Source organism: Mchenga conophoros, linkage group LG9, assembly GCF_057382185.1.
Source record: "Mchenga conophoros isolate Kocher_MC1m ecotype Shallow Benthic linkage group LG9, M_conophoros_male_GT1.1, whole genome shotgun sequence".
NCBI lineage: Eukaryota > Metazoa > Chordata > Actinopteri > Cichliformes > Cichlidae > Mchenga > Mchenga conophoros.
In genome coordinates, this window is record NC_140534.1 from 3,982,236 (window position 1) to 4,270,593 (window position 288,358).

Here is a 288,358-nt window from a genome sequence, read left to right on the forward strand (position 1 = left end):
TCAAAGTCTTCTCTTTCTTACTACGACCACTATTAAGCTGCTTGAAACTTGTCCTCTGGCTCACTCGTGTCTTTGTCTGCAGATCTCTTCCTGTCAGCTTCTGAGCCTTTGATGCTGAAGGAAACTGGACTCACTGACATCTTGACTTTCTTTGCAGTCTCTCTGTAGCACAGACCTGCATTTATAAGTGTTATGTTGGTCTGTCTCTCTTCCATTGTTAATCACCGTTTTCTTGCCATTTCTGTAGCAACACTCTACTTTCTGCAGTACAATACTGTTCAGCTGATGCTGCTCAGCTTTCAAGGCCTGCTCAGCCTCCACTGCTGCAGAGCAGCTTTAAACTGTTAACCATGCTGTGTTCCCTGAAAAAGGCCTCTTTGTATAATTTTAACTTGTATGTTATTTTCCAGTTTTGGGTAACCTTACCTTTTTCTTTTACCTCTGGCAGTTCAACACTTACCTTTGTAGCATTTCAAGCTGTTCATTGGACTTGGATGACTTGAATTGTAATGAATAACTGAAAAATCGGGCTGTTCTAAACCTTTTGACCACTAGTGTATATTTTCTTCTAATTCAGTCGTTCTCACCGAAGCAGGGCTCAATGCTGCAGGTATCAATCCCAACCCTGTCTCCTTTGCAGGGACGACCACCGAACGCAGGAGGAGGATCGGTTCCTGAACGATACCTCCTCCTCACACCAACGTCACACGTCCGGCTGCAGGCACTCCACTGTGTCCAGCTGCTCCAGCCACAGTCCACTGAGAAACACAGACGCACACACGAGAGACGACAAAGGAAAATAAAGTGGCAGACACAAACCATTAAGCAAGAAAACACAGAGACAGAGGGAGACAGCAACAGCACGTTTCTTTTTCACTCACCGGGGCAGGGAGCTGTCCCACACTGCATTTCTCCATCGGTGCATGTGCTGTTTGACACACAGTGTAAGGACAAGTGATTTCACACACATGTATTTATGGAAGGTTAGAGCTACAGTTTGATCTTCCTCTTTAATGCGATGCACGAGTAAAGAGAGGTACCAGTTATTACAGGCATCAACAGGCAGGGTGGCGCCAGCTGGGTACATCTCCCCGTGGTGGTAACACGGGCACTGTGCCAGGGGCACGCAGCTGCTGTTGAGCAGGTAGAAGCCTGGGGCGCAGTAGCAGCCGTCGTAACAGGTGGTGGCACACTGTACCTCTGTGGAGGTCATGTCCAAGCACACCCGTGGACACGCGCCCCCTTGAGCCTCGCACTCTCGTACCGTCATATACGTCATGCCCTCTGGACACACGCCTGCGAGGACAGGAGTGCAACAAGACTTGTACGTGATATTCAGCGGACGGGGTGGCGAAACGTAACAGGGACAAACACGGTACCTGAGCAGGGCTGAGAGTTGCAGTCGCGTGTCTGAATGTGAGGCCCAGAACAGCTTTTACCTCCATGCTGTGGTGTGGGGGAATTACACAACCGCTCTCTTGTCTGGACACCAGAGTCACACCTGGACGAACACTGAGACCAGGCCGACCAGGCTGACCAGCCACCGGGCACTAGAAGAACACATCAGCTTTACGGCCTTTCATTTTTCTCTTTTTCCAGGAATGATGCCATCTATCCTGTCTTTGTGTGTCTACATGTGTCATACCCGGGCAGTGCTCAGTGTTGCACGGCTCCTGCTCCTCACTGTCTCCATCGCAGGCGGGCTGCGTGTGGTTAAACGGCGTGCAGCTGCGGAATCGTCGCCTCACCCCCACATCATCTACGTGGTTGAAACACGTTTTACTGCACTCTGACCAGCCGGTCCACTTACTCCATGTCCCACCTGGTAGCGCTGCACAACAAGAGGAGGGAAAGTAATGTAATGGACTCATTCAGTGCTTTCCACTGCACCTGAGTAGAGGTCACTTTCTATCACAGCCACACTATGATGGATGCATCACAGAGCAGCCTGGGGTTACTAAGTTGCCCAAGGACATTTGCATGCAGACTGGAGCAGCCAGGGATTAAAAGCATCAACTTTCCAATTAGTAGATGACCTGCACTCCCTCCTGAGCTGCAGGATTACATCACCTTTAGCATTGTGTTGCTCAAACTTTGTACATGTAGCACAGAACAGATTTACACACGTGTGGACAGAACAGCGATGCTTGATTTGAACTCGTCTAACTTACACAAGAACAACTTAAACTTCTGTGCAAAAGAAATTTGAGCTCTTAGCTGTATTCTCTCATAAAAACCCAAAACACAACAATAATCACCGTAACATGCTGTGTGTCGGACGTGTCAATAGATCAATATTTATTTCTATTGCACATTTAAAAAGGACAGTGTTCAGCAAAGTGCTTCACACAAGGCAGCAAAGCGGATTACAACAAATAGCAACAAAAACAGTTGTAAACCAGTTACAGTTACAGTGACAGCACAACTGCAGACTGGGAGGAAGTCCAAACTAATTCAAAAGCTGGATGGAACAGGTGAGTTTTTAAGCGTGATTTAAATGATTGAATGGATTCTGACATGCGCACATCGATTGGAAGATGATTCCAGAGTTTAGGTGCAGCAATTGCAAACGCTCGGTGCCTCCAGTCTTTCGTCGGGGCCTTGGTTGCAGTAAGATCAGTTGGTTAGAGGATCTGAGCGCTCTGTTGGGGCTATGCACGTCGAGAAGGTCTGTTAGGTAACTGGGCGCCAAGGTATTTAAAATGTTAAAAGTATACAGAAGGATTTTAAACACGATACGGTATTTAACAGGGAGCCAGTGTAGATTGCCTAGAACTGGGGTGATGTGCTCATGCCTTCTGGTGCCAGTTAAGAGGCGTGCTGTGGCATTTTGAACTAACTGAAAAACGCTGGAGGAGGCCCATGTACAGAGAATTGCAATAGTCTAGTCTAGAAGTAGTAAAGGCTGTGAGTGTAATATACCAGGGAAGCATGTGCTGGAGCAGCTCTGAGCCTCAGACGAGTCTCCTGGACAGGGCTGACCTCTGACTGCTCCTGCTGGAAGAGACCTGAGGACACAGAGCATAAACACTCCTCACAATCTATTTAAAGTATGCGAGGAAACAAACATCCAAACAGTAAGTGATACAGAAATGATAAATTATACATATAAGCATTTACAACCAACAAACTGAACACTGGTAATATGTTTCACATCAGAAATATACGGTATGATCCCAGAAGCAGGCGGTTAGTGTTACACAGTGTCGAAACATGAAAGGAAGGCTTTTTAATCAGAGGACAGCATCAAGTCAGTTAAACTTGTGGGCCATTGATGTGTCAGGTAAGTAGCAGAGGGGTTGTTGTTTCAGCTGCTTTGCTGTGATAATGAAACCAACAACTCCTCCAAACAGGAGTGGTTTCCCTCCTGATCTTTGTTGACTGATTTTTCAGTGGCTTTGTGCTCAGAGAGGATCAGTGTCACCACTGGTGGCGTGAGGGAAACCTTCATGAAGTTAGCCTGGAGGTTGACGTCCTTTAGTGGGCCCTGTGCTCACTGCCCAACACTTCGTAACCCGACATAGATCATCAGAATTGGCGCCCTGTGCTTTTCAGCTTCACCTTCTTCATTGTTTGCTGACTGTAACATCGTTCAGCGTGATCAGTTTGGTGGTGGGTCAGTGAACGATATCCACAGAGGGACACACAGACGTCTACATGCTAGCAAACGGCCATTAAGTACCAGGATGCTTGGACCCACTGTTAGTGGATCCTGGGTTCCTCCTGGTGCTCAGCGATGCCCGTCCTCATGAGGCAAGAGTTTGCAGGCAGGTCCTGGGACAGACTGAGCTGCTTTAAAGCATATATTAAACTAAACAAGCTTACCTGTAACGTTGTTGTAGCCCCAGACCACAGGTTACATCACAAGGTGACCATGACGACCAGGCTGACCAGTGACAGGTTGCAACACAGCTGGATCTGTCACATGTCACTTGCCCATCTCTGCACTTACTGTAAGAATAAGCAATTTGATCGAGAATACATAAAGTATTTTTAAACATGAGCTAAAAAGGTTGATTATTAATCAGTTTGTTTGTTGTTGCATTTATAGGTGGCTGAAAATTAGCTGCGGCTAACTGTGTATTGCTGTACACTGTCCCTGTTAAAAATAAATAAAACAATCAGATGTGAGCAATTCCTCACAAACCAGTGCAAACGATGCTGCCAGTGCTGCTCATTATGATTCTCACTATTTTATTACAAACACAAACAAATCCATAATTCAACAGAAACCTGAATTTGGACTGATGTGTTTATTTAGTATCATCTTTTGTTCCAGGCACAAAGAGCTGAGCGTGGCTCTTACCACGTGGTACACTGGTCCCTGGGGACCACCTGTCCCGGATGCAGTGTTTGGCCATCCCAGTGACAGACGCACTGGCTCGAATTCACACATCGTCCCTGTTGAAGGTACAGCCCGTAGGGACAACGACAGCCTGGAGAAAGACATCATTCATGCCTTAATCACTGTGTCAGCTACATTTGGATAAATCTTGCACAATAACACATAATTAATGTTCAGAACCTCTGTGCTCAAAGGCTAGAAGACCACTGAAATTTCTTTGCGCACTGTGCAAAGCCAACGCTGGCCTCGAGTCAAATCTACTGTGCATCCTACCCGAAATGCACTCAGCAGTGCAGTTTCTGTCCAGGCTGAGATGTGAGCAAGTAGGAGGACAGGGATCGACTCTCCCGGCCTGACAGTCTTCCTCTGTTACCACCACCATGCCACGGACACAACCTGTCATTTAAATAACAGTGCAGACATTTCAAATGCTTTTATTGTTTCAAGCAGGTGATCAGAAGATCCGGTCATTTCAGGCTGGTTGCATCTCAATGACCTGTCTGTGTGTCCGTGTCTTTGGTGCAGGGCTGGCTGTTGCAGCTCTGGCTCTGCCTGGTCATCCCCTCGCAGTCCCGTCCACCGTTCTTAGGGGGCGGCGCCGAGCAGCTCCGGTTCCTCTGCCTGACTCCTCCTCCACAGCGGGCGTCACATTCCGACCACTCTGTCCACTCTGACCAGTGACCATTAACTACAACAGGAGAAAGGCTGCCGTTGCATTAACTATTACTGGATAATAGGCAAACACGCGTCTCATTATGGAGGTCGAAGGCAGACCTGGACACGCTTGAGGAAAGCAGGCTCGACTGTCAAATGGATCCCCGCTACAAGCTCCTCCGGGCAGAGCTTCCCTTAACATGTCCCTCTGCCGGAACAAGGAGCCAAGACCACATGACACACTGCAGGCGCTCCACGCTGTCCACGGGGACATGACGCAGTCCACTGGAAGAAAGGAGACCAGAGGGAACCTTAAAAATATTCACTGTTGGGTCACATCACCACTGTAAGGTGCACGTGTGGCCTACCACAGTCTTTTTCATCAGATCCATCTACGCAGTCCTTCTGCAGATCACACCTGCGGTCCAGGTGAACACACTCCCCACTGTCACAGGAGAACTGCTTGGGAGAGCACGGGCTGGGCACCGTGGGCCGCTGCGGAGTCACCGCCGGCCTGGCTGTGGTGCCTGACACAGTCGATAAAAATGAAAAACATTTAGTGAATGTGGATGTATAACTCCTCCAACTCTACGTCCACGGTGTTTGTAAAGTTACTCATGCGCACCACAGTGCTGCTCGTCTGACCCGTCCAAACAGTGCCGTATCCCATCGCACACTTGTGCTGAGTCGACACAACCAAACGATCCGCACGCAAACTGGCCCTGCACGCAAATCACTCTGGGTGAGCCGGTATCACGCGGGCTGGTGGTGATCACTGGGGCTGGCAGTCAGTAGAGCACAGAGGTTACAGTCTCTTGTAAAGAGACGCGGTTTTAGCATAAATGCTAACAGCATAGCTTCCAACCTTTTGTGGATCGAAGACCGGGCGTACCGGAGTCGAACCGCGTGCTGAGATGCAGCCCAGGATGACCTGCAGTGACCTCTGAGGTTAAATGTAGTTCAAGTTCAAATTTATTTATATAGATATAAAAACAACAAGTTTTGACCAAAGTACTGTACAATAAAATGGACAAAGCAGAAGACATAAAAGAAAAATAGAACAGTGTTTTAGAAGAGAATAAAAAGAATAATGGTAACAAACTCATGATGAAGCAAAAGCCAGAGAATAAAAATGGGTCTTTAGACGGATTTTAAAAGTATCCAGTGTTGGGCAGGATCTGATATGCAATGGCAATGTTACAGCAAACGCCCGGTCTCCTCTGTGTTCTAGTCTGGACCTTGGGACAACCAAAAGCATTTGGTCTGCAGACCTCAAGGATCTTGGGGGAGAATACGAGGTTAGGAGATCAGCTAGTTCATGCAATGTCTTAAAAACAAGCGTTAAGATCTTAGAGTCAATTCGAAAGCTGAATTTGGAAAAGATTTAATTCTCGATTCCTCTCACTTCTCTCCTACATTACCTGCAGGATCTCATCCACTGCTGCATCATCGGTCACACAGCAGCACATGTAGACTCGCACTTACCAGCAGTTGTGATCTTCTGCGATCGAGTAGGTTCTGTGACTCCTGATGTTGGCACTCCAGGAAGTCCGCCCTGAGACCTGGTGGTATGTAGGCCTGGGGCACCTGTTGTGTGGTCACCATGGATACCTGGTCTCCCTGTAGAGCTGGTCTGGTTTTGCAGACCTGGAAAGCCTCTTGTTGGAGCTGTACCTAAAAACGATGAAGAAAATAAGACCACATGAGCTAAACTGACAATGAGAAATGAGAAAGTGAAAGTGAGCGTGGGTGCAGGAAGGGCCTTCACAGTTTTTTGTTTACTGCTGATTTTTGAAAGCTAAAGAGAGCAGAAAATCAAAGCTGTCCGTACCACAGCCGATCTCATCAGAATGATCCTTGCAGTCTGGTCGACCATCACAGAGCAAAGACACAGAGATGCACTCGTCACTGTGCTGGCAGAAAAACTGACCAGGTTCACAGCGCTGCACTGTCACTTTCCCACCACCAGAGGGAGATGTTGTCACACTGCTGGGGGTCACCAGCTCATCTGCAAAAGCAGAAGAAGAGAAACTGTATAACCTGGTAAGAGAAGGTTGTACAGCCAACATTAGGAATAATTATCATAATTTGGTTTATGCCCTGACCTCCTCGGCAGCCGAGGATCTCCACGCGCAGGTAAAACGTGTGCCTGTACTCTGCAGGCATGATGCGCACGTAGCGAGCTCTGACCAGCCGACCGAGCCAGCGGGTCACGGGGGTCCTGCCCACCATCCGTACCTCAAACACCTGCACAGCAACAGAGAAGACACTTTATTACATATAAAAATATGTAATCATGTTTTACAGTGCTGAAATTATAATTAATGGTACTGTTTAAATGTGTTAAGTATACCTTAGCGGGGCCATCGGGCTTCCCATTCTCAGTAAAGTCTGTGAAAAGGCTGCTGTGCAGGGCAAACGCCAGGCGGTATTTGGTGAGGGAACCCCACATTCGCTCAGTGCCCTGTGTCACCACGCCTGACACCCACATGGGCTCCAAGAAATCCACCTGAAAATACGGCTGAGGGTCTGTAGGTAACGGGCTCCAACCGGGCTCCATCACCTGGCTGTGAGCACAAAAGATGGTATGACACGGAGATGACCTCTCTTTTGTCATCTCCCCTTCAAGCGTTAACAAGAACTTGAAAGTTTACTTAAGACCCAATGTGCTAACACTGAAAGACAGAAGTTTGATCTGTTTCAGGCTTGACAAGCGTCTCACATGTTTGGGACTATATTCAGCCGGCCGGCATCGGCAGGGTTGTTCTCCCGATGGGAGGACGAGGTGAGCTGACCGTAATGGATTCTCCCATCCTCCAGTCCAAGCGGAGAGGAGCAGATACCTGTGATTGTGATAAAACCACGACAGACCCAGTGATGTTTGCATGCTTTGCAGCATCTTTATTAATGGTTGCTGTACACTTAAACACCTCGGCTGCAGCTCACATACCAACAACAACCAATGACAACAGCGCAGCCTTTTACAGTGCCGAGGCGTGATTGCAGATGCTGTGCAGGTGCCTCTATCTCACCTGCAGCAGCATCGCAGGCCCCGCCTCGCCACAGTGATATATGATGATCCTTACAGTCATTCAGCCTTCATAAGAAATGAAGAAAAACAATCACACAGCTGAAAACAAACCTCACCGTGATATCCCGGGCCACCGTCCTGCAGAGACAAGATCAGAGTATGAAGCACTGTTTCTGTTCATGCTGTACGTATTTTAACATCTCAAATCCAAATGCAAATAATGGGACATAAATGAATGCACTGGCTTACAGCAGGATGTGTGACAGCAGCCATAGATGGAGTCCTCAGCGGGGCAGGCGGGGGTGTGTACGGCCTGCACAGTAGTGATCGTATTGAAGAGGAATTAAAAACAACTGCAATGCTTCTACGTTAAACAAAAAAGATCCGCGTCCTCGTGTCTTACTGGGCGGTAATGTTGTCATGAGGGTGGCATCCACTTTCATCCTCTCCTCTGGGACAGTGGGGATTTCCATCACAACGCTTCCATGCCTCAATGCAGCCCCCTGGTGGGGGGCAGGAGAACTGACCAGCAGGGCAGCTACGTGGACTGGTGGCTGTAGTGGAAGGCTGCGTACCTGCACACAGTGAGTAGTTGTGCTCAGTAAGAATGTCTATGTTTATTCTAAAATATTAAAGAGCAAACTTTGAGCTGTGGTGTGGACAGCTCACCACAGTGGGTCTCGTCCGAACTGTCCCCGCAATCATTGACGCCATCGCAGACTACGCCCAGAGGACCTGCTGGCACGCAGCGACCGTTCTCACATTGGAACTCTTTCTCTCTGCAGCCACCTGCTGGGGAGACTGGTGAGGGAGGACTGGGTGATGTTAACCAGCGAGAACCTGGTGATGAAAGTAAAGCCTGCATTTTAGAATCACACACACAAACCCAGTATGTAAGACCAGCATCCTTTCCACCAACCATCGCCACAGCCCATGATCTCAAGGCGAAGATAGATGCCATTCTGGAAGTCATGGGGCAAGAGGCGGACAAACTGAGCCGACACGATCCTGTCCAGTCTGCTCTCCGTCACTCCTCGATCATCGTGATTACCGAGAAAAACCTGGGAGGAGAACAATCACTAAGAAAAATAATAAAGCCTTTAAAGTAAAGCGCTTTGGTTTGCTGCTGCACCTTGGCTCTGGGTGGGGCATCAGTGACCAGCTCCTTGTGAGTGTACCACTGATTTCCATCCCGGCTGAACTGGAGGAAGAAGCTGGACACAAATGTGCCAAACACACCTCCACCCTGGGTCAACACACCTGTAGGATAGCACAGAGACGAAACTAAGTGCACAAAACACTGAAGCAGCATGTACTGCATGTAAACTGTGTGCCTGTTTACCAGTGATGTTGTATGGCTTTAGCAGGTCTATCTGTATGTAGGGACTCTGTGTGTTGCCGGTGTAGCTGTCAGGCCTCCGCTGTGGTAGGTCCTTATACTCCTCTGGTTCTGGACTCCAGCCCTGCAGGAAGAATTTTAAGATAAATAGCTAAATAGCATCATTTGTCATTTATGAGAAGTCTAAGGAAAAAAGAGGATGATGGTGGACATGCTCAGGGGTCTGATTATGTGTGGAGTACCTGGAGGTCACTGTGAGGGTCCCACGCATGCAGACGAGCTGCATCAGGGGGGTGACCGGCCTGCTGTGAAGAGGCACTGAAACTTGAGGCAGGAAGAGACTGGACACCCAGGGGAGACCAGCATTCCTCTAAACAGGAACAAGGATAAACAAAGTTTGCATGATTTAAAACAGATGCACCTCAGATTATAAAGACTTCACCGACTTGTTCGTGAGATTGTCCAGGTATAACAATGTCAGCTTATAGTTTCCATTAAAGTTTATGGTTTACAACTGTGTAGCAATATATTTCTATACAGTTGAGCCAATGACATGAGCGATAGCAGCAGTGATCATGCAGAAGCAGACACCTGTTTCTGGTGTGATTCAACAAAGCGCTTAGTTTTCCTCTTCATAACACCTGTGCTGTCAGGGTTAGAGGCAGGCGATGGCTGCTAGAGCAGTGCCATACTGCAGATTTGGTATGGATGCAATACAGAAAAACAGCGATACCAATAATGATACTGATACTTTTAACTTATAAAGGCATCTTATGTAGGGAAGTGCTCCAGTTTTGTTGACTGAGGCTCGTTACAAAGGTATGTGTCTGCTTGCTAACCAGTGTAGCTTTAGCTGATAACTTAGCATCAATTGCTTCTGACTCCAAAGCAGTAACATGGGAAAAATCTGTCGGCTTAAACGTTTCATTTTTATTTCAGGTCACACATACTGTTGGTACTGAGTTTGCAAAAGCGAACATGTTTGTCTTCTAAGAGGTGTAAATGCCTCATGGGTGCCCTCAGCTGAGCCTCTGGGTGAACTGCAGACCATTTCTGAGCAACATTAATAAAAGTAAACTGGCTCTCCTGGATCGTCTCAGGATCAACCTTTAAATATCTAACAACAGGTAGAGGAAGGCACCTACCTCCAGGAGGAAGAGGGTATGTGGGAATCAGGGGTGTAGTGACCTGTGCTGGCTTGGAGGTCACAGTGACAGGACCAATTGTTGTAAGTATTGTGTCATTTTCACCTAGCAGGTGTAGAATACAAACAGTGGTAAGAGAATATTCATTAACACAAGATTGTCTACCATAAACAAGAGACAGTCGTCTAAGTAATGCAATTTTATTGCTGGCCAGATGTTCACTTACAGGTCCATTCAGCAGATGATGTTTCTACAAGGGTCCCAACTTCATCTTAATGTCATTTTTTTAAGTAATGCATGGCCATTATTTGTTACCAGTCCAATTATAGCACTTACCCAGAATGCAACACTATAAACTAACAAATTGGTTGATTCTGCACAGAGCACTTGTTCACTTTTTAACTCCATATAAATTAAAAAATAAAATCTGTGGGATGATTTTCTGACTCATAAACTGCTGCACCGTCTTCGTCACGTTTCTTAAACAGATCTTTAAAAATCATTTTTACAACATTTCTGTGCTGTCGATCGTGTCAGGAGTGACGTTTTTTTTCTAATAAAAAGAAATAAAAATAATGCTCTCTCTCCAAACACCACAAGTGAGATTACAGCGTCTAACATTTATCATTATTAGTCCCTACGTCATCTGACATTTGGATGCTACATTAGTGAGTATGGAGGGCAGTTCCTCGTGTTTAAGTTCAACCACCATTAAAGTGGAAAGAACTTAATCAGCGTAAACAGGAGAACAACTGTTCAGATTTTACCTTGGCAGTAGCAACACCTGTCTCCCTCTCCAGGCACCAGACTTTGGCCCTGCACAAACAAAAAGCATTCATCTCGAGTTGCCACGACGCACAGCTACGTGGAGGCAAGAAAAGGTTGCAGAGGCAGGAGATGACTACAAGTGTTTCCATGGAATAAGATACAAACACACATTTACACACAGTCACATACACAAATGTGCCAATGTCCATTATAGTTCCACAAAACATGGACACAAACTTAAGAAGAACATTGGTTACACTAATCAGTAAAGTCTGTAGACGACACTAAAGTGGCGACAGGTGAACAACATTTAAAACATAACAATAAGACTAATGTGGAAATATTTTTAGTAGCTTTTGCCAACAAAAATGAACAACAGCCACACACATCCTCTCACCTGAGGGCAGCCAGTGGCAGCGTATGGACAGTAGGGGGAGCACTGCACTGTGAGGTTGGGAAGACAGCGGCATAGCTGACACTGGTCTGACCGCCATCTGTCGCCCACTGTGTGGGACTGACCGTGATACTCACACTCCTCACAGGGGGCTGTCTGACACCTGCACGCACACACACAGACACACACGCCGACAGTGGGATTGTAATACAGACACAAAGACAGACATTTTCTTTCAAAGAAACCCAGCAGAGACGTTGGTGGATGGACATCATGATTCGATCATGTTTTTAACCTCAAAGCCAGAGCTGATAGAAAATACTTCCTCACAGCAGGGGAGAAATGCTTGGCACACGGTTGGATTCCCATATATAGGGAGACATTTCCATTCTTGGATCAGGGTGCACAATATTTTAGCTGCTACTTTTATAACGCTCACGACCTGCACCTGTTCCAATGTGGCAGCACATTACAGAGTAACTGACACATTATTCCCACATTAATCATCTTTTCTTACTTGGACATAATCATGAACAGCTGGTGGATTGCTGCACTCTGCCAACACTAAGAAGTGAGCACACCGGACAGAAAAGCAAACACTGGACTTTCATCCTTGACGCCCGTTTTTTGAACTTTGAAAAGGTTACATGTATCTAGCTGATTGGTGGATGACCTCATGAGCTACACACGCAGTCTAGTAAACTAAATACATTTTTTGACTACTTTTTGGGCATTAAGTGGTGATTAGTGCAGTTCAAAACCTCTTCATCAAAATATTTATAATGCTTGATAGCACATCTGCTGAGCTCACGTTGAAGAATGATGAATTCTCACAGAGGCGCACGTCAGACGATTGCAATCCCATGGAGAGTGACCATGTTTGGAAAAGGTCCGAGTGCTGAAAGTCTTGAAAAAGTACACAGTTTCTAACCAATGAAAGCAGGAGGAGACTTACCGGCGAGCCTTCCTGTAAATTCCTCTGCACGTCCTACCATCTCCATGTTTGGGGGGGTTGTTTGGGCTGCGGAAGGACCACTGAACGCTCTGCACACCACACGGCCCCAAGCACTCTCCCCACTCAGACCATGATGACCATCCACAGTGAACTACAAGTGTGACAAAACAGATTCCTCAGACTTCACAGCAGTCTGTGTGTACACGTCAGCTGTGGATTTGACTACAGCGACTCACTGGAGCAGTCAGGGTTGGGCTGACACCTCTGTGGCCTTCCTGTCTCGCACACACAAACCTCACAGTCCACTTTGATCTGCTGGCCCGGCCAGTAGCGCACACCCGCCACCTCACACACACACTCCTCTGGTGACACACACTGCTGTGTGTGGCTCATCACCTGCCCCTCTGGGCACCAGCATCCTGAAAGTATTGATACGTTAGAGCGAAAAAAGCTTGTGACTGAAATCTAAACTGGTGAAGAAGCCACATTTTATTTATCACACAGGACATTCCACACGTGTCCTGGGATGCACCGACCTGAGAAGCAGGGTGCGCTGGGATCACAGGTGGACTCACTGCTGATGTGGGCACAGGACAGTGGGCAGGGAGCACAGCTGTGTCTAACCAAGCCTGTGGGACAGCTGGTGTTGTCACATCCATCATTCAGACATGGTTCTACAGTGAGGCACAGAGACAGAGCAGGAAGTCCTACTGTAAGAAAAGCTGTGTAACTAAATGAAAAGTGTCGAAAATTCTCGTATGTTATCTGTTTCGTTATGCAGGTTAAAGTAACGAGGGTAAACACCCTGGTATAAAAAAAGGGAAAGACAAAAATGAATACAGGAAATCTCCTCATTTTAGAACTGGACGTGGTACCGTTTTTCTTTCCTTTTTACCAATTTATCTCTTATTGTCCTTAGCTTTCCCTCATTTACTACCAGTTCATGGCATTTAAGTATTTATAAGTCTGAGCTGACCATGAGTCTTATTGTGAAAGTCTGGACTCTGATTACTTCCTTTCTGGTTTAAATAGCCCAGATTTGGATATAAAGCAACCACCATCATCAGCAATAAAAACAACTTCCATCAACACTCGAGAAGATCTACGTTTTTTATACTTGGAATATTTATTCATATTTATATACGGGATTTTTGGAGTTCCAAAAATATTGATTTTAAATTTTACATTTTACATGTTTGCGAAGCTCTCTGAGAGCACAAGCCATCTCTGGGCAGTAATTACTTTTATAATAAGTAATAAAACCATCGTAAACAAAATACTTGACTTTTGCTCAATAAAACATTCATCTTTACAAACTGCTTACTGGTCTCCATGGACAGATTAGATGGTCCTGGGAGCTGGGAACAGTCCTGTCCTCCATAGAGAGGAGGTGTGCATGCTCTGTTTCTGACCTGAACTCCACCACAACCACTGGAACAGTTTGACCAGCTCCCCCACGGCAGCCATCGACCATCAACTGTAGAGAAGATGGTGAATGGTAAATGGACCGGTTCTTATATAGCGTTTTTCTACTCTATCTGAGCACTCAAAGCACTTTATACAACTAATTCATTCACCCAATCACACCCATTCACACAAGCATGTTTTCTAAGTTGTTAAGTGCTTACTATCTAACATTCATACACATTCACACTCTGATGGATGCATCGGAGAGCATCTTGCCCAAGGATATTTGACATGCAGAGCGGAGGAGCCTGGGATCGAACCACCAACCTTCCGGTTAGTCGCTGAACCAGAACAGAAGACAAGTCAGACTTTTTGACATGTGTGCGTCTGTGACTTTCCTTTATGCTTCTATTTTTGTCGTCAGTTTTTCCTCCAGCCTTCTATGAAAAATAAACCCTCTTGTTCCAAAATTATAGGAATCTCACGTTTCCTGAAAGCATTCCCAAACGTGTGTGTTACAGTTTCTGTGTATGTCCTTACCAGGACAGGTGGTATTGAAACACTCCTGCCTCTGGATGTCCTGACCCCGGCAGTGGTGCAGCGGGTCCCCTGGAGGGCATGATCTCTCCCGGCTCATGAAGCCCGTCCCACAGGTGGTGCTGCAAGGACTCCAAGGGCCCCAGGAGCTCCAGGTTTTACAGCCCTGCTCGTCTGTGGGGTCTCCGAGCGACCCTAATGAGGAGTCTGGGCAGTCTGGAACACCATTACACACCTAAAAACAGAGCAGGCTCACTGTACATGAAACTTTTCGTTTTCTTTCTTCCTTCCTTGAAAACATAACTGACTTAGTTTTAGTATAATTAACGGAGAAAAACAGATGCAGTGTACTTTCATATGTGGGCCTGCAAATAACCTCAGATTCCAAGACTGAATGATGCAGCCATGCAATAGAAAATAAAGTAGAACCTCAGTAGTAACGCAACTGAAACTTCTCCCAACTTTCTGGTGTAAAACAAGGACTTCTATCCCTTCGTTGCCTGTTCAGCCACACATCGTTAAGTAAACACATTACATGTTGTAGGCAACATGACACTTCAAGTGAGTGAAAAACCTACTAAATATTATGTAGATAAGATAAACGACTATGAGTAAACAAACACTTGTATATTCTCCCTCAGAGGAAGTAAAATACTTTCATGACAAGCATCTGGCTTCTGTGAAGAAGTGAGCATGGGAGGGCTGAAGTCCAAGTGTGTTTACTGATTCTGTGAAGTGTTGCCCTGGGACTCTCCCTGACTTCACGCCACATGGTTTATATCACTGTGTTATCAACAACCCCTCAAATTATACTAGATGAGATCTGAAGGCCTACAAAAGTTTGAATGCTTGTGTTCTATGTCAAGATTGCTTACAAACTTAGTAGGTACTTGAACCACGGACACTAGTCGCTGCTACGGTATTTACCTGATCTTTATTACACTTTGACATTGATACGTCTCTGTGTATTACCCTTTACATTGTCGACGAGCCAAAGTAGCTCATTTGTGATTGATGAGCAATGGTAATCTGTAATTTTCTGCTGGGGCCAGAACATGCTGCTGTTTTTGCCTGTTAGCTGCTATTAGCTGCTGTTAGCTCCTGTTAGCTGCTATTAGCTGCTGTTTTTGCCTGTTAGCTGCTGTTAGCTCCTGTTAGCTGCTATTCTCCGCTGTTACCAAAACTTAATTTCAAGTGAATCTTCAAAGTGGGCAACTCACACTTAGCAAGTAAACCCATATGTGATGTGAGAATGCAGTAAAACTCATATTAAAATTTTGGATGTACTTAAAAACTACAGACTTTTAGGACACTATAGTCTAATATTAGCTAGCATAGCGTTAGCTTATAACGTAGGAATTCTTAGGCTTGAGGTAAAGAGGAATAGGATGAAATGGAGATGAAGGGGAGAGTGTTGTGGTGGAAGAGGCAGATAAAGAGATGAGACAGAAAAAACTAGAAAGAGCTAATTCAAATATAAATGTAAAAATGTGTATTTGAAACAGATGCTGGTCATTTAAAAAATGCAAATAACTTATACTGCTGTATCAGATTTTTGTCTTCTATCCAAACCAGCAGGAAAGCAACAAAAGATTATCTTCATGTACTTGATCATTTCTGCAAAATATAGATGGCGTGTTGGGGCGGAGTTTAGCTTACCACGTTAAAAGGCACACAGGTTCCATCCATACAGGTGAACTCAGAGCAGGTGACAGTGGTGTTGCTGCCAGGAAGTGCTGGTGAGACAGTTTTATCTTAACAGAACAAGATGTCAAATATATTAATGATCATACAAGAGAACAGGGGAGTTAATACAATCAAACTTGTGTCCTTTTTAGTCCTGATGACATCTTTTAATGAAAGCCTGGCCGTGACTGTATCATAGCGTCATCATGGTCACTCCTTGTCTCACTCTAGGCTTACCTGCCTTCTCTTTATCTAATGAGAACTCACCACACACCAACTCATCTTCGCCCCGTGGACAGTCTGGGACACCATTGCAGACCTGTGACATGTTCACACAGGTGCGGTTGTCACATGGGAAGCTGCCTAAACAGGGAGGTATCCGGGTAGAGCCTAGTAGACAGATGGTAGGACAAACTGCTCTTTTTGGCCTGATCATATTGACTCTAGGGTTTTATTCTTGATGCTTAGAACATAGACAGTATATACATTAACATACCACAGTTGTCGATACTCTCATCTGACGTATCCCTGCAATGTGGGGTCCCATCACAGAGCTGCTGGTATTCCACGCACTGGTCCCCACTGACACAAGGCACCTGGCCGGAGCCACACGGGGCGCCACATTGCTGCTCATCACTGCCATCCATACAATCTGTTTCTCCATCGCAGCGCCAGGCCTGAGGCACACACTGCCCAACAGTGGCACAGCTGAACTCATAAGACCTGCAAGCTGCAGAACCAAAAGGTATCAGAGACATTATATATATGACATGTGTATAAATAATATATATTTAACAGGTCCTGAATAGAATGGCAAAACATATTCCAAAAGAACCACAAAGGATGGAATGGGCTGGCTTTATAGCGCACTCTCCTAGTCTTACTGACCCCTCGCAAAACTTGAGACGTACATCTGACCACACATTCGTGCTGTACTCTGTTCTGTACACGTTAAGCACTTCACCTGCCTCATATCTATGGTCACTTTAGCATCATCTTTAGGATCATCTTTTAACTGGATAGAAAAAAAACATTAAACAAATGTATTTTTTTCTTTTTCTGGTAATTATTTGACAGTGCGTCTAAGGTTGTTTACATTGTAACGAGAAAATAATGTAACAAGTGGTTTAACGAATCACTTTCTTCACTGAGTAATAAGTACCATACTGCATTACTTTAAAAAAAAATAATGAGTTATGTGTAACGCAGGGCTTTTTCTGAGAAATGTCCCAGCACAGCAGCGTCAAAGCAAAATGAAATGGTAACACCTTGGGGAGTAGATCGTCTTATCAAATACACAAAACTGAGAATTAGGCAAAAAAGCAAAAAGAAGAAAAACATATAACAATGGTAGAAATGTCTAAGAATAACCTCTGACTAGGTGTTTATGTACTAGAAACATTTTTCCATAACCTTTAAATGACATTACCAGACGTTGGTGTGACAGGCAGGAGTGATGGTGTTGTGGTACTGGTGAAGCAGTTGGTTCTGTTCTCGTCCTCTCTTCCTGAACAGTCAGTAGCTCCATCACACAGCTTAGTGATGGCAACACATGTACCATCACCACAGGCAAACTGGTCCGGAGCACAGGTCACTGCCACAAACACAGAACTGCTTAAACTGTGTAATCGGGAGTGTGTATGAGAAAATGTATTTAACTGTTAGTAGTTATTATATTAGTTAGTGGGGCTAAGACAGCTGGGATAGACTCCCCCACGACCCTGCAAGGATAAGAGGAAGAGAATGGATGGATGGATGGATGGATGGATGGATGGGTGGATGGATGAATGAATGGATGGATAGATGAATGGATGAATGGATGGATGGATGAATGGATGAATGGATGGATGGATGGATGGATGGATGGATGGATGGATGGATGGATGGATGGATAGATGGAGGGATGGATGAATGGATGGATGGATGGATGAATGGATGGATGAATGAAGGACCTGTACACCTCCAGGACACTGCGGCGTGCAGCCCGGATCTCAGCTGACCCTTCTCACCCTGGACACAGTCTGTTTGACCTGCTCCCCTCAGGCAGGAGGCTCCGGTCCATTCGCACCAGAACCTCTCGCCACAAGAACAGTTTCTTCCCCTCTGCTGTTGGACACATGAACAATAACCACATGACTGTCCCCGCCACTAACACATGACCCTACGCTGTGTCACTGCATCATTTCATGTCTGGCACTGATCACCACCTGCACTCATGTATATATCTTTCTACGTAGCACTCATAATTCTTATTCTCATGTATATATCTCATGTATATCTCATGCACATATCTTTCTTTCTACATAGCACTTTAATTCTTATTGTCTGCACTGAAGCACCGCAGCAATTTCCTAATGTTGTAAACCTCAACATCTGGCAATAAACCCATTCTGATTCTGATTCTGATTCTGATTCTGAATGGATGGGTGGATGGAGGAATGGATGGATGAATGGATGGATGGATGGGTGGATGGATGGAGGGACGGATGAATGGATGGATGGATGGATGAATGGATGAATGGATGGATGGATGGATGGATGGATGGATGGATGGATGGATGGATGAATGGATGGATGGATGAATGGCCAGATGGATGGATGAATTGATGCATGGATAGATGGAGGGATGGATGAATGGATGGATGGATGGATGGATGAATGGATGGATGAATGAATGGATGGGTGGATGGAGGAATGGATGGATGAATGGATGGATGGATGGGTGGATGGATGGAGGGACGGATGAATGGATGGATGGATGGATGGATGGATGGATGGATGGATGGATGGATGGATGGCCAGATGGATGGATGAATTGATGCATGGATAGATGGATGGATGAATGGCCAGATGGATGGATGAATGGATGCATGGATAGATGGATGGATCGATGGTTATTATATTACTCTGGGGTTTTTTGTACCTTTACTTGGACAAACAGCCTCATCGCTTCCAGAGGGACAGTCTTTGGTTCCATCACACACTCTGTCGGCGGGAACGCACTGGTCTCCTCGACACTGAAACTCTCCTGGTGCGCACACACAGCTACAAAGACAGTCATGTGAAATGTTCGTGCAGATGAATGGTCGTAGTAAACACAAAAAGAAAACAAAATCTTCTACTAACCATCTTATATGGTCTTTGTAAAACAGACTAAAACAACTAGACCAGTGCAGAGCATCAAACTTCATAATACACACCCTCTCTCATCACTGAGGTCCCCACAGTCATCGTGGCCATCGCATCGATGGAGGTACAGAATACATCGTCCCCCCGCACACAGGAACTCCCCTTCATCACAAACCACACCACAGTCTGGGCCGAGAAAAGTAAAGTTCATCACAATTCACAGTTATTGCTGTCATTAAATGTACAAAGAAATTTGCGAACAGGACACAGTGCTTCACGAAGACTTCATGGAAATTCATTTTTACAGTATGCTGCTGAGGCAAGTTTCTGATAGAGCGCATTCCTTGAAGAAAAGGTTTTTTGATAGTTTACCTTGCTCATCAGATCCATCAGCAAAGCCACAGTCCAGCCATCCATCGCAAACACGGCTGGCTGGCAGACACTTTCCATTTGCACACTGGAATTCCCCAGGTGGGCATAGGGGCACAGGGGTGGCAGGTCCACAGAAGTCCTCATCTGATTGGTCAGCACAGTCTGGGTGGCCATCACAACGCAGAGCCAGGTTCAAACATGGTCCACTGCAGGGTTGGGGTTCATTTACTTAATTCTCTCCAGTGATTTTGTGGCAAAGAAAGACTGATTCTTTCAACATAACATAAACCTGACCAGGACATGTTAGCGCAGTGTGATGACATACAAATCAGCTACTGCTAGCATAAACGGCTTTGCTCAGTGTGATTGGATGAAGTGTCTGAGAGTGTGTCTCACAGTAAGATAAAAATGTGCTTTGGAGTAAATTGGAGAACAGTCAGCAGTGCAGTTTGGTCATATGTATGTAAAATGTTGTTATTTAGAGGGTGTAAGCTACCCCACAGCAGTTAGCATTCAAAATGAATAAATCATGAAAACAAAAATAAATGTCTTCTGCCTGGCACATGGAGAACTGGAGGCTAAAGGGGTTCAAGCTCTGGTAAAACTTTACACAACAACAGACATGTTTGAGCCTTCATACTGCAATGCACAGGAAATTAATCCTTTTAATAAAGTTAATTTGGACTCGCCTCGGTGTGCTGGTACAGTGGAAATGGTCCGGGGAGCAGGTGGATGGACAGATCTCATCTGAACCGTCACCACAGTCGTCTTCATTGTCACACACCCACTGGGTGGGGATGCAGCGTCCCCCAGCACAGGTAAACTCTGACTCCAGACAGGGAGGGGAGGGAGGAGGGCAAGCCACACCATCACACTTCCAAACACCCTCCTCACAGGAGCTGAACACACAAAGGCAAAAGGTTTTTATGGACAGACAAAAACAAAGAATACACATTTATAAATGTTCAGAAAGACTGACCAGTTCTGGCAGTGTTGAGTGACAGCAGCTCCAGCTGGAAACAAGGAGCCATCCCACTCACACGGACACTGGCTGGGAGCTACACAGCTGTCGCCTGTTTCATAAAAAGCATACAGACAAAGAACGTAAAGACGGCAGTGGGTCGTTGTGGGTTAGACTGAAAAAAGACATCCAAAACAGTTGCAGCTACTTAATTTTAGTGGTGCGACGCAGCTGGTTTCAAATACTCTGGTTTGGTGAAGAAGCAAAAATAGTACTCAGTGTAAGAGCAGTTTTTACACGTGTTTCTGTCAGCATGACACTGAAACAAGTCAGATCACGGCATTAATATTTCAGCAGTGATGATAAACCTGGAATATGTAAATAATCCCATTGGCTGTGCAGAAAAAGAAGCCACTGCATTTTCTAGCACCTCCTGACTGCTTGGTGTTGTAGTCCTGCGTTTTGAATAAATCCTTATTAAGTATTCGCTACTACGTTCCCATTTGATTATTTACATTCTGTATTTATTTAGTATTTTGATTCCGTAGTTATTGGTTTTGCTTATTGGTTGTCAGTTTCTTCACTTGTGATGTTGTAAGTAGTTACTAAGTGATTATAAACTCCTTCCTGCTGTGAGTCTTTTGGTATCTTATACTTTTCCGCCTCCCTCATGTTTCTTTAATCTCGTCGAGTCTTTGTCTCTGCTTTAGGCATTACCTGTTTAGGTTACTTCTAGTGCTGTCAGCATTAATCTCGTTACAATGACGTTAACGCTATAACCGCATTAACGCAGCACAGCGCTAACGAGCTAACCACGCTAACGCGTTGACGCCGTGCAGCCCCACGCACAGGGCGATCCGCGTTAACTCGCTTACCAAGATTCGCCGCGTTAATGCAGTTAGGGCTTAACGTTATTTTAACGAGATTACTTAGTTCCTGTTTTATTTTGACAGTCATTTGTGTCTTGCACCTTTTAGTCTTAGTTTTACTTTCATGTGTTGTTACCTGAATTAGTTTCAGCTGATTCCCACGTGTCTCTCTTTCTCTGGTGACCTGTCCTATTTCAAACCTCAGTGTTTGTTGGAGTGTCTGTTTTCTATACCTGTGTTCCTGTCTGTGCTTGCCTCTAGCCTGTTTATACTGCTTGTCATTCTTATGCTTTGCTCACCTTCTGTTTCCTGTGTTTTTGCCCTGAAGGAGAATATTTTGGATTTTTAACATTTGCCTTCAGCCTTTGTGTCTCTTGTTTGTCTCAGAGCCCCACGTTTGGGTCCTCTTCCTGCACCAGTCCTGAAAACTGGCACGTCAGTGAAGTTACTGCTGCTGTGCAGTGTGTGTGAATGTGCACATCACTCAGTTTCTAGTTTGTTTTTGTTCTGCATGTAGTATAAGGCTGTAAGTTCTAAACTAAAGAAGCAAATCGCCCTAGTTTAACTTCCCACACATATGCATGTTGTATTAGGCGTTCAGCACCCATTCCTCTCATTCTTCTGACATGTGGCTTCAAGTTCTGCTTTGTCACATTAAAATACCAATACAGAGTCAACTGTAATGTTCAGTTTTATACATCACAGCTATGGACAGAGCAGAGTCTGTCTCACCATGTCGGACAGTGCCTGCAGGACAGAAGCAGCCCTCCACACAGGAAACAGCATCGCAGCTGGAATGTGGACTTTGCTGAATGGTTGGACATGAACGCGAGCAAGCTGGACCACAGGGATCATAAACCAGCCCGTTGTCACACTGCAGAGCTACAGGAAGATGAAGTTAAAGTTAGAGAAAGTGTGCCCCGGACATTAGCTCAGGTATGGGCATGTGTGCAGGATGGCAACATACGACAGAGCTCCTGGGACCGCCAGTGGATGTAGACCCCTCGCCGGTTACACTCTTCGGCGTAGGTAGCGATGGCTGTACAGAGACACTCACAGTCTCCACCTGAGTCACAGCTAAAACACGTGACAAACAACAAAGCTACCTTTAAACTGTTACTCCAAATACACAGTTTTAGAATGACTTGGTTACATTTTTCCTTACTAACTGCTGTATAAGCAGCATGCTTCGCTGGTGGCAGTCCTGTAATCATTTTTGTAACAGCGGACAGTTTTTTTTTAAAACTAAAACCCAGTGACTGAAGATTGCATTTTTCTTGGTCAAGTAAAATTTTCTTTCACCAAATGATAATTGATATCATAAACAGTCATTGTTCTTGCCTCAGTTTAATCAGATTTCAGTTTATGCTCATAAAAACAGGGATTGTTTGCTAAACTGCAAAAGGGTACGGACCGTTTTACTCAAACAAATCTGTAAAGTGAAACTAGATACTTCAGACAGCAGATAAAGCTGATGATAAAGTGCAAAATAGATTAACCCACTAACTTTGCAGCATTATAAATATGCTAGATACAACTGTATTTTCCGCACTATAAGGCACACTTAAAATCCTTTAATTTTCTCAAAAATCTGCAGTGCGCCTTATAATACTGATGCATGAATTCTGGCTGTGCTTACTGACCTCGAACCGATTTTATGTGCCTCACGGCGCTCAAAAATTTGTCAAAAAATGTTTTAGTATGACTTTGGTAGCTATGAAGCCGCACCGCTTGATGGATGGTTGGAGCATTACGGCTGCCACAGTCAGGAGCCTCACGGCGTAATCTGGGTCCTAAACTCCGTCGGCTTCAGGTCCCAAAGTCAAACAATCACTGCAGCATCACTGAGAGTTACAAACTGTCTAAATTCTTTCATCTTTAATAAAATGATCAGTGTTGCTGCTTTACCAGGTGTAACAATTAAGTTTAACATCCAGGCATCCATGAAAACAGAATTTATTACATTTAACAGAGTTAGAAGTTAGCAGGAGGTTAGCTCACTAGTTTCCACCTAAGCATGATATAGCATGTTCTGACTGAGATTTCTGAAAACATTCAAACGTACAGCTCTGCTATCACTTCCAGCATAAATGAAGACAGAAAACTAAACAGCAGTGACGTTTGTAGGGTTACTGAAGTTGGGCTAGCTGGTATATAATGATGTGCTACGTGATTGCTAGCAACACAGCTATGTTAGCATAACATAAACACAGTGAAGCTGGAGGATGAAGGCTAACATTTTTCCACTCGATAAAAGTTAACGTGAGGGTTCCCGATGGTTAGGGACAAATGCAATCCCAAGGCAGGATGCTGTAAACGGACCAAACTTCAGTCAGGAGAACAACTGAGATAATCCATCCACAATACGAGGTTAGTCATTAATATGCTGCAACAACGTGGAAACAGAGCAGCTGCAGAGAATTCAACATTAATGAATCAATGGCAGCACGGTGGCACGGTGGTTAGCACTGTTGCCGCACAGCAAGAAGGTCCTGAGTTCAATTCCAACATCAGGCCGGGGTCTTTCTGTGTGGAGTTTGCATGTTCTCCCCGTGTTTGCGTGGGTTCCCTCCGGGTACTCCGGCTTCCTCCCACCGTCCAAAGACATGCACTTAGTGGGGATAGGTTAATTGGATAACCCAAATTGTCACTAGGTGTGAATGTGCGAATGAAAGTGAGTGCGAATGGTTGTCTGTCCCTGTATGTTGGCCCTGCGACAGACTGGCGACCTGTCCAGGGTGTACCCCGCCTCTCGCCCTATGACAGCTGGGATAGGCTCCAGCGCCCCCCGCGACCCTGAAAAAGGATAAGCGGAAGCGAATGGATGGATGGGATGGATGAATCAATGGTAGGAAAGTGGAGGAAGCAAGAAGAATGAGTTAAGTAAAGTTTGACTTATCTGACTGTTTTGTTTCACTTAATGCTCCGTATAATCCTGTGCGCCTTATGGTCCAAAAAATACGGTATATATTTTTTTAGGTTTAATATGTCTTGCATAGATTAGCGCTGCCACTCACCCACAAGCATCAAAGACACACCAGTCATAATACTGCTGAAAGGGCACCTCAGGGTGGCACCTTGAGAAGAGTCCCTGAGTCAGCACAGCACATTTTTTCCTGGCCCATGTCACTCTGTGGGGGTTCAGCTGAAGAAGACAGTGTCAGAACTTAGTGTAACGCAGACTAAAACCAAAAATCCCTCTGTGTGTGTGTGAATGTGAACTTACAGCGCAGGGGTCCCGGAGGTCCTGGTCTGCCACGTCAGGGCAGGATGGGCTGACCTTCCAAGAGTTTCCAAACAGCTCGGCTGTCGATTCCACAATTCCCTGCCGTGTTGTGAAGTCGTTCTCTGTGTCCCCATCAAAGTTACCACACAGGCCCCCGACCCGACCACGAAGATGGGCCGCCAAACGCACGTACACACGCATACCTGGAAGAAGAAATGCAAGTTGCAAGCAGCAATTATGGGACAGAGTTTTTAAGCAAGGCACAGACACTATGGCAACTACATATACTAATGTTGTTGTAAATACTGATCATTTTGACAGGCTGCAATCGCTCTAACGGCCAGTAGGGATGAACTTAAATCCCTACTTTAAAGGAGCAAATGCGTGTCACTTTAAGTATTTCAATGTTTTTCTGTGTATTTTCTGCAAAGGATCTTTTATATTTAGTTTATATGTGTGCGTCTTACCTCCATCCCACAGCAAAGTGACTCCAAGACGTGACGAGAGGGACACAAACAGGCCAACTTTTTCCAAAGTCAGGCCACTGCCACTGTAAGACTTTGGTAGGCTAACTGGCATCCCATTTACTGTCACAGCATTACCTAATGTCACAGACAGTTTAGCAATTAGACCCTCACTTTCCTCACATAGTACAATCACTTTGCCAAAATAGAAATAGGACACATTTGTGAGTCATGTCTGATAAAAACAGCACCTAAGAACACACAAGTGATTCAAAACTTCAGTAAAAGTTAAGTTAAACTCAAGATCACAGACGAACTTGTTTGATGGGACGTTCGGGGTTTTGCCTTTGAGGGCAAGTAGCTTACCCGTGCAATGATTTACATGTTTGAGTATGAATCAGAAGGTCTCTAGTTTGAGTGTAGTAGTTGGGTATGTGGTGTAAAAATCTGACATATCAACTATGTGGTGACCTCTTGTGAATAGGGGGCTTTTTCTAAAGCAGTATTCTGCTCTCACATGGGTTCCAAGGGGCCATGTTTGCTGGATATAAACTCTCATTTAGCAGCACCATTGAGCCCTCTACCTCTTAGAAGATGTATGACCGTGTTTCCCAGACTGAGGGTGACTGATTTTGTGCAGGTGACTCCCGTGCTTCCACACGGCACGTTCTCCGCCGTGACGCTGAATAAGCCGCTGGTCTCCCTGGCTAACATGTACTGGCAGTCACCCAGGAAAGAGTAGCAACGACCGTCGAACGTCACATAGTGTGGGTCCCCCGTTGCCACACATACACCAGCACAGGCAGAGCGGCCACAGTGCCAGCGACGCTCATTGCACACACTGCAGGGAAAAATGATACCGTTGTAAAAAGAATACGTTTATAATTAATATATCTTAAAGAATTTTGATGCACTCAGCTCATACATTACCATGTGTTGCAGTCCTTAGTGATGGTGTCATTGCTGTAATAAAGTCGACCATTGTGGTGACATGGACATTCATCTGGCAGAACACAGCGGTCGCCCTGAAGGAAAAGAAGATGTAAAGTACGAAAATGTCGGTCATGATCAAAGACTACAGCTCTCGTTGTGTTGTTTGTCTCTAAACTCACAAAACACCATGGAATTTAATTTGGAGCTGACATTAAGGGATTCATGATTTTTTGCACGATTGACGTTGAAAATAATCCTTATCTATCTAATATTGGCCCTTAGTGAAGCTCCTCTGTTCACCAGCTGTTTGAAATAAGCCATGATAGCACCCTACAGATGTTGAATAAAAAGTAGTGTGTCCACTACAGAGGACATGCATTAATAGGCAGGGCCTCGGGAGGATATGACTGGAACAGAAATGAATGTGATCATAAACCTACAGCAACATCTGCATAAACCTGCACAAAAAAGGTTTTCACTCACTAGTAAGACAGTCCCCTGTGGACACACACAGCCAGACAGGGGCTCTCTGCAGCTTGACTGCATGACGCTTGAGCCCTGCTGTTGGCCAGGAGGGTCCAGGCTCGAGCAGGTGAGGAGGCAGGAGCGTGGGGAGTAGACCAGAGTGCCGGGGCACTGGTTCACCTCCTCACAGAGCTCTTGAGTGCAGTTAAACAATCCCTGCTCACACACACTATGGAGGGAAGAGACGAGGGAGTGGAGTTAGTATGAACATCTACTGAATGGTATTACCAAGACATTATAGGTCTATTAAAGATTATTACTGAAACGTTGTTATTAACAAGTTTGGTTTAGCAGGTGAAACAGTGAATACACTATAAAGCAGACTTCATAGTGATGACACTAAACTATCATCCATACATTTTTATTCTCCTTTAACAGCAGCTGAGGCGTGACAAGAATCACTTAATGATTCACTTGAATCAACAGCCAGTGTTTTTCATTTAACGTGCCCTGATATACTGTATGTCATTTACGATATCTGCTTAATGATTAACCAGAATTTCCCTGTTTCCTCATAGCAATTACTCAGGTCAGACTGATATCACCAGCTCAAAGGAAACAAGTCACGTACAAAACGGACTCTGTACAGACCAACATGTCCCAGTATATTAGAAATCAGAGAGAAACTAATCTGAGCCGTCGGTAAGTTACTTAAACCCACAGAGTAATGCACACTGCCGTTACATGGTAAAGAAATGCAATGAAATCAACCTATCCTGTATCAGCAAGCAGGAACATAGAGTGATTTCATCAGAGCTCTTGCACCACCAAGTAGGCATCACGCTCTTATGTGCATCTATAGTTTGCAGTTGTAGTCATTTAAATACAGTGTCTTGCAAAAGTATTGGGCCCCCTTGAACTTTCCCACATTTTGTCACATTACAGCCACAAACATGAATCAGTTTTATTGGAATTCCAGGTGAAAGACCAACACAAAGTGGTGCACACGTGAGAAGTGGAACGAAAATCATACATGACTCCAAACATTTTTTACAAATAAATAACTGCAAAGTGGGGTGTGCGTAATTATTCAGCCCCTTTGGTCTGAGTGCAGTCAGTTGCCCATAGACGGTGCCTGATGAGTGCTAATGATTAAACAGAGTGCACCTGTGTGTAATCTAATGTCAGTACAAATACAGCTGCTCTGTGACGGCCTCAGAGGTTGTCTAAGAGAATATTGGGAGCAACAACACCATGAAGTCCAAAGAACACAGCAGACAGGTCAGGGATAAAGTTATTGAGAAATTTAAAGCAGGCTTAGGCTACACAAAGATTTCCCAAGCCTTGAACATCCCACGGAGCACTGTTCAAGCAATCATTCAAACATGGAAGGAGTATGGCACAACTGTAAACCTACCAAGACAAGGCCGTCCACCTAAACTCACAGGCCGAACAAGGAGAGCGCTGATCAGAAATGCAGCCGAGAGGCCCATGGTGACTCTGGACGAGCTGCAGAGATCTACAGCTCAGGTGGGGGAATCTGTCCATAGGACAACTATTAGTGGTGCACTGCACAAAGTTGGCCTTTATGGAAGAGTGGCAAGAAGAAAGCCATTGTTAACAGAAAACCATAAGAAGTCCCGTTTGCAGTTTGCCACAAGCCATGTGGGGACACAGCAAACATGTGGAAGAAGCTGCTCTGGTCAGATGAGACCAAAATGGAACTTTTTGGCCAAAATGCAAAACACTATGTGTGGTGGAAAACTAACACTGCACATCACTCTGAACACACCATCCCCACTGTCAGATATGGTGGTGGCAGCATCATGCTCTGGGGGTGCTTCTCTTCAGCAGGGACAGGGAAGCTGGTCAGAGTTGATGGGAAGATGGATGGAGCCAAATACAGGGCAGTCTTGGAAGAAAACCTCTTGGAGTCTGCAAAAGACTTGAGACTGGGGCGGAGGTTCACCTTCCAGCAGGACAACGACCCTGAACATAAAGCCAGGGCACCAATGGGATGGTTTAAAACAAAACATATCCATGTGTTAGAACGGCCCAGTCAAAGTCCAGATCTAAATCCAATCAAGAATCTGTGACAAGATCTGAAAACTGCTGTTCACAAACGCTGTCCATCTGATCTGACTGAGCTGGAGCTGTTCTGCAAAGAAGAATGGGCAAAGATTTCAGTCTGTAGATGTGCAAAGCTGGTAGAGACAGACCCTAAAAGACTGGCAGCTGGAACTGCAGCAAAAGCTGGTTCTACAAAGTATTGACTCAGGGGGCTGAATAATTACGCACACCCCACTTTGCAGTTATTTATTTGTAAAACATGTTTGGAATCATGTGTGATTTCCGTTCCACTTCTCACGTGTGCACCACTTTGTGTTGGTCTTTCACCTGGAATTCCAATAAAACTGATTCATGTTTGTGGCTGTAATGTGACAAAATGTGGGAAAGTTCAAGGGGGCCCAATACTTTTGCAAACCGTGTATACGACATAAAAGTTGGGCTAATGCTAACTTGTGCAGATATTCACAAGGGTACAGCTAAATTCAAATTACCCCAGTTATTACAGCCAGGCTCACAACGTCAGGAGTTTCCAAAGAGACCGACCTGTCCTCACTGATGAACAGGCACAAATCTGTAACAATGCGTCCTCGCCTACCGCACTCATAAAACGGGACTTTGTTCATGAAACCGGGTCAGTATGATACTGTAGCTCTGCAGGCGATGATGATGAAACATGCTTACTTCAACTGAGTCTTTATGACCGGTGGCGAATGATAAAAGCTGCACTCAGATAGCCATAAAAGAGAAAGGGCTGCTTTTACAATGTACTGTTAAAAAACAACAATCAGAAAAGCAATCATCTATATGAGGTCAAAGAAAAATGACACCTAAGTAACTTCATTAATTTCTGCTTTCTTCAGAAGTGTAGTATACCAGATTAATCCGAGGACATCAGGGGATACTGATGTGGTCAGTTAAGTAGCAGAGGGGCTGTTGATCAGTTTTGGGGTTATAATGAAATTAACTGCATTAGAGAAGCAACAATGAGATTCCCCAAACAGGAGGCTTTTATGGTGGAGGACAGGTAGTCCAACTCAACCAGGGTGGTACATCAATATGTGTCATTGCTGTGTCTCCCAGCACACTCTCAAGAGCTTGGAGGAGATTCAACACAAATTGCTTTTCAACAAAAATTCTCCCTTAGATAACAAAACTGTGTTGTGACTCTTTCCCCTCATTCAAGGCCGCCCGCATCGATCGAAAATTGTTGACTTTTGCTTAACCAGGTGAATGGAAACTTTCTCTCAGTTGAACATGGAACACACACAGTCACACACGTGCACTGACACAGACCTACACTCACCCCCCAGCCCCTCCAAACGCCTTCGAAGCTCATGTCTTCTATGTTGTGAGATCTGATGATTTATGTGCTGAGGTGTTTTTTTCTGTTCTCAAACTGATCTCCCTTTTGGAGCTCAGTCTGGGGGGGTCTTTCCTCATGTTGTGCATTTTCCATTGTTATACCTCTCTGACCTGTCTTTCTGTATGGTCGGAAGGGTAAGATGGCACTGGCAAGGCTGGCAGCCTTAACCCAATTTCCCTCGGGATGATCCATCCATCCATTCGCTTCCGCTTATCCTTCTCTGGGTCACGGGGGGTGCTGGAGCCTATCGTAGCTATCGTGGGGCCCAGTTTGATATTTGGCATTGTCAGTTGCCAACTAGCAGGAATGACAGGGCTACCACTGGTGCTCTGTGCTTTTCAGAGCAGGTTCACCCTGAGCACATGTGACAGATGTGAAAGAGCCTGGAGAATCTGTGGAGAGCTGCCTGTAACATCATTCAGCATGAACAGATTGGTGGTGGGTCAGTGATGGTTTGGGGAACACATGCAGACCTCTACAGGCTAGGCAGCGTTTAAGTATCAGGATGAGCTTCTTGGACCCACTGTCAGACCCTGCGCTGGTGCAGGCAGTCCTGGGTGTCTCCTGCTGCACGGCAATGCCCGGCCTCATATGGTGAGAGTATGCAGGCTGTTCCTGGAGGATAAAGGAATTTACACCACTGACTGGCCCTGACCTCACTTGACCTAAATGCAACAGAACATCTGTGGGACATTGTGTTTGACCTCAGTGTACCTCAGAATGTCCAGCAGCTCAGTGATGCCCTGCTCCTGATCAGGGAGGAGATCCCCCGGACACCATCCACCACAATGGGGGCAATACAAACTACTGAGTACCACTGCATCTTTTATTCACTTTGAATTTTGGGTGTCTTTGAATTTAGCCATCTGCAGGTTGGTAGTCTTCATTTCCATTAAATGATGTTTCGTCCTCTGGTTCCTGACCAGTCCATACCAGTATTGATATCCAGTATGATTTTTTTCCCCACTGAGCTCTGATGCATTTACGAAGTGTTTTTTTGTGTACATCTGCATCTGTACCGTGGATTTAATATTTCATAAGAGATTTAAAAATTCTCAATCTAAACGTATTTCATGATCAAAGTGTGTAGCGGCAGAAAGGTGAGACAAACTCCTTGACTACATACCAGGTGTTGCAGTTATTTTGAACCATGGCCCCAGGTGAATACATCACTGCTCCTTGCATGCATGGGCACAAAGAGATGGGAACACACTGACCCTGCTGGTCCTGCACAAGCCCTGGTGGGCACTGGCAGCCTGGAACACACAAGCTTTGACTGCGACTGTCATCACAGCTCCAGCTGTGTCTCAAATCTGAGCATGAGTTCCCACAAGTGCGACCGCACTCCTGGTACACCTGACCCCCTGAACACTGCATTGCTGGGGAGAAAGGAAGAGATAGCGTAGCAGAGCATTGGTTTTAGCACACTGTATCAGAAAAAACATTCTTTTGGTCTCTAAATAGTAATAACTTTTCCCTCAAAGCCTCAAAACAACACAAACAACGGTCCTCCAGCTTACTGCAGAAGGTGCGGTTGCGCCACTGGACCACAACACCTTCCTGAGCACAGTGTCGGGCATAGGCAGTGAGGACGGTGCAGTGACAGGATCCCTGCGGCACACAGCTGCAAACCTCTGACAGACAGAGACGGAAATATGGCTCCCTCTCCACCACGTCGTGACACAACTGTAGAATCAGAGATGGAGGTGCAAGTGTGAATAAAAGCGAAGGCAACAAACTCGTGAGAGATGACCAGAAGTACCCATCACACTGACCTGAAAGATGGGGCTGTGGAGGACAGCACACACAGTCTCTGCATACTGCCGCCTCTGGGTGTACGTGGAGCAGGCCTCTGGTGCAGCTCCTCCAGGCAGGGTGCAGAGCGCTGTTGTGAATTTCGCCACAAAGGATGTCACGCTGTTCTCCACATCTCCTTCTGGGGTGGTAAAGTCGTCACGCTGGTTCCAGGTCAGTGTTCCACACAGGCCGCGCACCTTGTCATATATACCCATGTCCAACAGAGAAGGATTGATCCCATGTTATGGAATTGCTTGAACATTGTGTTTTATGGTAATTTTACAGTTTAGTGCCTACCACCTGGCCCTAGCGCGCTTCTCTTTGAGATTCCACATAATAGAACGTGTCTTATTTCTTTGCAGATCGCAGGTTGGCTCTGTGACAACATTATGGTTGGGGCATTTCTATATAACACCCACTTAAATGATGTTATAACTTGAGGGTGACATCTGTACAGCTAATTTGCTAATCTGCAGAAGCTACCTTGGGTCACTAAACTGGACCTCTGAACCATGTTACAGTTGGACAGTATATTGAAAGCACTAGGAGTAGTTTGAAGAGCACCTTGTTTCCAAAGCCAGGCTGCAAGGTGATGAACGCCAGGGGTCCATCTAGGTACCACAGAATCTGGGCTCCAAACATCTGGATGAGCAGAAATGAGGAGGAGGCCTTAAGCACAGCTAGATCCCCTGTTACCAAGGGCACCGCTTCCTTCTGGCCATTCAGTGTCACTGAACCTGAAGGTAACAATATCAGCTGTAACCAATCAGAATGCAATCAGCACATTCAATCTAAAAGTCCAAGACGCTCTACAGTGTCTACTATAAAAACCTGTTTGTGCTTTGATTGCACAAAAATGCTGCACTATGACGCAATCTGCAGCCTGCAAGGTTGTAAAAAGAAGTCCTTGCAAAAGAACCAAAAACTGCAGTTCCTCAAATAGCCACAATCTTGCACCTTTGCCCCAGGTGAATGCGTTTGCAACAACTACATAAAACTATGTTATTATTTTTTGTAAATAACTGACTTATTGATAATGGCACCGGTTCTGACATAAACGGTAGTAACCAGACCGAAAAGCAGCGCACATTTTGGTGCTTTATTTTGGTGCTTTTTTGTCCTGAGATGTGATACACTTTGGATTCTAGCCAATCATTTTACCTTTCCTAAGGATAGTAGGCGGGCCCAGGTACGTACGTTCTTTTAGAGCAGAGCTACGAAGAAGAAGAAGCTTTGAGCCAGGAGGGAGGGGGTGAGTGATTCCTTGAGTGATTCGCTTAGGCTACGATTCAGCACAGGAAGGGAGGGGGTGAGCAGCTCAAATGTGCTGTTAGCATGTTAGCAGAGCGATGCTACTGTGAACCGAGGAGCTATTGTCTTGATGTGAGCTTCTACTCAGGGTTTTTTCTTCCAGTTCAGTGCAGAAATGTTTTCGTTAAGAAACTGGCTGTTGTTTTTTTTCACACAGTTTTAATTATAAGCTAGATATATTTCTACTAATGAAATTAGTTTGCTAACAGCAACAGGGATGAGTCAGTGAGTCAGTTGGGCTTGTGAGTCATTAAAGTGATTCTTATTGAACGATTCGTTCATGATTCGCGCATCACTACAAAGGAGGTAACATCTCGAATCTGATGAAACACCTTTTTTTAAAAGCAGAGAAATGCACTGTATTTGATAGCTTGCTATCAAAGACCGAGCACATCTACTGCGGGTGTGGTGCCTGTTATCGTAGCCGGAGTTAGCAACATCCCCCAAAAACACGAAGAGGAGAGTCCTGGCCCCTAGCCCTGCCAGTGTAGCAGAAATGATGAGGATGATGATGCAGCAGCAGCCGTTCTTCTCTGCGTGAGAAGCTTAATGTTGTTCGTGTGTAATTTACGTTGAGTAGGCTAACCACGTTATTACATTAATGCATGTAAGGTGAACTAGCAAACATCATCATAGCTACATGCGGCTGTCTTCTTGTTTGATGGCAGATACTCCCTTCACCCTGACTAAAAAGGCTAAAATGGCCAAAGAAAAAGTGGAAAACAGCTAAACACGAGAGGTTTTTGGACAAAGTTTGTGTTTTTTCCATTGTTTAAGCACTGCTTCCAGCCAAGAGTGATACCATATATGCCCCATAGCTGCAGAAAAGGCTAACATTGTTATCTTTTTACAAAAAAACAGCTGAACATGAGAGGTTTTTGGACAAAGTTGGTGTTCCCCATTCTTTAAGCACCGGTTCGAGCACCGTTTAAGCACCGGCACCGTTTCAAAAGTACCGTTTTGGCACCGGTTTTGGATAAAACCTAAACGATACCCATCCCTAGACATCGATGGGTATATAGTTAAAGTTATCAAACTGGACACAAGCTTGTTTGTGATTTTGGTGTTGTTTTTGTATACAGTCGATGGTCTAAAGCAGCATTAATTGCTGGGTAAAGCTGTGTTGTGAGCCTAAAGAGAACAGTAAGAGAAACAAACTACTAGACACATCTAGATTTGATTTCCTGTGATCTATCAAGCAAACCTTCATACCATACCGGTGTCTGTGATGGTGACTGTGGTCCGGAGAGCTGTTACTGACATCTCCTTTAGACACCCCCCTCCTCCTTCCCCTCCCCCTGCCGTACATTCTCCACAGCGTACACTCACAACTACCTTCCTGTCAACAAAGTCCTGAAAACACACAGAGAATAAGAACAAAGTAACAATGCACAAATCTGCCTCATAGTGTAAGCAAATGTGTTTGATTGCATTTCTCTACACATGGCTCACCTCCACAGCAATGAAGGAGCAGTCGCTTCCCTGCAGTGAGTACCTCTTTTTGTCAAAAGTGGTCACCTGTAAACCGCCCATCAGGGCGCACTCTGCCGCACACTTCTCCCCAGTACACTGCCACTGACCCGAGCTACACACACTGTCAAGGTAAAGGCAAAAAAAGTTGCACATAAATGGGGAAAATGGGTAAACGATGAAGAGTTGACAGGAAAAGACTCCCTCCTCACCAGGTGTTGCATCTCTGTTGTATTTTGTCCCCTGACTGGTATGTGCGTCTGCGATGAAAGCAAGGACAATCATCTCTTTTCAGACACCTTCCCTGGTGAAAATAGAGGCCTGGAGGGCACTCGCATCCTCCAACACACTCGTCCCTGCACTGGCCCATGGCTGCGGGGGGCTGTGGAGAAGTACAACTGGGAGGACAGGATGATATGCAGTCTGAAAACACCTGACCTCTGGGACAGACACGGTCTGAAAGGACAGATAAAAGAGAGAAAGCAGCATTATTATAGCGTGATTCTCATCAGGACAATATTGACAATCTGACAGGCTGTGTTACAGATTATATCAACTTCTGTGTGGACACTGTGGATCCCAAAAAAACATTTTGTGCTTCTCCAACAATAAGCCCTGGGTTACCAAAGACATCAAAGAAACCCTGAACAAGAAGAAAAGAGCTTTCAGAAACAGTGACAGAGATCAGCTGAAACTGGTGCAGAAGGAGCTGAAAGCCAAGATTGCAGAGGGTAAAGAGTCCTACAGAAGGAGGCTGGAAAGCAAACTGCAGGACAACAGCACCAGGGAGGTGTGGAATGGAATGGGGGCCATCACTGGCCTGAGACAAAAGAGAGGTGTTGGGATGGATGGAGACGTCGAAAGTGCAAACAACCTAAATCTGCACTTCAATAGGTTTGACTGCCCTGCGGCTCCTGTCTCCACACCCAGCTCTTCCCATCTTCTCCTTTCTCCTCCCCCCTCTCCTGCCCCCTCAGACCTTCTCACCCTGTCCCTCTCAGCAGATGACATCAAAAGAGAATTGGGCAGACTCCACTCCAGCAAAGCTGCTGGCCCTGACGGTGTCAGTCCCAGGGCCCTCAGGTGCTGTGCTTCCCAGCTGTCTGGAGTTCTACAACAGATCTTCAACATGAGTCTGGAAATGCAGAGAGTCCCATCACTCTGGAAGACATCCTGCCTGGTTCCTGACCCTAAAAAGATCAACCCGTTGACCCTCGGTGACTACAGGCCAGTGGCTCTGACTTCACATGTCATGAAGACGCTAGAGAGACTCATCCTGATGCGTCTGCTCGTGGAGCCCTGGCTGGACCCCCTGCAGTTTGCCTATCAACCTCGTATCGGCGTGGAGGATGCCATCATCTACCTGCTGGACCAGGCTTATTCTCATCTGGACATTGTTGGGAGCACTGGGACGGTCATGTTCTTTGACTTCTCCAGTGCTTTTAACATGATCAGACCATCACTGCTGGGGAATAAGCTCACAGAAATGCAGGTGGACGCCCCACTGGTAGCTTGGATTATGGACTATTTAACAAGTCGACCACAGCATGTCCGACTGAAGAGCTACCGCTCATTGTGGGCTGTATCAGGGATGGACAGGAGGAGGAGTACAGGAGTGTGGTGGACAGCTTTCTCGAGTGGTGTGAGCTTAACCACCTACAACTTAACATCACAAAGACAAAAGAACTGATCATGGACTTTAGGAAGCAGGCTCCTCCTCCTAACCCTGTCACCATCAGAGGGGCTGATGTGGAGATCGTTGAGGACTACCGGTACCTGGGGGTACACTTGGACTGTAAACTGGACTGGACCAAGAACACCAATGCTATCTTCAAAAAAGGGCAGAGTCGGCTTTTCCTACTGAGGTGACTCAGGTCCTTCAATGTTGGTAGGAAAATGCTGACCATGTTTATCACTCGGTGGTGGAGAGCGCTTTGTTCTTTGCAGCTGTGTGCTGGGGCAGTGGGGTGAAGACAGCCGATGCCAACAGGCTGAACAAACTGATTAAAAAGGCTGGTTCTGTCCTGGGTGTCAGACTTGAGAACCTGGAGGAGGTGTCTGAGAGGAGAATGCTAAGAAAGCTTGTTTCTATCATGAATAACCCCTCCCACCCCATGCACGCCCCCATGATGGACCATCGGAGCACACGCAGCAAAAGACTCATTGCCCCGAAATGCAGAACTGACCGCCACAGGAAATCCTTTGTGCTGGTGGCAATAAGACTGTATAACTCTTCCTTACTCTGTAGGTGATTTTCCTGAGACTAATACCAATGTTATTCTGTTCCCTTTCAGACCGTGCGATATTACCCAACAGTACCTTATTGAATATGTGTTTCATCCCCCCATCATACGCTGCTACTCCCTTTATTCTATTGCACAATACTATGTCACTTTCTAGAATCTCCTGCACTGATAGTTAAGTTATTTACTCTCCAGGATCCAGTCATATATATTCGTTAGAGTTATTTGATACTATGTCTTGCACTATCCTACTACTGTATATTACTGTACACTACTATTATTATTATATATATTTTATATCTTATTCATCTGTTCCTCTGACTCTCCTGCTGCTTTGAGCAAAAGAATTTCCCTCGGGAAAAATAAAGTTATTCTTATTCTTATTAAAGAAGAGAGGTTCCCTAACCCTAACCTAGCCAGAGATATTCAACTCAATTCAATTTTATTCATGCAGCAGTGACAGTGGGAAGGAAAAACTCCCTTTTAACAGGAAGTAACCTGCACCAGACCCAGGCTCAGGGAGGGGCGTGGCCATCTGCTGCGACCGGTTGCTGTGAGAGAAGATATGGTTGCTTACAGTTTATAATAATGTGCTGTGAGTCAGCACTGCTTTGGAACTCAGAGAGAGTCCTACGTATAGATACTGTTAGTGAGTTCAAAATAAAGTTAGAACCTACAGACCCTAAATTAAAATCCCGGTTTCTGTGTCAAAGCATGTGTCGTAGCATTTTATGGATGCTTCTGGCTAACCAAGCAGATAGCATTAGCTGAATAGTCAGTAAGTCTGGACACAAATTATATACCATGACACTACATTACCATATTCAACTGCAATATAGAGACATGAGGCTCCTTACAACCAAGAATGCTGAAACAGAGGCTTCAAAATGTGAGTCAAACCAATGAGTGACATCATGTTGGCTACATTCCCTTTTTTATATCTATGATGTTAGCAAACTTTAGCTAAATGCTGTGTAAGCAATTTTACTGAATTGATCCACTGACTGAACACCCAGTTGTCGCATTTATCAGATGTAACGCAAGATCACTCTGAGAGCAGAAGGCAGGGGAGGACAGAGGAGACGTGAGACATTTCCTTACCACACAGGGTGGGTGTCCTCCACATTAAGATGATGTGCTGTTGGGCACACTCTCGGGCGTAGCTAGCCAGGGTGTCACACACTGCCCCCTCCCACTCTTTGGCTGGCAGGCTGCAAAACAGGTAAAGACAGGTGTCTATGTAGGCTGCTGGGTCCAGCTGAAAGACACAGAAACACAAAGTGATCTTACAGGAAACACATTGTTTGATATGGTTGTGTTATTATTGTGACATTATGCTGTTTACTTATTGTAAACTGTGCTATCAATCTATTTAAATTTAGTGTTTGAAGTCATAAAAGTCAGCATTGTTAACATCTTGTTAAATGTGATTGTCAGTATAGTTTTAAGATATTATAATTATAATAAATACACCTTTGGCTTCAAGTAAAGACAGGGGGAAATAGACAATTCATGCCTTATTTACCACAAGTTAATCACACTGTATCTATAACAAGTCATTGGTCTTTAATGCAGTAAGTACAGCCCTTCCCTTTCTTGGAACTGTGACAGTGAACTTGGTCAGTTATTTACCTCGAGTAGCTTTTTACAGCCTGGTGTTCAGAGAAATGTACATTTACACAACATGTGGTCAAAAGTTGACATAAACTCATCAAGGACGTGAATGTCATGGAGTTTTTCATGGTTACTTTAACCTGCATCTTTAATGACTTTATGAGACAAATATCGGAAGCATGAGTTTAAATTCATTTGAGATTTTCTCTAACACACACACGAGCTTTTTTACTTCGACCGGCTCAAATATACACCCCTGCTAATATTTGATTAAATGCTCCTCAGCACTTGGCACCTTAACCAGCCATCAACACACGTCACATTTAGCTGGATAAATGCCCTCCTGGGTTTTAATTGCACCTTAGAACACACATGCATCAACACTACAATGAGCGGGTGGAGGGAGGTTTGGAGTCTTCTCCCACCCCCATTCTCTGCGGCCTGCTGGAGCGGGGGGGCTAGTAGGAGGAGTTGGCCGTCCGACTGCGGTCTGGAGTGTGGGGCCTCCCTGCTGCTACGGAGTCGGGGCGGTCTGCCTCTCCCCACCGCAGGGAAAAGGGTAACACCACCTGGGTCTGGGTGCAGTTCCCCCCTCCAGGGGCAAGGTTACCTAGACCCGGTTTGTAGAGTACGCTTGGGGAGTGTGATCGTGTGTACAACGTCTCTTTATGTCTGTCTCCACGTTGGTTGAGTGTGGAGTGAGTGCATATGAGAGCATGGGGGGGGGGGGGAATGGATGTTTGTATCTGTGTGTGCCTGTATGTCTGTGTCTATATGTCAAGTTGGGTATCAGGCGCCACCTCTCTGGGGACACCTCAGGCCCTCCCAGGTTTGGAGGCCTATCTCCACCCACCACCACTTCCCCTGCCAGTGGTGGACTCCCTCAGGTATCGGTACGTTGGTGGTTCTTTGTGTCTGGGGGTGGGCGTCCAGGTACACACCGGCTCACTCCTTGGTGGCCGCTTATCGGGGCCTGGAGCCTGGGGCTCGCTCGGGCCCCTTCGGAGGTGGGGTGCCCCCGGCCTCTCGGCCTGGGGCTCGGTCACTCAGGCACAGCTGGGGGCCGGCGGAGCTCATGGGCGCGTCACTGCAACTCCCCCTGGCTTCTGCTCCGCGGCTGCTGAGTGAGCCCTCATCTGGGACTCTCCTCAGCTCTTTCTGGGACAGTGGCGCGGCTGCTCCTCTGTTGGTCTTCCATGGTCTCTTGTGTTCTGGGGGCCTCTGGATGTCTGGAGTTTTGATCTCCTCCATACCCGCTTCACACCCCGGAGGACGGGGCTGTGGTCCCCCCACACTCCCTAGCAGATCGTTACATGGAGAAACCTTTGGAATACAAGCGCGCTGATCCATACAGGTATGCACACGGGTGTTCACTGCTCGTAGACCCAAATTACACCTTTCTTGGCTGCTACTTCGAAGCACATCTGTCCTGCGTGCTGCACAACAACATTGAATATTTAGTATTTACTGCTGTTTACACTTAGCTAGATTAATGCGATGGTGTTGTGTTTAGTATGTTGCTTTGTTTTTTTTTGCTTGTTTTCTATTCTTCTCTCAACAGGTGATCCAGGAGATTTTTATTTTTTTTCTCCCCCCCTTTCTCACTGTCCCTCTCCCCTTCTGTTTTTCCTTTCCTTCCTCTTTCTTTCTCCCTTTCCTATCCCTCACTCATGTCTGTCCCGTCTGTAACATCTGAAAATAAAATATAATAAATAATAAAAACAAAGATCGACCAAATGGACCAATACGGCAATGCCACGATGATCCATTTGGCAAAGTAAATCCATTGGGTATCCTTGTTGGTCTTCAGACAACAATTCTGATGGCTAAAGAACCAAATGGGACAGGCAAAAAAAAAACAAAAAACATTTAGCTGGATAATGGACCATTCTTCTTGGCAGAACTAGTAACATTCATTTAAATTGGTTGGTTTCCAGGCACATACTGTACTTTCCGCACTATAAGGCACACTTCCTTTTTTTTGAGAAAATCCTTTAATTTTCTCAAAAATCGACAGTGCGCCTTATAATCCAGCTCACCTTACGTATGAATTCTGGTTGGGCTTACTGACCTCAAATCAATTTTATGTGCTACACGGCACTCAGAAATCTGTCAAAAAATGTTTCAGCACGACTTTGCTAAGCTATGAAGCCGCCCCACTTGATGGATTATCGGAGCATCACAGCTACCGTAGTCAGGAGCCTTGCGGAGTAATCTGGGTCCTAAACTCCATCTCAGTGTCAAACGATCACTGCGGCATCATGAGAGTTAAAAACTGTCTAAATTCTTTCATCTTTAATAAAATGATCAGCGTTGCTGCTTTACCAGGTGTAACAATTGTCCTGGGATGAACAGGACAATTAGGACCATTGTCCTGTTCGTCCCAGTTGCATCCATATTTCAACCATCTGTTGATTCGAGGTGATGCTGTGAGATAGTCCACCTTCTTAATTGTTCCGTCTACTGTGTGACAGCCAAACAGAGCATGGTACTACCTCCACCATGCCTGGAGTTAATACAGTGTTCTTAGATTTGAAAGCTTCACTTTTATTCCTCCAAGCGTACGTCTCGTAACAGACACAAAAGGATCTGTCTTTGTCTCGTCTGACCATGAAGGTCTTCTCCAGAAGCCAACCGGCTGTGCAAATAGAAAGCTGCATTTTTTCAGTCAAGCTTGAAGGTTTTGAATTTAGAGTTGAGACTTGCCATCCTCTCAGTCTGTGACAGTAACGGATTGTGTTTGCAGTTCATGGCAGGCTTGGTCCTCACTGGTTCCTGTGACATTCTTGACCATCCTAACCAAATATCCAAAGAGAAACTACCAGTTGTAGTTAAACATGCTCAATAATGACAAGTTAATAAGCTCTGTTCTTGTCAAGTTCAAAACCTTCAGCACGCTTATTAAAAAACTTCAGTGAATGTAAGCACAAATTCAAACTTGCATGTATAATTTTCACCCTTGATTTTCAGAAAATATCAAATAAATTTAACCTGTTGCATCCAATATTTGCTTCATAAGGTCATTAAAGATGTGGGGTGTGCAATCATCTCACCCTGGAAAAAGTCCACATCAAAAAAAACACTAAAAGCCCCAAATTCATGCCATGATGGTTTTATGCAAACCTCTGACCTCTAACAACAACTGAAGATCACACTGCAGCACCTAGAAGCTAAAAATCCTGTGAAAAGAAAAGGTATGCTATGTGGCTGAAAAGCATCAGAGGTCTCTGACCTGAGGATGGCAATGAGTGAAGGGGTTTTCCAAGAGTCGGCGGCACACTGACTCTGCCTCCTGACGCAGCGCAGTGTCTCCTGTCACGTCACAGCTGTGACCAAGCTCAGCTGCATCACTGCAGCCCTGAGGGAAGCATGGGACACAGTCTCACTAATGCATTTCAGAAAACACTGCCAATATGGCCTGTCTCATAAAACAAAGTAATAATGACCAAAAAAAAGCCTAAAATGTTGCAGTTAAAGTAAAACGAATTCACTGCAGTACTTCGCTGTGTTGGTCCGGAACTTTCCATGAGTTGCCAAAGCTGGCAGCATACTGGGACACGGATCCACCCGTTGTGGTGAAATCATCTACCGTGGACAAACACATAAAGGTTAATAATGTAAAGCAACTGCGTGTGACGGGTAAGTCTGAAAGCACACATAGCAAACAAAGTTACATCAAGAAAGAACGACTTAGATATGTAGAAAGAAAGGAAAGCCTTCTTTGATTGCAAGTGTGTCTGTACTGTACTTCTCTCACCGTCGGCATTGTTGTTGTAGATTCCACATAACCCCCTGGTGGCTGCCATGTGCTCAGCGGTCACTGTCAGGTATACTGTGTTCACCAAATCAAACTTTACTCTGACCCCCAGGCCACTCTCCACAAACACAAAGTCTCCCAGCCAATGCACACTTACTCCTGCAAGCAATTAATACAAAGTCACAATTTTAGATACAAGCCAGTGCACAGAAATGTGGAGCTTTTAATGTCATTTTGTCTAAGGATGGAAATGAAAGGACATTTCTGCAGCACTGAATGTGGCCAGAGCTGAGTAGCCTGTGTTGTTCTCAAATAGGAGCAGCTTGGAACGAGCAGTCAGTCACAGCAATTAGAGGCAAATGGCTTTGGTCTGAAACGTAACTACAGTGGGGGAAATAATTATTTGCTAAATTAATAAGTTTGCTCTCTTAAAAAGACACAAATGTTCTCTCATTTTTATAATACTTTGATTTTAATGGAAAGAAATAGAATAGACAGAAAAAAACTAATAAAAGATGTTATTGCGTCAAATAAGCCTTATGAAACTTCCCATTCGTGGGACTAATAAAGGTATCTTATCTTGTCTTATCTTAAGTTTTTGATCCGCAAGCAAAACATAACTTAGTACTTGGTGGACTACTCTTGTACTTGGTCACCTCACACCTCAGGGGGGATTTTTGCCCCTCCTCTTTACAGCAACTCTCTAAATCCTTTAGATTTCTTGGCTGTTGCTTAGTAACTCAAAGCTTTGTAGGACTGACGTCTGGAGACTGTCGAGACCTCTCCATGACCTTAATCGGCTGCTTCTTTAGCCATTCGTTTGTTGTTCCTTGGTGGTATGTTTTGTGTCATTGTCGTGCTGGAAGATCTCAGGGAAGAAGGTTTCATTCATGAGCTCATGGAAGATTCTCCTGTCAGTGTGCTGAAGTCTTCCTGTACCCTTAGCTGAAAAACATCCCCAAAGTGTAATGGTGCCACCTCCTTGCTTCACTATGGGGATGGTGTTCTTTGGGTCATCATATGCATTTCTTTTACTCCAAACATGACAAGCTCAGTTTTGGTTGTATGTGACTACAGCACTTACTCCCAAGTCTTCTCTGAGTTTTTACATCTTCACTGTCAAACTTAAGATGGGCTTCTACAGGTGCCGTCCTGAGCAAGGGGGACCTTGCAGGTGCTGCAAGACTTCAGTCCGTTCCAGCCTAGTGTCCCAACTGCCTTCAGATGATTAACAAGCTTCTTCCATGCATCACTTTTCTCATCATCATTCTCACCCTTGCATGACACTCCAAACTGTGGGCAATTAATGATCATTTTATATTTCTTAGAATTCCACATAACTGTACCAAAAGTTGTCATGAAGCTTCTCGGTGATGGTCTTGTAGCTCAGTCCAGTCTTGTATAGATCTATGGTCTATAGATGTCTATAGTCCCTGCTTTGACAGCTCTTTGGTCTGGCCCATGGTGGTGGAGAGGTTAGAGCAGGGGTGGGCAACTCCAGGCCTCGAGGGCCGGTGTCCTGCAGGTTTTAGATCCCACCTTGGGTCTCCACACCTGAATCAAATGATTAGTTCATTACCAGGCCTCTGGAGAACTGCAAGGCATGTTGTGGAGGTCATTTAGCCATTTAAATCAGCTGTGTTGGATCAAGGACACATCTAAAACCTGCAGGACACCGACCCCCGAGGCCTGGAGTTGCCCACGCCTGGGTTCGAGTGTCATTCATGAGCTGACATCAGGAGTATCTGTTATTTATTGAGAGCCAGTCTCTCAATGAGTAGAGATATGCCTGCACTTTGAGAGTTTGCCAAAAGGTACCCTAACAACATTTAGACAAAGAGAAGCAATGGCATTCTGTCTGATTAAGTAAAGGTTGAACTATTTGACCATCTTTCCTCATGTTGTGTGTGTAGAAAACCAAGGACTAAGCAGAACCTCGCTAATACAATTCCCACAGTCAAACACAATGGCTGCTGCATCATGCTGTTTGTCTGCCACAGGCACTAGGAGACTTCTGGGGAGAAATCCTTAAACACAAAACTAGAACGCTACCCTGTGTGTAACCCAGCTATGGTTTTGGGCCAAACCAGAGTCCAACTCAACAGATTCACTGAAACAGCCCCGAAAACAGCTGTGCACCAATGTTCTGCACTAAATCTAGTTGAGCTTGAACAATTTTACCAAGAACGACTGTGGAAACTTCTGGACGCTTGAGGGCAATTACTGTCAAGTTGTAATTGCTGCTAATGGCGACCACTAAGTGAGGGGTGTGAATATTTTTAGCCAAGTGTCATATTATCTTATGTTAATAGTCAGACAGGAAAGGAAAGAGCTCAGAGTTATATCTGAGAATATTTTTACCATTTTGAAAAAGTGGCTGTCCGTTTGGAATGTGCAGATTGTTCAGGGTTAAATTCCTGCGATGTACTGCAACCAAGTCAAGACCCAGCATCATCCTTAGTGCCTGAAAGCAAAGAGCCACAGACAGATATGAAGAACATGAATGCACAGAAGAGGTTGGAAGGGTTCACATTTCATCACTGTGTGGAAACCTCAAGTTTTTTGAGCACTGGATTGAATTGTGTGGCAGTGAAGTTGCTTCTGTTTGATCCAAACCATCTCAGAAGTGTGTGGAACATAATACCTTACTGCAGTCTTCTCTCCCATCACAAACTGTACTGATGTAGACAGCCCAGGTGCCATCAGTAGATGAGGCCAGCAGGTAAGTACAGCTGCCCTGGAAGTGAAAGTGCTTCCTGTCAAAGGTACGGTAGTGGACTCCACCCCAGGACATGCAGGTGGCTGAGCTCTGAGGAACGCTGGCACTACCCGGCAGACCAAAGCGCATCAGAGGAGAGGTTTGGGAATCTGAAGAGAAGAAAAAGAATATCTGGAATCACCGGCAGCTGCAACATTACTGACAAAATGTGAAGGAGAAGGATTTTGAAGAATAAACAAATAAAATGCACTGAACTTAGATCAGATACACGTATGTGCATGGTTTCTAACCTGGAAGCAAAGTGTAAGTGCAAGACAAACATGTGTGGTCTGAAGCATTCCTCCAGCTCAGTCCCCACAGAGTGCTGCAACACTGCTCCATGGGCATAAGTGAGGAATTATGAACTCCAGGGAATTCCACACAGTTCCACGTAGAGTAGCACTGACCACGCACACCCACAGCTAGGAGTCAGGATGCGTTTGACCATTATAGAACAAGGACAAGGAAAATGTAAGTGCAGTGGAAAATCATGGTGTAGTCACTTGTTTAGTGAATTTCAAATTCAAATTTATATGAAGCAGTGATTTTGTAATCCTTTAAAAATGATATGTACCAGTTTTAACCTGAAGAAACGTGACAGCACTATTTTTTAAGACAAAGAAACAAACTTGCAACTGAAAAGATCAAAATACGTTTTAGAAAATGTACAAAATTCAATGAAAACAGCTTTTTGGTTTCTCGTCCTCACCCTCAGAGCAGCGCGGGCCAGCCCAGCCCTCACAACATGCTCTCGCTGTCTTGTTCAGCATCTGGCTCTGGATCTCTGGCGGTCTGAGGTGAACAGAAACATCCGGAAACTGGTCATTTGTGCATTCTTTTAGCTGTCACACTAGCTGCTGTCATCTAAGGTGGTTTCTGTCGCATTTGCTTGTAATCTATGTTTGACTAAATTAAATGTGATTTACTTGCATTTTACAAGCACAACCAAAGGTATCAACACTTCACCTAAACAGTGCCCATAAAACCCCTGATCTGAACAAACTGACAGTTACCAAACGAGTCACTTACTTGTACATGAAACAGGATGCCTCGGAGCCCTGCTGTTTGTAGTACAGAGCTATACCATCATCGCCCCCGTGTTTGACTCGCATCCTGTCCACATCCAGCCTCCATCCTTGGGTGTTGTACTGATACACCTCTGAACACCTCACCTCTAGCTGCAGGCGGGGGGACAGGACTTGTTCCACCCTTTCTTGTGTCCTGTGTTCACACCAGTGTCTGGGACATGATATATTTAACTTAACCTCTTAACATGCTCCAGGTCACTGTAACAGTGTACCGATGTAACAGTACCAGATGGAGAAACATATCATACATACAGAAACATAACACGTTCATAAATGACAGAAGTACTGCTGTATAACTGATGAATTAAGTATCTTACTAATGCTTAATACTGTAACATTATTATAAAGTAGTACTGAATTTTCTGTTTTGAGAATATTAGAAATTACTCTTTGAACTCACTAAAGAGTAAAAAAAAATTAGTATGTAGCTTAATAAATCATTACGATCTGCAGGCGCATATTTCAGCACATCGACGCCTATTTTAAAATGTACACTGCTATGAAAAAGGCGTCTGTGCTCTCCAAACTCTTTACTGTACTGAAAAGTTCAACAAACTCATCGAATGAAAAACTTTTAGTAAGAAGCTGAAAGTTTTGAGCACATCGGAGATTTAACTTCTCTGCCTTTTTAAATTTCTTTTCAATCAATAAACTTTTAAATTATACAGTGAAATAATAAGTCTGTACTGGACGATTGTTCGGTAAAAGCCAGAGAAATATAAATAACATCAAAAATATTTATTCTGTGGGAAATTAAAACATAAAACTACAATATGAAAACCATATTTTTGAGTTAGTCAACTAAGTAAATGTATATTAATGATAATAACAGTAGTAGAAGTATTCATATTTTCATTATTGTTACTTATTTTTAACATCAATCAGTGTTTTGCATTACATTGTAACAGATGTTCATACAGATGAATCCTGCTCATAATTCGTCTCTACACTGCAAAATATGCTTAATGCTGGGTTGACCATACTCACCCCGTCCCCATTACTGTCTGCAGACCAAGTAGACTCAGCAGTAGTTTCTCCATAATTCGCTCCTTTGTGTTGGTTTTAAATTCCTGTAAAAAGATGGGTCTTTTTCACATTGCTAGACTTTAATTCCAGATGTGAAATTGTGATTTTAAATCTGCACAAAAAACTTCATTAGAAGCTCAAACATAGGCAAATATTGACCCTCATGGAGGTTGTTGACCAATCAGAAGATTCCCTATAAAATAGGTCTATTACCCTGTCATCCAACAGCTTACATACAGTGCACTTACCTCCACAATCCTTTTTTAATTGGACTCCTTGTTCTGGGATTTTTCTTTCGTTCTTTTTTGTTCTTTCCAAAACACACAGTCCTCACAGGAGTGATACTTTGCTTATGGAGGTAGTAACGCCTCAGATGTAGTGTTTTAAATGTGGGGGGTGACTAAATGGATGTACAGTAGCATTTGCGCCTGCTGCCATTGGATATAAAGGACAAGGTCACAGCTGGGATGAGAGGCATTGGTCACCGGACCTGTGGAGGAAACATCCTCTCACCTCGCCCAGTCAAACATCGAGGACACTGGAGGTGATCTGATAGCAGGGGTGCAGCCTCCGACACAGAATAAAGAGATGTTTGTCAGAGCCTAATCTTGTAAAGACAGGCGTTTCTAGAAGGATGATTGGGGGAATTTATTCAATGAAGCATGTCAACAGACATGGGAACTGAAAGTTTTTAGAATTAATGTAATCCCCAGCTAACCTTTTGACCCTAAGCCAAGACGATCAAACACAGCTGTCACCACAGCTGGGTTCCGAGGAAAGTGAAAATAAGCTACTGGCATACATAAAACAATGTGTCCAATGGACACGCTGGAAATACAGTGTGCTTTGACGGGAAAAAGTGGGCTCACATATGTTATCATCGTCAACTACGGGAAAAGCTGAGAGAGAGACCCGGGGGGTGGGGGAATACCAAAGGTTTATCAGACCCTGTGAACCTTTGGTATCCGGGGTCTGATACTGTGCTGGCACCATGACAGGATCTGCAAAGCTCTTGAGGAAAAAACTGTTATTCCACTGTACTGAAACCATCTGGAATAGATATAGATAATTTTAGGACAAATGGTGCACTTACTTTCTTTAAAAGAAGGTATTAAATTGATTAGAATTACAGCTGAGTAAATTATTATAAAAGCTGTTTTTTCCCGAAAACCCCCCCCCCCCCCCCCCCCCCCCCCCCCGAAAAACAACAGATGTGATTTCTCAGGACTGTAAGTACGAAAAATCGATCATGCATTCAGCATTATGTTCCCAGTAAATGTATATGTCTGTATGGGAAACGTACTTATATAAAAGAAGAGCTAATATTCAACAATTTAAAGAGCTGATCCCTCATTTTGTTGGGAAACTGGCTCAGTGTCATTTGTCTTTAGTTTTTCCCCCCAAGCATTCTAGTCAAAAGTGATAAGCTAAGAATGACTAAACTGTTGGACAACGTTCAGTATGTAGATGTATTTGTACAAGTGTGGGAAATTCCAGATAACATGCTGCTGCAAAGGAGATGGTTGATAAAATATTTTTCATTTTAGCAAAGGGCGATTCAACTTTTTTACCTTTCACTCTAGCTCCAGCGTCGGCCACTTGAGAGAAAGTTAAAGGACAAAGTCCACCTCTCAGTAAATGAATTGCAAGTTGCGAAACATCAGTCACAACCATTGTCTGCAATGTTATAACGAAAGAGGCGAACGCCGGGCAAACGACTCCACAAAGTGTACACGCTTTCCGCTGTGCGATGCAACAACCATGTACATTAATCACATGGCAGATTTGGGATTTTCCAGTTTTCAAAGCTGTGCTCCCTGCACTGATGTCACGTAGCTGCCAGATAAGTGAATATAAGATAAGATAAGATAAGATAAGATAAGATAAGATAAGATAAGATAAGATAAGATAAGATAGAACTTTATTAATCCCTCGGGTGGGTTCCTCTGGGAAATTCGATTTCCAAAAAGCACAGCAACGACCGAAGTTACAGTTACAGAATTGTTATATATATATATATATATATATATACACACACACACACACACACACACATATAAATACAGAGACAAATATATAGTCTTTAATCTTCTGACAACATTGGAATATGTTTTGTATCCCTGTCATACTAGCTATTTATTTAGTGGTGATGAAGTGGCTCTCCTTCACCAAACCATGTCCTGTACATCTAAGCAGGATTTCACAAACCCTTCAAATTCCTTCATATCAAGTGAAAGCATTTTCAAAGGCCTCTTGCAAAGGCATAACATCCAGCTGCAGTTAATTCAGAACTCGTTCTGTACTGTTTGTCTTCAGTTTTTCTTTATGTGCTTTTCGTGTGTCCTTTATGTTTCTCGTCCTCGTCCAAAGCACCATGAATTGCCTTGTTATTGCAAGGTGCTTACCTTGCCTTTGAAGGATCAATTATTTAAAGAATCACGTTTACAACCCGCTGACAGCCAATCAGCCTCTTTCACTGCAAAATCAGAGGTTAAAGACTAGTAACGGTACACTGACGCGATCATTTGCTGAAGCAGAGGGACGGACTGTACAGCCTCGCCTTACATCAGGAGCAGGACTACAGGTACTGTCGCTGATTTATTTCTTTTTCCTTGATATGAGGCTGCAAATGGTTTCCAAGGAAGCAAGAATCTACTCCACGCGTCACTTGTCGCACTGTTACATAAACTCCATTATGCAAGCACAAGCACGAGTGACTTAATGGGAATTTTGATATTTAAATAAGCACTGATTTGTCAGTGTCCTTTGAAAGAGCACTCAATGCTGCTGTTTCTGTTTTGTGTGCAGCATAAACTAGGCAGGGCGAACGGAGGGAGGGACAGCAGTGTGTTGCAACTGGGGCTGATACAGTTTGCGTGAATGAGGGAGAACTGCCTTATCCAGCTGTGAAGAGAAGAAGAGGAATCAAGGTGAGAAAGGCTTTTCTTTTGCATTCTGTTGGGGAGTATGGCACTCTGCTTTGTCTTTCTGCTCATTGCAAATATACACAAGAGCTATAAAAGAAAAGTTATTAGAGTGTGGATAAGGAGCAATGAAGCTGCAACTGCATACATGATTTGCTGTAAGACCTGTAAAATCTCTAATGGAGCCTCACCATCTTGCCCTTACAGCCATGAAGTCTCTCTGCCTGCTGCAGCTCGTGTGCTTGGCTGGTTGCATTGCTTCCAGATCCAGAGAATGGGCTCATCATGGTGCGCCCATATTTGCTGACCTCACGGTGCACGAGATGAAAGCTGTGCGGGCCTACCTGCACGGTATTCCAGAGATGGGGCTTACTAACGCTCGTAGCAGGGCTCTGAATAAGAACAGTATCCTACTGATGGAACTCCATTTACCCAAGAAGCATGAGGCCCTAAAAGCTCTGGACCGTGGACACGCCAAACCCCCACGCCAAGCTCGGGTCATTATCCAGTTTGGAAACCAGGCCCAGCCCAACATTACCGAGTATATTGTCAGTCCTCTGCCGTCCCCAACATCCCACGAAGTCAAGACTTTCAAAGGGGCAAAGCCCGTAACGTTTGAGTCCAGACCTATTACTGTGGTAGAGTATGACCATATCAATGACATCCTCAAGAAGATCTCAAACAAAGCTCACAAACTCCTGTTTGAGACCACAGGAGGGTTTTCTTATAGCAACTGCTCTAACCGTTGCCTGACGTTCTCAGACATAGCCCCTCGCGGGCTGGATCCAGGGGAGAGGAGAACCTGGATCATGTTGCAGAAGTTTGTGGAAGGTTATTTCATCCACCCAATTGGATTTGAGGTACTCGTCAACCACCAGGACCTGGATCCGGAAAAGTGGACTGTTGAAAAGGTTTGGTACAACAGCATGTATTTTGACAGCGTCGAGGAACTGGTAGAAAAGTATGAATCAGGGGAAGTGGAAAAGCTGAAGCTACCTGATCACAGCGATGACGATTTTTACTCTACCTACATACCTCGCGGTCAGATCAACACTCCCACGAATAAGCATGGGCCAAAGCTCGTTGAGCCTCAGGGGCATCGCTACCACATCGATCGCAACTTTGTTGAATATGCAGGATGGTCTTTTGCATATCGCGTCCGCTCATCTGCTGGGCTGCAAGTCTTTGATCTCCGTTTCAACGGAGAAAGAATCGCCTATGAGATCAGCCTCCAGGAAGCTATAGCCTTCTATGCTGGTGATACTCCTGCAGCCATGCAAACAAAGTACATCGATGCAGGTTGGGCAATGGGCACCTCGACTTTTGAGCTGGCACCAGGAATTGACTGCCCAGAAATTGCCACTTTTATTGACCTTTACCACTACTTTGATACAGACAAGCCTGTGCGCCATAAGAACGCTCTCTGTATTTTTGAGATGACAATGGCTATGCCTCTGAGGAGGCATTTTAATTCCGACTTTCAGGGGGGCTATAATTTCTTTGGAGGGCTGGAAAACACTGTGCTCGTGCTGCGGACAACCTCAACAGTTTACAACTATGATTATATCTGGGACTTCCTCTTCTACCCGAATGGGGTGGTCGAAGTGAAGGTCAGTGCCACTGGATACATCCACGCCACTTTCTTTACACCTAACGGCCTTCACTATGGTTCAAAGGTGTACAACTACGTGCTGGGTAACCTGCACACACACCTCATCCATTATAAAGTGGACCTGGATATTGATGGTGAGTATCATAGTGAAGTCACGTGATTTTTTTCTGTCTATCCTGCAACTAATTTAAGCATAAACACATTCTCTTTTTGCTTGCACACCCCCATAGAAACTGCTCAAATACAGAAATGAAAATAAATGCTGAGAATTAAGAGAACAAGACGCTTTGTGAAGTTGTTTGGCTTTATTATTCTAACACACACAGCACAATGTGGCCTCAGTTCACTGATAATGGCAAAAAGGCACCTCTCTCTGAGCTATGACTAAGCCTTTTACAGATGCCGTGCCAGATAAATAGGCTTTGTGGACTTTACCCATCATTTGATCTTGGCTACGCGACACGTTTAAGTGAATAACTAACAACATCTTGTATTGATGTGGACAACTCTGTTACACCTAGAGATTTCTCATGCAAAATCAATATTTTTGTAGAGGCATCACCAGACCAGACTCTCCTGACAGCTCTTTCCCCTCTCAGGTCGAGAAAACAGCTTTGAGAGCCTGGATCTCAAATTTGTGAACTTCACAAATCCGTGGAGCCCAAAGCATTTCATCGTCCAGTCCAAGCTCCACAGGACAGAACACAGGACCGAGCGATCGGCCGCCTTCCGCTTTGGCAAAAAGTTTCCCCGCTACGTGCACTTCTACAACCCCAATAAGAAGAATAAATGGGGCCACCAGAAGGGCTACCGGATTCAGTTTAACTCACATGCACACAGTGTCCTCCCGAGAGGCTGGAGAGAGGAGAATGGCATCAGCTGGTCCAGGTAACATGTTGTTTCCTTGACTAGGTATAATCAGTTATTCATTTCTATGCATAAAAACAACTTGAAAAAACCATAAAGATGTTAGAAATGAATTGATGAGCCAGGCAAATGTGCTGATACAGGTGAAATCACTGATCACAGTGTATGAATGAGGCCAGCTGTGGTACTTTCCCACTTGGTCTTTATGTTGATAATGAGAAAAATACTCATTATTTCCTCCTGGTGGAAATGCTCTGAATGTAGCCACTGTGCATCTTCGTGCTGAACTCACATACTTGGCATTCATCTAACTCGCTGTATGATTCTCCCAAATCCACATCTGTGACTCCTTTAACATACAAATATAAAAACGTACCACTCTTACAGACATTACTACAAGTTCATACAAGTAGGTGCTCACAGCACAAGGCGGCACTTTGTCTCTATGTTTTCTTCACCTGTCATCTGTCAGAATGACAGACAAATGTTTCCTGGTGAAATGTTTCCGCCTAGATATCCTCTGGCTGTGACACGTCATAAGGATAGCGAAGCTACCAGCAGCAGCATATACACCCAGAATGACCCATGGGAACCTGCGGTGTCCTTTGAGAACTACATCCGCAACAACGAGGACATAGTCAATCAGGTGCAGTAGCAAACCTCGATCCACGTATACCTTATTGTCCCATATTTCCACACTGTGCTAACCTCAGCATGAAGTTAAACTGAGAGCTTTCTCATCGAAAATAAACCTGAAATATATTCCACAGAAAAAGCCAACATTAATAATGTTGTTTAAATCTACTTTTTTAGGACAAACACATCTCAGTGCTCGCTAACAGGTTTAGCAAGCTCCAGTAGCTTAACCGATACAGTCACCTATCTCAAATGTAATTCACATCCTGTTTTTACTGGTTTCAGAGAGTAACTATGTAATGAGTCACAATACACTGATGGACAGCGTCCTTCTAAGAGTTTATGTCGTTAGTTTAGCTTTTCTCTTTTCAAAAGAATCATTCATCATCACAGTAGCTCAAGAATGACACACGTTCTTTCGTTTGGCCTTTAAGTAGATAAAAAAAAACAGCTAATCTGAGCACTATAGTAAAAATTCCACGGTCTTCTGCATGCAGGACCTGGTAGCCTGGGTGACAGTGGGTTTCCTACATGTGCCTCACTCAGAGGACATCCCCAACACTGCAACTCCGGGAAATGCCGTGGGCTTCTTTCTCAGGCCTTTCAACTTCTTCAATGAAGACCCTTCCGTGGCGTCCAGAAGCACCGTCATTGTCCGGCCAGGCCAAGACGGCAAGCCCAAGATCCAGAGATGGACACCCGAGGTCATAGGTCACTGTGTGACAGATCAGCCTTTCTTCTACAACGGCACTTATGCAGGAGTCTAAAAGTGGTTGACACATATCATCTTTATTAAAGAAAACTGAAACAATTGCATAAATGTACATGTAGTCACAGTAATTTGTTGCCAGATTATAAAAGTGGCACTTAAATTCTATTCTGTGTTTCATGCAGTCTTGTTTTTTACTGCCTCAAATGAAGATCAAATGAGCTAAATATTAAAGTATGTATAACACCAGCTCGACCCACTCATGTAATACGGCAGTGGTGTAGAAGCTGAGCCTCGAGAGCTCTGATAATCCTCCGATGCGTCGCCATGGATGAGGTTTAGCAGCAGCGGGTATCCAGGATGCTGGATGCCCTGTATCCGCCCTGCTTGGTCTGAACTGCTACCCCCTCAGCGTGCTCTGCTTGCCCCCATGTCGGGAATGTTTTTGCTGAAAGACAAAAGGCCCCAGAAAGCAAACAGCCTGATTCCAGATCGTTCCCGGCAAACAGTGTGGGATACCACCTAGCTGCGGCGTTGCCCTTGGGAACCTGGCTTTCCATACAGTGCACATGTATCAGCAGCACATGTAAATGTGTTGGCCTTGTGTTATGGCATTTAAAAAAGTGCTACATAAAACTTCTTTAAATCATATTGTGTTTGATTTCATTTTGATTCAAACTGTTTACACTCAAGAGCAACCAATAAAAACAGGTGTTAAAACTCAATTCAATTCAATTTTATTTATGTAGCGCCAAATCACGGCGACTTTTGTTGTATCCATTGTATCCAACAATTGTATCCATTATCATGTTTGGTATATAAAAAAGTATCAAAATGAGTTTGTCTGAAAGGTAAACTGTGGTTTTAGTTTGGGGAAAAGGTATCCAGACAACTGTCGTGAGGATTTTTGCATTTGAAAAGGAAAAAAAAGAGAAAACATTTAATGTGTGTGTGCTGATGTTTAACAGGGCACACGGTAAAGGAGGGACGAGTGTGAAAGCTGTGGACAGCGTTAGAGGAGGGGACAGAGGAACAAGCATTCCTACAGCTATCCCCATAGCAATGACAGCTTTAACATCTGCAGTACTGAACAATAACAGTGTGAAATTTGATTTCACACATTCCTCATGTAAAATTTATGCTTTCTTTGTTTCTTTTTCTTTCTGAAAGTACAGTTATACAAGACCCATGTGTGCTAAAATCTCTATATGAAATACCACGTTACTGTAAACAAAGGGTCAATCTGAATTTTAATACCTTGAAGGGAAGCCAACAAAAAATGAAACGATGAGAAGAAATGTGACATATATTTTGTTTCTTTATTACAACAATAAGTAAAGTATTAGTTGCTGAGAATAAAAACTCTCATTACTGTCGTTTAACAAAGAGAGGGAGATGCTGACCTGTTGCCATCTAGTGGTTTCTTGAATAGTTGTTCTGCTTCACGAGAATCATGACGTCGGGGTTGGATCAAAATGCTGACCCAGATGAGGCATAAAGCCCAAACTTCTTGTCTTATCTCTGATTTCTTACATTGCAGCGTTTATCCTGTTTTTCCTCTCATAACATCCTGTTTCTCATTTTTTGGTCTCATCTGTCCAGAAAAACATTTGTTGACACAGCCCTGTGATCTTTGCCATCATCCATCAGAGGCCTTTGGTTGTTTACAGGACGTTGTGTGTTCCTGTGACCTTTCAGAAGATTAAACTTGTTGTTCGAGCATGCATGCAGATCCCTTTGGGACCCACTTTTGCTTTTGAGATTCCCTTAGTTCTTCATGGCTGTTATGTAAATTTGAAGTTTCGTGAGGTTTAAATTTGCTTTTGCAAAGGAGCCAGATGTGCAACAGCAGTCTCTGTGCCTTTTGACCGAGAAGAATAACAAGCACAGAAGAAATTGTTCTGTTATCGACTTGCTGTGGTCACAGAATATAATCAGAACATTCAGTGGAAAAGATAACTTCTACAGGTGAGTACATCATGTGTTGAAAGATTATATGTTGACATGATGCTATGGATCAGATTCAGTCAGGACAGCGCCGCACAGGAAGTACACTCCTTCCTGTTGATCACTCACTGATCACACAGTTACATCCCGTTTGGCACAAAGAACAGATCTAAAAATCTAGGTCGGTTTAATTTCTGTCCTTTCTGTGTTCCATGCGGAAAGCAGATGAAATCTGTAACTTGTCTTTCATCTTGGAGGGTTTGTATTCATCACATTTAGGTATTTAGCATCAACACTTAGTTCATACATAATCTACGCAGATGAAGTCCATCATACAATCCTGTTCTGTTGCCGCCGAGTTGACCAGGATGTCGACCAGGAAGTAGAGCAGGTCATCTACTCATCGGAACGTTGGCGGTTTGATCCCTGGCTGCTCCAGTCCGCATGCCGAAGTTTCCTTAGGCAAGATACCGAACCCCGATCATTTGAATGTGAATGTTACACACTCCACTCTTGATGAGAAGCTTGGGCTCGGGGGAGCCCTGATTGTCCTGCAGAGACATTTGCTGCCGGATACTCGATGGTCAGTTTGTGTGCTTGGAGACACTCTCGATGGAGGACACTGAACGAGAGCTACTGATATGTGTAATGTATGTATGGTTGGAAGAGGTCCGATTTCGCTGCAGGCAAATAAAGGCATCATCATCATCATCATCATCATCATCATCTTCAAAAGAACAGAAAAAAGCGCTTGTATGGATGGGTGTTGAATGGGTGAATGAGGCATACCATAAAAAGAAATACACTAATGAACCATCAACCACTTACTCCTCCCTTACCAATGAAGCAACAAGGCTGAGGTGTAATGTTCTGTGAAATAGAGCGTTGCACTTCCTGATTGACTGCTCTTATTGGCTGTCAGATAAAGGTGATGTTTAGTCGCATCTTTCACCTCTCCACGAAATTGGGATAATACAGAATAAACAACTAGATTTCTCCTCGTTTCCTCTACACATTTCTCAGTCTTTTCTCATAGACATATGTGAGAGGCAGTACAAAGAACACAGCTACAGTTGCTTTGTTTGTTTGTTTGTGTGTGTGTGTTTCGGCGTACAGATAGACTGGAACCTCATGTAGTCCCCCTGTTGGCCGGTGGGGGGCAGACGTACATTCTCCAACCTGCATTGTTCCCATTTCAGGTGAAGAAGAAGATGGTTACTGGGGTAACGTCAACATCATCTCGAGCCGCTGACTTTCTCCCAGCTAGCGTTTCATTCTTTTTCGTTTATTTCTCTTTTCAGGTAAACCGCCGCACGCCTGCTTCGACTGGAAGTTATACAGGCGTATAAAACAGACCGCAGAGAGACCATTTTCAGGCAAGAAGCTGCGTTATCTCACGGCTAACGCCGGGACGTTTACCGAGGCTTCCGTAAACGAAGCTAAGCTAAAAAGTGTCAGCTAACAAGTTAGCAATAGCCGAACTAAGCTTCAAAATTGTAGGTTTTAACAGACTGCGCTGTCATAACGATGCACAGCTGCCGGTACAGCGATGCGGGTCAGTGTAATGTCAGTGCAGCGTAGATGCAGTGTTTGTGCACACGAAACAAATCATGTTTCTAAATCAAAGTAAACATGTGACATGTGTTATTATTTAGAGTTTGGTTTAATCACCCCGAGGAGCTTCTTTCCTTTTTTTAGCAGCGTGCACATCTTTATTTCCTTTACAAGCTCTGTGTTACTGTGAGGTACAAATCAGTCCCTTTATTGCCTTCAGCCTTTCGCTACCACTCCTAATCACGTGACCGCCTGATCTGTTGTGCTAGTAAAATCTAAAGTGGAAAATGTCAGTATATGAATCAACAGGCACCACAGGGTTAAAGGTTATTCTTTAGTGTCTTCAAGTGTGGCCCTTTTAAGCACCGAACTGTAACAGCATCTGGAAATGATGTGGTTCCTGTTGCTCCAAGGCAACAGGAACAGTAACAGACTGAACTAAATTAAATAATACAATAAATTACAAAGTTAAAAATATAGGAAATAACATAAAATGGCTCAATCCAGCCAGCAGCTCCACGTGTCTGATTTGTTACTCAGTGTTCCTGTTTGTGTGTCCACGGGTTTTAGGCATCATGGCAAGCCAGCGGCCTCCATCCAGCATGGGCCGGCCGATGAGCCGCAGCGGATCTGTGGTCCCTGGTGCTGGGAGACCCCCTACAGCTATCCAGCCTCCTCCTACAGCTATGCGTGTTGCAACTGGGGTTAGCCATCAGCAGCATGGATACGCTGTAGCTTTGAGATATTATCAGTCTGAGTGTGTTATGTTCAGTCTGAAAATACAATTGTTTGCTGATTCTGTGTGTTTCTGCACGCCCAAGAAATGAGTGCCAGGTTTTACTGAGCCTACGTGTAACACTATAGACCAGTTTTGGCAAGAAAAAAGACCAAAAATAAAATGGACATTGTGCTTATGATGCATTTTCATTGCATCATGCTTCTTTTGTAATCTTGTGTGCAGTTATGAGTACAGACTCTGTTTTCCCCTCCCTACATGTGTGTTGTATCTAATATGAGAAAAAAGCTGAGTATGAGGTTTAGAGAGAGTAACATGGTTATTGTCAGATGTCCTTTAGATATCGTGATAATATTGTCACTGTGAATTCTTTCAGCTAAAATAATTTCAGAGTGAAAATGCAATTTTGTGACAGCCACAACTAAGGCACTGCATTTCCTCTTCCAGATGGTCCCAGGGACCAGTGCTCATCCAGGTTTGAGGGGTGGCATCCCCGTCGCCACCCCCGGAGTCCTGACAGCACAGATCAAAGTGACTGAGAGGCCGGTCACCCAGCAGGGGCTCAGTGGGATGAAAACTGGCATGAAAGGTATGTTTTCTTCTTGGATATTTTTCTGATTGTGTTTAATATATAAATAAACCTGTGACCTCCCTCCCACATTTCCTTTACCAAAGGGCCTCAGAGACAGATTTTGGACAAGTCCTACTACTTGGGTCTTCTCAGGTAACACATACTCACTGGCATTAACAGTAACTACTTATGTCAAAGTAATGGAGTGCACAAACCATAGGTCAGCTAGACCGCTTCACAAAAGATGCAAACATACTGAGCACATTCACATTTCTTAGAGTTGGTCTTGAGTTAAAATGTATTTTCTATTTTCACCATAGATTCAAATGTGGTCTTTTTACGCTGCTCGTGAAAAATTCTATCGATGTGAAATTTGTTCTTCTGTCAGGAGTAAGATCAACGAGTTGACCACAGAGACCAGCAGACTGCACAAAGAGATTGAGAGCTACAACCAGGAGAACTCCGTCTATCTCTCTTATGAAAAGAGGTGGGTGGTGTTCTTCTTCTTCTTTTATGACCAAGTTTCTGTCTTCATTCCCGTCTTTAACAGTTATAGTTGAGTGAAAGATGAAATCCACTGAATCCAGATGAACTCTGTATAATGTCCCCGTGATGTGTGTCTGCTGCAGAGCTGAAGGCCTCGCTGCTGAGATTAAGGATATGCAAGGCCAGCTTGCTGACTACAATATGGTAAACAGCAACAATGTTGTTAAACACTGAAAGATTGTATCCCCTTTTTCACTGTGTTGTTGAGGAATGTCTAGCTTAAGCAGTCGGCCATGATGACTTAAAATAGACGATGTAAACTTCAGGGACAGTAACTATTTGATTGCAGGTGTTACGATGTTATGTTTGAGAGCAACTGCACATTTAAAACCTTTATACTGGTGAGGTTGTGTTTTTAGTTTTCAGTGAATGCGTTAAACACTGGACTCGTTTTTACTTCACTTTTGTACATTTTTATTGTGTTTCCAGCTTGTGGACAAGCTCAACACCAACACAGAGATGGAGGAAATGATCAACGACTACAACATAGTAAGTGATCCATCAAAACAATATAAAAGGGTTTTTTCATGAACTGGAAATATAGGGGAAAATTCTCCCTTTAACTTTTTGATCTTGTGTTTAGTTGAAAGCCGAGAATGACAGCGAGGCAGAAAGCATCGATAACATCTTCACTGAGAGGAGAGAGTAAGTGCACGTGTTCTCATAAAGACACTTGTGTCTCCATTAGACAGTTTTATGTTCACAAATACACTTTAACGTATTTATTTTGTGAAGTATCATTTTCAGAATGAAGTACTAGGACATTATTTAATTTAGCCTGCTGGCTAGTTTTCATGTGAGTCATAAAACATTTAAAAAGACTCAGATATGTGCAGGTATGAGACTTTTGAACACAAACACAACAGGAAACGACTGCTTGTTATGTAAAGATGAAGCAGCAGTGGAGTTTTCTTAATAAAAATAAATGCCGTGTAGATCCGTGAGCAAACAAACACGTGGAGTGTGTTTTATCTGAAACACTTGCAAACTGTTTTCAAACCACCGTAAATTGAGGTTTGTATAACGCTGCACATTGCTGCTGGTGTTGTCGAGTCATGAAGAGGTAAAAACTCTTGTAAACCATGTGACTTCATCGTTCTAGTGCCGTGCAAACAAGGATAAAGCTGTCGATCTAACTGGGCGCTCACACACTAACACTAATGGCTCAGATTACAGGAAGTGTTCTGTACTTGAATATTGTTCTTCTAGTGGTCAAAAAGTGGAGTTGGGGTTGTTGCAGACTCCTCGCAGCTGACAACAGTGTACTAATGGAAGTATCCGGGCAACAATGCAGGCCGTGGAGTTAAGATGTTGCAAAGAAGCTCCTTCAGTGACCAACAGTACAGCTCTCACACAATGATTTTGTGACCCGTGAAATGATAATACTCAGCGGTGTTTATCAAACAGCAAGGTTGCCACTGAATGGATTGTATTGTGTTTGTGGTTTGCTTTCTTATCATCGTGCATGTCACTCTTCTCTCCTGATATATGGATCCTCAAAGTACTCCTGCTCCTCCTGCTCCTCGTCTATCTGTCTGTTCATTGGTTCAAAGCTGAATGTTTGATGGGTCGGGTGTCTTCCCGTCGCCGAGAACTCTGTTGACACAAAATCCTCGTCGCCCTCCTCGACTTCTTGTTGTAACTGCCGATGCCTGTAGTTGTGGAAGAGCTTGTACCAGGACGGCCCCTTGACGGCACACACGATGAGCATGGAGGTGGCCACTGCCAAGATTGCGACGGATGCTGTGAATTTCCACGTGTTGCCGAGCGCAGGAGTCGGGTCTAGTTTGGGTTTGAGGATGGAGACGGGGTTATAAGCTTGCATTTGTGCGTCCACATATTTAAGTGGAGAAAATGATCTGCAGCTCTCGATGTCGTACCTTTGCTGGTGCTGTTGTTCTGACCGGTTGACTGTGTGGTCGTCATAATAACTGATGGGCCCGACGTCTGTTGAGGGTGGACCGGTGTTTTTGGTTTCTGAGGGTCTGGAGTGACGCTGGGTAATAATGTGGAGTACAGTGCTGCAGCATTAAGAAGATCTCGTCCAGCCTGCTCTGCTGGAGATGCACAGATGACCTGTGGTCCTCCTGCAGCCACACACCATTTCCTTCAGTACATGCTCTTTAAGTTACTAAAGTTAGAGAACAGTTTCTTCACATAGAAAGGGATTTTAAACACTGGCCTCATTATCTCTCTATACTACACTCCTACTTGTCTCTACTTGTACTTGTTTTCATTCAAAGTAGTGTTTTTGGCTTTAATACTGGGATAAATCTTTAAGAATGATGTGAAAATAATGTAGTTCACTGATTGATCCAAGAGGATCACTGAAATCTGCAACATGGGACATATGATTTAATAATCAAGCTACCAACATTTTCCTTTAAGTAACCAGACCATCGCTCAGTTTCCCCAGTAGACATTTTTGGCTCACTAAGGCAGAGCATTCAACTCTATATGGGAACCAGGTTGTATATGGTGGGTGCTCTCCTGCATATATGCTGCTCTTTTTATGGTACGGCTTTATGGTAACCATCACCAAAGTGTCACCACATCACCTGTCTGCAGTTTAAAAGGAAGCAGACAGCAGTGTGAGCTTTAGGTTCTTTAGGTAATTCTGGCTTCCAGTAACATCAGTTGCCAAAAATCTTTCAAATAAGGTTCAAATAAAACCTCCATACCAGCCGTGCGAGTCTCTTACATGGCTCATAGATTGTAAGTAAAAATGTGCCACTGCAGATTCAAGCAAGATACTCCGTGTCTACTAAAATTCCTTCAAATAAAGATCCACTGCTCAAAGAAAGTTCAGGAACACTTTGAACACATACTGGTCTCAGTGGGGGGAAAGCCATGCTGGATACTGATATGGACCGGGGAATGTTTTAGGAACGAAAAGATGGGAATGAAAATGATCAACCTAGAGAGGGCCGAATTCAAAGACACAACACAAATAAAAGTGAAGCAATGATGCAGCCAGTCTGTTGTCCCGATCCCTGATATCAGGCAGGTGCCGTTGCCTAGCCTGTAGACATCTGTGTGTCCCCCCATAGATATGCCTCCCCAGACCATTCCTGACCCACCACCAATCTGGTCATGCCGAACGATGTTACAGGCAGCATAACGTTCTCTACAGCTGCTCCAGACCCTTTCACATGTGTCACGTGTCCTCAGCACACTCATGAACTGTGTTTGTGTTCCTTTCTTTTTTTGAGCAGTGTTTATAGTTTTCAAACTGCTGTAATTGACTCATTAGCTCCCAGAAAGGGTCACAGGTCAGCCAACATTTAAAACTGTGATGAAAACTACTACCCATGGTAACATTTGCTGCATCGATCTGTCCAATGATGGTCAGCAGTGGACAGGAACAATTCCAGGGGTTTCCCTGTAGGTTCAGTACCTGATGGGACCAGACAGAGCGAGGTAAATGAAATAATAACACATCCTGTACAGGAAACACTTACATGTGCAGCCCTAAATCCCCATACACATGCATGCATTTCTTTATGCATGTCATGTCTAGATTAGTTCTAACTAAACTCTAAGTTAGCAGATTCTTTTTGAAATGCTCGTTTTACCTGTAACTTGTTCAGCCCACTGATCAGCTGTGCAGGGAGGCTTGTTAGCAAGTTGTGGGTCAGGTCCAACTCTGTCAGGACCTCCAGGTCACTGAAAGCCTGAGGGTGAAGGCTACAAAAACAGCACAGCAGAATTATATTACACTTGATTACATACCACACTGTACTTGGATATATTACTAACATGCAACAGTAGTAAGTTTTAACAAGTATGCACCAATATCAAAATCAAACCAGTTTAATGGTTGGTGTTTAACACACAGTATACTTAAAGCAGCTAATTAGCATTTAGCTAGAAGTTAGACTTTTGCTAGCCTACTGACCTGCTGATGTTGTTTCTGGCGAGAGACAGCACTCTGAGGTTTGGTACCACAGAGAAGTATTTGGCTGGAATAGCAGTGATCCAGTTAGCATCCAAGTGAAGCTCTACCAGGCTGGGATAGCTAGCTAGTGCTTGTTGGTCCCTGTCATTCAGAGTAATTAGGTTCCCTTCAATCATCAGTTTGGTAACATTTACATTTTCAGAGTTTTCAGGGATGACTTGAAGATGTTTGTTGGTGAAGTTTGCTGTCAGCTGATGGGTGGAACAGGAACAATTCACTGTCTCATTATTTTTCACGAGCCCTACAGTGAGCCACAGCAGGAGGAGAGGCTGCCAGCACCTCTCCATCACACCACACTGAAAGGAAATGGATACAAAGTCCTGTAACCAACACGTGACAGAGAAAACACGCTCATTCCTTAACAAAACCAGTAATTAATTCATTTTTTGCCTGGTAGAATTCAGCTTTTTGATTGAAAAAGCATTACTACGGCACAGATATCGACGGTTGCAAATTATGTAGTTGGACTAAAATAATCTGACTAACATCAACTCCATTTATACACAAGGTTTGCATAAGTTACAGTTATTTAGCCTGTCAGTAAAATGTATTTTCTGAAATACATGTTTAGCTCCTCCCCCTTTAAGCCAGCGTTCTTTGGATTGGCTGTGCCTCTTAAAAACAAGGTTGCGTGACACGGTAGCACCTGAAGACCACAAAGAGGTGAAAAATCTCAGTGTATGCTGTGAAAAGTGTGCAGGGGTTAAAAGTGTGAGACAAGATTTTGTAAATAAGTATTGGCCAATGTTTACACTAAGCACAGCATGTCATGAGAACAAATACTCACAAATACTACGAGTGATACAAAGTGCTGTAAATGTGTATTCTAATGGCCAGCAGGGGGTGCTGCAGAAAGTCTAATATATGGCGACAGTAAAACAGTGCTTGGGTCTCTTGATCACTGACCTTATTATCACTTTCACGATAAGCTGATGGTCTCAGTTTCACGTGAAAACAAAACTACACTGATTTTTCAATGATGGCCCCTTAGAATCAAAAAGCAGGATAAAACTTTACCACAACGTCTGTGTGTGCCTGTTACCAAACAGCAGCATGGTGACAGCTTGAGGCTTTACAACATTTTGTTTAAAGTGTTTGATTCAGACAGCAGGTAGGCGGAGCGCAGCTCGCTGACATGACTGTACCTGTTCTCACTGACATCACAAAGAGCAGAAGGAAAAAAACTGTTCAGAATCTGATGAAAATACCCTTTAGAGTCGGGAGCTATTAAGCCATCTAACCTGAGGATAAAAACATTACCCATCATTGCACGTCATGTTCCTCTTTAAATATACGACTCAGCGTTGGACTCCATTAACAGAAAACATTATGCCCTCATATTTCTATGTGAATTCTTTGTATGTGCAGTGAACTGAGAAATCGGGCACTTTGCAGCATAAGCCCGAGGTCAGAGTACAGTAGAGATAAAGCACCGTGTGAGGGAGTGAGTGCACACTGATGCTGGAGTGTCTTTTTCACGTCTTACAGAGAAAAGAAACTTCAGCGCATGTTCTCCTTTAAAGGACACGTGTAGAAACGTGTCTGCTGCCTAACCTCGCACTTCTGCATCTCACAATCACAATTCCTGTCTGGTTTTCACGCTGTTTCTCTTTATACTTGTTGTGTAATCATCTTTTACTAATGAAAAGTAGCAGAAGAATCTTACCTGTTCTTCTACACGCACTAAGGTGAACCTTTAGTCCTCTGTTACTCTCACGCAGTCAGCGTACGAGTGACCTTTGTTCCTTGTAAAACAAGTGTGCACTCTGTGCTAACTGATTATGATTGATCAAGTTGGTCCTCCCATCTTTGCTGTCTTCCTTCTTCTGCCTACAAGTATCTCTTAGGTTACTGTTGGAAATGGCTCATCTAAATATATATGTGAACTAGTTCAAGGTATAATTCTGCAAATGACTGAATATGATTAATGACAAGCATTTTAGTTCTTTTAATGACCTCTTCTTACGGAGAGATGACGGCTGAATGGAAAAGAAAGCATAAAGTAAGGAGAAGAGTGTGAAAGATCAGACGGAGAAAAGAAAAAGTGGATGAAAAGCAGGTAGAAGATGAAAGAGGCCAGTGTTGCTGCTGCTTCGTCTCAGCAAACATACCTGTGCGCCTGTGTGGACACGGCAAACCCAAGTGCGTGTACTCTCACTCTTGATATTGTAAAATGTTTCAGCAACATTTGCAAACTATTGTAAACATTGTAATGATTAATAGTACTGTGAAAGTGAGCAGGCACACCAGCAGCAGCAGACTGGGTTACATACAGCTGAACAAGAATTCCCACATTCCTACTCTTCCATTGAAGTTCTGCTGGAGGTTTCTTCCTGTTAAAAGGGAGTTTTTCCTTCCCACTGTCGCCAAAGTGCTGCTCATAGGGGGTCATATGATTGTTGGGTTTTTCTCTGTATCTATGAAGCGCCTTGAGGCGACTTTTGTTGTGATTTGGCGCTATATAAATAAAATTGAATTGAATTGAAGTAGAGACTGATGTAAATGTGATGGAGCTGCATTGCAGCCCGACTGCACCGTCTCTGGGAAAGTCGGGTTTCAGCACAGAGGAGGGAATGTTGAGACTGGAGGAGCTGATCTACATCACAGGGGTCAGGTTCAAGTGTAACCGTATGATGTGAATATTCAAGAGTTTGGTGCTGTAGTCTTCCTCCACCAGTCCCAGAGCAGGGGTGTCAAACATAAGGCCCATGGGCCAGGATCAGCCCTCCAAAGTCTTCAGTCTGGCCCACTGTGGAAAATGTGAAGGAGGGCATAAATCTTCTACGGTGAGGACGTGCTCCATGACCACGTACTGTACCAAAGTAAATAAGTCGTAGATAAAGCAATAAACGGCAGAAAGTTCCTCGTTTTTCACTGGCTGCTATAGAAATGTATCATTCTTATGTTCGATTCACCAGAAACAGAAACAGAAAGGACAAAAATGTTCATTGTTGAATTACAGGACAGTCTGCACAACACAGAACCCAATTTAACTTATTTATGGTTTAGCTCAGTGGGATGATCAGGAGGTCATACGCCGTGTGGCCGGAGAGCGGTAGGCCCGGGTTTGAGTCCGAGCCGCACTAAGCTGCATGTCCCCCCCCCCCCCCCACACACACACTCATGTCTCTATGGAATAAGGGCTGAAAAGGCCCCAAAATTAAAAAGAAAGCTTATTTGTTTCTTACAGTTTAAGTGCAAAGACACTGAGATGTATTATTGAATTGCATTTGTGTTTTTATGTTAAAATATCTCAGAGAAAGAGGCGTTTCACTGATGCGGCCGGCTTCACATCATAGTTATGCTTCAGTCCTGTGATGTAGCTGAGCAGGAAACAGGAGGAAGCTTTGACCACCGCTGCTTGATTCTGTCTCCGTTTGTCGTTGGTTGGTGTAGTAAAGAATGAAAATTAATTTAAGAAACAACAACAGTTTTTTAGGTTCTTCGTCTGCTTTGCCTTATTTTTCATGTGGAACGTTTTGCTTGTGCAGTGTTCAGTCAGGGCCTCCGTAGACTCAGAGGAACCCGAGGAGGTGGGTTGCAAAGCAGCTTGTGCATGTGCCACAACTTAAGCAGCTTAGATAGCCTGACCCGATGTTAGCTGATGTGTAGAAGCATGTCAGCTGATGTGGGCTGTTATTGAACTGTAAACTCTTTGGCTTCCTTTATCTGTCTGCGTGCACTCTGTCCACTCTGTTTGCTCTGCAGGAGAGAGGAGGCAATCAGGGCCATCGAGGAGGAGATCAGGAGAGAGAGGCGCGTTGCTGATGAAGTCGTCCAAGCAATGCCGGCAGCAAAGCAAGAGAAATATTTCACCATGACAACCACTAATGAGGAACTGCTGCAGGTGAAGCTGTAGTTGTTATGGGGAAAGAGGAGATTGGTTCATGTCAGGCATGATGAAATCTCACTCTGGCAAGTACTCAGCTGATTCTTTTGTTTTGCAGGAGCTGACTGTTCTCCAGGAGGAGCTGGACGTGCTAATAACGAGGAAGGAGGACTATGAAGCAGTGAGTCGGGTGGAGGGGGCGGTGTGAGCGAGGTGGAGGAACAGCATGGCTGCGGGTGTTTTACGTGAACGATCCTCGTTGCAGGAGCTGTCCCACTCTCAGATAAAGCAGGAGATGGTTCGGCTTCATGAGACCTTGTCAGCGCTGGAGGCCAAACGAGACACGATGGAGGCGGAGCAGAAGAGCCTGGGTTCACCCCAGGAAGAGAGAGAGAAGTTATTTAAGCAGGTGTGCGCGCTGGTCATTGCTACATCAGAGGACGGGAGGGATTTGATGAAATATCACAGAAACTTTTACAAACAGGAAATAGATTTGTTTGTGTTCCTGAAACGGGCTTTTACAAGGATATCACATGAATTCAGTTTCAGTCTGGTTGAGTAGTTTTAGTCATGTTGAGGAATTCGGTTCCTCAGCGTTCACTGCCTCCACACATTCAGGGTCTGCACGGCAAAAACCCTCTTTCAGCATTAAAAAGCAACTATAGCTGCGACATTTGGGTCCTGGTACTTTATTTTGTTCTCCGATGTTCTCTGATTAAGTAAACTTAATAACACTGAAGTTTAGATGATCTAATGCTAACCCAGGCTACTGTGGTAATGTGCAGTAGGGCTGTTCTTCATCCTAAACGTGTGCATTGATTCAGAGAGTCAACAGCACCATCATGTGGTCAAACTGATGAATGGATTGTAAACAGCAGTGAGCAGAGCTCCTGAAGCTTGATGTTAGCAGACGTGAAAAACCAAAGACTGAAGCTGTGCTTCTGTTCTCCAGGTGAAAGAGGACAACCAGGAAATTGCCAGCATGGAGAGGCAGTATGTACTCATTACAAGTACTTAGATACTCGTCACTTCTGTGTGTGCGTGTAAGAATATGTGTATATTGTGTGTACTCAGGCTTACGGAGATACGGGACAGGAGAAGACAAATCACAGAGGAGATCCGACACCTGGAGCAGGACTCAGAAGCAGCTCAGGGTAACCCACAGGATGAGGGTGGACTCTAAACCTGAATCACCTTTGATGTGATTTCAATATTCTGAACATTCCTACAGGCGAATGTCAACAAAAATACAAAGAGCTGAAGAGGAAGGAAGAGGAGATCAACCGTGAGTCCCAGTCGAACCGAACACGTGTGACATAGGCAGCATAGTCGAGCTCATTTAAAGTTAAGGTGTTTCGAGAACATTTCTTACGTACTGTGTCCGTTTATTGCAAAAGAAAAAAATGAACACATACAACAGTTAACGGAGCGACTGAGAGGAGACGGTCAGTCGGTCAGCGTCACAGGCGACTGACAGACACACAAACTGCATCTTGATGTCTTGGACTGTGGGGCAGAGTAGTTGAGCAGATGCAGGCTGACAGGCATGTATTTGTTCATCTGTTTAATCAACACTGATGATCCCACATTTGGGAATGTGGGGGCTGATGCAAACACTGCATGTGAAAGCATGAAGCCTAATTGATGACAGTTAGGAGTCACCAAAACACAGTAGTTTGATTTCCACTGTCAGGAGGAACTAGAGGGAACCTACTGTCTACTAGCAGCGCATGGATATAACCTCTGTCCTCTTCTCAGGGTTCCTCGAGTCATTTGAGGAGTCCAGGGCTCAGGAGGAGGAGAGACTAAAGCAGGGCCAGGAGAACATTGTCTCACTCCTGGAGCACTGCAGCAGGGTGAGGAGCACTGATGAAATGGGAGGACAAACACAGCGTGGTCCACTGCACTAACTGTGCATGTCTTTGTAGAACATGTTGCGGCTCCGTCAGGTGGATACAGTGACAGCCAGTGAGCTGAGGGACATGCAGGAAGTGCTGGTAAGCAAGGAGACCGAGGTGGTCCAGTCAGAGAGCACCGCTAGAGGACTGACGACAGGTGGGTGACACGCACACAGTCGGGTTTCCCTCACTTCTAAAGAGATCACATTAATTTATTTCTAACCTTAAAGTCTGGAACATTTACGTCCCGACAACACGAGCACTGAACAAAGCCCCTTCTCTGCCCCTGCACAGAGTCCCAGCGCCTGCAGCAGGACCTGGAGAAGGTGCAGCAGCTGGAGGGGAAGATCACAGGTGAGCTGAGCACCCTGCAGGAGCGTGTCAGCACCATGCAGTCTGAGCTGCATACCTACAGGGACCTGGACACCCTCAGGCTCACAGCTGAGGAGAGGAAGAAGGTAACTGCAAACTCTTTGTGCTGAAGGTCTCTTCCTGTTAAAAGGGAGTTCTTTCTCACCACTGTCCCCGAGAGCTTCCATACTGGAGATCAATAATGGAGCTCCGTTTTAAAAAATGAACTGACTATACTTTGTTTTCTCTCCTTGTGCTGCAGAGGCTGCAGGAGGAGCAGGTGTCGCTGACTCAGCGTCGAGATGCATTTGGACAGCTGCTGGAGGAGATGAACCAGAAACATGAAGCCCTGAAGACCAGACTGCAGGAAAATGAGACTCATGCTCAGGTTAGTCATGTTTTGGTACACAGGAAACAGACTGAATCTTCTGACTCAGCTCGCTCCTCACCACCTGCCTTCCCGTCTTCAGCTCACAGCAGTCTTGTGTTTTGTGTTGCTTTATGTGTCTGAACGTTAGCTGGCTAACCTGGAGAGGAAATGGCAGCACCTGGAGCAGAACAACTTTGTGATGAAAGAATGTATCCTTTAGAAATATGACGTATGAATTCATCCACACTAGAAGCCCTCTATTCAGTCTCCAGCATCCAGAGAAAGTGAGATTTTTAAACACTGGGACCAGTTCTTTACAGCTTTGGTAGCTTTTGGAGGTAATTAAAGGAGCAGTACTTGTCAGATGTGTGCATACATTTAATTTTATTTTCCAGCTCTCGGTTTGTGTCTTCTATAAACCTCTGGTCTCTGAGACACCAGGTCTGTGAGCTCAGTGATTTTTCCTTAACTGCAGCGTCAGTCATCGCCTCCAAATCCCAGGAGAGCGACTACGCCTCAGTTGCCAAGAGCGTCTCCCAGCAGGTGGCCGATTACAACAAGAGCCTCATAGAGCTGCTGCAGAACAACATGAGTTAAAAACAAAAGGCTTTATTCATTTGGTTCCAGGTGAAGCTTTCTGACAGGCTCATGGTCATTAAAAGCAAAATGTGTTGAGTGTTTATACCCAAATAGCTTCTCAGTCATTCAAAGGCAGAGATTGTGCTGCATTCTGACAGCAGCTTCAAGTAGAGATGTAAATGTAAAATGGTGAGCTAATTTAAATGTTTCATAGGTACTGTCTGTTTATTGCAAAAGAAAGAAATAAACATACTACAATTAACTGAGAGACGGAGACATACAGATGCATCAGTTAAACGAACGTACATGTCTAATGCATCATGGGAATCCCCCGGCAGCCTGCGTCTATTGCAGCATAACTAAGGGAGGATTCAGGGTCACCTGGTCCAGCCCTAACTATATGCTTTAGCAAAAAGGAAAGTTTGAAGCCTGATCTTGAAAGTAGAGATAGTGTCTGTCTCCTGAATCCAAACTGGAAGCTGGTTCCACAGAAGAGGGGCCTGAAAACTGAAGGCTCTGCCTCCCATTCTACTTTTAAATACTCTAGGAACAACAAGTAGGCCTGCAGAGCGAGAGCGAAGTGCTCTGATAGGGTGATATGGTACGACAAGGTCGTTAAGACTGTATATAAAAGATGGGCATAGTTTCCAGGTCTAGAAATTGAATGTATAGAAGTGTTTAGGCGTTCCCTGTGCCTGATTTGGCACCGTTCCTTCCTGATGAATCCCAAAAGTAATTTGTGCCGCTAGCTGGAATCAAACCAGCAACTTTTTGCTTACCAACTAAAGCTTCTTAAAGACAACAGTCCACCTTTAGTTAGCCTGCTAGCATTCACTGCTACTTTCAAACTATCGAGCTAGTTAGCTGTACAGAAGCTAAAATGTTGACAAAGCTGTATGTTTAACCACAAAGAGACTGATTGCAGATGTCAGGGTAATCTCGTCTTGTCACAGTAAAAGCTGGAGTTGATCTTGATAATATCTGGTTTTCATGGCTGGTCGTTTACCCAACCAGGAATCTAAACGGTGCATCTTAATGTGCACAGCAAAATACAGGCTGCAGCCAAATCTAAAGGACAGACGGACACGTTTTATTTTTATTTATTGCTTTTAATTACAGAAAAAAAACAGGAACAATTTGCATAAAATCCAAATTCCACTCTAGAAATATTTGACCTTTCTGGTGTGCAGATATCAAAGAGTACAGTAAACATTGATGAACAGTACAGCATTTTTCTAACCATTCAAAGGTCAATAAAATGAAACTTGGGTTTATTTGGTGTCCTCAGTATGTACACACATGAATCCCCTCTTCTTCATCCACATCTTCTCACTGCTTGTGATCCAGAGCAGTGGGATCGTCAAGCCTTGAATGAAAAGGAAGAACTTCAAAGGGAAACATGAATAAAGCCCATCTACAGTTTTGTTTTTGTGCATCTCTTCAGCAGTTTTACATGAAATATCTTGTCGTCGCCACCACTTGCTTCTCTTGTCACCCAATTTAAAACATCTGGGGGGGGGAGGATCCAAACATGTATGCATAGATCAACTAATGCACTGACAGCAGGCTGAGCAATGATGGAGGACAGACGCGGCACAAAAACAAGCACCATATCCACAAAGCTCTGAAAACAACCACTGAACAGCCTGAGTGCATCAAATGGCGACCAGAAACGTCAGCGTCTTCATTAATAAATAAAACAATCCTACATTTGTGTTAGCGACAAGTGTTCTCGAACTGATCTCATTTATTTTGTACTGACAACTTAATTGCTTAAATAAATGTTACATATGGAACCCAAAGAAGAGGTGGGAATTATGTTTTTGTCAAACTGCATTTAAAATTCTAATATTAAAATGTGTCAAAGCAAGCTCATCACCCGCTTTCAACTATAGCCAGCTAGCTGCTTGGAGCAAGAACAGCAATGGTGCTGAAGACATTCAACAGAAATGTGGGAACAGCCTCCTCTGATTATTTATAACCAAGTTTGTTTTACAAGGCAACTCGTGCTGCTCAGTTAAGCTGCCAAGCTTCTGAATGGCTGCTCAAAAGGCTTCAGACGTCACTGGTTAATAAGCTAATGTTAGCTAAACAGAAAACTAGATTATAACCTTATCCAAGTCGTTAGCGCTGCGAAGGAATATTACACTAGCAGCTAGATTCAGCATTAGTTACTCTAAGCTGTGCTGACTGACTAATGTGGGCAGCAGTTTGCTTGGAACAGTAAAGACTGATGTGAAAAGTGAAGCCAGTGCCTTAAACGTGCAGTATTATTCTCAGTGGCCATCAGGGGGCGACCACTATGGTTATCGAGTTGTGACGTGTCACCGACAGGTCATCAAGCCGTGTCACAGATTCTCCTCACCTGCCAGTTTGAGGCCCGGTAACAAACATCACTAACCAGTGGGTGATATCACAGTGGGTGGGCCCATTGTGTACACCGTCTATGCCACAGGGTTGTAGTGGCATAGTTGTAGTTATCAGCTAAAACATAAGGGAACAGCGACAGACAAACTCCATTATAAACTAAAAACAGATTAGAAAAATCTTAGATCCTCCTTAAAAACTTAACATTGGGTTATGAATTAAGCCACCTTTAATTACACTTATATTCTACATGATCAACAATTAATTGATGTACTCTCAACCACTTTGGGGCTCCATATTCACACCTTGCCTTCTTTAATCTGTGTCACAAAAACCTCAAGAGAATATTTATCGCTTTAAATCTTCTGTTCTGCTTTTCCACATCAAAATAACTCTAAAGTCCACCTTAAAATATTCAGAAATCAAAACTGTAGATCTTTTCAATTGATTCAGTTGAATCCAGAAAGTGTCAGGTGTCTGTGACAGCGTTGAGTTCAGCCTGTAACTGTCAGAGGCTGGACCCACCCAGTCTGCGCTCTACAAGTCAGTTTCCATGTTACAGCTTCTGCCCACAGCACGAGCGCTTCGTGGGAACGCTGTATGACACTTTGCCATTTAGTAGATCAAATTAAAGGCTAACTTTGGTTGAAAGAAGACGAGTTTTGCCTTTCAAACACTCCACTGATAATTGGTCTGGAGCTTCCCGGATCAATGACGATTCCAACAGGCCAAACTATCAAACTGGACCCACCTCAGACCAGTAGTTGCTGTAAATACACCGGCCCAGGTAACGCTGGAGGAGGGGCCCGAGGCAACACTTCTGCTGCTCGACCATGTTTGGGCAACACAGGGTAGCTAAAGTTGGCCAAACGTGAACATGGTTACAGCAGAGAAAAGGATGTTTCCCAACAATGCAAGTGGCCTAAACTTTAATACTAATTAATGCAAAATGTTGGAGGGGGCTTGGATATGAAGTAAACTGAACACGTTTGCCTTTCTGACACGACGAGCCAGCACGTCTCAGTTTGATGCACACTCCGAGCATGGACGCTAAAAGGAAACAGCTACTAAGGTTTAAGAGAAAAATAAATAAATCAGAGCAACATGTTGAGGACCAAACGTGCTGCCTGGAACAGAACTGGTCTGACTCATTACCTGGAATCTCAGTTTTATTTCTACAGTATGTCGCTTCAACTTTTTCCACTGTTAGCCATCAAAATTGGTTCTACACCTGAAACGACGTTTTACACAAAATGCTGATCAGTTGGCCAATTCATGCAGATTTCAAATGAACACCAATAAAATGTTTACGTGAACGTGTATCCGGTGCACAATGTTGTAGTGGCTCCTGCTTCTCTATAGTGCATCTGACCAAAAAAAAGAACTTTTAAAAAATGGAAAACAATAAGAAAATTAAATTACAAAGCAGCAGCAATTACCCTTCAACTAAAAACACACCAAGTGGCAAAAATGCGTGAGATCCGTCCACTCTGAATCAGCTTCCTCTTTAAACATACATTCAAAAACCTTACAGCAAAATTGAAAACAAAATCCATCTTTGATTCGTAGTCTTTGAAAACTGCTGTACAATAAAATCGTGAACAGTTAAGAAAAGGCATAAATACGCTCTTACAAAGAAGTGTTTAAGAAGCTCCCAGTCGAGACCGAAGGCTCCGCTTAATGTTAAAACTAAATATCCTCAAAATAGCTTTCACTTCTTAAGAATTAATAAGTTAATCATTTCCGACCCTCAGTGCAAAAATATCAAAAACCAACTGAAAGGGGGTGGGGCTTCGAGTCACATGGACAGTTTGCGTGTGCAATGAGTAATCCCCACGGGATGAAGGTTTCTTCCAGGCACGAGTACTCGGGCTTTGTCCACGGAGCCCTTGGCAGGTCGGTCCTGTTCAGAGGATGCGGTGGCGAACACAGAAGCTTGATCACGCTGCTCACAAACAGCTCCCAGGGAAGAGGCTGCCGCCATGGAAACGAGGTCGCAGGAACTTCCTCCATCCTCCTCGTGTTCTTCAGTCAGCGTTGTCAGGGCCGTCTGAGATGTGGGACGGTGCGTACTTTAACCGGAACCCACCTGTGACACACAAACGCACAAACATCAGCTCGCAGTGGTTCATCACAGCACGACTACATGACACCAACAGTGTTCAGTGATGCCGAGCGTGTTTGCTGAAGAACAAACAGAGAAAAGGAAAACGTTACTATTTCACGGCCCGCGCTTCAGGTTTGTGTTATGACTGTGGTTCGACAAACCCACACACACTTATTTTGTGCACTACATTACTCTACCTGTGAGGAAGGACAACTGCAACTGTAAAACCCATCACAGCCCTGAAGTGTGAGCTGGTAATACTGAAGATTATAGTAGTGCGATTTATACCAATACAGCGTGAATGTGCAACACACTACAGCAAGCTGTGCGGGCAGTATCGCCTGCATCACCTGCCAAGACTGCAGACGCACTAATGCAGAAGAACACAGCAGCGCTAATGGCCAAACAGGAGGATGGAAGCGTGTCACAGAAAACAAAGTTCAATGCTTTCACTCCACAACAGCATCACTGCAGCGCACGAGCATGTCAAACACCGGCACCCTGGAGCTGTAACTCTGAATGGGTCCATGTTGATCCCTTTCATTTATTTTGATGGTCCTGTCGAGTAACGGTAAAAATACATTTGATCATTTTTAAATTCATGCGTTTCCTGAGTCATTAATTTTCCGTGGGAAGACACAACGGGGCGATATTCATAAGTGGGCAGAGAACGCGAGGTTTACCCACAGGAAGTGGAGGTTAGTCGACTACCAAAATAATCTTTAGTTGCAGCCCTAGGTGCCATCAGCCTGTCCTAACCAAACTGTTTCTGTGGAAACGTCAAGCAAAAGTGCAGATAAACAAAAACCCTACACTGCCTCGTTTGTGTTCAAAGTACCTTCAGAAAACCTGACCTTTGATCTTGAGGTCAAGGTCACTGAGATTTGAACTTGGACCCACAGTATCAGTGAGAAATCCCACACCGCCTCATTCTCGTACACAAACTTTGGCCTTTTATGGCTGATAACTGTACTTGTTTGTATTCAGCTATTACTTTGATTTTAACGTAGGAGGTGACACTGCGGTGTTGCACACATGCTGCATCTCACTACAATAATGTGAGCGACGCAGATTCTTCTGCCATATCTGAAAGCGCATGTTGTGAACCATGCACAGCTGAGTAAAGACAGCTACAAATATACTTCATGTGGAGGATCAGCGCTGCCTTCTAGTCTTTGCTGAGTGTTGGGTGTCGCTGTTACCTTGTTGTGTGGAGTCAATGGAGGGCTGGTTGCATTCGTGAGCAAAGTGGCCGCTCACACCGCAGTTATAACAGGACACGTTCCCGTTCTTCTTATTGACGCCACCTCCCCCCAACAGAGAGGGAGGCAGCATCCCCAGGGGAGGGTACACATGCTGGTAGACATGGTGGCAGAACGAAGTGTTTGGAGCCATCGGCTGCTGGAGGCTGTAGCTGGCGGCTACCACTGCTGTAGCCTGCGTGGCCAGCATGTGCGATGGTACCTCTGCATGACTTTGGGTGTGAGTGTTAAGGTAAGGGGATGGATGTGCTGGAGCAGCACTGGGGAAGTAAGGGGGCATGGAGGTGGGTCCGTTGGCCTGGTGAGGAGGGTGAGCCTGGGTGAGGTAGCTGCTATTGCACAGGCTTGTGATCTGGAAGAGCGGTGGAGGAACACTGAACATCTGGTGCGCTGCTGCCATCTGGTGGCCAGGGAAGAATAAAGGCGTCTGACCCGAGGCGACGCTCACACTGCTGCTTCGGCTGCCGCAGTTATTGTGACAGCCACACGTCCCGCAGCCCATTGGCAGCTGCTGCGGTGCTGCTGGCTGCTGGAGAGTGAGAGGGCTACCAGGAGCGACCGGGGTGCTTCCAGTGGAAGCACTGCTGTTACTGTAGGATGTAGAGTCGCTGTGTGCCGTGCTGTGTGTAAGTGCTGGGCTAGAGCTCGGGGCAGGTCCAGGGGTGTGTGTGGGCACAGCTGGTGGAACAGCAGCTTGTACTTGTCCAGGGGCCACGGGTGCCCCCAGAGATGGCATTGGGACGGGGGGCAGGGCGTAGGGAGAAGGCAGGGCAGACGGTAAGCCTGGGCGCTTGCTTTGCGATGTCTCCACATGTGGTAGAGAAGAGGCCAGGCCCGGGCTGATGTTGGCTGGGTCTTGGCAGGTTAGTATTGGAGAAGACATGACGCTGACGGGTCTGATTGGACCCTGGTGTGAAACCTGCGGTGCAGCAGGTGAAGATCCACTCCCCGGCGCTCCGTCAGTGCCGCCCTGGCTGTGAGACAAAGCCGTTTTGAAGCCCTGGATCAAGGGCTGCATGGCAGAAGTTCCTGCAGGATGCAGTCCAGTAGGTGGAATCCCAAAGGTTTGGACAACATCCCTCTTCTCCGGGTCGTCCACAATTCCAGAGACGGCTGGAGGCAGTGTGGGCATCGGAATCATTAGCGGCCCTGGTGAGGGCTTTCCCTCTGGAACCATGCTCTGGCCAGGAAGTGAACCCAATGGGAGCCCAGCATCCGCAGCTCCGTTGGGGAGTATGTAGCTCACATTATGCATGAAGGAAATATGGGGGAAGTCTGCTCTCCCCTCCAGGCTGCTAAAGGAGGCCTCCGCCAGCACAGCAGAGTCAGTCTGGCCGGTGAAGAACATGTCAGAGCCTGGTCCTTTACAGAGCTCGTCACAGGGGCTATCTGTATCTGACAGAGGACAGCAATGTCATCGCTTATCTTTACAGTGGCTGTATTTAGAAAAAGGGCGTGTGTGATAGTTTTACCTTTGTTGTGTTCATCCTCACTTTCCAGGCTCTCTGGTCCTCGGTGCTGTGGGCTGGATGGGGAGCTGCAGCTTTCTGACGATGAACCGCCATCTGCAACAACAACGTGTGTCAAAGCCAACCAGCGCCCATCTACTGTGTATGCAACAGGAAACACAGCACGATTGTTAACGTGTCCTTTACGATACGACAAGATTACTGATGAGTTTATTAAACTGGTGACTGAGACTCTGCTTCAGCTGCAATTCATGAGGAACTCCAGCCTGTAAGAGACGGCGTTATTATTAGTCATTTACTGTCTACGAATACCGTACCATGCAAGCAGCCACTAGGGCCATGTCACATGATAATACAGAAAAATAACTAGGCAACATAAAGGTGTTACATCGCAGTATCATTGCTACAGCAATACCATGTGTTTACATTCCTGGTGCGCACAACAGCGAGACAAGCCTGCACATGCCAGAGAGGGACGGCCTCTGATACAGTGTTGCCAACTCATCAGTAAGGAAAACAGCTATTGGCTGTCCTAAAAGTCGCTAAATGAGGTCATCACCTAATTTGCATAACTGGTCATGCTTATGTTAAAAAAACCAAACCACCCTAAATGCATTTAGAATATATTTAGAACTACAAATGAAATTCTTTTAAAAATTATTGTTTTAATGTCACGATCCCACCTCCTTCATCCAGGCTTGGTACTGGCAAAAGTGACCTGAAACAGGCACTCTGGCAGAGTTACTGTGTGTGTTTACGTCGTTTTAAACCTTCTGATCCACAAAAAGTACTGACTGCGTTACAGTCAGTGCGGGAGCAGCGGCTTCGCTCCTGCGCGATTCATTTGCAGTTTGGGCGCGTAGGGGTCAGCATCTCCTGCTCCGACTGCAGCTGTGGGCGACTGCTACGTGAGAATGACCTGTGAGCGCTTTGGCACGGGCGGCACGCTGCTTGTTGAGAGGAACAGCGATGCGATACGTGCTTTCACGTCAAAAAGTGGTCATAAGTCTGACTAATAACACCAACAAAAGTCGCTTTTTAGAAAAGAAATAAGGTCGCTAAGTTGGCAACACTGCTCTGATGGACTTGGAGCTGCTTCAAAAGCATTCAACAAAGCACCGTCCTGTTGAAGTACACTGCCTCCTGCTACAGACGCTTACCTTTCCTCGGGGCTGCCACCAAACACCCGTTGGACACAAAGGACTTGCACTTCACCTTCTCCCTGAAAACAGGAGCACACGGGAGACCATGTCATGTTCATGTTAACACAGATGCAGCACACTCTACACTAACGCACAGACTGACAGAGCCAGAGTCTAATGACTGCTCAAACGTGTCACACAGGGTAAACGTGGAGCCTCTTAGCTCGTGAAGCAGACCTACCCTTCTGTGGGCAGCACTCTGCTCTTGGTTTTGGTGGCTGGGTGGCTTCTCTTGTCTGTGTCCTGGTGCTGTAAGAAAGCGAGGAGTCATTAACATGCAGCTCACAGCTCCCCTGGAATGACTCGATTTGCCATTAATCACTTTCAGCTGTTCAGCTAGCAGCGTATTAGGGGATCCCTACCAATTTACACAAATACTACACAGAGCTGGAGCATGAGTCAAAACAAGAAAGAAAGAAAAACGACCCTGTGTAACACCAGTTTACACTGAGAGAAGGATTCTGAGGAGTCAATCCCATCCAGGGCTCTGAAATAAACGGGTTATGAGTGAGATGAAGAATGTGCTTTGTCAGCAGACTGTCCTCCACCTCTCAGTGTTTGAGCGTGTTAGCGAGATAGCACAGAGCACTCCCCTTCACATGGCACGTCCAATCACAGACACAGGAGCAGCTGGGTTAATGCAATCATAGCGGCCTTCAAACCTCTGCAGCCCATAATGATTAACAGTGTTGGTGAAATGGTGCTCACTGTGCTCTGAGCTTTACTCACAGGACTGAACCGAGCTGCTTCTGACAGCGGCCGGTGCAGCGAGGAGCTTACCTGCTGCACAAACGGAGCAGATTGCAGCACAGCAAGCTACCATTTCTACAACACTCGTGCCAGTGTTAGCAATCATATGGCTGCTGTGTGTCTCAGTGGCACGCTGAAGTACTGCTGAGCACGAGTAAGAACTTCTTTAATCAAAACAGGTTTCTGTATACGCAAGACAAAGAGACTGGCAAATAACCCGACCTGCTCGGCTTCCTGGCTGCTTCGCGGTGCGCAGCTCTTCTTCCTCCTCTCTGCAGGCCCATTGAGCTCTGCGGCGTGTCCTCCCCTGCGAGGGTCCACCTGGGAGCCTTTGGCACCCGACAGACCGCTGAGAGGAACACGTGCTTTTGGTTAATACGTTTACGTGCAGCTTTTTTCTGCTTCACTAACAGTTTTTTCAATTCTGGAGACAAAAACAGCGGTGAAGCAGAGATCATACTCACAGCTGGCATGGACTCTTGGACCCGTGCTTCTTCTTGTGTCCCTGTAGATACGACTCTAGATTTCACAGGGTTTAAACAAGAAAAAGTCAATGATGGAGGCGCTCATCCAACTCATTGTTCATTACAATTCACACATTATTACCCATCAAATGACAAATGTGAGCACAACTAGGGTGAAGCACAGTGCACAGGTTTGATTACATTCTGACAAAGGAGAAGCGATTCATGTGTACTGTTAGCAGTGGCTGTAGGACCAAAGACTCAAATTTCATTTAATACATCATTTTTTTACAGCTGGAAAGAGATAGCCCATCTCTGTGTCTGTAAGGTAAATGGCTTTAAAACTAAAAGTCGTCCAGGATTAACAAGCTTTATATAAAGTATGAGCAGGACGAGGCCGTGCTGACTGCTGCCCGTGGCACATGATGGGGCAAATATAGCTGTGAAATATGAGGATTTGAAACAGACTCAGCTTTTCCGACTGACCTCCAAAAATAAACACTAGTAAGACTCGAGCAGCAGGCCTGGTTAGCTGGCCATGCCTTTGTTTTGTCAGTGCCCACAATCACTTCTCAATCAGCGATTTACACACTTCCATGCACTCCTCCCCTCATCATGCTGCACTGCCACCAGTATCATAGAAAAACAACCCGCTCCCCCCAAAAAAAGAAAAACCAGAAAAAAGCGCGGACCTGAAAGCTGCTTCTTCTCACCTTCCTCCTGACTGGAGGCATCGGAGCAGTCTCCCTGGTAGGCTGTGCCCAGCTGACAGTTGCCTGTTCAAAAAACCCCCAAAAACACAGAAAAGGTGAAAACTAAAGCACAAGTGATGAAAACCACTTTGTTCCATATGTCTGATCACTCAAGACCAAAAACTGCACATCTGTAGCATTTTATTACTTTCATTACATAAATAGAGAAAACGAACTAAACAGGAAGCCAGAGAGGTTCAAAATGTAAAATCAATAAATACAACATTACACAAAACAGTTCTTGTTGCTTTCTCCGGCTATTGTAAGGCTCCATACATGAACCTGAACTGTGACTGCGCTCCCTCACAAAGGACCAGAGGACATTATGCTGGTGGTTTCAGTGAGAGGAGGTGAGACCACCGACTCTTCTGCAGGATGATGCTGCAGCTTTCATTAACAGCTGACCTTTCAGACAATTGCATGATCTAACATGAATATGAGCATCTTGGCCTTATACTCACATCTGCTACAAGTAGGTTTAGCAGTGTAACTGGAATCACAGTTGAAGAAGCTGCAGACCTTCCTGGCCTGCCTGAACAGCGGAGGTGCAGACAGGAACCTCTCTCTACAGGTGAGAGCAGAGAGACGGCATGAGTGAAACTGTTCATGAACAAACAAAAACCCTAAACTTAGACTTCAGAATGACACCATTACTCTGAACACAAACTCCTCCTCTGAGAACGTGTTTGGCACGATTATTCATAGAAATAGTCACTAGGACATAAAAACTGCACGCACAGGGTGGAGCTGACAATATTTCCGTTACATTACACGATCATAAAGGCTTGAAGAATTCACAAAAATATCCATGGACTTTCTTCTGCTTATCAATTTCAGATTTGCGGGAGTGCATGGAGAGGCTGGGTACAGTCTGTACCAGGGTTAACACAGTCACACTAATCACTGGGTGCCCCCGTTCTCGTAATGACTGTACCAACCCCCCAGTCCATAAACATTGAACCTGTCGTGCACTGTGCAAGTTTTAATGGCCCATAACTGCAGCCAACAGTGAAGCAAAAAGCTTTGCTCCAGCACTAGTTAAGCCTCGCCTTATACAAGATGAGACACAAGACAAAAGTCTGACAGTGGGCCGGACTTTGGATGCAAACAAAAACAGTCCAAGCAGATAGGTTTCAGTTTCCCCACTCGCTCCACAGTCTCACTTCACACTAAATGAAACTGGTGGAGAGGCCACACCCACTGTGTGGGTGTGTTTTATCAGGAATGAAAGGGAAAACAACAACAAAAACCTCTCTGGGTTGACTATCCCTTCAACCAAGAATGAAAACCAGCCCTGTTTAGCACGCCTGACATGTATTACAGGGACCCTTACAAAGCTTTGCAGATAATGGTCAGACCCATTTGACAGAATTATCATGTTCAGCTGTGCTTTCTAGGTCAAGGGCCCCCGCTCCTTTCCCCACCCTCCAGTACTGGCATGATGGGGGTGACGGGGGTCCAAACACAGCCCCAAGTCATGTTTTACAGTTTGTCCTGCTGGTTTGTAGCAGCAGCAACAATAACTGACACACAGCACACTGACGGAAACGAAGGTACTTAAAATTCCCACGGAGCTGCTTGTTCACAGCTATTTTAAGCTCAAGCTTTCAAAATAATACAGCGATGCTTAGCTAATTGTTTTGGTTTACATTTTAAACTGGCTGTATTGATATATAAAGAAAAGACAGACGATGCTGTTCGATTTGCAAAATAGTGTCAAACAGGAGGATTACAGTCTGACACTAACATGCCCTTTGTTTCTCAGTCTGCCCTCCTCATCACATTGTGACTACATCTTAATCTCTGGTGACATTTTCCCTCCACACATGCACACACACACCTGAGATAAATAACCGCAGGACACTGAGAATCTCATCCAGCGTTCCTTCACTGACCTGGGGTCATTCCATTCAAGTCTACTGAGCGCCTCAAAATGCCACAAAGCTTCTTGCTTGTTTTCGAAGTAAGCTGCGGCACAGTGAGGAGTAGGAATGCATGTCAGATTTTTTACACACAGGAAATGATGCTGAACAACGTCTTTGGGTAAAGCAAGACAGATGGTGACCTCTTATCCTTGGAGAACTCAGAATAACAGAACAAAATGACCACAGTCGCGACTGCGGCAAGTCCTCGGTCAAAGCTGCAGTCCACAGTGTTTCCACGTGATCAGATATGCGAATGTCAGAAAACGCCAAACAAGATGGAGCCGAAACATTTGAACACAAGCTAGCCACAAAAATGCTCAACAAAAATAGATATTCCTCATCAGAAACTGGCTCATCTAGCCAGAGGTCAAAAGGAGAATTTGTCCCGCAGCTTTTTAAGATTTCAGGTGAACAAGTGGGCTAGATGTAAATTACCTGAGGTTCTTCTCCACCTCCCTGCTCTCATACTGGCCCCCCTGGTTCAAAAGACTCAAGATGCTCTTCTCAAAGGACTCCGTACACTGATCCTTCGGAAGCTGCAGAGAAAAAGAGGGAAGGTGAACAACAGGAGGGATGCACTGAAGCATTGCCTGCACATACAAGTTTTCATTATGTGTCTTCAAGACCTCGACTTCCTTTTTGTGCTAAATAACCAGCTTTGGGTTCAATGGCGTGGACTGAAGCTGTATTACCATAATGTATATACGATGGTACATCCCGATCACCTGTGCACAGATTAGTTTCGTACAGGACGACGAATAAACTTTAGTGAAACCTCCCACTGTGAAAATGCTTCTTTTTTAAAAACTGGCCAAACATTTGAAATTGGCATCTGGACTCATACAGCTGTTACTGATGGAGGTAAGACCAATCAGAAAGTGGTTCGATTGCCAATGACAACTACTCCACAGTATCCTCAGCAAGGTTCCCCGGATACAACCGTCAGAGCTGGTGTGCAGATGTTACACAAGAAAAACATTTGTGTAAATGCTTGAAGTACAAACTGCTGAGAGTGCTCAGTGTAGAAATAATCAGTAATTACCAGTGTATCAGTCCTATTTACTAATGACACTGCTGTCACTTTGTTCTGCTGATGTGTCTGCTGAAGTTCTGACAGTGAGCCATTTAACTGTGCTGATTAAATGTTACCTACAGCTTCGTCCATTTGCCACAACGTCTTTGCATCGTTTACAACAAAACAGACCTAGAGACACACTCAGACTGAAACCTCTGTACAATCAGAAAACCGTCTTAATTATATATCTTTAAAACAAATAACAGTTCAACAAATAAAGGAATATAACAACACTCAAAGTTCTTTACATATACTTCTGCAGCTCTTCTGCTTTAATATTACTGCTGTGATTACCTTCAGGAGGAAGTTCTCCAGCTCAAAATGGGTTTTGGTCACTTTGCTGAAAGAGGAGTCGGACCACTTCACCTGAAACAGCAGCAGGACACTCCATCACTGCAAAGCCACAAGTGCCAAAAACACCACACAGAAGGACTGCACTAGAAGTTTACCGCACAGTAACGGCGTGAAGACACCCAAGCAGGGCAACGATACTGAATAAAAAGCAACCTGTGAGCATAAGTGGAAAAAACAAACAAACCATTCAAATAATACAAGAAAAAACAAAACTTGTGTTAAAAGGAAGATTGGCTTACTCTCCTGCTAAGAAATCGAGGTGTGACATCTTTTCTAATCTCAGGAGTTGCTCATGTCAAAAAGATAGAATAGAATTCAAAGTTAAAGTTCTGTTTATGAGTGAGTGCACTACAAAGATACGTCAGAGTGTCTGTGTCTTATGCATCAGCAGCTCCTTCCAGTCCAAACAGAGCTGCTGGCTTTACTGTCAAAGCTTAGAAAAGCCAACAGGACAGTTGGGCTCTTCTCCAATGGTTTAATGATTTCTCTGCACACAAGCAACAATCAGGTTACTTTGTTCTATAAAGATCTAAACAGACTTCTCAAGGGATAAAGTCACCAGCTGTGACACTGACACGCACCACTGAAAACGGGATTTTTCTGAGCGCAACGGCCAAGTAGGTCAAACAAAGTAAAGAAAATACAGGAAACTATCTGGGCGTTATAATAGGCACATAACTGTGTGTGTGACAATAGGGGCACGTGTAAAAGCTGCATTTTTCTTGCATGATCAAGTTCACAGCTGCAGGTGTTGGTGGCAGAGCAGAAAGCAAGTTTCTGTACGTGGTACTGAGCAGGTATACGAACAAAAAAGGAACAGACAACGTTTCTACAAGAAGGAGGAGCCTTAACTTTCTGTCACTATCACATGTGGTGAATATAAGGGCAAACAAACTTGTTCAGACCCGCCTGAGAAGCAGCAAGTTAGCAAAACAACCAGTGACCCTTTGCCTGTATACACGTGTATTTGGAAAAGCCAACGACAGGAAAAAGACAATTTATTGCAATAACAGACTTCTTATTTTGAACTGTCAATCATGCAAAGCTACTCAAAGGTTAACAGTAAAAATTCAGATTTGTAACTTAACATCACAGCTCATCTTTGACTTGACCTGATCTGAAGCAGTGCCCGAGAGTGCGTGTGCGGTTACCTACCTCAAAATTGTATTCCTTGTCCGTTCTCTTCCGACAGATGCCCCTAAGCACAATTCCCTCGATATGCACAGCTGCACAAACACAGAGGACACACTAATGATATCGTTTTTCCATAAAAACAGCAACATAGCTAATACCGTCTTCAGACACAGTAGTACAGGTCTACTGAAAGCCTGTTGAATTATTTAAGCCCATACAATATCAGGGTCACTTCAGCACCTGCCATGAATAAATCAGCAAGTAGAGAAAAATGTGCATTGGCTTCTCTGCGGCTGTACAAAGTGCCAACATAACAAAAACCATTAGTGCCTTAGAAATGATTACAGCAAAGAAAAAGAGCTACTCGTGAAACTGACTCAGGGCACATATCAAAGCTGCCACGATCTCAGTTGCACCTGCAGCACATAATTGCCATCGTGTTCAGTATGTGCACCCTTTCTATTCACCTTCTCTCTGTGTTGCCCTGCGGCTGGACCGTCGGCTCTGGCAAGGTGGATGGGAGGCTGGACACTCTCCTAGCCCAAGCCCTTGAGAGGCCAGGTAATCTCCCTTCTGGCCCATCAGCTCCTGGAAAACAAACACTCAAAGTTGGAAACATAATAATTCACTGCACGCTGAGCTCTACTTAGAAAGTACTGCATTTCACAAGTGTCACAGTTACCTATGACATTTCAATTTAAACAACTGTGGGTGCAAATTACTAAGGCAAATTTCGATCAACACCACCAGTGGTTTGTTTTACTTTTCCCACAATACACAGCTGGAGATCAATGAAGGGAATTGGAATACTATCCCAGGATCTCTGATGGACCGATCCCATATTACGTATCGGTATCGGTCCGATACTGACGTAAATTACTGGATCGGATATCGGAGAGAAATAAAAAATGTAATCCGATCCATTAAATATCAAAAAAGCACCTCACAAAACTTGCGACACGGCGTAACTCGGCTCATAACCGTAGCACGTCGGAGCAGTGTGCTCAGTGATAGAGCGGCTGTGTGTATTTGTAGCCTCACTACCAAACCAGCATTTCATCTCTGAAGTGATCCCAGAGAGAAGTAAAGCAAGTGTGTAAGTTCATCTCTGAATGTTTGTAAAGCTTAACAAGCGATATATGGAGCGACTGCCTCTCTCTCTCTCTCTCTCTGCTGCTGCTACTTCAATCGTGAAACTGATCAACGATCAGCTGATCGGCTTTTCTGTCGTGAGTCCGTCTCTCTTTGTTTTTGGCCCACTTTGCACCAGAAAGAGGAAACCAGCGGCTGAACAACAGCAGCACGTTTAAGCTTGATCAGCTGTTGTTAGAATTTATTTAATATTACTTTCTACTCCAGGATCTTTTTCTACAGCTGACGGCTGTAACTGTGCAGGGGCGGATCTAGCAAAGTTTAGCCAGGGGGGCCGATAGGGCATGAACAGGGAAAAGGGGGCACAAAGACATACTTTTCTTTCTTATTCTCATTTAAAATGTCGAGCTTTTAATAAATAATTATCTGACACCCAAAGTTTTAATCTGATGTTAAATATATAGAAGTCCATTACTGCATATAGTAACTGTTAAGTCTAATATACTAGTAAGCTATACTACTTTTTCCTTTGGGAAGATACCATCTGTGCAGTCTGCAGTTCTGTAGAAGAAAGATGTTGAATCTATTTTATTATTCTTGAAAAATAATTGATTTCTGTGCATTTTTTCTTTTTTCCACACTGCATCATATTAAAGTTGATTACATCGATTAAGCATCATGAGGTGGAGGGTGGGGGGGAGCTGCTTACTCTTTAAAATACCAGAGTAGGGAGGATGGAGCAGGTTTAAGTTTATTAGATTGATCAGTTTTGCTGAACTATGAAATATTTTGGGTGCAGTGTGTTTTTTTACATACAGATATAACAGAATAGCCTTACTGGGTTTTTTTTTTTTAACGTCAGTATGAACTTATACAAAAAGCAGCAAGATATTTAAAAAATCAGTTTTATTGATTAAAAAATTCACTATATTGGATTCATATCGGTATCGGCAGATATCCAAATTTATGGTATCGGACATAAAAAAGTGGCATCGTGCCATCTCTAATCTCTGAGTACATTTTTCAGCTTTTTCTACGGAGTGTAAGACTAATTGCAGTGACTTTATAATTCACTTCTGACACAAAATGAAATCAACGGCCCAAAGCAAATATTAGTCTGTGATAAATTACAAGCCAACAGGAAACATGAACCCACAGAAATGCTGAGCAAAGAAAGGGAAAAGAGCACATATGCATACATAATACAAATAGTACAGAACAGAGCCAAGCTACAGCATCCGTCTGTGGGTACAAGAAGGCCAAGCAAAGCACAACATTGTGTCAGTCACAAGGGATGAAACAGATTATGTATGCATAACAAAACCCCAGAACCCTCCATTTGTTTCAAACCCTTCACTTTCTCTGTGTGTTTGCCCACATTTGACAGTGGCACAGTCCAGAGACTATTCTTTAAAAAGGGCACGAGTGATTTTATTAAGAGCAGTGCATCTTCATCAGGCAGGGTTCTGGCTCACAATGACTTCATCCCGGGACTCGTGGAGCAGAAAGCCTTCGAGTCAGAGATACAGACACGTATGCTGCTACTAGCATAATGTGACTGGGCTGGAAACTAAGTCTCATGACCAAACAACTCACACTTTGTTCTATTAAGTATCTTACATGGGGAATAGCGACTGCTATTTCCTGCTACATATCCCCCACGTGTTAGGCAGCAACATGCAAACTCAGATCCCTTAGAGTGGCTGAGACTCTAAAACGAGTGAGGGGTTTCTCATGAGGCAGAGGGAAGGTCTCACCCTTGAGTGGCTACAGAAGAGCTTTGCATTCCTCACATGACTTCAGGATAGTTAACTGAGGTTTTGTTGATTCCTAAAATAAAGCTGAAACAATAGTTTAATAGATAAAACTATTAAACCGTTTTCTCAATACAGCCGATGTTATTATGCCCTCCTGTACGCTTCAACAGAGCCTGTGGTTTGAACTTTATCCACTTATAACACAAACCTGTGGAACCAGGTTTAATGACTGAAATCAACAGTTTGTACCTAATTGGAATCAAATGAACTAACAACTGCTGTTTGAAGACAAGAGGGACCACCATGTTTACACAGAGCTACAGGACGCTCACATCAAGAAACAGCTAAATACTACAGAAATGATATTAATATTTCAGTTTCAGTCATTGGGGAGCAAAGTGAAGCCTGTTAAACAAAGCAGGCTTACTGAGTTGCTTGGATCCTCTTATAGAACAGAGAAATCACTGAAGTCTTAAACACAGACTGGTGAGGAAAGGTAAGAAAATTCAGAGTGGATGTCACAGTAAACCTGCTTATAAAAAAAGAATATTCAGGTAGACAAAATGTCCTGGCTTTGTATGCAACTTTGTGATGCATTTCTATGGTATATCTTTGAATTATATTAACAAATCTGGAAGCAGATTAGACGAAACAAAAAGCAGCCAGTTTAAAGGATTCAGTCATAAATGGTGTTGATAACAGCCCAAGGAGGTATGCTAAAAAAGCTATACATTGATAACTCAATATACTTATTAATGTCACGAAGGAATCACTTAACTTGGCTGGGTTATAATGACACCTTATCCACTTTATAGGAGGTTGTGTTCAGGGGTGAGATTTAAAAATCCAATGAAGAGAAAAAACAACAACACTTTTTGCAATTTTTGTTGCCAATAGATGGAGGAAAAACAGATCAAAGGAGCAGGGGTCACACTGCATCTCTGCTGCTCCCACTGATATGTCAGTGATATTGTATACAGTGTCATCAGGTCCCCCAGCAATAATGTGTCAAAAATGTCGTGCTGCTTGCAGGTACATTAACATTACATTGGCAGTGCCAGCAGTGGGAACCTTCTTTCCTTTAGGATTAACATCCACACTGCTCCATGTGCAATGCTTTGGACAAGTGGTTTTACGTGACCTTCCACAGGCATTAGCAGAGAACTACTGAGCAGATAGACCCTCAAATCAGACATGGGGTTTTAGCTTTGTTGAGCACTCCAAGCCCTTTTCACCAGAAAAAGTAACCAAAGATGAAAGCTGAAAAATTTAAAAATGATTTTAAAAAAATACTTCAATGCAGTTTAAGCCTGACATGAGATTTGAACCACACTTCCCCAAGTGAAAGCTTTCTGCATCTTTCTTTTAACGTGCAATTCTTACAGTTAACACTACTCATCTTATCTGGCTGATAAGATTATGAGATACACTTGCAGGGAGTCCATTTCCAACTCGTGCTTTATTTTGTTTGTATATATATTCTAAAGCGTTTTAAAATAAGACACCAAAACATGTTACCAATCCCACCTTTCATAGAAAATCAAGACCACACCAGCTAAAAGGAGTTTTTTGATGGATGGATATTCAGCTGTGTGGCTGGGTGATTGTTGGGAGATCGGCTCTTTATCAAACACCTGCTACAGCACAGAGGCGCTTGGAAAGCGCTCTGTTTGAGAATTAGTGCTGTCAGAGGAGCGCTTGGCATTGCATCTGAATATAGCTTTAATAAGGGCACCACTTACCCTCCAATAAGCTTGTTATCGACTTACACTGTAAATGGCGGTTAGACAGATGATGGTAACCCATACAGTTAAACAGCAGGCTACAAAACAGCTCCGAGCGTGCGACAGCGTGTAACAGCTGCCCAAACTGTAGCTAGCAGCAGGGTAACCGGCTGGCTTTCATGTTAGTAATAGCATAGTATAATGGCAGCTAATGCTAGCAGAATAATGTTTGCTCTGAGCCTACTCTACCAGTATGTGACATCATTTTCATGTTACGTAGTTTGAAATACATGTATCTAACGTTTTTCCCCACTTTAACCAATTCTGCTGAAGAACACATTTTAAAGTTGGGCGAGTTTAACAAGCTAGCTTAGGATTTAGATGGGCTAAAGTTGGTTTGTTGCTCATTACCGTTGCTTGGACGTTTGATCTACGCTGGCGTTGACGCTTTCCCTCCTCCATAGCAAGCTCTATTTTGTCGAGCAGTTCCCGAACAACTTGGCGTTGGTGGAAGTGGAAGGCTGGGTGCAGGGACGCCATAGTAAAAAGCAGCGCAATCTGCTCCAGAGGTCCTCCGGCTGTGTCGTTTGCAGAGAAGCCGCAGTCTTCTTCTGAATCTCCGTACATACTGTCGGCCTGACACGGCGAGTGAACGTGAGAGTCCCTAAATGGAGGGAGGGGGCAGTCGTAATTTCTGCAGAACAAGGCCGGGTTGACATGGCTGAGTATCCGAAAGAGTATTCCAGCACATTCCCTGCTGTCAGACCCGAGGAGGGACAGGCAGACTAGGAGTTTAGACCTGATCACTGGGTCAACCACGTCCGTTAACACTCCCAAATCGCTCGGACTATTTGCTCGAAACTCAAAGTCCCGTAAAACATGGTAATCTTTTCTAGCGAGATCCTCCAAGTAAGATCCTAAAAAACGGAGCTCCAGGGGTTGGCACATATGCAACAGCCCGCACATGAACTCGATACGCTTAGCAGGGTTTAGGTGCAGGCCGAACCACTCAAAGACGCTCTCCTTGTCCAGTTGTGCTGGATGCACCGGAGGTCTGGGCGAGTCCCCCAGCTTGTCATACGCCACGGAGGGAGATGCCGCCCCGAGAACATGTTGGTGCTTCGGCCGATCCAATGAATCGTTCTTAGCCGTTTGGTTACCTCCTTCCTCGCCCGTTTTCGTCGGTAGCTTCATTTTCAGCATTATCAGTGCTACGAGAGAGCCTTCAAAGTGTAGACGACGGACCAATATACATTACTGACAACCTCACACTGCCTCGTAATACTGAGCGAGAACCGAATATCCGTCGTTTTACCGTGTTATTACTGTTAGCTAAGCATCTGACGCGGCGCCACTACAGAAGCCCTTTTCACGAAGTTACAATCTTCTTCTACTCTGCATTAACGGCAGTGTGGCAACTACTGTTAGCTCATTGCTGCCACCGCGCGACTGGTGTTGGAGTTACAGTGGCACAATGAAATACTGTACTTGAAAAACTCAAACGTAAAATCAAATTACAGGCCTGTAATTTTACTGTAATAGGCATACTCTAATGCAAAACAGCGTATTCTGCTACTTAATTTGTTCAGTGAGATTTAGTGTAGTGCATGAAACACTAAACTAAATCGAGGGCCAGAAAAAGATGCTTCGTGGGCACAGCCGACATACCCATCACCCATTTTTAAAGTGATCTTCAGCAATAGTTCTCCACTATAGGTCACTGCATGGGCTCAGGAAAACTTCCAGAAATCACTGTCTGTGAACAGTTTGCTGTGCCATCCTCAAATCCATGGTTAAAGCTTTATGATGCACAAAAGAAGCCACACATATGAACATGAAACGCCACTATCTTCTCTGGGTCAAACAAGAACTGAAGCAAAGAGAGAAACTGCTCTGTGGTGAAACGAACCTACATTAGAAATTCTTTTTGTAAAACATGGAGGCTGATGATTCGTTTCTAAATTCCACTTACTGATGAAACTTTATTGAACTTTATTGAAGTGCTGAAAACAAGACTTCATTAAAACACTTCTATTTAAAATATAGGATCACCTCACATTTAAAATTGATCAGCAACCCAAAGGATAAGTATTTATTTTAATTAATCTGTATCTGTCCAAATGTGTTCCAATCCCTATTTTAGGGGCAAAATATGCTAAAAGGTTAATATCTCCTGGACAGTTTTTCCAGTTTAAAGCGAAGATCACGAGCCATCAGTACTGTTCATTGAGGCAAGACCGCCCTCTGGAGGAAACATCTGGAAATTACAAGAGTGGCAGTAACTACCAGCAGCACCTCCCATACAAAAGTGTGACAGCGGTATCCATGTAACTAATGCTGTATGTTGAATCTTGAACTTCAAGCTCATTAATAATGTGTTCGGTATATATATTAACATATTATTTTTTCACTGCTGTGCTCATATGAATACACATAAATAAAGAAAACAAACAAATTATACTACAAAAAATTATGTCAACTACTATAAACAGCCTCCACTTTGCACTTTTCACAATTTTATTGTGAATTTTCAATTAAATCGATTTTCTTTTAGTAATAATGGGCTGAGATTACAGAGAGACAACACATTAGTTTCTCTCAGAAACATGTTAAACATAATTCTACTTTTTTATTGAGCAAAGGTAACCTCAACCTTCCCCGCTCTGCTGTTTGCTGTTACACACAGTTGAGTCTTTTGCTTCAGCTTAATTTTTAAGTACAGTATATGGTTTGATAACACATGTATCCAAATGTTATTGTAGAAAATGATGCTAAAATCCAAGTTTTCCCATGGGTTGGTCTGTGAGGAGCAGACGGAGTGTAACGTGTCATTTCCGTTTGTCAGTGATCGCGACTTTATCGCAGTGATTCAGCTTTTTCATCTCTCGCTGCAGAGCTTCTGTAACCCTTTAATTGAACTCATCTCCTGTACAGCTGCAGAAAACAGCGTGCTGTGAAACCACAGTGCTGCCGTGCTTTATTACACGACTGCTGATCACAGGCTCAACACTTGATCCCCTTTATCTCAGACTCAGAGAAACTGTTGTTTAACTTAACAACCTTCACTGAATGAGGCTCCTACTCTCACTTAGCTCAGTTAAGTTTATTAACTGTTTGTTGTTTATTTCACATTGAATGTTAAATGAGTCATTTATATAGTCAGACTTGTAAGCCTTTTTCACACATCTAGTAGCACCGTGCATGTAAGTGTGTGTGAGTAGATCCACACTGGATATACGTTGGTCTTAGTTGTGTCATATTCCGTGGTGGAGTTGGCCACAGTTTACAAAGGCCGCCCTGACACTCCCACTGCACCCTCTGCCAACCAGGAGGAGGACTGTCACTGCCGAGCCAGGCGTCCTCTCTCTTCAGCGTCTCCCAGCAGAGTCGCATTCATCATTGGCTTGTTGCAGCTGAAGGAGAAAAGGAGAAAGGTAAGGACCTGTCAACACTTCTTTATTACACATGCTCTCACACAGTGTAGCTTTATGAGGAGGAAGCCTGGACAGAGTAGCTGTCCATTAGATTGCCAGCTACTCTTCCTTTCCTGGACTTCTCTGTTCTGCCCATCTCTGCTCAGGATAGTGGTTGTTGTTTCATTTACTACTTAATCTGCGATATGCATGCATCTTGTCTAAAATGCGATGTTACCACAGCGTCAGTTTGGTTTGGCCAAAACTGACCGGCCATCAGGACAACAAGAAGCTAAATATACTGCAGAAGTCATACATCAAACTCTGTGATTATGGGTCAGAGAGTTGAGGTCCTCAGCTTTACTGGAAAGCACCAGCCTCCCTGTGTGTTTCTTGGCATGTTTAAGTTACGCTGTCAGTTATGTCTGTTCCCTGAAATAACTTCTAATTACTGTATCCACTGTACAGCAACACAATAAATTGGAAACGATGGAAAAGGTGTGTGCCGGACAGTTTTTAAGATCGTCATGGATCGCATGGAAGAAAAGTGCAGTTTTCAGATGCAGTCACCAATTATCTTTGAACAAGAGATGACAGTGAAAGTTCTGCTCGGTCACTGCAGTTATTTTTGACATCAGCTGCTCGTTGGTTTTTGACAGAGGAAAGATCGGATCTGGTAAAATATTACCTGGTTTGACGAGCAGGAGATACAAAGCAGTGTATTTGTAAAGGCTGCGTTGCAAACAGAGCTCTTTCACTGATGTCTTTGTACCTTTACCTGTGCTAGCTGTGGCTGGTTGAGCAGGTCTGTAGAAATATTGGTTTAAAATGTCAGGTTACCCTGAGCCAACATGTCATCACTCTGGGCAGACAAGATGAATCTATGAACTCTAACCCCTTCATTGTCCGAACACAACCCTATCGCATTATGTTACTTCACTGGGATGTTTTCCACTCTTCAGATCTTCAGGTCAGTCCCTAATCAGAGCACTAATCAAGTTCATGTAACTGTAACACAAATCTAGAAAAGGCACAAAACGTGCTGTTACGTAGAAAGAAGCAATAACTGAGCAGAGAAGAAGCAAAATGTGACTTGAAATTGAAACAGCATCTGTGAAATCTCAAGTAACTGGAAAACCTGACATAAATATTGAGAATTTCATTTACCAAACATTCTTTAGTGAAATCAAAAGTGTACTGCTCATCTTTTAAACAGGAGGCATTTAATCCGACAAGATTAAATCCAGATGTGAAGTTCTCATCACAGAGAACCTCACATCTGGATCTATATTTCTTTTTGTCTGTTACTGCATATAAGTGTTACATGACAATAAACAGGGATAATCAGGCTGCAGTTCCAACGGAACAAAATGTATTTGAAGGATCAGTCCCTGATCTACCTGTGAAACCGCAGGAAATATGTTTTGGACAGTGTTCAGAATATAGAGATAAATTAATGCCAGGATGTAGCCGACGGCATGAGGTCAAAACCGAAGCGGCCTAGCAGAACTACAGGCTGTAAATAAAAGATGGACACTGCTTTGGGGTCTTACAAAGAGAAAACTTCTTCTCTAAACAATAAGAGACAATCGATATATTTCAACTGTCAGAGTTTTATATTGGTTTTGTGAGTAATATTCATGTTCGGGCACATTAACGTTTCTGTTGGGTTTTGATTACACTCATAAAGTGTCATTATCATCTGTTAAAGCCTGCATCGAGTGTTTGTCGTATTACTGAGCTGTTAGCATGCACGAGTAGAAGGCTAGCTTTTTATGTGTGAAACTGCCTTCCATTCGTTATCATCAGTTTATTTCAATTTAAGAACATCTTGCAAGTTTCTTGTATTGAAGCAGGTGTAAAATTCACTTTTTTTAGGCTTGTCTCCAATTTTCTCTACAAGGTCATGAAGAGGAAGTGGAGTTGCTTGTCCAGATCAGCTCTGGTGAAGCACACGTACCCTCTTTCTTCTTTTTGATAAGGCTCGTACTTATTCTGCTGACCCTGAATCCACCCCTAGTTATTCTGCGCTAGGTACTGGGAGCTTCCCATGATGCACTGCCTCTTCTTCACTCTCTGTGTTTATATACTCCACTTTGCATTTAATCATTAGTTCTTTTCCACAGCGTGTCTTTAGTCCTGTCTCCCTCCCCTCACCACCATCAGGTCACGGCAGATGGCCCCGCCCCTCGCTGAGCCTGTTTCTGTTGGAGGTTTCTTCCTGTTAAGTTTTCCTTCCTACTGTAGGCAGGTACTCGCTCATAGGGAGAGATCGAATTGTTGGAGTTTTCTCTGTATTGCCCTCTTACAGCACAAAGTGCCTTCAGGGACTGTTGTTGCGATTTGGTGCTATAAACAGTGGAATGAATTGAACTGAATTAATGTCGAGCAGCGTGATGAGAAAGAAATGTAGGAGCTCTTTAACATCAGGAAACACTTTCCTGTTGAGTCTGTGGGCACAATCCCCATGTGTCAAGTCACAATTATTCTAAAAATGATATTTAGTTTGTCAAACATGCGCCCACCTTTTAGTAAAATAGACAGTAAAGCTGCTTTAGGGCACGAGTATCTTCTGTTTGATACGTTGCCTCAGAGAGTCACGTGCCGTCTTTGGAGAATACTTTTTGTAAGACGCAGTGGCATTAATTAAATGATGTGACACATTTATTGTTTGTTAAGCTTTCAGAGGAAATGAGTTACAAGTAGGTAAAGTGTGTGTAGAATGCAGGCGTCAGCATTTGAAAGCATTTTCTAAAGCGGATACAATGTGTCTAACTTCACGGCTAAAATAATACCGTTCCAGATTTATCCACTCAAAATGTATTGGAAAAAAAAATCATATTATTTTAACTGAGAAAGCTATAGTGTACTTGAACAGGTTGGGATCCAGTAGCAGTGCTGCTCTCCGCAGTCATCATATTACATGGACCAGTGAAAGGCGCTGAGCAATCCCAGCAACATTTATGCACCAGGAATGTTCTGGGATGCTGAAGCCAGCGGAGGCTGCTCGTGTGGTTGGTAAACTGCACTTCTGGTTTGCTAGAAAAAGAGTGAGGTTTTGGAGGAATTCAGGTTCAGTACACACCTCTCCATGTCTACTGACTGATGTGTGGAAAAGAAGAAGCGAGGAATGGTGGATGCAAAGAGAAGAAGCAAAAAGAGTGTCTGTGTGGTTTTTTCCAGACCTGGTAAAGATAAAAACAGTGAACGGTTATGAATGATCTCCACTGGTGTGTTGTTTCCCTCTTTTACTGTTGATGTTCTGTCTTTGGATGTCTTACATCTGTATCTTTTACTTTCTTTTATCCTTTTCCACCTCAGCCATTTAAAGTTGGGTTAAAAGTCCACCTACTCTCTAAAGGAATCCAGCTGCTATAACGAAAGAGCTGTTTAGGATTTGTACTTGGACAAATACTCTCAGACAGTCAGCCCATGTTTAATATGAGCATCTGCCATTAGAGCAGCATGAAGACAGAAATGGGGAAACAGCATAACTTTAAATTTCACATCAAATCAATTGAATTGCGTCTTTACGTAATTTGTACATGGTTATAATTACTTGTATTTTAAAGTGTTGATCAGGAGTGTGTACGAATCAAGTTCTGTTCTGAGTCTTAGCCGGTCCCATCCAGTCTGACTTATTGCTCTCAGCTTGGGACTCAGCTTCACTCCAGAAAAGAGGACAGGTTGAGCTGATCTGTGCAGGCAGGCAGTGCCTACTTTTGAATCCAGCAGCCATTCATGTGGTGGAGCTAGTTCAGATACGCTGTTATCTAACTGGACAGAGGCTGCTCAGGGAACAGTCGCAAAGCTTCCCTCTTAGCTTAAATTAGAATTTGCAAAGTCATGGAAAAACTCAAGCATCCCAGTTATGGCAGCGTTCGTGCGATGCAAACATTTATCATTTAGGTGAATTAGCCCACTCTGTAGACCAATCGTTCCCATGTGTCATATAAGAGATGTTTGAATTCAGTGCCCATGTGCCAAACACTTCCACTCGCTATAGTAGGAAAAGCACAGGCACAGCTAATAACCTTAATTAGGGCACTGTGCCATTTAGTTGTACAAATAAGCCATTTCACTGAGCTCACAGGCTCATGTCTGAAGAAGAAAGGGTTAGTTGTACCAAAAATGTTAGTGTCTTGAAAAATACTTGCCAGTGTTAGCAACGATTGCCTGCTTTTATGTGAAACCCACAGCTTATGCAGGTTTGTTTGGTTCTTCTCATTAAAGTGGGAATGTTGTCTCTTTTATGGTCGAGCAGGATGATTTAGAAGGCCGGTGGCTTAATCCCCGGCTCCTCCTGTTGCTCATGATGTGTCCGTCGGAGTGTGAGTGTCAGCAGTGAGAGTGCAGAGGTACAGATGAAAGCATTGTATGAGTGTGTGTGGGGGACTGGGTGAATGAGACTTGTAGTAGAAAGTGTTGTGAGTGCTCAAATTGAATAGAAAAGCGCTATATCCTCCTGAGAACCGAGGGAACGAGAATCTTCCCATTGAACTTTTTTGTGATTTCCTTCCTCTCTGGACGTTGTGGAGGCCACCCAAGCAAATGAGATATCTGTGGAAGGCCCTGCATGTCCTTTATTTAGTAGATCAGGACGTAGGAGGGTAGCTCAGAGGACATAAATGAATACGCTGGTTCTCGATAAAGAGACTTTCATAATAGGAAGCTAAATAACACTTTGGTACTGAGGCTGGTGAATTGTTCAGAAATGTGTAGAAGCCATGATGCACAGTCCAGCTGTAGTTTTATTGAAGGATGTAGGTATGAATATACATCTGTGTGCATATGTGTGTGTGTGTGTGTTTGTGGTTCTGAAAAGAAAGATTTGTACAACAGATGCTTAGTATTCACACATAAGGATGAAACATCCACACAAAGGATACTTTATACTTTCAACATGTTAGCAGTTAGCAAAGGGGGCTAGCAGCAGCCTGACATGAGGCTAAAAGCAGCAACTATTCCGGCGCATGTGGTGCACTAACACTGTAATTAGCACACGCTTCTGCACAGGCTGCACTGCAGCCTTCAAAGAGGCAGGACTCATTTCTACTATTACAGCCACTGCCTCCACATTAATCACAGTTTTCCATCTTTACCCAGGATGCTATACAACTGAACAGGCTTACACATTCATAATACAGCTGTGAGACTTTGGCTCAATTAAATATGTGTTTGCATTCAAACCATCAGTTCCAGTTTTATCAGCACATTCACAGAAAATATAATTGCTGCAGTTAAAATTACCAGGACTCAATATCTAATATTACAATAAACAATATAACTACAAGTATAATGCACACATAGCTCAGTCTGTAGCTTCAGTCTGATATTTCTGCCCCTGGGGTACCTGTGGATCTCCAGACTTGCTGAATGAGTTGAGCTGTCAGGGATGCATGTGCTGAGAGCATGACCTAGTGACAGCTGAGGTCAGATGAAGCTCTCATTTGGACAGATAAACTAGCCTCACTCTGTAGACCTTTTTCATATTTTTGCACATCAGCATGGGGAAAGCAGAGGTATAATAGAGATGACTTATTCCCATTAAGTGTCTCCATTAAGCCTCATGAGACATGACAGTGAATTAACATGCACTAAATGGAATGTAGCTAACATTACTGTAGTTTTTTCTCCCTGTGAAAGTTCTATTGAATTATAGTAAATATTAAAGTTAATATTGAATAGTTTAACATTTTAATGTAACATTGTGTCTTTTCCTTTCCTTAAGTAAAGATTCGGTGTTTGCTTACAGCTGTGCACTCACACGATTCCATGACATAAAAAGTGATAGCGAGGTAACTCTCCCACCTTGACATACAGCGGACAGTGAGAAGACCTGAATAATTATATTTGGGCCTTTAAATGATCAACATGGTCAATTATTCAATTGCGCATGTTTTTTCTTTATTAACGTGGCCTGATAATGTTGCACTGATTGGAAATGTTGCAGAAAATAAAAGCTGCTCACTGTATAGTGGGTGAAAAGTATAAGCACCCTTCAAAACTTCAGTCAATTCAGAGTCAGTATCTGTGAAAGCCACGATACATTTCCCATTGTTCTTTTTACTATTCAGGGTGCAAAATCCCAGTTAAGACCAGTGTTGAATTTTTACATTTTTACTTGTGTCTGCTTATGCAGCTTAATTATCACAATAAAAAGAACATTAGCATCTCAGATTAGCAATTTTTCTACCATTCAGATCAGTCAGAAGCTAGCTACCAGCTGGTCTACTAGATAAAATGAGCAAGCAAGCTATAAAGCTAACCAACTTTAATCTAAACTATACAGTAATACAATCTGGCACTTTCAGTCGCACTGCTATGGGCAACAAACACAAATAAGAGCTGCCTCCTAAAAAAATCTGCTGGAGTATTTTTAAAAGTAATGATATAGTAATTTCTTGCTGGAAAAGTACAACATATGGTATGTTTTTACCCCAGGACCTGGTATGTTGTCATTTGTTGTCCAACAAAATAAAGACTTTCCATGACATATTGTCCCAAAACCTGGTTCAGTCACCCGTGTAAACAAAAACAAGAATGGACAAGAAGGCATTATTATTCTGGAAGAGATCCTCCCCAACACGATAGAAACGTTTCATGGTCGTTAACAATAATGATTCAGAACAACCTTTATCGATCTTCAGTGACTCTGCAAGTGGCAACAGACCCAAACTACACAGAGATGTTTGCCTGCATCTCATATGTGGCTCGAGGACTCCATGTATCAACCTGATTAACTCACGAGTGATAAAAACAGCACCCAGCTCATCTTTTCAGTGGCTCTTAATTCACTTTAAAGCAGAAACTGGGATTCATTCTAAAACTCAGAACACACCCATGATGAACCCATGCTCCTAAACACACAGAGGCCTTTTATAGTAAACATAGAGTTTGCCCATTTCAAGCCTGTAGCAAACTTACTACCCATGTTACCTACATATAACTTATATGGCGTTTAATTTAAATTTATTCACCAGTTTGATCTTGTAGAGAGGAATATGTAAGCAGTAATACAAAAAAGTTACTTAATAACAATTCTTAGTGATTCCTGTCAAGGTTTTGCACACACTGCCTATTCTTTCGGTGTTTCTGGTTTAAAAATATTTCGGAGAACAAGCATTACAGGGAGAGGACCATGTCAAAGAAAGGTTGTGGTGGCTGTACTCTCTGCAGCCCACGGATCCTCCCCTGTCTTTAAAGCCTGTGCCAGCACAGCGCAGCCTTCTCTGCCATGCCTGTGTTTCTGCTCACGTTGTTATTTTCTCTGGGCCTGCCTTGTGGTCGGTGGAGCCATGTTTGTGCTGCCGAATGAAAACAGGGAAAGCTCCATCATGTGTTGCATGGTATGGCATGAAATAAAAAACTCACAAAAGAATTTTACAACACAGAGGAGGAGGAGGAGGAGGTGAGAGGAGAGGGGACAGAGGAGAGGGAGAGACAGAGATGTAGTCATTTCACAAGACACTCTGGACTCATTCTCACATCATATATCACATGCAGTATGTACCAGCTGCATACTACAACACAGTGTGTCCACTGGACGTGGGCTGAGTCCTTGCATACATGTTTTAGTGCTCAGTGTCTGTTGTTCAGGACAGAGTTCCTCTGGTAGCATGATTTAGCTCTAGCTGAAAACACACACAAAGCCAGTACGTAATGACTGTAATAACACTGAAGCATTTAAAGCAGTTATATCTTGCTCTAGCTGACCTCCAGCTGTTTGACTTCTCGTTCATGCTGTACTGACTACACACTGAGCTCGGTGACAGCAGTGAAACATTTGGTTACATGCAGGTGAAAGCGAATATGAAACAGAGTTTTTCAGCTTAGTGACAAGTTACTCCTTAAAGGCAGGCTAAATGTGCTCCAGGGCTGCAGGGTAACTGCTCACTGGGGAGCTCCCCAAGGTGGCTTAATTGCAGCCAGCTGATGGCTGGAATAGCAGCAGCTAGCAACAGCTGCAACAACATGATGGAGTGTGTCAGAATGGAAGTGTTGTACTTTTTGTTTGTCGTGAGTTTCGTGATGACAGTGGGGTAAAAAAGGAAAGGTTTCTTTCACAAGAGTTCTGCTGGCTTCAGCTGGTCTGAGGGGGGACGGCTAACCTACACATCTCCCTGGTGCACTATGTGTGGCACAGAAAGGGCAAAGTGCTGACGATGAAGCTATTCACGTACACTGATTTACTTTGAAGTAGCAAGTTGAGATAAAAATGTGTGTATTTACGTTTCATTTTGAGAAAAATGGTGTTGTTTTTGTGCTGTCTTGAGTGCAGGGAGCCAGTTTAGCACGTATTAGCGAGCCATATTGTTTCAGCACATGCAGAATATGGTTTCAATCACTTAGAAATGATAACTTGCACTGATTAACTGTTAAAACCCACGTAGTGTTTCACAGAGTGGTGAGCTCCTCCCTATCTGTACTTCTGAAACACAGCTAATGACCTGTTGCCAATCATAAAAAGAGACCAAATCAATGCTCTGAGAGCTTTGATAGTTTCTAGTTCCTGGGCTGGGAAATCCCTCTATGAGTTATGACAATGATGAGCAGGTTCATGGTTTGAAAATCTCTTTAAGCCATAGGCTCCTTAGCTACACAGGAAGTCTCATTTCCTCCTCGTGTTTCCACCACATCTGAGAAACTGTGAACAATATTCAAACTGATAACAGAGTGAAAAACAGCATCAATGACTGTCATATGTTTTCACACAGGAAGGAACAATGTGACAGTCAGAGTCATTGTGTCCTTATTGTGTTTGATGTGGCAGAAATGGAAAAGGAGAAAGCAGGGGTGTTATGGCCAAACCAGCAGTGATTGGCTGACTGATTTATGAGTCTTTATTTCTGCTTCTGTGTGTAACTGCATTGAATTACAGAGCAAACACAGAGTTATTCTTGCTGGCTTTCATTCTCAGCTCATTTGCATATGCCCACTCTGGTTCCCACAACTCAATTATTTTCTGACTATAACTTTATATCTAAATAAATATGTATCCACGGATCGAATGGACCTGCTTTGTGTGAATCCTGGGAAGTCCAGGGAATTCAGTAAAGATCCGCCCACCTAATTTCTTTTTTATTTGAAGTTATTAAAGATGTTGTACAATCATTCCACTCTGGAACAAGAACAAGAAGAGCCCCAAAATCCACATCCATGGTGCGTGTATATAAACGTGTGACCATAACTGTGCATGCAAAGACTTTTCTATGTAAGGAAATTCTGCACGTTCCACACACAAACATGTGCATTTAACTGCTGCAGCATTTTGCCGTGCAGTTGTTTACTTCTTATTTTTACTTCTCATAACTCAGCACCTCAGGGAAGCTCATTTACTCCTGTAACTGCTGTCTGATTGCGTCAGAAATCAAAAGTGTCGAGGAACGTTTTAGCACTGATGGCTCAGCTCACAGCTCTGTGCCGTACAGCGTGCTCGTAGAGCTAATACCTCAGCAGGTTTTGGGGGCGTGGTCATAGTTTAGGCCATAATTTAATGGTAATCTGTTCATAGGTGTGAAAGAATGTTTGCCTAATCGTTACGATAAGAAGCTTTCTTTTTGTTTTTATGTAGGTTGGGCTGGCCTGCGGTGCACTGTTCTCCTACAGAGCCATGTTGCTGTGGTCAGTATGGAGTGTAATTTTACTACTGACGACAGTGGATGCTGCAGAGGAGGAAGATGTGAGAGCAGGTACTGATGACATGCACCTTTGGATGAAAGCAGATCATAAAACTGATCTGTTAAGTCTCCTGAGTGTAATGGCTTCTCTTTAATGACCGTGTATATATCTTTATGTGCACAGGCTGCAGCACGGCTGTCAATGACCTGGTATACATCATTGATGGCTCATGGAGCGTTGGCGTCTCGGACTTTGACACTGCCAAGCAGTGGCTCATCAACATCACCAGCCAGTTTGATATCAGTTCCCACTACACACAGGTAATGCTGCATGCTGTGCATAATGAGAATGATTTGAACAACCTCCAATTTCCTTTCAGATTTACTGCAGTTTTCCTCACTCGAGTTATTTGGTGCATTACACACAACAGAGATCCACTCAGATAAGTTTTGTTGTGTCACCTGTAGGTGGCTGTGATACAATACAGTGACACACCTCGGCTGGAGATTCCTCTTGGGAAACACCAGGGAGTAGCAGAGCTCATCAAGGCCATACGGAGCATCAGCTACCTGGGAGGAAACACACAGGCAGGACCTTTTCTCCTTAAATGTCCTAATTTGCAGAAGAACATATAAAATCATGTATCGTGGGGATGTGTTTAGAATAAACAGATGCAGCAGCATCGACATGTATGTAACACATGCCGATATTTGTATTTCTTGACTTATTCGGTGACTGAATAGAAATGAGCTAACCTGAGGTGAAGGAGAAACTCACAGAGGGATTGGCAAGTAGCTTTAGCTGCTGCAGGTTGCTTTGGTGTCAATGGGGGAAATCCAAAAAGCGCTTTGTGATTGCTGCAGTCGCCTTAGTTTGCATGGAAGATGCAAACACCTGCTTGGAAACCAGCAACACAAACAGCAGTTTGTCTCCAAACTCTTTGTTACCAACATTTTTCACTTTGAAGGGAAAGTTTCATACTATTTCCGATCGTGGCTCAAAGAGTTGGCAGTTCGTCTTGTAATCGGAAGGTTGCCGGTTCCAGCCCCGGCTCGGACAGTCTCGGTCGTTGTGTCCTTGGGCAAGACACTTCACCTACCGCCTACTGGTGATGGCCAGAGGGGCCGATGGTGCCATATGGCAGCCTCACTTCTGTCAGTCTGTCCCAGAACAGCTGTGGCTACAACTGTAGCTGCCTCCACCAGTGTGTGAATGTAAGAGTGAATGAATAGTGGAACTGTAAAGGGCTTTGAGGGCCCCGAAAAGCGCTATATAAATGCAATCCATTATTATTATTATTATTTCTGTCTTGATGCATTCTCAATCATCCAGGAAAGTAAATCTCAGTCAGCTGAGACTTGGATGAGAGACGAAACGTTTCTCCCACAAAACGCTACGTCCAGATGAACAGAATCAACTTTTGGAGGTTCATATTTCTGCTTCATGTTGCACTCTTCACAGTTCCACACACCCTGAGTGTGTACTTGGCGAGTGGTTACACATCTAACATATTAACCAACCAGACAAACTTACTAGTAACAAAAGCAGTTATGTTTTTCCTGCAGTCACTGTGAAATGAGCTGCAAATAAATGTATTTGCAGCCAAATACACCAGATGACAGCCAGCAGCCCTGACAACCACCTTACCAACTGGTTGGAAATGCACACTTTTCCCTGGTTAATGACCAGACTTTAGGCCTTCATGACTGAGGTACAGCAATTCATTTCACAGTGACTGCTAGCAACTCCCAGTACCCACTCACAACCCACTGGGGAATATTTTTCCCTGTTGATTGATGGTTTCCAGGTGGACACCAGCTGTTCTGTCGGGCTATGTGACAGGGGGCATCACATTATTAATATCCCATTAAATAATCATCATAAAATACAAACATATAACTAGATAATAGATAACTGTCTACTTGTGTATCGGTTAGCACAGGGGAAATGTGATGTGCTAAAACTGTATTGTGATGAACTGTGATTCTTGTGCATTTGTATGTCCACAGTGATAATACTGTGTGACACATGTGCGTTAACTTTGTGTGTTAGGACCATTGCATTTCTACTGTAACTGAATCCCCTCCCTACTCAAAGCCGTCCTACTTCTTCTGTACGATCCTTACGACACGCTCAGTCAGTGCAGTTGTGAGGCAGCCGTCTCCACACACTTGACCTTTGCTTATTGCATGAGCGAAAGGGCAGGCGTTTCTCAGTGCTGCACTGTTTCCATAAGCAGTGAAGCTTTGCTGCCAATGTTATTTTGTTATTACATGTTACACGTTATCATAGCTACGCTGTGAACTTGATCAGTTTTTGTTTTTGCAAACTAATTTAGTAGTTTTAGGAAACAGAACAGAGTATCTCTGCTGTCCAGCTTGTCTGTTATGAAGTATTTTGCAAAACTATGTCTTTAAAGAAGCTTCCCCAACATTGTGCACAGGACATGTAAGCAGAATATTAAGACTTGACATAAATAAAAGGATTAGTAATTTAGATCATTTATATGTAAATAGTAGGGGTGCAACGATACACAAAATTCACGGTTCGGTTCGATACTTTGGTGTCACGGTTCGATATTTTTTCGATACAAAAAAATGTTCATGCTTTTTTAATTTGTCATTTATTAAAATTATAAATATATATTTTAACTCAAAAGTACAGTTTTTAAATTTAATGTTGCTGAAACAACAAAGGGATGAAATAATAAATATATCTGATGGAGAAATCACTCATCTTTGGAAAAGAGAATTTATTACAGAGAAATGGCTCTTTCCAAAATAAAAGCTATACTATACGCTTCTTCTGGGATATATTCTCAGCAGCATATTAAACATATCAGGTCCCCATAAGGAGAATCCTGTGCTAACAGCTGTCTAAATGACTCGGGTAAAGTTTGTAGCATGCTTGTTGTTTTTGTCTGCTTCCAGTTGTCTTTGCACTAGGATGATGTCGGCGTAAATGTGCAGTCATATTCGTTGTGTTCCCACTAGTGCTGTCAGCGTTAATCTGAAATGACGTTAACGGCAAATCTCCGTTAACGAGCTACCGCGGATCGCCCCGTGCGTGGGGCTGGATGGTGTCAACACGTTAACAAACAAACTGCGCTAACGCACTAGTTCCCACCCATGTAATTGAGCATTGCGTGGCACATCCAACATACTGTTTTACTTTTGTCCATGAGCGCTTACCTTCAGGGTCATACGTCACATGAAGACCAAAATAGTTCCAAAGGCCAGATCTGAATGAGGGTGGGGGAGGTTCAATTTGCCATGTTGCAACGAGTTTAGCTTCTGTCTTGCTAGCTTGCGCTGCGCTCGACAGTGCAGCCTAGGCGGAGTAGTCGAACGCAGATCCACTGAGCGCTCAACACAGACAGCATCGCCAGAAGAAAAGTTGATAAAATAAATGAAAAATTTTGTATTGTTCGATACATATGCGTACCGAACCGAAAGCACTGTATCGAACGGTTCAATATTGATACGAGTATCGTTGCACCCCTAGTAAATAGATATAGGAATATAAACAATTACGCAGAAAAAAACTGCACAAGTTATAAGCAACACTGCTTGGTTGTAATAGCAGAGTGGAGAGGGAAGGAATGAAACTTTTGACTCCACTGGAAGCGAAGTTAAACAAAGCATATCAAAAATTATGAAACAATCGGTGGGAAAATGGGTAAAGGATAAATTATTACACAGGTGGCCAGCTCCTACAAACTATTCATGTCAAAGCATAGTGAAGGAACAAAACAGACTTTACTCCTATGATGCAACCTTTAAAGCGTCACATAAAAGCAGACTGCACATTTAGGCATGTTCACTGGTGCCACTTGCCAACACTGCATCTGCAGCAGGATGACCACACAACACGGCCACAAGCATGGTCACCAAACAGACTTGCACATGCATCCCTGTAAATTCTGCAGCTGTAATACTCAACTTTTGCATTTCCAAAGACCTCTGTTAAAATGTCTATGCTTGACTGGGAATGGCTAGTGGTTTCATTGAGTAGTCTTTAACATGTTCACTTGGCAGATCAGTCAGGGACACAAATAACCTTTGGGGTTGTGTAAGGTCTGGTGTCTGGTGTAAAATTATTTTTTTTAATTCACTTCTTTTTGTAGACTGGCAGGGCCATCAAGTTTGCAGTGGACCACGTGTTTGCCTCCTCCCAGCGGGGCAATCTGGTCAAGAACCGCATCGCTGTGGTGGTTACAGATGGCAAGTCACAGGATGATGTGGTGAGTGGTCCTTTGCCTCATGGGTAAAACCACGTCAGTGTTTTTGGGTGGCCTTTAATAACAGAGGCAACATAAAAGAAGTATCAACATGGAAAGAAACTTCGGCATAGAAAAGCCACACTGTGAGGTTTTAATACTCTAGCTAACCAGTACTGACCCCCTAACCCTAACTGTAACCGAGACCCTAGCACTTCTTCCCCAGACCTGGGAAAACAATTTAAACCAAAAGATAACCTTTTATATCTGTAGGTTGACGCCAGCATGGAGGCTCGAGCACAGAGTATTACTGTATTTGCTGTGGGAGTTGGCACTGAGATCACCACTTCAGAGCTGATCTCCATTGCCAATAAACCTTCATCTACCTATGTCCTGTATGCTGAAGATTACACCACCATCGATCGTATTCGAGACTCCATGGAGCAGAAGCTTTGTGAAGGTCAGAAAACTCAAGTGTATCTACAAAAGCACAAATTAGAGTGTTGCCAAATATCATATAGCTGAATGACCACTTGACTGAATGAATCACCCTGGTGCTTCCAGAGTCTGTTTGTCCCACACGAATCCCAGTGGCATCCCGTGATGAGAAAGGCTTCGAGCTGATGGTGGGCATGAACATTCAGACCAAGGCAAAGAAGATCCCTGGCTCTTTAGTTTCTGAGACTGCCTATGCCCTTGCTGCCTCCACAGACATTACTGAGAACACCAGGTAACATGCTATCGCTATCATTACATTCATTCTAAACAGCTTTTGGGCTTTGGTCGACAGCTATTTACATTTTTCATTCTTAATCTTTAAACTAGGGAGATTTTCCCAGAAGGCCTTCCTCCATCGTACGTGTTTGTGTCCACTCTACGTCTGAAAGGGATCTCTAGCAAGCTGTCCTTTGACCTTTGGAGGGTGCTGTCAAAGGATAAGGCAATTCAAGCTGCAGTAACACTGAGCGGAAAAGACAAAACTGTTACCTTCACCACCACCAGTACGACAGAGAAAGAGCAGAAAGCTGTCTTTAAAACAGGCTTTCAGGTTGGTGTTAGGATTGAGTGTCCATAGAGACCAATGATACCCCCTTGGCTTCAGGATAAAGCTACAACAACAAAAACAAGTACCGTATTTTTCAGACCATAAGGCGCATTAAGCGAAACAAAACAGTCAGATAAGTCAAACTTTACTCAACTCATTCTTCTTGCTTCCTCCACTTACGTACCATTGATTCATTAATGTTGAATCCTCTGCAGCTGCTCTATTCCAATGTTGTTGCAGTACATTAATGACTAACCTCGTATTGTGGATGGATTATCTCAGTTGTTCTCCTGACTGAAGTTTGGTCCGTTTATAGCATCCTGCGATTGCATTTGTCCCTAACCATCAGGAACCCTCACGTTAACTTTTATCGAGGGGAAAAGTATTAGCATTCATCCTCCAGCTTCACTGTGCTAATGTTATGCTAACATAGCTGTGTCGCTAGCGATCATATTGCACATCATTATATACCAGCTAGCCAAACTTCAGTAACCCTACAAACGTCACTGCTGTTTAGTTTTCTGTCTTCATTTATGTTGGAAGTGGTAGCAGAGCTGTACGTTTGAATTTTTGCAGAAATCTCTCAGTCAGAACATGCTATATCATGCTTAAGTGGAAACTAGCGAGCTAGCCTCCTGCTAACTTCTAATTCTGTTAAATTTAATAAATTCTGTTTTCATGGATGTCTGGATGTTAAACTTAATTGTTACACCTGGTAAAGCAGCAGCAGCAAAAAGAATTTAGACAGTTTTTAACAGCCAGTGATGCCGCAGTGATCATTTGACTTTGGGACCTGAAGTTAACAGTTTAGGACCTAGATTTCTCCGCGGTAGCCGTAATGCTCCAACAATCCATCAAGCGGTGAGGCTAGTTTACCAAACTCCTACTAAAACATTTGTCAAATTTTTGAGCGCTGTGTACCACATAAAATCGGTTTGTTGGTAAGCACAACCAGAATTCATACATAAGGCGCACTGTCGATTTTTGAGAAAATTAAAGGATTTTAACTCATTCACTGCCAGCCATTGGCAGTGAATGAGCTCTTTGGTCTTGGCCATGGCGGAGTTTGGAGTCTGACTGTTTGAGGCTGTGGACAGGTGTCTTTTATACAGATGATGAGTTCAAACAGGTGCCATTCATACAGGTAACGAGTGGGGGACAGAAAAGCTTCTTACAGAAGACGTTACAGGTCTGTGAGAGCCAGAGATTTTCCTTGTTTGAGGTGACCAAATACTTATTTTCCACCCTAATTTACGAATAAATTCTTTACAAATCCTACCATGTGGATTCATGGATTTTTTTTTCACATTCTGTCTCTCACAGTTGAAGTGTACCTCTGGTGCAAATTACTGACCTCTGTCATCATTTTAGGTGGGGGAACTTGCACAATCGGTGGCTGACTAAATACTTTTTTGCCCCACTGTATATATATATATATATATATATATATATGAGTAAGTGTCATAAAATGATTAATCTGAATGTGAGAAACATAAACATCTAAGCAGGATGTAAGAAGTGTAGTTTGCTGTACTGCCTTGAAAGGACTCATTGTGCTATTAGAGCATCTCCACCTACCTCAGCTTTCTCTTCATATTAGTGAATGAGTCTTGGCAGCTATTTAAACATCACTCCACATTTACTTCAGTGGAACCAGAGAAGATGCAATGTGATGCCAGGAGAAGCCCAAAGAAATTGTTTCCTACTCTAAACCACTGTATTTTCCTGGTGGAAACCATTTATTGGATGTGTAGAACTTGGAGCGCATGTCTCTATTTCCGAGGCAGTTCTGGGTAATAATCGCCAGGTTCAGTCTAAGAAGCACCCACCACCCTCCGTCCTTAGACGCAATGTTCAATGTGTAGGCCTGAACAGGGTTGTAATTATATTGAATTTGTGTTTGCATATGTTTGATTTGGTTTGATGTGGCACGAGCTAGGAGCTTGTGATTTGTCCTTTCAAAAGTGACTCTCAGCCCCAATGGAACAATCGCTGCTCTGTCTCTCTCTCTGCCTATGGCCTGAAAAGTCCTCGGTCTTAGTACCTGGTGTGTCAGAACTATTTGCAGAGCATTTAGGGAACACACGTTTTTGGTCTTGCCCACAAAATTATATTTAATGAAATGCATGAACACAGTTAAGGCTGGCAACAGAAACAGAAGACTGACTGAAAGAAGAACTGTAAGGTTAATAATTGTTTTCACATCCAGTTTTACTCATGAATGAAAGCTTGACCAAAAACGTGCTTTAAACTCTTAATTAAAGCATCTTTTTGTTCTGACAAAAGGCATTTTTTCATGAAATTTATATCATCTCTCTCAGACTCTTTATGATGGAAAATGGCATCAGATTAAAGTACTAGTGAGGCATCGCCAGGTCACCGGTTTCCTTGACGACCAGCGCATCCAGGAACTAATGCTGAAACCGGTGGAGCCAATTTACATCAATGGGGAAACGCAGGTGTCTAAGAGGCGAGGAACAGACATCACTGTACCTGTGAGTAACACATGTAATTACACTGGAGCTTTGAGCCCTGACGCTGATCTTTTACTTGATTTGATTTGAGGAGACTGGAGTGTTTTTATATGCAGAAAGAGTTTAGATCATTGGCATGTTTAGCTTACTTTCTGATGATCCTTTTTGTTAAAGCAATACGTTATTTCAGTCCAGTACATTCATTCTGGGAGCTACACCACACCTGACCAAATATAGTATAGGAAATGCTTCTGGTAAGAAATTAGCCATGATAATCATCCATCAACTTCCTGTCACTTACCTGAGTTGCAGAGGCAGGAGCCTAAGCAGAATATTTAGATGTCCCCATCCCAGGCTACTTCCTCCAGCTCTTTTAGAAGGATAGTGAGATGTTCCTGAGCAACCATGCTTTGGAAAAGCTATTCCAGAAGCTTAATGGTTTACATTCCCAAACCAGTTCTGATGTGTTTCTGGGATCACTGTCCTGGTGGAACATCCACTCGTGTCCTGGGTTTAACCATCTGTGGTGAATTTGGTGAATTTTGAGGTAGCTTCTTGTTTTCATTGTTCTGTCCACTTTGTGCAGTGTACTGTAGCACTGGGAGCTAAACAGCTCCAGAGCATCATAGCTGGTGCAATGTTCTTGGGAAGGCTCCCCTTTATTTCTCCAGACATATCTCTTGTCAAATAGCTCAATCTTTGTCTTGTCTGACCATAAAACTTTCCCAGAAATCATTTGGCTTGTCCATGTGGACGCCCACTGTGAACAGTGACACTGATGCTGCAGCAGTTTCCAGTTCATGGCAACCCTAAGCCTGGGTGGTTCCTGGATTTTCTAAGCAATTTCCTATTATTTTAGGGTGACATCTGGGTATCCTTCCAAAAAAAGGAAATCTGCCGTAGAAATGGCTCCAAGAGTCCCTCCCAGTCTATAGTGTATAAAGCTACAGATTTCCTTTTCAGACTTTCTGTGACTTCTTGCACATGATCAATTTTTAAGCATTGGTCATTCAAACGAGCCAAACGAATTCTGTTTTATGCTGGCACAGACAAACTACCAGTCATAGTTAATCATGATCATCAGTGGGAAGTTAATAGGCCTTGTCAAGTTAAAATGTATTGCAGAACCTTCAAAACCACTTCCTAAAATATTTTCAAGGAGATGTATGTATATATTTAAGCCTGTATGTAAATAAATTAAAATTGCACAACCAATGCTTTTTATTTAAGTAACTTAGGATGTATGCTGTATAATCATTCCACCCTGGAAAAAGAACACTTCAAAGAAAGCCCAAAACAGGACAGCCATGCCCATGATGAGTGTATGTAAACCTCTGACCACAACTGTATATGACAACCAGACCTTTGAGTCTACATGAGGGGAGGACTGTTAGCTGGCAGAGCACTATTTTACCTGAGCAAGAGCCCAAAATACTGGTGCTCATCCAATCAGAGCAGCAACACATCCCCAACCTGCGGAAGACAATCCACGCTTTCACTCATTTTGCCATGACTGATATGAGCATTCACTGCTTCAACGCTTTATATACAAAAAGAAATATGGAAAGCATAATTGGACCCCTTTAAAATGTTGCCAGTAGGTTGGATATATTTTGTTTAATATGCTTGACTGTCCAGAGAATGATATTCTGCATAAATGATCCTACAATTATTATTATAGTTTGCAAGGTGTTACAATCATTAGGATACCATGCAACATTTGTTTTGTTTTTAACACACGGCTATTGCATGTATGGATGTAGATATCATTACTATTATCATATGAAGCGCAGTTTGCAACATTTGTAACATTTACATGTTGCAAAATCATCACCGTTCAGCCTTCAAAGCATCGTGTCACGCATCAAAGATGACACTAGTTTCTGTTTTTACAAAAAGCATGTTTGAAATAATCAGATCGTCCATGTTGTTTCGATTCAGGTGGAGATTCAGAAGCTGCGTCTCTACTGTGATCCCCATCAGAGCGAGAGGGAAACAGCTTGTGAAATCTACTCCGTCGTAAGATCTCTGCTCTCGCTCTCTCTTCGTTTCCACTTCAAAGGCTTTGTACTTGAAAGGCTGTGTATGGCTGCGTGTATGAGCCTGCGATGACGATAACCATTATGTTTTCTCTTGTCTTGTCTCTCCTGATACGCAGGATGATGAAAGGGTAAGGGTGAATTCACACATATTTAATCTGAGGTCGCTAATAAAAGTTTCACCACTGAGGTGTTGTCAGGGTAATCCGTTTGTGACCCACTCTGTTAATTTAATTGTGTATGTGTATCTTCAGTGCCCTCTGAATAGAAGTGCCACAGTGGAAGAAGAAGACTGCGATTGTGTAGTCGGCCCACCAGGACCCACGGTAACACACATAAAGACCTACATTTGATAGATTACATGTCTGTTTCCTTTCCTATGGTTTTAACACCAGGCTCTGATGTCTGCAAGATCCCTGCTGCTCAACAAAGAGTGTGCTGATGAGTGTGATCCATCATCATTCTCATTTAACAGCTTGGTTATTCTTTGATTTTGATGTTCACATATAGAATGTGCTGCTAGTTTACACAACATTCTTTGTTGCTTTTTTGGATGCAATAATAATCAGTTCTTTACTGTATCATTATATTGGAGGTCATTACACACCCATCTAAAATGGTATATGCTACATAGAGACCACAACAGGGCAATTGGAAACTAGGAAACTGCTAGTTTATTTGATGTGGATTTGGAGCCTCATTCAAAAAACATACATATCAAGACTTGACTCCTCTACTAATTACCTCTAATGATGTGTGGTTGTGATGAAGCCCAGTTAATGAGTCACAATAGTATTTGTTTGGTAAGGAAAGTGCTGGAAAGTGTCCACGATGTAGACAGCAGTGCACGCCTAAATCGCATCTCTTGCAAACTTGTTATGTTTCCTGAAAAGTCTCCATCGTGTCTGCAGCCAAAGCCATGTACAGTCACGTTAGGAACATTAAGGTTTCTGATTTACAAGGATTTGAAAAATGAATTCTTCCTAGAATTCATGAAAGATATTTGCAGCCAAAAGATCCCTGGTTCAAGTCGCACCGTTTCAGGGGGTCATGAGCCGGTGAACTCCCAGTGCCAGTCCAAAACCCAGATGGGACGCTCGCATCAGGAAACCACTCGGTGTAAAATCATACCTGTGATTCCATCACTGTGGTGGAGCGTCTGAAAGTACTTTCCATTAAATGTAATGGGATCAGTTGTTCCAAATTTGAAGGCAGTTCATTGTCATATTCTGGGACGGTTGAAGCGATGGGCAGCCACAGCCTTGGTATTCATAGAGCCAATGGCATAGCTGCTGTTGTGTCTTAATGTAAGAAGAAAGTTTCTGATTAGAATATTTTTATATTACAGGGTTCACCAGGTGAGAAAGGGACACATGGGCCACGAGGGCCTGAAGGCAAGCCTGTAAGTACGGATATCTTTGGACGTTTTTCATTCTGTTTTATCTTTGGATGCATGTTTGAACATGATGCAATTGTTCTCAGGGTAAAGAAGGAAAACCTGGTGATCCTGGCCCCCAGGGGTTTCCAGGGATGAAGGTATAAGGAAACACCACGATAATACCTTTGAATAGACGCATTTCACTTCTCTGTTTCTGTGTGAGTTGTACAGAGCTGCATGTCCTCAAAGAGTTACTCCTCCCTGTATTATTCACCCACCCGCATCCTTTATAGCACATTATATATCAATTTGGTTGTCTTTCCCTTTGATTAATAATAATAACAATAATAATAATACAACATTATTATTATTATTATTATTATTATGTCTGACACAAGGAAGAAAACTGCACTTTACATAAAGCATTGGTGGCTATAAGACAGAAACGTTTCTGGAGACTCATCGATTCGCTGTTGGCTTTAACTCGCTTTTTAAGTCTGTGTTTCACCAGCAAATTAATATTTGCGTGATGAGGAGTTCAATGCAGAGCGATAATTATTGTGTACCCAAGAATGTACACACAACAGCCACAATTTCAAAAATTAACATGTGGTGACTGTCATGGATGATCTGGAGGAAAGTCTTTCTGCATGCCTTTGTTCATAAAGGACGTCTGAAATAGTGACATCACACATGTTTGTTCAGATGTGATCAAACTATAAGCCTAACAAGTTATGTCTTTGAATATCCTGTAAATGTATTAAGTTTTAAATGTATTATAGAAAACAGGCAGATCAAAATACTTTATGCTGTTTATTTCGGTGAACACTTTTCTGACCTGTCTTCCCTCTGCAGGGTGAAGCAGGTCCGACAGGAGCAAGGGGAGCACCTGGTCCTAAAGGTGCAAAGGTAAGTGTTAGAAAACCAGGAGCATTCGTGTGTGTTCTTATTCACACTGGTTGTTTTATAGACAGTTCTTCAATGTGTTGCAGGGAGACAGAGGCGAGCCAGGCTTAACAGGAGAACCAGGTCTCCCAGGACCTAAGGTAAGACTGGGAGAGCAACAGTCCCACGGACGTTTTGAATGATATATATTATAGATATATTTCTGCAGCTCTCTCTCGTTCATTGTGTCTTGGCCACTTTTTCTGTTTTAGTGCTGCTTTGTGTCGCTGTACTGCAAGGCACAAGAAGCCACTGATGCTTTACAATATTTTAGACAACTTAATGATTTGTATAACAAATTGTTAAAAACAAAATGAATTGTTAAAAAATAACGTTTGAAATTAGAAGCATTTGTTTTCCTTTTTTTCCCCACAGCTAATCTTATAACATTGTACATGCTGCTGTAGCAAATAAAAACAAAATCTTTCTGCATGATTCTTAAATTCACTCTTAAATCTCCTAAATTGTAAGAAATAAATGTTCGAAAAAGTTCAGGTTCAAGACACGAGTCTTTAAATGCTGCCACATTTAGCACGGACATTTAAAACATTCACCATGATCATCCTGTTGAATTTAATTTGTTTCTAACAAATTTTCCTGCACAATAACAAAACTTTGCTGTTAATGTGAGTTTGAAACTCTAGAGAAACATTTTCTATGTCAACCAACAGAATTAAAATTAAAAGATGGTGAAGTTATTATTTAAAAGTGATCACATTTGAATGTTAGCAACATTCTTCATGTGCAGGGTCTCCCTGGTGAGAGAGGAGAGCCAGGACCTCCAGGAGAAGCTGGGCCGATGGTAAGCTCTAGAGGGAGTTAGCTGATGCTCATAGGATGCTAAACCTTTCAAATGTAGGGCTCTGTCTGAGGTCACGAGATCATCAGATTATTCCAAAACACTCGATAAGAAAGCTATGATAAGTTAAAAGCAGTTTAAACACGGCAAGCAAAAGTATTTCAAAATGTAACAAATCAAAAATATCTTGAATGTGTTTATATGATATTATTTCTTCTCCTAATTGAACAGTAGTGAAGAGACGAGTTTGCTTGTGGATGGGATTTCTTCCACCTTCTGTACCATTTCCAGGACCCTGTTGTTTCATATTGCCTCACAGAATTTTTCATCCTCCTAGGGGGAGCCTGGAGCTCCAGGCCGTGTCGGACTGGTTGGCGCGCTGGGACCAAAGGTCAGTGCAGACTGTAGTTTCTGAGACATCAAGTCCGCTTCACGTTGCAAACATTGCACTCTGTGATTGTCAACATCTCGTGCCAACACTATAGAGAATATTTCTGTTACAATTAACATGTGTGCTGCTGTTAACAGCTGCCAGTGTTTCTGTAAGCTGTCTGAACAGCTCGATTTGATTTGACCACAGTGGCATTTGTGGTCCAGCATCTGTCTGCAGCTTCATCACAAAAGTGTTGGGAAGCACCACACTCTGCATACAGGACAGTTTGTTTGGCAAAGCAGTGGTTTTGTAGAACGAACCTCCTTTAAGCTGATCTTACAAAGCTGCACGTTTGTCTTTATGGATATTCATACTGAAACTGAAGGCAATGAATGCCAGCAAGTGGCTGCCATTTACTTTATGTGACAGTTCAGACGCTGACTGATAGCAGAACTGAGCAGGACATTAAATGTTAAAAACATTTCCGACCTCTGTGTAAGCTGCCCTCGTTTAAACTTTGCAATAGTACCAGTGCATCTCAAAGACATTTAAATATTGTGAAATGTTTTTTCATAATTCATTTAACAAAGGTAACGATGACAATTACACTCTGAGTACTTTTTTGGGACTCCTTTATCACAAATGACTCTTTCAGTGTGCCGTGGCCTGGAGACAGTCAGCCTGTGTCGCTGCTGAGCGGTTACTTTATAGCCTCACTGAGCTTTGCTGTATTTGTAGCCCAGGTCTTTCTCATCTTCCTCTTGACACATTTTAACAGAAATCAGAAATTTAAATGTAAACATGTTTATTTGCTATATGTGTAATAACATTTATGATGTCATTAATTGCACATTGATAAAACTAATGTTAGTGTGGAGTTTAGCTAGCTAGCTGTAACTTGGCTATGTAGCATAAGTGATTGTAAGATTAGGTGACAGCATTACTACAGTAGTAGCAGACGGTGGGCTAGCCTTTTCATTTCATGAATGATCCTGTTCTGTCAAGGAATTAGATTTAAGAGTTGAATGTGGATAATGTACCACAGCTAAATTTGAATTAGAATTTAAGCTTGTAGAGACGAGATCATAAAACAACTGAGAAGCGCAAACATATTAAACAAAAGAAGACTTTAAAGCAGCTTTATTGTCTTAGTGTAAGTTAATGCAAAGCATGCTGTGGTCTCAGACTTGAAAAAACCTAAAAGGTTTTAAAACTGCAAAGTTGGCAGAAAGACATAAAGATATTCAACTTCCTACTTACTTTTTTGTCTTCTGGAAAGCGAAATAGTTTATAAAGATCCATCTGGGTGGGATAAATATTTTATATGGGAGGCAGGGAATAAGATACTCCCTGTGCTCCCTGGTAATTTTAAACTTTACTGATAGATATGTACATTTGACAGGACAAACAAATAAAGGTAAACTCTTATATAAAAAAACTAAAAAAGGACATTAGGCCCCACCTAAGACTCAGCACATTTACAAGTTTTCTTTAGCGGCCTAGAAAAGTAATCCAGCGACAGTCGTCCATAAATCCATGGGCTGCATTAGAGAGGATCTGCTAATAGCTATTTCAGCATGCTCCTAATGGGAGTAATTTGACCAAATGGAAGCTCATGCAGGGTAAAAATAAAGGGCCATAAAGAAAGAAATACCTGTAACTTAAAAAGTCCATGAATTAATTTTGTAAACAAATCTCTTTGACAGATTTTATTTCTCGCTGCTCTGATATGAGTCATAGAGTCGGGCTGCATGTTGTTATAATCTTATCCACCACCATTTCTGTCAGTTAATTAACACTAGTAGTGGGCTACAGCCACACACTACATGGGATGTTCTCCTGTGGCAAGCTGGCTGTGGCTAAATGAAAGAGCAAATGCACACATCTGCAAGCGTGTGTCCACACCCACCAGCTACAAGTGTGCACACTGCTATTTTGAGTTTTCTCTGAACTCCACGCTGACTCTCGGCCACTCTGCTCAGTAATTTGGGCCTGTTCCTGCTATCACAACAAACTACTTTCTCCAAGGATCTGGAAGTGTTCTCTACCAAGTGGAGGATGCTGGTACACATTTGGTGTCCATGTGTGGGAACATGTGGCTGCTACTGTCTCCAGAGCACTCCCTGTGGAACGTATCTGCATTTTTGGTCATCTGGTCATGAAGGCACACGTTAACTAGCTTAATTTAGCATCAGACTAGAAGCAGTCTCTGCAATCTGTCCAGCATCAAGGTGATTGTTGAACAATTACTTAATAAACAATAAACAATTACTTTGTAAGTGCACACATTTCCAGCTGTGCATCATTACCAGAGACCAGGCTGTTAGATAGGAATTAAATAAAGGAAAACAGGATGTAAATATGAATAGATAGTAGAGATGGCACGATACCACTTTTTTATGTCCGATACCGATATCATGAATTTGGATATCTGCCGATACCGATATGAATCCGATATAGTGTTTTTTAATCAATAAAACTGTTTTTTAATATCTTGCTGCATTTTGTACAAGTTCATAGTCAAGTTTAAATAAACAACAGCACTAAAGCTATTCTGTTATACCTGTGTGTAAAAAGTACACTGCGCCCAAAATATTTCATAGTTCAGCAACACTGATCAATCTAATAAACTTAAACCTGCTCCATCCTTCCTATTCTGGTATTTTAAAGAGTACTTAGCAGAAATATTAAGCAACCTAACTAATAGGGTTGCAAACTACCAGCAAAAAAAAATAAAAAATAGGGAACCACCCTCCACCCTCCACTTTGTGATGCTTAATCGATGTAATCAACTTTAATTTGATGCAGTGTGAAAAAAAAATGCACAGAAATAAATTATTTTTCAAGAATAATTAAATAGATTCAACATCTTTCTTCAACAGAATTGCAGACTGCACAGATGGTATCTTCCCAAAGGAAAAAGTACATAGCTTACTAGTATATTAGACTTAACAGTTACTATATACAGTAATGGACTTCTATATATTTAACATCAGATTAAAACTTTGGGTGTAAGATTCAGATAATTATTTATTAAAAGCTAGACATTTTAAATGAGAATAAGAAAGAAAAGTATGTCTTTGTGCCCCCTTTTCCCTGTTAATGCCCTATCGGCCCCCCTGGCTAAACTTTGCTAGATCCGCCCCTGCACAGTTACAGCCGTCAGCTACGTAGAAAAAGATCCTGGAGTAGAAAGTAATAATAAATAAATTCTAACTACAGCTGATCAAGCTTAAACGTGCTGCTGTTGTTCAGCCGCTGGTTTCCTCTTTCTGGTGCAAAGTGGGCCAAAAACAAACAAGAGACACGGAGTCGCGATAGAAAAGCCGATCAGCTGATCGTTAAGCAGTTTCATGATTGAAGCGGCAGGAGAGAGAGAGAGAGAGAGAGAGAGAGAGAGAGAGAGAGGCACTTGCTCCATATATCAGTTGTTAAGCTTAACGTGGGAATGCTTTTACAAACATTCAGAGAGGAACTTACACACTTGCTTTACTTCTCTCTGGGATAACTTCCTCGGAGATGAAATGCTGGTTTGGTAGCGAGACTACAAATACACACAGCCGCTGTATCACGTGACCACACTGCTCCGACGTGCTACGGTTATGAGACGAGTTACGCCATGTCGCAAGTTTTGTGAGGTGCTTTTTTGATATTTAATGGATCGGATTACATTTTTTATTTCTCTCCGATATCCGATCCAGTAATTTAGGTCAGTATCGGACCGATACCGATACGTAATATCTGATCGGTCCATCTCTAATAGATAGTAATGGCCCTTTAAATCCATATGCTATTTTCTCATAACATCTACTAGGTGACATTAGGACCATTAGGAGAAGGATTATGGTGGTAGTAGTCTTGTGCTAAACGAGCAGCGTTTCAGGAATGATAACGTCTTCCCTTTCAAACAGAGTTTACTGCATGCACTTTGATCTTAGAGCTCTTCTATTAAGATTTCCATTTGTGTCTGACAAACATGTTTACATTCCATATGAAGGACAGATGGGAACATTACCCGACCCTAAAGAGATTAAGTATCAAATTCAAATTCAAATTTTATTTGTCACACACACACAACCATACACAGTATGACATGGGGGTGAAATGCTTGTAGCTGTACAATGCCCGACCATTAAATGACAGAAGAAAAGTTTTACAATATTTACAATTTACAGTTTACTACAAAATTTACAAATTAACTTAGGAATTTACAGTAAAGAACGTGCAAATAGCAGAAGAGATTATAAAGATAAGGATTATAAATTATAGGAATTAAAGGATTGTGTGGTGGTGCGTGTGGTGACGTGTGTGAGAGTCCAGTCTTATAGTGACGTGTGTGAGAGTCCAGTCTTATAGTGACGTGTGTGAGAGTCCAGTCTTATAGTGACGTGTGTGAGAGTCCAGTCCTACACCTGGTTCAGGCCCCGAATAGCCTGGGGGAAGAAGCTCCTCCTCATTCTCTCTGTTTTGGCCTTAAGGGAGCGGAGGCGCTTCCCAGACCTCAACAGTGAGAAGAGTCCATTGTTGGGATGGGAGAGGTCCATCATAATCTTCCTAGCTTTGGACTTGCACCGCTTGGTGTAGATGGACAGCAGGTCAGGGAGCTCTGATTGAATGATGCGTTCTGCCGAGCGCACCACCCTTTGCAGATCTCGTCTGTCCTGCTTGGTGCTGTTCCCAAACCAGGTGCAGATGTTTGCCGTCAGGACGCTCTCGATAGTGCAGGAGTAGAAGTTCTTGAGCACCTTCAGTGGCAGATGGAAGTCTCTAAGTCTTCTGAGGAAGAAGAGACGCTGACGGGCTTTCTTAACCAGGGTGTTGATGTGTCAGGACCATAACAGGTCCTGAGCGATGTGGACACCCAGGTATCGGAAACTGTCCACTCTCTCCACTGGCGTGCCACTGATGATGAGGGGTTTGTAATTCCTCGCCTGCTTTGTAGTGAAGTCCACGATCAGCTCCTTAGTCTTGCTGATGTTTAGGAGGAGGTTATTCTCCTGGCACCAGGTCTCCAGGTTCCTAATCTCCTCCAGGTAGGCCGTCTCGATGTTGTCGGAGATCAGGCCCACAACAGCAGTGTCGTCAGCAAACTTGACAATGGAGGTGGTGTCTGATGTGGCTACACAGTCATAAGTGTACAGTGAGCAGTGTTGGTCAAGTTACTTGAAAAAAGTAATCAGTAACTAATTACCGATTACTACCCCCAAAAAGTAATCCGTTACTTTACTGATTACTTATTTTCAAAATTAATTAATTACTTAGTTACTTAGTTACTTTTTAAAAACATGATTTACAACCTGAAGAGGTGATAAAGCGATAGATCTTTCAGCCCAATTCTACTTTTTCTACATAATCCATCATACAAAATGTAATCAAATGGAAAAGTCTCTTTTTTAAACTTGTTTTGTTAGTTTTAATCTTTTAACTTTAAGCATCAAGCAAAAATTTAATTATATGCAACATTCTCTGACTGGAAGAAATTAGTTTAACATTTAAACCTATTTTCTGCACATTCCAGCTCATAAAATAAAATATTTTTTGTGTTTACACTCAGTCTTTCAAATAGATGCAAGTAAAACACAGCAGAAAATAAATAAAGTCAAAGACTCAGCGGTCCTGTTGCTCTATTTTCACCTGTAAAGCAGGAGTTGGGTAGGCGGAGGTTTACCCTGGTGCAGGTGTGCCGCGGTCAGTTGAAGAATCCGCGAGTTTCTCTGTGAGTTTCCCATTACGTCGTAGCTACTCGGTGCTTGCTCAGAAGTTTAGGGGTTTTTTTCGGTGTAAGGTCAGTATTTCCACGCTTTAAACACTGCACGCTCATACTCTCTCCCGCACTCGATATATGATCCATTGTTGATCTGCACACAGCTGTTGTCACGAACGTCGCACTCGCTTACGTCACTGTCGTGAGACATTCTCGCAAAAAATCACGGTTTTAGTAACGCAGTAACGCAGCGTTCCTACAGGAAAGTAACGGTAATCTAATTACCATTTTTGCAATAGTAATCCCTTACTTTATTCGTTACCTGAAAAAAGTAATCAGATTACAGTAACGTTACTGCCCATCTCTGACAGTGAGTACAGCAGGGGGCTTAAAACACAGCCCTGAGGCACTCCAGTGCTGAGTGAGATGGAGGGGGAGACTTGTTTTCCCACCCTCACTGATTGGGGTCTGTCTGTGAGGAAGTTGAGGATCCACTGACACAGTGATGAGCTGAGTCCTAGATCCGTCAACTTAGAGGGAATTATTGTGTTGAATGCTGAACTGTAGTCCACGAACAGCATCCTAACATAATTCCCTCTGCCAGTGTCCAGGTGACTCAGGGATGTGTGGAGCAGGTGAGATATGGCATCGTCTGTGGAACGATTAGTCCGGTAAGCAAACTGAAGTGAGTCGATGGTAGCAGGAAGTGAAGAAGTGATGTGATCTCTCATCAGTCTTTCAAAACACTTCATCACAATTGAAGTCAGTGCTACTGGACGGTAGTCATTGTGGCAAGCGGGCTGTTGTTTCTTTGGAACAGGGACAATAATGGACTGTTTGAAGCACGTGGGAACCACAGCTTGGGCCAGGGAGAGGTTGAAGATCTCCGTGAACACCGGTGCTAGTTGATCAGCGCAGGCTCTAAGGACCCGGCCAGGGATTGCATCTGGTCCTGCTGCCTTCCTGGTGTTCACCCTCCTGAAGGTGTTCCTCACGGCATGCTCTGTGATGACAAATGCATTTTCTTCACTGGTGCACTCCGAGCGCGCGCAGCCGTTTGTTGTTTTAATTGCTGCGGCGTCGAAGCGAGCATAAAACGTGTTCAGCTCATCAGCCAGTGAAGTGTCGGCATTCATCATTGAAGAAGCTGGTCGTTTATAGTCCGTTATAGTCCGCAGTCCTTTCCACAGGCTCCTAGAGTCGCACTGTCGTAGCTGTGACTCTAGTTTTTCCCCGTAGCTCCGCTTTGCCTTTCGGACCGCGCTGCGCACGTTGTAGGACGCAGCCTTGTATAGGTCCATATTACCGGAGACAAGCCCTTCATTGTAGGCAGCGGTGCGTGATCTCAGAGCGTCGCGGATGTTTTTATCCACCCACGGCTTCTGGTTGGGAAACGTTCGGATGATAGTTCTTTCTGCTGTGTCGTCCGCTAGTTTCCCGATAAATCCCACAACCGCTTCCGTAAACATGTTGATGTCATCAGAGCTGCGCCGAAACATGTCCCAGTCTGCGTCATCCAGTGCGTCCTGCAGCGCGGCCACTGATTGGTCCGTCCAGCGAGCGACCTCCCTCCTGATTGGTGGTTGCTGCTTTAGCCTTTGTTTGTAAGCAGGCATGAGGAAGATGGCGGAATGGTCCGATTTTCCAAATGCCGGCAGGGGCTGAGCCTTGTAACAGTTCTTGAACGGGGTGTAGCAGTGGTCTAATGTCCTCGTGCCCCGGGTGGCGCAGTTGATGTGCTGGTGAAGGTTGTGAAATGTCCGTTTGAGATTCACTCTGTTAAAATCTCCCACAACAATGAGTGCGGCATCTCGGTGAAGTGTTTGTTGATGTGTGAGAGCCTCATGTAGCTCACATAAGGCAGTGTTCGAGTCCGCGTGAGGCGGAATGTAAACAGTGCAGGCAATGACCGCAGTGAATTCCCGAGGGAGATAGAAAGGGCGACACTTAACGATCAAAAGCTCCAGATTGGGCGAGCAAGAGCGTGTGAGTGGGGAGATGTTTGTGCTGTCGCACCATCTGTTGTTCACCATCAAACACACTCCATCACCTCTTTTCTTCCCCGACTCCATTGTCCTGTCCATGCGGTAAACCGAAAAGAACCCCGTCGGCTGCACGGCGTGGTCTGGTATCGCTGGGTTCAGCCAAGTCTCGGTGAAGCAGAGGAGGTTGCAGTCCCGAATGTCTCTCTGGAACTTGATTCTGGCTCTGAGGTCATCAAGCTTGTTCTCGATGGATTGAACATTGGCTAGCAGGATACTGGGCATGGGTGCGCGGTGTGCGCGAGCCCGTAGCCTGTTCCTGATGCCGGCTCTTTTACCTCGAGGCCGTCGCTTAGGGTCGCGTCTTTTGTTCTCTCTCAGGATCTCCTTTGGCCAGGTTGGGTCCGGAGTTAAACATGGTGAAATGCTCGTGTATTACAGACTGTTGGGGGAAAACTCTGTAAAAGACCCAGGAGAAATAAAGACACAATGAGACAAAGTTACTTTCTTTATCAAACGTGTACACGGGTGAGCTGCTAAGAACAACTCACCCCATGCACAGTGGCTTGGTAATTTTTATAGGAAAGACAGTGAGAACAGGATAAGAAAATACAAAACAAATAAAATAAACAACTCCATATGTGGCGCTAGTCTCGTCAGCAGAGAGCTGGGAGAAGGCTGTGAGAGATACAACAATCTAAAACAATATGTCCCAAAACAGTATGTCTTTGCTGAGAAAGTCTAAAAAGATAATTCTAAACTAATCTAACCATAGACAAAAGGGCATGCTTGCACATTTAAAAGAAGGTAAAGAAACATAGAAACATTTTTCCTGTAACATTCCCTCCTGTTTTAACTTATTTTAAATGTATACAACAATTGTCTGTGAAGGTTATTTATTAAGTATCTTAAGCAATTTTTTAATTTTCAAAAATCTTCAAAATGTCAGCATAGCAGAAATGGCAGTCATTTGGTCTAAAGAATAAAACAAAAGAAAATAATAAAAAGAAAAACATAGTAAATGAAAATCATAGTAAATGAAAGTCATAGTAAATGAAATAACAAGTGGAATAAACAAGAAAAAATAATAAAACTAAAACTACAAAAAATAAAAGGATGAAAACTAAAATGAAAACTTTGTATTTAAAAAATGATGAAAACCTAATATGTAAAATGAAAACTTCAAAAAATACAAGGATGAAAACCTTATAAAATAATGAAAACTTCATATTTAAAATGAAAACTTTATGTTTAAAACTGAAGACTTCAAAAAAATAAAAGCATGAAAACTTGCATAACCTACTAATGTTTTAATCAGTGCATGATCACTTGACAAGTCATTTTTAATCACCACGTCATTTATTAGCAGCTAGTACAAGTTCTCCTCTAACAGAATTGCAACGGGATGTTGTTCTTCTTCAGGCACGGCAACATAAGCAGTCATTGTAGTTGTTATCATCTGTGAAATCATTACTCTTAGGCATGGCAACACACACAACACTAATATGAGCAGTGCTATCATGATGAGACCTAGAAGGAAAAATGGCTTTGCTACAGCAGCCAGCCATGAACCGCTGAACAGCCAGTCCAGCCAGCTTTGTGCTGTAGCTGCTCCAGGTGTGTGTTCAGTGACATATTTTTGCAGAGCGGTCAAATTCTGCAAAGTTTCATAAATGTCTCCTCCAGTTTCGTATCCATCAGGGATAAAAGTGCAACATGTTTCCCCGATCAGCTTGCAAACTCCTCCTTGTGATGCTGTTAGCAGGTCTAGTGTCAGTCTGTTCTGCAGCACCATCGTTCTGATGGCCTGCTGTTCTCCTGCTAAGGCGGTTCCCAGGGTCTTAGTCAAGTTGATGTGTCGTAGCAGAGCATATCGGTTGATTTCCACATGATCCCGCACCTCGGCAACTCCAATGCCGGGGATCAAGCTCTGTAAGAATTTCACTCCTCCTCAGATGCGAAACTCTGGTTCCTTTACTGCTTGGTGCCGTCCGTGCACATCCTGTCTGGTACTGAGTCTTTGTTTGTAGTATCATCCAGTAGATAGGTGAGTAGGCAGCTCCCCCACTGCCCGCGATCCATTGTTCATCACACATACTGGCAGTTGCGCTGCGTTCAGTTTGTTCAGTAGAATTACATCAGGCAGTGGGTCTGAGACTTGGGACCAGGTCAGTAGGTAGGTCTGTCCAGAACAGTTCACATTTGTGAGTGATGATGACCTCCAGGTTGCTTTTGCTGGGATGCTGTAGTTGGCTTTGGACCAAAGAGTACCGTAGCCTGGATGTGTTGCCAGGCCCAACAGACACCAACTGCGATCTTCAGGTATGCTGTACGGCCACAGGCCAGACGTCTGCGAGGATAGGGGCATATGGGTACATGCATAGCAGTCAGTTTTGTTATTCAAATGAGCTGTAGTGTTCATAAACTGCCACCAGAAGTTAGTGGCGTAGCCATGGGGAAACTTGGTGTACTTTCCTTTGTCATACAGTGTCTGCCTTTTCTCCATATAGCGTGACTTGTTGTCCCTCATGGAAGCAAAGGTGAAGAGCCCGGCCATGGTCAGGGCCGCTGCAGTTGATAAGAGCCACCACCTCATGACGACGGAACACACCCTCCTGTCGCGAGTAGACCCCCCGGCCAGGAAAGCTGACCCCTCCACCGGGCGAGATCACAACAAGTGGGCAAGCCTGCCGTCAGCTGTGTTTAGATGGCTTCACTGATGGTCGTTCCGCTATTTTGCAAGCTCCAGTTTTTCCTTTGGAGCACTTTGATCAGAACCCAGTCACCGGGCTGTGATCTGCAAGACACTTGATAGACATCATTACATTCTTCGTCATTTACAATCATCTCTTTATTTTCCTACAACTTAGACATACATTTTGCTACTGAAATTGTATCTGCCTTGTTCACTGGGTAGATTTCTGGCCACTTTGAGAATACATCTATAACCACTAGGGTGTATTTTTACCCTTGGCATTCATTTAGCTCAATAAAGTCCATATGGATTGTGTGGTCTCAGGTTTCCCTGAGCATTATATTTTTGACACGTCATGCATGTTCTGACAAATTGTTTTGCTGAGGTTTCAAAATTTACAGTGTAGAATTTACAGTGTAGAAATGAGAGTTGACAATACTGGTCAGTCCCCCCGTTGACAAATGCGTACAGCCATGAGTCACTAATGCCGCCATTTTGTGGAGGAATTTTGGCAACACTAGCTTGCCATAACACATCATTAAGTCGTTTGTCAGAACTGCACCGTGTTTTAGCCATTTTGCCTGCTCTGCTGTGCTTGCTGCTTTTTGTTCATTTTTCAACACATCCAGTGTGTTTACTGCCATCAATGTGATGTTTGCCTGTTGTGCCGCCTATTTTGCTGCTCTGTCAGCAAAATTGTTGCCTGTAGTAATGAAAGAGTCAGTAGGCGTTGTAAGAGGTTGGCATGCTGGTTTGCCAGTTGGTGTAATCATTCCTCTGTTATGCCAAATTTTTTGCAAAATGATGCACAGCAGAGAAAACATACTGGCTGTCTGTATGTATGTTTATTAGTTTGTCTTTGTGTATTTAGCTTTCGCGTATCACAGCTATCAGCTCAGCGCTCTGTGCAGGACATGAAGGAGGAAGTAGTTTTGCTTCTATTATTTTACTATCTGTGGTTACTGCGTAACCTACACAACTTCGGCCTGTGCTGTAAGGTCAAATGCTGTTCTCCTAGCTTCCACACTTGCTGATCATAAGGTGGATCTGGGCCTGGAGTTTGTTTAAATCTCAGAATGTTGTGATACTCGGTCGGTTTCTGGCACTCAGGTGTAATACCAGAAAAGAATGGCATGACTGCTATCTTAAGTTTTGTCAGAGCGTCTCTACCTAGCAAATTTACTGGACACAACGGGTCATATATGCATTTAATAAAGCACCTGCGGCCACTTGCTGTGTGTACTAGTTCTAAAAGGGCAGTTAATTGTTGTACAGTTGTGTGGCCTGAAGCTGACTTTACAACTAATTTGTCCTCTACTCCTACAATCTCGTGGGAAGTGACCTTCCTCTCCATGGTTCTAGCAGGCGTTGTCTCTATGTTATCTGCTGTATCTGCGTGGCTGTCTGCAGCCTTAGTGTTTGTGACTTTGCTCGCCTCTCTGTTCCTGATAGCCACCTGTGGATTAGTGTTTTAGTCTATTGTCAACAGTCAGCCTAATTCGAAGTTACAGAATGCTTCTTCTTTTTTGTTTGTCTTGGTTTGGGAGAATAGATGCAACACTACATTTTCACTTAAGGCAGTTTTGAATAATTTCTAGTTTTTCAAACAATTCATGGATCTCACACATTTCAAACTTTCAAGTTAGGGTTGTTTCCCATTTATACATATATATATATATATATATATATATATACATATATATATATATATATATATGTATATATATATTTAACTTTGCATAGCTCACAGCTCTAAACCTAGGCATTTTTCAATCATATGCCTAATCACTATGTGTCACTGTGACTCTCAAGTATTGTCACAAGTTCGTGTAAATTCGTTTCCAAAACCAACAAAATAATCAAACAAAAACAAAAAACATAAACGTGTCAGGACACAAAAGAAAAAAAAGAAAAATGCTGCCACCCGAACAAGGCAGAAGTCTGCATATGTTGGCTTGTAATAGCATGCAGCTTGTAACATGGTAGACTAATGTGCCTGTGTTAATTCAGCTTTATATTATTGTGTGAAGTTGCACTGGGTTGGGAGTGGTTTTGTGGTTGTCACATTTTTGGTGAGCCAATGGCTGGAATGGGGTTGGACTAATTAGAGGCAGGTGTACTTGATTGCACTGATACACTGGTCTTCTTATAGCCCACACTACAAACACTGCTGTGTCGTTTTGTCTCTCTGTGCAGTCCAGGGCCTATTATATGCCACAGCCTAAAGGCAGCAGAGTTGCAGAGGCTTGAGTGACCACTGACTATATGCTTGCAGGGTGGTGGGTCTCCAAGGACGACTTCTAACCCTGTTAAAGGCAACATGTGGGGTGCAACTTGGCCGTGTGGCATAGCTGGCTCTGGCCTTGGGACTGTGTGTTTTTATACAAGTCATAAGTGGGACACTGGACTGTTTTATCTTTTATCTCTTGATATATTTTTCGTCAATAAATTATCTTTTAGAATTTTATTGACTGACATCTTTTTGCCCACGACTGAGACGGTTGGTCAGACCTAGAGTCTTTCTTTGGGTGTGTTACAGCAGCTTCTGCTCTAAAAGAAACAAATAAATAAAAAGAAAAGAAAATGTGGAACATGCTCATCAGCTTAGCAGTGTCTACATATTTAATTCAGCTTCTCAATCCTGTAGTTGTAGCTGTTGTCTACAGGGTTTTGCTTATTGGTTGTTATTATAGGTGTGCTCTATATCTCAGCAATGTGTCATGCTAGAATGATAGCTGTGAAGCTGGTCAAGTGCCTCTATGCACTTCATTAGTTTAGTTATTCTCTGTATTGTCTTCATCTCACATGTCATTACACTGAGTTTCAGCAAACCTTAAGCTTGATGCAGACTACTGCTTAACAATTATTCACCTCACATCATAACCGATTAAGGTGCCTCTTCATATTAATATTATGTCATTGTTAATATTATACCCTTTGTCTTATATAACAGCAATAGCATATTATAATATTTTATCAGTGTGTACCACTATACTACTCCTGAGCCAATTTGATAGTTAGGATCATCTTATTCAGCAAACAGATAATTTAGAATTCATCCAATCTGCGGTCACATTTGTTCTCTCTGTTGCATGGCGGACCAGGCAGTTCTATTATAATATATTATTTATATTTTATTTTGTATCCATCAAGGGCTTCAGATGACCTGCAGAATCATCCTTTTCCCAGGGTGGAGACAGTTACCTTTTCACACACTGTCCTTGGCTGAACAATGACACAGCCTTAATATACCTTATTTATTTTATTAAAATATTTTCGTGTGAATTATTTGCTTTATATTCATTTTATACATGCTGGGCATGGTCATCATGCCAACTGTGTTTCATTGTTAATATCACTTTACAGGTTGTTATCCTTGCTATTATTAATTTCAAATACTCTAAAGATAATTTCTACTGTAACTTTCCCTTTATTCATCTTTATTTCGTACTTCTTATATTTATATCTACTCAGTGGGGTCTGTTTTCAACCCTTTTAAACTACTACAAAACTACTGTGATCTCTAGTTTTCACTTAATAAGGGATTATTATGTTCTTCCTGATATGGGTGTTGCTGCAGATGCGGCTGCAGGAATGAGTGATGGTTTACTAAAAGGATTGTGGGAACTGCACAGTGTCTCGTCTTCTGGTTTTACTAAACTGGCAGTTGAGTTCTGTTCTTCTGACTGTTTATATTTTGTTTTCTTAAATCTCTCAGTTTACAGACACTGTTTTTGTCCGGCGTCTGGACTTTTCTTTTCTCACCACTGCTCGTCAGCAGGAGTGAGTTTTAATTTCACTTGCTTGTTTACCCATCTTATTTATGTATTTACTTATTTTTGTTTAAGTAATATATACACAATACAGCTGCTATCACCTTCGCTGGTATTAGAGACGAGAGTGGTTGCTCACACGCCCTTCTACTTTCGGACTATTTCCAAAAGCGGTGTGAACTTTACGAGACGGAACTCGACCGTTCTCTCAACTCACCAGCACGTCAGTGAATAGCAGTAAAAGAAAAACACAGTAGGAGCAGCTCAGTCTCTTATTGGACCGTGAAAATTCAGCTTGCTCCATTAATTAAAACAATACACACACACACACACACATTCACATTCACAGCTTCGACGCGCGCGACCGGAACCCTTATAATAAGGGGAGCTCCCAGAGCTACTTACTCCCTAGACCCAGTCTAGACCCAGCTGGGGGAGCTACCCAGAGCTCCAAAGCTACCAGTCGACGAGCTCCCAGAGCTACCAGTCGACGAGCTACGCTACCAGTCGACGAGCTTCCAAAGCTACCAGTCGACGAGCTACTTCCGCTATTTTAAATTCCCTGAATTCAAAATGCGCTTTTACGCAAGATTGTGTCAGTGTGTCTGTATCTACCTGGTCAGTGTCGCCGGGTCTGGTCCACCTCGATCGGGCCCCACCACCGTGGGTCGCTTTCTAAGAACGTTGGCCAAGACTCGAATTTAACGCTCTTGGTCTTTTATCACACACCTAGTATGTGAGCTGTCGACAGGCGAGCAACGTGGACTGGTCACGGAGATGGGACACGATGGAGGCGCTCCGGCTCGAAGGACCAAGAAATGTTGGGGGAAAACTCTGTAAAAGACCCAGGAGAAATAAAGACACAATGAGACAAAGTTACTTTCTTTATCAAACGTGTACACGGGTGAGCTGCTAAGAACAACTCACCCCATGCACAGTGGCTTGGTAATTTTTATAGGAAAGACAGTGAGAACAGGATAAGAAAATACAAAACAAATAAAATAAACAACTCCATATGTGGCGCTAGTCTCGTCAGCAGAGAGCTGGGAGAAGGCTGTGAGAGATACAACAATCTAAAACAATATGTCCCAAAACAGTATGTCTTTGCTGAGAAAGTCTAAAAAGATAATTCTAAACTAATCTAACCATAGACAAAAGGGCATGCTTGCACATTTAAAAGAAGGTAAAGAAACATAGAAACATTTTTCCTGTAACACAGACCAATAGAAACCAAAGTGTCTCTACTGTAGCGGATTTGTGTGTTTTGCATGATGCCCATGCAAGATTATGGCAGATATAGCAAAAAGTGACGAAAAACTGCAAAAAGTGGAGAAGTTAGGGCAGAGCATCCAGCACGGCAGCCGACCTCACCGGCGCCAAGTATAATTCTGAGATAATGTATTTCTGTATGCCTAATTTATAGTATTTATAAGTAAAGTAAATTGAGTAGAAAGTGAAGTAAAGAGAGCCGCTGAGATTAACTAAACTGGTGACTTGAGCTGCATCACCGATGCAGGAAGCCTAACAAACAAATACAGTTTCTTGCAGCAAAGTCAGGGAAGACTGATCATCATAATGATTACCAGGAAGCACAACATACCAACATACTTTGAAGGACTGATTGTTGAATGAATACATCTTTAACAACCTAAAAAAACCTGCACAAGTTTACATTTAATTTGTATTTTCTGTAATCCACAGAGGTTTATAAAAATACTTACAGGCTCACATTTGGAAATACTGTGAAAGGATATTGTTCTTCATCCCTGATACATATTCTCACTTAAATATTGGAAGAAGTAGAGTTAAATATTTTATATTGTTCTTTGACTCGGCAGGACCTGGCTCTATTCACTGCTCATCCTCATGATCAAGTCCAAAGAATTAGATGAACCTAGATGAAAGTAGCGATGGCAGCATCATGCTCTGGGGCTGTTTTGCTGCAGTGCTACGTTGCACAAAATTGATGGAATAATGCAGAAGTGGAACTCAAATCCATAGATGGTTGAAATTTGGACACAACTGAGTGTTCCACCAGGACAATAATCCCCAACACACATCCAAACTTACAGTAAGCTACTGGAATGGCCTTCCCAAATCCCTGACGTCAGCCGTCTTGGAAATATGGAATATGCTTAAAAGCCGTGTCCATGCTAGGAAGCCAATCAGTTGAAAGGAACTCTGCCAATATTACTAAGTAAAGTGGTCAAATTTTCAAGCAGAATCATGACACAAGGTTGTCGACACTATCAAAGCATCTGACGGAGCTGCAACTTGCTAAGGGACATTACACCAAATACCAAAGTACATCTTTGAGCCTGTATGTTTAACTCTGACCTGATGTGTGTTAAAAAATGCAGAATAAATAAAAGACATTAAATTCATTCTGTAAATGGTTAAAGATGCATGCTATACAACCAGCCCACCCTGGAAATAGAGCAGTTCAAGGAAAATCATTCCAAGCCAAAAATTACCACAGAAACCTCTGACCGCTGTGTATGTTTGACTTGATCTCTTTTTCCTTCCTCCTCTTACCAAACTGGAATTATTAAAATTATTTTGGGTACACAATTGAGTCTTTCTCTAATATTTGTTGAGGTCTGATGAGAACATTTATTTTGGAGCACAACCACAGGTGAGATGGACAGAGCTTCCTTTCAGGTCTGACACAACAAGTCAGCTGAGCAAAGCAGCCTTTCTCCTGCCACAGGGAGGGACTCATGACCTCAGCACACAGGGGTCATGTTGGACAATAAACTGCGGTCCAAGATTTCTATAGAGTGTTGTGGTCTACATTTGTTCAGGTGTCATGTTGGATAGCGCTGTCGTACTTCCGCACTGGTTTCCACCTGGTCTGGCCTCCTTCCCGTTCAGGTTTCCACCTGCCTTTGCAAATAGCAACCATGTAGCTCATATAAAGGATGACTGACACCCCTGATCAGTTTTAGGTGTACGTGCTTCTACCCTCAGAAATGTTAGTTTGCTTGCATCCATCCATCCATCCATCTTCATCCGCTTATCCGAGGTCGGGTCGCGGGGGTAGCAGCCTAAGCAAAGAGGTCCAGACCTCCCTCTCCCCAGCCACCTCCTCCAGCTTGTCCGGGGGAATACCAAGGCGTTCCCAGGCCAGCCGAGAGATATAATCTCTCCAGCGTGTCCTGGGTCTGCCCCGGGGCCTCCTCCCGGTGGGACATGCCTGGAACACCTCGCCCAGGAGGCGCCCAGGGGGCATCCTTGCCAGATGCCCGAACCACCTCAGCTGGCTCCTTTCGATGTGGAGCAGCAGCTGCTCTACTCTAAGCCCCTCCCGGATGGCCGAACTTCTCACCCTATCTCTAAGGGAGAGGCCAGCCACCCTTCGGAGGAAGCTCATTTCCGCCGCTTGTATCCGCGATCTCGTTCTTTCGGTCACTACCCACAGCTCGTGGCCATAGGTGAGGGTAGGGACGTAGATCGACCGGTAAATTGAGAGCTTCGCTTTTACACTCAGCTCCCTCTTCACCACGACCGACCGGTGCAGTGTCCGCATTACTGCAGCCGCAGCCCCAATCCGTCTGTCGATCTCCAGCTCCCTTCTCCCATCACTCGCGAACAAGACCCCGAGATACTTGAACTCCTCCACTTGGGGCAGGAACTCATCCCCGACCCGGAGTGGGCACTCCACCCTTTTCCGGCTGAGAACCATGGCCTCAGATTTGGAGGTGCTGATCCTCATTCCCACTGCGTTACACTCGGCTGCGAACCGCTCCAGTGCGAGCTGGAGGCCCTCACCCGATGAAGCCAACAGAACCACATCATCCGCAAAAATCAGAGATGAGATTCTGAGGCCACCAAAGCGAAAGCCCTCCGCCACTTGGCTGCGCCTAGAAATCCTGTCCATAAAAATTATGAACAGAACCGGAGACAAAGGGCAGCCCTGGCGGAGCCCATCACCCACCGGGAACGAGTCCGACTTATTGCCGGCAATGCGAACCAAGCTCTTGCAACGGTTGTATAGGGATTGAATGGCCCGTAGCAATGGGCCAGACACCCCATACTCGCGCAACACCTCCCACAGGACGCCCCGAGGGACACGGTCGAATGCCTTCTCCAGGTCCACAAAACACATGTAGACTGGTTGGGCAAACTCCCATGCACCCTCAAGTATCCTCGAGAGGACAAAGAGCTGGTCCAGTGTTCCGCGACCAGGACGAAAACCGCATTGTTCCTCCTGTATCCGAGGTTCGACTAGCGGACGAACCCTCCTCTCCAGCACCCTGGCATAGACTTTCCCGGGGAGGCTGAGGAGTGTGATCCCCCTGTAGTTGGAACACACCCTCCGGTCCCCCTTCTTGAAGATGGGGACCACCACCCCGGTCTGCCAGTCCACAGGTACTGCCCCTGATCTCCACGCAACATTGCAGAGACGTGTCAACCAAGACAGCCCTACAACGTCCAGAGCCTTCAGGAACTCGGGGCGGACCTCATCGACACCAGGGGCTCTGCCACCAAGGAGTTGTTTAACTGCCTCAGTGACCTCGCCCCCGGAAATTGGTGGGTCACACCCCTCATCCCCAGACTCTGCTTCCTCCCCGGAAGACGTGTCAGTGGGATTAAGGAGGTCCTCGAAGTATTCCTTCCACCGCCCGACAATTTTCTCAGTCGACGTCAACAGCGCTCCGCCAGCACTATACACAGTGCAGGTAGAGCACCGCTTTCCCCTCCTGAGACGCCTGACGGTTTGCCAGAATCTCTTCGAGGCAGTCCGAAAGTCTTTTTCCATGGCCTCTCCGAACTCCTCCCACACCCGAGTTTTTGCTTCAGCCACTGCCCGAGCCGCATTCCGCTTGGCCTGTCGATACCTGTCGGCTGCCTCCGGAGTCCCACAGGCTAACCAAGCCCGATAGGCCTCCTTCTTCAGCCTGGTGGCTCCCTTCACCTCTGGTGTCCACCATTTGGTTCGGGGATTACCACCACGGCAGGCACCGACCACCTTGCGGCCGCAGCTCAATGCAGCAGCTTCGGCAATGGAGACGCTGAACATGGTCCATTCGGACTCAATGTCCCCAGTCTCCCTCGGAATGCTGTTGAAGCTCTGCCGGAGGTGTGCGTTGAAGATCTCGCGGACTGGGGCCTCTGCTATACGTTCCCAGCACACCCTCACTACGCGTTTAGGTGCACCAGGTCTGTCCAGCGTCCTCCCCCGCCACCTGATCCAACTCACCACCAGGTGGTGATCAGTTGACAGCTCAGCCCCTCTCTTCACCCGAGTGTCCAGAACATATGGTCGCAGGTCTGGTGATACGATTACAAAATCGATCATCGACCTACGGCCTAGAGCATCCTGGTGCCACGTGCACTTATGGACACTCTTATGTTCGAACAGGGTGTTCGTTATGGCCAAACTGTGATTAGCACAGAAGTCCAATAACAAAGCACCGCTCGGGTTCAGATCAGGGAGGCCGTTCCTCCCAATCACGCCCCTCCAGGTCTCGCTGTCGTTACCCACGTGAGCATTGAAGTCTCCCAGCAGGACAACAGAGTCTCCAGGTGGAGCACCTTCCAGCACCCCCCCCAGGGACTCTAAGAAGGCTGGGTACTCCGAACTGCCACTCGGCGCATAAGCGCAGATGACAGTCAGGACCCGTTCCCCGACCCTAAGGCGCAGGGAACAAACCCTCTCGTCCACCGGGAAAAACCCCAACGTACCGGCAGCAAGCCGAGGGGATATAAGAATACCCACCCCAGCCCGCCGCCTCTCACCAGGGGCAACTCCAGACTGAGACAGAGTCCAGCCCCTCTCCAGGAGACTGGTTCCAGAGCCCAGACAATGCGTAGAGGTGAGCCCAACTATATCTAGCCGGTACCTCTCAACCTCACGCACCAACTCAGGCTCCTTCCCCACCAGAGAGGTGACATTCCATGTCCCTATTGCCAGTCTTGGCAGCCGGGGGTCGGTCCGCCAGGGCCTCCGCTCCTGGCCGCCACCCGGCTCACAATGCACCCGACCCCTATGGCGCCTCCTGCGGGTGGTGGGCCTGCGGGAGGATGGGCCCATGTCTCCTCTTCGGGCTGTGCCCGGCCGGGCCCCATGGACTAAGGCCCGGCCACCAGACGCTCGCCCTCGGGCACCCTCCCCGGGCCTGGCTCCAGGGCGGAGCCCCGGTAACCCTATCCCGGGCAGGGTAAACTGTTCCCTCGATATTCTTTTCATGGGGGTCTTCTGAATCGCTCTTTGTCTGGTCCCTCACCCAGGACCAGTTTGCCATGGGAGACCCTACCAGGGGGCAAAAGCCCCCAGACAACATAGCCCCTGGGATCCCTGGGACACACAAACCCCTCCACCACGATAAGGTAGCGATTCAAGGAGGAGTAGTTTGCTTGCTGATGATAAAATCATCATTAGTTTGCTTGCTGATGATAAAATGAAAAACCAAACAAAACATTGTAATGGGGACGCCGGTCTAATGGAAAAGCATGAAGCATCATTTAAAAAGATACACAGAGAACAACTGAACAGTCGTTACTGAATAAATAGTTAGCTCTTAGTCTGTAAAAGCCCCGTTCTAACAACTTCCACGCAGTTAACAAAAAGTGATGTATAGCAGTAAAAAAGCTCTCAGTGTGGTCACTGCCTGAGGTGGTCTCCCTCATCAGCTGTAAAGAATTTATTTTCACCGATCCGTGGAAGCCCCATTGAATGTTAATGATGCCTAACGTTAGATATACTGTAGAAGGCTTTAGGCTGCTACTGTGGCCTTTAATCACACTCATAAAGCTGCTATCTTTCAGCATCACACTTTCAAAGAGTTTAGGATTTGATGTTTCACACTCAAGTGAAGTCAGATAGAAATGATCAGCTCAGTGCTGGCAGTAGGTCTCTTATTACCAGATACCGAGTGTTCTACACCCAAAATTATAACATTTCAGATGCAGCTGTGTGAGGTTTTCATGTTACGAGAGATAAAGAGATAAAGATACTGTATGCCAATCAGTGCTGCCCTGTAATTACTAACTGTATAACTATTATCTGTTGGAAAACAGGGATGGGGAGATTTCAAATGGGGCTAGGCTGTCCATATACATTTGAAAACCCATTAATAATATTAGCAGAAGCATGTTCTCGGGACCAACGAAACCACAGGATCCTTTAAATGATGTTGCTTAAATGAGCCAACAAATGACAATCGTCTACTTACACAGATCAAAAGGAAGCCGGTAGCATTTAGGTTGGGTTTATTTTTAACTCTGTTTCTTGTAATTTGGAAGCGAGTTCAGAGACCTCTTAAGTACATGCATAAGTTCGAGTTTCCCTCTCCCTCAGGCTGACAGGCCCACAAATCATCAGTTGTTACCCACAAGTAACAGATGTATAGACCATGTCGGGGAGTAACGGAATACATGTACCGCCGTTACGTATTTAAAATACAAAATATGAGTAACTGTATTCGGTTACAGTTACCATTTAAAAAGGTGGTATTTAGAATACAGTTACTTTGTTGAAATAAATGGATTACACTGCGGTACTTTCCTGTTTCATGTTGTGGCGGGTCAGGACTGTTTGGGTTTTGTTTGACAGCTACGTTCTGTTGTTCCAGGCGGCAGCGTTACGGTTGCCATGGTTACAGGGCGACGCTCTCTCTCTGCGTGTTTCCTGCATGAGAGAGCGCCTTTTTGTTGTTGTTGTTGTGCTAAGCTAACAGGCAGAATGCTACAGGTATAGCTCTAAAGAATGTAGCATCATGGGCAGTGTAGTCCGTGTTGCAGGGAGAATGGACTGCCATACAAGTTATGGGTCTGTGAGCGCGAGGAGGGAGAAAAAGGAAAAGTACGAGTTGTTATCAAGCAGAAACGGGAGCTGGAAGCATGTAAATATAATAATAACCACTTCAGCCAAGAAGAGTGCCTGACGAGCCCAGTTGTAAGTAAGCTGTCAAGACTCGACTGTACACTGTGTTCGTGTTTTCCTCTGAAACAATAAGTTCCTTTCAACGCCTCTCTCTGTCTCTCACAAGAAAAGTTGACCCACACAACAAAGTAAAGCGATTTTTCGGCTACAAGCCCGACACGAACCCACCATATTAGCCAGAGGTCCCTTTACTACGGTTTGTAGCCGCTGACCTTCAGTAATAGTGATAAATCACAGTGCATGTGTTGGGAATCTGTAACGGAATACGTTACAGAATACATTTTGGGGCATGTATTTTGTAATCTGTAATGGAATACATTTTAAAAGTAACCTTCCCAACACTGTGTATAGAGACACTTGAGGGTCCTTGGTTGAGAATGAAAATGGTCAGCTGGGCATTTGGGGCATTACACACATAAGAAAGCTGTAACAAAATGTTAGTTAATATGAGAATATGTAAAATCAACTGCTCTTTGTCTATAACAGGAAAATCAGAAATTTCATCCAAAATACTCTTTTATCATGATATAATTTTCTACTTTAGTCAAAATTAAAAACACAGATTGAAATATTTTGTACTTAAAAAAATGATTTGTGAAGCACAGATAGATACTTCTCATTAATATTTCCTCTTTTCGTCAGTTCAGTGGGTTTGTGAGTATCTGCGCTGCTTACAATAAAATCTATATTCTTCTATTTAAGGCTATATGGCTGACTATTACACATATGAATTCTTATTGCCATGTCCTGTTTGTATTTTGCGTTGTATAATTTAACCCGTGTTATTTTTTAATGCCAGCAATTCCCAAAATGCATCACATCAAGGCGGTCATAAAGTTACTGTTTGGCAAGAGGAGGTGTGTGTGTGTGTACCTGTTTAGACGTCTTTGCGGGGACCAAAAATTGGAAGTTTACTATACTTCTGGGGACCAAAATCTCGGTCCCCACTAGTGCAAAGGCATTTTTGAGACTTAAAATGTGGTTTTAGTGTCAGGGTTACAATTAAGTTATGGTTAGGTTTAGGGTAACAGTCAGGGTTAGGCATTCATTTTTGATGGTTAGGGTAAGCGGCTAGGGCATTATGTCAATGAGATGTCCCCACTAGGATAGCAACACCTGATGTGTGTGTGTGTGTGTGTGTGTGCGCGCACACACATATATGTGTAAAATGTGGCTGTGAGGGACAGGAGCTTCAGTAACTACCTCAATTTTCAGAGGAAATCCACTTCAGAAGCCTAAAGAAAAGGCATCCCAACAGCATGTAGGGTACTTTTTTGTTTAGTTTTCCTAATCAAAAAAAGAGGTTACCAGGGGGCCCGAATGAAAAGCAGTGGGCTGACATGCAGTTAAAGGACTGACACTTATTTGCTATGACTAAATTTGGAATACTCTGTGATTATCCTCTCAAAGATGTATGTGTGTGTGTCCCTCCACCTACACACAGAGCAAAGCAGGCAGCAGCTCAGAGTGAAGTAAAAAATGTAACAAGAAGCAAGTTTTAGCTAAAGTATGAGAGCTACTTATCCAGCAACATCAAAGGCAGTGCTGCATGGAGTTGGCAGGAATACCTCATCCAAGCGGACAGAATGAGATAAGTGAAGCCTCGGCTGGGTTGGTGGCTTTTGGAGCATTTCTAATGACATTATCTCACAGACTGTCCAAGAAGTTTCTGCTTCAGTTTTGCTAAGTTTGCTGCACTACTTAGCACTAATAAACAAGTATCTGTGTTTGTGGGAAATAGCCATGCAGCTTGCTAATCAGTGTTTACTTTACTACAGTCAGTTACCAAAGTCTGTAGGAAATAAACTACACTACCCCAGTGTGACTGAAAGAAGTCCTCACATGTTGCCACACAGTTAAATACCTCCTCAACGACACCGAACTGTTGCAACTCACACATTAAGCTGTTTAATGAGGTGATTAATTGTGGTAAATATGGGGAGTATGGGTGCTGTTTATTCATTTAAGGAAAATGAGATGCTTCCCTTATACAGAATATTTAGACTCCACCAACTTTGAGAATATGCAAGTGGAAATGCTTTCTGGAATAAAGTAGCCACTAATCATTCATCCCAACTCTTGGGTTTTTTCAGTTTGTAGCTACACAGCTGATGAACTGTTATCTTAGCTAACCTACTGGTATCTGGCCATACAAGTAGTTTTAGCTTTGTTATTGGTCCAGATTTGAAAATTCCTGTACTTTTAGAGATTGTCAGTACAGTTTCATATACACTCTGCTACCTTACAACTACAGTTGCCTTTTAGTGTAAGACGTATGATAGGGAAAGCCAACAAGCAATGAGCTGCACCTGGTGATGCTGCTCGTTGTTGAATTCTCTCCAGTACAACGACGGGTGGTTGAGGGTTTGGAGAAAGATCCAGATAGCTCTAAATCTGTTATTACTACTGTATGCATCAGCAGGGGAACATCTGATACAACATGAAAGGCTTCCCAAGAGCATCATGGGGGATCCCGGAGCATTCCCGGGATATGCAATCATACCAGCATTTTCTGGTTATGCTGCATGGTCTCCATTCAGTTGGATGTGCTCAGGAAATCACTAAAGGGAAGTCAGGAGGAATCCTTATCAGATAAAATTACTTCAACTGGAACCTTTTAACAGAAAGGATCAGTAGTTGACCCTCCAGGTAAACTGTTTCTAGCTGCTCCTCCCAGGCCTTCCTAATGGATTTCAGAAGGAGTTTCAGGCCAGAATGCCTGTAATCTGGTTATGCTCCGTACTTTGAAGCAGTACCAAGGTGCTGGTCAGATGCTCAAACTGCTCACGATCATTGGTTATGTTTGACATGCAGATCAGCTGGCCAATCAAGACTTAAATCTGCTTTTTCAGTCACATCTTTCCCTCATTCATTCACCAGCTCTTGTTGTTGCTTGAAGTACATCACCACTACGTTTTGGGCTTCTACCCACCCCCAGCCCTCAGTGATCCTCTCCTATAAAAAGATGTGGTCAGACACAGCGTGTTCTTACATTCTTGTGCTTGCTGCCTTTATCTCATACAGACTTTTTCTTTCAAATCTACAAATATTATGTGTCTAAGTTCGGTTTAGCTCAGAGATATCAACTTGTCACTGGCTCTTCAGTCTTTAACAGCGGGAGGCAGGGTGAAGTGCCGGATTAGTGTGCTTACATAAAAGGACCGTGTCAGGCCAGCTTCTGTGTGTTGTCTATTTTCTCTTGTTCTAGACACCCAGAGATTTATGTCATCTTGTCATTTATTGGGCTGTGGTGGGCGTCTTGGCTGTGTAATTATGAGGTCTGCTGCTCTTATGGGTTTATGTGCGTAGTGCGGCGAGACACTTCAAAAGAAAACAGATGCAACAGAGAGCTAATTCAGTTGTTTCCTCACTGCCAACTTTCATAACCGTGCACTCAAAATATACTGTATCTTAGGGACCCGGTAACCTCTGTGTTCAGCACAGAGCTCGAACACGAGAGAAATGTTTCACACCTCAAACTGTCATACTTGAAGCCCCGCAGAGTACCCAGGTCTGAAGTTAGGCGCTGCTGAGCTGAGGTTAACAAGAAGGCCTGGCTTAATATGTCAGCGAACATTACCGCACAGGACTTTCTTTGTAACTGGAAAAGGAAAAGATATTTTAGGACCAAACAAGCAATTAGGTGCTATGTGAGAAGGTTGAATAAAGGTTGCATAAATATGATGGAATATAGCAAAACATCCTCGAAATGATTTTTAGGCGCCTGTGCAGCTCTTTGTAGAAATAAATGTAATTTATTTAATTAGATTAGATGGTCAGCTGGTTACTAAGGTAATACAACTGTCCTTTAAAGGTCTGTATAAAAAAGATAGATATTTGTTAGCTGTTTCAGCTAAGAGCTACGGTGAATGCTGTACAGTAAATTATTTCCACTGTTGTTAACATGCTGCTGTTGTCACACATCTGTTGACTCTACAAGACCTCTCAGTGTCCTTTGTGGATCAGGCTGACCGCACAAGCACTTCTGAAATGCTCTGATTCAGTCGTCTGGCTATATCACTTTGGCTCTTGTCCAAATGACTTTGGTTTTTACACCTGCCCGTTTCTTCTGAGCCGACCCCTCAGCTAATATATCCCAGACTTTGAAACGGGCCCTCGTTACAAAATGCTCAGAAGGTTTTGGCTTATCGGTATAAATATTCGAAGATGTTATAATTTATTTCCAAGAGCAAGAATCTAATCTGACAACTGAGGCTGCTCCGGGGATGCTAATGCTATTGTTAGCTTCATTTACGATTTTAGTTGGTCATCTATTATTAAGTGCGAGCGCTGCAGTTTACTGTCAGGCTCACTTTAAGTGCTCACCCTTCTTTCACTGTTCGGATGATGCAGACACATTGTTTTCTTCATCTGCAGCAGACAGCTGACATCAAATCCTTTTTCTTTATAGCTAACGTATTATTGAAAAGGTCACTCATGCTTCAGTTTGCTCTTGGGTTTGTTGCAGTTTTTCCAAGCATTGCACAGTCTGGCCTTGGGGTGAATTTACTGGAACATCCACTCCTGAGAAGACTGGCAGCTGTCAAGAATGTTTGCCACGTTCTCGCTGTCGAATGATGGAAATCAAACTGTTGGGAAATGGACTTATATCCCCACGCAGACGGACGTGCAGCCACAGTAACATCTTGTCTTTCCTCTGTGGTATGCCTGAATTCTCCCCATGTTCTCATCCCAACATGCAACATACCGACGCTATGTGACAAATCGTCGATATGATCCGAGGCATGAGAGCGTATTAGAAGGGATCTATAAATGTAAGGTTAGGGTTAGGGCTGTAATAGAAAGCTGCTAAGTGAAAAACGGGAAGCGCTTCAATTAAGAATCCGGAGCGTCTCGTAATGTGGAAGGGCACCTTTCGCGTTACTGTGACACGTCTCGGGCCGTGACGAATCGTCAGTATGGGGTTTTGTTTTGTATACTGCAAACAGCAAAACTTGTGCTTTTATAAAGGTGGTCCTCCTCGCTGATTTGATCTGGTTAGAGGCACCTGGCTGCTTCTTCATTTCTATAATGTACTTAGTTTTTCACACAGCGCTTTCACATTGTGGTCTAATTTTTGGCAGAGAAAAAAATGACATGGAGTAATATGTCATACTTTGTAGTTCTTCTGAGGTTGTACCTGCCAAGTGCCAGGTTACTTTTTCTTATTATGTTGTGACAAGTTTAAAGAAGGGTGCTTTGTTATTTAACATGACTGGAGGTGCATATTTTTCAAACTCACATAGTTGGTGCCAATCATTTTCTCTTTTTGTTTATCCTTTGCTGTTTAAGATTTTTTTCTATCAAGTGAAACCTAAAAAAAATCTTTAGCAAAACTTACTTTGTGAACAAAAGGTGCTGCAGATGCACAACAGGAAATCCACAGAGGAAAGAAACAAAACCACGAGCCCAGGATACAAAGAAGAAAAAGTCACACTGACAGAAACAGTGGAACAAAAGAGAACAACTACCATCGAAATACAGTTTATGTTTCTGCATACTGTCCTGTATTAGAGCACCAATCCACTGCTGGAGCCCTCCCCAACACATGCACTGGTCTCACACAGTAAACACACAGTGTGCACACTTGTATAAAAGTGTTTATTTGTAACCAATTTCAAAAGAAGAAGGCCTACAGTAAGATCTTTGTGTGTAGATGAACAAAACACATTGTGCAGGAAAAAAGAGAATATGTATGAGAAAGAGGAAACCATCAGTTTTTAATATGATGTTCACTGGATTCAAGTAACATCAAAGCACTCAAACACACTCATAACATCGAACCAAAGGCTGAAGAAAAGCTTTTAGTATATTTGGGTTTCATAATCTTTTTTTTGCTCTTTTAAAAATCTGAAAAATTCTTTTCTCATACATTTGCTCAGCAGGCAAAGCAGCGTCAAATCTTCACAAATGACTGGCCTGCAGCACCAGAATACATTTTACAGCTTGTTTCGCATGTTCATTGCCGTTGCCAGTGTATTAGAGCGGTCCACGCTGGAACCAGTTCACATACCACACAGTCAACAAACACGGTATAGAGTGGTCTCGGAGGACTTTGCTGTCTTGCAGATGGCTAAAACTTTATATGCACGTTGTGTTGTGGTTTACAAATGTGTTTGTTTGTTGCCTTATATTTTTGTTTTAACAAGAAGTGGGCTCAGTGCGAGATCTCACCACAGGACATGCTGCACAAGTGCGTCAATACAGAGCCGCTACCACGACATAACAATTCCCAGCAGTTCTCTCACACTCAAGTGGCACAGATACATATAATTTCTCTTTGTGGAGCTTACATAAAATACAAAAGCAGATACTTTTATGAAGATGCAAGCTAGACAGACATCTTTCATGACTGGTTGCTCTTCTTAAATGGGGATTCCACAGATTCTACACGTCAACGTTATTTTTCCAGGTGCTATGAAGTCCTGATGTTTAGGTGAAACAGTATATCTCCTGTGTTTGCAGGCTGGAAGCGCTGGAATACATTATTTTTGCTTAGGCTACAAGTTTGATGCATTTTTTGTCAGGACTGTAGACTTCAGGATGAGGCGGTATCCAGTTAATGTCTGGATACTTCCAAGCTGGAAGGTACTGACATGTCTGTTGTGTCCACAGGGAGAGAAGGGTGATACTGGGCCAACTGGTGCTGCTGGAGCTCAAGGTGCCCCGGTGAGTTGATAATGATTTCATGCATTAATATGTATTTGTACATAAACAGTTAACTCAGTGCTGTTGTTGATTTTAAACTGACACGTAAAGTTTTGAAGGAAAGTGCAATCAGGACATTAATACCAGAGCTGAAATTAATTGCAGCCTTTTAAACGCTGCTAGTAAACACACACACACACACACACACACACACACACACACACACACACACACACACACACACACACACACACACACACACACACACACCAGGAAACAGGAGATGGTAAAAGCTGTTTTAAAGCTCTGTGCTTGAACAGGGAGCAGTCAGGTTACTCATCTATTTTACGGGGGCAGTCACTTCATTGTGGAAGTCACTTTCTCCCAATAAAAAGTCTTTTATCTATTTACCGAACAGATTTACTGCATCTCATTGATTAATGTTGAATATATTTCTCATCGAGCAGTCCATCCTGGATACAAACTCTTGTGTAAAAGAATCAGTTAAACTCAACAGAATCGATCATTTTTTACAACAAATTGAAGGTTAGATTTGACGCAGCTTCAGAAAATACCTTGAGCTTCACTCACAAACTGAGTCAGAAAAGTGTTCCAGCATTATATATATATACATATATATATATATATATGTATATATATATATATTAGGGGTGCAACGATACACAAAATTCACGGTTCGGTTTGATACTTTGGTGTCACGGTGCAACTACTTTTCCGAGAATACCTGCTTCTTTTGTGGTTCGGACTCCTGACATTTCTTTGGAGGTGGAGGAACATCACAGTAATTGCTTAAAGGAGCTTCTTCGACATCTTTAAGAGTTTTAAACAAATGTCTGTCCTCCTCCAGAAAATCTTATGTATGCAAACACGCGTTGCAACTTCTTATCTTGTGCGCGTTTTTTATTTTGACAGCGAATGCGCACCTGCGGACCACTTATGTGCAGCCCTGGTTATTTAGCTCGTCATATTGCAGCCACAGAAATTATTTTGTCCATGAAACCATAAAGCTGCACTTTCTTTTTGCCTTATAGTCTGATTTGTCATAACTTTTCCGTTTTGCGGTAAGCTTTTCTTTGGCTGTCACTTCTTCACCCTGACCTGTCTTATTTGGCTCAGCAGAACTGAAATATATATCCTGCTGCTTTTACACTTGCACTCACATAAAGCTCAGCGATTCTCTGCGCGATCAACCTCTCACATGTTTAAGCTGCGGGAGATTTCACTTGTCATGTTTGCGTAGTAAGCTAACGATTGATAAGACGATGTCAGAGGAATTGGTGCACAAATTATCATCACTCACCAATCAGTGCTGTCGCTCTCTATACACAGTTCGCGCGATTGCAAAGTGAAAGCAAAAAAACAAGCGCAAATTCAAACGCGATTTCAATATGTCACATATTGACAGTGGCTCACCGATGCCAATGACATAATTACCCAGCTACATTTCCAAAAGAATGCAAAAGCATTGACATATATTTGCATTGCGAGCCCTGTATCTGATTGAGGAATCACTCATCTTTGGAAAAGAGAGTTTATTACAGAGAAATGTCTCTTTCCAAAATAAAAGCTATACTATCCGCTTCTTCTGGGCTATATTCTCAGCAGCATATTAAACAGCTGTCTAAATGACTCGGGTAAAGTTAGTAGCATGCTTGTTGTTTTTGTCTGCTTCCACTTGTCTTTGCACTAGGATGATGTCGGCGTAAATGTGCAGTCATATTCGTTGTGTTCCCACTAGTGCTTTCAGGTTAATCTCGTTGAAATGACGTTAACGCCACAACACGCAAATCTCCGTTAACGAGCTACCGCCGATCGCCCTGTGCATGGGGCTGGACGGCGTCAACATGTTAACGAGCTAACTGCGCTAACGCACTAGCTCCCACCCATGTAATTGAGCATTGCGTGGCACATCCAACATACTGTTTTACTTTAGTCCATGACACGCTTACCTTCAGGGTCATACGTCACATGAAAACCAAAATAGTTCCAAAGGCCAGATCTGAATGAGGGTGGGGGAGGTTCAATTTGCCATGTTGCAACGAGCTTAGCTTCTGTCTCGCTAGCTTGCCCTGCGCTCAGTGAATCTGCGTTCGACTACTCCGCCTAGGCTGCACTGTCGAGCGCAGATCCACTGAGCGCTCAAAACAGACAGCATCGTCAGAAGGAAAGTTGATAAAATAAATAAAACATTTTGTATTGTCCGATACATATGCGTACCGAACCGAAAGCACTGTATCGAACGGTTCAATATCGATACGAGTATCGTTGCACCCCTAACATATATATATATAACACCCAGCACGCCCCTGCGGGCGGTTTATCCTTCAAGCTCGGGTCCTCTACCAGAGGCCTGGGAGCTTGAGGGTCCTGCGCAGTATCTTAGCTGTTCCCAGGACTGCGCTCTTCTGGACAGAGATCTCCGATGTTATTCCCGGGATCTGCTGGAGCCACTCGCCTAGCTTGGGAGTCACCGCACCTAGTGCTCCGATTACCACGGGGACCACCGTTACCTTCACCCTCCACATCCTCTCGAGCTCTTCTCTGAGCCCTTGGTATTTCTCCAGCTTCTCGTGTTCCTTCTTCCTGATATTGCTGTCATTCGGAACTGCTACATCGATCACTACGGCCGTCTTCTTCTGTTTGTCTACCACCACTATGTCCGGTTGGTTAGCCACCACCATTTTGTCCGTCTGTATCTGGAAGTCCCACAGGATCTTAGCTCGGTCATTCTCCACCACCCTTGGGGGCATCTCCCATTTTGACCTTGGGACATCCAGGTTATACTCGGCACAGATGTTCCTGTACACTATGCCGGCCACTTGGTTGTGGCGTTCCATGTATGCCTTGCCTGCTAGCATCTTGCACCCTGCTGTTATGTGCTGGATTGTCTCTGGGGCATCTTTACACAGCCTGCACCTGGGGTCTTGCCTGGTGTGATAGACCCCAGCCTCTATGGATCTTGTACTCAGAGCTTGTTCTTGTGCTGCCATGATTAGTGCCTCTGTGCTGTCTTTCAGTCCAGCTTTGTCCAGCCACTGGTAGGATTTCTGGATATCAGCCACCTCCTCTATCTGCCGGTGGTACATACCGTGCAGGGGCCTGTCCTTCCATGATGGTTCCTCGTCTCCCTCCTCTTTCTTGGGTTTCTGCTGCCTGAGGTATTCACTGAGCACTCGGTCAGTTGGGGCCATCTTCCCAATGTATTCTTGGATGTTCGTTGTCTCATCCTGGACTGTGGTGCTGACACTCACCAGTCCCCGGCCCCCTTCCTTCCGCTTAGCGTACAGCCTCAGGGTGCTGGACTTGGGGTGAAACCCTCCATGCATGGTAAGGAGCTTTCTTGTCTTTATGTCAGTGGCTTCTATCTCCTCCTTTGGCCAGCCTATTACCCCAGCAGGGTACCTGATCACGGGCAGGGCGTACGTGTTGATGGCCCGGATCTTGTTCTTACCATTCAGCTGACTCCTCAGGACTTGCCTGACCCTCTGCAGGTACTTGGTGGTTGCAGCCTTTCTAGCGGCCTCTTCATGGTTCCCATTTGCCTGCGGGATCCCCAGGTACTTGTAACTGTCCTCTATGTCTGCAATGTTGCCTTCTGGTAGTTCAATCCCCTCAGTTCTGACTACCTTCCCTCTCTTTGTTACCATCCGACTACACTTCTCCAGTCCGAACGACATTCCAATGTCATTGCTGTATAGCCTGGTAGTGTGGATCAGTGAATCGATGTCTCGTTCACTCTTGGCATACAGCTTGATGTCATCCATGTAGAGGAGGTGGCTGACAACTGCTCCGTAGCCAGTCTTGTTAATGATCTCACTGAGGGGGTTCAGGCCTATGCAGAACAGCAGTGGGGACAGAGCATCTCCTTGTTAGATCCCGCACTTGATGGTAACTTGTGCTATGGGCTTGGAGTTGGCCTCTAGTGTTGTACGCCACATCCCCATTGAGTTCCTGATGAAGGCTCTTAGGGTCCCATTGATCTTGTACAATTCTAGGCATTCCAGTATCCAGCTGTGGGGCATTGAGTCATAGGCCTTCTTGTAATCAATCCAGGCAGTGCACAGGTTGGTCAGTCTGGTCTTGCAGTCTTGGCTGACTGTTCTGTCTACCAGTAGCTGGTGTTTTGCGCCTCTGGTATTCTTGCCAATTCCTTTCTGTGTCCCACTCATGTATTGACCCATGTGCCTGTTCATCTTAGCCGATATGATGCCTGACAGGAGCTTCCATGTAGTACTGAGGCAGGTTACTGGTCGGTAGTTGGAGGGGACCAGTCCCTTCTTGGGGTCCTTGGGGATCAGGACCGTCCGACCTTCGGTTAGCCATTCCGGGTGTCTCTCGTTAACTAGCAGCTGGTTCATTTGTGCTGCCAGACGCTCGTGGAGTGCAGTCAGCTTCTTTAGCCAGTAGGCGTGAACCATGTCGGGCCCTGGTGCTGTCCAACTCTTCATACTGGAGACCCTTTCTTGGATATCTGCCACTGTGATGGTTACTGGACCCTGTTCAGGGAGGTCGCTGTGGTCTGCCCTCAGATCCACTAGCCACTGAGCATTGCTGTTATGGGTTGCGTCCTTCTCCCATATGCTCTTCCAGTATTGCTCCGTCTCCAGCCTTGGTGGTGCTGTTCTCTTATTGTTCCCTTGCCACTGAGAGTACACCTTTGCTGGTTCTGTGGAGAACAGCTGGTTTATTCTCCTGCCTTCTATCTCTCTGGTGTACCTCCTCAAGCGGCTGGCCAAGGCTGTGAGTCTTTGCTTGGCAGTTTCCAAGGCCTCAGGTATGGACAGCTTGCTGTATTTCTTAGGCACCTTATTTGTCGCACCTTTCTGCAACTCCGTTAGTTGGCTAACCTCCCTCCTATATATATATATATATATATATATATATATATATATATATATTTGTTCGACATGAGAAGCAAGGTGCGAAACAACTGTCTGCTCCTTTCTGGCTCTGCTAATGGCCAAGATGTGAAAAAGAACATGAAATTAGTACTTGAGCCCAGAAAGACATCAGAACAGTGTTCACTGAGGTCAGCGATCCAAGGAGCTGTGGGTCATCTCTCACGAACAAATGAAAAATGAAAAGTCCACTTTCAGCCGCTGCTTTGGCCCCTTTTGCTAATTAGAAAAAATGCTGGTTTACAGCACTTTATTCATATTTTCACCCCAAATTCTGTTTATACATGTTTGTTTTATAACACGTCATTTAGATTTATACTTACTAAGGTGCATATTTCATGTGTGCTTGTGTTGTTTGCTGTCTGTTTCATGTAGCAGTCTCCTATGGGAGCCAGTTTTTTTGAAGCTTGAGCCATATTTCCGAATTAAAGCCGGCGTACATCGCCCTTTGAGCTTTTTTCTTTAATCGTTTTTTTCCTACTTGCTCAAATCCATGTATTAAATATAAATTCCAGCTCCACAACAGCGAAACACCAGAATGAGCCCTTTTTATTTTCATTTTAGAGCCAACAGAAACACACATACAAACAATCTTACTGCCATTTTATGGACTTTAGTGACTGTATTGCAGAGTTAGGTGTAATGGATTACCATGTAGTACTAATTTACAAATTGGGCGTGTTTGTAGCTTGAATATACTTTTATATGAGGCAGTGAGGCAGACAGAAATACACTCGGGTTTATTTATATGGGAAGTTTACAAGTTTACTTGAAAACAATCTCAGGCTGCTGTAACATCCTGTAGCTCCTCATGTTTGCACTTCTACATCCTACGTCTGTAAATGTAAATGAGTGGTAAAACTCATCACTGCCATACCCCACAACCACACACACTTCCACTTTTTAACAGGACACATATACACACAAAGTGTGAAGCTAGTTTTTCCACAGCTGCACGTGCTGATATCCAGACACCAAGTAGCATTTTGCTGATGCATTGCTTGCAAAAAAGTCTATTGCAGTGGATACCCACATTTACAAGTGAGCGCACACTGCAGGCAGTATCGCGTGCTGAACAGCTCCCCACTGCTTCCCAAAGCCAAACCCTCTCTTTCCGATCAAGCTGGTTTACACATGCAAGGCTGGTGAATGTAGGTTTTATTATTGTAAGTAGTTTTACCATGCTGTGTTGTCCCAGTAGTTATGGCCTTGTAACAGAGGTCCTGCACAGAACTGTCTCCATGTCCATGTTAAGCTGTCTGATTACCACACAGTCCTAGCTATAGACACATAAGATCTTTAGTGATGACAGCTGGGCTCAAGGTGATTTTCTTTAGTCTTCTTTGGCTGAATAAATAGGATTGTTTGTGAGTTATAGGATGCTTTCATTAAAATCTATTGGAACTTTGCTAAAAACTCTTTATTAGACATGCAAAGCTTCTCTGAGCTTCTGTGTGGTCAGAATGTGAAGCCATGTGAAGTCAAAAGCAAAGTAATTTGTCACATGCTTAAATGAATCTGGCTCCTAATAAGAAATAGTTCTGCTAACCAACCATCAGGTCAACAGTTAAAGAGTAACGTGCTTCACTCTCCTCCTCCTGATTCACCAAACTCATCCTCCCAGTTTGGTGACCTGACCGTCGGTGTTACTCAGCTCCACTACCCCAGAATCCAGCTTTAGGTCCTTTTCTAGATGCCAACGTCTGTTCTAAAATGATATTCATTCATTTTATTCATATATTTACAGAGCGATATGCAAGTACAGGCAGTACTGTTGTACCCAGTGTTTGACCTTTAATCAAAGGAAGACCTGTCAAGTACAAAAACATGAATGTCTCCATCATAAAGGTTCATCTGAAACAGAACTTGGTACAACACTGAAATCGATGCTATCCTTGAGGAAACGAGTGCGATACCATGCTGCAAGTTAGGCGTGATTCTCCAACATGTCTCTATGTGGTATCGGCTTGTTTTTCCTGTTCCAGCTGTGAGATTAGAGCTGTGGTTACTAACATATGAATCTAATCTCTGTGCACCTGCGATATATCAAAGCTGTTTGTGCTGCAGCACTTTTCTTGTCTCTCAGTCCATCTGTCATTCCACCCTTTCCCTGTTTGGCCCTCTGCTCACTTCAAGGTGAAAGTATGATGGTGTTTCAGGCTCGCGGCATTGTTGAAAGATGGATGAGAATGATGAATGTTCTAATGCAGGACCCGCTTCACTCTTTGTGTTTATGTATTGGTTTTAAGGTTAGAGTACTTGTTGTCTCCCTGGCCATCTTATTGGTACCTTAACTCTTTCTCTCTTGAATGCCTGTTAAAGTTATTGTCTAATGTGGTCTTTATTGGGAAAGAGTTAAACCAGTTGCTGAAATACTAAAACACTTCCACGTAGAAAGATTAGGAAAGACGACAGGAAGCAAACAGGATGTGTTTTTGATGAGATGGCCCTGATGTTGTCTCTGAATCAAAGCCTGTATGTCACACACCTGCCCGTGTCCACATTTATCAGCCTTATTTTACACAGCTGACTCTATTACACACTTACACAACCACAACTAATTTATCTGCATCAGTAAAGATTCACACTGGGAATCCAAAGTATGCTGATACACCAGTGCACACTTAACAGGTGGGAAGTCAGTGCTTCAATAATTCTGCATCTCTTTAATCAGCTCTTTCTGATGACACACGATTTTCAAGCTAAACTTTCAAAGCCAGTGATGATGAATCACTAAGATGGTGAGAATACAGGAACATTTGGAGCAATATATATGTCCTCTATACAATTTACATATTTAGTGAAGCAGCAGTGGAATTATTTAGAAAACTGTCATAACAAAGCCCATATTTCATCATCAGACACTGGCTCCCACCGTTTCACAGTTTCAAATATAAACTCGATCTTTATTTGACATCTGTAGACAGTTACTACATCATTGTCACATTAGCTTTGCATGTCAATGTTTTGAACAAAAATAAAATGCAGTTCACTGAAGCTGAGCTGAAGACTAAATACAGCTTTATGTAATCATGTCCTTCTGTTACTGTAATCCACAGGGGGCGCGGGGACCTCCTGGTGAACCAGGTCAACAGGTACCTCTGGTAAACTCTGAAACTAACTCGTGTCAGAACTGTTGGTGACACAAGTTGGTGACCTTAACTCATTTCTTGTGTTCTTGCATTTAGGGTGAAAAGGGGTTGCCTGGCCCACAAGGTCCCCCTGGAATAAAGGGAACACTGGTTAGTATGACATCTCTTTTCATTTGCTTCCACTTTTTAAAATGTTTCTTCAAGTATTCACAGCAAATTAGGACATTGTTAACTAATGAACATCCCTCAGGTCGCCCAATAAATCACTGAGGGATATGATTAGGGTAGCCACGTTAAATAAAAAGGTTTCAGAGACTACAGCTTTTAAAAAAAGTCCCTTGCATGCATTCTGCCTTTAAAGCTCTTCTAAGATTTCTGATTGAATACGCCAAATACACAAAAATTCCTTATAAAGGGGTAGATGTTAGCTTGAATGCTATCTTTAATATGTTCACTTGAAACCTGATGCATGTTAAGGTCAGTGATGACCCTCTCCGTATGGGCTACTGGATCAACTTTGCAACTGATCAATCAAGTTGTCTGAGTATTCTGAGTTAGCATTAGCCCAGAAGCTAGCTAATGCTATTAAAAGCTATCACTAGCAAACCAGCATGACAAATGTCACCTGCAACAGTAACTTGATTGCTTACCATTTGTTGCAGAAGTTAATTTTATATAAACACATTTTTTCCTCACGCAAAATTGCAACAACAACATGATTGGTTAGTTGCAATGTTGACCCTGGTGGTTAATAAAATGATGCAGGAACAACACCAACACAAGGATGTCAGATACACCAGCGGTCCCCAACCCCCGGGCCTCGGACCGGTACCGGTCCGTGAGTCGTTTGGTACCGGGCCGTGAGAGTTGAGGCTCAGGTGTGAAATGTCTGGTTTTCAGGGTTTTTATCGGTGTTCAGCGTGATTTTGTTATCGTTTTTCTCGTTGACTCTGTTTTCCTGGGTCTTTTCACGTGTGTTATGAATAAATCTTCTTTTTTTCGGTACCGGTACTAGTTTTATTTTGTTGTATTTATCCGCGACACCTTAAAGGCCGGTCCATGAAAATATTGTGGGCCATAAACCGGTCCATGGCGCAAAAAAGGTTGGGGACCGCTGAGATACACCATATATAAAATTATTCTCCAAAGTTTTGGCAATTAGGGGATAAATGCTCTAATCATTTAAACTGACACACATCAACAGCTGTTTAGTATTCTTACAGAAAAAGACCTTATTGCTGTTCTTTTAAAAATATAGGGTTGCAAACCTCAGAGTTTAAGATATTAATACCACAGTGAACATAGTTCCTTAGGCTACTTTGTAAAAGTGCAATCACAGCAAAACATTTGTCTTAGCTTTTCTCTCGTCTATAGAGGCTCCTACTTTTACACAGCAAAATCTCCAGTGTTAAATTAACACTGGAGAGTGTCTATATGGGTCCACACCTCTAAGTGTTAAATACAACACTGTTGAGTCTTAAATTAACACTTTTGACAGTGTTATATGTTTAAAAGTAACCTAGTCAGTTTTGAAGATTAACAATGGCTAACACTGAGCAGTGCTGATTTTCTAACACTTTAATATTTCTAACATTTTGAGTTATTTTCCAGTGCTAATTTAACACTGGAGATTTTGCTGTGTAGAATCACAGTATCCAACATCATTTTTTCACCATATGTGTCTGCAAAACAAAATATTTCGGACTCAGAATGAGTCTTTGTGCAGTTTTATGTGTGCCATCTCCAGAACACGGCCGTCCCTGCGGTTAGCTCATAATGAGATCATTAATTTAGCCACGGATCCTTATGAATCCATTCACTGATTTATTTGGCAATATCATTAAAGCTGCAAGTGCCTGTTGCTGTAGACCAAAAGTCAGACCAGCATGTGCTGTGGGTTATAGCTGTACACACAGTATGGAGACCCCCCCTCTGGTAAACAAGATTACACACAGAGAAATGCAATTACAGCAGAGCCTGGAGAGCACACGCTGCTCAGTGATAATGGCTGGACACGTTGTTCACAGCTTTGTCACCCTCCTATGGCCAGAGTGGGACAGTACAGCTGGAGTGAGGGAGGGTCTCAGTGAATCGCGCTGAGACCTAAGGACACATCTACACTGCAGAAAACTGAATCAGACATGAGATTAATGGCAGATATTTTCTGCATTGGTCTGTTTTTTGCAGACTGCTCTACAATGTGAGGCTGCACAAAGGTCACCTTTCCACAACCACCAGCTTCATCTTTGAGTCTTCATCCTCCTCTTCCTATTTGTGTCAGTACAACAGAACCCAGCTATGACGTTATGCCTGCAGTGGGCCTCTGACTTATCTGACACACACAACACATATACACACAAATACACGCACACTGAGTCAAGAGGGAGGAGGAAAGTGTGTGGGCGGGATGAGCCACCCCTTGTAACTAGGCAACCACATACATTCTTGTGATTATAAAATATACAGAGATTTCAAACTTACTGTTAGCTGACCCAGTTGACACCCATTATGTTTGGCATTTCCAATGTGCCTGTTTGTGCTTTGGCTCCTTATATATCATGTACAGTCATGTTTCCTCCAACTTGCTGGATAAGTAAATACATTCAGGTAGCCTCTGGTTGTGACAGGTGAAGTACCTTAAGCCTGCATTCTTTCCCACTGGCCAGGTGGGGATAATATTTGAGATGTTCCAAAAGAAAAATGTCATTCCCTGACTGGTGGGCACTGGTTTTGGAGGTTGCTGGCTTGCTGGACAAAATCTTTGCACAGAAGGTGCTGCACCAAAAACCTCCTTGTTCTGGTTGCGAGCAGAGTTGCAGGGTTGACACTAGATTTTCACATTTGTCTGCAAACACACAGTAACTCTGAGCTGACAGCTGATGGCCCCCGAAGGATGCGGATTGCGACATAACTAAAATCACCCCCAATGCACCCATCATGTTTGCATTTTACAAAGTATCCCACATTTTGGGAGTTGGTTTTGTGACATTAGCATATCCACGTGCAATCACTGCTTTTTACATTCAATGGATGATCCAGAATATATGGAGAAACTTAAATAATACAAAGTAAAACATCAAATTTCTATTTGACAATAAACAGATATTTACTGGAATAGCATAACACATAACAGAGTTAGAAACAGATCAATTCCAGCTCCGTTTCTGCAGCCTGTATCTGCAGACACACGAATCAGCAGTAACAGCGATAAGTGTATTGGGTATTTTTTTGCCTCTTCCTATCTTGACTGTTAATAAAAGAGCTCTGCTGCCTGTTCCTCCCTTACAGTCTCGCATATTTCAGGACGGTAGAATTTATTTGTGTTTTTTTTTCCTGTTGTGAAGGCATGTGGGAAGATAGAGCAGCTAACACACAGCTTCAAGCTGCGCTCTTGATACAGCAGAATGCTTTGTTGAATATGCAAACTCTGTGTGTGTTTACGCACACCACTGTCCAAATGTAGATGCCCTGTGTGTGTGTGTGTGTGTTTTCCTGGTGTGAGTGGACCTGAGCCATCTCATTTCTCCCTCAGTGCCTCCTGACTAAGCCGTCACGCACTCTGTCACATTCAGCCCAAAGCGCTGTGTCTGTCTCTTTCATCTCATTCTCTCTCTCTCTCCTCCTCCTTCCCTTGCTCTCTCACCCCCATCCTGCTCCCCCTCCCCCTAATGTTTGTCTCCATCCAGGGAGCCCCAGGGCCCCGGGGGCCGCCTGGAGAGATTGGCCGAGATGGTCCCAAGGTCTGTGTGTTGAATGTTTTTAATTTGTTATTATGCTAATGGCCTGCTACTCCCCAGCCGCTTGGCTATTCTCAGCCCGTTCTGATGTTGCACCCTTCCTCTCCTCTTGATGTTCCCGTGGAGAAAAGCGCATTTTTCTAAGCAGGAGTCAAACTGTTTGGAATCAGTGTGTAGATGTTTCTGAATAAATGCCAAAGATGGTTCATACTTTTGACTCTTAATGTGCAGATACTCAAATTTCTTTACAGCAAAAGCATTTGTGCAGAATTAGGCTTCACACTATGAACTCATTTAGGTGCTTATACACAAATTACACAAGCCTAATTGCTATTGCACTTGTGTAAAGTTGGATAATTTCAAAGAGACAAATTCAAACCAGATTGTTCAAAATCAAAAACTGTTTTTTTTTTTAAACTTGTGTGAAAAAGCTTCAGAAATTAGATCAGTCTGAGGCTCCTCACAGAGACCAGCACAGGGGGCATGAGGACACGTTCATATTTCTCTGACCTTGAAATGCATATTTCCTAGCCCTTTGGAATTTGTATACTCAGCACAGCATGCATGGCACAAAGATGGAAGGAAAGGAGGGGTAGAAGATGATTTCATGCATATCAAGGTGAAAATGGCCTCTTTGCTGTTGTGCTGAGCAGGAAAATGCTGCTTGATAAAGTGGTCATGCCAACCTATCTGTAAGGCAACATAAATAGACATTAGTCAGTGAGATTAGACTTGTATCATTAAAGCAGAGCCCAGTATATTTGTTGTAAAGGCTTACATGCACAGTGAATGCAGCTGAAGGCCTCCTTGCCTTTGCATCACCCCATTAAATTCCTGGAAACTTCCGAGGGCCTCTTAATATACCAGGAACACGTGATGAGAAACGAGGAGCTGGGGTTGGACAGTCTGCTTAGTTTGTATTGATTCAGGGGCATCTGTTAGTAGAATTGTTTGAGATTCATAATCATGTTGTTATAGATGTAAGTATGCAGAGCATGAGCTATTTATTGAGTTCTCCTTTCACAAAGCCAGATATGTTGTGCTGCCATGTTTCTAAAGTAGTAACTGATCCTTGAGAGGAACTTTTACACGTTAACTTAAAGATTTAATTTTATTTGAAATCCCTGCCAAACAGCACAAGTCTGAGCCGTCTCTCACTCGTCACAGTGTGACCGTGTGAACGCTTAGACGACTATAACCAAATCACTGTTCTGCTTGAAACCAGTGGATGTGACCGCGAGGTCTAAGATTAAGTTTAAATTCATCAATCAAGCTAAACAGATGACTGAGTTCATTTGTTACTGTGCTGTACTCAAGCACAGTTGTGGCAGTGTTTACTATAGTAGAGGTGCAATGGGAAAGCAATATTAGTGTTAGCTAGTGTTATTGTTAGCCACTGTAGATGCCTACAGCACACACCTCTTATACATTAACATTTTCAGCACAAACATGACCAGGAAACTGTAAGATTCTGAGAAAGGTTTGAATATCACGCTTCTCTCTATTTCTTTAAATATAGGATGACAATGTGAAGTGAATGTGAAAATGTAGTCATATAAATTATGCACATTGTATCCTTAAGAAAACACAAGGCTCCTAAAAAGGAAGCAACTTTTGTAGTTTTGCTTGGTGAAGCTTCCAAACAGAAGGTGCAGCACATAAAACCTCTTTCAGCTAATTCAGTTCTGCGATTGAAGACGGCATAAAAGTAAGCGCAATCAACTCCATATCGACCAGCTGCAGCATTAAAATAGTGCTTGCAAGCAGCACAGTGTTTGTAATACTCAAATTCCCACATTGGCACTGACAGCACTGGTGCTTGGAAAAGCTCTCTGTCCTCTAAATTTAGTCAGACACTTTTGTGATGTGCTACTCTGATTAGCACAGCTGGTTAACAGGGACGAGAACAGTAATGGGACTGGCTGAGAGGATTGTGATGAATCACTGTGCTGTGTGATTTATATTCACCTTCATTCATCTCCTTTGCAGCATGTGCAGCTATATGAATGCAAATAGCAGCCATGCACTGATGTGCCCTCCATGACCCTTGTGCCTGTCTTGATCTTCAAAAACTGCATCAGAGCTGAGAATGTGGGTAACAGATGACCCTCAGCAGTACGCTCAGACGGATGTTGTGTGTGTTTCATTTAGGGGAGCTGTGGAGATCCAGGAGTGGTTGGTCCTGTTGGTCCACCAGGCCTGACGGTGAGTGGGGGGCTACCTTTGTGTTGCGCTTATGTCGACAAAAAAGCCGTTTATGTAAACAGTGAGAGCCAATGAGTGAAAACTGAAGGTATAATGAACCAGAAGGTCCAACACAGCATCTCAGTGCATCATGGCATGCCCTCCTAGGCTACGTCCACACGTACCCAGGTGTTTTTGAAAACGCCGATTTTTCTATGCGTTTGCACCTTTCGTCCACACGTAAACGGCGTCTTCGCTCACTGAAAACGGAGATTTTTAAAAACGCCTGCCAGGGTGGATATTTTTGAAAACTCTGTTTTTGCATTTACGTGTGGACGAGGAAAACGGAGAAAACGGAGAAAACTCAGCGTCAAAGGTGTGCGCCTTTTTTGACGTCACACTGTGCGCCACGTTATTGTTTCGGTGAAATGAATTTCTACAATACTGTTACTGTTAATTCTACTCTCTGCAGTGTTTAAATGCTTACATATACACACAGTTACTGTCCCTCCACACAGACGACTCGGTTCTGCTTCTATGCCCCAGCTTTGTTTACTATTTCCCACCGAGGCTTCTAGACTTCTGATTGGCCAACATTTCTACACGGTTAGGAATCTAGCGCCACCTGCTGCTTTGGCATGTTCATAGCAGCGTTTTCCTTCATTTCTGCCTTTACGTGTGGACGGGATTATTTTTTAAAACGAAAACGGAAAATCTCCATTTTCAAAAATACCCGTGTACGTGTGGACGTAGCCCTAGTCTCAAACTGAAGGTCATGGTACATATACCAAAAAGACAATGACCTCAAGCGTACTTCAAAGCTTTCCAAAGACTATTTGACCAGTAAAAAGGAACACTGGAAATGGAAGTGTGACTTGAATCCACAGATTTGAGATGCAATGGATTCAAAGATAGCAAACAAGCCAGCGTCCGGGAACAGCCTGGAACTATTTGGACCTTAATAATAAACGATACTATCGAAAGTCCAAAAAACGCTGCCAGCAGTAATGACAGCTATTATCAAGGCCAAAGGAAGGCATGTAAAATATGAACTTTTATGGTTATTATATGAAAATAAGGACTGCTTACTGGTTTCATTTTGTTATTTGCCTAATAAATAATATCATTTTCAGTTTTAAACAATTCTTTTTTTCTTCTAATATATTTGGGGTTTCTTGAATGTTTTTATGACAGGTGGTCTAGTAACTCTGTTAAGCACTGCCATATAACGTCATTCTTAGCGTTGCTAAAAAGGCCATTTTAAGCATTTTCTATTATGTTTCTGTTTTTTTAGTCGCTGTTGGGTCTATTAACACTTTTTGTTGTTTTCTTATTTTGACATGTCCCCATGACCTGTTCTGCAGACTCCTGCTGAGATTAAATACAAAAACGTGATGATAGATGAGACGTCTGTTGATCTGCACAAGTATAAACATTAACACACTGCCTGATATTCAGGCCTCCAATGTGCTTTGGTGGGTCCTGCGGCACAAGTGGACTCAAAATTGTACAATAATGCTAAATGTATTTATTACTTCATCAGATTATGTCTCACATGTCTATGAATAGTTTAGTGTTGAAATGAATTCAGTTCATTAATATATTATTAAAACAAGACATCGACTTCACCAGTTTTTTTTAACCAAGGGCTCAATCCACATGTCCATGCTTTGCTTGTTGCATTGTGGACTTAACAGGCCAATCTACTCACAAGAAAATGTTTATAATATATTTGTGTTTTTGAAGCATGAAGCAAACCTGACCAAGTAGTTTTGCTTCCTAATCCTAAACCTAAGCATTCGGTGTTTGAGGTTCAAACACAATAGCATCATAAAGTGAAGTTTCATCTGTGTTTGCCTAACACAAAGATACAGCAAACATGACGATATTTGCACAATCTCCCAGTTCCAGCAGTTCCAGCCTACATAAAGGTGACAGTCTGATAATTCAGCATGAACCCACATTCCTGCTGTCAGCTCGTACTTATTTCACCAGCCTGGATCTTCCTGCTGAGTGACAGCAGCACTTTTTATGTCGCTTGTTCATTAAGCAACATGTTACTGAAGAATTACGCCCACAAATGTCAACCGTTTAAAAAAAGAACCCAAGTTGTCTTTGCTGCTTAATTACAGGTACCTTTGTTATTTCCAAGGTGTCATCCTTCAAAGCACAATTTGCTTCAGCATTTTAGAAATGATAATTTCACAAGCAAAGGAACACTTGAAATGTCTTCGCTCAGATATCTTTATAAGCCACGTTTACCTACGCTGATGATTATCTGGAGCCCGAGGTATTTATTGACCACGTTCCAAAGATCCTGGCTTTAATGTGTCGGCTCTGTGCTGGACACCAAACAATCACAGACCTGGTTTACATTCTCTGCATCTTTTCTTTTCTCCCACATCACTGAAATGTTCACCCTCTCAGGGATCAAGTGGAGAACCAGGCGTTCCAGGGCTGCCAGGGGCCATGGGTCTGCCAGGGTTCAAAGGTCATAAGGTGAGAGTCAACTCGTGTAATTACATACAAAAAAACATGGTTTATTTGTCCATAATGAAGTCTTGAAAAGGCAGCAGAGGCAGCACTTGATGAATGATTTATGGCTCTAACTGTCAGGAGATTACATGATTTACAAGCTGTACTATGGAAATGTTGACAGCGTAACATAATACATGCTTGTTGATGTATTATTCATACTGTGCTTAGATGGCATGATTAATTTTAATGGTGCTGAAGGTTGTCCTTCACACTTCAAAAGCAGATGCCCAGACACATAAAGACACAATAAACAGCCCTGATCCAGAACATACGGCTGTGTTTGTTGCGCAGTGTGCAATCCACAGGACATGTTGTTTCTCTCTGGTTAAGTCTTCGCGCTGTCGCCACAGTGTAACGTGGGCGTGCTCTAACACTCAGTGTTGTGTCATCAGGGGGAGAGAGGTGAACCTGGGTCCAAAGGAGCACAGGTACGGTCGGTGGCTTTTCTTCCCGACACTCATTCACAGTGTGGAATCACATCCAAACTAACCAGCTTCATGAGAACATACGATCCATCATGACTCCACAGACTCTAAGCTCCATCTCAGCACAAGTAGGTTTAGCTTAACTAAAGAACAGCATTAGTGATGCAGCGCTCCATCGATCGTGTTCTAGGGCCAAACAACCGTTAGCCTAGAGGTATGTTTCTGAATCATTTTCAACAAAAACACATGTGCCATGCTAATTCATGAAGCAGCGGGGTTATTAAAATATCTAGGAAAAGTGAGGTACCCTGTTAATCATTCTGTTTCATAACAACATAGTTTTTAGCAAACTTAAATACCCAGGGGCAGTATTCAAATATGTGAATGTGAAGTCCAAGTTTCAGCTAATAAATGTTAAACAACAATGACATGAATATAAAAGCAAAGAGAGCGACACTCTGCCTTCTGCTTCTGCAGACGGGGCCAGAAACATGAAACTAGAGAAAAGCCAAAGGTTACACCGACAGCTCACTGGCTACAGCATTAGCATTATGATAAAACCAGTTTTGAAAAAAAGATTTTAGCACAATGGTTTCATGTGTTTGTTTGTGGCGTGGTATATCGCCGTGAAGTGGGAACAACAAACAGTTGTGATACTGTTGTTCCTGGGAAGGGGAATGTCAGGTTTTTGGTCAGTGGTCCTGACCTCTCATTGAGTCCCGTGATTGGTTAATCGGCGGTACATCTCCAGCTTTACTTATGTGGCATCATGTCAGATGAAAACAGCTGGTGCTGCATACCAGGGTCAGGACTTTACACTGTTATGGAGAGAAACAACAGTTTACCCACTGAGCAGTAGAGGACAAGGAAATCAGAGACATCAGAGGTTTACACAGGTGGACATCAGAGGTTTACACAGGTAGACATCAGAGGTTTACACAGGTGGACATCAGAGGTTTACACAGGTGGACATCAGAGGTTTACACAGGTGGACATCAGAGGTTTACACAGGTAGACATCAGAGGTTTACACAGGTGGACATCAGAGGTTTACACAGGTGGACATCAGAGGTTTACACAGGTAGACATTAGAGGTTTACAGAGGTAGACATCAGAGGTTTACACAGGTGGACATCAGAGGTTTACACAGGTAGACATTAGAGGTTTACAGAGGTAGACATCAGAGGTTTACACAGGTGGACATCAGAGGTTTACACAGGTGGACATCAGAGGTTTACACAGGTAGACATTAGAGGTTTACAGAGGTAGACATCAGAGGTTTACACAGGTAGACATCAGAGGTTTACACAGGTAGACATCAGAGGTTTACACAGGTAGACATCAGAGGTTTACACAGGTAGACATTAGAGGTTTACAGAGGTGGACATCAGAGGTTTACACAGGTGGACATCAGAGGTTTACACAGGTGGACATCAGAGGTTTACACAGGTGGACATCAGAGGTTTACACAGGTGGACATCAGAGGTTTACACAGGTGGACATCAGAGGTTTACACAGGTGGACATTAGAGGTTTACAGAGGTGGACATCATCTAATTTAATTTATTTTGAACCTGCAGGACAATCAGATATAGTGTTACAGATGATCTATTTGACATTATTTTACAGCAGAGCTTTTGCTTGTTAACTAATTATCACTTTTTTAAATAGCATGAGTACTGAGTGTTCTCTGATACAGGCTTTAACTGGTAGATTTTCCTCAGTTCTTCTAATTTTAATAAGAACATTTTGAACACCCTGTTCTGACAGGATGACACAGCGGACAAAGATGTTTGCAGCAACTATTCAAGCGATTACTTCACTAATATGACTGCATTGGACTGCAGTGAGTATGTAGTATATTTAAGTAGCTCCAGTTTCTTAGAGCAAGTGTAAGAGGCCAAAGATGTCTAATGTAAGCTGATCTTTAATATAAAACCTCAGCTTTGCTGCAGCCACTGTTGTCTGCACTGGTTGCTTTTACATGCACTAATGGCAGACAGAGTGATGGCCCAGAGGAACCTCTGGGTGCTTCCTCTGCTGCAGGATGTGGTTGGAAAACCACACAAATGAGATAAAAAAAGTCAGGTTTGTTAAAGGTCACCAGCAGCCAATTCTTATCCCTTCTCACTCTGGCTTTCCCTTATTGGCTGCTAGTGGTAATCATGACCTTTTCTCCACTCCCCCTGTCCCTCTCTCACACACACACATATAAAATGAAGACATTGACAGGCACACACCAGTGCATACACACATTCAGCCCCACACACATGCAAACAAATTCACACAATCCTCCAGTCAATGATGAGGTATCTCTTTTGCAGGGGGAGCGAGGCAGAGACGGAGATCTCGGGAGTCCCGGCGTGTCGGTGAGTGTAGAATCCTTCTGCTTCCACTGGGTGGCAGCGGAGCTTATGTTTTCAAACACTGTGTTCAAAATGTGTGTTTCTTGTGTGTGTGTGCACAGTTACTTGAACCAAATGTCCCCACAAGGACACAGGGATGGGACTTACACGGAGCTAATTTAGGCTTACATCATGAGGTTACTTTAAACTAGTTTAGGTTGGGGAAAAATAGAGAATTGATGAAATTTGACCAAACCAGTATCTTGTTAGAATTTCTTTTCTTTAGCTATCTGTAGCTAATAAACTGGAGCCCTCAGAGAAATTCTCCCAAAGTCATTACAGTCCTTACAGATCAGGTCAAATGTTTGCACACATCCATCGTGAATGTGACTGTAACTGTAGGCTTTCTTTGTACTGTTCAAACGGTGGAATGATTGCACAGCATACATGCTTAGTGGCTGCTGAAAACAACAATTGGGTGCAAAGGTTTGAAATTGTTTTTGGATTTTTGAATTGTTTGATTTGGCCACCAACAAGCCACCAAACTCTAAATACTTTTTTAAGAGACCACGACAGTGGGTGAGAATGAGAATTATCACAACATTCATGCTCATCATGAGTTACTTACTGCCTGATTGTGATCTTATAAAGCACCTTAAAAAGCCTCTGTAAGAGCAGTGTTATATGGATTTCTGCTAAAAGAAAACAGTACATTAAAAACACAGTAACACCGAAAAGAAAAAGAGGGGAGTAAAACAGCAACAGTGCTTTACACAAAGAATCATAAAATCTAGTCTGGAAGCACATATTCAACAGCCACTCAGAGAGAGGTGACTAAGCTGAGTTAATATGCCTTGATAAGTGACCCTGGAGACAAACTCCAGGGGCCCTCGTGGCAAAGCCCCAGCCAGCTTCGTTGTTCAGGCTCAAGCTAAGATCCACATTATTGAGGATCACAGTGCCACAGTTCAGATTCTTGGCAACAGCGAGGAGGGCCCAGAGGAGACACCGTGTCAGAATAGGCTGAAATACAGACGTTTAACTGAAAATCAATGGTCAGTTTACAGGTTTCGATGGCGTGAACTGGCGAACAAATCTGAAGGTGATGATTAGAGAGACAGACAGCAGCTCTAGGACTGCTGGAAGTGCAATAAAAAGACACATTTTACAGCTCAGTCTAATAACTTTAGCTCACACAACACCATGATTGATTTGCTCAGGGAGGTAAAATTAATGATATTTTATCTATGTCTAATAACATCAGTCATACATGGAGAAACCTCTCGTTGCTCCGTTAGCAGCTATTTTCTCTCAGGTTCATTTGTTTCTGTGTAAAATGCTCCGCAGATGTAGAACGACAAGTACAAATATATCTTTAAAAAACACACAAGCAAAAATAACGTGTGAATTTATATTGACGTATGTGTAAACAAGTCACTAATTACCAAGATAGCTTGTTCACATACTTGCTTTGGCAGCTGTGACTTGTCAAAGAAGAAAAAGCAGAAGTATTACTAATAACATGAGTAATATCAGCATGTGGAACCTGAAGCAGATAAATATAATTTAGCTACTTTGTTGTTCTTATCGTGACATGGAGGAAGGCCTGCTAGTGATAAGCTCGCTAGATACAGGAGCTGAAGAACCACTCCTGGGTGGAACGCAGAACTGACTGTGAGCCATGTAAAGTATTGTTTGTAATAAACAAACAATAGGAGCTCTACATGATATTTACTATAAGAAGAAATCTATTAGATGTAATTGTGAAACACTCCGTTATCCATCAGAGAGAGGCAAGAAACAGCTGCAGAGACAGAACAACTGCTAATGCTGAATAGATGGAATTGTTGTAGTTGGGGAGTATTTTCAAGCTGTTGGCAGATGATTGTTCCTGGCAACAAGGTGAAATGAGATTAGAGAAGCAGGGCAGTATAATAGAACTAGCATGTTTTCCACATTGCAATTATCATCTTTAATGAATGTCAATAAACACAATAAGAAAACATAAAAATCAGAATGTTTCCACCTAATCTATGTAATTGAAGTGTTTATCAGTAGGTATTGATCCCTGAGGCATTGCCCCTCACGTTCCAAGACAAGGATTTGACAGTAAACTTGGAGGTGTGTGGACTGCAGCAGCCATGTTGCATCACACTGAGCCACGGCTGTGTGGTTATGCGTGCGACACTGGAGACACATGAATGTCTCAGCATGCAGCTTAATGTTCACACTCTGTAATTCCTTAGTGTCGAGAATAGCCCAGCCTCCATGTGATGTGCACTCTAGGCTAAATGCATCAGCGGTGAATCACAAGCGTGTCACCTCTGAAATGAATTTGATATTTTTGTCTTCAGACACACTTCCTAATTCCTGCTGGCTAAAATGAATATGATTGTAGTTCGAGGGAACAAGGGCGGGTGTGCCCCTGTTTCCCAAGAGGAAGTGATGAAGCTGTCACTTTGGTACCTAAGGGATGTTTCTTGTGCAACATACTATGTCATTGATTAGTCTGTTACTGACCCTTATTATGTCTGTATTGCACCCATGCACTTTATGGCTACAGCTTGCTAAATTAGCTTGCTAGTGTTAGCTGGTGACATCCAAAAATCCATCACTGATGCTCCAACAGGTGGCATCATGGTGGCTACAATACCTTTCACACACAGTCTGTGGAGTTTACTGCGTACATTCAGTGCTAGCATTTATGAGGAAGCTTTTAGAGACCAATGAGGTAAAGTAACAAAGCAGCAAACTTAAAAACCTTTATCCCTCTTGACAGCACTGGCTCTTTACTTGGAATGACTCTAAATCCATAATTATAATTCTTTAGTAAGACCCTACACACACACACACACACACACACACACACACACACACACACACACACACACACACATGATGTTACTGCAACAGAAAATAAACAATAGTAATAATGCTATCTGTCAGATTTCTCAATAGCTTTGTTTGGAGCATTGATTCAAGTCAAAATACAAATGCACAGAGGTGGTTTTTGCAACCATAATTACACAGAATTACACAATATTTATGTGTGTACATTTGTATGTGGTTTTTGTGATAGACACGGGGTTAATTCTGCTGAGAATTTCTGGAACCTGAACACATTAACCTTAGTTTGCTGAGTTGAGTAACTGCTGTAGTGGACGTTGAGTCTCCCGAGCTGAACATTTTACATTGCTCAACATGTAGGGTAATTAAAGATGTTGGGTTAGGGGTTATTTTTTTGCAGTTTTCAATCCTGTCTTTCTAAACTTCTATCCATGCTACAATAAACATTCCCTACGTAAAACAAGACCTTCCGTCTAGACTAAATTTTAACAACACAAGACATGGGCTGTTTTGTTCATTAATTCATTGAATAATTCAATTGAAGGCTCTTTAATTATTCTACGAAGTGTAAGCTGCAAGGTCTTGCAAGGCTGTTCATATTAGCTTTATGGATTTGTGTGTTTGGTCTATATTATTAACCTAAAAAATGATGAAACACTTGTGGACACTAATTGATGACCAATGACAAAGAAGGGTAACTGAAACTCTTGAATTCTGTAAAACTGAAACCACAAAAGCTGTGAGTCCTTTGACTGGAAAGCTCAGTTTTTGTGTGAAGTGCATCCACACAGTGACTTGAATAGAAAGCAACAAAGAGCTGCAGTTTGAGCAGAAACAGAAACGGCTACTGAACATGCATGAACATTTCCCAACACCAACAGTGTCGCACTGCTGGATGCATTCTCGAGTCTTTGAGTGGATGTCTGTAGGGTTTTTGACCTTAATTTCACATTGATTTTCTTCCTGTTACATCAGCAGTGCGGGTGATTGAGAAAGTTCCTTTGGCAGATTGTGCTGTAAGCCCCTGGCATTATGGCTTTAGTAAGGTTTCTTAGAGTTTCTTTCCTAAAATGATTGAAATCAATTACCTGGTCATGAAAGAAAGAGGAAGTCTGGAGCAAAAAGGGAAGCATTTCATGGAAAATGGAACATACCAACCTATCTGTAATTCAGCAGTGTAGAAGCTTTATAGAACTGTGGTTACCACTGGATCGTGTTTTTAGGGGCTAAGAAATCCACATTTTCATCACATTACAACAAAGAGAAAGAGGTGGGGAAAAATCTTTATAAAATGCATTACAATAACCAATCTAAGTCATCGGTTTGACAGAAAAGAGCAGTTCTGCATCAGCAATGCAGAGCAGCTCATGTAGTTTCTCTGACATACTGTCTTTGATGTAAGCAGAAGTTTCTAACTGTCTTTCTCTATTTTCCCCTCCTCTCGTCCTCCCCTCCCTCCCCACTCTCTTTTCTTCTTCCGTCAGGGCGAAGTGGGACCCAGGGGATGGAAAGGAGAGGTTTGTCGAATTAGACTTTGCGGTATTAGATATAATCCATTCTGTCTTATTCTGCACCACAGTGAGAAGGCCTGTCAAGCCTGCATGGCTGCTATAAAAGACTTACAGAGCCAGTACCTTCAGGCCTGTGGAAATCTGGGCCCCCGGGCAGAAATATACATCACAAAAGCACTCTTTCCCTAAGATGCACACATCTGCAAATCAAACACTTACTCTACTGTCTGCAGAATCACAATTTAAGGAGATACAACTTCCCTCAGTCGCTGCCATTTGTAGGACATCAAAACATATCTGCTTTTTGATCATTAGAAAAGCAGATATGCAAAGCTTCACTGTTATTCACTGTTTACTAAAGCTCCTTTAAGACTGTCATTGCCCTACACCTATATCTGCCAAACCTTTCGCCCGTGCGTGGCACACCTGCAGGTTGACAACAACAGCAGCCTATAAAGTCATTGTACTTGTTCTTAGGCAGGTTTACAGAAACTAGTTTCTCTTGACTGACAAAGCATTTGTATTTGTCACAAATTCTGTCAGTTGAAATACCAGATTCGATCAGTTTCCAACGCTAGCTAGCTGTTCAGCTAGCTAGCGTTGGAAACTTTTATTGTTTCCAACTGACTTGATCTAAACTAAGAAAGCTGTAAAGGTTTTATTACACCCTGGTATAGCAGATGTCAGAAGACTGAGGTAAAAGCTGTATGTCCGAGCCATGTGGATGAAAGTTGCTGTATTAACATGTTTTCACACCCAGGGTGTCAAATGCTGCTGTTTTTGTCAGAGCCACTGGTGTATCAAAGATTTCGTAGACCGGCTGCTGCAATATTGGACTGAATGGAGCAAGGCAGAGAGGAATGAAGGATGACAGAGCACCAGTGCTATTGAACTATTGTGGTTTTGGTTCAAATGTCTTCTCACAGCACCGTGAATGTTAAAAAATCAAAAAATCTCATTCTATGTGTACATGTGGCAAGTTGGGATACCCACCTCACTATTACTGGAACAGCTCAAAAGAGACCTTGCGTGTCACTCATGGACGCCCCAAAAATGATTTGAGATTGAGGATGAGTTTGCAGTGTCTGACTGCCGAGCTAACACCAATGTTGATATGCTACGATGTTTTAAATTCTTACATTACAAGAGAAAGGCTTTTGAATGAGGACAAACCTGTGTTTGACACAGGTAACAGTATCCCAGGTAGTTCACTGTTATTACCTATTACACAACCTTCCAACAAGCCTTCGTATTATTTATCTGCTTATGCAGTTGTTAGGAGTGTTAAGAAAAAGTGTTTAGCAGTCAGTAATTGCAGATCAGTTTTACTGTTTCTCTCTTTAGAGTGTGACTTTTTTGTGCTCTTTTGTTGCTGCTTCAGAAAGGAGTGACAGGTGATACGGGCCCCAGAGGACCCGATGGAAAGAAGGGTGACATGGGCCACATGGGTGTCATTGGTCCCAGGGGATTTCCCGGACAGGATGGGTCGCCAGGCCAACCGGGCCAACCAGGCCAACCGGGATATCCTGGCAAACCTGTAAGTGTGCCTCCTTTCTTATCTGATGTTAACAACCATAGCAGTGAGAATAAAAAAGGACTGAAAAATGTTGGAGAAAGGACACTTTCCTGCCACACCTGGAGAGGTCAGGGTTGGGAGTTACTGTGACACTGCTGTCAGTGTGTGTGAGCTACATGAAGATGGAGAACTGAGCATTGAGAAGATCCTCTAAATCTGCAGGCACGAGCCAGAGCATGTTTTCCAAGTCCCAGAGTGGCTTCAGCTGAATCAAAGTGTAATTGTGTGTTCCAGGGTAAGCCTCCCTCAGACGAACATCTCGTAAAGCTCTGCACTGATGTTCTGCGTAGTAAGTATTTGTTTGTGTTCACATCACTCTGCGGTGCAAAAACCAAAGCCGCAGTTGTCTCAAACATGCATTTCACACAATAGCTTTTCATCCATATCCACTTGTTGCAGTAAATTGGCGAATGGGCTTAGTCTAGTTTAAGTGCAGTTGTTTTGTAAAAGACAGTCTTAAACTCAGAATGAACGTGTTAGTCGTGATAAATCACCTCCTTCCTGTTTTTAGCCTTTGACGTAAAGAAGAATCCAGTGAATGTTTTTTTCTCACAGCTCCTTTTTTCCCACCCATAGATAAAATAAAAGATGGATACTGTACTGTCACCTGCTGGTTTGTAAAGTCCTGTTCTGAAGCCTTGAGATGACATTTCCAATGTTGCCATCTCAGTGTTTTGAAACTGGATGTGACAAATGAGGCGTGGATGTGGCTGTGAAAGCATACACTCATGGACACGAGCTGAATAATGTTCTTTTCTGCCTCTTACAACGACCAAAGGTTTCAGAACTGGTTTAATGTTGGATTCAGTGTAACGAAATTAGTATTTCAGTATTTTGCTGACTTCTGTAGGGTCAAAAGGCTTTTTGTCTCTTAGTGGCCATTTCAAAAATGCAAAATTAAGACAATTCAGCATGTTGTCTGAATAAAGTCTTATGTTGTCTGTACTATCAGGCTTTTTAACTGCTGCTCACAGTCCTGTCTGTCTGCTGTTTTGGGCTAAGCTTTTAGTACAAACCTAAAAAATACAGAGACTGCCTATAGATTCATATTATAAGACTGAATAACTGCAACTACGAGTCTAAAGCTGGCAATTACATGCTGTAGATTATAAGACGCATTAAGCAAAACAAAACAGTCAGATAAGTCAAACTTGACTCAGCTCATTCTTCGTGCTTGCTCCACTTCTGTACCATAGATTCATTAATGTTGAATTCTCTGCAGCTGCTCTATTCCCGTGTTCTACTGCGCGACTGACAGCCTTGAGTTTGAAATCCGCTTCGTAAGCATGTCTCTTAACAGGTGCCATTTTACAGCATGGCACAACCAGAATTCATACATAAGGCGGACGGTCAATTTTTGAGAAAATTAAAGGATTTTAAGTGCGCCTTATAGTGCGCAAAATACAGTGTATTGTTAAAGTGTGTAACAAAAGCAGATTCTTCTCATGTTGTGGCTGTGCCCTACAGACCAGCTGCCAGCATTGCTACAGAGCCTGACTCCTCACTCTAGGTGTGAACCCTGCCAGGGTGTGAAGGGTCCTCCAGGTGAGCCAGGAGCACCGGGACCCAAAGGCTCCATGGGAACTCCAGGCTACCCTGGCAGAAATGGCGCTCCTGGTTACCCAGGACCTCCTGGAATACAGGGCCCCGCAGGCCTCAAAGGTTTGATATGACACAGTTTCTTAAAGTTATGAACCAGTACCTTCAGACAGGTTTATGTTGTCTGTACACAAAGCTTCCTCTCACCAGTGTTATATCTGCTCCACTGTGACAAAAAGCTCCATTCTGGCTCCTCACTCTGATGAAAACAAGGCAATAAGTAACAACACAGCATCACAAAGAAGCGATGGGACAAAATTTACGACCGCTTTCATCAACAGTTAAAATCAAAACAGTGTCAATGATGAACAAATTGGATGTGTTGATGTTCACTGTACCCCATAAAACAAGATCATTAAACAAGCGAACATCAGTGAAAGTCAGCAGAGCAAAAGACAACAAATGCTCCACACCCATCTCAGCGAGCTGTCTGTGATTTATCACCACTTCAACACAGAGAGTGGCTAATCAGCTGTGGAAGATACCACTCCACTGCTGTGTAGCATTTTAACTTGTTAGGCCAGCCATGCAGCGACTTTGGAGGAGCTGGTTGAGAACATTAAGGGAAGACACTGAATAATTCTGTGCCCTGGATGTGCACATATCCAGTGTACAGGTACAGTGGGGCAAAAAAGTATTTAGTCAGCCACCAATTGTGCAAGTTCCCCCACCTAAAATGATGACAGAGGTCAGTAATTTGTACCAGAGGTACACTTCAACTGTGAGAGACAGAATGTGAAAAAAAAAATCCATGAATCCACATGGTAGGATTTGTAAAGAATTTATTCGTAAATCAGGGTGGAAAATAAGTATTTGGTCACCTCAAACAAGGAAAATCTCTGGCTCTCACAGACCTGTAACGTCTTCTGTAAGAAGCTTTTCTGTCCCCCACTCGTTACCTGTATGAATGGCACCTGTTTGAACTCATCATCTGTATAAAAGACACCTGTCCACAGCCTCAAACAGTCAGACTCCAAACTCCGCCATGGCCAAGACCAAAGAGCTTTGGAAGGACACCAGGAAAAGTATTGTAGACCTGCACCAGACTGGGAAGAGTGAATCTACAATAGGCAAGCAGCTTGGTGTAAAAAAATCAACTGTGGGAGCAATCATCAGAAAATGGAAGACATACAAGACCACTGATAATCTCCCTCGATCTGGGGCTCCACGCAAGATCTCATCCCGTGGGGTCAAAATGATCATGAGAACGGTGAGCAAAGATCCCAGAACCACACGGGGGGACCTGGTGAATGACCTGCAGAGAGCTGGGACCAAAGTAACAAAGGTCACCATCAGTAACACACTACAACGGCAGGGAATCAAATCCCGCAGTGCCAGACGTGTTCCGCTGCTGAAGCCAGTGCATGTCCAGGCCCGTCTGAAGTTTGCCAGAGAGCACATGGATGATACAGCAGAGGATTGGGAGAATGTCATGTGGTCAGATGAAACCAAAGTAGAACTTTTTGGTATAAACTCAACTCGTCGTGTTTGGAGGAAGAAGAATACTGAGTTGCATCCCAAGAACACCATACCTACTGTGAAGCATGGGGGTGGAAACATCATGCTATGGGGCTGTTTTTCTGCCAAGGGGACAGGACGACTGATCCGTGTTAAGGACAGAATGAATGGGGCCATGTATCGTGAGATTTGGAGCCAAAACCTCCTTCCATCAGTGAGAACTTTGAAGATGAAACGAGGCTGGGTCTTCCAACATGACAATGATCCAAAACACACCGCCCGGGCAACAAAGGAGTGGCTCCGTAAGAAGCATTTGAAAGTCCTGGAGTGGCCTGGCCAGTCTCCAGACCTCAACCCCATAGAAAATCTGTGGCGGGAGTTGAAAGTCCGTGTTGCTCGGCGACAGCCCCAAACATCACTGCTCTCGAGAAGATCTGCATGGAGGAATGGGCCAAAATACCAGCTACTGTGTGTGCAAACCTGGTAAAGACCTATAGTAAACGTTTGACCTCTGTTATTGCCAACAAAGGTTATGTTACAAAGTATTGAGTTGTATTTTTGTTATTGACCAAATACTTATTTTCCACCCTGATTTACGAATAAATTCTTTAAAAATCCTACCATGTGGATTCATGGATTTTTTTTTCACATTCTGTCTCTCACAGTTGAAGTGTACCTCTGGTGCAAATTACTGACCTCTGTCATCATTTTAGGTGGGGGAACTTGCACAATCGGTGGCTGACTAAATACTTTTTTGCCCCACTGTAATTGTACAACTGTCAGTAATAGTTTAATTCATTTTAAGTTTATTTATGTATCACAAACCATACTGAGTGGAGAAGGCATTTTTCGTCTGAACTCTGCACACATCTGAATCTGCCAGTAGCCCTTTGTTAAATGCAGTGTGATTAAAAAAGCGAGCTATGCCTAACCAATCCAGGAACTCCTTGACCCGGGATATGGGATAACAAAACGTTCTCACTCCCAAAGCGTCGGAAGGTTGGTGGTTCAATCCCTGGCTCCTCCAATCTGCATGTCAAGTATCCTTGTGCAAGATACTAAGCCCCAGTTCTCCGATGCATCCATTGGAGTGTGAGTGCAGTTAGAAAAAGCAGTAAGTTCAGAGAAAGTGTGATTGGGTGATCATGGCTTTTTTATAGAGCACTTTGACGACTCCGGGAGAGTAGAAAAGAATAAGAATCAGTCCATTTCCTATATTACGAGTTTGGAAAAACGAGGAAACATGAGAACTGTTTGGAATGAATCTACACATATAGGTTTATTTTACTTAAATCGCTTTGGAAAACACCATCTAGCACGATTAAGGTGGTGGTTAAGATTAGGGATAAGGTTAGGGTTAGGGCTGGAATACATGGCTGGAGCGTGTATTACTGCGGGAGTGTCATTGTATTCGATGTCATTCACAATCCGCCGTGTATCATGGGAACGGCCACCTTTCGCGTTCCCATGGGACGCCTCGGGATGTGACAAGTTGTCGGTATGTTACACGTCGGGAGTGAGAACCACCTCGGGATAAAGATCAAACTGTGACACCTCGTTCACCTTGCGATAGTCAATACAGAATCCTATAGACTCTTTTTTTTCTACCACAGGAACTATGGACCGTGCACTGTGTGACTCTTTCAGCCCTATGAGTAATTTGTCTTTTGTGCTCAGGTAACCAATAGGGCCTTAAACATACTGTCACGCCAAGGCTCTCTGGGCCTGTGTGAGATGGCAGGCAGCCCACCGCCATAGCCTGAAACACCTCCAGGAAGGACTGGGGGTCATCTGCCTTCCTGTTTGGTGTAGCACCACCACCAGAGCAGGAGGCGATGAAGTAGCCCCAGACTGAGCAACCAGGTTCTCCAGCACCCATGTCTGTCACTTAGCCTGGGTGTCCAGCTGCCGCTCATTTGCGACCATCACCACCATCTGAGCCAGTGCCTTAACTGGCTGCAGTACCTGTGGGTTCAACATGTCACAGTCATTCAGCCGACCCGACCATTAAACTCCTGCCACCATATTGGACTCGACTCATATGCTGTTTTTCTGATATGTTGTGTTAGTTTTATGTCAGACAAAATATGATGGAAACTGAACCTTTTGGTATCGTTTCCTTTTTCAGCATGGGAAGTTATTGTTTGCATGGAAAACAGACGTAAAATGTCCCCAAAACTCAAATTTACAGAAAACATGGCATTTTTGTTCCCGAAGCTCTCAGTCTGAATCTAATGTTAGTTTTTAAACACAGACCTATCATATCCCCAGGTGACATGGGACCCAGAGGGTTGAAAGGCAGAAAAGGAGATGGAGACCAGGGACCACCAGGACCACCTGGACACCAAGGTATGTTTCATTGTGCACATATTAACCTATTAACTGCTTTTACAATCCCATAACCTCCACACTGGTACTACCCTCTATTATTCACCTATGCCAGGAACTTTACCTGAGAGTTCTGGAAAATGTGTGAAAGCTCTTAGTAGTGTGGATGTTTAATAAATGCCACAAATATACCACGAAAATGAACTTGAATGATATCCCATTCTTAATTTTAATATAGTGCACATTTATGTACACTTATAAATGTACATTTAAGTACGTTTATAAGGCTCTTCTATCTGCTGACCCCACTCTGTCATTTTATGTGGTTGACCACTTTGTGGCTGAGTTTTTGTTGTTCCCACCCACTGTGTCATAATACCACTGTGGAGTTGTTGCATTATTTTGTAAACCTATGATCTAACTGACTTGAACTTCCTAATTCAATTATCACTGACCTAAATTAGGCTAAGTACAGAGGTGGTTCTTATTTCAATCTTTTCTTTTCCCTCCAGGGATTCAGGGTCCCCGTGGCTTTGATGGGATTGGCCAGCCGGGCAACCAGGGAATCCCAGGCAAACCAGGCCCCCCGGGAGATCCTGGCAAAAGGGGTAGCCCAGGACTTCCAGGGGTTTGTGACATCTCTATGTGCTATCAGACCTACAATCTCAGGGAACACTACAGCAAAGGACCACACATCTGATGACATGGGAGTGAGAGAGGTTGCGTTTGACTTGGCACACACTGCTGACACCTTTAAGACAGAGATATCTGCAGCCAAGGCAGTTGTAACCTCATGAGCTGGTATGAACAGAAATAGGGAGGGCATTGATTCATGATCACTGAATTCATGATCAAAGAGGGTCAAGCTGGCTAGCGTCCTAGATATTTTAAACTTCTAAAGTTTAAATAGTGAATTCTAAATCCTGATTGAGTCAGACGAACACCAAGAGCTGTAACTGAGTCGCATTGTTTTTGTCAGTGTAAGAGGCAAGAAGGCCAGGAATCTGAATAATAATAAATATGTCTACCTCCTTGTTTACCTGAATTACTGTTTAAGTTAATGATACAGAAGGCAAATATGATTAATACCCTCAATAAATATGTATAACCTCTATTAATTAAATCGTGGGCTAATGTGAGAAAAGCACAATTACTATAAACTGCATATTAAAATATTAAAGAAATAGAAAAGGATCAGTTCTTATGCTGTGCTTGGAACCTCTGCTTTTCTACTGAGGATCAGCCAGTGAGGTTATTTCTGTCGTCTGTGCAGCTCTGCCTCTGAGAAATGATGCCATCTGCAAATGGTAAGAAGTGCAGCACCTGCCGCGATGATGAATCAGGATCTGTTGTATGGAACACATTTTCACATGATTATGTTGTGGTTCGCTAAACGCTTTGGTCAAACATATGAATTTAAACAAAGTTCAAAGGTTCATAACTGATAAAGATCTTGACCTCCTTCAGGTGCACAGTACATGTAATCACTAAAGGTGGAAAAACATATTTATGTCATGTTTTGTGCACAGAGCATCACAATTTGTTCAAATCCAAAGCTGTGACAGATGGGTTGTCTTTGTTTTCATGAAACCTGTTACTGCTTTTAATCTGTCATATTTGTTTTCTTGTTTGCCAGTATTATGTATTCACTTTGCATTCCTTTTGTGTTCATGTGGATTACTGTAAAACCTCTGTCAGTGGCCTTAATTCACCTCATCTGCAGAATGAACAAGTCCTTTATATTTGAAGCTTAGATTAAGTTCTTTCTTCTTCTTTCAGGTGTGTATTTTATTTTAAAAACAAACTCTAATTGTAATATTGCTGCTTAAGCCACTTGCAAGTGAAAAGGTCATCCATGTCTTCAACATTATCCATCGTGTTTCTGCTTTGGATTTCTTTTCTCTATTTTTAATACCGTTAAAATCATTAATTATTTCTAGTCACTTTCCTTTTTCAATCATTTATTCTGCCTTATAAATTATACAGCTTTTTTTTTTTATCTTAACAGTCTCCAAACACCTCACAGGGCACAATCCATCACATCCTAGACCCCCTTTTAATTTGAAATTACTGGAGGAAGTGTGGAGTTTTATTAATTTCAACCTGAAAAAACAAAAACTAAAAAAAGATATATGATTCAGACTCACGGGAGTCTGACTAGTGAGTACTGTAGTAATATTATTATTCAAACACACCCTTATAGTTGAGAATTAAAAACAAACTATTCCTAATGATAAAGCTAAGAATAAGAAAATTTAGCACAGGTCAATGTACTGATAAAAACAGGGTACTATCTATATCGTGGTTTTCAAAGATATATTATTGCAGCAGTGAATATATTTGGCAACATGTTGCTATTTAGAATTTTTTTTACAAAAATGAAACGCCTATAACAGCGTTGGAACAGAAAGTTATGATACGGACGCAATTTACAAACATCAAAACAGTATAAATGTTATTTTTAAATAGGTTTTACTTTGTCAATGCATACAATGTCCTTTTTTTAATTTCTTCATATTTGGAGAAAACGCTCACATTTACTGTAGACAATCAGAATACTGCATTAAGAGGAAATGTCTCTGTGACCTCATGAAGCAAAACTTCTTACCCTCATTATGCAGACTATCTATAAATATGTGAACTGACCAACCTTTGGTCCCAGGCTCAGCTGGAGCAGCAGCAGTTGTTTGGACTTCAAGTTTGGGTTCATAGGCTGCCGCTTGGTTAATTGTTACCACAAAGGCCCCAGTGCTCCATAGAATACTTTCTTGGTCTTACACAGCGTCACAGTCACAGAACAATGAACTGAATTAGGCATCCTTCTTAAATGTAAGTATGTTTAGTCGTCCTACAGCAGGATCACAATGTGAACAAATTCATTTTACAATTATATGTTAATAATTTTGCGATACAGTACAAAACATAGCATTTTAATGCTAACAGGCTAACATTTAAATATTCCTTTTATTGTGTTTTTTAATTAACAAATTCTCTCCATTCTTTACCCAACTGATAGCTAACAGTTAACAAAATCAACTCTGCTTAGCTGTGTACAGAAATGAGTGGAAAGATGGAGCCTAATAGGGCAGTTTTATCAGATCCAGGTAGACGGACTTAGCATGATGCAGCTTATCCTTGCTAACTGTTCTAGACAAAATTCAGTGAGCATTTTCATACAGGAATAATCAGTGAAACAATGAATGCAAGTACTGGGACACAATATGGTAATTATTTTTTCACACAACATCTCCGTCAGCATTTGTACAAGGTGTTTGTTTTCATAGGGAACGGCTCCCAGAGATCCCCAATTCCACGTATGGTTAGGATTGATAAGGCATGTTATCACTTGTAGACTGGAAGGCTTTACAATTTAGGAAGCCAATTTCCCAACAAGTCTGGTGTTTAAGATTTTTAATTTTTCACTTGTCAGAATAAACTTGGCAAGATTCATATGACTGCTGCGAGTGGGGATAGAGTACAGTTAAACTGAGTTTTTAAAACCCCAGCAATAAAATTCTGACCAGTGCCTTCACCATGATGAACGGCTTTTAAAACATCCAAATTCATTTTTGCAGAAAAATTAGTGTCTACAACAAGTGAGTCGAATATCCATTAATATGTGTATAGGCTATAAATAGATATGAAAGTGGTTTATCCTCATTTGTCTGAAAATGAAAAACATTTACCCATTTGTAGAAATAATGGGATTTTCATCAGGAAACTCTTTCAGATTAGAACATTTAAATGCAGCCATTTTGCATTCATTGGTTTCCACTGAGTAATATGACATAAACATTAACATAATGTTAATAAGTTTATATTGCACATAGTTATTAACTGATCACTCATCTGAATTTGTTTCTTTGTTTGGTTCCTGTTCAAAGTGTAATTATTGTTGAATATGTATAATCAGAAATGTCAGTTTGGGAGTTATTTCCTGTTTTCACCGTCCTATTTATGCGAATGCACAAATGTGTGTTAACAAGCGTGTGTTTCTCTTCAGCAGTCAATGCTGTCAAAAAGATGCTAAAACTTTCCTGTCATTGTGTTGCTATACACAATGTGCTTTGAGGTAGCAGCCAAGAAGGGTGTAGTTTGTGTCTGTGAACACCCGTGTGTACACCTGTGTGGATGAGAGCACTTGTATTCAAAAGGTTTCTCCATGTAACGATATGCTAGGGAGTGTGGGGAGCTATAGCCCCGTCCCCCAGGGCATGAAGCAGGTATGAAAGAGATCCAGGCCCCAGACATCCAGAGGCCCCAGAGTATGACAACCCAAGGAGGACCACCAGGGGGGCAACCGTGCCATCCTCCTGGGAAGAGCTGAGGAGAGCCCCAGATGAGGGGTCACCCAGCAGCCACGGAGCAGAGGCCACAGGGGGTTGCAGTGACGTGCCTGTGGGCTCTGCCAGCAGCCAGCTGTGCCAGAGAGGACCGAGCCCTAGGCCCAGAGACCAGAGGGCCCCCCACCCCCCAGGGCCCAGTTGAATCACAGGCGCCAGGTGCTGCCAAGCAGCCACCTGGAGTGAGCTTGTACATACATGACCACCCAGCCCCAGACACCAAGAACCACCAACGCACTGACGTCTGAGGGCATCCGCCACCGGCAGGGAGTGTGGTGGGGAGATAAGCCCTCATACCTCGGAGGGCCTGAGATGTTCCCAGAGAGGTGGAGTCTAAGACCTGACCTGACACATAGACACAGACGAACAGGCGCACACAGACAAACGTGCATTCCAACCCTCATGCACACATATACAAATACTCGACAATCACCCGATGTGGAGAAAGACACAAATAGACACTGTACACACAATCACACTCCCCAAACATACTTTATACCCCAGGTCCAGGTACCCTAGCCCCCAGAGGGGGAAACCACACCTAGACCCAGGAGATGTAACCCTTTTCCCTGGGTGGAGGCAAGCAGACCGCCGCCGTATCTGCAGTAGCAGGGAGGCCCCACATCCCAGAACCCAATCGGACGGCCAACACCTCCCGACGGTTAACAGAGAACGGGGGTGAGTGAGGAACCCCAACCCCCCTCCACCCGCTCATATGTAGTGTTGCTGCGTGCTGTTCTAAAGTGCATTTAAAACACAGGAGGGCATGGTGCTTCCTGCCAGAGAGCAGCACGGCTCCTCCCGAAAACCCTCAGCATTTAAAATTGAGGGTAGGGCACCAGCGCCAGAGATGGGTTTGAATACACAGACCATCCTCTGGACGCTGTATAACGTGCACACCCCCCCCCCCCCATGTGGATGTCTAGGTTTCGGAATAAAATTGAGGCACAGGCGGCCAGAAGGGGACAGAGGGGGAGTGCCTCTCCTGCACCCTGGTGAAACACCTGCACCCCTAGCCTTGCATGTGTGGTTGATTGTGGTGGAGCGGGAAGACGGAGGCAGTAAATATTTCTTTCAAAATAAGACACACAACTACAACGCGGGAAAAGACCCAGGGAAACCGAGTTAACGATAAAAACCCTGAAAACCATAAATTTCACACCCAAGCCTGAACTCTCACGGCCTGGCACCAAAGAACTCACGGACCGATACCGGTCTGTGGCCCGGGGGTTGGGGACCGCTGTTCTAGATGAGCTGAAGGCCTTTCAGGGAGCTTTTAGTAATAGTCCTGTCTATAATTAATAAATGCATGAACTACCTTTTCCACTCCAAGACAGAATGTTTCCAGTTTTTATGGATACTGTGCAAATGCAAATAACAAATCATGAAGGGCTCAAACGCTTTTTCACACTACTGCATGTGTTTACTACACGCATTGAAGGTCATCCTGGCCCAAAAGGACTCCATGATTCCTCCCAGTGTTACTGTAGTCCAAAGTAATGCCATTCGGAGTAAATATCTGGTTAGGCACCATACTTCTAAAACTTCTGAGGGTCAGGGTACAATAACATCAGTTTTATTTGAATTTAGAAGCAAGAAATGAGAAATCATCCAGGACTTTATGTCTGTAAGACATTCTTGGTTCTAATTAATTTTAATTTTGGATGGATAAAGCTGGGTATCATCTGCATTGTAATAAAAACTGGTCCCAGCACAGAACCTTGTAATCTCTATGATTCACCTGACGTGTGAAGAGGACTCCCCAGTTACATAAACAAATTTGAATCTGTTGAATAGATATGATTCAAAGCAGTATCAGTGCTGTACCTTTAAAATGGACAACATGACCCATTAGCTGTTTTATAACTAGAGAGAGTATAAGACTGCAGCGCTGCTTCCTGGTCTCAACTCCCGATAGTCACATTTTGGGGACTTAATACATTTGGCCAGGTTGTGACTGGAGAACTGCTCCGCCCAAAGTGGGGTGGATGCTGTTTGTCCTTATAATTGCCCAATAGACAGTCAGCTTTCTAGACAGCCAAGTGTTTAAAAATATTATGTGGCTAAACATGTCTCTACTGATTCACCTTGAGAGGAAACCAGCACAAACTCCAACATTGTTTTTGGTAAAGTTGCACAGTGACTCAAAACTGATGTTGGTGACCTCTAATTGACCTAACTGGATCATTACTGCTGATGTGATTTATAATTTTTCACTAGTGTCTCCACTTTCACGTTTCCCTGAGTTGCTTGTAACCAGAGTGTTATTCCTCGGCGGGTTTGTCTCAGAGTAGGAGGGGCTTCAGAAGCTTCAGTGTTTTGAACTGTGTAGAGCATCTTTCCACTAAGTGACAATAAGATAAGTTTGAACATGATGCAGACAGCACTGACCGCTGACATGTCAACATACATTTGCCACACACAAGACAAATTTCTCATTTTACAACTTCAACAACTGCAGATAAACGTCATACACAAGCTCAAAGTAATTGGAAATGCTGCTTTTAGTTAAATATACAGTTGGGCAAAAAAGTATTTAGTCAGCCACCGATTGTGCAAGTTCCCCCACCTAAAATGATGACAGAGGTCAGTAATTTGCACCAGAGGTACACTTCAACTGTGAGAGACAGAATGTGAAAAAAAAATCCATGAATCCACATGGTAGGATTTGTAAAGAATTTATTCGTAAATTAGGGTGGAAAATAAGTATTTGGTCAATAACAAAAATACAACTCAATACTTTGTAACATAACCTTTGTTGGCAATAACAGAGGTCAAACGTTTACTATAGGTCTTTACCAGGTTTGCACACACAGTAGCTGGTATTTTGGCCCATTCCTCCATGCAGATCTTCTCGAGAGCAGTGATGTTTCGGGGCTGTCGCCGAGCAACACGGACTTTCAACTCCCGCCACAGATTTTCTATGGGGTTGAGGTCTGGAGACTGGCTAGGCCACTCCAGGACTTTCAAATGCTTCTTACGGAGCCACTCCTTTGTTGCCCGGGCGGTGTGTTTTGGATCATTGTCATGTTGGAAGACCCAGCCTCGTTTCATCTTCAAAGTTCTCACTGATGGAAGGAGGTTTTGGCTCAAAATCTCACGATACATGGCCCCATTCATTCTGTCCTTAACACGGATCAGTCGTCCTGTCCCCTTGGCAGAAAAACAGCCCCATAGCATGATGTTTCCACCCCCATGCTTCACAGTAGGTATGGTGTTCTTGGGATGCAACTCAGTATTCTTCTTCCTCCAAACACGACGAGTTGAGTTTATACCAAAAAGTTCTACTTTGGTTTCATCTGACCACATGACATTCTCCCAATCCTCTGCTGTATCATCCATGTGCTCTCTGGCAAACTTCAGACGGGCCTGGACATGCACTGGCTTCAGCAGCGGAACACGTCTGGCACTGCGGGATTTGATTCCCTGCCGTTGTAGTGTGTTACTGATGGTGACCTTTGTTACTTTGGTCCCAGCTCTCTGCAGGTCATTCACCAGGTCCCCCCGTGTGGTTCTGGGATCTTTGCTCACCGTTCTCATGATCATTTTGACCCCACGGGATGAGATCTTGCGTGGAGCCCCAGATCGAGGGAGATTATCAGTGGTCTTGTATGTCTTCCATTTTCTGATGATTGCTCCCACAGTTGATTTTTTCACACCAAGCTGCTTGCCTATTGTAGATTCACTCTTCCCAGTCTGGTGCAGGTCTACAATACTTTTCCTGGTGTCCTTCGAAAGCTCTTTGGTCTTGGCCATGGCGGCGTTTGGAGTCTGACTGTTTGAGGCTGTGGACAGGTGTCTTTTATACAGATGATGAGTTCAAACAGGTGCCATTCATACAGGTAACGAGTGGGGGACAGAAAAGCTTCTTGCAGAAGACGTTACAGGTCTGTGAGAGCCAGAGATTTTCCTTGTTTGAGGTGACAAATACCACCCTGATTTACCAATAAATTCTTTACAAATCCTACCATGTGAATTCATGGATTTTTTTTTCACATTCTGTCTCTCACAGTTGAAGTGTACCTCTGGTACAAATTACTGACCTCTGTCATCATTTTAAGTGGGGGAACTTGCACAATCGGTGGCTGACTAAATGCTTTTTTGCCCCACTGTAAATAGACTTGAAAAATACTTTTGAACATTTTACATTATTGAGAATTGAGCACCTTAATATGGAAAGGCTGTGTACTTTGTAGAATGAATCTTCGTGTAATTAATAATAGCCCAAACCCTATAACTCTAAACAAGAATAGAAATATACTTCTTAATGATCAAAACAACTTGACATCTAGCAATAAGATACTAAGGTTGCAAAACAAAGTTGAAGGTTAGGATGCACGTCTATCATAAAAGCCACCAGTTTTGTACTTCCCACTCTGGCTCCTAAATGTCATGCTACTTTTGCTTTTGCTCATAAGTAACTTCCTGTTATTGTGTTGAGGATTCTCACCTTATACATGAGTGAGTTGGTTATTTTTACCATTGCTGGTGCTATCTTGAAAGTGATGTCTTATCATTTCACCATCTTCAGTGCAAAAGCAGCACGTACTGTATGTGTGAAAACCTTTTCCATTGCATACGGTGACATCACCACCGGTACCTGTATGTTATGTTTTTTTCCCCTGTATTTATTATATATATTGTAACCTAATGTTAATATTCATAAATGCTGAAAAATATCATGTTACAATGATATCACACACACACACACACACACACACACACATATATATATATATGTATAAAATCTACAAATGGCAACATTGTATTTTTTGTAAAAACAAATAATATTAAAATAATTCTGGATTTTATCACTCTGACTTGTTTATCTGCGTTTTCATTTGTTATTTTGACTTTAAAAATGAAGGTTTGGATGCTTCAAAGACAACTGTCACAAATTCACAACAAGGCAGGGTGCCCCGTTTCTTAATCCATTTGGGAAATGAAATAAACTCTACTATGTGTTTGTGGTAAACCACAGAATATTATGATAAAATTCATGTGGGCATCATTTTAAATCTTCAAATGTGCTTATCAGTATCGGAAGTGCGCTCTGATTCCTGTAAAGGAAACATTTTGTGCATGATGTAAAAAGCATCTTCTTAGCTACACAAAACAGTTGGCTAGAGCAGAAGACAACAGCTGACAGTTCTAAGACTTATTTATTCACCTGCTGAAATAAAACATAACAATGTGTTTTAAAAAGGTTTAACTGTGCACATGCTGGGTTAAAATCTTTACACAACTAGTATCTTCAGTTGTATATAATATTGCATTATACTGTATTTTCAACCAGAATATATAATTAATAGTTACGACAATATTATTATTTTGGAAATAAAATAATAACAACTATGCATATACTTGTATTTTCATATATCACTTGTTAAACAGACGTGGTTTCCATTACTTGTATCAACAACCAAACATTCATTGAATTAGATGAACTTAACATCTTTGCATTCACCCAACAAAATTATATTGAGTTCTGTTTATGTAAAGAAGTGAGCATTTATGTTTTCTTGTATTTTTATAAATGTAGCAGATCTGAGTCTGTGAGTGCACATTATGTGTCTGTTCATCATCAGTACTAGACTGGATTATTAATCATGCACGGTGGAACATGAAATGTCTCCTTTTTGCACCAGAGCTTCACACAACGTTTCCATAGAATCTGAGGACAGAATGAAGTGCAAGTCACCGCTGCCTAAGAAACACTCAAACTGCCTGTGAGGAAACATGTTTCTGTTTAACAGTCACTGACCTTGAGTGGACTGTATTATGAATATCGCTGCTTTTTTTTTTTTTACCATTTGACTTAAGTTGTTTATTTTTGGTGTATTTATTTATTTTGTTTTTTTAAATTGTGAAACTGCTTCTACTGGTGTCTCTACACAGTAGATAAATATATACACTGCTCAAACCCAGAATGCAAGGCCCTCAAAAGGCTCCTCCACCCCTTTTATTCTCACTTTGTTGTTGTAAATTTGTTTGTTCTGTGATTTTCAATAAACTGGATACTACACTATTGACCGGTTATTTACATTTTTTTCATGTATAGATAATTATGAATAATAATAATTCATATGAACCAGGCTGTCCTCCAGGTGCACCAACTGTCCTTTCTCTCTCTTCGCCCTGTCTGTGCAATTGTGGGCATGACTGGATATCAACCAGTCTCTTCCAGCGTGGGTGTGGTCCTTGGACACCAAGCACACCTGTCATCCACCAATCAAGCTCCGTATTTGAACTTCGACTTCGCTATTGCTCATGGCCAGATCATTAACCTGCTCTAGCAGGACGGTTGTTCAGGCCTTTAGTTACAGACTGTTTGCTCGAGTTTATTCTGTGTAACACCCACTCACCTTTCATTTCCTCTGTTTAGGAACCTCTCGGGAGAACATCATCTGCCTATCCCACTTTGACTTTGCATGCGGGAAAATGACTTGTCTCATGTAAGCAAATGGTAGGAAGGTATGAGAGAGCTTTGTTCACTGGGGCGTTAACTCACCTTCTCAGGAAACACAGTGAGCCCTTATCGTGACAGTATGTAAACCTTTTCTACCTAAATGCCTTTTGCCTAACCATCCGCTCAAAGTCTCGGTGGTTTAACTATCAGCTTATTCACTTGCTTAGTTTTAACCTGTGAAGAGTTTTGGTTGCTTAACTTCCTGAACAGCATAGCTTGCAAACCCAGCTGTATTTCTTTATTGACATTAAAATCAACTAAACTTTTCATGGTATTCTGTGATTGATTCCATTTAGGTAACTTGACAGATTTATAATGAAGTGATGCTAATAATCTCATTAACCTACATAATGCTTCAGTTCTTTATGTCACCCTAGAACTGTGCAGCAACACTGTCAGTGAGGGGAAGTGTTACATTGTTTAATTCAGCAAAAACAAGGTAATTTACACCCTAATAAAATTGTGTTACCCTCATATCTTCACTAAATGTGTAAAAGCTTATTTGTTTATGAAACACATGAGGGTACCGATAATGCTTCAGCTTCATACACTGTGACCTGAACCTTTTAAAAAAGGAATTTCATTATTAGATATTTGGTAAAACACAAATATAAAGTTGTGTATCATCTGCAAAGCAGTGAGATTTGACATAATGACAATAATGTTCCTTCCAAGGTGCGATGTAATGTGAATAGGACTTTAAACACTTCCTTCAGAATGTACAAAACAAATCAAGCCATTTCATATCGATTTATTTAAGCTGCTCACTCGCCTCACATGTAAGTGATGCACTGTTAAAATCAGATGAATGATAGAATTCTAAACTGATGTGAAGTGGGTACAGGAAACTAGTAAAAGCTGGTCTCATGCAAATTAGTTTGTTAGTTTGGGGTTTTCAACAAATTTGTTAAGCTTCATAAAGGAGATGTCTATCACCAGTTGATGTGGGAGGTATTTACTGATTTTCCATGGAACCCCCCACTGACTCTCTAAAGCAGAGATAGCCTTATCAGACAGCTCTGTTCAAACTTAATTAAAGTATGTTTACGTTTTGTTTATTGTGCATGAGTGCATTTACCTCAGAAGTGCTGGATGCCATTTGTGACATTAGCAAGATACGGTTTAACAAGAGAATCGATACTGCACTTAAAGCATCCCGTAAATAAAGAAATCTGTGAAAATATGCAAATAAATAAATGAATAAATGTAATAAAATATAGAAGATAAGCTCAAATAAGGTTGTACTTTTTTATTTTATGGTGATGAGGCTCCTAATATAAGTGTGTCATAGATGAGTGAAAACATCTAACAGCTGATTGTATCAATGTAAAAACATTGCTAGTGTACAGACCACACAATGCATATTGCAGGAGAATGTGCCACAAATGTGTTTGCAGTGTGAGAAATCCGTCAGAAATCCAAATCCGTGTGAAAAACATTTTCACATTCCTATACCAATGCTCTCACTTAGTGTTGGCACTCTTTGTGGTGCAGTATCACTTCCTGTTTCTGTTACAATACACAGTGGTGTGTTTGTGTAGCTTTTTTGTACAGCCCATTTCAGTCAGTCAGTCAGTCAAGTTTATTTATAGAGCACATTTAAAAACAACCAAGGCTGACCAAAGTGCTGTACAGTAAATACAGATAAAAATACAATAGAACACAATTTCGTAATAACACCTCGCTGATAAAAATAAAATAAAAATATATAAAACAAATAAATTAAACCTTTCTAAAAGCCAATGAAAAGAGGTGAGTTTTAAGAGCGGTTTTAAAAGTTTCTAGGCTTTTGGAGAATCTGACGTGAGGAGGTAAACTGTTCCACAGTCTGGGTGCAGCCACAGCAAACGCCCTCTCTCCCTTTGTCTTTAATTTATACCTGGGAACATCTAAAAGCATCAGGTCGGCTGACCTCAAAGATCTCCTGGGGTGATAAGTACTAAGGAGTTCTGACAGGTAAGAAGGTGCAGTGCCATTTAAAACCTTAAAAGCCAGCAATAAGATTTTAAAATCAATCCTAAAGGCAACTGGGAGCCAGTGGAGAGAGCAGAGAACCGGAGTGATGTGGTCTCTTTTTTTTGAACCGGTCAACAGGCGAGCGGCAGCGTTCTGCACCAGTTGAAGGCGATGTAGACAGGAACGATCTAGGCCAGCATAGAGGGAATTGCAGTAGTCTAGCATTTCATTAAAAGCTTTTAGAAAATGTCTTATTTCATATTGTCATATTGTAATTATATTTACAGTATTCATTCAGCGAGAAAGCGAGATACTTCAACAACTATGGTGTATTGTCTTGCAGAGGTCAATACTGAAGCACTACTGCAGCTGCTGGCTAAAGGCAAGCATAAATTCTGCCAAACAGTAATTCACATCAGCAGTAATGAAACTCGGTTACATGAGGTCACTAAAATTAATATTGAATCGACTTTTCTGTAGTCTTCTCTGGTTCTCTCGCTAATCAGACCAGGAATCACATGATTAGCTGCATATTCTCTTTAAAATGCTGTTGGTCTGAATGGTGTCCAAAAATGGTTTGGGTTTTATAAATAGTGGGAAACTTTCTGGGGCAAAATTGGTCTTGTTAGGAGCGAAGTCATCCCTTGACTTTGTGTAGAACAGCTCTCATTCTAGAAATCTGGCCAAATTTATTAAATCCCCTAAAATCCAGAGCATCCAGAGTTGGGACCAGGAAGCAGAGTTGTAGTCTTGCACACCTCTCTGCAGATTCTCTCCTGTTATACCCCCAAACCGCATCCCCTTAGAGAGTGCATCTGCTTCTAAACCAACACAAAACAAATCAAAAATCAGCAAAATCAACAGAAAACAGTTTAAACATTCAAAATAGAATCACAAAGTAAGAACAACACAATATCCATATCTACAAAAAAGAGTGAAGCAGTGAAAGGTGGATTATTAACCATTAGGTCTCTCTCTTCTAACCCTGTCATGAGTGTCATGAGAGTGAGGTCCGCGAAAGTCATGTGGTCTGTCAATCTCTATGGAGACTTTCGTGCATTGCATGCCGGGAACTCGTGGCAAAACAATCCAAGTACCGCATCAAACGCAAGCATTTGCAGCACCACAAAACGTTCATTCTCCAGTTCCAAAAAAGTTATGTACAAAACAAAGGAGAACAATGCCGATCCGTACGAAGACAGACTTGATGAAAAGTCAAAGAAAAGATACGAGGAAAAACCAAAAGAGAGAAAGGGTTAGACCCTTACGAGCACACAGAGTGGACAAAAGACGTTAGCGTGCTGCCCAACTTTCACCACGCGCAGATTTATAATTATACGGTTCTTGGAGTGAGTGCATACACTCATGAAGTTTAGTAACTTCAGGTCACTGCAACAAGCCCAGGTACAGTTTACCGACGGATGGGTACAGGACCTTGAAACGCACCGTGTAGAACGAAAGACCATCGTACGTATCATAAGTTTACCAGTCTCACAAATCGTCTTCATAAATACACATTCGTTAACCGTTTATTAATATAACCTTTGAGCTCAACGGTAATTAATTAGTAGTGGAAATAATTTCTGGTTCGCATTACAGAAATGTAGCAGTGACAACAATATTGTATGCTGTAATCGTACTGGGCAATTAGTGATACAAAAAACCTGTTTTATCCTGTGAATAAAAGCATATGTTTTTGTCAATGTACCATAATAACAGAAGCGAAACACAATATTGTGTCAGGACAATTCACTATTTATGCACAATAAACAAAGGAGCATAGCGCGACAATTTCTGTTCAGCGCCAGACTTGCTTGTAACCTATATCACCAATTATGTTATGAAAATGACGTATTAACTACAACAGCAGACTGACCTTCGTGTAAATGCTTGGAGCAGACTAACCTGTGAGCTGGAGGGTTCTGGGATGTTATATTTGGTCTTTGAATGGCTGCAATCCAGGCCATCCGTCGCCTCTTTGTTACCTCGGAAACATGGCTCGAACAATTTCTCTTCAACGACGTAATCCGATAACAACAAGTTCATTTGCCCACCTCACATCTCCCCCAGGCAGAGAGTTCTGATGTTTGTGGCCCGAGATGGTTCTGAGGCCTCTCTAGACTTCACCAACGTTGTTTTGTTAAAGCTGGTTCTCCATCTTCTGCCTGTAGCTGTCCTTCCCTTTCCTTATCAGTCCCCTCAGCTCTCTCTGCACCCTTTTCACCTCCTTGTCTCTAGATTTGAAGGCCCTCCTCTTCCGCTTGAGGAAAGCTTTCATTTCTGGGGTAATCCAAGGTTTGTTGTTGGAGAAACACCACACAGTCCTGGTGGGTGCAGTGTTATCCACACAGAAGTTAATATAGTCCGTAATGCACGCCACCAGACTGTCGATGTCCTCTCCGTGGTCGTCACAGATCAACTCCCACACAGTAGATTCAAAACAGTCCTTAAGAGCCTCCTCGCTCTCCTCCGACCATCTCTGCACTGTGTGGGTGGCTGGGCTCATACACAGGGACAAGATGCACCAGGTTGTGATCAGATCTGCCCAGGGGAGGGAGAGGTGATGAACTTAATGCTTTTTTTGCATTGCCGTACAGTAAGTCCAGTGTTTTATTGTCTCTGGTGGGGCAGGTCACATACGGGGTGAAGGTGGGCAGTGTGGAGTCCAGTGAGACATGATTAAAGTCTCCTGATATTAGGAGAAGGCCTGTCAGACATTGCGCTTGCAGTCTGCTGGCCACAGAGTGATTTAGGTGATTTTAAAATTTGATCTTAAAAGTAAATGATCTCAAATGTAATGTATCTATTAATCAGTGATGTAAAGTAAAAGTACCTAAAGTAGAGATGGCACTTGTGGGCCAAAAGCAAACTAGAGACACGGACTCGCGACAGAAAAGCCGATCAGCTGATCGTTAAGCAGTTTCATGATTGAAGTAGCAGCAAGAAGAGGCAGTCGCTCCATATATCGTTTGGTAAGCTTAACGCAGGAATGCTTTACAAACATTCAGAGATGAACTTACACACTTGCTTTACTTCTCTCGGGGATAACTTTGTCGGAGATGAAATGCCAGGTTGCCATCGAAGCTCCAAATGCTATCCAGAGCACCGACAGGTCCCGCATGCCACAGCCGCTCTATCACGTGATGCATACTGCTCCGACATGCTAACGTTCTGAGGTGAGTTACGGCGCGTTGCAAGTTTTGTGAGGTGCTTTCGTGATATTTAATGGATCGGATTACATTTTTTATTTTTCTCCGATATCCGATCCAGTAATTTAGGTCAGTATCGGACCGATACCGATACGTAATATCGGATCGGTCCATCTCTAACCTAAAGTAAAATTTTATTTGTATAGCACCTTTCTAGATAAAAATCACAAAATGTCTCACAGAAAAGCTAAAAGAAAAAACAAAAATGAACCAAGTTTAATAGTTTAAGATGACTTTTAGCTACTTTTTTTAAAGAGGCCACTGAGTCCACAGATCTCAAGCTCAAAGGGAGAGCGTTCCAGAGTCTGGAGGCCACTGTTACAAAAGCTCTGTCACCATTTGTTTTCAACATTTTATGACCAGCAAGCTGGGATTACATGACCTCAAGGACCTGCTGGGGATGTAAAAGATCTCCGATGTATCTTGCTGCCTGTCCATGCAGAGCTCATACAGGCCTTCAAGATAGCAATAGTTAAAGCACGACTTAAAAACCTATCACTTGACCCAGCTTGACCCTATTTCAATCAGGGTTTCTGGGTCGTTGACCCAGTGTTTTCAGTTTGTACTTTGTCACTGTTTATTTTTTATGTGCTTCCTGTTTTATTGTGATAGCCTATGTCAGTTCAGTATGTTCAGTTGTACTTCCCATGTGTCATTAGTTTGATTGAGTTCCGCTGTGTGCTCACCTGTCTCTTATCAGCATCAACACCCGTTTAAATCAATATTTATCAAGGTCTTAAATAATCAGGCCCCATCTTATCTCAATGACCTTGTAGTACCATATCACCCTATTAGAGCACTTCGCTCTCGCTCTGCAGGCCTACTTGTTGTTCCTAGAGTATTTAAAAGTAGAATGGGAGGCAGAGCCTTCAGTTTTCAGGCCCCTCTTCTGTGGAACCAGCTTCCAGTTTGGATTCAGGAGACAGACACTATCTCTACTTTCAAGATTAGGCTTCAAACTTTCCTTTTTGCTAAAGCATATAGTTAGGGCTGGACCAGGTGACCCTGAATCCTCCCTTAGTTATGCTGCAATAGATGTAGGCTGCCGGGGATTCCCATGATGCATTGAGTTTTTCCTTTCCAGTCACAGCATGTCTTTATCCCGTCTTCCTTCTCTCACCCCAACCGGTCGCAGCAGATGGCCGCCCCTCCCTGAGCCTGGTTCTGCCGGAGGTTTCTTCCTGTTAAAAGGGAGTTTTTCCTTCCCACTGTCGCCAAAGTGCTTGCTCATAGGGGGTCATATGACTGTTGGGTTTTTCTCTGTATCTATGAAGCGCCTTGAGGCAACTTTTTTTGTGATTTGGTGCTATATAAATAAAATTGAATTGAAATTGAATTGTACTTCTGCATACTGTGACATTTACAGTTGCTTAGTTAATTAAGTGACTTAATTACTCACTTTTATTTACTAATTGAATTACTAAATGAAGCTGGAATTGAGCATTCTGCAGTTTTTAATAGTGTGTTAGTAGTTTTTAAAGAAACAATATGCATTTTATACTATATTGTAAAAAGTATAAGGTAAGTTGAATTTAAAATATAATTAATAAAGTGTTGACTTTTTTCAATTCTTGTAGTCGAGACTGAGCCTGATGATCATACTGAATCAGATGACAGCGGCAGGAATCTCCAAGTTCAACTGCAGATTGCAGATGCAATTATATTAATGCAGATTAATATAAACTCTTCAAGGGTCAAAATCTGCACACACATCATTCTGCATAGTGAAGGTCAGACAACTTGTGCATTGATCTTGAGAAGTAAGACTCATTAATTAATAGTAATATAATTAGACAAATGTTGAAACTTTATATTTCGATACATTTTGTCAACAACAAAAAAAACCCAAGCTGTGCAGGCACTGATAACTGAATCTAAAGACCTTCATTTTTGTCAAGATTTGCCTGATTTAACTGTTGTTACCCTTGCTTATAGCTCACCTTAATATGTATAAAAATGTGAAAAGTTTTTGATGTGTGTTAGAATGATTGTTTAATTGGCAAGGTTTGAACGAACAATTTTCAGAAGCCTTAAAATTCATCTGTTACTATTCCACGAATGATTCAAATAAAGTTCACCTCCATTTCAACATTGAATATGACTGTGGACATAAGAGCTAAAAGGTGCTGTCCACGCATGTGTCCACTAAGCCCCAGAAGGGTACCTGCACAGAGAGTGGTCGGAGGCAGCCTCCCAACCGTCACAGACATATACACCTCCAGATGCAGGCAGAGGGCCACCTGTATCATGAAGGACCCCACTCACCCAGCACACACACTCTTTGTCCCGCTCCCCTCAGGCAGGAGGCTGAGGAGCATTAAATGCAAACCCAGCAGACTGAGAAACAGCTTCACTCCAGAAGCTGTGAGACTTCTCAGTGCATAATGGACAAGAACTGCTTCTGTAGCACCTCAATCCCTACTGACACCTACTGACACCGTCACTTTATCAATGCTGGTCATCATGCCCTTTGCTGCTAAAGTATTTATACCTACATTTCCATATCCATACTCAGGTTGTTGCACTCTATTTATTTGTATTAATTATTACTTGTTATTCTGTTTTGTTTTTTCATAAAATATTTATGTATTTACTTTTTAAAATTCTGTTTCTTCCTTATTCTGTTTCTTTTCACTCCGGGACCGTGTGTACATAATTTCCTTCCCCTCATGTAAACATGTGATACGAATGACAATAAAGCTCCTTGAGTCCTTGAATCAAATTTAAAATCCTTCCACATCTGATCTTGAAGTCCTTACAGGACTATATCACCCCAATTGTTCATGATTCTGTTGTCATTTGTGACTCTAAAAATATTTTGCCAATCTTGGAAACAATTCTGAATCTTTTTGCATATTTAAGTTCAACTGAAAATTAAAGGTCGATGTCAAAGGTCAGTTAAAGATCACTTCAGGCTTTGAATGCTTATAGTGCTCTTGGGCCTCAGGATTTGTGTCCAATAGAGCTTTTCAATAAAAATTACTTTTGTATGAGATACACCAATAAAAACTGATCTCAGGTCATGTAATTTCTGCAGTCACTATGAGTAAAGCACAATCGTGTACTATTCATCCCATTATGTGGAGGTTTTATCTAAGTAAGAGTAGTGACATGGAGAAAGGCTGCTGGTTCCAGTCCCCTGAATTTCTTTCGCCCCCATTTAAGACTGTTCATGTACTTTTGTAGTGACATTTAATGCCACTACAAATTCCTTCAAATTGCCCCAAATTAATTCCCCCAATAGTTCACCTCAAACTGAAAAGAATCATTTTAATCTTCTTAATCTTGTTGCATCTAACATGATTGTGCTCTGTGAGGACAAAGAATCATCATGTGACTGGTCACGACAAACATTAAGAACTTATAGATTCTCTCAACACAACTTATAAACATTCAATTTGGGATGGCTGTAGCTCAGGCGGTAGAGCAGGTCATCTACTGATCGGAAGGTTGGTGGTTCGATTCCTGGCTTCCCCTAGTCTGCATGCCAAATATCCTTGGGCAAGATGTTAACCCCAAATTGCTCTCCGATGCATCCATCGGAGTATGAATGTGTGTGAATGTTACTTAGAACGCACCTTGAAAAATGTGCTTGTGTGAATGCACAAGTTGTGTACAGCGCTTTAAGTGCTCAGAAGAGTAGAAAAGCACAATATAAGAACCAGTCCATTTACCATTCAATTCAGCAGTTATCAACCATTATTTTGAACCTCCATTTTCAAACTACATTAATATGAAGTCCAGTTGAAGCTAAAGATGTACTAATTGTGTCAGCGACACTAACCATTTCCCTGTTGCAGCTGTTTATCTGTATCATTCAAAGCCAATGTTGTGTCGTGAGATAAGGTACAAGGCTGGGGAAACTTTCTGTCAAACTTCATCACCATTTCCTCAGAGGAAACTGCTGTCTAAACCCCTTTGCGTGCGCTGTGCAGCAACAGGAAACAGAACATTTTTGTGAACTCTATTTATAGGATTCATGTGATCGCGTGTATTAACTGTCATTAGACATACTTTATTCTGTGTTTTTTGTCTTGTGACAACACCAAGTCGCTAGAGCATACCACCCAAAGATAAAAATACATGCAACAATGTCAGGGTGTGAAAGCACAGCTGACGGGTGAAACTGAAACATTCACACCTGGATGCCGTATATAAAAATAATGAATGGTCAGACCTCAAAAATAAAATCAGTAGCAACAGTGTTACAGAAACACTATAGCATCCTTAGCAACTGGAACTATTTATTTTGGTGTATCAAGGCCCAAAGAAATTGTTGTGTCCTGTTGTTTGTTTCAGATCCTTTATAAAACGACTGAAGAAGGGCCTGAATGAGTTGGTGTGCACATCAATGGAAGATTACATTTTATAAAGAATGTACTTCTGTGTGGAAGTGGTGGTGGGTGGGGATTTCACCACTCTGCATAAAATTTTCTGGGCAAATAATTCAACAGCACTGTGAAATTGGAAGTACATGTGTAGTAAAGTAATATTGTTGAAAAGTTAATAGAGTCGAGACAAATGTTCTAATCTAGGCAATAATTCCAAATGATAACAATTATCCTGGAAAACAAATGTTCTGTAACCATAAAAAGATGTTTGTTTTTAAATAAGTGAAACTTTATTATAAAATTGTTCGTAGCAAAGCAGTGAGAATTAAAATGAAGGAAAGATTTATTGTGAACACTTCCTTAAGGAACATCATATTCAGCATGTGCAAACTATACAAGTCATTTCTCAAATCTATTGATTAAGCTGTCATGCTCGCTTGTGTTACATGTAGGTTTCAAGTCCAATGGAAGAAGTGCTACGCTGGTTAAATCAGCTGTCAGCTATTGTTACTTTTGGGGCTTGTGAGAGAATTTGTTGTGTCGTAATGGCCTTGCAATGTTCATCACCAGTATAACAAAAAAAACCCCAAAAAACCCAAACTCCAAAAACACCTGAGGTGGGAGGCACTCACTGGTTTTCCATGGAATCACCCACTAACTCTCTAAAGCAGAAAGAGCCTTACCACGCTGCACTGCTCACACTTAATCATAGTTTGCTCTAGTGTTGTTAGTTGTGGATTTACCGTAAGTGATGCCGAGAGTAATAGTGTTTCATATATTGAAAGTCAGACTGACATTCAACCTTCATTCAAACCTTAATGAATAAGTGGTTTAAAAAAATCCCCACTTGCCCTGCAGGTGGCCTTTTTCCTGCAAGCTTGAGTTATATATCTGTGTCTGTGTGTTTTATTAATACGGTGAAAAAGGATACTAAGTTCAAGTAGCACGCACACTGGCTGTCTAGACATTCTGCACAGGATGCAAAACTGCTTTTCACCACAAAAAGCTGCTGGTGCGGTACTCTCTCTTATTATCAAACATTTTCAAAAGCTAGAAATGTTATTTTCACCCCTGAATTTTCTTTGTGTTAAACTAACATTACACACATTGGTCAGCACTACAGGACACCAAGCTCCAACATTTTCGAAACTTATTGGAAAAAGTGGAAAAACATAGATTCATGTGTTCCTGTGGACTACAAATACGAATAACGTGCTTTTTAAAAGAATGACAATGTTCTCATGCCAAAGAAACCCTCCAATGTCGGTCTGCTCCACAGAGCTTTTTCAAAAAATGACCCCCCCCCCAACACACACACACACACACACACACACACACACACACACACACACACACACACACAAACACACAAAAATCTCCTATTGATTTCCTCTTTTTTCTCTGATATTTGGTGTCAGTGTATGTACTTTGGCTGTAAATCCACAACGAACTACTACTTCTGCTTTACAATGTCATTTCTTATGCAGTTAGTGTAGGAAGTTCTCGTTTATATTCCATCCCAGCCTGCCACCGCTCTCACCACCAAAGAATTGGGTATGTAAGTGAAAGGTATCTTTTCTGTATGTGTCACAAGTTGCAAAAATAGTAGAAAAATCGTCATACGTCGTCAAGACTAATTTCTTTTTCCCTTTTCGCACAAAGTCATAGCTTTCATGAATATAAGTGGGGCCTAACATTTACTTTATGTACCCATATCTAGAATTTGATTCAGCATAATGACTTTTGTACAAATGTAACAATGTTCAGCGAATATACTGTTGCTAAAGTACCAACTATGCTACGGGAAATGTCAGCAAGCGGTGTCAGCAAGTGAGTGCTGTAATTTGCCAACAATTTGCCAACAAGCTGTTAGATAGACAAGTGGTTTTAATATCATGAAGATATTCTACAGCAGTGAATTTTATTATTAAAACCGCTATTGCATACACTTAAGATTAAGTTGGGACGCAGCAGTGTGATAAGTCTGTTTCTACTTTGTAAACTTATTCCTAACATTTCTCATTCAGTGAGTGGTCAGTAAGGCTGCATGGCATATGTATTTCCTTACAGTATATTGATTTCATGCTCAACATGAGGAGCTGTACTGGGACGCTGGGTGTGCAACTCAGTCTATCAAGCTAGTAAATAGAACATCACACCCCACGTCACAAACTGAGCTGTTTCAGTGATTCTGTTTCAATGAGTCAATGATTCTGAGTATTTTCACACCGTCCCTAAGAATCAAAAGTCTTCTTTCTATGCTTGGAACACTCAGTGACAGACTGCAATAAAGCTGAATGAAAAACAGGCTGTACTTCGGTACAGTCCATCCCGAGTTCCATTTTATATTTTAAGGTGAAAACTCTGCAATACTAGACAGAAGCAGAATGTTAGGATGATGCCCTGCAGCACGACCAGACTCAGGGAGGAGCAGTCATCTGCTGTGACCATTTGGTGAGTTAAGGGAAAGAGGCAGAATACGGGAGGGTTTCCCATAATAAGAACATGAAGATACTATACATGAGCATTTTTTTTATTGTTATATCTTTTTTAAATTATTTTTAAAAAAAAGATGATTGAGGTCTGAGCCTGAGCCAATCCAGGTGTATTTTATTCAATCAGGCTAAAAAAATGAAGCAGATCTGATGCTGTATTCAGTTATGACTATGATGATGTTCTCTCTAAGAATTTCACTTAGTAGAGACACAGTCCTGCTACAGATAAGAGGGCTTGTTCAAGAAAAGAAGAAATGATGCAAAACTAAAGAAAAGCAAAAATCTTGAGCCTCCATTATTTCAAGAAAATGTGAAATAGGTGCAGTGATTTAAACATTTGTGGAAATACTGTAGGTAAGGAAAAAGTTTGTTAATAAAATTTATTTATAAAGAAAGCATCTGAGAGAAGCTAAGATTTCTCTGAAGATGAGGAGGGGTTCACTTACCTGCAAAAAAAGTGCATCAACAAACTAGAACAATTTGAGAAAAATCATCCACAATATAAAATTTTGACGACTGTGAATATCTCACCGATTTCAGCATATAATATCACCTGGGTTCTGCACCAATTGTCTGCAGACATCTCTGTGCGCCAGACCAGAAATCAGAGTTAGATGCTTTTGTTCTTCAGGCTCTCAGCGCAAATGGAATTAAAAAAAGGTTTTTAAAAGGTCATGGAAATTACTGTGAAGTCTCAAGAACATCTCCACAAACCACTGTCTGCAAAGACTGCTCACTGTGCTGTCCACAAATGATGAAGCAGAAACCCTGATGATCCATGATCATTCTGTTTAGAAAACATGGAACATGGATGAATGTATTTTATTTTATCATATTTTTGACTAAATACTAAAAAAACCACAGTGTGTGAAATATGTGGGTGGCAGGGATGGGGAATTTAGTCTGAGCAGTAAACAAAACTGACAAAGTTAATAATCAACCACAACCTGTCACACGTGGTTTCATGCAGACAAGTGGGCGTGAAATAATATTGCAGTATCCAGAGCGTTGGGGGAGTAACAGGATACATGTACCGCCGTTACGTATTTGAAATAAAATATACGAGTGACTGTATTCTGTTACCGTTGCCTTTTAAAATCCAGAATACAGTTACATAGTTGAAATAATGGGATTACACGGCAGCCTTTTCCTGTTTCATATGTTCGGCTATGCCCTCTCTCTGTATATTTCCACCTGCGTGGAAACAAAACCCACACACAGAGGCTCTAATGCCTGCGTCTCAATCTCGCGGCCCATGTCACCTCCACTTACGGCCGCATAATGGCGTGAAGAAATATTTTAAAAAATTATTAAAATAATTACTTAATATGAAGGCAACAGGCAGAGTGTTACAGGCATCGCCCTAAAGAATGTAGCCTGATGGGCAGTGTAGTCCGTGCTGCAGGGAGAATGGACTGTCACACCCGTGATGTGTCTGTGAGCGAGGAGGGAGAGAAAAGTACGAGCTGTCACCGAGCAGAAACGGGAGCTGGAAGCATGTAATGTCCACCTACTGTTACTCATTTTATATTAAGATTTAAACATCTAGTTGGTGTTGGTATGGAGAGTAACCTTCAGTGATAGTAATAAATCACACAGCAATAGGACATTCATGTAGCTGTAAACAGCATGATAATATATTAAATAATCCAAAGTATTCAGAATATGTTACTCTCATTGTTTAATGTAATGAAATACATTACAAAATATATTCCGGGGCATGTAATCTGTAATCTGTAGTGGAATACATTTTAAAAGTAACCTTCCACCATGGGTGTATGCTCCATGTTGCTTTCATACTGAGTCTAAGCAGCTGTCCAGTATGTGTGCATGCCGTAGGCATTCAAATAATTAGTGTGTAATGGTGTGATTGCCGTCACACTATTGAGTTCCTGTTTCTCTTTAATATTTGTTCTTCTACCTTATTACTCTAGTTGCTCCGTTTCTTTGCTGTTTAACTACTCTCACAGTTTTTATGGGACTTTCACCATTCAAACTCTGCTCTTTCTGCTAATGCCAGTTATATCTTTGGTGCTCGTAACTTTTATACTTTTTGAAATACACGTGTGATCGCCGGTTTAGCTCGCCAGGGTGAGCTGTGTTTTAGCTCACTAAGATGAGCAGGCGTCCTTAGAGTGGATGGCCCAGGTCCGAATCTTCCTCATGGCAACATTGTTTTTCAGCAGACAGTTCTGCTTCTTCAGCTGGTTTTGGAAATCAGTTTCTGCTACACACACTGAATTTTCGCAGGAAATGCAACTTTTTCTGGTTCATATTATTATTATTCTAGATGCTCCGTTCCTTGGCCTTTAACTACTCCCACAGTTTTTGTGCTATTTTCACCATTCAAATTTTAAAATACTCTGCCATTTCTGCTCTTGTAACCTTTATCTTTCGGTGTTAATTACTTTTATACATTTTAAAATATAAAGCTTTTTTTTTCCATATTTTTGTCCCATTGAAATGAATTGGACCACACTACAAGTGTGGCCGCCAGTTTAGCTCACCGCGGTGAGTTGTATTTTAGCTCACTGATACGAGCAGGCGTTCTGAGAGCGGGAGGCGTGAGTTCGAATTTTACCCATAGCAAAACAATTGTCAGCAGACAAGTTCAGCTTGCTGGTTTAGCTCACGCAGGATGAGCAGGTGCTCTAATAGCGGGCGGCGCGGGATCCCACCTGTGACCCTTCAGGTTTTGCCTCTTTTTAGCAGATAGTTCTGCTTCTTCAGCTGTTTTCGGAAGACAATTTCCATTACACGGCATTCACCCTGCATTTTCAGAAGAAACACAACTTTATCTAGTTTGCTTCTATTGTTGAATGAATATTCTGGTGACAGTGTGCAATTTTGGGAAGCATGGTCACATGGTGGTTAGCACTGTTGCTTCACAGCAAGAAGGTATTGGATCCTCTGGGATCTTTCTGTGTGGAGTTTACACTGCTCCTGTTTGCATAGGTTCTCTTTGGGAACTCCAGCTTCCTCCCACATTCTAAAGTCATGCACTTAGTAGGGGTAGGTAAACTGCTGAGTCTACGTTACCTGTAGGTGTGAATGTTAGTGTGAATAGTTGTTTGTTTGTTGCCCTACAAACACTGGCAACCTTTCTGGGGTATACAGTACTCTGCCTTTCGCCCTGTGGTAGCTCAGATAGGCTCCAGCACCCCTGTAACCCTGAATTGGATAAGCAGAAGAGAATGAATCGATGGACACTGTGCAGTTTGTCTTCACCTACAAGTCTACAACCTCAGCCACAGGTGGTAGACAGAATATTTACTTTTTAAAATGAAGGATTTTTCAATTTTGTTCCAACTATATTTTATTGGGTCAGTTTGGGATGAAATTAAATTAATCAAAATTCTACGGCAAAGCTTTTTTTTCTAAGAATTTACTCCTACAGTAAAGTATTTAGTATTTAGTATTTATTTATTTATTGTCATTGTCAAGAACAATGAAATTGCGTTTGGGGCTTCCATACAACCCAAAAAAAAAAAAAAAAAAAAAAAAAAAGAAGAAAATAATAAATACCCCTTAAAACCCAAGTGTACATATTTAACCCAGTGTGACTCCAATGCAATAAGACAATCCTTAGCAATAATGTTCGTAGAAATTCAGACAAAGACCTGAGAAACATGACAAAATACAACAATGCAACCCATTCAATATTATTGTACTGTGAGATATGATATCAGATATGATAGTTATCTATTTAAGAAAGAGGGGGGGGGGGGCAGGAGGGGGAAGAGAATAAAGATATGATGCACCAATGCAGACCAGTTCATTGCTATTAAGAAGTTGGATATGGTTATTGTCCGTGAGAGGGGGGCAGAGAGTTCAGGAGCCTCACAGCCTGTGGATACAGGCTGTTGGCCAGTCTGGATGTTCTGGCCTGTATAGACCTGTACCTTCTCCCTGAGGGCAGCAGGTGGAAAAGGTGGCGCGCAGGGTGATGTTGGTCCCGCAGGATACTGTGCACCCTCCTCAGACAGCGAGTGGGGAAGATATTACTGATCTCTGGCAGACTTGTTCCAATAATTCTGCCAGCTTCTTTCACCACCCGCTGGAGTGCTTGCTGATCGGCCTTGGTGCAGCTGGGGAACCACACTAGAAATCCATACGTCAGAACGCTGCTGATGGCACAGTTGTAGAAGTTCAACATCAGAGATCTGGGAATGTGTGTGCTCCGCAGTCTCCTCAGGTAGTAGAGGCGCTGTTGGGCCTTCCGTACAACTGAGGTGATATGGCTGCCCCAGGACAGGTCCTCGGTCACAGTTACCCCCAAGAATTTAAAACTGCTCACCCTCTCCACCGCCTCACTGCCAATGAAGAGAGGCAGATGGTTGTTATGACCCCTCTTCCGGAAATCTACAATGATCTCCTTGGTCTTTTTGGTGTTTAAGACCAAGTTATTGTCGTGGCACCATGACTCTAGTTGTTGCACCTCTGTCCTATAGTTTGTCTCATCATTGTTGGATATAAGTCCGAGCACTGTAGTGTCATCTGCAAACTTAACAATGAGATTGGACGCGCAGGAGGAAATACAGTCATGGGTGAAGAGAGTGTATAGCAGAGGGCTCAGGACACACCCCTGAGGGGCACCGGTGTTGACCACAAGGGTGGAAGAGGTGTTCTTACCCACTCTGACACTCTGTCTACGGTTAGTGAGGAAGTCCACAATCCAGTTGCACAGAGAGGAGTTAAGTCCCAGTTGGTGGAGTTTGGGACGGAGTTTGTATGGCCGGATGGTATTAAAAGCCGAGCTGTAGTCTACAAAGAGGAGCCGTGCATAGATGTTCCTGTGTTCCAAGTGCTTCAGTAATGTGTGCAGCACTGTGGCGATCGCATCCTCGGTTGACCGGTTCTCCCTGTATGCAAACTGGTGCGAGTCCAGGGATGGTGGAAAAGCAGCTCTGATGTGTTTAATGACCAGTCTCTCGGGCATTTGGCGGGAATGGGGGTGAGTGCCACAGGTCTGAAATCGTTCAGACATGTGACATTTGACTGTTTTGGGATGGGAACGATGGTTGCTGCTTTGAAACAGGATGGTACCAGTGAACAGGACAACGAGGTGTTATATATAGAGGTGAAGACGTCCGCCAGGTCCGCAGCACAGTCTTTTAGCACCCGGCCCAGCACTCCATCCGGCCCGGCCGCCTTCCTGGTGTTAATGCTCCGGAACACACGCCTCAGCTCATGAGTGCTCAGGACCGGAGCAGGGTCGGTTGAGGGGAGAGGGGACAGGACAGGGTCGGTGTTCTCCCTGTCAAAACGGGCATAAAAGAGATTTAGATCCTCAGCCAGAGTAGAACTGTCGGCTGAGGGTGATGGTGTTCTTCTTTTGTAGTCCGTGATAGCCCTGATGCCCTCCCAGACCTGCCTTGGGTTTGTGTTGTTCTCAAACCTGGCCTCGATACGCCTCCTGTGCTGCTGCTTGGCAGTCTTGATGCCTCTTCTCAGGTTGGCCCAGGCAGCACTGTATGCCTCCTGGTCCCCGGATTTGAAAGCGTTGTTCCTTGTTCGAATAAGTTGTTGAACTCCGTGTGTCATCCAGGGTGGATTATTAGGGAACACACGGAGTCGTTTCCAAGTTGTTACATTGTCCACACAGAAACAGATGTAGTCCAAGACAGTGGAGGTGTAACTGTCCAATGCGACACGATTGTCAGTGTCCTGCACCTTGAATACATCCCAGTCTGTGCAGTGGAAACAGTCCTGAAGCATCGGAATAGCGTCCTGCGGCCATGTTCTCACGGTTTTGGTTGTAATCCCAGTGCTCTTGATCTTTTGTGTGTATATTGGGTGTAGCAGAAGGGAGAGATGGTCTGACAGACCCAGGTGGGGATAAGCCTGGGCTCTGTATGCATTCGCCATGTTGGTGTACACCTGGTCCAACGTTCTATCTCCTCTGGTAGCACACTTCACATTACGGTGGAAATTGTGAAGTACAGATTTCAGGTCCGCGTGGTTAAAATCCCCGGCCGCAATAAAGACACTGTCCGGGTGTGCTACCAGGCTGTTATTGATGCTGCTGCTCAATTGTGCTAACGCTAGCTTAGCATTAGCATCTGGTGGAATGTAAACAGCGCAGATGTAAACGGCAGAAAATTCCCGAGGGAGATAGAATGGACGGCACTTTAACACCAACAGTTCTACCTCTGTACTGCACAGTTTTTCCGTTACCGTGACGTTCGTGCACCAAAGGTTGTTAATATAGATGCACAGCCCCCCGCCAGTCTTCTTACCCGAGTCCGCAGACCTGTCGGCTCGATAGGCGGTGCGGCCTGCTAGATCGATAGCCGCATCGGGAACGGCGCTGTCCAGCCAGATTTCAGTGAAAATCATGCACGAACAGTTATTAAAAGTCCGTCAAGTGGCGATCTGCAGTCGTATTTCATCCAGTTTGTAACGGATTGAACGGGCGTTGGAGAGGAATATGATCGGGAGTGGTGGTTTAAACGGACTAGTCTTTAGCCTCTCTTCTGCCTCCGCTCGCAACGTCTCCTCCTGCGGCTTGCTGTTGCGGGTAGCCCCGGGGTTTGCTTAACGATCTCCGGGGGGATGAGATACTCGGATGTTAGTTGAAGATCTCCACGGCTTAGTTGTAGTAGATCATCTCTGTTGTATTGAAGTAACCCCAGACTGTGTGAAATAATACACAGTACCACCAAAAGTGCAAAAGTGTAGGAGCTCCGGGCCGCTGCGTCTGTGCGCGCCGCCATCTTGGACCATATATAGCCAGGTATAGCCAGATTAGATCCTTCTAAATATCAAATTTAATCATAAATATCTGAAACTTGAAGAGAGCTTAAATGAAAAACTAAGGGAGCATAGAGTATAAGGTGCTTATGCTTGAACAGGTTTTCATCAATTAAATTATTCCTTGTCTTAACAAAGCACAAATTTACTGTGTGTGTTTGAATCAGTCTGACAGGATGTGCCATAATAAAAAAATAAGCTCAGTTTCCTCCATGCTCAGGGCAAGTGGCAACTTGCAGTGTTGTAAAATGAAGCCAGTGCACAAATAAAAAAAAGGTCATTTCCTTTATTGGTCACTTGGTCACAACTGTGGCCAATAATGAGGTGAGTTAATCTCTTAGACCTACATGTTTAAAAAGCTTCCAGGACTTAGTAACTTAGTAATCCAGGCATGTTTATGGAAAGCTGCCACCTTTATGAGAATTGTAGACTGGAGTTAGGGGCATACATACTTTGATTAGCAGGTGTCAATATGGGCTTAACTCCCCTAATTAGTGCTGATCTCTCCAACTGTTTGTGATATTTTAATAAAAAATAATAATATGTCCTACTGTGTGGTACAAATTGGTTGGGTGATCTCTAAGTGCTCTTAGAGATCACCTAACCAATTTAACCACTTCTTATCCAATATGTTGGATAAATAATATGTTAGCGTGATTACAGGTCTCTGTGCAGCTGCTGTCAAAGACAGCACGAGCAACAGGAAATGATGTTAGAATGATTGGGGTACAAACGAGGGGCCGACCAGTGTCACGAAACACAATCATTTTATAGACTTATTTAAATGTGTTTTGCGTTTTGTTGTACGTCTTTTTTGTGAATATTACTTCCACAGATCTATCACAGCTCATTTAAATATACTTTATATATGCTCATAATTCATGTGCTATTTTGACAGCTTACTCTAAATACATGTGACGCATGACAGCTGCAGTCTAAAGCCTTTCAGTCATTTTAAAATTACACACAGTGCTGCCCACTAAAAGTCAAAGCTGCAAAGTGTTAGTCAAAGATTTTCAGTTCAACAGAGATACTTGGAGTAAAACACTGTCTTCTTCTCCTCCATAGGACATGCAACGCACTTGTGGTTAACGGGTGATTGAAAAAAACAAACAAAAACCAAATTGAACTCTGACGTAGATGAACCCGTACATGAGTTTCCGTACATGAGGACAATTAGATGCTTTGAAATCCTGGAAAAAACTATTGTAGACGTTTGAGACTTTCTAAGAATTTCACAGTAACAGTAAAAACTTGGTCCTGGTAAAGAAAAAAGTTAGTCACAAAGACCCGGAGATTTTAGGTGAAATGATACTACCAGCTCAGCATTTCCCGTGGTTGTTGTTCTGTGGTTGTTGTGGTAAGTTTGCGACAAATGTGTGAGAAGCACCTGCAGACACACACTGCATACCAACAGCTACGCGAATACACACACCTATTATGTATACTAATATATATGTAGATAGATAAATAGATCTATATCTATGTATATATTTCCACCCAAACCATCTCTGTGCTAATTTATAGCTGGTTTATTGAAGTAAAGCACAGATGGGACAAATTTTGGTGCAGACGAAACCTGGCTGAAGAGAAAATGCAGAAGAGGCTATAATGAGATTGAGTGCAATTAGCAGACAGTAGAATATGAAAAAGAATGTGTAAAACACTCCTTATCGCTGAATGAACACGTGATTTTCATGTTTCAGGTCTGTTATTAGCTGTACACTGAATGTCCCTTCACAGTCTGTTTCCATTTTGTCACGTTGTTCTTCCGCAGCGCAAACCTTTGCAAGACTTTGAAGTATTTCTAAAATTATAATGTTTCCATTTCATGCAAAATGAAAATGTGGTGGATAAAAATAAACCGCAAACCACTTCAGGAAAATAAGCAAAAAAAAAAACAGGTGGGGGTGGGTTGATGGGGGTTACTCAGCTGCACCTGACTTCACATACCCTGACATCACGGTTTATTGAAACCTCTTAAAAAGGTGAAAGATGACATTTTTATTTTGCTCACTTTTCACTTACTGTTTGATCAGCACAGAAAATTACTTGGTTAATTTTAAGTTTGGTTTGATTGAACATATACGTCTACAAGGATCCACACGTCACGAGTTGGGAAACAGACCAGTGAAGCTTGGGTTGGAGTTCACTCCAGAACACATCATCATCCACGAGAGAGTGACACCTCTCTGGGGCGGAACAAGTGGTAGACGTTTGCGTGATTGAGGTCGACTACCTGCGGTCCCGATCTTATATATTTGTGATCTGCAAGAGGTAAAGGACAGTGTGTGCTTTGACATTACGTTTATTTGTTTTTCTTTCCCCAAATAAATGCTTATAGGGGAGCAATTTGTGTAAGATACAGCTGTGGTGGCCTTTATTTATAGAAGGGATTGGTATTCATATATAGAAGTATAACGAACCCAGGCCCAGTCTCGTTGTACTACGCAGTCTAGCTTTGACCATAGCTACGTGGGACCAGGGTTACAATTAATCGTACTTTACTCCAAGGTTCCTGAAGCAAAATTACATCACCAGTGCAGCTCACATGCATTGTGTTTTTGCAGTGCAGTTTTTAGTCTAAACACAGGAGAAGTGCTCGACTATGGAAATGGGGTGGGGATTGTTCCAAAGTACGGGAGCTTCTTGAACACACATTAGCAGAGTCTCATTAGAATACTGCTCTACCTTGTGTGGGTCACTTCTGTTCCAGTTGTATATCAAACAAGCTTGATCATTTTGCCACCTCATGACCCGATCCTTTGAAGTCTTCTCAGTCACTGCTGTGGCTTTCATGTCACGTCATAAACAGAACACCCTGCTCTGCTGCTTTGAGCACAATTGACAACAGCTCCTCCCTGAAGGCAGATAATGTAACTTCCTCTGGTGTTGGTAACTTAAACACAGATAACCAAACTCTATCATCAGAGTCGGACAGCAGCAGAAGAAATAGGACAGACAGTAAGTCAGTTCATGCTTACATTTGCTTTCATTCCTCAGGCTTCCTGTCTTTTTATTTTTAAAGCTTCACCTTCTTATATCATTCCAAATAGAGTTAACCCTATAATGCCCTCTGTATCATATTTGGTACATGAGTTTCTGAGACATATATCTCATCAAATTGTTTCAAAATGTTATGGACAAAACTTTGTTAACAGCAATGTTAAATAAAAGTTGCAAAACTCCCCCCAATGTCTCACATGCGATACAAAAAATATATAATTAAAAATATATCATACATAACACGATCTAGCAAAAACAAGTTTGTGGATTTTGTTATAAGGGTTAACCTCTTAAGCCCCAAGCCTACCTGATCTCCTGCTTTTGCCCCCGTATCAGGGGGCGTTGGGGCTTAAGAGGTTAATAAACATCTCAGTTCCAAAGAATAAGGATTTTCTGGCTTTTTTTTCAAGGGTTAAGACTTGATCGTTTTCTAATTTTCACGTCATTCTGAATGTATTGTAAACGGTGTTTTCTTACATTTCTGTTTGTCAGACTTTCCTTTAAGCATTTGACACAAAGATGGAATATACGACTGACCCGGATTATGACTACAGCGAATATACAGAAGCTGTACCATGCACCAGGGACAATGACAACAAACTGGGAGCGCTGCTGTCCATCCTTTACTACTTCATGTTTGCCTTCAGTGTCATTTGCAACGGGATAGTCCTCATCATCATCTGTCGGTAAGTTAGTCTAACAAAGCTGGATTATTTTGTTCTCTGCAGTGTTGGCATTAAATAAAAGATCTTGAATGAATTTCTACTGATTTAACTCTTGAGACTTGTGGCGGGTCGGTCACCCTCTCTCAACCTGCACAGACACCTGAGAACTGTCCACCCATCAGTGCAATGGGACGATAAAACACAGTCAGTTAATCAGTCAGTAATGAAGGTGCCAGCGTGTCTACTGCAACCGTTGCTGCTGCTTTTGCTGCAGTATCTACAGCATCATGCATATACCACCACAACCACCTAAACCAACCCAGAGCTCTATGAGACTCTGTGAGTTCTCATGAGAACTCAGTGAATGAAGACCCGCCAATGATTGCACTTGATATCCAAGCGTTTTCAGTTGTGGATGATAAAGGATTCAGGAAGTTTATTCGTGCACTGAATTCTATTTTATATTGTTGTTGATAATAAATTAATTCAAGCAATAAAACAACTTATTGAGCGGCTCGGGAGCCGAAAGAGCCGGCTCTTTTTAGCGAGAGAGCCGGTTCTCTAAAACGAGCCGGAATTCCCATCCCTGCTGTGACTCACATTACTTTTAGGTGAAAATTTAAGCTGTAATTCCTAAGATGGTAATGCTGACTGATTTAGCAACACCTGTGGTCTAGTCTGGTAAAGTTCTCGACTGGGTTCTTCATAAGATGTACGAGGGAAAAGAGTTGCCGTGTCTTAGAGTACAGCCACATTCAGCCTTTTCTTATTACACGAATACTGTAGAGTTCATGAAAACAACAATGTAAAAATATGACAAGTCTGTGATGGTTATGCTTCAGTGCAAGTTAAAAGTGGCTTGTTGCACCATTTCATGAAAGTTATAGGTGTGAAAATAAAATGAACCCAGTGGAGATGTCGGATCTGTCCTACAGTAAAACTAGTTCAACATCAGCAATCAGCTCATACAAAGGTGATTATCAGCTTAATTAGTCAGTCCTGAATCTGTGAACACGTTCATATGAAAGGTGGGACATTCTGACCAATTAGGTACATAAATAGATCTAGCAGTGTAACTGATTTTAAGACGGTAAGATAAGAGATATATTCACTGTGTTAAAACAGCCAAACCAAAGCAAAATAAATAACTGTCTTAATAAACAATAACACTGTACAAAACATCTTGGAAAGTGAAAGATTTACACTAAAAAGGAGCTGACTTAAACATAAAATACAAAATAGAGCTCCCAGTAAATCAAAGCCTAAATACAATGTCAAACAAGAATGCAGGCATTTGCTGTACGAGGCTTTAAAGGCAAAGCGGCAGCTCTTTGTGTGAGTGGAAAAGTATTTAAATGTATGTGAAGCGAGAAAGGAAAGGTAGCAAGAATAGACTAGTTAATAAGCCTATTAACTAGTAACCAGTATTAACCAGTATTACAGTTCTATCACTAAAAGGCCATAGTGCCAAATAACCATTGCTTATGTCATTGAGTTAACATTTGATTGTGTACGTAAGAACGTTTTGGCATTGTTGAGCTCAGCCTGAGTGGTGGTTAACATTTGGACAGCAAAAACTAATGAATCTAAAACCAAAACTCAAAGACGCAGACTATTTGCAAATCTCAAATTAGGTCAACAAACACCTGCAGGCCAAACGTGTTCAAGAACAGGCTGCGGCATAATTTACCATGGTGAAGTACACCAGTAAACAGCAAACTGCCTTTGAAACACTGAAACCTCAAGATTAACTCTAAAATGATTTCACCTGCCTGCTTTGTAGCAGAGGCTTACAGTGGAATCCAACAACAGCAACCAAACCAAATATATTAACCAGTCAAATTAAGCCGTCATAATTTTAATAGCTTTAAAAATTTGTGATAAGTGTGCCTTGCTCTTCTTTTAAATTTATGTTTTTAGTTAAAATCAGTAAAACTAAGAGTATTAGCCAACCTTTAGCTCTGTCAGCATGTATTTGGTGTCGTATTGTTTCCATACGTACAGCAGTGTCACCTTTATTTATGTTCAGAGTTTTAATAATTTTTTGCCAAGATCTTTTGTTGGTGATGATGCACCTTTGACTACACGGTGGACCATCCATGCATGACAACATCTCATGCTCTCTGAAACACTTTTTCAGATCCATCCATCCGCTGATCCTTATCAGGGATAATGAATGATGACATTGTTGGGATATATCAGCGCCATCAGGGGAGGAAAAAGATTCAGTGATGGAAAACCTGATCTTTCCATATATTCAGTTAGTCAGCTAACCTGTGTGTATGCATCCACATGTCAACACATCTCTTCCTCCCAGGTGTTGACATTTTGTTGTGCTTTCATGAGAAACAGTGATCATTTTGATTCTTATCTCTTCAGAACATGCTGATCTCATTTTTGTTCGTCGATGAAAGTGGCATTACATTTCATGATAGTTTTTACTTAGTTATCGTTTTGTTTTCATCAGAAAAAAAAGGTTGTTAACAAAAATGATCAATGAAACTAACGCTGGTGCAGTAGCTTGACAAAACCTCAAACCCCAGTCAGAGATAAGGGCTAAGTAAGTTTCCTGCTTCAGGCTCTGTGCAAATGCACGTAGGAAGGGGGATTTCAAACCATCCCACTTACTCCAGTCAGTGACAATTTCTGAAGCTGAAGAAAAATACATTTTATTAATAAAAATAAAATTAATAAAGAACATAATAACCTTAAAATTCAGCATTGTTTCTATAACGCAAAATATTGCACCTGAATAGAGTTATTCATCTTTGTGATGCTGTTTATTTCCAACATGATAGTTGCACATTGCAGCTCTGAAACTTTAAACTAGATACATTAAAGGATACTGTCCCATAGCCTAATTAAGATAATGTGAAAAACCACTTTAATGTGTTTACTGTGTTCTACTAGCTGCAGTTCCAGCACCGTTACATAAGACATAGCAACAGATTACAGATTATAGTTTCTGCATACCAACTGAGTATATCTTACAGTGGGGCAAAAAAGTATTTAGTCAGCCACCGATTGTGCAAGTTCCCCCACTTAAAATGATGACAGAGGTCAGTAATTTGCACCAGAGGTACACTTCAACTGTGAGAGACAGAATGTGAAAAAAAAATCCATGAATCCACATGGTAGGATTTGTAAAGAATTTATTCGTAAATTAGGGTGGAAAATAAGTATTTGGTCACCTCAAACATGGAAAATCTCTGGCTCTCACAGACCTGTAACGTCTTCTGTAAGAAGCTTTTCTGTCCCCCACTCGTTACCTGTATGAATGGCACCTGTTTGAACTCATCATCTGTATAAAAGACACCTGTCCACAGCCTCAAACAGTCAGACTCCAAACTCCGCCATGGCCAAGACCAAAGAGCTTTCGAAGGACACCAGGAAAAGTATTGTAGACCTGCACCAGACTGGGAAGAGTGAATCTACAATAGGCAAGCAGCTTGGTGTGAAAAAATCAACTGTGGGAGCAATCATCAGAAAATGGAAGACATACAAGACCACTGATAATCTCCCTCGATCTGGGGCTCCACGCAAGATCTCATCCCGTGGGGTCAAAATGATCATGAGAACGGTGAGCAAAGATCCCAGAACCACACGGGGGGACCTGGTGAATGACCTGCAGAGAGCTGGGACCAAAGTAACAAAGGTCACCATCAGTAACACACTACAACGGCAGGGAATCAAATCCCGCAGTGCCAGACGTGTTCCGCTGCTGAAGCCAGTGCATGTCCAGGCCCGTCTGAAGTTTGCCAGAGAGCACATGGATGATACAGCAGAGGATTGGGAGAATGTCATGTGGTCAGATGAAACCAAAGTAGAACTTTTTGGTATAAACTCAACTCGTCGTGTTTGGAGGAAGAAGAATACTGAGTTGCATCCCAAGAACACCATACCTACTGTGAAGCATGGGGGTGGAAACATCATGCTATGGGGCTGTTTTTCTGCCAAGGGGACAGGATGACTGATCCATGTTAAGGACAGAATGAATGGGGCCATGTATCGTGAGATTTTGAGCCAAAACCTCCTTCCATCAGTGAGAACTTTGAAGATGAAACGAGGCTGGGTCTTCCAACATGACAATGATCCAAAACACACCGCCCGGGCAACAAAGGAGTGGCTCCGTAAGAAGCATTTGAAAGTCCTGGAGTGGCCTAGCCAGTCTCCAGACCTCAACCCCATAGAAAATCTGTGGCGGGAGTTGAAAGTCCGTGTTGCTCGGCGACAGCCCCAAAACATCACTGCTCTCGAGAAGATCTGCATGGAGGAATGGGCCAAAATACCAGCTACTGTGTGTGCAAACCTGGTAAAGACCTATAGTAAACATTTGACCTCTGTTATTGCCAACAAAGGTTATGTTACAAAGTATTGAGTTGTATTTTTGTTATTGACCGAATACTTATTTTCCACCCTGATTTACGAATAAATTCTTTACAAATCCTACCATGTGGATTCATGGATTTTTTTTTCACATTCTGTCTCTCACAGTTGAAGTGTACCTCTGGTGCAAATTACTGACCTCTGTCATCATTTTAAGTGGGGGAACTTGCACAATCGGTAGCTGACTAAATACTTTTTTGCCCCACTGTAGATAGATATGCACGGTTTGCAGTAACTCTACAGCTGGGCCTGTTTCATGATGTTACTGAGATACAGCTTAATGACTTGCACATATAAAATACAGTCTTCCAGTAGAGAATCTACACTGGCCTGAAAACATGTTTAGAATTGGTGAAAACGTGACACTGACAGCTAATTTTAAGCTAAAGCTTTGAACAAAACCACCTACTAAGATTACGTGCGTTATCTTTACCATGGTGAAGGTTCTTGTATTTGTATTTATTTAAATTTTTACTTTTTAATTATTTTACTTGCATTTTTAATCACTTTTATATTTAAATATATTTAAATGTTCATTTGCTATTTATCTAGGGATTGAGAGTAACGCAATTTCTATTCTCTGTATGTCCTGTACATGTGGCAGAATCGACAAATAAAGTTGACTTTGACTTTGACTTTGACTGAGGTAAAAAGACAACAGTTTTCATGACTAGTGGTTTTTGCTGAGTCTAAACTCACTTTGTGTTACACCTCTCTTTCCAACTGATGCAACACGATAAAAGCCAGGTTTGTATGGCAGGCACTAGATGCAATACTTCTTACGCTGATGTGCTCAACATTCTGAAAAAGGGTAAAGCTGAACTCAAATGGCATGACCTTTTTCCATCGTAGAGTTCTGAGAAATCTACAAAGTTTTAATAGAACTAGTTTGCAGTAGACAGAGTTAATTGATTAACCATCCACCTCTGTAGTGTACCCCACTTCTTGTCATATGTCATCTGAGACGCGCTCCAGGTCCCTTGCTTTGTTTGTCACACCTGCGTTGAGTCAGTTAATCACTGACCCTTGTGTATGTTCATATGTGCAGCAGTATCCCCAGTCTTCAGATTGTCTCTGTACTCACACTTTCCAGTGCCTCCTACTGTTGCTTCTTTTTGATTTCCTGTTTATGACTGCAGCTTGTACTTGACTTCTGCTCTTTGACTCGTCTGCATCAAGTGTGTCATTACTTTGGTTTTTTAGGATTTTTGTATTGTTTTGTTGTTTTTAGTGCTTTGTTAATGCCACAAATGGCCTGCAGGTCTTCTTTGAGTATTAAACTCTGGATTTTTGTTCTGCGTTTAGCTTGAACTCTTCATTTCATCGTGATCAGTGAATTGTGGTACATGCTGAGATTTGATTTTCACCCAGGTGTCATCCACGTACTTGAACCAATGACTTGAGTCATTGGTTCAGTCATTGGTTCTTCATGTACAAGTTGGCCACAATGGGTGAAACTGGGGAATCCTTGGCACACCCATGTTTCTGCCTGAAGGTCATAAGTATCTTTGCTACTGACCGGTGACAATGTTTTTCTTGTGATACTCTTTCTGGTTTAGCAAAGCCGTGCATCTACTCTTGTCTGCCAGAAGGATGATAATGTTGTTATTGGTTTTCTAATATAATATAACAATACATTTTAAAAGCGCCAATGGCGGAGGAGCATGGCGAAAGAGTTTGAAATATTACTCTTTCTGGGTCACAAAATAAACTTTCAAGACATTTTCTTACTGAGGGTACATCTGTGCACTCTCTAACATGCTTGTCAGGGGCACAGCAGCAGAAGCTTAGAAGGTGCTGTCCTACCAAGAAGTCAATGTACTTTCCACTAATTGTATTTGTGCATTCCAAAATATTATTTTATAATTTAATATCTTTGCTCAGACTCCATGGTAATGATGACATCCAGAAATGCCACTGATTTTAAAGATGTGCTGATTTACTTCACTGAAGGTTCCACTGATCTCTGTTACCTGGAAAACACCTGAGGTTAGATTGTTTCATGATGACTGACCTGTGAATCTTTTTATGTTGACTGCTTTCTAGGTTTGATCAGCTGACCACTGTGACCAACATCTTGCTGCTGAACCTTGTGATGTCCTCCCTGATCTTCATGATCAGCCTTCCTTTCATGGCAGTCTACATGCAGCTCTCTAACTGGATCTTTGGCGAAGTTATGTGCAAGATTGTTAGTACTGTCTACTATCTGGGTTTTTACAGCTCTGTACTCTTTCTAGCCCTTCTGACCTTTGATCGGTACCTTGCAATTCTGTACCCGTTGAATGACTCACAAGTGAGAAATCGAAAGTATGCAGGAATCTCCTGCACTGTTGTGTGGCTAGTCAGTGGGTTAGCATGTATCAGACCAATGATTATCTATAGTAGTTTCTTTTCTAGTCTTGATAACAAAACTTTTTGTGAGGAGTACCCTCGAAACCTTACCTATGTCGATATGGACAAGCTGAGAAAATCTGGGTTTTACCTTCAGCTGAGTGTTTTCTTGATTTTCCCACTGATTGTTATTTTCTACTGCTACAGTAGGATTGCAATCACTGTTATGTCATCCAGGATTGCAAGCAAATTCAAGACAGTCAGGCTCATCTTCATCATTGTGCTGTTGTTTTTCATGTGCTGGACTCCTTTCAACGTTGTACACTTGATGAACATTAACAATGAAGTTAAGAGTGAGTGTGAGGACAAACAGAAACTGGGTTATGCACTTCAAATTACTCGCACCATTGCCTACTTTTACTTTTGTATCAGTCCTGTATTCTATACTTTTGTTGGGAAGAAATTCCAGAACCACTTCAGGCATCTGCTGGTGAAACACTTCCCAAAGTTAAAGAGGCATATGTCTGTTAGTCAAAACAGCAGAAGCTACGTGAACACAAAAACGACACCAAATGATTATAGGGATATTCAGCGAACCAGCTTGCGGCCATACCACCCTGAGCACTTGTCTGATTTCGCAAGCTAAGCAAGGTTGGGCTTGGTTAGTGCTTGGATGGGAGACTGCCTGGGAATAACAGGTCAGCCCGGGCACCATGGCACGGTGGTTAGCACTGTTGCCGCACGGCAAGAAGATCCTGAGTTCAGTTCCACCAGTTCTCCCCGGGTACTCCCGCTTCCACCACAGTCCAGAGACATGCAATTAGTGGGGATAGGTTAATTGGAAGCACTAAATTGCCCATAGGTGTGAATGTGAGTGCAATTGGTTGTGTCCTGTCTCTGTGTTAGCCCTGTGACCTGTCCAGGGTGTACCCTGCCTCTCGCCCTACGACAGCTGGGATAGGCTCCAGCGCCCCCCATGACCCTGAAAAGGATAAGCAGAAGTGAATGGATGAACGAGCAAGTCATGGTTTTACAACCAACTGAAGGAAGGGATGAGTTCATCAAGAGTGAAACTTTCGGTTTCCGGGAACTAGCGTCTAGGACTCAAACTTCTATATCTTCATTATTCGAGCCAAAGTCCTTAAACCAAAAATCTAATTGCAGAAGATTTTTAAATTTTATTTCATGTAGCTCCTGGTGTACAAATTGTCTGCTATCAACCACAAACCTAGTTTGCCACCAAGTTATGTAACAAATGATATTGTCCCTAAGGAAAATATTTGTTCTCTGTATATTCTGTACATAGCCTTATGAAAGATGGTATATAAGCTTTAAAAGGTTTATTTTTGTTTTATTCTGACCATGGCTGCCCTCTTATGGTCAGAGTTCAGCTCCATTACTGATGAAGCTGAGAAACTTCAGCTTTGAGAACTATAAATACTGGATTTATATTTAAGAGCAACATATTGACAGATCTTTACTTGTTACAGAAAAAGACTTTGCAAGAGTGCATTCAGAAAGTAAAATTTAAGTAGGAATGAACAAATGAACACATGACTGTAGAATAAGAGATGATCCAAAAATCTGTTACGTTTAAAAAAAAGTAATCTAGAGATATTATATTACATTACAACCTCACAATAGTTTTAAATAATGAGGTACGTTATGTAGAAATAACCTATTCGAGGTCATCCTTCAGACTGATCTAAACACACTGATTCTGGTTTTTCTCTACACCGGGCTATTTGATGTTTTTGATTTGGTCATCTCAGGCACAACGCTCTCGCGGAGGCCCCACCCACCTGGTGGTTTTCGAAAGCCAATCAGTGTGTATAAAATTATTCATTTTTGTCAATTTATTCAGTTTTTAAAATTAAGCCAAATTTAGAATGAAAGGAAACAGATTGTAGTTAGAAAGGGTAATTAATGGATACTTAATGTTCATTTCTTTTGTATTAGTAAACACAACGTACTTAAGTAAAGAAACCTGTTTATGACCATGCATTTCTTCATGTTGTTCTGCACATAATAAACTTCACTTCCAAACATTTTTAAATTGCTGATGTGATTTTTTTACAAGCAGTATACATCAGCGGTGTGTGGTGAGTTTTACAGAAAGTTTATCAGAGACGATCCCCTCTTCTCCTGATTCACACAGCTTCAACAGCTTCCTTCACTAGATCAGATTAAAACATAGTTTGTACTGCTTATCTGAAATATACATCGACAGCTTCACCTTTCTGCTCTCCTATCCTGGCTGAAGAATTGTAAATATTAAATTTTTTAATATTAAAATTAAAAAATGTATTGGTTAAGAACCCGTGTGTTTGAAAAAACTGTTGTTCCATATGGTCAGAAACACAGGCCTACAACTTGATTGTTTTGAAATCTATTTCAAAACAAACCCTTTCAATATCTACAGGTATGATTAAAAATATTAATCGGAGTATAGTAGAGTGCTGGTGAAACAGCTGTTTAAAGGTATTAGATTTAGACACTCTCATTGGTTTCTAATCTGAAAATGCAGCTGGACCTGCACCTGGTTAGCTTGCCCAGTCGATTGAATCGGACATGATCAGAGCTGCTGTCCACTCTCCATTATTGTCAAAGTTTTTGTTTTTTTCATGGTACAAATTTCATTCATGTCCATTATTAGTTTTGACAAGCAAGCAGTGCTGGCCTTGCTTGTCCTGACGAAACATCACTGCCATACATACAATATCTACAATGCTAGCATCACGTTTCCCATACTCACTTGGGAAATCTCCGTTAGCAAGTTAACGCGGATCGCCCCGTGCGAGGGGCTGTACGGCGTCAACGTGTTAGTGCTGTTAGCTCGTTAGCACGGTTAGCTCGTTAACGTGTTAGAGCCATGCAGCTCCTCCATGCAAGACACTCCTTTACTACAGTGGAGTATCTAGATTCTTTTTCCTGAAGCTTCCTGCTGAGGCAAACAACTGAACGCCTTTCGCCCTCCACCTCCTGCAGCAGTTCAGCTCCTATGCCACACTCCAGAGGCATCTGTCTGCAGTGTGGAAGGCTGATTGAAATCTGGCTATGTAGAACAGAGTCATTCATGATGGCTGACTTAAGGTCATTGAAAGCTCTGTCACAGTCTTTTGTCCACTTGACCTGATTTGGTGCCAACGCTTTTGTCAAGTCAGTGACAGGTGCTGTCCTCTCTGCAAAGTGGAAGATGAATTTACTGTACCATCCCACTAAGCCTATAAATGCCCACACCATCCTCTTTGTTGTAGGTACTGGATATGCATGGATTGCTTCCATTTTCCCCACTACAGGCTTCACCTGTCCATGTCCAATCACATATCCAAGGTACTCCACCTGGCTTTGTGCGATCTTACAACTGTGAGGATTGATAGTAAAACCAGCAGATTTGACCAGCTTCAGAACGTGTCGCAGGTGAGCCACATGCTCCTCCCAGGTCTGGCTAAATATCATTACATCATCTAAGTATGCTGCAGTGAAGTCTGACACATCCATCAAGACCTGATCCATCAGCTGCTGAAACATTACTGGTGCCCCCTGGAGACCAACAGGCATCACCCTCACCTGAAACAGCCCAAACAGGGTTTTGAAGGCTGTTAGTTCCTTTGCCTCTGGAGCTAGGGCCACCTGCCAGTAACCCTTGCTTAGGTCAAGAGTGGTGTATGTACTTACTTCTCCCCAGCCTTTCCAAAAGTTCATCAATACGAGGCATCAGATAGGGATCAAACTTTGAGACAGAGTTGAGATATCTCAAGTCAATGCAGAACCTCAGTGTTCCATCCTTTTTAGGGATAGGGACCAGAACAATTGGGCTACACCATTCACTCGTCAATTTCCTTATTCAGCTGTGGCACCAGGCATTCAGGAATTCTGTAGAATTTCCTGCAGGGCTGAGCTTTGTCCCTCAACTGGATTTGTGTTGTACCAGTTTTGTAAAACCAAGTTTTTCTGGAACAAATTTGGATCCAGAAGACCCCTTAGATCATCCTGTTGGGAAGGCTTGAGATGGGTCAGTGACACTAAACGCTGCACTGATTTTCTTGTGGGAAAAAAATGTTTTCCCTCTTCTTCTTCTTCCTTAACCACCTGAACAAGATGTTGTTTTACCTGCTGCGTAGGCTGCATTGACAGCTGCTGCTGGTGTTTCTTGTGTATGGTGGGCAGCTGCTGCTGCTGGAATTCTTTTAACAGGTTAATATGGAAGACCTGATGTTTCTTCCTCCTGTAAGGCATGTACAGCCTATAGTTGACATTGCTGAGGCATTTTTTAAATTTGTATGGTCCTTGCCACCCCTGCTAGTAGTTTGCTGTCCGTTGTAGGAAGCAACAGTGACACCTGCTGTCCTGGTTGGAAAGTCCTTTCCCTGGCCTTCTTTTCATACCAAGTTTTCTGTTTGTTTTGAGCCACTTTCATGTTTTGCTGTGCCAGTATTTTCATTTGTTTTTGTCTCTCTATCACTTTCAGCACATAAGCCACCACATTCTCTCCATCAGGCTTTGGATTCTCTCATTGTTCTTTTAGCAGGTCAAGTGGACCTCTCACCTGGCGGCCATAAAACAGTTCAAATGGTGAAAATCCTGTCGAGGCTTGTGGCACTTCACAATAGTCAAACAACAAGTAAGGCAGCCACTGGTCCCAGTCTAAGCCAGTTTCTGTTACAAATTTGCGCAGCATGTTTTTTAGTGACTGGTTAAAACACTCCACCAGTCCTTCTGACTGGGGGTGGTAAAGGGTGGTTTTAATACCCTTTATGCCAAGTAGTTTATATACCTGCTGTAGAAGTTTAGACTGGAAATTTGTGCCACAGTCTGTGAGGACCTCTTTAGCTATACCTACCCTAGAAAACAACTGCAGCAGACAATTAGCAACATGTCTAGTTTTCACTGATCTTTGGGGAAAACATCAGGATAACGAGTAGCATAATCACAAATGACCAAGATGTAATGATTACCTGACAAACTTCAAGGGGCCCCACCTACATTCATTCCTATTCTTTCGAAATGTGCATCTATGACAGGCAATGGCTGAAGATGGACGTGGGCCACTCCTTCACTTAGGGTGAGTTGACATATCTGACAAGACTTACAAAACTGCTGTACCTCAGTATACATGCCAGGCCACACAAAGCAACAAGCCAGTCTAAGTAGAGATTTCTGAAAACCAAGATGACCTTCCCAAGGTGCAGAATGACCAAGTTCCATGACTTTGTGTCATGCCCTCTGAAGTGAAGAGATATCTGGTGGTATATCAAGTTCCAGACGGTGTTTGGGACTCTGGTCTACAACATCTAACCATAAATGTATCCCTTCGTCTTTGTGCCCAGCCAAAGTTTTTCAGTGGGTCAATTGCACTCAATTGAGCTCTTGTGGTAATCAAACTAGGGATTGCACTTTCTGGCTGTGCCTACAGAATAATTCTTGATTCTGTAAGTTTTGCTTCATGTCCAGGAACTTCAGTAGAAACCAAATCTAGCAGTGTAGGTATATCTAAGCCCAACATGACAGCATGTGGTAGCCTGGGTGCTAACGCCACCGGCAAAAGAAATGTCTGTCTACAGTCAAATACACCTCAGCCATCTTGATGCATGCTCGATCATCCAGGTAAGTAAATTCCAAAACGTTGATTCTCTTTATCTGGATGCAGTGTTTTCAGTGGGAGAAACATTTCGTCACTCATCCAAGCGACTTCTTCAGTCCCAGCTGAATAATGACTGAAACCAGCAGCACTGAATGAACAATGGGCTGCGAGGTCAGTTCCTTGCTAACTTCAGTCATTATGCAAATGTACTCTTTATAAGATTGAGGAAACCTGCAGTCAGCTGAGACTGAAGAAGTCACTTGGATGAGTGACGAAACGTGTCTGCCACTGAAAACACTACATCCAGATGAACAGAATCAACGTTTTGGGCCACCTCAGCCATGGGATAATCCTTCTCCTCACCATGTGCGCAGCTTATTTTAGTCCTGTGCCACTCCTCTTGGTACTAGACTAGCTAGAACCACTGACTGAAAAGTTCCCTGTATCTAAGCACTAGTACAGGTACTGTTCTTACTGCTTCATGATCAGGACCTGGAAAAGTGGGTCTGGGGGCTGAACACAAAAGGAATGGCTTACTTTGTGTTGTTGCTGGGCAGTAGTGATGTGTCGGTCGCGAACGAAATAGCTCTTAGAGCCAACTCTTTAAAGTGAACGATGCGAGCTGGATCTTTATTGGGAGCCGTGGTTTTTTGGGTTTCTCTCTCTCTCGCACCCCTCCAATAGCCAAGCCCTCCTGTTCTCTGATTGGATAGTTAAATTGTGATTGACATGACATTGGCCACTTGAGTGCAGAGTTTCACACGTATTTTTTGGCTAAGTCCACACACAAGTCTTTTTTACACACACACAAATTCTTTTTACACATACAAATCCTGATTTACAAGTTCAAAATATTTATGACCACAATTTGTGCCCATAAATGTGAGCCTGAGCAGAAATACGATTGCTGATTGGGTGATGCATGGGGAGAACTGTACCGCTGAGTAAACAGTATCACTGTATCATACACCAGAAAACACTGTGTGGTAAAGTCCTAAAAATAGAGCATGTAATGAGCACCGTAACGCAAACCGTAAATTTGAGCCGAGCTAAATGTTTAAATCAACGTCAATTTCAGTCTTTTATGCAGGAAATAGATTCAGAGTTGGCCAACATTCCTTATCATACAGAGGTTCGTTGGCTGCTCTTATAGGAGTCACAAATGCACCAGTGCAACTTGCCTCACTGTCCCTGTTGCCAAGTAATGTTGAACCAAGTCGGCACAACAGTGTTCCCAAATGCGCGCTTTGCTGATAAACTGAGCGCACTGCACACCAAACTTAAATGCACATATTAAACAAATATGTAAGACTGCTTTCTTCCATTTGCGCAACATCTCTAAAATTAGAAATATCCTGTCTCAGAGTGACGCTGAAAAACTAGTTCATGCATTTATTACTTCCAGGCTGGACGACTGTAATTCATTATTATCAGGATGTCCAAAAAAATCGCTGAAAAGCCTTCAGCTGATCCAAAATGCTGCAGCAAGAGTCCTGACAGGGACTAGAAAGAGAGAGCAGGTTTCTCCTGTTTTGGCTTCCCTTCATTGGCTTCCTGTTAAATCCAGAATTGAATTCAAAATCCTACTCCTCACATACAAGGTCTTAAATAATCAGGCCCCATCTTATCTCAATGACCTTGTAGTACCATATCACCCTATTAGAGCACTTCGCTCTCGTTCTGCAGGCCTACTTGTTGTTCCTAGAATATTTAAAAGTAGAATGGGAGGCAGAGCCTCCAGTTTTCAGGCCCCTCTTCTGTGGAACCAGCTTCCAGTTTGGATTCAGGAGACAGACACTATCTCTACTTTCAAGATTAGGCTTCAAACTTTCCTTTTTGCTAAAGCATATAGTTAGGGCTGGACCAGGTGACCCTGAATCCTCCCTTAGTTATGCTGCAATAGACGTAGGCTGCTGGGGGATTCCCATGATGCATTGAGTTTTTCCTTTCCAGTCACCTTTCTCACTCACTATGTATTAATAGACCTCTCTGCATTGAATCATATCTGTTATTAATCTCTGTCTCTCTTCCACAGCATGTCTTTATCCTGTCTTCCTTCTCTCACCCCAACCGGTCGCAGCAGATGGCCGCCCCTCCCTGAGCCTGGTTCTGCCGGAGGTTTCTTCCTGTTAAAAGGGAGTTTTTCCTTCCCACTGTTGCCAAAGTGCTTGCTCATAGGGGGTCATATGATTGTTGGGTTTTTCTCTGTATCTATGAAGCGCCTTGAGGTGACTTATGTTGTGATTTGGCGCTATATAAATAAAATTGAATTGAATTAAATGAACTTGTTGCCATAAGAAGATGGCAAGCATCCAGGTCTGACAAAATGGCAAAAAGCAAAGAAAACTGAACATTTTGATTTGTTGTTACTTTAACTTTTGCAGAAAGCAGAAATTTTATTTATATTTTTGGGATTTTTTTTTTGCATCATGTTCATATTTTGAATTTGTATCATTTTGACAGGAGATATTTTATGAAGACCAAAATATTTTAAGTTTATTTAATTTTTTATAAAATGGCATAATAGCAACAAAATCTTGAAGTTATTTTAGCATTTACTTTAAAGCACAATTTTCATTTATTTCTTCTGGGGTTTTGGCAGCATGTTCATATTTCTAACTTGCATAATTTTGACAGGATATATTTTTATGGAGAGCAAAATATTTAAAGTTGAAGTTTATTTTTTCTAAACCTTTTCTGGAATAATAAAAATGTCTGTTTTTATTCATATTTCTAGTTAAAAAAATAATTTTGGGGTTTTCAATAAATGTTTATCTTATTTGGCCTGCAACCTAAAGTGTGCAATTGAGTTTGACACCCCTGCATTAGATTATAACATGATGTATTGCTTGCCTATTTAAATATTTTTTTCATTGAAAAGGCCTGGGTTAACCATGGTTACTACATACTTTTATGTTTATATCACAATTCAAAAGTTTGGACACACCTTCTCATTTAATGGTTTTTCTTTATTTTTACCATGTTCTACATTATAGATACATACTGACTACTTCAAATATATGAAGCAAAATATATGGAATTATGTAGCAAAGATAATTGTTTTGTTGACAGCGCTGCAAAACCTTGGCATTTTCTTAAAGAGTTTCATGATGTAGTCACCTGAAATGGTTTTCACCTCACAGGTGAGCATGTCAGGGTTCATTTGTGGAATTCTTGCCTTCTTAATGAGGTTGGCATCATCAGTTTTGTTGTCAGGCAGTCAGGCTTTGCTGGTGCTGTTGGGGATTTATTCCAAATTGAAGGCACACTGAACCAGCATGGCTACCACAGCATCCTGCAGTAACATGCCATCCCATCCAGCTTGCATTTAGTTGCATTGAGTAAGGGCTATTTGACCAAGATGGAGAGTGATGGAGTGCCAGAGGGCCTGACCTCCACTGTCACCTGACCTAAATTGAGATGGTTTGGGATGTGATGGACAGCATTGTGAAGGCAAAAGGGCCAACAACTTCTCAGCATCTCAGGGAACTCCTTCAAGACTGTTGGACTGCCAAAGGCTCCCTTTTAACAGGAACAAACCTCTGGAAGAACCACTTCTCCTGAGTACCGGTATCTGGTGCCATTATGGCACCAGTTCTGACATAAACGGTATTAACCAGACCGAAAAGCAGCGCATATTTCGGTGCTTTTTTCCCCCTGAGATGTCACACACTTTGAATTCTAGCCAATCATTTTACCTTTGCAAGTGTAGTAGGCGGACCCAGGTACGTATGTTCCTTTAGAGCAGAGCTACAGATTAAAAATGCCCAAGGCGAAGCAGTCAATAGTCTGGCTGTACTTCACAGCAAAAGATGCAAACTCAGCAGCCTGCAACAAGTGCTTTAAGCTGATACTGTGCAAAGGAGGTAGCACCTCGAATCTGATGAAACACCTGGTGACGTGTAGCATTTTTTTAACAGCCGATAAATGCACCATATTTGATAGCTTGCTGCGAGAACTCACATCGAGCACATCTACTGCGGGTGTGGTGCCTGTTATCGGACCCGGAGTTAGCAACATCCCCCAAAAACCCGAAGAGGAGAGTCCTGGCCCCTAGCCCTGCCAGTGTAGCAGAAATGATGAGGATGATGATGCAGCAGCCGTTCTTCTCTGTGTGAGTAGCTTAATGTTGTTCGTGTGTAATTTACGTTGAATAGGCTAACCGCGTTATTACATTAATGCAGGTAAGGTGAACTAGCAAACATCATCATAGCTACATGCGGCTGTCTTCTTGTTTGATGGCAGATACTCCCTTCACCCTGGCCAAAAAGGCTAAAATGACCAAAGAAAAGAGGGAAACAGTTAAACATGAGAGGTTTTTGGACAAAGTTTGTGTTTTTTCCATTGTTTAAGCACTGCTTCCAGCCTAGAGTGATACCATATATGCCCCATAGCTGCGGAAAAGGCTAACATTGTTATCTTTTTACAAAAAAAACCCAGCTGAACATGAGAGGTTTTTGGACAAAGTTTGTGTTTTTTCCATTGTTTAAGCACTGCTTCCAGCCAAGAGTGATACCATATATGCCCCATAGCTGCAGAAAAGGCTAACATTGTTATCTTTTTACAAAAAAACAGCTGAACATGAGAGGTTTTTGGACAAAGTTTGTGTTTTTTCCATTGTTTAAGCACTGCTTCCAGCCAAGAGTGATACCATATATGCCCCATAGCTGCAGAAAAGGCTAACATTGTTATCTTTTTACAAAAAAAACCCAGCTGAACATGAGAGGTTTTTGGACATATTTGGTCGCACCTGTGCGACCAACTGTTCGGGTAACAAAAAAAAAAATCTCTGCAACTCTCCGTGTGGTCAACAACAGACACACATTTTGCCCCTATCGTGGACTAAACCAATCAGAGATAGTCAGGGGTGGGACCTCTCTGATTGGCCGTGGTCCAGTTGAAAGTGCAGGTGGAAGAAAGAGGTGAGTAGCTTGAATAAAGTGATATCAATTCATTAATGGATTCCACACAAAGACGTAAACACAGAGCGACCCGACGCATCAGAATCAGCTTTGTCTTTCTCGGCTTTCTCACCCGACGGCCCATACACGGTCGGAGCTCAGCGATTCTGATGCGTCCGGTCCGCTCTGTGTTTACGTCTTTTTGTGCTGATTCTGAGCTGCAGGTTTTGTCTCTCTCCAACCAAAATTCACAGAGCCAACAGCAAAAGAAGCGGCAAAAGAAGCAGCAAAAGAAGCAGCAAAAGAAGCAGCAAACTGCACTTCACATTTGATCAATGTTGTCATGAGTTTTGCTGTTTTGCTTCCACCACGATAAAAATCACCGTTCCTGCACAGCTCTCTCTCTGTACTTCAAGAACAGTTTCCCGTCTCAAATCTGTTTTCTGCATTATTCATTCGTTTATTACCCACCAGTCTACCATTGTTTACAGCGCTGTCTTTTTCTTTTTTCACTTAAATGACCTCGGACAAGAAAGCCTAATTTCTGCTGTTCAATACTGAAGAAATTTAAACTTCTTAAAATTATGCAAAATTGCAGAATATTTTTAAGGTTATCTGCTATAAAAAGCCAGACCAGGAAAGTCTCCTTCATGTTTTTCTGTGTTTTATTCTCAGTTACTTTCACACGAAGGCATCTGCTGCGATGTTCACAATTCTGAAGAAGTCTCATGTGTATCAGTACTGATAAATGATCAGAATTATAATATTTCTGACTGTCTGAGGCTAAATTGAATCAAATCAGGACTTTGAGAACCGGAATCGAATGGATTATAGAAATTAGTGATGATGCCCAGCCCTAGTGAGCAGCCTAGGCCTGAGAGAAGTGGATGTAGCTGTAATAAGAAAAGAACTATTGATAACTTTTCTGTTAAGTTAAGGCCTGATCCTTCTGAAATTCATAGCCAGCTCTGACACGGTGTCATCAATCTTTGAATGCTGAAAAAGCACAGTGTATCCAGAAAAACACATTATATGCTGCAACAAATGCACTGCCCCAGAAAAGTGCAATCAAACGATGAGTTTATTTAACAGCCCAGAGAAAACATCAACATATGTCTTCTGACCAAAATACATGTTGTGGACACTTATAAAGCAGTGGGGTACACGCCCCCCCCCCCCCCCAATGGCGTCAATGACAGATTAAAATAGGTTCCAGACATTAGTCACAGTTAATCGTACATCTTGTACATCTTTAATAGCTATAAACAGACATACAAGGTAATAATCTTAAGCCCTCAGGGTCTCTGAGGCTAATTCTTGACTCTGCTCATCTGTTACCGAGTAGAATAAAATGCAACAGGTTTGCAACAAGAAGCTGGAAACATTTGGGCCTCTGCTCAGGCCTATTCCTAGATTATATGTATTATATGTACTGTAAGCATGCATTGCAGTTATCCTTCTATGTTCTAGTTTCCCTCAGCATGTATCACCTGGACAGTCATGCCAGTGAAGCCTAAGACCCTCAATGAACCGAACATCAACTCAAAATAAGCACAGATATGCAATGTGTATAAAATACTTCCAACCGTACTTGTAATAAAAGTTAACATAATGGAAGGATCCTCAAATGGACATCTTCAATCAACAACTTTAATCCAATATCAATACTGTGAGAAATATTATTAGATGAAATAATGAGGATGGATGGTTGGAATAATGCTGTAAAGAATGTTATTAATGCAATTATAATGATGCAGATTATATGGCAGCAATAAAAGAATTTCTGTATCTCCACATTCCCTCCTTTGACAGTCCAAAAGGAATGTCACCACACCTCGTGTTGTATCACTCCTCAGCCCATTCTATGGCATCTAAGTTCCTCAGGTAGATTGAATCCACCCGTCCAGGGTCCGCAACCCTAGCCATCATTTTTACCAACAATCCGTTGACACAGGGAATGACACAACAACCACAGGTGACCAGTATCCCTAAAAGTGTAGCGAATGAAACCATTGCTGACATAGCCAAACCTTTCTACCGTCCAAACACGGATGCCACCCAGGACTCCACTGGGTTTCCGATACCTGAGTGCTCATGCATCGTTTTAGACAAATTTCCAGGCCCTCCAGAGCTCGGGTTACTGAGCCATCTGGGGCAGAATTATCTTTGGGGATAAAGGTGCAGCACATGTCTCCGAACATAGCACAGACGCCCCCTTTTCTCCGCCAACAACATGTCAAGGGCCATTCGATTCTGCACTCCCATCAGTCACTGTTCTTATGTCCTTGGAGCAAACTGTGACCACATAATTTCCTCAGGGATTAATAACGTATTCAGATTCTGATAACTCTATTAATGGTATTTATGTGGACTTCACAGCATATTAGTACAAGTTTCCTACATTTGACAAAGGACAAAAAATGCCTGTATTTCAACTGCATTTATTATTGTTTATGACCTGTTTAACTGCATCACAGAATTAATTAACTGATGTTAACAATAATGAGTTCCAGTCTAACCCAGTACCTGGGTGAGTTGTAGAAAAACATAGAGTGAAGAAATACAAATGGAGAATATATGAAAAAACAAACATCTTAAATCGTTGTACACTAATCAGTAGTTCAAGGAGTTCCTGGACTTACGGTGAGTCAGAAAGCACTCACCTCTGTATTTTGCATCACACAGAAAATACACACTAGGCTAAAGGAACAATGGTGCAATTTTCTTTATTTTTCCTCATAGTGGTCATGCTTTTCTTATCCGCTGCTTTGGTCTGCTGAAAAAACTACCAATAGGGCAAATGTCACTGGAAAAGATTTAATATTTTTGTAGAAGTTGTTACAAACAAAGGTGGTTTGAAATTAGCATAAATAAGGACACTACACTACACTTTCCTCCGCATTAATCATTCCTGTCAACTTCTTACAGTTTAACACATGTGTACATACTCTTCTGTACACACCCTGAACACATGCTAAGATTCAGGCTCCACAGTGAGATGCAAATGCTAAACGCAGTCTCGTGTTTAGGTGTCACACATCTAAATAAAGTTAATCAACTGGTTAGCTGCACAAACCTAACAGTAACTTATACTAGACATGAACCCACAGTGAGGTGCTCTGCAGCCATCTACTGAGTGACATCTGACAAAAACATGTTTTATGTCTATTTGTTCATATTTTACAAAATCATGTTAAAAATTTTTTTATGGAAAATCCATATAAGAACTAAATTGTCAGTAATTCCACTGCTACACATCAAAAATCAAATTATTTAGGAAAGTTTAAATAAGTGTAAACAAATATGGTGCTGCCCTGATGCATCTTAGAGTAACACAGTAAACTGAACCTGCCAATCAGTGAGGTGGTGTCATGCTGTAGTGTGTTCAATGCGACCTTCTCCCTTTTGGCTTCGCACTGTCAAAAGTCTGATTGATTTAAGCAGAATTTTGTTTCAAAAGCAGAGCTGTGTGCAGGAGAATGAATCTCCTACAGTGCTCAAAAGCAGATTTACTTTTGTCTTTATGATGCTTTGTGCACTTGGCTCATACCTGCACGTGTAGGTTATTGGATTTACATATAAAAAATCAACTGGCCAAGTGTCAATGAATGTCTATTTACTCATGGGGTGTGTTCTGTACTCAACTTGACAACCTCCTCCAGGCAACTTCCGGTTGCTTGATCATTTTGTCTTTTGGATTGCAAATGTTTGATTTCTCTTACTAAGATAAGCGGTTATAATATCATGCACACAGAAGTTGCCTCTGTTCAGGGAGGAGCCCTGGTCCGAGAATGTGCTGACCACACACACACACACACACACACACACACACACACACACACACACTTGTGATACTTCCCCTATCTTTGAGGATTTATGATAGAGTGACTTGAACACACTGAGTCAAGCAAGTCCTCTCCTCTGTCAGACGAGCAGAGGGCAAAGACAGATAAGATCATTAAGATCAGTAGTATGATTCTCACATCTGTTTAGATTCCTCAGGCTTCTTGTTGTATTCTTCTTGTAAGTCTTCCTCCTGTCATACACAAGTAATAAAAAAATGTTTGTCCTTCTAATTTGTTAATAGTTGCTCTGACATGATACAGAACCCACACACACAGTGTTGTAGGTTGAGTTAACCCTAACCAGGGGGATGGCCAGGCACTCTTTCTCTACTGTGCTGTACCCGGCCTGCAGCTTGGGTTTCGGCACCACTGCGACAAAATAAAGGACCCACGCGCACAGCGTTGTAGGTTGACTGTTTTTATTTTCAAACTGTCTTTGCAGCAGCTGCCCTCCCCCTGCTTCATGCCATGAACAGTTGTAACATACTCAAATGGGGAGACATGGTCAGATGATGGAAGTCAGCTGTGTGAATCAGCCTCCCCTGATACCACACCCCAAACCAACTGCTCCACCCCTACTTCTGCAGCTGAGCCACAAAGCACACTGCACCATAGTTGGGTTTCTATTTGTGACAGACTTTTCTTCAAGCATTTGACAGAGAGATTTTTCTGTTAACATTTGAGAAGAAGATGGAAACTCCAACATATGAATATTATGAGAGCACTGGGCTTTTAGCTGAACCATGCATGAGGGTCAGTGACAATATTTTGGGAGCTCAACTGTCCATCCTGTCCTACTTCATGTTTGTCTTCAATCTCACTGTCAATGGCATAGTCCTCATCATCATCTACCGGTGAGTTGTCCAACAAAACTTCGTACTGATTTAACTTGCTTGATTATATGTATTCAGATAAGCTGTTATTTACACTAACTTTCAATATTAGTTTAGGCTCAAATTCCTACAGTTGTGGTCAAAAGTTTTCACTCACTTCTTCTTCTTCTTTTCTACATGTTTCTATGATATACAACAATCCTAAGTTTCACAAACTTTAACTGGCAATTAAAGAGGAGTGCATAGCTAACATGACTAACCTGTTAGTGTTCACTGATTTGGCAATATCTGTCACTTCTGGTAAAAAACTATTTTGTAAGAGATACAAGAGAAAAGCAGCTTACGTGTCTCACAGTCCAGACAAACGTCATCCAACTCTTTTTTATCACTGCATAATTCACCTTGTGGGTGGATTTATGTACATCACTGCTTAAAAAAACATAACAAGTCTCTCAAAGTCTGTCAAACTGGACAGTCAAACTTTACTGTTTGACCCTCCAGACATTTTACACTGCATCTCACCAAAATTATTATCTAATCCAATAAATAAATACAAATAAGGGTGAACTATTCTTATACACAACTTCCTCATACTACAAGAGCAGATGACTATGATCTATATTTGTTTTGGCTATACCACGTTTGGAAAATCAGACACTTATTGCACCCGCTGCATCCACAAAGCCACCAGCGTTGTGGAGGACATCACACACCCCTCACACACACTCTTCACCCTGCTGCCTTCTGGCAAGAGGTACCAGAGCGTTTGGGCCCTCACTGCAAGACTGAGACACAGTTTCTCCCCCCAAACCATCAGACTCCTGAACATTCAGTGACTGGACTGACACACACACACATCACACACATCCCAGGCCTGGCGTAGATGGCACTGTTTATGTGATGCCATGCCACATCTGACCTGATTGTGGTTTGGTTTATGTGGCCCAGGCTCATAGAAAACAGTTCTGGCCCGGATCTGGCATCAAGCTGGCACTTCGGACTGACTGGTGTCATGGCACCAGTCAGTCTACACAGAGGTAATCCACACGTGGGCCAGCACAGGACCACCAGTGTGTCTGCAACTGGCCTTGTGCTGGCCCATGTGTGGGCCACCTCTGGCAGATCTGGGCCACCAAAGGGCCATCATTTTTTGTGGTTTGTGGGCCATCTTCAAGCACATTGTGTGGGCCAGATCTGGGCCATACTAATTTTGCTATTCGGGATATTATATACGTCACTACCAAGCACTTATTTGCACAATGTCATACACACGCGCACAACCACGCACATCAAGTTACTCTTTGCACACTGCTCAGTCTTTTGCACATTTCTGTTGCACTTTGTGAAAAACTTGTAGCTTGCAGCACCATGGTCTTGGAGGAACGCTGTCTTGCTTCACTGTGTACTGAACCACTGCACATAGTTATAATGACAATAAAGCCATCTGACTTGACTAAGTAAAAAGTACTGTATTAAAAATCATACCTTTCATAATGATTAATTATGAAGAATTATCATACAGGTTTAAAAAACACTGAATTTAGAATCACTCAAAAAATGTGACTGATTGAAAATATTAATACAATTTAGAATAAATTTAAAGATATGTGTTTTTATCTATGTATGACATATTTCTGAGTTGAAGTTTTATTTTTTTAAAGCCTACATTGGCTGTTTTACTGCAACTGCTCTGTACTTTGTAATGATACCTAGCATTTATTAAATGTTCTACTCTACAATCTTACCTGGCTAAATCTAGGCCAACTGAGTTGATGCGAGGTGATCTCAGGGTCATACATATTACTTCAAGCTAAACTCATACAGCTATTTATTGTAGCATTTATTTTAATAACATATTTACTAATTTGAACAAATGGGTTTTAAGGATGAAGGGAAGTTTAAACAAAAAGCCTAAGCCTAGACGTAATTCCAATTTCCGAAATTCAGCAGTAGTGCTACATGTCGCCAAGAGTTCAACATTTTCTCCCTCTGTACCTGGATAGAGCCTGCCTGCAGCACCAAAGGACTCCATGAGCGCTGGCTATCTCTCTTTAGCAGCACGTGTCCCTCTCGTCCTCTTTATTCAGTGGACGATGATCGTCCATCGTCCACTGAATGAGTGAGCACACGTGAGCCTGAGGCATTTATACAGCCGTGTTTCGCATGTTTCGTGTATTGCTATGACAGGAGGAAGAAGAAATGGTACCTATTAATCATTTAGACAATCCCAATAATATAGTTATTTTCCACTGTGTTCTTTTTTATGATCAACTACAAATTTACCCCAAATTATGAAAATATAAATATTTTAATATGATAATCAACTCTAGAATATAAATATCCAATATCGGAGGAATTGATATTGCAGTACTGAGCCATATGACCTACATTTTTCCCCTCGTGCCAGCCCATCACTCCCAGGAGGTGTTTTAGGGGTGTGGTACTATGAGAGTTGAGCTGCAGTTGTGTGCATAAGGTTTGAAACTAACTTTTGGGACCCAGAGCATCACACCTCTCATGGGAAAGGAATCCGAGCTAGTGTGATTGAGACAAACTGGCTAGACTGGGAGTGAGGTCACTGAAGCGGTTAAACAGCTCCTTGGTGGCAGGACCAATGGGGTGAATGAAAGCCATGCTGAGTTTCTCGCGGTTCTGGATGTTGTCTGACTATTTTGGCTGAGATCCCTCTGTAATGTTGCATGGAAGTTGGGATTATGTCCTTTTTTAAGAAGGGGTATTTGTATTGTATTGTATTGTATCTTTATTTGTTTCAGACATATAAAACAAAAAACAATATATACACACTACATATATTTTCATTTACAGATACGAATATATATGTAGATATACACACACACACGTATGTGTTCAGATAAACAAAAAATATATAATGAAATAAAACAAAATCGTCTGACATAATGTAACAATGTTTGGTCTGAAAAGGAGTAGGAAGAAGTATGAACATACTTATTAATTCCTACCCCTGCTCAACATCTTATTGATCCCACATAATTCACCTAATTCCCATCATCACATACTCCACACGATACACGAGGAGAACCTATATAAACTTGGCTACCGGGATTGATATAATTTGGATATAATTTGATATTTTTATACATACAATGGGTGATCATCTTGATAATTGGTAATTGAAGAGTGTGATCTAATAGGGGGGATACCATTTCTCAGTCTCCATGGGTAGGTTTAAACCAGGGTACTGGAAAGGAGACTTTGCCTGACTGAGGTGCTTTGGAAAACAGGACATTTAAAAAACAAACAAACGAAAAACTACTTTTCAGACTTCTGAAACAAAGGGATTTCACTTTTGTTTAGCTTACAATGGGAACTTTAAATGAAAGATAAAACTATAATATAAAAAAAACCAAAGAGTTTAAACATTGCATTTCAGTTTCTTTCACTATAAACAACTACACAGTGAACTGAATGAAAACTTTTTCAGCCGTCATGATTCTTGATAATTAATTTAAATTTTTTATGAAGCACCAATATAATGTTATACTAGACTGTAAAAGGTCATAAGTGCATAATAAAAGGTGAAAGGACATAAAACAGACAAAAATATAAATAAAAATATGGTAGCAATTTATATTAATCTTTATATACTCCAAAAGAATTCCACTCGGACATTTTTCCCTGAAAAATGGACGAAGTATGCAACAAAAGCGAGGAGCATGACAGGCTTTTAGACCCTTTGGAGCAGAGGTGGATTTGACACAAAATGTCATGCGGTTGTCAGAAATACAACGACCAGGGTAACATGTTGAAGCCATACTACTTCCACAGACAGTGGAAGACAGTGACAGAATACCTCAGGGGCTGGAAAGAAGATGCTCTACTTTCTGAAAAGCCACTGTCTACCAGACGTCTTTTTTCCAGTTCTACCTTTGTGAGCAGGCAATCTAAAGATGTTTTTGGTGTTCACAGAAAACACAATAAGCAATGTCAGGGAGAAATTCAACAAAATCTGCTTGAGCGCTGGATCGAAAAGAGCAAGAGCAAGAGCCCCAGACCCATGTTGCGTTTCTCTCAGGCTTCTTTGGTTTCTAACTGCTTCTTCAGCACACTGTTGAGTTGACAATTTTTTCTTTATCTATTAACGGTGGGTTGTTTCCAATGGTTAGCTATAATTTAATCTCTTTTCCCATATATTTACTGTCAGGCAGTCCCTAAAATATGTTGCAGTGGCATAATTCCCGCCATCTGCTATATTCAAAGACTGAGACAATGAGGTTCCTTTGATAGAAAGTTTACATAAAAGGGTTAATGGTCAAGGTACAATAGACTCCTGGGGCAGCAGGAGTCAGTGGTTAAAACAACTGCCTCACACCCAGAGGGTCTGTGCGGAACAGTGTTGCCTCTGGATCAAAGCAAGAGCAACAGAACATGCATGTTCTGCATGTGTGTGCACTCCAGCTCACTCCAGCTCCAGATTCCTGCCATGGTCTAAAGACATGCTACCCTATGGTAGCTGGGATAGACATGGTACAATGATAAGATGCCAGCTGTTCAACAAGGTCCAAGTAATGACATTTGCTTGCTAGTAATGATGCCACTGTCAGTTGTTAGTGGTGTTGTAACAAAGCAGAAGCAATTCGAATTGACAGCAACTTAGCCACGAAGTGGTAATCTCCATAAAATCACAAAGAAGGGCTGGTATGCATGGTGGAGTAAATATCCATTTCTGTCCTTGAGGTACAATCTACTCAATCTACCGTCCTGTTAACTATTGGACCTCAAGATAAATATATTTCCCGTTTCTAGGGCAGTAGGGTTCATATTAACACCAATTCTCTTAGTTTTGATTACAGCCTGGATCTGGACAAATGCAAAGAAAAATTAGGAAAAGTAATATTTTACTCTTAGACTTTCCTTCAACTAACAAATAACACTGGCTGTCTAGACATTCTGCACAGGATGCAAAACTGCTTTTCACCACAAAAAGCTGCTGGTGCGGTACTCTCTCTTATTATCAAACATTTTCAAAAGCTAGAAATGTTATTTTCACCCCTGAATTTTCTTTGTGTTAAACTAACATTACACACATTGGTCAGCACTACAGGACACCAAGCTCCAACATTTTCGAAACTTATTGGAAAAAGTGGAAAAACATAGATTCATGTGTTCCTGTGGACTACAAATACGAATAACGTGCTTTTAAAAAGAATGACAATGTTCTCATGCCAAAGAAACCCTCGAATGTCGGTCTGCTCCACAGAGCTTTTTCAAAAAATGACCCCCCCCCAACACACACACACACACACACACACACACACACACACACACACACACACACACACACATATATGATGTAGAGAGAGAGAGAGAGAGAGAGAGAGAGAGAGGGAGAGACCACACCTACACCAAAAGGTTTCTGAGTTTGAGCCTTTGCTCTTATGGTTGAATAGTACATAATGATGTGTGTATAATAATGTAATAATGCTGTGAACTCTGAACTACAACTTTGTGGAAGTCGACCGTACTTATTTTCCATCAAGTCGAGAATCTAGAAATATCGTCTTTTTCTGCTCTAATTCTATGCTCCCCTCATGAAGTTCCTACTGAATTTCTTTGCGGCCTCCAAAAATACACCTTTACTCAGATTCTACGGGTATGATCACCTCCAGAAAAAGGTTGATTCTAAAGACGTATCACCAAACAATCCACAGATCCCAGTTGCCTGTAAACTGCCTGAGCTCAGAGAGAATTACAGCTGTTTTATAATGCTTTACTTATGAGTCATTTTACACATATAATAACTTTTCATGTTGACTCCCTTTTAGGTTTGAACAGCTGACCACTGTGACCAACATCTTCCTGTTGAACCTGGTGGTGTCCTCCCTGATCTTTGCGAGTAGTCTTCCATTCATGGCAGTCTACATGCAACTCTCCAACTGGATCTTTGGCACCGCTATGTGCAAGATTGTTGGCAGTGTCTACTATCTAGGGTTATATAGCTCTGTCCTCTTCCTAGCTCTTCTTACCTTTGACCGACACCTTGCAGTTGTGTACTCGGTGGGTCTGTTACAAGTGAGGAATCGAAGTTATGCAGTATTCTCCTGCGCTGTGGTGTGGGTGGTCAGTGGTTTGGCATGTGTCAGACCAATGATTCTCCATAAAATTTTTACGTCTAATATTGATAACAAAACTCTGTGTCAAGAATATCCTGGTTACATTCCAAATATTGATGTGGATGCCTTGAGATTATCTGGGTTTTACATTCAGCTTTTCCTTTTCTTTATCTTCCCATTGGTTGTAATTGTCTATTGCTATGCAAGAATCACAATCACGGTTGTGTCGTCCAAGATTGTAACAAGGTTCAAGACAGTCCGGCTGATATTCATCATTGTGCTGTTGTTTTTCATGTGTTGGACCCCTTATAATATTGTACTGATGTATGATGAACCAACAAGCTGCGAGGAAGAACAGAAACAGGCCTATGCGCTTCAAATCACTCGTTACATTGCCAACATTTACTTTTGCATCAGTCCCGTCTTCTACACGTTTGTTGGGAAGAAATTCCAGAACTATTTCAGGCAGCTCCTGGTGAAACACTTCCCAAAGTTAAAGAGACACATTTCTGTTAGTCAAAACAGCAGAAGCAACATGTCCACAAAAAGTACAAGAAACGAGTTTTAGAAATGTTATATATCAGTGTTTGCAAATGTTTCACGATTCAAGTTGGAGATTAGTAAAGTTTGATTACATATACGGGTAAATTCATACTATGATTGGAATAGAAAAATGGATGTGATGTATAAGAATTAAATCAATCTTGAGATTTCAAAGAACTAGTGTCACCAAAATGTTCCTGTGGTTCAGGTCAAAGCTGTTGTCAGATTCATATTGATGAGATAAAACTCTACATTCTATTACTTCAGTCACAATCTGCCAAATAAGTCATATTTGACCAGTGTTCAGGCCTAACAGCAGAAGTTCTTGAAATTTGACACACTAGTTCATGGTAGTCAAACTAATTTTAGTAATACACAAAGATAATCAGAGTAAATAGAGATGCAGTTTTTTTAATGATAATGTAAAATATCAGAAAAATTGTTGTTTTTTTTTTAACTTAACGGTTGTTTCATGTCTATCAGTCTTGAGTAAATGCACTCTTCTTGATTACTTGATGAAATCAACACTTTTAAATCAAAAGGCTGTAACTTTCTCCATTTCATGTCCCGGATATTTTTTAACACAGATGCTTTCCACTTGTTATTTGTTGCTGATGTGCTTCTTTTTTTCTGGTTTATAAACAATATACACACTACCATCGGCTCTGAAGCCAGCATCACTGTTCATATAGTTTCTTGAAAACTGTACATTGCCTGTATTCTTACTAAATAAAGAAAAAAGAATATGCTGTTAGAAACAGGAAAACGTACCATTTTAAAGCATTAAACAGAATTCATTATGACATTTACAATAAAAATGAGAAATGTTTTGTGCATCTATGTTCATTTTCAATTCCATTCAATGTTATTCATACAAGGCACCAAAATACAACAAGTCCCTCAAAGCCCTTTATATTTTAAGGTAAAGACCCTTCAATATTTGAGAGAAACCACAACAATCAAATGACCCCATCTAAGCAAGGATTTGGCAACAGTGGGAAGGAAAAACTCTCTTTTAGTGGAAAGAAACCTCTGACGAACCAGGCTCAGGGAGGGGCCATCTGCTGCAAATGGTTGGAGGTGATGGGAGAAAAACAGACTGTGGAAGACATACAGAGAATAATGATGATTAATGATTAAATATAGACTGGTGGGAACCAGTGAAGAGAAGCCAGTATGGGAGAAATATGCATTCACTTTCTGGTTTCTGTTAGTAAAACTGCTGCAGTATTTTGGATCTACGGAAGGCTTTTCAAGGAGTTTTTAGGACAGCCTGATAATAATGAACTATAGTAGTCCAGTAAGAAATGCACAAACTAATTATTTAGCATCACTCTGAGTCAGGATGTTTGTAATTTTACAGATATTGTGCAAATGAAAGAAAGCAGTCCTCCATATTTGTTTCATGTGCACATTGAAGGAGATATCCTGGTCAAAAAGGACTCCAACATACCTCAGTGTTACTGGAGGCCAAGGTAATGCCATGCAGAGTAAGAATCTCGTTGGATACCAGGGCCGAATACAATAACCTCAGTTTTATCTGAATTTAAAAGCAGAAAATTAGAGGTCATGCAGGTCTTTATGTCTTTAAGACATACCTGCAGTTTAACTAAAGATGTTATCACATCTGCAGTGTTTAGTCTGTTTAAGTCAAACTGGTTTGTTTCCCCCCTTTGCACAGAGCAATTGTGCAAGTGTGAACATAATAATCGCACTATGGTGTAGACACTGTACAGTTCCATAAAACTCCAGAGTGCTTTGTTTATGATCTAAGCGTGATCTAACCTCGACTTAACTACCAGGTGTACATTATAAGTTTGAACTAGAAAACATTTCACTCGCAGGGACCACTCCCTTGGTAACAATGAGCAATGAGGGATGAGGAAGTGTGATTAGTGCTGCGGTTTGGGGAAGGCATTGAAGGGGACTGGTGACGGCTCTCGGGCCGGGCAGAACCCCCTGTACTAACGAGAAATAAAGGGAGGAAAGGAAGAGAGGAGAGGACAGGAGAAGAGAGGAAAGAAAAAAGGGGGGGTAGGGTGGAGCATGAAAATGAGAACAGCGGGTATTGGATATTGGGAGCTTTTATAGGCTGAGGCCAGAGGGGGCGTGAAGGAGGAGTGGTCCCGCTCCTGAAATTCAGATGATATCTCCACCATATGCTTTGAATTTTGGGATGTGGCAAGTTACTATAGATGTGCAAGGGTCTGTACAGGCTAGCAAATATCCGTGGAATGAATGTAAGTTCTCCATGTTCTTCAGTAGTCCAGAAAACTGCACTTCTTCCTGTATTTACTTCAGTTGCTCCTGTCCCAGACACATCTGACCAGTGAGTGGACTGAACATTGGCACGTGGTTTGTAGTGACGTATGGAGTTCACTTAGACTGTTGTCTGTTTGAAAACAAAGCAAACTACTGATGGGCTGGTGTTCTGGTTGTGATAGAGCTGCCTGATGATGTACAACATACAGTCTCAATGATGCTGTGTGGCAGGTAGGTAGTGATGTTACATCTGACACTGAAGCCCAAAGGCTTGTGTCGAGTAAAGGGGGTGTGTCCAAACGAAGTCTGTGTGTGCATGTATGTGTATTAAATTATGCAGGACCATATAGATATTCTGCAAATGATACTTCATTATGTTTGCATATCCAGTGTTATGTAGCCCACATGTATTATCACTGCTGTACATTGACTATTCAGCAGATGTCAGCACTTTTGAACAGCTCATTTTGGAGCGGTTCAATTGCTGGAGCTGCTGAACAGCTGCTTTTTGGCAAAGCAATTGTCTGGAAAGATTGGACACATTCATGGGGCTTCGTCACACTATCACTACAGGCAGGTAATATGCAGGACTCCAGAGGCAAAGAGTAAACTCCAAAGGCCGCTTATAAAACTTATAAAAACACAAAAACAAACTATAGAACACTAGAACTATAACCTATGGGGAGAATGCAACAAAGAACTGATGAAAACTGAGGCCTTAAATACACACAAGGTAATTAGAAAACAGCAGGGAACACAGTGAACTGAATTTGACATATGAAACAAGGGAAGCAAAAGTGAACACAATGCACACGGGATAAGAGGCCGAGACACAAATCTGACATAGACAAAAGGTAAACAAACATAAAGACCAGACTGCCTAAACACGGTAGAAAAACAGACTAAACACAGGCAACATGGGACAGGAAAACAACTGAAAAGGATAACTATAAATATTGAATATGAGCAAAATCCAACCTAAACAAACGTCATATGAGATAAACTCACTTGAGAGCCTCCTTGCATGAACATTTTGCAGATTAGAAACTGGAACCTTGCACCAGAGCGTGTGACTGAGATTGAAGTAAAAAGAGGCCAACATCCAGAGAGCTTTGGAATATCGTTCAAGAAGCCTAGAAAACTATTCCTGAAGACTACATTAAAACTTTACAAGAAAGCTTGCCTCAGATGGTTGATGGGTTATGCTGAATAATAAGCATGATTTCATACTGACTGTGAAATTCATTAGAATTATACAAACTCTGTTATTGCCTCATATACTATATTTCCATGTATTTTTTGTACGTTTCAATAAATCATTGCACATGTTTCCGTTTTTGAAGCCAATGAGTCAACACTTTTGTACATTACTGTAAAGGATGACATTTCCCTTTACAATAATATTGCAATAGTCCGACCCTTTTGCAGATCACAATACCATTGTTTTAAGAAAAGATCAACATCAAAAGAACAACATCATTCTGTCCTTAAATACTGTTTTAGACTTTTTCAAATTCATTTAGAGCAACACAACCTTGTCTCTGTGAACCTCAGTTCTGTTTGACAAATCCAGTCCAATAGCAAATAAAAACCACCCAAATACCGGGAACTAAATGCCAGAGAGCAGTACAGCATTTCAATAAGGAGAAATTACTTGGATTTATTGAGAGAAATTAATGTATTTGGTGATTAGATGACTGATCATGGCATCGTGTGTTGTTTAGATGAACAACCAAATATTTATTCTGTTTATTAGCTGTGCAGTTTAGGCTCACGTTAGGTGTTAAAATCTTCATGACAGAGATCACTCTTGCTAAATATTACCAAATCAACTGAGAACTGAATGTGCTGACACAGCTCTACACTCAGCTCAGAGTGCGTGTTGATGTGTTGAGCTTTCTTGCAACACTCTCTTCTCATTCACACACACACACACACACACACACACACACACACACACACACACACACACACACACACACACACACACACACACACACACACGTCTATTCATATCGTTGTGGGATCTCATTGACATAATGCTTTGCCTAACCCTGACCTTACCCTAAACATAACCTAACTGTAAAACCTCCACTAAAACTACATTTTGGGTCTCTAAAATGCCTTCAAACTCGTGGGGAACAGGATTTCTCCAGGGGTTCTCCAGCTTGTAGAATTTTATTGCTCATTTATACTTTAGGCTTAAACATTTTAACATTTCAATTTTATATCGACCGCATCGTGAACAGTGTTACATTTGATTCACACTTCTCTGCATTTCTCTGACACAAAGATGGAAACTACATCATATGACTATGACTACAGCACTGGGTCGTATCCACCACCTGAACCATGTAGCAGGGACGGGGACAATATTCTGGGAGCTCAACTGTCCATCCTTTATTACTTCACGTTTGTCTTCAGCCTTTTTGGGAACGGACTGGTACTGTTCATCATCTATCGGTGAGTCGACCAACAGACTGCATGACAACAATCAGAACATGCAGCAAAATTCATGGGATAGATTCAGCTGAACAATAATTTGATAACTTCCTTTAGTTCTTACATTTTAAAAAATAGTCCTAATGGGAATGACTTTTCAAAGTATAAAAAAATTAAATTGAAAACTACAAATCAGAGTCACATTGACAGATATTGTTGTTACTTTTTATTTTAAATGTTTAAATGGTCCTAAAACTGTTAGTTTTCTTTTTTGAAATTATGAAAGTGCTCTAAACATATGGAAAGAAAATAAACTGATGCATAATATTGACCATGAAATCTGATCTTGATAAAAAACCTGCCACTGAAATTAAGACTGAGTGGTTTAAGAAGTCACCTCATAGTTTTAGTCGATAATTCCCACAGACCTACTGAACTCTCCTGATGGGCACATTTTAAGATGTGTATTTATAAAATCTGTAATCTCTGGTGGCTCTTAGATGATGGTTTCCTTGTGGCTGTGTGCAGCAGGGCTGAGGACGTGGGTTACTGACCTGGTAGCCTGGCTGCCCCGGGGTGGGTTTGGGGCGGGCGTGGGGTTCTGCCTGCTCTCTGTCTCTGGGCTGGGCCCCGGACTGGGCTCAAACCTGGCGCGGGGGGCCTCTAGTGCATCGAGCCAACTGGGGGCTATGCAACTGGTGGGGAGGCTGTTACATCATTGCAGAAGTTCTCTGGTCTTCAGGAGTTCACTTGGTGTCTATTGTCTTGTGTAGTCTGGGAGATGAGTGAATGTTGGGGTGGGTGCAGTTATCTCTGTGGTGGGGTCGGGTGGGCTGCCCCGGACTCTGTGAACCGGGCGGTGCTGCAGCTGTGGGCCCCGGTCCGGATGGGCCTGGGCCCCCTTGCCCTGGTGGGTTCCAGAGTGTAGGGGTGCCTACTGGGGTCAGCGGGGGAGCTGGCCCCAGGGAAGGGTCTCTTGTCCCTCCCTTCCTTCCCTCCCCATCTCCAGCTGTCTCCCTCTGGGGTCCAGGGTATAATTGGGCATTTTAACTACTTTTGATTTTCCCTCCACATTTCACCTTTAAAAACTATTTACTTTGCCTTGTTTGGTATCATTCTTTTCAGCACAACCTCACGTGTCTGAATTTACAGTTATGTTTTCATTTTGACATACTGTATTAACACAATTGATCTCAAATCAATAGAAAAAGTGATATTTTCACTGTAACAACCACAAACATGTTCATTGAACCATATTTCATAACTTTAAATGCAAATATAAAGTGTGAATTTTAAAATCCTATGCACAAGTTTTGCAGCCATTTACCTTTTACTCTTATTTATAACCATTTCAAACAATTTACATAACAATCAGCAGTTCTGCATTCAATAAGATGCCACACAAATTGTTTGTGCCACTCCAAAAAAATAATTTCTGTGCACAGTAAAGGAAAACATCACAGCCTGATACCTGCAGGTCTGACAGCAGCAGGTGTATCACTCCTGTTTCTACCTGGAGACAGCAGTCGCCTCATTGTTCTGACACACAACACAAAACTATCCACAACACTACACAAGACAACACATGAACTACACACTCCAAACACGCTAAACGTCACAAATCTCTCAACATCTCAAAACTCTCTCTTTTTCTGCTCTCTCTCTCTCTCTCTCTCTCTCTCTCTCTCCATCACTCCTAAAACTTCCCCCTCTTCCTAAACAACCAAATTTCATGTTGCCATATGATTTTTGATTGGTTGACATGGTGCATTTTTCCACCAACACGAACGGGCTGTTTTTTGTTTAATTTTTTTATTTTTTGCTCATAAGCAGAGAGTGCTCGCTGCGCTGTCCTTAGACAGTAAACGTGACGAAACTATTGAGGAAAAAACGCCGCGTATATATTGTTTATCATGACGTGGCCTATCAACACAATTTATGAACTGGTATATCACCTTGTTGCTTTATCATCTTGAAGTGGTCATGTGATTGGCTTACCACGACTACTTTATTCTTCCTCAGTCAAACAGCAGCACTCATGCGATTGTAGTTCAAGTGGGTTGTGCCAAAATGTGATTTGTCTACCAGAATGTGATTGCCGTCCACGGGAGCGCGCGCAGCTGCTTAAAGCTGTAGCGCCCAGACTTCTTATACAGACAGCTACGTGCAACTGATATAAGATGCAGTAAACTGAACACAGCTTTAACCGTCTGTTTGTTGAAAAATAGTAACGCGACCGCATTTTCTTGTTAGTAACAGTAACGGCGTTGTAACCATAGGACTACATTAGGTAAGACTGCACTTTTTTTACTACGGTTCGCAAAGGGACCTCCGGCTAATACGTTGGGTTCCGTTGGGCTCGTAGCCAAAAACTAGCTTTACTTTGCTTCACGTCATGTGGGCCACAAGTAGGGGTGGACATGGGCCGTGAGATTGAGACAAAGGCATTAGAGCCTTGTTGAATCTCTAGGCAAGCTTCCTAACAATTCCAAGGAATTGAACTACTGGGAACTGGGAACCTTGCCCTCCAATTCCCATTCCTATTGTTCGTACAAGAATTAGAAGGCAGGGTTAGGCAGAAATGATTTTACTCTGAAATGTGGAAGAGGAGTCAGTCTTACTGCTGTCAGGGGATTTGGTGGAGGAAGGTCAGACATTAGAGTAGGAAGATGAGAGCTCAGTGGAGGACATACCAACTTTTAAAGCGGGGACAGTGTGACTGCACCTTTTGTCCATAATGACCACTGTTTAATGTAGGGCTCTGAAGTTTTTAGGCATTAAATATAATGTATATTAAATATGTATTAAATAATAAACTTTCAGTTGAATTCACACACATACAATCTATCAAAATAACAAATGTCTAAAGAATAAAGCCTTTGGGAAATTGAGTACACTCTTTAATAGAATGGAACGATGGCTCCCTTCACATGCTGTCGTCCTGTAAGGGAGTCGATAAACCAAATCCTGTATATTCAGAGCCCTAGCTTACACAGTGCTTCGTACCAGTAATGAAAAATGGGTGTTGTCATTTTACCTCATGCTCAGGATCCTAAAAGATGACATGCCATCTGTCTGAACTTTCACCTTTAGGCTCTAATGTCTGTCTTTCTTTCACCTCACCTCCTGAGGCACAATTTCCCCAAACATCAGTTTTCCTGGAATTCAACGAGCACACTAAAAGTATCCATAAAGACCAAAATTATCTACAACATTGTTTAATCGCTACCACTGACTGCTCTTAAGTGCCCATTAAGTGTTGTTATGCATTGGCAGCGGCCCTGTTGGAACGTGCATGTAATTCCTCAGCTATGGCAAATTATTCCTGATAATGATTCAGTAAAATTGCAGTATACCAAAAATGAGGAGAGATAAAAAAAAAAAACAACAGAAGCAACTAGAGAGAAACAGAAATAGATAAAGAGACGGGGCTACCATAACAGTAACATATTCCACTTGGCAAGGGCTTGTGAAATGTGAAAAAGTGCACTTTTTGAAACATACTCAGTGCAAGCGAATGAGCTTCTGGTTTGTTTTGAAAGTTTCTCTAATATTTGGTGAGTAGTTTGTGAGTATGTGCAGTCAAGTCAGCATCTTGGAAAATGCATGGACGATACCATCACTAAAACCACTGTCCGCATATATCCAAATCAGAAACCCTGGGTAAATAAAGACGTTCGTGCCAAGCTAAAAGTGCGGACCTCTGCCTTTAACTCTATTCTCAGCCAGGTATGACAACACAGGCAGTGTTCAGCCCACGGCATCTCTCGCAGACGAGCTTAACAACTTTTATGCTCGTTTTGACGCAGACAACAGAGAGCAGATCCTCTACCCTCAGGAGGACAGTGAGGCTGCAACTTTAACTCTCAAAACAGAAGCTGTGAGATGGACTTTCAAAAAGGTCAATCCTCACAAAGCTCTGGGACCGGACGGCATCCCAGGCTGGCTTCTCAGACCGTATGCAGACAAGCTGGCAGAGGTGTTCACCAAAAGCAAGACCTACCATAAATAACTATAACCATCATTTTTCTCACAGAGTGATACAAAAGGAATCAAACCTTAACTACAGTTTGTGTGATTAAAGTAGTTTTGGGAGTCACAGAATCATAAGTGTGTCTAAGAACATCTTTTGCAACATTTTTCATGTTAGTCAGCTATTTTCCCATATGGAAAAGATATATATATATATATAAATCTTATAAAGTTTGTATCTGTCTTGTGTGAAACTTGTATAAAAAGCATACAAAGGTGAAAACAGATATAAGAGCCCTTGAAAAATTATATAATGAAACTTGTATGTTTTGGATACTTACTAAAACAATGTATGAAAGTAATGAGAAAGTGGCCACTTTCATGAGTAAATCATGTAAGTTTTTACTATTTCTTTTCCATATGGGTTGTACCACCTTTGTGAGTAATTAATTTCAGCTGGAAGTATACTTTGTGTCTGCAGCACCAGATTCTTCTGTATTAGTGTCACCATGGGAACTAAGAAAATAATTTTGAAATAATGGCAACCGTTTTGTTTTTGTATTTTAATAAAAATAAATAATAATAAAAATAAAATTAGCAAAGGTTTTGTGCCATTTTGTGAACGTTTAGAGACCCACTGTTTGAGGAAAAAAATGCTTATGCAGATGGTTGTTGGTCTCCAGGAGGATTCCATGTGACTGCTTCCTCCTAAAACACACGTTAGTAATGAAACAGTAGATGAATATCGCATAGTTATGGGACTTCCTGCAAAGACACTAATGGTAATAGGGTCTTATTAAAAAAAGTCTAACAAGCCAGCATGATAATCCAACCAAGTTTCAAAATGTGTAAACGATACGTTGGGCCACAATAAGCAGCCACGGGTTAAATGCCATTCCTTCTTCCTTTTTTTAAAGGTTTGTCACCAAAATTTGCAAAGTTCAATTTTCAGCTTTGTTTTGTTGAAACGTAGAGGAATATCACACCCGATAAACCAAAGACACATTACAGTTTTACATTTTTAGACTGGACTGGTTTTACAGTTTATTGTAAAAATATATATTGCACCCTGAACACATACTATTCTTCATTTTTCTGCGAGATTACCAAAAACAAGAATGACAAAAATATGAGGCTGGTGGTCAGTCTTTCTAAATATGGAGCATTCCAGTGCCGAATCAAATATCCCTCTAACATTTTCACCAAATGATTACAGCCCTGTTTCCAAGGGAGCCAAGGCGTTTATTTTTGCCGTGTAAGCAAATGTCACCGGAAAATTAATAATAATAATAATAATAATAATAATATGTTGGTGAGATTGCGTTTGCTTATGTGGCAACAAGAAAACACATTGGCTGAATTCTTTACTCCCTGTATTCCAAATTCTAAAGGATATTAACTTTAGGTTTACTTCACTGCATGCCACAAGTCAGCATACAGGTTACATCTTGGATTTATTAAATATAAATGTCTTTAAAATGCAATTTACGTGTAGGATGTTTGGCAGCATCTACTATGTGGGCTTTTACGCCTCTGAAAATGGGGAATTATGTATAAAAACAGTTGTAATTCTGTCATGGTCTTAAATGGCAAAGCCATTAAACAGACACTGAAGCAGGACCCAGGCATCAGAAACTTAAAGTTCCCGTTGACACAAAAGGACATCTCACAGGTGCAATATGTAACAATGAGGACTTGACAAGATTTGACTGGCAACTCAGGATCGTGGTCCTGAAGGAGAGGAGACGGGCATTAGATGCAGTAATAACAGCAGTCGAGCAATAAAGTCACTGATTGATTCTGACAGTCACTCAATTCCTTTATTTGTTAAAAACTGGAAGAACACTAAGGGAGGTGTCACTAACCAGGTTTCAGAGGTGAATCAGACCCAAAGGAGGGCTAGTATTCAGGAAAATACTTGACCAGCCCATAGGACACCAGTTAGTGAGTTTGGAAACAACGCTGCTCTTCGGCCACACAGGAGGTAGTCCTTAAATATCGCAGGTGATGAGGTTAATGCAAAACAGGTGTGCAGGCAGAAGAGCATGAACCAGCAACCCCACCACTACCATCATCATCATCATCACTCAAAGAGACAAAGGCCCTCATAAATCTGATGTTTACAAAAAAGAGAAAAAGAGGGTGTTGAATAGCCATGGATAGTAAAAAAATATTCACTTGTCAGTCTATCCCTGTGTATGTATAGATGTTACACCCCTGAAAACAGGGGGAAAAGAATCACGAGAGTGATTATGACTTGCGTCTCTCATGAAGTCATTTATTGCAGTAAAAATGAACAGAAAGGTTTCACATTCTGTACTGCTTAATGTCACATGGTGGAAGAAAAACACTAAATAATAAACCAAAATACTAAAGTGCTTACTATACATATACCAGAGCAGGTTTCCTGATGAAATGGCTGACCATAGCAGCGTTTTTAACTCCTGCCGTTATCTTAATGGCCATTACACAGTACAAAACGGAGGCTCAAAACCGCCACGTATATGTGCACAAAACTGTAATATAATGCTTCTAAAGCTTACAAAACAATGAAGGGTTACCTCTTAAATATCTTAACAGTGTACACATTGGAAATATATCAACTTTTAAACACTTTTACCTGAAAAAAGGGTCAGGTCAGATAGAGGAGGTGGCTGATATCCAGAAATCCTACCATTGGCTGGACAAAGCTGGACTGAAAGACAGCACAGAGGCACTAATCATGGCAGCACAAGAACAAGCACTAAGCACAAGATCCATAGAGGCTGGGGTCTATCACACCAGGCAAGACCCCAGGTGCAGGCTGTGTAAAGATGCCCCAGAAACAATCCAGCACATAACAGCAGGGTGCAAGATGCTAGCAGGCAAGGCATACATGGAACGCCATAACCAAGTGGAACATCTGTGCCGAGTATAACCTGGATGTCCCAAGGTCAAAATGGGAGATGCCCCCAAGGGTGGTGGAGAATGACCGAGCTAAGATCCTGTGGGACTTCCAGATACAGACGGACAAAATGGTGGTGGCTAACCAACCGGACATAGTGGTGGTAGACAAACAGAAGAAGACGGCCATAGTGATCGATGCAGCGGTTCCGAATGACAGCAATATCAGGAAGAAGGAACACGAGAAGCTGGAGAAATACCAAGGGCTCAGAGAAGAGCTCGAGAGGATGTGGAGGGTGAAGGTAACGGTGGTCCCCGTGGTAATCGGAGCACTAGGTGCGGTGACTCCCAAGCTAGGCGAGTGGCTCCAGCAGATCCCGGGAATAACATCGGAGATCTCTGTCCAGAAGAGCGCAGTCCTGGGAACAGCTAAGATACTGCGCAGGACCCTCAAGCTCCCAGGCCTCTGGTAGAGGACCAGAGCTTGAAGGATAAACCGCCCGCAGGGGCGTGCTGGGTGTTATATATATTTCATGCCAGCTTCATGGTGTCCCACACGCCTAGACTCGATCATGACTCTCTGGAAGCAAGTATTTAAATTCATGTAGAAATATGATAATAATTAACCACATTGTAAATCATCTGAGATATTGTCTTGGATACAGTTTGGATAGTTTTCCAGATCTTCTCTTTTCTCCCCATCTACCATTTGCACTTGCTATACTTGACTAACCCTAATTTAACCCTCACTCTCAAATTATACTTATAAACTATACTCACTAGCCATTTTATTAGCTTCACTTGTTCAATGGTTTATTAACACAGGTATTTAATCAGCATTAATCAGTTTCAAGTAACTAAGTTTATTTATTTATCACAATCAATAAAAGCCAGCCCATAATAGCAATGTGGACACACATGAACATGGCAAAACAACGGAACAGAAAGACAACCCAAATCGCAGTCTTAACGGGTAAGTTTTGACCTCCTTTTTAATGGATGCCACAGAGTCAAGGTCTTCATCGGAACGTCTGAGAACCTGGCTTGGAAAAAGGGTTGAGGCCTCACGTAATGTGTGTAAGGCCATCAAAGTAAGAAACAAGATTTTAAAATGAGGAATCAATCCAATACAGGGCTCCAAGTCCCTGGTATGTGCTTTAACCTGTGAATTATGTATCAAAGGCTGAGCTGAGCCCCAGCAAAACAAGGAATGAACAGTCACCTGTACCTGCAGCAATCACAATATCATTTAAGACCTTTCAATGGAGGGCTGAAACAGGAGGGCTGTTACTGTCTCTGTTACTGCGTCTCGGTTCAGATGGCGGGTGAGAATTTGGCGTTAACAACATGAAAGCACAGGTGGTTTCAATGGTTTATTGCTTCTGGTGTACTATCTTAGCACTCGTTGGTTCCATGCAATTGAGCATTGTTTAAAGGGCTTCTTGAGTATTGTTGCTGATTGTGTTCACAGTGTTCACAGTTCACCCATCTTGTAATGGCTGCTTCTAGCAGGATAATACACCATGTCATGATCTTAAACTGGTTTCTTGAACATGACTGGTCTGTCCTCACTAGACATAGAGTTGCCTTTAATTACCCAGTTAGACAGACATTGAACAGAGACTTTCAGCTAATGTCATGTTACTTTGAGTTTTCTGTACATGGCATCTTTTACTCACTTTCTCAATTTGTTTTGGTAAAACTAAATGAACACAAGACAGATCATCATTTTCTCGTTCACTGAGCACACATAAACATATTAGTTGAGATTGTTAATTGTCAATATAAACAGCTGTTGCCTTCATCGAACATAACTTTCAGGGAAACAGCATTATTCCACATAACAACAGCATACACATGCTAACGTATACTTGCTAGCATTGAATATACAGTGGTGCAAAAAAGTATTTAGTCAGCCACCGATTGTGCAAGTTCCCCCACTTAAAATGATGACAGAGGTCAGTAATTTGCACCAGAGGTACACTTCAACTGTGAGAGACAGAATGTGAAAAAAAAATCCATGAATCCACATGGTAGGATTTGTAAAGAATTTATTCGTAAATTAGGGTGGAAAATAAGTATTTGGTCACCTCAAACAAGGAAAATCTCTGTCTCTCACAGACCTGTAACGTCTTCTGCAAGAAGCTTTTCTGTCCCCCACTCGTTACCTGTATGAATGGCACCTGTTTGAACTCATCATCTGTATAAAAGACACCTGTCCACAGCCTCAAACAGTCAGACTCCAAACTCCGCCATGGCCAAGACCAAAGAGCTTTCGAAGGACACCAGGAAAAGTATTGTAGACCTGCACCAGACTGGGAAGAGTGAATCTACAATAGGCAAGCAGCTTGGTGTGAAAAGATCAACTGTGGGAGCAATCATCAGAAAATGGAAGACATACAAGACCACTGATAATCTCCCTCGATCTGGGGCTCCACGCAAGATCTCATCCCGTGGGGTCAAAATGATCATGAGAACGGTGAGCAAAGATCCCAGAACCACACGGGGGGACCTGGTGAATGACCTGCAGAGAGCTGGGACCAAAGTAACAAAGGTCACCATCAGTAACACACTACAACGGCAGGGAATCAAATCCCGCAGTGCCAGACGTGTTGCGCTGCTGAAGCCAGTGCATGTCCAGGCCCGTCTGAAGTTTGCCAGAGAGCACATGGATGATACAGCAGAGGATTGGGAGAATGTCATGTGGTCAGATGAAACCAAAGTAGAACTTTTTGGTATAAACTCAACTCGTCGTGTTTGGAGGAAGAAGAATACTGAGTTGCATCCCAAGAACACCATACCTACTGTGAAGCATGGGGGTGGAAACATCATGCTATGGGGCTGTTTTTCTGCCAAGGGGACAGGACGACTGATCCGTGTTAAGGACAGAATGAATGGGGCCATGTATCGTGAGATTTTGAGCCAAAACCTCCTTCCATCAGTGAGAACTTTGAAGATGAAACGAGGCTGGGTCTTCCAACATGACAATGATCCAAAACACACCGCCCGGGCAACAAAGGAGTGGCTCCGTAAGAAGCATTTGAAAGTCCTGGAGTGGCCTAGCCAGTCTCCACACCTCAACCCCATAGAAAATCTGTGGCGGGAGTTGAAAGTCCGTGTTGCTCGGCGACAGCCCCAAAACATCACTGCTCTCGAGAAGATCTGCATGGAGGAATGGGCCAAAATACCAGCTACTGTGTGTGCAAACCTGGTAAAGACCTATAGTAAACGTTTGACCTCTGTTATTGCCAACAAAGGTTATGTTACAAAGTATTGAGTTGTATTTTTGTTATTGACCAAATACTTATTTTCCACCCTGATTTACCAATAAATTCTTTACAAATCCTACCATGTGGATTCATGGATTTTTTTTTCACATTCTGTCTCTCACAGTTGAAGTGTACCTCTGGTGCAAATTACTGACCTCTGTCATCATTTTAGGTGGGGGAACTTGCACAATCGGTGGCTGACTAAATACTTTTTTGCCCCACTGTACAAATGATTTACAGCCACACGCATGTTAACAACTCCATATATTCGCATTATACATGCGTTAAGTCAATTAGCAAGGTTACAATACAACATGGAAATTTACTGTGTTTGGGCCAAGATTTCACTGCTTAGTTAAAATCGCTACAGCACCTCTTAACTGATCACTTCTACTAAACTATCTGGGTATAACAAATACCAACTGTGACCACGAGAGGGAGCAAAGCCATAAAAAACCACCAAAGATTATGAAATATTCAAACTACACCAACACAATGACAGTTAGTTCACTGTACTCATGTGGCCTTCACAGTCACCAGATCTAAAGTCAAAAGAGCCTTTGCGATGTGGCGCTATGAGAGATTCACGCCCAACAAATGTGCAGTGACCGTGCGATGCTTTGCTAATCTGTACCATGAAGTTCTGAATGGAAATGGTGTTCGAAAACAGCAAAAATTAAGTGACTTTCCAAGCTATTTCTCATTTTCCCTAGTACATCATGAGCAAAATCAAAGCCATGGCACAACACAGAAGTGCCACCTCCACAGGACAAGACTCAGCAGTCCATCTGCATCTTAAGGATAAAGGTCACTCTTTCGAGGATGCCAACGTTCACATTTTGGACAGAGAGGACAGATGGTTTGAAAGAGGAGTGAAAGAAGCATCTATGTCCACTGTGAGCGACCATCTTTGAACAGAGGCGGGGTTTACGACACCAACTCTCTGCCATCTATAATCCAGTTTTGAGATCCTTCTCAGACGCCTTAACGCCCACTCACATCCTGGGCCATCTGACCTCAGGAAATCACATGATAAGGTGGGGCCAGGTTTCACAATGAGCTCACCCGAAACTCTGGCTGATTGGGACCCACATCTATTTTCACACCTTGGCTCAGGCGATTAGAGGATCATCAGGGGTCCTTTTGTCCCTCTGTGGGGGGAAACTCCCACTGGGTTTAAAATTGGCACTCTCCGCCATTTGACCTTAGAACTGAAGAAGCTTCTCGGATGAGAGGTGAAACATCTTCAAGCAACATGTTTTTAAATGATTAAAAGCACCTGTTAACCACAGCGTAGTCCAATATATTATTAATGCTGCAGAAATCGTATCCGAATTTGATTTATAGGTGTTGAAAATAACTCAAACTACAGGTCAGCTTTTCTGTATGACCTGCATGTTAACAAAGAGCAACCAGCTCGCTGTTACAGCTGCTAGGGTTGTCACTGACATGATTAATGATATTAACCAAACAAACAAACACGCACATGTGCGCACACACACACACACACACACACACACACACTCTATATCTTCCAGGAAAGGTGTACAAGCGACAGGAGCTGCAGTGTAACTCTCCAGTGTTCACACACACTATGAAAAAAGGAGAGCACTCTCAGAGCACCAATGAGAGAAGATCATTAAAAAGTAAACAAGTGAACAAATGGGCCAATTATACAAATGACTACTGAAATTAAACTACTGATGTTTTTTTTTAAAAATGAAATTTTATCCTTTCTGCTTTTTATTAACTGATCATTTTTGATAAAACACAGATTCATACTTTTTAAATTTCACTTTATACAGAAATTAGGACCAAAATGTGTCTGATATCTTTGTTACTGCTTGTGTCACCAATGGAGTCACCAACCGCAGTCTGAATTTGTTGTTGACAGACCCGAACCTATCACTAGATTTTGATGGACTGTTTTTATGTTTGCCTACTTGAACCTTTCCCTTTGTGTTACAGTAGACAGTGTACGTACACAGGAAACACACAGGCTGATCATGTACATTAACTTAAAATGATGAGGGTCAGCCAGTTACTCCTGTACAGGATGTCTGAGTGGCTCTTCTTCTAAAGGCTCCACGTTTCTAGGACTAAGGTGTGTCCCCTATCAGGTAATCCAGAAACTGGATTGAGCTGTGGATGAGGAGACACGCCCAGCTCCAAGTGTCGATCCCACTATCCTCGCTAACGAAACACTTCCCTGAGTAACCTTATCAGTGAAGATGGACAAACTCAAATTAGAAGTATTAAAAACAAAAACGTATTAAATGTCACGGCTGGCGGAGTGAGCTGTGTGGTGTGGAGGAAAGGGAGGACCCAAAATGCAGCAGTGACTGATGATACGAGTGATGTTTATTTACAAAGTGACAATGGCAGAAACAGGCAGTGAGGCATGACAAAACAACTGAAGAAACCTAAACTGGGAGAACTAAATGACAAACCTGAGACCATACAAAAGGGGTGCGGGGCAGAGAGACGCAGAGACAGGAACACCATAGAACGCAGACGAGCCGACAATGAACACAGACCGACACCCACTAAATACACACACACACACACACACACACACACACACACACACACACACACACACACACACACGGTAATCAGGTAATCACACACAGGAGGGAAGAACAGCTGAACCTAATACACATGAGGACCGGAGGACACAAGCTGAACACAATGACAACAGACACAGACCTTCAAAATAGAATAGGAAATCCAGAACATGAGCCTTCAAAGTAAAGCAGGAACACACAGACTGATTTACAACACAACACGGGGACATGAACAGAGCACCAAGGACAGACACAGGTAGGGCTGAATACACACACCAAACTACAGGTTCAACCCTAAACCAATACAAAATCAGAATAAACACAAAGCACAAAAATGAACTTCAAGGAAACACAAAACGCTGGGCCAAAATGACCCAGGACCATGACAGTACCCCCCCTCCAAGGGCTGACTCCAGACAGCCCAAAACAAAAACAGATGACCAACCCAGGGCGGGCGGCGGGGGCCCAGGACGGAGGGACCAACACCGAACAAAAACAAGCCCCAGCGAACCAAGTGACCTGTCCAAAACAAACACACATGCCGGAGCACAAGGACAAAACACAGTTCAGGAGGCCGGCCCGGAGGCTGACACAGATCCAAAAGCCGACCGAGCGGAAGGCAGCGGTGGTGGAGTGGAGGCAGTTCAGGGGGCCGACCGTGCACACAGCAACGGCGGCGACGGGCAAACAGTTCTGGGGACCGACCGTGCACACGGCAACGGCGGCGACGGGCAAACAGTTCTGGAGGCCGACCACTTGGAAGGTAGTGGTGGCCACCGAGCAGGTCCGGAGGACGGCCGCGATGCCAGCGGCGGCGACGAACTCTTTCCGGAGGCCGCCCCCGAAGGCCGTGATGCCATCTTAGAGGCCCGGAAAATGGCCGGCAGAGGCGAGGCAGAACGGGTCGAGCTGGCTCCGACGGCGGTGTGGCAACCGCAGGATCAGACGAAGGCGGAGCCGAGGCCGGACCAGGCGGCGGCGTGGATGACGACGCGGAGGCCGGACCAGGCGTGGATGACGACGCGGAGGCCGGACCAGGCGTGGATGACGACGCGGAGGCCGGACCAGGCGTGGATGCAGAGGCCGGACCAGACGAGGATGCAGAGGCCGGACCAGACGAGGATGCAGAGGCCGGACCAGACGAGGATGCAGAGGCTGGACCAGACGAAGATGATGAGGATGCAGAGGCTGGACCGGATGAAGCCAAAGCAAATGCTGAAACCGGACCAGGCGAGGATGAAGCCAAAGCAGATGCTGAAACCGGACCAGGCGAGGCCGAAGACTCTGAGGCCGCAGCAGGCGAGGGTGATGAGACTGCAGCTGGTGATGAGACTGCAGCTGGTGATGAGACTGCAGCTGATGGCTGGACGGGCTCCTCGGGCCCCCCAGCAAAAACAGTCTCAGACCCAGTGGGCACTGGAGCCCCTGGCACACACAGAACAGAACCAGCAGGCACACGGGCCTCTGGCAGGAACGCAACAGAACCAGCAGGCACACGGGCCTCTGGCAGGAACGCAACAGAACCAGCAGGCACGCGGGCAGGCACGCGGGCCTCTGGCAGGGACGCAACAGAACCAGCAGGCACGGAGACCTCTGGCAGGGACAGAACAGACTGCAGCTGCGCGGAGCACCGACCCTGCTCAGGCAGCGACAGCCGGGTGCAGTTCTCAGCTGGGTTCTTAGCCTCCAGGGGTCTAGAGTCAGCTGAGGGCTGTAACTTAACCTCTGGTGAGGCCCTGGAGCAAGTAGCAGTCTCTAAACTAGCCAGCTGTTGAGGAACGATTGCATTTTTAACGTGTTTGTCTCTCTGCAAATAATACGTACTAGAAAAAGAGTCAAAAATGGGAGGCACAAGCGCAGCCTCCCGTACAGAGGGAGTCTGTGAAGACGGAGACGGCATGAATGACTGGGCTAGCGGAGATACCGGAGTCCGAGTTGCTTGTGGCTGTGCAGCTAAACGAGGTAAAGACAGCTCAGCAGGAGAATGAGCAAGCAACACACAGTTCTCCTTGTCGTCTGCTGCACCAAACAAAGTCCCTGGATAAACTGTTCCACAGTCCAAGACAGAAAAAGGGTCCTTCTCACTCACCACGGCCGGCAGTTCTGAAGTTCCAATATCTGGCTGTGGGGCGACGCGCCGACGGCGCGATCGTCGCTTCCTCCCGGGCAAAACCTCTGGCGGGCCGGGCAAAACCTCCGGCGGGCCGGGCAAAACCTCCGGCGGGAGAAGCTGACGTGGCTGTTCCGGGGTGGCCGTAATCCGCTGCTGCTGGACAAAGTCTGTGGATTCCCGAGCTCGCACCACCCCCCGGGCTTTATGCAGGTTGCAAATTAAGCCTGAAACTCCCTTAAGCTGGCAGAGGTAGGGATTTTCTTCCAGGATTGCTTCGATGGCTTTTAACCCCACCACTTGTGCCCTTGCGTTGGTGGTGTGGGTTACCCAGTCCATCAGGCGTCGGATGCGTGCGAGGTCGCTCTCTCCAGACAAAGCTGCTGGGTCCATGTTTGGTCGGCTCGTACTGTCACGGCTGGCGGAGTGAGCCGTGTGGTGTGGAGGAAAGGGAGGACCCAAAATGCAGCAGTGACTGATGATACGAGTGATGTTTATTTACAAAGTGACAATGGCAGAAACAGGCAGTGAGGCATGACAAAACAACTGAAGAAACCTAAACTGGGAGAACTAAATGACAAACCTGAGACCATACAAAAGGGGTGCGGGGCAGAGAGACGCAGAGACAGGAACACCATAGAACGCAGACGAGCCGACAATGAACACAGACCGACACCCACTAAATATACACACACACACACACACACACACACACACACACACACACACACACAAGGTAATCAGGTAATCACACACAGGAGGGAAGAACAGCTGAACCTAATACACATGAGGACCGGAGGACACAAGCTGAACACAATGACAACAGACACAGACCTTCAAAATAGAATAGGAAATCCAGAACATGAGCCTTCAAAGTAAAGCAGGAACACACAGACTGATTTACAACACAACACGGGGACATGAACAGAGCACCAAGGACAGACACAGGTAGGGCTGAATACACACACCAAACTACAGGTTCAACCCTAAACCAATACAAAATCAGAATAAACACAAAGCACAAAAATGAACTTCAAGGAAACACAAAACGCTGGGCCAAAATGACCCAGGACCATGACATTAAACGGTTGACGACTCAAGTTACAACCTAGTGCTTTGGACCTCACTCTGTCTAGTAGTCTAGACAAAGAAAGGGTGCCACTCCCTAGTGGACAAACTTTTGATAATGTCAAACTAACCTGATTGGTTAAAAGTTGGTGAGAAGCCACGGCTTAAACTTAGCTCTCCCTGTTTGGCAGCTGGCCTGGTTCCTGGCTCATCGTACATCTTCACTCCAATCAGGGATCTTCTCCTTTGAAGAGAAAAAAACTCCTCCCTGCTTACACACACACCAGAATCTACGCCCTCTCCCTGTGCCCAGTAATTTTCCACTACAGGAAAACTACTTTGAACAGTCTATATTATCCTACAAAACATAAATGAGGTTAATTCCCACCATCAGCCACACCCGTCTATAGCAACTCTCTCTAAGATCTGTGCATTTGGTAAAATTGACTGCGTTATACTTCCGACGGCAGGAAAAGTATAGGCCCCAAGGAGCTGTTAATTTTAAAGCCTAAAAGCAACATGTAAGAAGCATGCAAGTGATGCAATATTCATTTTTATCTTTAGTCTTCCACAAAGAGTTAAAAAGGGAACGTGTCTAATAAACTTTTTTTAGATTTTTGAATGCAGGATAGTTTATTTAAGCAATTTAGCAGCGACAAACCAACAGCTTAATGAAATAACAGGAATCACTTCAGTCTAACTGATCTACTGTATGCTGATGCTGATTCCTGTTATTGGTCTTGGGTTGAGTGAGAGAAAGGAGAAGCTACAAGGAGAAGAAAAAGGGAAAATCAAAACGTTTTATTTAAAAATGCAAACCTTATTTTCCTTAAAATGAGGAAAAGAAAAAGGACACTGATACTGTTGCCTATTTAAAAATATATTGCAGTGGATTATAATGCATGTGGAACTTCATAGTATACCAGAATTCTCTCTAACCGGACCTCCTTAAATTTCAAGTGAGTGTTATTAATAACCACTTTCACATATTTGTCCAGATGGGCCAGATGCCTCAGCTTGTTATTTGTGACCTAAAAATGTGATTTTTGTGCCAAGAATCGTTTTTGTAGGTCTGCGTATACTGTCCTCAGCAGCACTTGTAACTGCATTCTCTAAACCATGAAAAGTTTCTCTTGATTCCAAAGACATGTTTGTAGAACTGTGGTCGTAAATTAGTCATTGATGTGAGAAAGATAAAGTGCGAAGATTAAAGCATTTTATTAAATTATGACTAAATGTAATTTATAGGTTCCAGTTCAGTTCAACACACCTTTATACACTGTGCACATGGCTGAAAGTTCTCATTCATACCATCTTTAGCTGCAAGCACTGAATGATCAGGTGAATGTTCAAATGGGTGCAATTAGTGAACAATGGTTTGCAATGATCACTGAACAACACTGAAAACACCATCAATGCACACCGCAGTAACCCAGACATCACAAAAACATAGTTTAGGAAAAATTATTTGAAAATGATTAGAAATGATGAAATTATCAGGTAAACCAACAACAACACAAATGCCACATTTGTTGTATATATGATGTAAATACAAACTAAAAGAACAGTTGACATGTAGTGACACAAACATTCAGTTTCTTCAGACTACTTCAGGCACTTCCCTAACCACGGCTCTCTGCTTCATTAATCTGCTCGTATGAACTGATCTGGCATCCCTGTGAACGCCTCCCCAGCTACAGGAGTGAAAATGAGTATGTTGTGTATTTTATGATGTAATAACGCTCTAAAAAGAGAGAATCATCTGTTCTCTCGCATTAACTGATCATTTTGAACTGCGCACTGTCACTTAACACTGATCATTATCAGCTACTCTGTACTGTTGTACTATGTCACATAAATGTAACTCGATGTTTACTGTGCTGTTTTTGTTGTTAAATTTGTTTTGTATTATTATTTTTTTTAACATTTCTAATTCCTTTACTTTATTGGGTGTTTGTTTGGGCGTGTTGTATACAGTTCTGCCTGCTTAAAGCTATTTATTATCTGACTGCATTGTTTAACTTAATTAACTGCTGTAACAAAAGCATTTCCTAGATTATTTTAGCTAATTTAAAGGCAAAGACAACAATTATTTTCAGCCTACAGTGATAATTCTGCACATTGACACTAAAACACCAACAAGTGTGCTGAAATGTCTCGGGATTTGTCCACATGTTGAGTTGAGCCTTATTTGAATGGAGCTTGGTCTGTAGCTGTAGAGGAAAACAGGACAAAGGACGTGCTGTGGCAAAGAGACACAGAGTAATAATAAACAACAAATATATAACTAATAACTATTTTGGGGTGGGGGAGGGGTTGTGTGTTTGTTTGTATTTTTTTGTTTTGTAAAACTGTATAGTCTGTGGTATTTTAGCAATCAAAATCAGTTGGATGGTAGTAACAACACATGCTTTATTAATATATCTCACGCTGGACTCGGGAGATCAGCACTGCACTGACTTGTTGCTCCATCTTGTGGTTCAGAGAAATAAGCCTACTGCGCAGTGCATAACATCACACATAAAGTCATAGTTGTTTTTTCCTCTATGTCGAGAGGTTTTTTTCATGAGGGTTTTTTTTTCTTGTTTAGAAAACTACCCCCAAACATCACATCACAGGTGATTGTACACTAAGATAACTTGTGCCTAATGCCATGTATGTGAAGTGACATCTGTAGCTTTGCCGATACCGATCCCGATACTTGTAACCTATAAAGGCAGCTTGTAGGGGAGAGCGCTGCGCCGTGACTTATGAGATGAATCATTATCAATTTGCAAATTCTGAACTCATTTTAATGACCACTGTGATTTTTCCAAAATAATTGGTTAAAGCATCAAACTACACTGAAAAAAATATGTTGTTGGATTTACTTAATTCAATGGTGGACATTTGTTGCACACAGATGCTTTGCTTTGGCAGCAAATGAAAAAATTGTGTTAAATTAACACAAGTTATTCACTTTCAATAAACCTATAAATTTTGTGTTGATAAAATGTGACTGAGACATGTTCTGTTGAAGTAATTTGAAGTCTTGGAATATTTTATTCTTTCATAATTTTCTCACTTTAATCCAACACTATTGAGTAACTTTTACCCAACACTAATTGGTCACTTAAATACTACACGTTATCTTCGTTTAACAATGTGTTATTATATTCTAGTATCAAGTACACATTTTTTAATGTAAGCTTTATAACATATCGCACTGTTCTCTTTCAAGATGGTAACCTGAGTGGGGAGAAAAAATAAATAAACTAAAAGGTCTAATATCTATGCCATGATTGACTTGACAAAACACAGAAAAACACAGGTTACCTTTTTGAAAGAGAACAGTAATACAAAAAATTCTGCTTAAGGTTTTAAGATTAAATGAACAATTACAATTGTAAATAATTTAACATAATGTTAGTTACCATTAACTCTAAAATTACTGGATTGGGAAACACCTACCTATTAACCTTATCATTAACATTATGCATTTTGCCCTAATTACTAAAAAAAGAAAAAAATACCACTTGCAAGTCAAACCCTTTATTAAAGAGCCACAGAAATAACAGTGATAGAGTGACTTAAAAAAAATTAACAAATACAAAAAAAGTTTCAAAAATTCCAGCAATGATCATACTGAAACATCTTGGTTTAAAACATAAAACCATCAAAGCAATCTTACACCAACTAAATTAAACCTAAAATGCTGTTTCACATAGCCATGATGGGACTATTTGGGGTGAACAATCCTACATTTCTTCACTTTTAAAAACAAATAAACCAAAATCTAAAAATGCTGCCAATTAGAAAACTTGAACAGAGAGCAAAAAGGAAACAACAAAACCAAGCCAGGCCCCATCTATATGGCATTTACAAAGTACACAATAGTGAACACTGATTTGTCGTTGATATCGAACCTCCAAAATGCAGGAGAACAAGTGAGAGAGCAAACCACCTCACATGCCGAGCAACAGTGAACTTTCTTTACATGAGCAGTTTTGTCTTTAAATTTTGGGCTTTTCTTGAGAGCAGAGTTGCATCCAATTCCATTACCACCTTCTGAATGACCTCAAAGGTGTAGCGGAGCTGTGATGGGTAACTCATGTTCAACGAGTAAAACAGTCCAAAAAGCATGGCAACTGCAAGGGCCACACTATCCAAATCCTGAAGAACCACCACACCCTCGATGATGATGCCAACATCAGGACAGTCATTGCCTGGCGTATCTCTGGAGACATAAATGCCCACCGTTGTTTTCTCTATAGCAGTCAGTGCAGTGGCCTCGGTCATGTCCTGGTTAAAGATAAAACATTTCTTTAAGATTCCTTTTTTAGACAAATCCTCTTTTTTACATTCAGTGCCCTGTCATGCTGCCATTCATGATCTGTTTCTAAACGAAAAAAACAACAACAACAAATAGAACACACACACACAAAGTTTTTTTTGTTTTTTTTTTATTTCAAATGAAGGGCATTCAAGGTCTACATTAGTCTTTTGTTAGAAAGTCATTGGCCCACCAGCAAGCCAGGCTATGTCACTCAGAAGAATTTAGATTTTCTTTCAGCCTCACAGTTGGGCAATTTTTTTTCCAAACAAAAGCGATGTAGCGAACAAGTTTAACCTTTTGTTTTAATCTCAGTGTTAGAATCTCTTTGCCATATTATTAAAGAGGACTACTAGGCCTGCCTAGTCCAAGGAGAATTAAATGGCTATCTGAATACATTTTGAAAAACGTTGCAAAGCCACAATCTACTCATAAAACACTCACCATGTACTCCTGCACCAAGATGTCAGGATTTTCATTCAGATAGAAGCACAGTCCTTTGATGAGGGACTCCCTTCGAGCATCAATGTCATCCTTAAGAATTATAACAAAGAAAAAAAATAGATAAATTTTCAGTAGCATAGAAGAAAGTGATCAAAGACAGTGTTTTTGAACCAGTCATCAACATGCAACACCAGCAAAACAATTTTCAAAAGTTTGACATGATTTTTAGGGAGTGGACTAAATAGTTTCCAGATCATATAAAAAAGATCAATTTTTCACAGTGGGACACTAAATGCATGACGAAAATGATAGGGTCCTTTCAGTAGAATTGGTACTCACAAGTAAAAGTTGAGCTTTGCAAAGGATGCAACGTATAAATCTTTTACTGACCTAATGCAATGCATATACACTTTGTAGTTAAATAATTTAAAAGTTCTTACTGTCATCATGGCAGTTACATCCTTTATCTTCCTGCCCTGCTCCCCTGATCGCGTTGCAAACACTTTCAGGAGACTTTCGGAGAGATAGTCAAGCTGCGACAGAAACCTTGACTGTAAAGTCATGGTTGTGATGCGTTTGAACTCTGCGTTTATCTGAAACAACATGAAATTATTTTCAAATAATGGCTGGTATAGAGCATAGTTCTTCATCTGGACTCTGCTATGCAATATATGGACACACATCCTAATAAAGTCAAGCACTCCCATATGAAAAAGAAATAGAAAAAACTTATTAAAGACTTGCATCAGATTTGGCTTGCTTGATATAGTAAATCACATAAGACTTATATGATTTACTCATGAAAGTGGCCACTTTCATATATTATTTTAGTAAGTATCCAAAAGTTTCATTTATATAATTTTTCAAGGGATCTTATATCTGTTTTCTCTCATGTATGCTTTTCATACAAGTTTCACACAAGACAGATACAAACTTTAGAATATTTATATATATCTTTTCCATATGGACTACCTTTACACATTAACACATCTATGACACAACTAGTTAATCCTCTTGAGGCAGGCGTTGCCGATTTGCAACAGTTAAAAACTAACAACCTGATTACCCCACATACATATTTTATGAGGTTTTTTTTTTACTCAGAAGTACCACTGCGGGACTTGGTTGTGCATTAGCAACAAAAACTTAATTTGAGCCTGAGAGGGTTAATGCATTTTTTTTTTTGCTGTCCTCTTTTCCGTACTTAAATTACCTCTGCTGGGAAGAAAAGAGCCGGCCATCTCTCTTGTACATTTCTGATCATGGGAGCATCAAAAATGACTTCTTGTCTTCTCAATGCATATGTTCTGTTCATTTTATCCATGACTGTCTCTCTGTTGTTGCGCCTCTTCACATCGGAAAGGAGTTCAACCCTCATCTTCTCAAGGGACTGTTCACTTTCTCCAAGTGGAAAAGAGGGGCAGTAATCCACTTCACCCCTCTTTGGTCGCTTAACGGCAGAAGCAGGGGAACATTTCTCAGCTGGCTTATTTTTCAAAGAATTCACACATACTTCAGGACATCCTATTTTGCGGAGATGTGTGCGGTAGTTTGATAACTTGTATTTGAGGCTCAACTTCCATCCCGCATAGCCACTGTGTGAGCCTTTTTCTTTTAAACATGGATGCTTCAGGATGAGTGCCTCTGCAACTTGGTCAAACTTACTGTCTGTGAGGTAGACTGTGTGCTTGACTACCTCCTGGATTAAACCCTCCAAAATGTCGGACTTCAGCTTTGGATCAGGGATCAGCAGCATCCCATTTTCTTTGAAAGCTACATGGGCCTGCGCAAGCTTAATTTCAGCATCATATGTGAAATTGGGAATGCAGAACAAATCTGGCCACGAAGACCGTGATGATGTAGACTCTGGAGATGAAAGAGTCACGGTGCTGTCACCAGAAGTAGATGTGTCATCAAGAGCACTGGTTGATGGAAAAGAAAATGTGTCTTCACCTTGGTCTTGAGGTTGGAAGGATGTGTATACAATTTTGATTGTCGCTTTGTCTTGGATTTCTTCCATTGAAGTTAAGTTCACAAACTCGTTGCCAAAAAGTGTGTCCATGAACTGCAATCGGAAGGGTTCCATTATTTTGCACTGAGTCTTTATTTCAGCTTCCAGTTCAGCAACAGTTGAAGGCAGACCAGCAGAAATCATGACCCTCTGACTACTGTCTGGTCCAAGGATAACTCTGAGAATAGCTGGAGCTGTCATGTTCATTCTTCACTGTCTGTTAGGAAAGAATAGGAAAATGTAATTACAATCAGTTTTATAACAAACCTCATATTTTATCATTATAACACTAATACAACTTAACTCTGAGAAAAAACAAAACAAAACAACACCAGTTAGTGTGCCCAAGGTATCCCATACACATTTATATGTGACAGCACCGTGCACCGTGCACACTTTTTCAACAGTCCTTCCTTTTCTTTAATCACATCCACCAGTGCATGATGTTACCAATTCCATCACGATTTCCCACGCAAACAAGGTTAAACATGGAGGTACAACATACTTATCACCCAGCACAATTGTTTTTAAATGATCTTACCCAAAGACACAGATTGATCTCTTCAAGGTCACCATCTGCATACCTCCAACTGCATAGGCAGCCAGTGGGTATTCATCAGCCAGTTCCGAGACTTCCACAAGAGCAAGTTCTCGTGCCGGAGATGGAGTCAGCTGAAAGGCTCCATAATGCTCACAATACCATCCACACAGCAGTTTTAACACAAAAAATAGTCCCTGCTGCAAAATGCATATTTGATGGATTTCCCCAAATTCAGGCAAGCCACCACAAGAACCATATGCCACTATCATACCAGGCCTGTATTGTATTCCCTTCCTACAAACATTTTTTGCAATGTGTATTTCAGATACAAAAGGATTTCTCTGTTTGAAAGCTTGAGCTAGCTCTTCCTTTAAAACATCTAATGGGACAGTGGATGCTTCTGACACATCCAGCAGTGGTTTATCAATACTTGGAGAGGACAGGTGATAACCAATCATAAACTGATGCTTCACAGCCAAAGACAGAGGGACGTTTTTAAAGCAACTGGTGTGTTTCATAATCTTTTTAAAGAAACTGTGCTTAGCCTCAAATCTAATGGTCCAAAGTCCCACGAGAGGCCCAAAAAGCTGAATTAGTTGTGGGTAATGCTCTATGTAGTGGTGTTTAGGCAGCAATTTGTTGTTAGGAAACACCTCTTGATACCTTTGTCGATGATCTGAAATTTTGCTCTCAAGGTAAGCAATAGACTCTTCACTGTGAACTGGAGAAACCACTAGCTCAACAATCTGTTTTAGATCCAACAAGACCTGCCATACTGGCTCATGTTCAGGGATTTTGGGGCCTATCAGAAATGGGAGTAGTCTTAACAAGCACCAGTTTTCATGGGCATTGCCCCCTATGGTTTTCCTGCTTGAAAGATTTTGTGGCAAAGTATGAGGCTTATTGGTTTTGTCTGTCCACTTGTATGGGAAATGCAATATGGAATTGTTTATATCATCCAAGGAGATATACTTCTTTGATATCAGTAACTTGAGGCAATGTGCTATTTCAACAGGCACAATGCCTTCAAAGAGATCATGGGCAATGTCAGGAGGGTAGCCACTGACAACATGAAAATGAGAAAGTGCTCCAGTAAAAGGACAGCCTCTTTTAACTCCAAAATAGCTAGTGCCACTATCTATGGCTGCTCTGACATGGGTTTCATGTGTTTCTTTTGTTCTGAGAATGAAAGTTCCTGACCTGACCTCATGTGATTGAATGTCTGAAGCAGTTGCTGTACAAAAACGACAAATGAAGGGGCCTGTAAAGTTCTCAACAAAGCCTGCTATTCCATGTGCTCCTAAATTGTCAGCAGCAATAATCTGCACTGTCCCCTTCAGAGATTTGTCCAGTTGAGGGACAAAAATTCCATCAACTTCCAAAGACCTTAGGTCGTGTAATAGGGGCTCTAATACCTTGTCATACCCAAATGATTTTACGTTGTCAGTTTTGCACAAAATGCACAGGAAAATTGAGGATACATTAGAATGAGAATCTGGGGGTAGATTATTCAGTACCCAGTACACAGCACAAAGTTTGTGAGTTTTGCGGGAGGTGCCCAAAGGGTTACAGACCTCAAAGTCATCAGCATACAAAGTTATGGATAAACTTAGCTCTTCCCCTGAAAACAAAGTATTTTCCTTACAATGCAGACCATCCTTATAAGACCTGTACAATATTTCTTTTCCTATCAAAGTCTCCCTTCGTGTTTCATGAATTCTAACTATCTTGTCCACAATATCTTTCCTACTCAGCAGCACTCGCAGGGATTCTAGGATGGGAATATACTGCAATGTTTTGTTTTCTTTCACATCTAAAATATATTCAACTGGTTCAACAACATTAAAATTTTCCTTGTAATATTGATTACGTTGATATGAAGAACTCAATGGCCCACCCTTTTCTATGGCCTTATTTAGAGGATTTGCTAACCACAGAGAAGTAGTGATTTCCTCTATGACAGCTCTGTCAACTTGAAGGTTGTTCTTCTTAAAAATGTCCACTAGAACACCTTCAGCATGAGATTTTGAGAGACAGTCGCTTAAGTGATGAAGTTCTACCAAAAAATCATTAATTGCTCTGCTTGGTACATTAGAAAAATGTTCCAATTTTAATAAAGCTGCTGCCAAACTGTGCTCAATTACATTGGGGAGGTTATGTGAAGCATCAGCACTGCTACCAGGCTGAGCACCCTCACCAATGTGTTCATCAAAGGTACTGGAGGCAGATTCTGGATAAGCAACTGTGTCTGATACTACTATTCCTGGTTTAAGATTTTTTACTGAATAACACCTGTGTTTCCTACTCTTGTGGGATCTAAAAGATCCGAAGACGTTTGTTTTGAATTTGCAGTCCAAAAACATACAAGTTACAACCTCATTTTTCTTCAAGTGTGCATTAATGTGAGTCCAGTAATCTCTCTCAGACACAAGATCCTTACAAGAACACAAATGACAGCTAAATGTACATCCCTGTGACTGATGACTATTTTTAACAGCGTGGCATCTATTCAAATGAATTAATAGTGCATTCCATGTTTTAGAACTGCATGGACAGCTTGCATGAACACATGGAATACGATTATTATTTCCAAAGTGCCTATGTCTCACTCGATAATGTTTCAGAATATGTGACCTACTTGGAAAAACTGAAGGGCAGGTCTTACATTGCCACATTTACTATGTCACTGCAACACTTCTAGCACCATTCACTGTAAAAGAGAAAATAAAGAAGGAGTGAGGTGTAGTGAGGACAAAATGGTGTTTGATATTTCAAGGATGCATTATTGAATGAAGAGAACAACAATGGGAAGGTATACACAACAGTAAAAGGATGAACCCTTAAATCTAATGATGACTCTCTAAATTACGTATGACAAGCAATTCACAAAGTGTAATATTAATAACCCAATTTTTGGACAGAGTTAAACAAATTACTGATTGCAAAGAGATTGCATAAATGATAGCTGTACTTAGAATTCATATATTTAATAGTGCTTGAGTGTACTGTACTGCATATATTTGCATATTATCGGTATCATAATTAATTACGAAAACTTTGACAAAATACAATGTCACGTTCTTACCACAACAACTCAAACCCCCGATCCAGCAGCTTACTTCAAGTGAAATGCGAATAGACTTTGTCTCTCAATCTGCAGCAAAAAAAAAAAAAAAAAAAAAAGGCGTTGAGGGGCGTAAGCTAACTTAATGCCGCCGATTACATTAGCAGAGGTGGTTTGATAGTCAAAGGCTACGTCACACTGTGCGCCACGTTATTGTTTCGGTGAAATGAATTTCTACAATACTGTTAATTCTACTCTCTGCAGTGCTTAAATGCTTACATATACACACAGTTACTGTCCCTCCACACATACGACTTGGTTCCGCTTCTATGCCCCAGCTTTGTTTACTTTTTCCCACCGAGGCTTCTAGACTTCTGATTGGCCAACATTTCTGCACGGTTAGGCATATATCGCCACCTGCTGCTTTGGGATGTTCATAATAGCGTTTTCCTTCATTTCTGCCTTTATGTGTGGACGGGATTATTTTTTAAAACGAAAACGCAAAATCTCCGTTTTCAAAAATACCCGTGTATGCGTGGACGTAGCCAAAATCTCACCACGGTGCAATACACACTGTTGAATAATGTAACTGAACAGTCATTTTGCAAACTAATTGAAATTCAAGACCAAACAATGTTAGAGTTAAGTTAATTGCAACTTAACGGCTCCTTGTCAAAAAAAAAATTCAAATGAAAACGCGCCAATTCTTTATTTAACGTTAACGTTACATGGTGACACACTATACATTAAACCACATTTGGGTGTAATTTTGAAAATATTCATTCAGAAAATCAACATATATACCAAAAAAAAAGTAGTGGCAGGCAGCAACTTACCAAAAAAGTAGTGGCGGGCAGCACGACGTTACTGAGATGGCAGCAGTCCTCACCCACGATCAAAAGAACGCAAGATGAAATTACGTGCGATATCGCGAGATTTGACATTGCTTCATTATTGTCTTACTTCACTTGAACGTGATATGAACAAATTAATGTACCTTCTCTGCATATCATGTAGTTTCTACACTAAATAGTTACACCTAACCTTAAAACATGAGGTACTTGTGTTAAATACACCATCCATCCATCCATCCATCTTCATCCGCTTATCCGAGGTCGGGTCGCGGGGGTAGCAGCCTAAGCAAAGAGGTCCAGACCTCCCTCTCCCCAGCCACCTCCTCCAGCTTGTCCGGGGGAATACCAAGGCGTTCCCAGGCCAGCCGAGAGATATAATCTCTCCAGCGTGTCCTGGGTCTGCCCCGGGGCCTCCTCCCGGTGGGACATGCCTGGAACACCTCGCCCAGGAGGCGCCCAGGGGGCATCCTTGCCAGATGCCCGAACCACCTCAGCTGGCTCCTTTCGATGTGGAGCAGCAGCTGCTCTACTCTGAGCCCCTCCCGGATGGCCGAACTTCTCACCCTATCTCTAAGGGAGAGGCCAGCCACCCTTCGGAGGAAGCTCATTTCCGCCGCTTGTATCCGCGATCTCGTTCTTTCGGTCACTACCCACAGCTCGTGGCCATAGGTGAGGGTAGGGACGTAGATCGACCGGTAAATTGAGAGCTTCGCTTTTACACTCAGCTCCCTCTTCACCACGACTGACCGGTGCAGCGTCCGCATTACTGCAGCCGCAGCCCCAATCCGTCTGTCGATCTCCAGCTCCCTTCTCCCATCACTCGCGAACAAGACCCCGAGATACTTGAACTCCTCCACTTGGGGCAGGAACTCATCCCCGACCCGGAGTGGGCACTCCACCCTTTTCCGGCTGAGAACCATGGCCTCAGATTTGGAGGTGCTGATCCTCATTCCCGCTGCGTTACACTCGGCTGCGAACCGCTCCAGTGCGAGCTGGAGGCCCTCACCCGATGAAGCCAACAGAACCACATCATCCGCAAAAATCAGAGATGAGATTCTGAGGCCACCAAAGCGAAAGCCCTCCGCCACTTGGCTGCGCCTAGAAATCCTGTCCATAAAAATTATGAACAGAACCAGAGACAAAGGGCAGCCTTGGCGGAGCCCATCACCCACCAGGAACGAGTCCGACTTATTGCCGGCAATGCGAACCAAGCTCTTGCAACGGTTGTATAGGGATTGAATGGCCCGTAGCAATGGGCCAGACACCCCATACTCGCGCAACACCTCCCACAGGACGCCCCGAGGGACACGGTCGAATGCCTTCTCCAGGTCCACAAAACACATGTAGACTGGTTGGGCAAACTCCCATGCACCCTCAAGTATCCTCGAGAGGACAAAGAGCTGGTCCAGTGTTCCGCGACCAGGACGAAAACCGCATTGTTCCTCCTGTATCCGAGGTTCGACTAGCGGACGAACCCTCCTCTCCAGCACCCTGGCATAGACTTTCCCGGGGAGGCTGAGGAGTGTGATCCCCCTGTAGTTGGAACACACCCTCCGGTCCCCCTTCTTGAAGATGGGGACCACCACCCCGGTCTGCCAGTCCACAGGTACTGCCCCTGATCTCCACGCAACATTGCAGAGACGTGTCAACCAAGACAGCCCTACAACGTCCAGAGCCTTCAGGAACTCGGGGCGGACCTCATCGACACCAGGGGCTCTGCCACCAAGGAGTTGTTTAACTGCCTCAGTGACCTCGCCCCCGGAAATCGGTGGGTCACACCCCTCATCCCCAGACTCTGCTTCCTCCCCGGAAGACGTGTCAGTGGGATTAAGGAGGTCCTCGAAGTATTCCTTCCACCGCCCGACAATTTTCTCAGTCGACGTCAACAGCGCTCCGCCAGCACTATACACAGTGCAGGTAGAGCACCGCTTTCCCCTCCTGAGACGCCTGACGGTTTGCCAGAATCTCTTCGAGGCAGTCCGAAAGTCTTTTTCCATGGCCTCTCCGAACTCCTCCCACACCCGAGTTTTTGCTTCAGCCACTGCCCGAGCCGCATTCCGCTTGGCCTGTCGATACCTGTCGGCTGCCTCCGGAGTCCCACAGGCTAACCAAGCCCGATAGGCCTCCTTCTTCAGCCTGGTGGCTCCCTTCACCTCTGGTGTCCACCATTTGGTTCGGGGATTACCACCACGGCAGGCACCAACCACCTTGCGGCCGCAGCTCAATGCAGCAGCTTCGGCAATGGAGACGCTGAACATGGTCCATTCGGACTCAATGTCCCCAGTCTCCCTCGGAATGCTGTTGAAGCTCTGCCGGAGGTGTGCGTTGAAGATCTCGCGGACTGGGGCCTCTGCTAGACGTTCCCAGCACACCCTCACTACGCGTTTAGGTGCACCAGGTCTGTCCAGCGTCCTCCCCCGCCACCTGATCCAACTCACCACCAGGTGGTGATCAGTTGACAGCTCAGCCCCTCTCTTTACCCGAGTGTCCAGAACATATGGTCGCAGGTCTGGTGATACGATTACAAAATCGATCATCGACCTACGGCCTAGAGCATCCTGGTGCCACGTGCACTTATGGACACTCTTATGTTCGAACAGGGTGTTCGTTATGGCCAAACTGTGATTAGCACAGAAGTCCAATAACAAAGCACCGCTCGGGTTCAGATCAGGGAGGCCGTTCCTCCCAATCACGCCCCTCCAGGTCTCGCTGTCGTTACCCACGTGAGCATTGAAGTCTCCCAGCAGGACAACAGAGTCTCCAGGTGGAGCACCTTCCAGCACCCCCCCCAGGGACTCTAAGAAGGCTGGGTACTCCGAACTGCCACTCGGCGCATAAGCGCAGATGACAGTCAGGACCCGTTCCCCGACCCTAAGGCCAGGGAACAAACCCTCTCGTCCACCGGGAAAAACCCCAACGTACCGGCAGCAAGCCGAGGGGATATAAGAATACCCACCCCAGCCCGCCGCCTCTCACCAGGGGCAACTCCAGACTGAGACAGAGTCCAGCCCCTCTCCAGGAGACTGGTTCCAGAGCCCAGACAATGCGTAGAGGTGAGCCCAACTATATCTAGCCGGTACCTCTCAACCTCACGCACCAACTCAGGCTCCTTCCCCACCAGAGAGGTGACATTCCATGTCCCTATTGCCAGTCTTGGCAGCCGGGGGTCGGTCCGCCAGGGCCTCCGCTCCTGGCCGCCACCCGACTCACAATGCACCCGACCCCTATGGCGCCTCCTGCAGGTGGTGGGCCTGCGGGAGGATGGGCCCATGTCTCCTCTTCGGGCTGTGCCCGGCCGGGCCCCATGGACTAAGGCCCGGCCACCAGACGCTCGCCCTCGGGCACCCTCCCCGGGCCTGGCTCCAGGGCGGGGCCCCGGTAACCCTATCCCGGGCAGGGTAAACTGTTCCCTCGATATTCTTTTCATGGGGGTCTTCTGAATCGCTCTTTGTCTGGTCCCTCACCCAGGACCAGTTTGCCATGGGAGACCCTACCAGGGGGCAAAAGCCCCCAGACAACATAGCCCCTGGGATCCCTGGGACACACAAACCCCTCCACCACGATAAGGTAGCGATTCAAGGAGGAGGTGTTAAATACACGCAAGATGCTAATATAAATCCAAGAGATGGCCAGTCCCTTTTTTTCAGTGTATACCTTTTAGATTTTCATGTATATTTGAAAACTTGTTTTGGAGAGCTGGGATGTAAATTGCTTGTCTCTAAAGCATTTTGGCCTAGATCTTGTTGTTTAAATGTACTGTAGGCTATAAATAAAGGAGACTTTAGTTCTCAGTCATCCAGGTCATGGTATCGTCTAACGAGCTTAGAAATAACTTAGCTTTTTTTAAAAAATTATATCTTTATTTGGAATGGACAGGAAAAATCCATCAACATAGCAATATATGAATGACATGAAAACAGAGTCCTTCCAGGTTTTTGGAGTTAAGTCCAGGATAGCAACTATCATGGAGGAAAAAAAAGTAAATAAAATAAATGAATTAACAATGGTCAGAAATTAGATTAGATTAGATAGATAGTAGGTTACAAAAGTACAAGTACCAATGAGATCAAGTGAAGTCAGCTCTTGTGGGGGCAATGAATAGGATCCATTTGTTCCAAATTTGGTAGAATTTGGCCTTTTGATTTATTAACAGATATGTCAGTTTTTCCATCCTAAATATCTCTACAATGATCCCAAACCAGTCATCCAGGGTAGGCTGAACTGGGCTTAACCATCTTCTTGTAATTGTTTTCTTACTTGGCACCAAGAGTATTTGCACCAACTTAATTAATTACAATATACATAATTATCACGTTCGTACAATATAAATATTCTATTGTTCAAACGTGAAAGGTATATTGTACTAACATTATAGTATATTGTACAAACATTAAAAGTATATTGTTAGAACAATATACTTTTCACGTTACAACGTGATATAGCTCTATTTTTCTCTTGCCTGGGTGGCAGCTCTACGCTTACGTACTCGGATGAGCTTGCCTCATCCTACAAGTTGTGCCTCCATCTCTTGTGTCCAGATCACACGCTGCACTGCCGTGCTGCTCCACCTTTTCTCTTTCATTTCTGTGTTTGTGCGTGCGCAGTGTGAGAGGCTGCGTTGAGGGGCGACAGGATTTCAAACAGGTTTGATTATCTTGCGACCAAACGATTGATGATTGGGAGCTGGTCGTGAGGTGTTAACTGCTTTTCGTTACCCCACTCTTACTTGAGTAACTTTTTTGACGACTACTTTTCACTTTTACTTGAGTAATAATATTTTAAAGTAATGCTACTCTTACTTGAGTACAATTTTTGGAAACTCGACCCACCTCTCCTCTCCTGATATGGTGACTTGAAGTATCTAATAATATTCTTGTAGCCATGTTCTCTTCAGTTCATGGAGCTGGATATGGACCACTGGCAAGACCAAATATTTTCCCACTCCCCCACAGAAATATCAATCCCCGATTCCCTTTCCCATTTAATGTATAAAGTGTTATCCTGCTGGCACTAGAAAGAGCTTGGTATAGTTTGGAAATGGATTTAGCAGGGGTCATGGTTGTAGGATTTTTCAGGATGTGAAATGTGTAAAGTCGGACAATTTCCACTCATGATCAATATATGACCTCAGCTCTAGGTATCTCTGAAAGTCCTATTGTGTCAGGTTGTGTTTGTCTTGCAAGGTCTCAAATCTGAGCACAATGTTTCTATGAGTAAGAGAGAGGAATGTTGTAAGGTCATATGATACCATGATTTAAAGTTAGAGTCATGTCTGTTTGGAATAAAATCTGAGTCAAAAGCAAACCACCTGAAAAATTGCTGTGTATCCCACAAATGTTGATTACCTTCTGCCAATCTTCAAGAGTGTGGGTTAACCAAGGGTTCCCCAACTTTTCCAGCTGACACATAGACCCTTATCCGCCATTACAGCTTGGAGGAATAACTTAAACTTATTAACGTTTCCTGTTTCCTCTGTCTGCGATGACAGAGGAAACAAGCTTCTTCAGTTCTAAAATCAAATGGTGGAGAGCCCCAGATATTTGGGCTAGATACTCAACTTGGAGGAAAACAACAAAGGTATTGATGAAGTATCAATCCAATACCAGTACCAGTGTTGGAATTGATATTGTTGATATGTAGATGGATCTGCACATCTTGAGACACAATTTCTCTAAACTTGGCACCACATCATGTTTTTCTTTTAGTAATTGTTGCATTAGTCAAAGACAAGGCCATGCAAAAGTTGTATTGTAGTTTCTTTTTGATATTCAACCAGTGCTTTACAAAATGTATTGTGCTCTCAACAAAAATAGTTTCCCCACTTGAGAAAAGAAAGAAAGAAAATTTGCCAAAAGTGTTGTAAAACTTTGCTCTCCATGGAGATGGGCTAAAGAAAGGGATCCCTCTTGCTTCACCTTCATGCTGTGTTTCATTTTTACTTTTTAATAGAAGTGTCAAGAAGCTCTCAGGGGTCCTCCACTTGTGGGGAATGAGAATTAATTGGAGGATTAGAGCTACATGCACCCTGCGCCCTGGCTTGACTTATAACATGGCTTTAGGGTTTGCAGTTCTTCTGACTGCTGACTGTGTGTTTGAGTGTGAGGCAGAGTATGAAAGAAGGAAAGAGAGTATTAACAGTCCTTTGATGTGGTATCACTTGTACTGTAATTACAGTACATGATTCTTCTTGCTGCAATATTTCTGTGTTTGATTGATGTGTCTCGTTTATACGTCTGGATTCTGGAGTTTGACCCACTTGCTTTGTGCAGGTATATAGCATAACACATGAAGCGCATGCATTTCAGTACTGATACACCGATGTCCTTACAGCTTTGCAACAATGAAGAAGCATCAGGTTTTTAATCTTGTTGTAAAGTATACACGCTAATAAAAAACCCTGTTGAACCTTTTTGGGGTGTTTGTGAAAAGGTGTGTGAAAGTCATCAGCTCATGAATGACCATGTTCCTATTTTCTCAGAAATAGGTGCACAGAAAAGAAGAGCCACCTTCTATCCCTACAGGGATATTTTACATGAATGTATCCATTAGGGCTAATTATTGAACTATATGTGCCTTTTCAGGGGCCAGCAAGGTAAAGTAAAGCCTCTTTTCCACTAGTAACTATTCGGCTCGACTCCAATCTGCTCTGTTTCAGTCATTTTCGATTACAATTGTGTTTGTCATTAAAGCGATGTGGTTGAATTACCTGTGACGTGATTTGTATGCGACACAAACACATCATGTAGAGGGAGTACCACACTTGCTGCTATTTGGCTTTTGTCAGACACATGGACCACAGCTTTGAGTTTTCTGCAGCAGTCAGCTCAATGCATGCAGTCTTGTTGACATCACATTTTCAGATTGACTCGGCTCGCTTGGAACCCTGGCCGAGCAGGTACTCGCTAAAAACCGAGTCGAACTGACTAAGCGCTAGTGGAAAAGGCCTTTAAGTACGTCCTTACTGTGCTCATAGGAATTAAGAAGGTAAGTATGATAGTTTTGTATTTTCTCATTTTTGCATTTATTGTCATTTATTTCATTTTGACTTCCTAATTGTATTTTTTTTGTTTCCATTAAGTTTTTATTGTTTGAAAATGTCTGGCTTGAATTTTATTTATATTAGTTTCAGTGTTTTAGTTTTTTCTAATTCAGTGTTCTATGCAAGGCATATGTCAGACGTAAGACGTAGATGTAGACTTCCAGGGTCTCAATGAACACGTCCATCAAAGCCTCATCAGGCAAAGTTGTAACCGATACTAAAGCTAAGGATCTTTTGAGTGTATTTTCAGTCTGTTTTCATTTTCCAAGTTCAAATAATCAAGTTTTTATTTTAATTAAGAGATGCTTTCTTCTTGTCTTATCTAGATGTATTTTAGTTTAAGTGAACTAAAATAATCTTGGTAACCACCAGGTGCTGCAGCAAGTGTGAACACCTCTATAAAAGCAGACATCCGAGCAATTTGCTGTGTCCATGTGTGCATTAACACAGTACCACAGGATCGCTTCGTCCATCGACATGCCAGCAAATTTAACCCAAGGTACTAATAAAAATATACATTTCTCTTGTACCTAATTTTATACCTGTTTAAAGGTCAATTTCTTTAACATTACATTAGGGTACAAAATTGCATCAGTGATTAAAGACAGATCTCTGTAAGGTGTCAAGGATTCAGCAGTTTAGTTGGTACCGCCCAACTGACAAGACATTGAACTCCTCAAGGTGCAATAATTACACTCACTCCATTAATGAATCCATTATCCTCAAAGCTTTGAAGAACTACACTTACTTTCTGAGTGTAGTTCTTCAGAGCTTTGAGGATAATGGACTCATTACCCGGCTGCAGTGTGAATTCACAAATACGTAACCAAAGGGTGGCGAATGCTTTTGAAGAATGAAGTGCTACTTCTCCCTGGTCAAGGTGGAGACAATTTGCTGCAGGTATCCAATTCTAGATTTCATTATTTCCACCACTGTGTTTCACTGTGGATTTTACCAACTGAAGCTTTATTTTGTCTCCTGTTAGTCCTATATATACACTTCTTCCATCATCATCAGTAGCTAGGACTTTTGCTCTCAATATTCACTCAGAAATTATGGTATGTTTAGCCTCCCTCAAATGTTTGGCCTTTTTCCTTTGCCAAAAGTTCTTTAGATAAAATGTAACCACTATTTGACACACAACATTTCTGTGCTCTTGACTGCTTGGTTGGTTACTGTTGGTCTGCCCAATCCTGCTTTGGATGCAACTTCTTCACTTCATGGAATGAAATATTTTTGCTTTCCCAGACTATGAAAATTATTTTATGGGGACAGACACTAGTTTAAGTACCCGCGGTCAACCATCCAAAGCAAAGGACAATGTACAGGAAAGGTGCAGAAGACAGTGCAGGCATGGTGGAGTGGGTGGAGACCAGTATCGCTGGACAGAAGATGTTAATTATGGAGCTTTGTGTTGGTAGCAAAGGAGGACATACAGAGGGTTGGTGTGAGAGTGGAGGATGGGGATAAGGTGAGATGAAGGCAGACAGCGACCTCTAAAGGATGTAACTGAGAGAAGTAGAATTTAGGGGTACATATACGGGTATGTTACTTAAAAATGGAAAAAAACAACAACTGTGAAATAATAAAGTGCATAAAGTTAGTGAAAATAAAAAAGTTGATGTGATATCTGAAATCAGCACCATTTATTATAGTGTAATCCTTCATTCAAAAAGCATGCTCCTTTGTGGGTGCATTTGTATTTTATCATATTCATATTCTGTGTGGCGGCACAGAAATGCAGTTTTACTTATGGAGACATTGTGTCATGAATGAGGATTTTGGCTTTGTTACCAAACAACACATGCAGCACATTCTCTATCCGGTCGTTAAGTGATGACATTCCGGGCCTAAAGTAGTCTGCGTTTAATATGGCTTTTGTGTTGTTAACATGTTTAATGTTTTGTATTTTCTTCTATTTAATCTCAAAAAGCTCCTAAAACAGTCAGTGATCACTGTTGACCTCCCTCGGCTTTTATTACCACTAATCATTTATTTAAGCTCAGTTTTTAAAACCTTAGGATGTAACTACAGCCCAGCCCATGCAGCAGTATATGAATGACTAACCTCGTATTGTGGATGGATTATCTCAGTTGTTCTCCTGGCTGAAGTTTGGTCCTTTTACAGCATCCCGCCATGCGATTACATTTGTTCCTGACCACCGAGAACACTCACGTTAACTTTTATCGAGTGGAAAAAAGTTAGCTTGTTTATGTTATGCTAACATAGCTGTGTCGCTAGCGGTCACCTAGCACATCATTATATACCAGCTAGCCAAACTTCAGTAACCCCACAAACGTCACTGCTGTTTAGTTTTCTGTCTTCATTTATGCTGGAAGTGATAGCAGAGCTGTACGTTTTAATTTGTTTCCAAAACCCCGCAGTCAGGACATGCTATGTTGTACTTAGATAGAAGCTAGCGAGCTAACTCCCTGCTAACTTCTAACTCCGTTAAATGTCATAAATTCCGTTTTCATGGATGCCTGGATGTTAAACTCAATTGTTATACCTGGTAGAGCAGAACGCTGATCATTTTATTAAAGATGAAAGACTTTAGACAGTTTTTCAACTCTCAGTAATGCCATAGTGATCGTTTGATATATGGACCTGCAGCGGAGTTTAGGCCCAGACATGGCTAGTGACGTCAGACTTAACGATCGGATGCAGGAGGCATCAACGTACTTCTTATATAAACCTTGACCTTTCCTTTAGTGCCGATCACAGGCCAAATGTGACATTGTGAACAGATCAAGTGTATGTTTTTCTCTGCTAGAATGAACGTTGCCATGCAGTCCATTGAGCCTAGCCTTATTTCTGCAGACTCACAGGATCTTGGCCATTATAAAGTCTATCCCTGTGTGGAACAATGTATTGTTGCTAACACAACAGGCAGTTAAAATGATTCTTTCCAGCTTCCAGGGCACCTTATTCTAGAAAGGGTTAATTTTGTTTTGGACTTTGCATCTCTGTAAACTTTGTCATGTTGGATGATAAAACTTTGTGAGACACGCATTGTTCCAGCGGTTGATTTGATGGCCTCCTGCAACATTCAGAGAAATTCAGAAATATAAGCTCAAATTTTCAAAGTGTGACTGATGCTACACAACGCTTAAAGAGAGCAAACAATCAGAATTTGAAATGAAGTGAATACACCAGCTGGTGCAACATGCTGCACATGCCATTTTTGAATAAAGAACAAACGCAGGCACAAAGAAGAGCGGAGGAAGAAGAAGAGGGAAAAAAGTTTGACTCAGGAAAAATAAGGAAACTTTGTGGAACTGCACTTTCAAAACAGCTTTGCACAAACGGATGATGTGCATCTGGTTGTAAATAAAGCACTCTGAAAATGTTCCCCACGGCAGAAGTGAAGTGAGGAAACTCTTAAGAGTAATGCAACTATTATCAATTAAGACAAAAACAACATAATGTTGTCTGAGATACTTGGCAGGTACATTTATCCAGGCAGTATCTGATGTTTCTTTATGTGATCCCACACTGAGTCTACCCTGGAGGGGTCAGGCCATCTATAGCAGGACTCCTAAAAGATGAAGATTGTGTTTTGGCTGCTGTTGGGGGTCACAGACCTGCTGCAGAAAGAGTTTGGGAGAGATCAGATGGCTCCCTGATTGTTGTGATGAGAAAAAACAACAACATCTCTATGGTGTCTAAATTTTAAGTGTAGGTATATATATATATCTATATATTTTATGTTTTTATTTCCATCATATCTATTTAATCTATCTAATAAAGCTTGCTTGTTTGATATCTGTAGTATACCTTGATTTTCTTAACTTCCCAGCTGACAAGAAGCTTTGAACCAGGAATCTCCAAGTGTTAATCACTGGACTTTTAAATATTTATTAATTTCTCAAATTATTATTTGCTTTGTTTTTACAAAATATCATGTGTCAATTAATCGTCAGACATAGGGTTCGAGTTGTATCTTCAATTTCATCTTGAAGGTCACGTTGTGTGTTTTCCCAAACACCATGTAACGACTACACGGATAGATTATGAGAGAACAGGCCTGAGGGTAAGGAAATGTAAAAGGCCACACACCCCATGCAATCAAACTGAAAAAGATCGATGCTGCTCGATCCATACTGGAAACCTGCACCTACTCCCGGTCAACAAAAGAATCCTTTTCTTGTCAATCTGGCTTTAAAATGATGTAATTTCATTGTATTTAAATTATTAAATGGATATCAATAAACCGTGCTTAGTGTGACTTTTAAAACCAAATTATTATAAATATACATTAAAATACTATGTTTTCATAATTTAATTAATATTTTTAAAATATAATATGAAACATATACATATAATATACACATATTTAAGCCCATGTAACTATTTTATAGTTACTTTCTTTAAAACATGAACTTCCTTCCCATCCATCGATCCATCCATCAGACAGGCATATGTGAGGTGGAGGGCACATAGTGGCAATGGAGGTGAGACAGGTGTGGGGGTTTGGTGGGGTGCTCTGGATCTGGCTGCCACGATTATTGATGAAAACAATGTGCTGGGAGTTTGCTGTTCAGAAAGAGTAATATTTAAACTAAGTAGCTGCCGCCATTGTTGGAAACTGGAATTGGCTGGGCCGCACTATGAATTCTGGGATGTGGTGGGCCACGAAGGATACACCCGACCCATCCTTCAAATGTGTTAGTGGTTTAACATCTTTTTGATGGTCTTTCAAACATCAACTAGCAGTTACTTTATAGGTTATGGTCATGTTGGGGTCAGGACCAAGGATCTGTGTTAGTGAGTTTAGAAGGTGATTTAGACTAAACCCATGTGAAGCACATGTTTCTGAAGCATTATATAACCATTATATAATGTTAGTCTTTCAGTCATTACTCAATACTGGATTACTAAGAGTATACTAAATTAATTAAGCAATGTTTATGACTAGAAGTGGATGTCATGGGTAAGTAATGACCCTGTCACCTTCAGTCTACCTCGGGTTATGTAATTACAGCAGCTTTAAAATGTGTTTGTCTGTGTTTGCTTGCTTGTTCCTCTGTCTGCAGCATATCATCCTTGCAGAAAGAAAGACTTGTCATCATTTTAAATGCCTTTCTATTGACTTACTCTTCCACTTCTCCGACATTACTCCCAGCACATCAACTCCAGGCATTCTGTCGTTTCTGTTGTCTGAAGATGAAATGGAAAACACTTTGTGTTCACTGAGTTCATGTGAGGCCGTGGCAGTCTGTGAAGTGAATATACCTGCTTCTCTCACGTCTCTATTTTATGTTCGCTACCTTGAAATTCTTTCCTCTCGTCTTCTAATCAGTGATTTTATAGAAAATGTTGACTGATTGTTTAAGACCTGACAACACTGTAAACAGAACACCTCCTTTTAGACAGCACTATAAAAATCAGAGACCTAAACAATTCATTTTCCTTTTGCAAAGTCGATGTTTCCAGAAAAAACCCTGCTCTGCACAGCTCTATATTCAGTGTTTAATGATCAGCATGCTATAAAATAGATCTGTGTAGCAATTAATGGATAATAATACTACAAACAGCAGCAATGATAATAACAGTGATACATTTCTGTTGAAAACCTGCACTTATAAACATCAACATATTTATAAAGTTACCACCCAGTTCTCAAAAATTTTGATGCTTGTAAAATGTAAAGAAAAGCAGAATGTGATCACCTACACCCACCTGCTCACAACAGAATATAGAAAACATCAGACATTTCAAGCCAGAGACTTTGGCAATTAAGAACAGGGTCATGTTTACCGCTGTGCTCCTGTTCAGTCTGTAAACATCTGAAAACTGAGGCGATCGATTACTGGAATTTTTAGGGGGGAGGAATCTTTCCTTTTCTTTTCCAACATGGAGTCCTGGGTCATCTTTGTCATATTTTATGTTGCATGATGCACCAAATGTTTTAAGTGCATGAAAGGTGTGAACTGCAGGCAGGCCAGTTCAGCATCCACCTTTTCTAAGATGAAGCCATAGATGCATGAAATATGCAGGATGTGCCTTGAAAAACATGTAATCTGAATGGGAACATAACCTGTATATACATTTGACATTGATAGTGCCTTTTTAGATTCTATAGGGACTAATGTACCTCCATACCATCAGACATGAATGCTGATAACAAAGCGGATGGTCCTTCTCTTTTGACTCATCTGACCACAGACCACAGTTCTCCACTTTTCCTCAGTTCATTTTAAATGAGCTCTTGTCCAGCGATGATGACAGCCTATAGCTTTTGATTTGTGAATGGCACAGCTTTCTGGAAGTGTTCCTGCACTGCAGTGATTTTTACGACAGAATCAATCGTGACTGCTTTTGAAGCAGGGCCGTGCAAAGGCCCAAAGACCACAGGCATCCAACGTGGACGTGCTGTGGACATATTATCATAATATCAGCTGTAGAACCAAAACAGGACTTTTACCTTTAGTTAGTCTTAAATGTATTTTGGTTTAGTTTTCTGTCAAAGTTGTCCAGAAATAAGCTCAATTAAATGGAATTTTACAAAATTTCTATAATTCAAACCAGTGAGTTACATAAAAATATTTAAAATCTTTCTTTTGGAACCATCCTAATCACAGTCCAGGATCTGCAGTTGGTTCATACTTTGCTGTGTCTTAGTTTTTCAGGTCCATGGGTTGCTGCTTGCGAAATTATATTTATAAAGCACTATAATATGATTCACTGATATAATTTCATCTATAAATCCACTTCTGGTTTACTTCCCTCTTATTTATCACATTATGTGTTACATAAACAGTTTAGTCATAGTCTGCAGTCTCAGGACGTCATTATATTCACAACATGCAGTGAAATGTGTTTTGTCCGAGCTGCGGACGTAGCCGCGCCATTCTAGGGCTTGGTGTTTTGGCATGGAGGGCCTAGTCAAGACTCTTACTGCATATTGGGAGGGAATCGAGCTTGCGACCTCCGCTCCAAAGGTGTGTGGTCTTACCACTCAGTAGCCAGCTGCCTACACAAAGCAATGACCAAAGACGGAGTGATGCTAAGAACAACACTTGTCAGCGTTAAAAGAGAGGCCAGGTTAATTTTTGCAGCGGTTCTGAGCTATGTGCTCCAGCAGTACAGTACTTCATCAGTTTCAATCCAGCCAAAAAATAGAAAACTACACAAACCAATAATGATTTGTAACGAATATTGAAATTCATTGAACCAGTCTGCTTTTTCCTAGTACACTTGAGATAATATCATTAATACCAATCAATAAATAGCTGGAATGGATTGTCTGAATATTGGTGCTGATCATGTCCATTCTCTAACATCTAACAAAACAAAGCTTCCCTCAAACTACATCTAAATTCTGAAAAGAAAAAGCCTACACAGACAAAAAAAAAAAAACCCTAAGAACTGTGATAGAAGTGGTAATTGGCAGCATGACTGCGTAGCTGACAAATCTGCAGAAAATGTGATGCAGTCATGTCAACATGCTCCCATATCTCAGAGGAGCATTTCCATCGTCTTTTTACAGCAGTGCCATATGATCGTTTTAAGAGAATAGTGACGACAAGAGATTTAAAGGCATGTTCGCCCATCACAGTCCAAACTCTAGTAATGGTGGTACAGGAGCAGGGCTTGATGACGATCAACGAAACTAAAACCAATATCCTGAAGACAGGATACATGAATGAATGAATCTTTGTTGAGCTTCGGTGGAATCTGCTCAGAGACGGGAGAATGGTTGGACTCCAAACAACTTCAAAAGCTTTAAATTAAATCTGGCTTTGAATGAAGCAAAGCGACGTAAAATTTATTATGAACTGATGTGTTTTCTCTTTGTATGACACTGGTATTTATTTATTTATCCTTTTTTAGTATTGCTGTTTAATGGTATGTCACTATCATTCATAGTGTCATTCATCAACCCCCTCTCTAACCAACAGTACATGAATTCTGGTAGTGTGTATCCTTTGTACTGAATATTTCATGAAGCTTTGACAGTCTTGAGAGGCCAAAAGCAGTTACAGGGGAAAGAACAGCAAAGCTTTGAGCTTTAGCCTAATGGGTTTGGCTTAGACAAGGTTTAAACTCGAGATATATGTGAAAACCAACACCACAAACTGACGTTTTGTTTCCTATATTGTCAACAGAGTGTGCGACAGCTCAGTGAAATGCACACAGGACTGTATTTTTTCTATGCTGCAATAAATTATTGCTTAGTCCAGTTTGAATTGCAGCTCATTAAAAAATAAGCCAATAATAAATGCTATAAATCAGCATCAGATGATTGGATTTCTTTCAGAACTCATTACATGATTACTGTATAGCATATAAAAATAGGAAATGTCTGTATGAAATTGTAATGGCTTAACATGTTATATCATAAAAGAGTCTTAGAATGAGAGGGGTTTATATTATTAGGACTGATCCATTTATCACTTGTAATATTGTTCAATGCAAAAACCTGGTCACTAATTAAAATATTCATTATCCCTTCTAACATGGCTAATAATTAAACACAGATTTTCAAATTTACATTTGCTCATAATTCCATAATTAATTGATCTTGTGTACACAAAGCCAATTAGCTACGGGGTTCTGGGATACTAATTTGACAGTGACGGTGTTAACCACTCCACAAACATGCTGGCCTTACTGTACGCAATGCTCTCTTTGTCAAAGAGATCCTGTTTACATTCAAACACTGCACAGCACACTCCCCATCAATAATCATTTCTGTGCCTCTCACACCTAACACCTTTTAGAATTTATGGTGATATTTGTGGTGCTAACATAGTGGCTGGCTGGCACTCCTTTGTAAATGAATTACACCACATATTTATAAAATGCTCTAGAGTTGGCAGCATTTGAAAGAGCCATTACAACTCCGAATACAGTTTTCACAACAAGTTGATATTGGAGACTAGAAAGGTTTTTCTCTCTTACCGATTATGAGAACAGAGGGACAGTGGCCTAGTTAGGTGGAAAACTCACTGTAGCTGCATGCCCAACCATTTATCTTCTAATGCTTATCTGGGTCAGCAATCTAAGCATAGATGCCCAGACCTCCCTCCCCCAAGCTAGTTTAGATACCAAAGGCCTCTTTAACTGCTACCTGCTCCACAAACCACAGGACTACATCCTGTGCCCGCAAAACTCAAGTGGGCCGAAGTCCACAGGGTGCCCAGCCCAATGTCCATCGGGCCCATTGGCTGCTTACAAGCCAATCACTAATGAGCCGCTCCTTTAGTAGGGTGACCAGATCCCAAAAACCTACATTTAGAGCAAGAAACACATTTTTGCGGAATAATATGGGACGTGTTAATAATGATGATAAGGGATTTGAAGTTTAGGTTTAAGCAGATTAAAAGAATAATATCAGAGAGATATACTGTATTTTATTTGAACACAACCTGTGAGCATAAATGAACATGTAAAGTTGTGTTTAATGGTCCTTTGTGATATCCTTACACCATCTCTTCCAATAACATTTTAAACTGTTCTGCGTTATAATGGAAGCTCTTTTGTCTCCTAATCAGCTTCAGGTTTTAGTATAGATGTATCCTACATCTCTTTCTGTGCCATGTTTCCTGTGAGACTCTCACATTGACTTTTGTAAATTAGAGCAAATCAAAATGTGGGAAATGGTCTCAATGGCACAAGCGGGGTAGGGGATAAAAATGATGCCACATAAAGTGGGACACCTGGTCACCCTATTCCATGAGTGGAGCCCAAGAAAGCCCAGACACGGAGAGGTTTCTTGATACCTAGCTGCAGTCTTTATAGTGACATTTAAATCACATTTAATCTGGTCCCTCAGCCAAGAATAATTTTCCGTAGGAGACCGTAACAGGGAAAATAAGAGTTTAGTTCGTATATGTGTTTGCTGGCCAGGGAGATAGAGCTGAAACATTTGTGCAGCAGGTTAGAGATGGAAATGTGCTAACAAATGAAGAGATTGTGCTGAGAAGATTGAAGGACATTGAGGTGTTGATAAATGAAGAAAATGAGAAAGAGTGGGGACAGATGGAGGACAAATAATGAATCAGGAACCAGTTGCTGCATATGGCCCCGCCCCTCCCTGAGCCTGGTTCTGCCGGAGGTTTCTTCCTGTTAAAAGGGAGTTTTTCCTTCCCACTGTCGCCAAAGTGCTGCTCATAGGGGGTCATATGATTGTTGGGCTTTTCTCTGTATGTATTATTGTAGGATCTACCTTACCAACACAATCTCATCTCAAAGCATAACATTCAACGCCATGTGACAAATCGTCAGTACGTTATGCTTTCGGCCGCCTAACTCGTCTGTATGTTACGTGTTCGAAAACATGAGAACCGTTTGGAATCAATCTACACATGTACATTTCTTTTACTTCCTCATCATGAATTGCTTTGGAAAACACTATCTAACATGATTAAGAGTGTGGTTAAGGTTATGGATAAGGTTATGGTTAGGGCTGGAATACATGGCTGGAACGTGTGTTACCACCGGGAGCATCATTCCATTGGATCCCATCCATCATCAAGCACGTAACATAGGGATGCGGAACGTTACCATTTGCTTGGGACGTGACAAATCATTGGCATGTTATGCGTTCGGAATGAGAACGGTCTGACCTTACAGTATAAAGCACCTTGAGGCAACTGTTGTTTTGATTTGGTGCTGAATAAATAAAATTGAATTTAATTGAAGTGCATTAGTAAGGAGGAAGTAGGGGGCAGCTATGAAGAGTGGAAAGCCAGTTGGTCCTGATGACATATTGTACCTGTGGCAATATGGAGACCTCTACAAGAGAGGACAATGGGTTTCTTGACTACCTAACTTAACACAGTCTTGGATAGTGAGAGAATGCCTGAGGTACAGGAATGTCTGTACGATGATCTTTGAAATGAATCTGGAATTTTTGTCATATTCTGTATATTTTACATACAGTTCCTATGATGTACACAGCTGCTATAAATCCACTCTATATCATTAAACCTGTGGAAAGTGAAGTGTGAAAAAGTGTTTGCCCCCTTCCTGATTTCCTATTTTTTGTTTTGTCAGTGTTTTGGATAATCAAACAAATTTTACTATTAAACAAAAATAACACGAGCATTTCACACCATCGTATGATGAAACATATTCAACTGATTTTGTACCTCTGCTACTGCAGACAAGTTATAAATGTGTGCCTTACTCTGATGAACCTGATTTTTAAGTATTTACTTGCTATGCAAACTTTCATGTTAAATAAACTCTGAAGTAAAACTGACATCTAATTTGCTGCTATTTAATGCATTTAAGTTCATAATTCAAGGAAAATATCCTGAATTCTGATCTGTTATTATAGATACGTATACGTCATAGAATAATAAGCCTGATTTTGAGGTCACGACCTTTTGTATGAATTTCCATGCCACTGAAATTACCACTCTGACACCTAATCATTTTTATTTTAAGGTAGCGAGTACTTGAAATGCACAGCTAGGTCCTGGCTGTAAAGTTTGAAAAACACCATATTTTCTTTAAGGTTAGGGGTTACGATGGGGCTCGCACATCACACATGTTGATACATGAGCACTGGCATGCTTTTTTTTAAGTCAGTCTCTAAACTAAACTTATCATAACCTCTGGCTGTACAGCTGGTGGAGAGCAGTTGATCTAAAAAAGTGAATGGCCCCTTCTTCTCTTGGTAATTCTTATAGCCATTACTGGTGATCAGTTATGTGCAGGCCCTGCTTGAGTATTTGTCACATTATTTACATAGATATATACATTTGTCATATTTGTGAAATGCACATTTTCAGTAGATTTTCTAGGTGATATCTCTAATCTCAAGTCTGCCACCTCCAGCTCGGCCTCCTGTCTTTTTGTCGGACACCCTGTCCGAACCATACATCATAGCACCACCGTCCTGAAAATCTACCCCTGATTAGGGATGGGTATTGATAAGATTTTCACGATTCAGATTCCATTTTCGATTCTGTTTAACGATTCGATTCTTTATCGATTCTCTTATCGATTCTCTTTAAAAAAGGAGAACATTAAGGTCGATTAGCTTAGAACTTTGTTTTATTACTTTGTTCCCCCTACCACCACTTCCTCCCCCTACCACCACTTCCCCTGCCAGTGGCGGACTCCCTCAGACATCGGTGCGTTGGTGGGTCTTTGTGTCCGGGGATGGGCGTCCAGGTACACACCGGCTCACTCCTTGGCGGCCGCTTATCGGGGCCTGGAGCCTGGGGCTCGCTCGGGCCACTTCGGAGGTGGGGTGCCTCCGGCCTCTCGGCCTGGGGCTCGGTCACTCAGGCACAGCTGGCGGCCGGCGGAGCTCACGGGCGCGTCACTGCAACCCCCCCTGGCTTCTGCTCCGCGGCTGCTGAGTGAGCCCTCATCTGGGACTCTCCTCAGCTCTTACTGGGACAGTGGCACGGCTGCCCCTCTGTTGGTCTTCCTTGGTCTCTTGTGTTCTGGGGGCCTCTGGATGTCTGGAGTTTTGATCTCCTCCATACCTGCTTCATGCCCTGGAGGACGGGGCTGTGGCCCCCCCACACCCTCTAGCAGATCATTACATGAAGGAACCTTTT

At 42.6% G+C, this 288,358-nt stretch overlaps 9 protein-coding genes across 13 annotated transcripts in view; 5 read left to right on the plus strand and 4 right to left on the minus strand.

Moving 5' to 3' along the window:
- The window catches only part of sspo (SCO-spondin), a 103,467-nt gene extending 56,276 nt beyond the window's left edge, over nucleotides 1-47,191 (minus strand). The window contains exons 1-69 of the mRNA XM_085287850.1: nucleotides 47,139-47,191; nucleotides 46,093-46,302; nucleotides 45,773-45,855; nucleotides 45,315-45,485; nucleotides 44,950-45,173; nucleotides 44,667-44,769; nucleotides 42,306-42,464; nucleotides 42,048-42,133; nucleotides 41,781-41,906; nucleotides 38,036-38,192; nucleotides 34,904-35,147; nucleotides 34,674-34,815; nucleotides 34,439-34,574; nucleotides 32,475-32,647; nucleotides 31,889-32,107; nucleotides 31,634-31,799; nucleotides 31,240-31,492; nucleotides 26,699-26,909; nucleotides 26,213-26,307; nucleotides 25,867-26,123; nucleotides 25,286-25,420; nucleotides 24,819-25,021; nucleotides 24,610-24,737; nucleotides 22,560-22,669; nucleotides 22,325-22,474; nucleotides 20,742-20,835; nucleotides 20,465-20,661; nucleotides 19,763-19,972; nucleotides 19,462-19,576; nucleotides 19,185-19,306; nucleotides 17,691-17,855; nucleotides 16,758-16,991; nucleotides 16,529-16,651; nucleotides 16,235-16,329; nucleotides 14,579-14,810; nucleotides 13,956-14,108; nucleotides 13,168-13,305; nucleotides 12,868-13,050; nucleotides 12,632-12,782; nucleotides 11,680-11,839; nucleotides 11,282-11,330; nucleotides 10,515-10,619; nucleotides 9,612-9,739; nucleotides 9,373-9,493; nucleotides 9,163-9,290; nucleotides 8,950-9,091; nucleotides 8,700-8,870; nucleotides 8,434-8,605; nucleotides 8,280-8,343; nucleotides 8,147-8,168; nucleotides 7,722-7,842; nucleotides 7,353-7,566; nucleotides 7,105-7,246; nucleotides 6,831-7,007; nucleotides 6,485-6,673; nucleotides 5,865-6,137; nucleotides 5,625-5,780; nucleotides 5,368-5,526; nucleotides 5,120-5,284; nucleotides 4,842-5,033; nucleotides 4,619-4,741; nucleotides 4,307-4,436; nucleotides 3,826-3,951; nucleotides 2,923-3,008; nucleotides 1,646-1,831; nucleotides 1,380-1,550; nucleotides 1,041-1,296; nucleotides 882-928; nucleotides 588-758 (exon numbers count right to left, since the gene is read on the minus strand). Of these exons, the coding sequence (XP_085143976.1) occupies nucleotides 588-758; nucleotides 882-928; nucleotides 1,041-1,296; nucleotides 1,380-1,550; nucleotides 1,646-1,831; nucleotides 2,923-3,008; nucleotides 3,826-3,951; nucleotides 4,307-4,436; nucleotides 4,619-4,741; nucleotides 4,842-5,033; nucleotides 5,120-5,284; nucleotides 5,368-5,526; nucleotides 5,625-5,780; nucleotides 5,865-6,137; nucleotides 6,485-6,673; nucleotides 6,831-7,007; nucleotides 7,105-7,246; nucleotides 7,353-7,566; nucleotides 7,722-7,842; nucleotides 8,147-8,168; nucleotides 8,280-8,343; nucleotides 8,434-8,605; nucleotides 8,700-8,870; nucleotides 8,950-9,091; nucleotides 9,163-9,290; nucleotides 9,373-9,493; nucleotides 9,612-9,739; nucleotides 10,515-10,619; nucleotides 11,282-11,330; nucleotides 11,680-11,839; nucleotides 12,632-12,782; nucleotides 12,868-13,050; nucleotides 13,168-13,305; nucleotides 13,956-14,108; nucleotides 14,579-14,810; nucleotides 16,235-16,329; nucleotides 16,529-16,651; nucleotides 16,758-16,991; nucleotides 17,691-17,855; nucleotides 19,185-19,306; nucleotides 19,462-19,576; nucleotides 19,763-19,972; nucleotides 20,465-20,661; nucleotides 20,742-20,835; nucleotides 22,325-22,474; nucleotides 22,560-22,669; nucleotides 24,610-24,737; nucleotides 24,819-25,021; nucleotides 25,286-25,420; nucleotides 25,867-26,123; nucleotides 26,213-26,307; nucleotides 26,699-26,909; nucleotides 31,240-31,492; nucleotides 31,634-31,799; nucleotides 31,889-32,107; nucleotides 32,475-32,647; nucleotides 34,439-34,574; nucleotides 34,674-34,815; nucleotides 34,904-35,147; nucleotides 38,036-38,192; nucleotides 41,781-41,906; nucleotides 42,048-42,133; nucleotides 42,306-42,464; nucleotides 44,667-44,769; nucleotides 44,950-45,173; nucleotides 45,315-45,485; nucleotides 45,773-45,855; nucleotides 46,093-46,302; nucleotides 47,139-47,191 (10,552 nt within the window). The remainder of the gene's footprint in view (nucleotides 1-587; nucleotides 759-881; nucleotides 929-1,040; nucleotides 1,297-1,379; nucleotides 1,551-1,645; nucleotides 1,832-2,922; nucleotides 3,009-3,825; nucleotides 3,952-4,306; nucleotides 4,437-4,618; nucleotides 4,742-4,841; nucleotides 5,034-5,119; nucleotides 5,285-5,367; nucleotides 5,527-5,624; nucleotides 5,781-5,864; nucleotides 6,138-6,484; nucleotides 6,674-6,830; nucleotides 7,008-7,104; nucleotides 7,247-7,352; nucleotides 7,567-7,721; nucleotides 7,843-8,146; nucleotides 8,169-8,279; nucleotides 8,344-8,433; nucleotides 8,606-8,699; nucleotides 8,871-8,949; nucleotides 9,092-9,162; nucleotides 9,291-9,372; nucleotides 9,494-9,611; nucleotides 9,740-10,514; nucleotides 10,620-11,281; nucleotides 11,331-11,679; nucleotides 11,840-12,631; nucleotides 12,783-12,867; nucleotides 13,051-13,167; nucleotides 13,306-13,955; nucleotides 14,109-14,578; nucleotides 14,811-16,234; nucleotides 16,330-16,528; nucleotides 16,652-16,757; nucleotides 16,992-17,690; nucleotides 17,856-19,184; nucleotides 19,307-19,461; nucleotides 19,577-19,762; nucleotides 19,973-20,464; nucleotides 20,662-20,741; nucleotides 20,836-22,324; nucleotides 22,475-22,559; nucleotides 22,670-24,609; nucleotides 24,738-24,818; nucleotides 25,022-25,285; nucleotides 25,421-25,866; nucleotides 26,124-26,212; nucleotides 26,308-26,698; nucleotides 26,910-31,239; nucleotides 31,493-31,633; nucleotides 31,800-31,888; nucleotides 32,108-32,474; nucleotides 32,648-34,438; nucleotides 34,575-34,673; nucleotides 34,816-34,903; nucleotides 35,148-38,035; nucleotides 38,193-41,780; nucleotides 41,907-42,047; nucleotides 42,134-42,305; nucleotides 42,465-44,666; nucleotides 44,770-44,949; nucleotides 45,174-45,314; nucleotides 45,486-45,772; nucleotides 45,856-46,092; nucleotides 46,303-47,138) is intronic.
- A 2,432-nt stretch (nucleotides 47,192-49,623) lies between these two features.
- On the plus strand, nucleotides 49,624-54,650 carry aoc1 (amine oxidase copper containing 1). 2 transcript variants are annotated; one of them, XM_085286180.1, is made up of 6 exons: nucleotides 49,624-49,761; nucleotides 49,986-50,107; nucleotides 50,309-51,847; nucleotides 52,313-52,601; nucleotides 53,094-53,226; nucleotides 53,714-54,650. In XM_085286180.1, exons 3-6 carry the CDS (start codon nucleotides 50,311-50,313, stop codon nucleotides 53,981-53,983), a joined length of 2,229 nt encoding a protein of 742 aa, XP_085142306.1. In that variant the 5' UTR covers nucleotides 49,624-49,761; nucleotides 49,986-50,107; nucleotides 50,309-50,310; the 3' UTR covers nucleotides 53,984-54,650. The 2 variants fall into 2 exon arrangements, with proteins under 2 accessions (XP_085142306.1, XP_085142305.1); XM_085286179.1 differs by lacking the exons at nucleotides 49,624-49,761; nucleotides 49,986-50,107 and having other exon boundaries at nucleotides 50,281-51,847.
- A 2,432-nt stretch (nucleotides 54,651-57,082) lies between these two features.
- ift74 (intraflagellar transport 74) lies at nucleotides 57,083-70,532 on the plus strand. Of its 2 annotated transcripts, none has more exons than XM_085286184.1 (20): nucleotides 57,083-57,248; nucleotides 57,997-58,130; nucleotides 58,610-58,751; nucleotides 58,838-58,886; nucleotides 59,122-59,220; nucleotides 59,363-59,423; nucleotides 59,709-59,768; nucleotides 59,863-59,924; nucleotides 66,946-67,084; nucleotides 67,185-67,247; nucleotides 67,332-67,475; nucleotides 68,019-68,059; nucleotides 68,141-68,220; nucleotides 68,298-68,351; nucleotides 68,825-68,922; nucleotides 68,995-69,121; nucleotides 69,259-69,422; nucleotides 69,578-69,703; nucleotides 69,834-69,894; nucleotides 70,167-70,532. In XM_085286184.1, the coding sequence occupies exons 2-20, from the start codon at nucleotides 58,002-58,004 to the stop codon at nucleotides 70,280-70,282; spliced, it is 1,815 nt and encodes a 604-aa protein (XP_085142310.1). In that variant the 5' UTR covers nucleotides 57,083-57,248; nucleotides 57,997-58,001; the 3' UTR covers nucleotides 70,283-70,532. The 2 variants fall into 2 exon arrangements, with proteins under 2 accessions (XP_085142310.1, XP_085142311.1); XM_085286185.1 differs by having other exon boundaries at nucleotides 57,102-57,173.
- Nucleotides 59,687-65,068, minus strand: LOC146566633 (leucine-rich repeat-containing protein 19-like). The gene is made up of 6 exons (XM_085286186.1): nucleotides 64,904-65,068; nucleotides 63,178-63,533; nucleotides 62,855-62,966; nucleotides 62,589-62,676; nucleotides 61,160-61,366; nucleotides 59,687-61,061 (listed from the first exon to the last, which is right to left on the minus strand). The coding sequence occupies exons 2-6, from the start codon at nucleotides 63,522-63,524 to the stop codon at nucleotides 60,748-60,750; spliced, it is 1,068 nt and encodes a 355-aa protein (XP_085142312.1). The 5' UTR covers nucleotides 63,525-63,533; nucleotides 64,904-65,068; the 3' UTR covers nucleotides 59,687-60,747.
- An 820-nt stretch (nucleotides 70,533-71,352) lies between the features above and the next one.
- zcchc2 (zinc finger, CCHC domain containing 2) lies at nucleotides 71,353-91,081 on the minus strand. 3 transcript variants are annotated; one of them, XM_085286183.1, is made up of 14 exons: nucleotides 90,110-91,081; nucleotides 85,593-85,713; nucleotides 85,147-85,217; nucleotides 83,932-84,003; nucleotides 82,998-83,098; nucleotides 81,099-81,202; nucleotides 80,599-80,661; nucleotides 79,886-79,940; nucleotides 79,644-79,770; nucleotides 78,853-78,920; nucleotides 78,630-78,691; nucleotides 77,473-77,565; nucleotides 75,941-77,395; nucleotides 71,353-74,720 (listed from the first exon to the last, which is right to left on the minus strand). In XM_085286183.1, the coding sequence occupies exons 1-14, from the start codon at nucleotides 90,899-90,901 to the stop codon at nucleotides 74,659-74,661; spliced, it is 3,246 nt and encodes a 1,081-aa protein (XP_085142309.1). In that variant the 5' UTR covers nucleotides 90,902-91,081; the 3' UTR covers nucleotides 71,353-74,658. The 3 variants fall into 3 exon arrangements, with proteins under 3 accessions (XP_085142309.1, XP_085142308.1, XP_085142307.1); XM_085286182.1 differs by having other exon boundaries at nucleotides 75,941-77,389; nucleotides 80,578-80,661; XM_085286181.1 differs by having other exon boundaries at nucleotides 80,578-80,661.
- Nucleotides 91,082-102,724: 11,643 nt separating this feature from the next.
- LOC146566635 (uncharacterized) lies at nucleotides 102,725-178,000 on the plus strand. The gene is made up of 31 exons (XM_085286187.1): nucleotides 102,725-102,803; nucleotides 102,916-103,052; nucleotides 103,200-103,319; nucleotides 106,859-106,975; nucleotides 107,225-107,411; nucleotides 107,516-107,681; nucleotides 107,777-107,999; nucleotides 110,318-110,491; nucleotides 112,412-112,489; nucleotides 112,629-112,640; nucleotides 112,764-112,835; nucleotides 113,858-113,911; nucleotides 113,992-114,045; nucleotides 114,743-114,796; nucleotides 114,880-114,933; nucleotides 115,581-115,634; nucleotides 115,969-116,022; nucleotides 144,662-144,715; nucleotides 152,673-152,717; nucleotides 152,802-152,855; nucleotides 156,392-156,445; nucleotides 158,594-158,647; nucleotides 161,054-161,125; nucleotides 161,557-161,592; nucleotides 163,912-163,956; nucleotides 168,264-168,296; nucleotides 169,672-169,827; nucleotides 170,101-170,155; nucleotides 171,334-171,528; nucleotides 175,195-175,272; nucleotides 175,764-178,000. Exons 1-31 carry the CDS (start codon nucleotides 102,725-102,727, stop codon nucleotides 175,949-175,951), a joined length of 2,808 nt encoding a protein of 935 aa, XP_085142313.1. The 3' UTR covers nucleotides 175,952-178,000.
- Nucleotides 178,001-207,721: 29,721 nt separating this feature from the next.
- Nucleotides 207,722-217,236, plus strand: LOC146566636 (C-C chemokine receptor type 1-like). Its single transcript, XM_085285891.1, has 3 exons — nucleotides 207,722-207,771; nucleotides 208,306-208,499; nucleotides 214,911-217,236. Exons 2-3 carry the CDS (start codon nucleotides 208,333-208,335, stop codon nucleotides 215,839-215,841), a joined length of 1,098 nt encoding a protein of 365 aa, XP_085142017.1. The 5' UTR covers nucleotides 207,722-207,771; nucleotides 208,306-208,332; the 3' UTR covers nucleotides 215,842-217,236.
- Nucleotides 217,237-230,140: 12,904 nt separating this feature from the next.
- On the plus strand, nucleotides 230,141-237,821 carry LOC146566637 (C-C chemokine receptor type 3-like). Its single transcript, XM_085285892.1, has 2 exons — nucleotides 230,141-230,379; nucleotides 236,163-237,821. The coding sequence occupies exons 1-2, from the start codon at nucleotides 230,216-230,218 to the stop codon at nucleotides 237,016-237,018; spliced, it is 1,020 nt and encodes a 339-aa protein (XP_085142018.1). The 5' UTR covers nucleotides 230,141-230,215; the 3' UTR covers nucleotides 237,019-237,821.
- Nucleotides 237,822-260,716: 22,895 nt separating this feature from the next.
- Nucleotides 260,717-264,534, minus strand: LOC146566638 (uncharacterized). The gene is made up of 4 exons (XM_085287851.1): nucleotides 263,536-264,534; nucleotides 262,763-262,915; nucleotides 262,323-262,412; nucleotides 260,717-261,847 (listed from the first exon to the last, which is right to left on the minus strand). The coding sequence occupies exons 1-4, from the start codon at nucleotides 264,532-264,534 to the stop codon at nucleotides 261,539-261,541; spliced, it is 1,551 nt and encodes a 516-aa protein (XP_085143977.1). The 3' UTR covers nucleotides 260,717-261,538.
- Nucleotides 264,535-288,358: the final 23,824 nt, after the last annotated feature.

Excerpts from the sequence above, each read along its gene's own strand:
- aoc1 (XM_085286179.1), top strand. The coding sequence starts at position 50,281 with ATGGAGCCTCACCATCTTGCCCTTACAGCCATGAAGTCTCTCTGCCTG. Across the intron at positions 51,848-52,312 it reads AGTGGACCTGGATATTGATG|GTCGAGAAAACAGCTTTGAG; the intron begins GTGAGTATCATA and ends TTCCCCTCTCAG. Across the intron at positions 53,227-53,713 it reads ACGAGGACATAGTCAATCAG|GACCTGGTAGCCTGGGTGAC; the intron begins GTGCAGTAGCAA and ends TTCTGCATGCAG.
- LOC146566638 (XM_085287851.1), bottom strand. The coding sequence starts at position 264,534 with ATGACAGCTCCAGCTATTCTCAGAGTTATCCTTGGACCAGACAGTAGT. Across the intron at positions 262,916-263,535 it reads CTCTTTTCTTCCCAGCAGAG|ATAAACGCAGAGTTCAAACG; the intron begins GTAATTTAAGTA and ends ATGTTGTTTCAG. Across the intron at positions 261,848-262,322 it reads TCTTGGTGCAGGAGTACATG|GACATGACCGAGGCCACTGC; the intron begins GTGAGTGTTTTA and ends ATCTTTAACCAG.
- LOC146566633 (XM_085286186.1), bottom strand. The coding sequence starts at position 63,524 with ATGGAGAGGTGCTGGCAGCCTCTCCTCCTGCTGTGGCTCACTGTAGGG. Across the intron at positions 62,967-63,177 it reads GCCAGAAACAACATCAGCAG|CCTTCACCCTCAGGCTTTCA; the intron begins GTCAGTAGGCTA and ends CTGTTTTTGTAG. Across the intron at positions 61,367-62,588 it reads TGCAGCAAATGTTACCATGG|GAGGACCACAGGTCATCTGT; the intron begins GTAGTAGTTTTC and ends GTGTGGCTGCAG.
- zcchc2 (XM_085286181.1), bottom strand. The coding sequence starts at position 90,901 with ATGCTGAAAATGAAGCTACCGACGAAAACGGGCGAGGAAGGAGGTAAC. Across the intron at positions 85,218-85,592 it reads CAGGGCAACACAGAGAGAAG|CTGTGCATATCGAGGGAATT; the intron begins GTGAATAGAAAG and ends GTGTTTGTGCAG. Across the intron at positions 79,771-79,885 it reads TCCAAGAGTCCATGCCAGCT|CGGTCTGTCGGGTGCCAAAG; the intron begins GTGAGTATGATC and ends TGTTCCTCTCAG.
- LOC146566636 (XM_085285891.1), top strand. The coding sequence starts at position 208,333 with ATGGAATATACGACTGACCCGGATTATGACTACAGCGAATATACAGAA. Across the intron at positions 208,500-214,910 it reads GTCCTCATCATCATCTGTCG|GTTTGATCAGCTGACCACTG; the intron begins GTAAGTTAGTCT and ends ACTGCTTTCTAG.
- LOC146566637 (XM_085285892.1), top strand. The coding sequence starts at position 230,216 with ATGGAAACTCCAACATATGAATATTATGAGAGCACTGGGCTTTTAGCT. Across the intron at positions 230,380-236,162 it reads GTCCTCATCATCATCTACCG|GTTTGAACAGCTGACCACTG; the intron begins GTGAGTTGTCCA and ends ACTCCCTTTTAG.
- ift74 (XM_085286184.1), top strand. The coding sequence starts at position 58,002 with ATGGCAAGCCAGCGGCCTCCATCCAGCATGGGCCGGCCGATGAGCCGC. Across the intron at positions 59,424-59,708 it reads AGCTTGCTGACTACAATATG|CTTGTGGACAAGCTCAACAC; the intron begins GTAAACAGCAAC and ends TTGTGTTTCCAG. Across the intron at positions 69,895-70,166 it reads CAACTTTGTGATGAAAGAAT|TCATCGCCTCCAAATCCCAG; the intron begins GTATCCTTTAGA and ends CTGCAGCGTCAG.
- LOC146566635 (XM_085286187.1), top strand. The coding sequence starts at position 102,725 with ATGTTGCTGTGGTCAGTATGGAGTGTAATTTTACTACTGACGACAGTG. Across the intron at positions 103,053-103,199 it reads TCAGTTCCCACTACACACAG|GTGGCTGTGATACAATACAG; the intron begins GTAATGCTGCAT and ends TGTCACCTGTAG. Across the intron at positions 110,492-112,411 it reads GAACAGACATCACTGTACCT|GTGGAGATTCAGAAGCTGCG; the intron begins GTGAGTAACACA and ends GTTTCGATTCAG.